Source organism: Euleptes europaea, chromosome 10 (genome assembly GCF_029931775.1).
Source record: "Euleptes europaea isolate rEulEur1 chromosome 10, rEulEur1.hap1, whole genome shotgun sequence".
Classification (NCBI taxonomy): domain Eukaryota; kingdom Metazoa; phylum Chordata; class Lepidosauria; order Squamata; family Sphaerodactylidae; genus Euleptes; species Euleptes europaea.
In genome coordinates this window covers 8,892,227-9,155,387 of record NC_079321.1, presented here as the reverse complement: position 1 = coordinate 9,155,387, position 263,161 = coordinate 8,892,227, and the positions used below count along the sequence as shown (strand labels likewise).

At 46.2% G+C, this 263,161-nt stretch overlaps 3 protein-coding genes across 3 annotated transcripts; 1 reads left to right on the top strand and 2 right to left on the bottom strand.

Annotated features, from left to right (window-relative positions):
• Positions 1-14,397: 14,397 nt before the first annotated feature.
• On the bottom strand, positions 14,398-17,831 carry LOC130483905 (interleukin-17F-like). Its single transcript, XM_056856813.1, has 2 exons — positions 17,581-17,831; positions 14,398-14,701 (listed from the first exon to the last, which is right to left on the bottom strand). Exons 1-2 carry the CDS (start codon positions 17,829-17,831, stop codon positions 14,398-14,400), a joined length of 555 nt encoding a protein of 184 aa, XP_056712791.1.
• A 7,722-nt stretch (positions 17,832-25,553) lies between these two features.
• On the bottom strand, positions 25,554-27,041 carry LOC130483903 (interleukin-17A-like). Its single transcript, XM_056856812.1, has 2 exons — positions 26,899-27,041; positions 25,554-25,788 (listed from the first exon to the last, which is right to left on the bottom strand). Exons 1-2 carry the CDS (start codon positions 27,039-27,041, stop codon positions 25,554-25,556), a joined length of 378 nt encoding a protein of 125 aa, XP_056712790.1.
• A 33,649-nt stretch (positions 27,042-60,690) lies between these two features.
• On the top strand, positions 60,691-256,491 carry PKHD1 (PKHD1 ciliary IPT domain containing fibrocystin/polyductin). The gene is made up of 56 exons (XM_056856811.1): positions 60,691-60,721; positions 61,839-61,956; positions 66,600-66,699; positions 68,836-68,893; positions 71,028-71,106; positions 74,364-74,428; positions 75,618-75,657; positions 76,770-76,840; positions 77,478-77,579; positions 78,478-78,573; positions 79,716-79,854; positions 83,887-84,001; positions 91,491-91,766; positions 93,124-93,213; positions 94,626-94,716; positions 96,157-96,296; positions 97,680-97,769; positions 98,907-99,094; positions 99,850-99,959; positions 101,469-101,653; positions 101,845-101,967; positions 102,352-102,457; positions 104,789-105,064; positions 107,438-107,568; positions 109,665-109,800; positions 111,904-112,099; positions 112,445-112,512; positions 113,801-115,423; positions 120,865-121,008; positions 125,438-125,660; positions 129,118-129,268; positions 156,732-156,888; positions 172,702-172,914; positions 190,892-191,099; positions 192,270-192,436; positions 193,553-193,747; positions 195,500-195,625; positions 196,886-197,019; positions 201,559-201,671; positions 204,352-204,457; positions 205,250-205,384; positions 211,848-211,983; positions 212,313-212,559; positions 215,645-215,819; positions 216,636-216,831; positions 225,823-225,888; positions 227,486-227,620; positions 238,593-238,730; positions 246,538-246,651; positions 247,700-247,787; positions 248,926-249,080; positions 250,634-250,786; positions 251,274-252,155; positions 252,522-252,690; positions 254,685-254,845; positions 256,481-256,491. Exons 1-56 carry the CDS (start codon positions 60,691-60,693, stop codon positions 256,489-256,491), a joined length of 9,741 nt encoding a protein of 3,246 aa, XP_056712789.1.
• The last annotated feature ends 6,670 nt before the right edge of the window (positions 256,492-263,161 follow it).

The following is a 263,161-nucleotide window of genomic DNA, read 5'->3' as shown; positions in this document are numbered from 1 at the left end:
CTGTACCCTGATAAGCGAAATAAGAATGCAAAAGCACCCTAAAGGAGGGTATGTTGCACAATGGAAGAAGTGAAGGTTCTAGGCATCGAGTTTTGATAATACTGGCACCGAAATAATAAAATGGAGAAAGGGCATATCTGAACCAGTGGTTAAAATTTAAACAGGCACCAAGATTTTATAAATGTAGGCTTTAAGCCTGGATGGCCCAGGCTAGCCTCATCTCGTCAGATCTCAGAAGCTAAGCAGGGTCAGCCCTGGTTAGTATTTGGATGGGAGACCACCAAGGAAGTCCAGGGTTGCTATGCAGAGGAAGGCACTGGCAAACCACCTCTGTTAGTCTCTTGCCATGAAAACCCCAAAAGGGGTCGCCATAAGTCGGCTGCGATTTGACTGTACGCACACAGGCTTTAAGCAAAGCCTTCTTACCTCTTTACACCCCTCTGCAATATTCCAGTTTGGGTGGTTTTTCTCATTTACATAATCTATTTCCGTAAGAGATTAATGACATTTTATATGACTGCTTGTAGAAACCACCTATTTCTATAGAAAGTGTATATATAAACATACAGTATTAGATCTTCTATCTCTCTCCCTTTCCCTATCTACATACCATTTTTTCTACTCGTATTTTCTTGGTTTAGCAAAAGCAGATGTAAATTTTTGCAGCCAGGAAATATGTGGCATATGAAAATTAAGTTAACCCCATTAAGTTAGCTGAACTTTCAATTTGCATCATGCAGTTTGCCAAGTCATCTGTGGTGTTTGGGGTTGTTGGTTAAAGAGATGAGCTAAAAACGTTTTGGAGCTTTGTAATATTCTTTCCCAAACTCGCCACGGGAATCTTGCTGCCCTAGATTTAGGGGTAGGGTCTAGGGTTGCCCGGTCCCTCTTTGCCACCGGCGGGAGGTTTTGGGGGTGGATTCTGTGGAGGGTGGGGTTTGGGGAGGGGAGGGACTTCAATGCCATAGAGTCTAATTGCCAAAGCAGCCATTTTCTCCAGGTGAACTGATCTCTATTGGCTGGAGATCCGTTGTAATAGCAGGAGATCTAAAGCTAATACCTGGAGGTTGGCAATGCTAATAGGGTCGTCATTGTGAAGGTTTATCCTTGCTCTTGTCTACGATCAGTCATAGCTTTATGCATAGATCCAGGCCTTCTTGCCTTTATTTGGTGGTAGGCTGCTCCAACTGGAGTCCAGAATGTTTAGATCATCTGTGCAATATCTTCTACTTGGTAGTGGGGGAAAGTGCCGTCAAGTCACAACTGACTTATGGCGAACTTGTAGGGTTATCAAGGCAAGAGACGTTCAGAGCTGGTTTGTCATTGCCTGCCTCTGTGAGGGCTGAGAGAGTTCTGAGAGAGCTGTGACTGGCCCAAGGTCACCCAGCAGGTTTCATGTGCAGGAGTGGCGAATCCAACCCGGCTCTCCAGATTAGAGTCCACCGCTGTTAACCACCATGCCACAATGGCTCTCTAGCTTCTACTTAACCCATTTTGAACCTGTTGAGTAGTCTGGAGGCTGCTTTGGAAAAGAGGCTTGGATCTGGGGAGCCGGGTTTGATTCCCCACTCCTCCACGTGAGCGGCGGAGGCTAATCTGGCGAACTGGATTTGTTTCCCCACTCCTACACATGAAGCCAGCTGGGTGACCTTGGGCTAGTCACACTCTCTCAGCCCCACCTACCTCCCAGGGTGTCTGTTGTGGGGAGGGGAAGGGAAGGAGATTGTAAGCCGGTTTGATTCTCCCTTAAGTGGTAGAGAAAATCGGCATATAAAAACCAACTCTTCTTCGTTTCATTTCTCGGGCTTCCATGTAAATCCATACGACAAATCACCATGGTGGTAGAATACCTAGTAGCCCAAACCTGATCCAGATCTAACATCTAGCAGTCATATTTGTTCAGCACAGGATTCCAGACCATCCTACATTTTGTTCCCATTTCTTGTATAGAATAGCCTTTCAGAAGCGGAATAACCCTTAAGCCCTATGTAGCCTAAAACAGGATCTCATAAAGGTGGCCTATGAATAATAAGCATGGCTAGGGCCTGGTCTCCTGCTTTGGTGGACGGCCTCCTGCCCACCACTGGCATGGCCGGCAACTAACCAGCTGGACGGCTGGGGGAAATGGAGGGCAACTGGCATCAGGCCAGTGTGGTGATTTAACTTCTGGGCAACAGTTAGCATTTGCCTCAAACTCTGTGGTTAAACCATAGAGCAGGGGTGTCGAACTCATTTGTCACGAGGGCAACATATGACATAAATGTCACTTGGTCGGGCCGGGCCATGTGTACCATAAAATTTAATGCCTGGTACCAGAAATATAGAAGAAGAAGAATACATGAAGCTGCCTTATGCTGAAACAGACCCTTGGTCCACCCAAGGTAGTATTGTCTACTCAGACGAGCAGTAGCTCTCCAAGGTCTCAGGCGGAGGCCTTTCACATCACCTACTTGCCTGGTCCCTTTAACTGGAGATGCCGGGGATTGAACCTGGGACCTTCTGCATGCCAAGCAGACGCTCTACAAACTGAGCCGCAGCCCCTCTCCATTTTAAGGAAGAATCAGTTCACCTGGAGATAATGGCTGCTTTGGCCATTGGACTCTATGGGATTGAAGTCCCTCCCCAAACCATGCCCTCCTCCGCCCCCAAAACGTCCCACTGGTGGCAAAGAGGGACCTGGCAACCCTAGCTAGGAAATATATTGCCTAAGAAGTGCCACTGCTGACTGTTGGTCAACATCAAACATTGTTTTCTGGTTCTTCTCAGCCATTGTGAATTTCCTGCACTGTGCAGGGGGTTGGACTAGATGACCCTGGTGGCCCCTTCCAACTCTATGATTCTATTCTATGATTCCCTCCCCCAAAGGCCTGCCAATTAGGAGAACGGGGCATAATGAGCAAGAAAGTAGATCTCGGCCTAGGTAGAGGTGCCCTTTGCATCACCCAGCCCTTGCCAGCATCTCTCAGATGCACAGTTCTGTTTGCTCATTTGCATCTCAGGTCTGGTTTTGAGTAGTCTGAGTCAATTAAGCTTTTGATCCTCCTACAAAGACTTTTGGAGAAAGGCTCCAGCTCATTCCACATCGCCCTGACCTGGATAACCCAGTCTAGCCTGATCTCGTCAGATCTCAGAAGCAAAGTAGGGTCAGCCCTGGTCAGTACTTGGATGGGAGACCCCCCAAAGAAGTGCAGTGTGGTGGTTAAGAGCAGTGGTTTGGTGCGGTGGAGTCTGATCTGGAGAACCGGGTTTGATTCCCAGCTCCTCCACATGAGCGGCGGAGGCTAATCTGGTGAACTGGATTTGTTTCCCCACTCCTACACAATAAGCCAGCTGGGTGACCTTGGGCTAGTCACACTCTCTCAGCCCCACCTAACTAACAGGGTGTCTGTTGTGGGAAGGGGAAGGGAAGGTGATTGTAAGCTGGTTTGATTCTTCCTTAAGTGGTAGAGAAAGTCAGCATATAAAAACCAACTCTTCATCTTCATCATCTTCTTCATCTTCTTCATCATCTTTTTCATCATCTTCTCTTCATCATCATCATCCCGAGAATGTAGCGAATATCCTTTTTGCAAGCGCATGGTGGTCTCCGGTCTGCAGGACCCACCCACTTCCAGTGCAATTCTTCCCCTGGTTTAGCAGTTCCTGTGCTGTTTCGACTTAAAAAAAAAAATAATCATTGCAATCGCGATCGCTTCCCGGGGCGTTTCAGCACAAGAGTTGACTCCTTTGCTTTCCGGCCCATTCAACTTTCCTCCCACTCCTCCAATTTCCCTCTGCACCAAGAGGGGGCCGTGAGCTAGCCTGGCGTCTGTGGCTCCATCCCTCTCCCTCCTCCGCCACTTCCAGAAGTAAGACTTTGTGCGGTGTGTGTGCGTGCGCATGCGCCACGGGGTTGATGGCGCCTTCTTCTCCCTGCCGCCTCATTTGTCCCTCTCCCGCGTTCAGTTTCTGGATCTCGGCTTACAAAAGTGTGAGACATGAGAGGGACGAACCAACGACTCTCTAGCCATGCGTCAACGGCCTAAGGGTGTTTCACGAGGCAGGCAATGGCAAACCACCTCTGAACGTCTCTGGCCTCGAGAGAACCCTACGGGGTCACCGTACGTCGGCTGCGACTTGATGGCTCTTTCCGCTGCCACTTCAACATCATCAGCATCATCAGCACTTTAGAACAAGGAGAGACTGAGTTATGCACACCTGCGGTTACAAGCCAAACACCGGCCTGTATCCAACCACACGTTTCCTCTGCCAGCACAGCGTTCGTGGAACCGGTGTGTGTGCATCTGCGTGGCAGTTTCTGAGGATCCCCTTCTGCCCTGGCAGACTTCCATTTTGCCCCACTATGCTCCCGAGGGGACGCTGACACCCCCCTCGAACAAAATTTCAGTGGGGACTTGGAAAAGCCCTGTTCTGCAAAGCAGGTTGGACATGCACCACCGACGGAGGCAAACTGGTTAGAAGAAGAGTTGGTTTTTATATGCCGACTTTCTCTACCACTTAAGGAAGAATCAAACCGGCTTACAATCCCCTTCCCCTCCCCACAAAAGACACCCTGTGAGGTGGGTGGGGCTGAGAGAGCTCTAAGAGAGCTGCGACTAGCCCGAGGTGACCCAGCTGGCTTCATGTGTAGGAGCGGGGAAACCAACCTGGTTCACCAGATTAGCATCCGCCGCTTATGTGGAGGAGTGGGGAATCAAACCCGGTTCCCCAGATCAGAGTCCATCGTTCCAAACCACCACTCTTAACCACTACGCCACGCATGTTTCCACACCGAAAGCAGAAGATTACTGAGATTAGTTGCTTTAGAAGAGAACAGCTCTTACTGCAGAGTATTAGTGTTCTGGGGAATACAGCAGAAGTTTCCTTCTTAGCAAGACGGCAGTCCAGGAGAAGCCCACATGTAATGAATTGTGCCCTCGGGTGTGAACGGGAGGACAGAAGTGTGGCACGGCTTGGAGGTTGAAATGTTCAGATGATGCCCAACGAGAAATTTCTTTCCTTTTGGAAAACACCCTCGGGTGTGAATGGGAGGACAGAAGTGTGGCACGGCTTGGAGGTTGAAATGTTCAGATGATGCCCAACGGGAAATTCCTTTCCTTTTGGAAAACAGGCAAGTGTTTCCTGGAAGGCTTAACAAAGCTGTGTGCCTTGGTCTATGGGCGAAAACGCACGGTCGCTTTATCCCCCTTTAATCCCTGTTCTAGCCAGGATCGAACGCACATTAGGAGAAACGCATGCGTTCGATCCTGGCTGAAACAGGGGTTAAAGGAGGATAAAGCGACCGTGCATTTTCGCCCTGCAGCTCACGTCCCCAACCTTTTAAAGTCTGCAGGCAATTTTGGAATTCTGGCACAGGGTGGGCATAATCACAAAACGGTGGCCGCGGGAGATGAAGCCAACCACAAAACATCAGGGAGCGTGGTTATATGTAATGGTAATAGTAACTCTTCGACATTTCAGGCAGAAGTTCTGCTTAACAGAATGCCTTTCAATCTGCACAACCGATCGGAAGCCCTGCTGTGGAAATGCCCCACCTAGCCCCTTCCACTTTCTAAAGCAGGGGTGGGGAACGTCCGGCCCGGGGGGGGGGGCGTTTAAGATCAGTCGATCTGGCCCTTTGTGGGTCCTGGCAGATCTCTAGCTCAGAAGGATCTAAGACTGGTGATCTGCCCCCTCCCGCGGACAGGAATAGCCTCTATTCAAGGCAGATGTGAGTTTGTTTTGCCGAGAAAATAAACCTTTTTTCCCCCTTGCAGAAGAGTCATTAGCTATGGAGCTGCTAGGACGGCCCAAGAAACTGTGTTAACCCTTTGCCCGCATGGGTCATCTGGGGCAGCTGCCTGCTTGGGGCTTGGTCGGCTAATTTTTAAGTTGATAATTTTGTATGGCCCGCGAATGATGTTATAAATATCCAAATGGCCCTTGGAGGAAAAAAGGTTCCCCACCCCTGTTCTAAAGGCATTTGGTGGGCGCCAGGAAAAATGTCAGCAGGTATCAATATGCCCATGGGCACCACGCTGGGGACTCCTGCTCTATAGTTAAACAACTTCCAATGGTACCTGCACCAAGCCAGACACATTTTGACTACAGAAACTGTCAGGCAATTTCTGGCTAGATCAAATTTGACTCAGGAATATGCGTACTGCACATGTGAAGAGGAAGAGGAGGAAGAAGAAGAGTTGGTTTTTAAATGCCGACTTTCTCTACCACTTAAGGAAGAATCAAGCTGGCTTACAATCACCTTCCTTTCCCCTCCCCACAACAAACACCCTGTGAGGTAGGTGTGGCTGAGAGAGCTGTGACTAGCCCAAGGTCACCCAGCTGGCTTCATTACTCCTACACTGTGGACTCTGATCTGGAGAACCGGGTTTGATTCCCCACTCCTCCACATGAGTGGTGAATGCTGATCTGGTGAACGGGTTGATTTCCCCACTCCTACACACAAAGCCAGCTGGGTGACCTTGGGCTAGTCACAGCTCTCTTAGAGCTTTCTCAGCCCCACCTTCCTCACAAGGTGTCTGTTGTGGGGAGGGGAAGGGAAGGGGATTGTAAGCCGTTTTGATTCTTCCTTAAGTGGTAGAGAAAGTCAACACATGAAGCTGCCTTCTACTGAACCAGACCCTCGGTCCATCAAAGTCAGTATTTACTCAGACCGGCAGGGGCTCTCCAGGGTCTCAGGCAGGGGTCTTCCACATCACCTACCTGCCTAGTCCTTTTAACTGGAGATGCTGGGGATTGAACCTGGGACCTTCTGCATGCCAAGCAAATGCCAAGTAGATGCTCTACCACTGAGCTACAGGCCCTCCCCTAGGCATATAAAAACCAACTCTTCTTCTTGTGATTGTGCTCCCTGCTCTGTGCCAGAATTTCAAAGGTGTCCACAGGCTCAAAAAGGATGAAGACCCCTGGCTTAGAATAAACTCTGCAATTTAAAAAAAAGTTCACATTATTATGAGCACAAAGAGCCTTTCTACATTAACAGAGTGCAATTAGGATACAAAAAAAAATTGTACAGTTTAAAAAATTAAGCCGCCCCAGTTAGATTTTTATTCAGCTCTTCATCCCAAAGCAGTTATTCCTGTGGTCAGGTGTAGAATGGCATTTTGCACTAAGTCCCCAAAACTCCCTTGTAGGGTTGCCAGGTCCCTCTTCACCAGATTTTTGGGCACAGCCTAAGGAGGTCAGGGTTTGGGGAGGGGAGGGGACTTCAATGCCATAGAGTCCCATGGCCAAAGCGGGCAGTTTCTCCAGGGGAACTGATCTCTGTCAGCTAGAGATCAGTTGTAATAGAAGATCTCCAGCTTGTACCTGGAGGTTGGCAACCTTGGTAGCCCTTCTGCATAACACAACAGGCCCACGTGGGAGCTTCTGTCTAACACCTTTCACCAAGCGAATTCTCATGAGAATTCACTTGTGAGAGTGAGAAACCCCAGCCTGCATCTTGAGCTCCTTCCAGGAATGTCAGTCCAACTGTGGTACTCTTAAAAACATCAACCCCAGACCTTTGAAATGTGGGCCATTTCTCTGTTTTGAAATGTCGCGGCCAACCAGCATCACTTCATAGTAAGCGCACATTCGAGACTTCTTCCCCTCCCACGAGTGCCAATGTGGTCGAAGTGCTGAGACAGCGCGCCCTACATTCAACACCTACAAAACAGTGGTGAAGCTCCGATGTTGCTGAAAGGGGAGCTCTTGACAGAGAGCCAAGCTGGATTTCTCTTTCCCTCAACTGCAGGGCCGGATTTAGGTCTGATGAGGCCCTAAGCTATTGAAGGTCATGGGGCCCTTTAGATGTCCGGCTATCCTTTGGCGACAACAAATTGTCTCTGTTTTTTGTGTTGAATATATGCTATATGGTAATTTGTGGACCTAATAGGTATCTAAAGCCATTCGCACATAACAAAATATGTTACAACATCCAGTTTTTTTTCCTTTAATTTTTTTGGGGGGCCCCAAGAGATTGGGGCCCTAAGCTATAGCTTGTTTAGCTTATATGTAAATCAGTTGGCCCTGTAGAATGAGGGCTGCTTCACACACCACACATTACACTGAGGGACTGTAGCTCAGTGGTAAAGCATCTGCTCGGCCCGCAGAACGTCCTAGGTTCAGCCCCTGGGGCCTCGAGTAATTCTGAGCATGCGCAAAGTTGTCTTGTTTCACTGCGGAGCAACTCGAGCAACTCTTCTCCCTTAGAATTAAGAAGCAGAGCTGACTGATGGCTAGGGTTGCCAGTCTCCAGGTGGTGGCTGGAGATCTCCCACTATTGCAACTGATCAGGTGACAGAGATCAGTTCCCCTGGAAAAAATGGCCGCTTTGGCAATTGGACTCTATGGCATTGAAGTCCCTCCCCTCTCCTCCTCAGGCCTCATCCCCAAAATCTCCAGGTATTTTCTAACCCGGAGCTGGCAGCCCTGTGTGTGTCTGTGTGTAAAGTGCCTTCAAGTCGCAGCTGACTTATGGCGACCCCTTTTTTGGGTTTTCATAGCAAGAGACTAACGGGGTGGTTTGCCAGTGCTTTCCTCTGCACAGCAACCCTGGTATTCCTTGGTGGTCTCCCCTCTAAACACTAACCAGGGCTGACCCTGCTTAGCTTCTGAGATCTGATGAGATCAGGCTAGCCTGGGCCATCCAGGTCAGGGCCAGCTGGCAACCCTACGAACACGTACAGGCCATTTCCTTCCATGCCTCAATCCGTCCCTCATTGCCCCAACATCTCTCAGTTACCTTTCATAGAAGCAGATTCTTGCTTTCACCTCCAACTTTCCACCCTGCTTCATACTTGGATGGGAGACCACCAAAGAAGTCCAGGGTCGCAACGTAGAGGTAGGCAATGGTTAAGCACCTCTGAATGTCTCTTGCCTTGATAAACTCTACAGGGCTGCCATAAGTTGCCTGCGATTTGACGACACTTTCCTCCACCACCGCACATAACTGGGACAATACTCTACTCGCACAGTCCTCTTGATACCTGCAGCCACCATTTTGTGCGAACAAGGCATCCAACATCACTACATCTGACAGGAAACCTATCTGAACCCCCCCTCCCTTGCATGGACCGAATCTAGAAAATACAAGCAATTCCCTATTGAACACATGCAGCTGCCTTCTACTGAATCAGACCCTTGGTCCATCAAAGTCAGTATTGTCTACTCAGACTAGTAGTGGCTCTCCAGGGTCTCAGGTAGAGGTCTTTCACATCACCTACTTGCCTGGTCCCTTGAACTGGAGATGTCAGGGCTTGAACCTGGGACCTTCTGCATGCCAAGCAGATGCTCTACCACTGAGCCACGGCCCCTCCCCTATTCATGCACAAAAAAATGGTGACTATACATATTGAGAGGATTGTGCATAGCATGTTCCCCCACAACACGAGATAAGATCGTAACAAATGAAAAGGGTTCAGGGTCTTAAAATGGCAGTTCTCAGACTTTTGGAACAGCGATTAATTTCTAAAGTTATCCTACCTTCAGGCTCCATAGTCTGGGTCTCAGTTTGGACCTGGTTCCTCCTGGCATAGATCCAGAAGGCATTGAGTGTAGACTAAGGATGCCAGCCTCCCTGTGGGACCTGGGGATCTCCTGGAACTACAGCTCATCTCCAGGCTAGAGAAATCAGTTCCCCTGGAGAAAATGGCTGCTTTGGAGGATGGACTCTATAGAGAAAGCTCTAGGGTTGCCAGCTCTGGATTGGGAAACACCTGGATATTTTGGAGGTGGAGCCTGAAGAGGGCGGGGTTTGGGGATGGGAGGGACTTCAATGGGGTATAACGCCATAGAGTCATAGAGCAGCCATTTTATCCAGGGGAACACTGATCTTGGTAATCTGGAGATCAATTGTAGCCCCAGGAGATCTCCAGGTGCCACCTAGAAGTTGGCAACCCTAGAGAAGGGCCCCAAGTCACCTCTCCCAGCTGAGGCATTTGAGCCTTGAGACCTACCTCTGAGAGAAAACCCAGAGTTTGTGAATGGTTGCCTTAAACCAATGTGAGACCAAGGCATAGACAATTGAACACATGAAGCTGCCTTCTACTGAATCAGACCCTTGGTCCATCAAAGTCAGTACTCTACTCAAACCAGCAGCAGCTCTCCAGGGTTTCAGGCAGAGGGCTTTCACATCACCTACTTGCCTAGTCCCTTGAACTGGAGAGGCCAGTGATTGAACCTGGGACCTTCTGCGTGCCAAGCAGATGCTCTACCACTAGGTAGGGCTGTTGAAAAAAAAATTCGGTATAGTTCGGCTTCGGCAAAATTCGGCCCGTTTTTATTCAGGCCGTGCCGAAGTCCGAACTCCCCCTCTTCGGATCCCCGGAAATTTGGGGGGATCTGGAGTTCGGGGGAAAATTCGCCCCCCCCCCGCGCTCCTTCAGGGGGATTCCCTGAAGGCGCGCGGGGGGCCCTTTAAACAGATGTGCCCCTCCCGGCCGGGAGGTGCAGATCTATTTAAAGTCCCCCCCCAGCCCTGCCGTGACTCCCGGCAGGGCTAGCAGGGGGCCCTTTAAACAGATATGCGCCTCCCAGCTGGGAGGCACAGACCTGTTTAAAGGGCCCCCTCCCCGCGCCTTCATGGAAGCCCCGTGAAGGCGCGCGGGGGGGGCGAATCTGCTGAATTTATTCGCCGAACCCCCAAAGTCGGCAAATTAGGCTCCCCCGTTTCCCGCCTTTTTTGAGTTCGGTTCATTCGAACCGAAAAACAGCCAAATCGGGGGAAATTCAGCTGTTTTTCGGTTCTGCCCGAACCGAATCAACAGCCCTACCACTAGGGTTGCCAACTGCCAGGTAGTAGCGGGAGATCTCCAATTCAACTGATCTCCAGCCTATAGAGATCAGATCACTTGGAGAAAATGGCTGCGTTGGCAACTGGACTCTATGGCACTGAAGTCCCTCCCCTCCCCAAACCTCGCCCTCCTCAGGCTCCGCCCCCAAAACCTCCCACTGGTGGCAAAGAGAGACCTGGCAAATCTACAAATCAGCCATTTTCTCCAGGGGAACTGATCTATGTACTCTGGAGGGATCTCTAGGCACAATCTGGAGGCTGGCAACCTTACTTCTGAAGCAAATGTGTTAGCAGACTTGAAAACCAGGGCCCCAGTAACAGTAAAGATGTTAATGAATAGTAAACATACCAAAGATGTTAAAATATTTAAGAATATAAAGATGACAACATTAAAGACAGTACTGCTAATACACATTTCATCAGATAGCCTGGCTAAAAAGAGGTTTTTTTTAACCTGGCACACGGCCATCAGGATGTGGGGAAGGCGTTCCAAAACTGTAGTGCCATGGCAGAAAAAAAGCCAGACTTTTGTGGCCAGCCACCTCATTTCAGTACCACTTTAAAAAAAAAGTATAAAGTGGTAAAATTCTGAAGGCGTGAAAATATTTGAGGCAGTGATTCCTTTGGTTCCCCTTTTCTACATCTCTGCCAGCTTTATAATCTTTTTGAGGTGGGTCAATCAAACCAGCATACAGTATTCCCAATGTGCCCATGCCCATTATGATTATGATGCTGGCAGTTTTATTCCCACTCCCTAAAAACCCTGCTTTGCGTACGCCGGTTTCCTAAAGTAAAATTTTTGGAGATGTCTTCTCAGAATAAAGAACAGTCATGTCGATACATGACTACGCGCTAAAATATCTCTTTTTAAAGGACATTCCACAAATCACTGCAAACTTGTAGGGTTGCCAGGAACAACAACTGGTTGGAATCCAAGGAGGTTTGAATCCCCACTCTGTAGGGTTGCCAACCTCCAGGTACTCAAATCAACAGCTACAATGGCCTTGTGTATATGAAACTAACAATTTACTGTGCAATATAACAACGTGACAAAACTATCAAAGTCTATCTATACTAACTCCTATCTATACCTACGTTAGTTTCATATATACATGGCCAGTGTTGCTGTTTATTTTAGATAGTCTGCATTTATACAGCACGATTGCTTAGCTGGAGATCTCCTGCTATTACAACTGATCTCCAGCTAGGGTTGCCAACCTCCAGGTACTGGAAAAGATAAAGGCTCAGCGCTGTATGGATAATGGGAAAGATCCAGACAGCACTCACAAATTGTAATACAAAAGTAAGCTTTATCAAAGTGTGAAATAGTGCAAAAGGTGCAAAATATATATACAAGGATGACGAAGATACACATACAAAATAAATAATGGAAGTCCAATATGATATCAAGTTCAAATGTCCGAAGACACAAAGTAGGTAAATATCCTGAAAACAGGTAAGTCAATATTTATAATCCAGTATGGACTTCTGTTGTACTTATAGACAGCTGAAGGAGCAGGTGCACCAGTCTAGCTTGAGACCTATCATTTGCTCTGGTCCTGTTAGACACTTTAATGAAATTTTGCTGTGCATCCTTTTGATACATGTTGCTGATGAAGCCATGTGCGAAACGTGATTTGAATCTAGACAACACGTCCGGTCACCTTCCCTTTGTGGCTCTCGCCTGGGACATCTGCTCCTTCAGCTGTCTATAAGTACAGAAGTCCATACTGGATCATAAATATTGACTTACCTGTTTTCAGGATATTTACCTACTTTGTGTCTTCGGACATTTGAACTTGATATCATATTGGACTTCCATTATTTATTTTGTATGTGTATCTTCGTCATCCTTGTATATATATTTTGCACCTTTTGCACTATTTCACACTTTGATAAAGCTTACTTTTGTATTACAATTTGTGAGTACTGTCTGGATCTTTCCCAACCTCCAGGTACTAGCTGGAGATCTATTACAACTGATCCCCAGTCAATCGAAATTAGTTCACCTGGAGAAAATGGCCGCTTTGGCCATTGGACTCTATGGCATTGAAGTCCCTCCCCAAACCCCGCCCTCCTCAGACTCTGCCCCAAAAACCTCCCGCCGGTGGCGAAGAGGGACCTGGCAGCCCTACCACTCTTGCCATAGAAGCTTGCTGAGTGACCGTCAGCCAGTCACATAGCCTAACCTGCCTCATAGTATTATAGGGTTGCCAACTCTGGGTTGAGAAGTACCTGGAGATTTTTGGGTGCCTCTAGGAAGCCCACAGACAAGACGACTGCAGCAGCATTGTCCTGCCTGTGTTCCACAGCACCTAAGACAATAGGCATGGTCCTCTGCTCCTGGAGAGAATAGGTCTGCATCATGACTTGTAGCCATTTTGACTAGTAGCCATGGAGAGCCCTCTCCTCCATGAACATGTCCACTCCCCTCTTAAAGCCTTCCAAGTTGGCAGCCATCACCACTTCCTGGGGCAGGGAGTTCCACAATTCAACTATGTGTGGTGTGAAGAAATACTTCCTTTTATCGGTTTTGAATCTCTCACCCTCCAGCTTCAGCAGATGACCCTGTGTTCTGGTATTACGAAAGAGGGAGAAAAGCTTCTCCCTGTCCACTCTCTCCCTACCATGCATAATTGTATAGACGTCTATCATGTCTCCCCTTAACCGCCTTCTTTCCAAGCTAAACAGCCCTAAGCGTTAAGCCCTAAGCCCTAAGTGTGTGGTTAAGAGTGTCAGACTAGTATCTTGGAGGCCCAGGTTTGAATACCCACTTGTGCCATGGAAGCTCGCTGGGTGACGTTGGGCCAGTCACACTCTCTCAGACTAACCCACCTCACAGGATTGTTGTGAGGATACAATGGAGGACAGGAGAATAATGTAAGCCGCTTTGAGGTTCCCATTGGGGAGAAAGGTGGGGTATAAATAAGGTTGCCAGCTCTGGGTTGGGAAATACCTGGTGATTTTGGGGCTGGAGCCTGAGGAGGCGAGTGACTTCAATGCCATAGAGTCCAATTGCCAAAGTGGCCATTTTGTCCAGGTGAACTGATCTCTATCGGGTGGAGAGCAGTTGTAATAGTGGGAGATCTCCAGCTAGTACCTGGAGGTTGGCAACCCTAGATATAAATGAATGAAATAAAGAAATTGTGGAGGCCATGGTACCTTTCTGAGATTCTTCATTATTCCAGAATAATGATTAAGACTAAGAATGATTATACTAAAGAATGGCTAGGTTGAGAGACAACTCAATATTTCTGTGTTTTTATTGATTGTATAAGTTACCGAATAAATACAAATATTTGGGGCCTATACTTTTACAGGAGCATAAATATGATTATAGAGTATATAAATACTTGCTTGAGAACTACTGCAAAACATTTTTAAAAAATACAGCCAAAGAGTCAAACTTCATCATTCACACAGGGAACTGAAAAAAAAATAAAGGTTTGCATCTGCCAAATATTTTAAAATGGCACCATCTAAGAAGAGATCTGATTTTTTAAAAAAATCATTTTTTTAAAATCAGTTTTTTAAATGGCCGATCCGCTTGTTGGCCTTATTTCTGATCATCTTATGAATGGCACGGTTCTCTCTTCAGTCATCCTAGCCTACAGTGGCTCTGTTTATTGCTTCGGTCCATGGTTGGCTCTTGTTGAGTCCCTGTAGTTCCACCCATTCTTCCCGAGGTCGGCATTGGTAGAGATGGTAGCAAAGGCGCAGGTACACCCCACAGTCACCATCTGTTTCTCCAGCCAATAGGTTTGCTGGCAGCCTCTCCGCTTGCGTTTGAGGACGAGGACTTCCTGCAGAATGGGGACAGAATTCATGCCGTAGTTCAAACCTCGCCCTGAGGCATCGACGCAAGCATTGTAGCGGCAGCTGGCCTCAAAGATCTCATAGGGGAACCGGTTGGCATCCTCGTTAATCCTGTAAGTCAGTAGGCAAGAAAAGAGGGAAAGGCTTAACAGATAAGGTGGTGGGTCTCTTACGCGTGGTACGGAGAGATTGGACCCCTCTCTCATAATACTAGAACACGGGGTCATCTGCAGAAAATGGACGGTGAGAGATTCAAAACAGACAAAAGGAAGCATTTCTTCACACAACGCATTGTTAAACTGTGGAACTCCCTGCCCCAGGGTGTGGTGATGGCTGCCGACTTGGAAGGCTTTGAGAGGGGAGTGGACGTGTTCATGGAGGCTTCCTAGAGGCACCTGGTTGGCCACTATGAGAACAGACTGCTGGACTTGATGGGCCTTGGTCTGATTCAGCATGGCTTTCCTTATTTTCTTATGGAGGAGAGGGCTACTAGTCAAAATGGATACTAGTCATGATGCATACCTATTCCCTCCAGTATCAGAAGAGAATGCCCATGATATTAGGTGCTGTGGAACACAGGCAGGATGGTGCTGCTGCAGTCGTCTTGTTTGGGGGCTTCCTAGAGGCCCCTGGTTGGCCACTGTGGGAAACAGACTGCTGGACTTGATGGGCCTTGGTCTGATCCAGCATGGACTTTCTTAATTTCTTATGTTCTTTTAGTCTGTCAGCGTACATCGAGTCTCCAACTTGAAATCTGATTACCCTGAGTAGGAAAACCAGCTGTTCTGAGTCACCCAGTACTATCTACCAAATTGGTTGGCTTGACCCAATTTTCCCTCTCTCCTTACTTAAAGAATCCAGTGTTCAATGCACAATGTTGTGGTGATGTTCAACTTCTCTCTGTCATAGAATAAGATCCTGACTATCGAGTTTGGCCAAAGGGAAGCTGGAACAGCTGGCCTTTGACAACTTCCTTGAGGGAAAAGGCTCGCGTTAGTTGGGATACCACATCCATACATCTCTATATTTCTATATCTCACCCATCCTAATCTTATTCTCATGCTTCCTTAGACAAAAAAGGTGCATTTTTCCAAAAATACTGAATAGTTGCTTTGAGAGAACCCCCAGTATTTTACAGTAATCCATCAATTCCTGTAAGATGCAGCCCTAGTTATGATCTGGCCTACTCAGGCAGTGTATTTGAAGTGCCGCTATGGGGGGAGGTTGGGTTGCCAGGTCCCTCTTCACCACTGGCAGGAGATATTTGGGGCAGAGCCTGAGGAGGGCGGGGTTTGGGGAGGGGAGGGCAATTGGCCATAGAGCCCAATTGCCAAAGCGGCCATTTTCTCCAGGGGAACTGAACTCTATCGGCTGGAGATTAGTTGTAATAGTGGGAGATCTCCAGCTACTACCGAGAGGTTGGCAACCCTAGGGGGGGGCACAGTAGAAGATAGATAGTTCTGACTCATGAGGCACAGTCTTCTTGAAAGTTCTCCAGCATATGTCCTACTGTAATGTGAGCTAATCACGAGTGCAAAGTTAGCTCACTTGGGATCCTACTATCAGGGAAAATCCTTTGATTGAATGTGGTTATGAGGGGCCTAGGGTTGCCAACCTCCAGGTGGTACAGGAAACTGTATATACACAAAGTGCAAATATTTATAAGCTACTGAGGTGAAACATAGACCATATACGTGACATATATACAACACAATTATATACAATATGTACAGTTCACACAAAAAATGTAGAGAAATTTCCAAAGGTCTCAACTGAGTACCACAAATATATAGAGGAAGTTCCAAAGGTCTCAACTGAGTACCAAATGAATGCTAATATTGTAATCCTTGTGTAAAGTTCATATAGAGCCACAATCATCGATGGATACGGCCGTTTCAGATCCACAGCAGTGGAAATCTTTCTTCAGTCCTTCTAAAAATTAATATATTACCATCAGTATATAAATATATAAATATTATGACTATTAATTTGTGTGAACTGTACATATTGTATATAATTGTGTTGTATATATGTCACGTATATGGTCTATGTTTCACCTCAGTAGCTTATAAATATTTGCACTTTGTGTATATACAGTTTCCTGTACTGTTTTTCTAAACCTTTTGGTACGAGTACAGAGGTGCCGTTTTTCTCCCCAACCTCCAGGTGGTGGCTGGAGATCTCCCGCTATTACAACTGATTTCCAAGGAACAGAGCTCCGTTCCCCTGGAGAAAATGGCCGCTTTCCAATTGGACTCTATGACATTGAAGTCCCTCCCCTCCCCGAACCGCACCCTCCTCAGGCTCCAGCCCCCAAATCTCCAGGTATTTCCCAACCTGGAGCTGGCAACCCTATTTATATCCCACCTTTCTCCCCAATGGGAACCCGAAGTGGCTTACATTATTCACCCATTGGGGGAAGAACTCACCTCAGAGGCTACGACCAACTTAGTCTTGAGTCCTGGCACTCTTCAGTTGAGCCCTTCCTCAGGGAGGAGTGGCCAGGAAAGAAGAAGAGCTGGTTTTTATACCCCGCTTTTCTCTGCCTTTAAGGATTTTCAAAGTGGCTTACAATCACCTTCCCTTCCTCTCCCCACAACAGACACCTTGAGAGGTAGATGAGGCTGAGAGAGTTCAGAGAGAACGGTGACTAGCCCAAGGTCAACCAGCAGGCTTCATGTGGAGAAGTGGGGAATCAAACCCTATTAGAGTCCGCCGCTCTTAACCACTACACCACGCTGAAAGATCAGAATGCTCCAGTAAAAACCCGATTCGTCCACTCAAGCGGACCTTCCAGTCTTCGTCTCCCCTTCCCTTGAAGCAGATTCCTAGAAAAATCTAGCTGATTTTTATTTTATTTTTATAAAACGAAAAGTGCGCCTGGCTCATCACATTCAGCTGTTCTTCCTCTCAGGCTTTCTGAGAGGTCCTGTGTTTGCACACGAGCTTACATACAACACACTTCAGTCAACTGTGACATGTGTAGGTACCTGTAATCCCATGGAGATATAGATCGGTTCCTAACATCTTGAGGTGGGGTGTTGCCCGGGTTTGTGGGGACGAGATGTATTTGAACCCTCACGCTGTCAGGGAACTTGGACGCTTCGTTGGTTGGGCAGTCCTGGCTCCCTTGCTCAACGGGATTCGCCTTGATTTTTTTAGGGTTCGTTGCTCTCCCGTGGACCGAGTTTATTAGTGCCAGTATCAGCACCAGCCATTTGATCTGAAAGGGAGAATACATGCTTTTGGGATATATGGCGGGCTTTGCAAAACGACCTTTTTGGACATAAGTTAGCAAAAGCAGTAACCTGAAGCTGGCAAGAGAATACCTCTGTTGACAGAATACCTCTACTGCTCTACTACTACTGAGTCACTGTGAGCTTAGGATCAGGAATCATCACGATGCCCAAACTGGGATTCAGGTTTGTCTGCCTGGTGCTGTTTTGAGACCAGTTACAACAGACACTTAGCCGAAGGGAAATAAAGTTTATTCGTGGCCACGGACAGACTGACGCAAGGGAGTCATCTCCAAAGCTTGCGTAAGGAGACAATTGGTGTGCGTTACATTTTATACCTTGATTAATTTGCCATTTCATTGGTTTGACAACGCATAATGTAAGATGCCACATCTCAGTTCCAACCTCTTAATCCATAGTTGGCCATCAGTTCCACTCATTTACCTGGTCTCCGATTACCTGTGTCTTTTCAACTTTGTTATCTGCCTGACACATTCCTTCTGAAGTACCTATCACAGTGACTGGTACTCATTTCTTCTTGGCCCCGCTCTCAGCTACCTCATCCTACTCCTTTCCTTTCTGTTCTGTTCACACAAAGATTCCTCTTTCCTAGCCTGAATATAGTTTTTGGCAATCAGTAACCAATTCTAACATATCCTAATAAAGCATACCATACATGCACACAGCATTGATGTTTATAATAATTCCTACCATTTTACTATCTAATATATATTTTCTCATACTATCTTTCATAACAGATACTTGAGCAGTTGGCTAGCAAGAGCGGTCAGTAATTAAAATGAGGGATGCCCGGGTTCAAAAGCAACACCTCGGCCCTCCCTCTGAAGTCCAAGCAAAGTTGCTTAGTGGCAGGGTAAGGATATACATGCTAAGAGGTTCTTTTCCGTTGCCCACACAGGGACCAGTCAGCTTACTCATAAATGCAATGGTATTTTGTCTTTCTCACATTTCTTCCTATATGAACCACAGCCTAGGTGAGGTCCTGCTGAAGATCCCGTTAATAAGGAAGATCAAAGCAGGTACTAGAAAGAGCAGGGCCTTCTTGGTTGCTGCCCCAAAGCTCATTGCATTTCATACATAAATATATATCACTGCTGGTTTTGAAAAAAGAAATCATCTGTGTGTTTCAGAGGATTGTCCACATAAAAAATAACTACCTTTCAAAGACATCCACAATTAGATAAAACCCTATCCTTGAGGCTCTAAAGAAAGTATATATCTCTCTCTTTCTCTCTCTCTACATATTATTGTCATTATCTTTGTACCTTTACCAAGTTTCTATTTTGTCAGTATGCAAACACACAAAATTCTTAATTCATTGTTAGAAATCCCTCTTCTGCAGGTAAAATTTAATTTACATATGCATTTCTACCTAGTACCCCAAATTCTCTGTGGTCACATTTAGCATAGCTCACATTTAGTGTCATGGGGCAGCGGCCGACCACAGAGAATTTTGTGTACTAGGTAGAAATGCATATGCAAACAAAATCTTGCATGCAGAAGGAGGATTTCTAACATAACGAAGTAAGATTTCTGTGTGTTTTCATTTTGACAAAGTAGAAACATGGCAATACAGTAAAGGTACAAAGATAATGAGGATAACAGAATGTGTTCCTCCTGTCCAACGTTCTCGATCTTAAGAAGCTGAAGTTAAGTTGCAAACAAGATAACTTGACATTACCAATGATTTTTTTTTTTAAATCTAGTTGTCTGTCTGTGAATACTTACCAGTGAGGGAGATCTCTTTGGCATCATCTCGTTTCTGCTGAGATAGCCTCCTTCTTGGTGCTGTGTGAATTTCAGCGCCTTAAAACATATCCCCGAGCCCACGACTGCCCCTTTTATACTGTCCCTACAAAATCTCAGCCATATTTTCCATTACAATGCAGAGATCGTTTTCCTACTCTGACTTGTGGTTCTAGGGCAGATGTGGCTGACATTTACTCTTTTTTTTTTCCTGTACCACTTCCTCCCAAACGATTATCTCGGTGCGTGAGGGGACAGGGAAAAAATGCATGCAATGTACCAGTGATCTAGTCATGGGGGATCTAGACCAACCAATTTGCTTAAATGCAAGACAGATGACCTACAAGATAAGGGTATCTATTTTAAAAGCTCGTTGAGTCGGCTTTTTGTCGCTTAGGTGACAATCCTCAGTCCATTTCATCATGCCTTACCTGTTGCAATTTATTATTAATTTATTTGGTTTATTTTGCAAAATGTATACCCCACCTTTCTGCTCTCACAAGGGCCACCAAGGTGGTTAACAAATCAAAACATACCCAATAAAATCACATTTTAAAACCATTAAATCCATTCAAAAAACCCATAACATCCATTCATACTTCATTATGTCAGAAAGGTGTGCATAATCAAAATGAAGCACCGGAGCAATTGGTGGGCCGACCATGACGGAAATAGCCCTGCATAAATGGCCAATGTTTAGGGTTGCCAACCTCCAGGTACTACCTGGCAATCTCCTGCTATTACAACTGATCTCCAGCCGACAGAGCTCAGTTCACCTGGAGAAAATGGCCGCTTTGGCCATTGGTAGGGTTGCCAGGTACATATTCGCCACCGGCAGGAGGCTTTTGGGGCAGAGCCTGAGGAGGGCAGGGTTTGGGGAGGGGACTTAAATGCCACAGAGTCCAGTTGGCTTCCTTGGTGGTCTCCCATCCAAGTACTAATCAGGGTTGATCCTGCTTAGTTTCCAAGATGTGGCAAGATTGGGCTGGCCTGGGCTAGGGTTGCCAACCTCCAGGTAGTAGCTGGAGATCTCCTGCTATTACAAGTGATCTCCAGCCAGTAGAGGTCAGTTCACCTGGAGAAGATGGCCACTTTGGCAATTGTATCTATGGCATTGAAGTCCCTCCTCTCTCCAAACCCCACCCTCCTCAGGCTGTGCCCAAAAAAACTCCTGCCACTGGCGAAGAGGGACCTGGCAACCCTAGCCTGGACCCATACAGGTCAGGGCATAAGTGGTTTAGTAGTTCATAAATATGCCAAGGCATTGTTCCGTGAAATGTATGTGCAACTTTTTTTTTAAAAAAGGGCAGGAATTCAATAAGAATATGAATGTCACAAGTGAGAAAAAGGGTCATGGTTTTATTTTTATGAAAGCTGAGAAGACCAAATAGTATCATGAGAGGGAAAGACCAGATCAACTCAATATGCAGATATGTTTGTAACACGAAGCTGGGTGAAGTTAGGGGATAGACAAGTGATGAGTGTTGGAGGTTGTGTTGTAAGGTTGTTGTCCGTGGTTCACATTTTCATTGGCATATCCTGCCCGGGTCAAAAAACAAACACATTAAAAAAAAATCAAACACGTTCTGCATGGTTCTATAGCACTAAACCTGTACCCTGGGGGAAGAATCCATTAAAAGTAGCCCCTAACAGATGCAAGAGAGGTGAGTCAGATTTGGTACGACAGCTGCAGTTACCTAGCAAATCTTGTCTATTATTACAAGTAATAATTATTACAAGTAATATTTTCTCCCAGACTTGTCAGTTTTTCCACAGACCAGAGAGAAAGAATCTGATAAGAGAACCACTCTCTATTTAGCTTTACTACCTGGAGGTTGGCAAGGGACCACCAGGGTCATCTAGTGCAACCCCCTGCACAATGCAGGAAATTGCAGGAAATTCAAAACTATCTCCCCCCCCACACACCCCCAGTGACCCATACTCCATGTCCAGAAGAAGGCCAAGATGCCCTCCCTCTCATCTGCCTAAGGTCATAGAATCAGCATTGCTGACAGATGGCCATGTAGCCTCTTCTTAAAAACCTCCAGGGAAGGAGAGCTCACCACCTCCCAAGGAAGGCTGTTCCACTGAGAAACCGCTCTGACTGTTAGAAAATTCTTCCTAATGTCTAGATGGAAACTATTTTGATTTAATTTCAACCTGTTGGTTCTGGTCCGACCTTCTGGGGCAACAGAAAACAACTCGGCACCCTCTTCCATTTGACAGCGAATTCAAGTACTTGAAGATGGTTATCATACCACCTCTCAGCCTTCTCCTGGAGAGCCAGCGTGGTGTAGTGATTACGAGCGGTGGTTTGGAGCTGCGGACTCTGATCTGGAGAATCGGGTTTGATTCCCCACTCCTCCATATGAGCGGCAGAGGCTAATCTGGTGAACTGGATTTGTTTCCCCACTCCTACACATGAAGCCAGCTGGGTGACCTTGGGCTAGTCACAGTTCTCTCAGCCCCACGTACCTCACAGGGTGTCTGTTGTGGGGAGGGGAAGGGAAGGTGATTGTAAGCCCGTTTGATTCTCCCTTAAGTGGTAGAGAAAGTCAGCATATATAAACCAACTCTTCTTCTTCTTCTTCTTCTTCTTCTTCTTCTTCTTCTTCTTCTTCTTCTTCTTCTTCTTCTTCTTCTTCTCCTCCTCCTCCTCCGGCTATACATGCCCAGCTCCTTCAACCTTTCCTCATAGGATTTGGCGGGCACCAGAAAAAGTACCATCATGGTACACTTTTCTTGGATATGACTTGGATGGCCCAGGCTAGCCCAATCTCTTCAGACCTTGGAAGTTAAACGGGGTCGGCCCTGGCTAGTACCTGGATGGGAGGCTAACAAGGAAGTCCAGGGTTGCTATGCAGAGGCAGGCAATGGCAAACCACCTCTGAATATACCTAGCCGTAAAAACCCTACAGGGTCGCCATAAGTCACCTGCGACTTTCCACCACCTCTAAGCTTTCCTTGATTGCATGATAGCTATTTTGGGGGAGCTGTTGCTGGAATCTCTCGCCGTGTAAAAACCCTGGGTTTGTACCGTCGGTACACAGCTGAATGCTGTGACCACAGAAAAGGGATCCAATGACCACAGGGTGACCTATTTTCCTTTTTTCGAGCTTAGTGTTTAAGGTGAAGAAATAGCAAGTATCGTAGATTCATTGCGGTGTTGGTTTGTCTCTGGCAGGTGGTACATTTAGTGGAAATTATTATGGCAGGTAGTGCTGATGTTGCTGGAGGGTGCCGAACACATTTTCCACCACCACCTTTGCTATCGGGTACTACTTCGGCAGTCGTTGTCCTTCTCAGTAAACATTTTCCATTCGCTGCGCTTGCGTCAGCTTGATATATTTGGGTATGGGATCTGAGATGACAGGGACACGTAATGGAGGTGAAGCGGGAGTGGAATCAAACGATAAAGGGGAGGGTCTGTGGCTCAGTGGTAGAGCATCTGCTTTGCATGCAGAAGGTCCAAGGTTCGATCCCCGGCATCTCCAGTTAAAGGGACTAGGCAGGTAGGTGATGTGAAAGACCTCCGCCTGAGACCCTGGAGAGCCGCTGCTGGTCTGAGTAGACAATACTGGCTTTGATGGACCAAGAATCTGATTCAGTAGAAGGCAGCTTCATGTCTTCACGTGATACCTTTGTAAAATTAGCTATCTGAGAGTGATATGAAAATTGATAGGATTTTTATTACATCTTCCGCATTCACCCTCCCCCGGTTCTTGTAGGTTATCTGGGCTGTGTGACAGTGGTCTTGGTATTTTCTTTCCTCCTGACGTTTCGCCAGCAGCTGTGGCAGGCATCTTCAGAGGAGTAACACTGAAGGACAGTGTCTCTCAGTGTCAAGTGTGAAGGAAGAGCAATATATAGTCAGAAGGGGGTTGGGTTTGAGCTGAGTCATTGTCCTGCAAAGTATCAAAGGTAGCACATTACCTTTGATATTTTGCAGGACAATGACGTTTGGAAAAAAAAACACACACTTATATTTTACAAATGAGCTTTTGGGGAAAAAATGATTATTTTTAATCGTGATGCTTTCTAAAGCTACTCTTGATTTTCCAAGAGAAAAAGCAATACAAAAGGAGAACACATAAGCAATGCCTTTTTGTCTGTTTACTTGTGTAAAAAAAGAACCTTGCTTGAAATGACTGGTATACATTGAAAACGAATGCCTGACATTTCTTTAGACTGAATTCGTAGCGGAGCTAGGCTGCCACCTACAGAACTCCAAGAGAAAGGAACCCACTGTACGGAAATGATGCGCTGAAACATCATAGATGCCTATTCTGCATGGCTGTTTCCCTCGCGGGCACCCCTCTGGCGACTTCGTCTTTGTGTTGATTACGCATGCCGTTTCTGACCATCAGAAGTCACCTTGCTCGCTCCCCCCTTGCGTTTCCCTGCGTTTTGCCAGCGTTTTCAAATTTGAGATAAAACAGGTCCCGGAAAACTCAGGGAAATGCAAGGGGGGAGCGAGGCGACCTCCGACGTCTGGAAATGGAATGTATAAACCATGTATAAAATCCCTGGAGATCTGGGAGGGAGCTAGGGTTGCCAGCCTCTAGGTGGAGAACCATCAGAGGTTGGCTTGCTCTCCCCTCGCATTTTCATGCATTTTGCCCACATTTTCTGGATTCATGTTTAGCCAGCATGCAGAAAACACGGGGGAAACGCGTGGGGAGAGCGAGGCGACCGCTGACAGTCGGAAAAGACGAGTATAATCAAAGCAAAGCCCCGAAATAGTGACCACGAGGAAACAGCCATGCATAAATGGCCTTATATTTTTGTATCAAAATGGTTTGGATGGTTGTTTCTAGGGTCAGTTCAAGGTGCTGGTTTAAACTCTTGAAGCCCTTTGTGATCTGGGGGCTGAACATCTAAAGGGCCTCTCCCAGTTTGATCCCATAAAACCCCGGGTTCCTCTTGGTAGGGTTTCCTCGCTGTGTCTTCTTCCTGAGTGGTTCAGACTGTCCTGTTCTCAGAATAGTCTACCAGAGGTTGTCTGTTTTGGCTCAAGCCTGGCGTTCAGACCCCCCCCCCCCCGCAAATTGGAGTTGTTCAAGAGTGCCTTTAATGTGTGGTTGCCAGCTCTAGGTTGGGAAATTCCCTGGAGATTTTTGGGGTGGAGCCTGGGGAGGGCAGGGTTTGGGGAGGGACCTCCACAAGGTAATAATGCCACACAGTCCACCCTTCAAAGCAGCCCTTTTCTCCCGGGGAACTAATCGTGGTCATCTGGGGATCAACGGCAATAGCAGGAGATCTCCAGGTGCCACCTGGAGGTTGGCATAGAGTTACCAGGTCCCTCTTCGCTACCGGCGGGAGGTATTTGGAATGGAGCCTGAGGAGGGTGGGTTTGGGGAGGGGAGGGACGACAGTGGCATAGAGTCCAATGGCCAAAGCAGCTATTTTCTCCAGGTGAACTGATCCCTATCAACTGAAGATTAGTTGTAATAGCAGATCTCCAGCTACCTGGAGGCTGGCAACCCTAGATATGAAGGAAGTGAGGAAGTCCCTCCTATCAGCAGAAACACCCCTTGATTTCACTAATACGATCTTGTGTTTTGCTTCTCGGCCTTTTGGCTGAAATCGTGTAGAATTTTGAGGTTCTCAGTAACTCTGTAGCTATTTTAAAAAATCCAAAGAGAGGAAAAACAAACCAAGAGGAACTCGGAAGTGAGAAAAAAAATACTTTTTTAATGAATAAATTAACAATAATTCAAATAGTTAAGAATACCAGAAATAATAATATTGTGGACACCACAGTAGAATGGCTGCCATGGTCGTGGGTCCAGTCACAAAACGTTTGAAGGTGCTAGGGAATGTTTGGAGGTACGAAGCCAAGCATCCTGCTGCGATGGAGATAGCCGTTCCCAGGCAAGCGCTCTCTGCAGACACAACGGTGATGCGTCTCGTGATGTTTCAAAGCACCTTTGTCTCCATGCAGTTCTCTTGGTCCCTTCTTACAGAGGGGTGGACCGTGGCCTGGCGCATGTGCAGCCAACAGTGATCCATTGTTTCTCCAGCCAGTAGGTTTGCTTGCAGCCTCTGTGCTGACGCCGGAGGACCAGGATCTCCTGTAGAATGGGGACGGAGCTCATACTGTGGTTCTCCCGTCCCAAGGCATCCACGCAGCCAGAATGGCGGCATTTGGCCTCAGAGATCATGGGGGGGATCCTGTTGGGATCTTCGTTGATGCTGTGGGGGGAAAGGATAAAGGTCGTGAGATGTAAAAAATGCGAACACTTTTCCTAATCGTAGAGCCTAGGGTTGCCAGGTCCCTCTTTGCCACCGGCGGGAGGTTTTTTGGGTGGGACCCTGAGGAGCATGGGGTTTGGGGAGGGGAGGGACTTCAATGCCATAGAGTCCAATGGCCAAAGTGTCCATTTTCTCCAGGGGAACTGATCTCTATCGGCTGGAGGTAGGGTTGCCAGGGTTGCCAATAGGGTTGCCAATTGGGCTTGCAGCATGGAACAGGAGGCTGGAGCCTTCCTGGGAGCGTGCGGCGGATCGTCCCCCCCATTCTGCTCCTTCCGCCAGCCATCAGCTGGTCGGCAGACAGCCTGGTTGATTGGCGGGCAATTGCCCGCCACAACTGGGCAGTTGGCAACCCTAGAACCCAGTGGTATACGTGGTTGTGTTTTGTATATTTGTTAACTGGATACCTTAGACCAGGGGTGTGAAATGTAAGGCCCGGAGGGCTGGATCCGACCCATTGAGAGCTCTTAACCGGGCCGCAAGCCAGCCGAAGCAGCCACCTCCTCCAGTCCCAGTCTCGGCTGGAAAGGAATGTCGGGGCCCGACCAAATGACATTTATGCCATATCCAGCCCTTGTAACAAAATAACAATGTGACATAGGGTTGCCAGGCAGGGCCCCTTACCAGTGGCGAGGGCCTTCGCCAGCGATGTCGTGACATCCCTGGCAACATGCTGACATCACTCCCCGTGTGCCCGGAAGAGACATCAGGTCACTAGGGGATGCTGGGGACGCTCTGATACCCCCCAGTGATGTGCTGATGTCACTTCTGGACACGTGGGGAGTGATGTCAGCATGTTGGGGTGCTGCAGATGCCCCCTTGTTTTCTTTCATTCCCCCCCCCACCGCTGGCCAGCTAAGTGGCTGTGGGGAAGCGCCCGCTGGGTAGAAGCACCCCCTGGCCTCGCCCACTTTCTAAAAACACTTGGCGGGCACCAGGAAAATTGTTGGTGGGCGCCATGGCTCCCGTTTGCACCGTGTTGGGGACCCCTGGGTGAGAGCATCAAAATCGGGTGCCTGTAGAGGGCTGAAGATAGACTTGGAAGAATACCTGTAGTCCCACGGAGAGGTCGATCGCTTGCTGGCATCGGGAACTTCTCGAGCAGCCTGGCTTGTGCCGATCCTGCTTATGTTGACATTCACGCTTTGAGGGACTCCCAGTTCAGTCGGTACCAAGCAATCGCTGCTGGTCATATTAGGAAGTAGAGCCTTCCCAACCGCAAAACTCTTCAGCAAGGACAGTAGGATCAGCATTGCAAGCATCGGACTGAACTGCAAGCAAAACAAACAAAGCAAATCCTTAGAATGAACTCCTTTGTATTGTCTTGCATTGACGTTTCTTTCTGTTCTCCACATTCAGTTTGGTTCCATTGCTAAACTGGGGTCGGGGACTTATGGGCTGCATCAAGAGGGGCAGGGAGAGAAAGTCATGCTCTGTGGGCAGAAACGACCCCATCTGTGGAAACTAGGGTTGCCAACCTCCAGGTAGTAGCTGGAGATCTCCTGCTATTACAACTGATCTCCAGGTGACAATGATCAGTTCACCTGGAGAAAATGGCCACTTTGGCCATTGGACTCTATGGCATTGAAGTCCCTCCTTTCCCCAAACCCTGCCCTCCTCAGGCTCCAACTCAGAAACCTCCCAACGGTGGCGAAGAGGGACCTGGCTACCCTAGTGGAAATGCTAGTTGATCCAAGCTAGTTGGTTTCCTTCTGTAGTCTGCCTTGTGTGTGTGTGTGTGTGTGTGTGTGTGTGTGTAAAGTGCCTTCAAGTCGCAGCCGACTTATGGCGACCCCTTTTGGGGTTTTCATGGCAAGAGACTAACAGAGGAGGTTTGCCAGTGCCTTCCTCTGCACAGCAACCCTGGACTTCCTTGGTGGTCTCCCATCCAAATACTAACCAGGGCTGACCCTGCTTAGCTTCTGAGATCTGACGAGATCAGGCTAGTCTGCCTTACTGGTAACCCAAAAATGTAGTTTAGTACTAGAAGCACATGTAAATAATTTCTGATGTGGATATTTTTCACTGGGAGAGTAACCCAGTGTGGCTCGTGGCATCCAGTGATGTGGGGCAGAAAATTCTCCATGGAGACAAATTTTCCAAAACAAAAGTTTCCCATGCTGTATTTTTTCTGTGGAAAATTTTCTATCTATCCGCCTATCATCTATCAATCAACCGAGACCCTGGAGATCCACTGACGGTCTGAGTAGACAATACTGACTTTGATGGACCAAGGGTCTGATTCAGTATAAGGCAATTTCATGTGTTCATGTGAAGAAGAAGGAGGAGGAGGGGGAGGGGGAGGAGGAGGAGGAAAAGAAAAAGAAGAAGAAGTTGTTGAGCTGTGACAACTGCACATTCCAGGTATCTGTTCAAATGGGCTCAGGAGTGGAGAGTGGTACCCTTTCCCCTGCATCCAGACTATGTGACACAAGCTACTCGTATAATGTCGCAATGCATTATTTTCATGCTGGGAAGAACTGAGAGGTCATGTGGAGTCAAGGAAGAAGAAGAAGAAGATGAAGATGAAGAAGAAGAAGAGGAGTTGGTTTTTGTATGCCAACTTTCTCTACCACTTAAGGAAGAATCAAACCGACTTACAATCACCTTCCCTTCCCCTCCCCTCAACAGATACCCTGTGAAATAGGTGGGGCTGACAGAGTGTGACTTGCCCAAGGTCACCCAGCTGGCTTCGTGTGTAGGAGTGGGGAAACTAATCCAGTTCACCAGATTAGCCTCTGCCACTCGTGGAGGAGTGGGGAATCAAACTCGGTTCTCTATATCAGATTCCACCGCTCCAAACCACTACACCATGCTGGCTCTCATCTGTCCTCCCATCCATCCATCCATCCATCCATCCATCCATCCATCCATCCATCCATCCATCCATCCAGAGGTAACCTGAGAAGGAAGAAAGGGTGTACTGTTCCTGGCTTCCCACATTATTCTTAATTAATATAAGCACATTGGCTCAGATCCTAACCTTCCTTTCTGTTCACGCTATTTGTTTATTTCATTTCATTACATTTCTACCCCACCCTCCCTAGCCAAAGTTACTTTTGCCCTGGTTACTTCCGCTTGCAGAAGAATGAGAGGGTGATCTTTTGCCGATTCCCCCTCTCTCGCTACAGCCCCCTTCAGTCCCCATGGTGTTCCCGTGGGCCCAACGGGGGCAACAATTTGAGGGTCAAAGTCTGCAACGGAGGAGAGGGTAGGCAGTAAAGTTGTCATGTATTCAACATAACTCTGTGTGTGCTGCATAAGATAGAAGCCATTCGTATTAACAACATTGTTGGTTTTCATAGTTTCCTACTAGCAAGGGGGAAAACAGATTTTGAAAATGCATCTAAGACATTCGACGATAGATCAGCCTGAGGAAGCCAGGATCGTACTCACCAATCTAGAGCTGTTCATGTTGAAGACTCTCTTGTGTATGTTCTTTGAGCAGATGGATGGAGCGGTGGTTGTCTCTGTCCTGACTTCATGGCTTTTTATAAGGACTATTCCTGCTGTCCTACTTTCCCTGTTTTAGAAGGTAATCCCCCCCATGATCCCCTTGACTGTGGTTCTGGACTCTGACGTATGTTGAACAGAAATTCCACTCCATCGTGCTGTTTGATTAGAAACAACAGGAAACGAATCTTGGTCGATGACTAATCAACAGTCTTGGCCGTTACCTGAAATCCCTGCTTGGTTAAATACAACTGCTTTACTCTGTGTCACCTTTATGGAAAATGAACGTCATTTGCGAATGAGTGAATGCTGAAGTTCTGGGATAATGGCATATTCTGCCCAAAGTAACCAGGCCAATTAGACGCACTGGAATTTATATCATCAGTAGTTAGGGTTGCCAACCTCCAGGTACTAGCTGGAGATCTCCTGCTATTACAACGGATCTCCAGCCGATAGAGATCAGTTCCCCTGGAGAAAATGGCCATTGGACTATGGCATTGAAATCCTTCCTCTCCCCAAACCCTGCCCTCCTCAGGCTCCACCCTGAAAACCTCCCGCTGGTGGCAAAGAGGGACCTGGCAACCTGATCGGTAGTGGGGACGAAGAGGGAATTAACACAGGGGCCGATTGTCTTCACACTTGGGGCGAAAACGCATGGTCGCTTTAGCCTCCTTTATTCCCTGTTTCAGCCAGGATTCAGCCAGGATCGAACGCACGCTCGGCGAAACGCATGCATTCGATCCTGGCTGAATCCTGGCTGAAACAGGGAATAAAGGAGGCTAAAGCGACCATGCGTTTTCGCCCTTGGTCACCCTATGTATATCCCGAGATAGGGCAGCTGCCAGCGCCCAGAGCTTCTAGTGGGGCCCACTGCTGCTGTTTCCCTGCCCACACCTTCCTGCCTTCAACCAGTGCACTCTTCCTATGTCCCCTCCAGCGTGGTGTAGTGGTTGAGAGCGGTGGTTTGGAGCTAGCATTGCCAACCTGCAGGTAGTAGCTGGAGATCTCCTGCTATTACAACTGACCTCTAGCTGATAAAGAACAGTTCACCTGGAGGAAATGGCTGCTTTGGCAAAAGGACTCTATGGCATTGAAATCCCTCACCTCCCCAAACCTCGCCCTCCTCAGGCTCCACCCCAAAAACCTTTTGCCAGTGGCAAAGAGGGTCCTGGCAATCTTATTTGGAGCCGTGGACTCTGATCTGGAGAACTGGGTTTGATTCCCCACTCCTCCACATGAGTGGTGGACTCTAATCTGGTGAATTGGATTTGTTTCCCCACTCCTACACATGAAGCCAGCTGGGTGACCTTGGGCTAGTCACACTCTCTCAGCCCCCCCTACCTTACAGGATGTCTGTTGTGGGGAGGGGAAGGGAAGGTGATTGTAAGCCTGTTTGATTCTCCCTTAAGTGGTAGAGAAAGTCGGCATAAAAAACACACTCTTCTCCTCCTCCTTCTTATGTAGGGTTGTCAGGTCTCTCTTCGCAACTGGCGGGAGGTTTTTGGGGTGGAGCCTGAGAAGGGCAAAGTTTGGGGAAGGGGTGGGACTTCAATGCCTTAGAGTCCAATTGACAAAGTGGCCATTTTCTCCAGAGGAACTAATCTCTATCAGCTGGAGGTCAGTTGTAATAGCAGATCTCCAGCTAGTACCTGGAGGTTGGCAGCCCTATCCCTAAGCCCACTTGCATGTAACGCTAAGCTCTGCCCAGGAGAAGGGCGTATGAGTGGTGCACCGTAGTGATGGTCCCAGCTGTACTCAGTACCTGGCCATGTTGGGAGAAGGTTGCGATTGCAGTATATGCAGTGAGAGGACTTGTGAGCCCGCTGATCGGGACAGCCATGTGGGTGGGCATTGGAGGAGGGGCATAATGGGCTGGACCGGGTATATGAGCAGGGCGTGTGGTGGTGGGCAGGGAGGAAGACCCAGGCAAACTCTGCCGGGGGGGTCCCCCAAAACCTAGCATGGGCCTACACAAGTCTGGGATACCCTGTGTTGGTAATTTGTCTGTGTGGAAAGTGTTGTCATGCCACAGCCAACTTATGGCGACCCCAGCAAGGGTTTTTCAAGACAAATGACAAGCAGAGTTGGTTGGCCATTGCTTTCCTCTGCAGAGTCTTCCTTGGTGGGCTCCCTTCCAAGTACTGAACCTGCTTAGCTTCCGAGATCTGATGAGACCCGGCTATACAGGGATCCTCAATGCGGTCAGAATTCCAAAGGTGTCCCCAGGTTCAAAAAGGGTGGGGAACCCAGGGCTACACCATGCCTCCTTTCTTGTCGTGTTGGTAATTTATATGTGTTATAATGAACAAAGGGCACGTCTTCAGGGGGTTTACCATTGTCTTCCTCTGCAGAGCCTTCCTTGGTGGCCTTCCATCCAAGTACCAACTGAATGGTGACCCCAGTGAGGGGCTTTCAAGACAAGTGAGAAGCAGAGGTGGTTTGCCATCGCCTGCCTCTGCAGAGTTCTCCTTGGTGGTCTCCCATCCAAGTACTCAACCTGCTTAGCTTCTGAGATCTGACGAGATTGGGCTATAGCATGCCTCCCTCCCTCCACAGCATTCGTGACTTTATCCTAATTAAATACATACCAAACGGTATAATACATCACGTGGCTATTCCATGCACTAACACTCTGGTATCTATTTACAGCATTGTCTCTGTGTGTTGGGGTGCTAGGGAGAGAGTCCCCAAATCTACATTTTGCCCTGGACCTAGGGTTGCCAGCTCCGGGTTGGGAAATACCTGGAGATTTTTTTTAGTGACTGGGGTGGGCATATTTCTGTCCAGAAAAGAACAGCCCTCCCAGTATAATTAGTTTCTAGATACCTGCTGGAGGTTAGGGTTGCCAACTATCTTGATAAAAAATGTCTCATCCCATTAATAGACGCTTGATGGAATGTTATTCACCTGTATGCCATGAAAAAAGACAGTTGCTCATTTCTTCACACTGATCCTCTGTTAAAGCGGCAAGACATCTTTCGCCAGGGTTGTTGGCACCCCTGCTAGCGGTGGTACCATTACATGAAAACAATTCCCCTCCCCACAACGGTTGCCTGCATTGAACACATGAAGCTGCCTTATACTGAATCGGACCCTTGGTCCATCAAAGTCAGTATTGTCTAGTCAGACCGGCAGCGGCTCTCCAGGGTCTCAGGCAGAGGTCTTTCATATGACCTACTTGCCTAGACACTTTAACTGGAGATGCTGGGGATTGAACCTGGGACCTTCTGCGTGCCAAGCAGATGCTCTACAAACTGAGCCACAGCCCCTCCCATTCTCATTTGATTCAAGGGCATGCAATGGAGCATAGGATTTTTCACTACTATTTCTAGGAACTCTAACACCCGTGCTGTGAGATAAGGTAACCCCCCTGACTCTTATGATGGGGAAACTGAATTTGCGGCGTATCATCTCTGTCAAAAAAAAATGCGGAGATCTTTACGTTGTGGGGACGAGGATGTGATTTCCTTTCAGAGTTCTGAGCAGCGATGCTGGTGGAAACTCTTCCATCAGAGAAAGGGAGCTTTCTCTTCAGCCAGTTACTGAAATAACTCAAAGAAATGTGGGTCACGTCCTTTCTGGCTACAAGTTAGTCATGGGAAACCTAATGGGAGATCTTCTCATGTTTCTGAAGCATTCTATGTTTTCCCTGACTAGAATCTCAGACTGTTGGTGAGACAGAATTTGTTCTGTCTTTCGTGTCTCAAATGCCCAAACAGAAAAGAATGGTAGCAAAAGCACAGCAACATTGGTCAAAGGTAAAAGGTAAAGGTCCCCTGTGCAAGCACCGGGTCATTCCTGACCCATGGGGTGACGTCACATCCCGACGTTTCCAAGGCAGACTTTGTTTGCGGGGTGGTTTGCCAGTGCCTTCCCCAGTCATCTTCCCTTTACCCCCAGCAAGCTGGGTACTCATTTCACCGACCTCGGAAGGATGGAAGGCTGAGTCAACCTTGAGCCGGCTACCTGAAACCAACTTCCGTCGGGATCGAACTCAGGTCATGAGCAGAGCTTTTGACTGCAGTACTGCAGCTTAACACTCTGCGCCATTGGTCAAACAATAAGATTAATCCTGTTGCATTATTATTATTTACTGATGTTCCCCTTGAACACACACGAAGCTGCCTTCTACTGAATCAGACCATTGGTCCATCAATAGGGTTGCCAACCTCCAGGTCCTAGCTGGAGATCTCCTGCTATTACAACGGATCTCCAGCTGATAGAGATCAGTTCACCTGGAGAAAATAGCCGCTTTGGCAATTTTACTCCATGGCATTGAAGTCCCTCCCCTCCCCAAACGCCACCCTCCTCAGGCTCCACCCAAAAACCTCTGGCCAGTGGTGAAGAGGGACCAAGCAACCCTATCCGTCAAAGTCACTGTTGTCTACTCAGACTGGGAGCGGCTCACCCAGGCCTCAGGTAGAGGTCTTTCACAAAACCTACTGCCAGATCCTTTTAGCTGGAGATGCTGGGGATTGAACCTGGGACTTACTGCATGCCAAGCAGATGCACTACTATGGAGCCATGGCCCTCCGCAGTGTCTTCCAGTGAACTCAGAGCAGCATACATGGTTTGCCTCTCTTCTGTTTTTCCTGTGAGGTAGGATAGGCTGAGATAGTGAGTGAGTGATAGTTAGGGTGGCCAGCTCTGGGTTGGGAAATACCTGCAGATTTTTGGGGCGGAGCCTGAGAAGGGCAGGGTTTGGGGAGGGGAGGGACTTCAATGTCATAGAGTCCAATTGGCAAAGTGGCTATTTTCTCCAGGGGAACGGATCTCTGTCGCCTGGAGATCAGTTGTAATAGCGGGAGATCTCCAGCCACCACCTGGAGGTTGGCAACCCTAGTGATAGTTCTTTCTGAGATAGTGATTGGCCAGAGGTCGCCCAGTGACTTCCATGGTTGACTGTAGATCTGAACTTGCGTCTCACCAGGCCTAGTCTGATGCCCTAACCACTATGTAACAATGTCTAACAACCAAAAGATACTACCTCTTCCAGGTCCCGCATGGTTCCATCTTGTCCTTCATGCTTTTCAACGTCTACATAAAGCCATTGGGAGAGGTACTTTAGAGATTTGGGCTGAGTTGCCCCTAATATGCGGATGATACTCGGCTCTGTCTCTTGTTTCCAGCAGATCCTGGAGAGGCTGTGGCAACTGTGAACAGGTGCCTGGAGGCAGTTTTGGAATGGATGAGGGCTAACAAACCGAAACTTAATCTTGACAAAATGGAGGTGCTAGTGGTGGGGGGAAGATTTGGCCCAGGAAAGGGGATATCTCCAGTGTTTGTTTGTGTGGTCCTTACATGATTTTCGCAGCCAGGATGGGCAGGGATCCAGAGTAGTGACCTTCACCGAGCCCAGGATCTTGTTGACCTCCATCATGGAAACTTGGACAAAATGGCCCTTCGGCCTTTCTCCTGGTGTGCCTATGTTGCAGCTGGCATCCAATCAAGGTGTATTCTCGATATTTTATCAGCAAAAGACTTGGCAAAAGTATTGCAGTGAATAGTCTCTTCCTGAGACAATAAAGGCTCAGATTTTGGCATCAGCAATCTGAGGAAGGGTCTTCTCCGTCATGGTGCCAAAACTTTGGAACTGGCTGCACAGGCTCCCCAGGGAGATTCATTGGTCCCCCTCTATCATTGTGTTCCACTAGTGGGTGAAGACTCCCCCGCACATTTTGCTTAAACCCAATAACTGTTATTGGTCCTCTTCCTTGGTTTTGGTGTCACGTTTTTATGTTTTTATTGAATTATTTTATACTGCATGCTGTTCTAATGTTTGCCACCCAGGGGCACCCTATTTGGGTGGGAAAGTGTCATAAAAATGTTCTAAATAAATATATATGGTACACTACGATATCTCTAGCCATACACATGTAATTCATAAGGTTGCCATTTTGATACATTTTGCAGTGTGTTGACCTCAGTGGACATAACTCTGCTTAGTACTGGACTGTTAGAATATATAGGATTGCCAACCTCCAGGTACTAGCTGGAGATCTCCTGGTATTACAACTGATCTCCAGCCGATAGAGATCAGTTCACCTGGAGAAAATGGCCGCTTTGATAATTGGACTCTATGGCATTGAAGTCCCTCCCCTCCCCCAACCCCACCCTCCTCAGGCTCCACCCCAAAAACCTCCTGCTGGTGGCAAAGAGGGACCCGACAACCCTAGTAATTCACACTGCAGTATCTTATGGATAGTGGGAAAAGTGTCTCTGATTGCATACCCAGGGTTGGATAAGCCCAGCATCTTTCTTAGCTGAATGACTGCCATGTAAGTTCTTTCTTCAGATTGGGATCATGCACTGTTTGTAGAGCCAGTATAGACTGCAGAGACTATATAGTGTTCTTTTGATTAAAATGCAAAACGAATATATTTTTATTTTCAGTATAATGTTTTACAATTATTTATATATATATATATATATATATATATATATATATATATATATATATATATATATATATAAATATATATATAATTATTTATATATTATTTATATATGTATGTATGTGTGTATATATATATATATATATATACACACACACACACACACAATTATATATATATAACTAAATATATATAACTATATAACTATATAACTATATATCTATATATATATATCTATATCTATATATATCTATATCTATATCTATATATATCTATCTATCTATCTATCTATCTATCTATCTATATATATATATATATATATATATATATATATATATATCTAAAATTTTGTGAACACTTATATTTTTTTCTGTCATCCCCCATCCCTACACATCAGAAAATCCAGAATAACCACAGCAAATGATACAAATTACAGACGCAACAAGAGTAATGTAAAAAAATTCAGATCAAGATACACATTTTTGTTTGCTTTTGTTTAAATTGTATTTTTTGTGCTTTCATGTAAGCCATTCTGAGTCCCCAGATGTGGGGAAAATGCAGCGTGTAAATGCTGACGTAACTAAGTTACAGCGGGGGAACTTGAGAGGCAGACTTACTGCTATACTACCATTTACTCTACGCCTAACAGTTTTCAAGGTCAACTAAATACAGAGTTTTATGCATCAAATGTGGTTTAGCGGTGTTGTGGTTGACACATTTGCTGAGTGACTGATTTATGACGCGTACACCTCAACACCTCAGGACAGTCAGTGGCCCAGGTGAGAGGAAGGAAATCCTCGTTGACCGCAGAACAGCATAATTTCTCCGACAGGGAGGCATTAAAAAAAGGAGAACCTTCCGAAATAACTGAATGTGACTACACCACAGCATTTCATCTGGGTAAGCAGCCTGCTGCCTGTGGAATCATCAAACACTTTTGGGTTCTTTGTGGTTCTCAGAGAGCGGTCCAGGAAGTATCGAGGAACGAGAAATAAAGGAGGAGCCCGTTGCTGCCTCTTTGCTTCAAAATGTCTTTTCTTCACATTATACATAGGGTTGCCAGATTTTGGGGGGCGGAGCCTGAGGAGGGCGGGGTTTGCGGAGGGGAGGGACTTCAATGGCATAGAGTCCAATTGCCAAAGCGGCCATTTTCTCCAGGGGAACGGATCTCTATCGGCTGGAGATAGGGTTGCCAGCCTCCAGGTACGGCTGAGAGAAATAGGCACTAGTACTAGCTGAGGAAACAATCGTACAAGGCTCAAACAATCAATTTGCAAAAACATATATTGGACAATTGCAACAGTGAAAGTGCAGAAAGTGTTGAAAACGAAAACTTATAAACTAAGCTAACAATTATAATCTTAAAAGTTGATAGATTCAAGTCAATAAATATGTTCAAATCAATAAATATATTTCAATATGAAGTCAGGAAGATTCTATAAAAGTTCATGACTAGTATATTTTTCGCTCCCGACTTTCGTTCCCTCCACGCAAGCGAAAAATATACTAGTCATGAACTTTTATAGAGTCTTCCTGACTTCATATTGAAATATATTTATTGATTTGAACATATTTATTGACTTGAATCTATCAACTTTTAAGATTATAATTGTTAGCTTAGTTTATAAGTTTTCGTTTTCAACACTTTCTGCACTTTCACTGTTGTAATTGTCCAATATATGTTTTTGCAAATTGATTGTTTGAGCCTTGTACGATTGTTTCCTCAGCTCAACCTCCAGGTATTAGCTGGAGATCTCCCGCTATTACAACTGACCTCCAGCCGATAAGAGTTCAGTTCCCCTGGAGAAAATGGCCACTTTGGCAATTGGACTCTATGCCATTGAAGTCCCTCCCCTCCCCAAACCCCGCCCTCCTCCGGCTCCGCCCCAAAAACCTCTCGCCGGTGGCAAAGAGGGACCTGGCAACCCTACCCACTGGCATCACTTTACGCATGACTCTTTCGCAACTGTGCCCTCTTTTTTTCTGGTAATGCTAAATAGTTGACGGCAGAAACCGAGAGAGAGAGAGAGAGAGAGAGAGAAGACGAAGAAATCTGAAGGGGGTCGATTTTAAATGCAGGGCTTTGTGCCGATGACCAATCGCAGTGCTGCTATAGCTGGTTGAAGGGGACCAAACCTCCGAGGAAGACGGCCTTGGTTCCATTTGACCAGCCAAAGCAGCCCACAGCTTCCGTCCAGAGTGAATGCTTGCGGAAGTCCCCGGGGCGTCTTCCGCCTGAGCCCTCTTCAAGGGGCTTCGCCTGCAAAATAGAAGAGCGGAAGCTTACAAACCTGCAATGGCTACACATTGCCCCACGCTGGCTGTAACAGATATGGTGAGTCCGCTGCACCCTCCAGGACATCACACCGATGCCTTCATGGGAGGCCGTGTCGATGTTGTTGAGGGGTATGCGGGTGTGTCAAGATGGGAGAAGCTGACCCTGAAACTGTTTGGAAGCGAAGGACCTTGCGCTAACTTAATATTCCGACAGAAACGTGCCCCCCTCCCCCTGAACTGCAAGCCGATCTTCTCGTCGGGCAGCTGGGATATCTGAGAGCACGACAGACCACAAGGCTCGGCATCTGCAAATGTGCGAGGGTTTGAGCATATGACACATCTCTCACAGTAGCAGTGGCATGAAATGTTCCCTTCGTACATCTGCCTGCTCACCCACCCACCCTTTTTTTTTAAAAAACCCTCTTTTCCCCCTAAAGAGACCCTTCCTTTGTCAACCGGAATCATCTGCCAGTTGTCGCTCAAGCATCGGCTTTCAGAAAAACTGCCCCAGCTGTACCTGCTCGACAGCTGCCGAGGGTCGCTGAATGGCCAGGCGCGTGGCAGCGCCTTAAAGCGGAACAAAAAGAGCCCTTTTCTAAAACCACGCTGAGGCCCCATGCCTTGTGTATGTGGCTCGTCATCAGCTCGATAAAACTTGTTTAAAACTGTTAATAAGAAGCTTTTAATGAGGTGCTGCCTCACCCTTTGGTCAAACACGCTTCCCATCCCTTCCCAAAGCGACCCGAGACACTGCTTAACTGCCAAAAGCTCTGTTTTTTGGGGGGGAGGGTTGCCAACCTCCAGGTACTAGCTGGAGATCTCCTGCTATTCCAACTGATCTCCAGCCGATAGAGATCAGTTCACCTGGAGAAAATAGCCGCTTTGGCCATTGGACTCTATGGCATTGAAGTCCCTTCCCTCCCCAAACCCCGCCCCTCCTTTGCCCCCAAAACAAAGAGGGACCTGGCAACCCTAATAACTAATACAAATATCACACAATAATTACATAGAACTTGTTTACAACCAGGTTACATGGGACTTAGTGTATATATCATTGGAAATGAAGCAATTATCCTTTATGACACCTAGGTATGTAATGAGTAAATTAGAGTACATAATGGTTAGTAAACAAAGACACATGAAACTAAAATGGAAAGTCTCTCAAACCCAATTTTAAAACTTACAATATGAGACAATGAAGCCATGAATTCAATTAACACGTGCAGTGTAGAAGGCTATGGGCTGAAGTGGAGCACACCACTTTACCCAAGCCTATATGCATGTAGGAAAATACATCCTTAAAGGGACCAAGAGCCAACTGAGAGAGATGTTCCACGTACATAAATAATTATAAGGTAAACCTCAAACATGAGCAAAGTTTATAAAAAAATGGAGATAGGTCCAAGCGATCATTAAGACCATATAGAGCTAATGTATTTAAAGTGGAGGGCTCAGTGGTAGAGCATCTGCTTGGCATACAGAATGTCCCAGGTTCAATCCCTGGCCTCTCCAGTTGAAGGGACTAGGCAAGTAGGTGATGTGAAAGACCTCTGCCTGAGACCCTGGAGAGCCGCTGCCAGTCTGAGTAGACAGTACTGACTTTGATAGACCAGGGGTCTGATTCAGTAGAAGGCAGCTTCATGTGTTCAATCTACCTGGCCCTTTTTACTCTCATGCTTTCAGAAGCAAGATGTCTGTAATCCTGAGGCTTCAGCAACAGCCCCTCTAGGAATCTATAATTCCTACTTTTTGAACCCTTACTTTGACTCACAATCATAGTACGTCTTGTCCAGCGACAGAAGATAATCAGAGCGCTAAAGAGAGTAACTGTGGATTTATTGAAATGATCTTTCGCTGCTCTCTTCTCTTCAGGATTTGTAAAAAGCCTGACAGCGCAACGGGTCAGGACTCGACCTGGGTTCAAATCCCGACTCAGACACGAAGCTCAATGCATGACCTTGGACTCACTCTCTCTCAGCCTAACCTCACAGGGTCGTTGTGAGGTTAAACTGGCGGTAGAAGAATAATGCATGGTGCCCTGGACTGTCCAGAAGAAGGGTGGGATAAATATGTGATAGAGCTCCCAACAATTTCAAATTTGCTCATTTTATAAGTATAACAGTTGCTTTAGCTTTTCTTTGTAATGTTCCTTTAAAGAGACCCATTAATGTATTTTTTTTAAAAAAATCTCCACAGGTTGGGCCTGTAAAATGACCACAACTGAATGAATTTATTGCATTTGCCAAATTACATATTCTACTAAAAAAACATTTTAGGATTATTGGTATGCTGACACCGTGCTATGACTGAGTGTGGAAATTAGATAATCTTGTGATGGATTTCTGAAGAAGTGCAAAACCCTTTTTGGAGTGTGAAATTATTTCTCCTTTTTCTGAGTTATTACAGAAGGGGCACGCCTGCGTAGGTATTTGAAGGGTGGCAAAGCCGGGTGGAAGATCATCTCCCTGAAACCACACACTTCCTTACATTCCATAGCAGCGTAATTCATATGGGGATATAAAGAAGCATGTCGTCTCAAAAAGAGAAAACTGGTCATTCTTATCCATGTAGCCAGACGGCTGAATGTGCTCCGTTCTTCCTGAGAAAATGTTGCTTTGTTGAGACAGGCTGTTCGGAGATGCGCTCTAGCATCATGGAGCTAGGTGGCGGTGGGAAGTGCTGTCGACGTACGGTGACCCTGTAGGGTTTTCGAGGCAAGAGACTAACAGAGTTGGTTTCCCATTGCACGCCTCTGCATAGCAACCCTGGACTTCTCCCACCCTAGTACTAACCGTCATGATAGGAAAAGTTGAGGGCAGCAGGAAAAGAGGAAGACCCAACAAGAGATGGATTGACTCAATAAAGGAAGCCACAGCCTTTAATTTGCAAGATCTGAGCAAGGCTGTCAAAGATAGGACATTTTGGAGGACTTTCATTCATAGGGTCGCCATGAGTCGGAAGCGACTTGACGGCACTTAACACACACACACACACAGTACTAACCAGGGCCTGCTTAGCTTCTGAGATCTGACAAGATCGGGCCAACCTGGGCTCTGTCCTAGTCAGGGTAATGGACATAGGGGAGCTGCTAAAGGTGGTGGCGCACCAGAAAACATTACAGCAATCCGAGACGGATTGTCAGGCTTATCGGCAGTGGCCCCAGATTGTGGAACTCCCTCCACAGGGCGTTTATTTGGTCACCTCCATCACTATTCATCTGCTAACTGGTGGGCTTATCTATTTCACTTGGCGGTCCCCTCAATGACCTCTCCTTCCTGCCCTATGTGTTAATTGACGTACATGTTTTATGTCTGGTTTTAACAGGTTTTTATGTTGTATTTTTATATTAATGTTTGGATTCTAATTGTTAGCTGCTGTAAATAAATAAATAAAAACAGAAAATGGGACGTGTTGTTCTTCAGGAGGAGATGCTGATATCCATGACTACTGACTAGGGTTGCCAGGTCTCTCTTCGCCACCGGAGGGAGGTTTTTTTGGGTGGAGCCTAAGGAGGGCAGGGCTTGGGGAGGGGAGGGACTTCAATGCCATAGAGTCAATTGCCAAGGCGGCCATCTTCTCCAAGTGAATTGATCTCTGTCGGCCGGAGATCAGTTGTAATAGCGGGAGATCTCCAGCTAGTACCTGGAGGTTGGCAACCCTACTACTGACTTCCTTACCACCAACAAGAGATGGCTTTGAGGGGCAGGGCAGGGTCTAGCGATGAGCACAAATATTGGGGAACTTGGTTCCCGGTTTGATTCGGCACATCCTCCAGGTGGGGCCTGGAGATCTGGAATGACAACTGATCTCCAGTCTACAGAGATCAGTTGCCATGGAGAAAATGGCGGCTTTGGACGGTGGACTCTATGGCCTTGTACCCTGCCCCAAATGCTACCCTCCCCAAACTCCATGCCCCAAATCTCCAGGAATTTCCCCACCTGGAGTTCGCATCCCTAACTATCGTCACATGCATGTGGCTCAGCTTCATACAGCTGATGAAGAGAGCTCTACCTTGGGTAAAGTTATTCTGGAATATATTTTCTGTCTTTAAGGTGCAACTGGGCTCCTGTTTAAAAGTACACGAGACAGAGTTGTTATTTTGGTGAAATATCTTTGTGGTCACATAGAATCATAGAGTTGGAAGGTGCCATAGAGGCCATCTAGTCCAACCCCCTGCTCAATGCAGGATCAGCCTAGAGCATCCCTGACAAGTGCTTGTCCAGCCTCTGCTTAAAGACTGCCAGCGAGGGGGAGCTCACCGCCTCCCTAGGTAGCTGTTTCCACTGTCAAACAACTCTTACTGTAAAAAAACCTTTTCCTGATATCCAGCCGGTACCTTTCCGCCCACAATTTAAACCCATTACTGCGAGTCCTATCCTCTGCTGTCAACATGAGCAGCTCCCTGCCCTCCTCTAAGTGACAGCCCTTTAAATACTTCAAGAGAGTGATCATGTCCCCCCCCCCCTTCAGCCTCCTCTTCTCCAGACTAAACATTCCCAACTCCCTCATCCTTTCCTCGTAGGGCTTGGTCTCATTGGTTTAATTTAATTCGTTTTTTTCTGACCATGTCTTGGATGTGGATATACTTATGTCCCCCTGCAGTTTTTGGCTCCGAAGAGTGGGAAAAAGCAGGAATATGGTCTTTTAAAGGCTAGATTCGAGCCCAGTAGAACCTTAGAGACCGACAAGATTTTTTGAGTGAAGGCTTTTGAGAAAGATATCTGACGAAAGGAGCTTTGACTCTCGAAAGCTTACACCCTGAAAATCTTGTTAGTCTCTAAGGTGCTACTGAACTCGAATCTAGCTTTTCTACTGCAGACCAACAGCGCTATCCTCTGAAGCGATCTTAAGGGCATTTAAAAAGAATCACTTGACCAATATGAGGGGCTGGTAATACCATAGTTGTGCTCTCATCCAAAAATACATGCGGAACAGAGGGCGTTAAAACTGTTTCATGGGGAACCGATTGTTAGGGTTGCCAACCTCCAGGTAGTAGCTGGAGATCTCCCGCTATTACAAACTGATCTCTAGACGATAGAGATCAGTTCCCCTGGAGAAAATGGCCGCTTGGGCAATTGGACTCTATGGCATTGAAGTCCCTCCCCTCCCCAAGCCCCGCCCTCCTCAGGCTCCGCCCGCAAAATCTCCAGGTATTTCCAAATCCGGAGCTGGCAACCCTACCGATTGAGCCTTTCAGATCTAGTAACAGTAATATAATCATGTGCGGGCTACAGAGTGACACATCTGCCCATTTGGGGCCTTCTTTGAATGAAGGGGAACAGAAAAAGGCAGCTGTTCCTCAAGGTTACTGTTCAGCGGAGTAAATTTTCCATTCACGTCGGCTGACATTTTAGAACCAGGTTGCCTTAACGTGACAGTCCTTCTACGCAGGCTTGTGGTGCACGTGGGGCATCCCTATTACGGCACCTTGCACTTGAGGGACAGCAACGGACAAACCGCCAGTTCTGTACCACTTAAGAACATAAGAAAAGCCCTGCTGGATCAGACCAAGGCCCATCGTCCAGCAGTCTGATCACACAGTGGCCAACCAGGTAGGGTTGCCAACCTCCAGATAGTAGCTGGAGATCTCCTGCTATTGCAACTGATCACCAGCGGATAGAGATCAGTTCACCTGGAGAAAATGGGCACTTTGGCAATTGGACTCTATGGCATTGAAGTCCCTCCCCTCCCCAAACCCTGCCCTCCTCATGCTCCGCCCCATGGCAACCTACAACCAGGTGCCTCTAGGAAGCCCGCAAACAAGACGACTGCAGCAGCATCCTGCCTGTGTTCCATAGCAATATGACTAGTATTACTCATCATGACTACTATCATGACTCCATGGATTAACAGAGCCAGTGCTGAACATAGGGGCTGCATTGACGAGGAGACATCTACACGTTCCAAAGTACTTGGTTTTGTTCGGGAACAATACGAGGACTTTGTATCACATGTGCGCTAGGTATAGGGTTGCCAGGTCCCTCTTTGCCACCGGCGGGAGGTTTTTGGGGCAGAGCCTGAGGAGAACGGGGTTTGGGGAGGGGAAGGACTTCAATGCCATAGAGTCCAATTGCCAAAGCAGCCATTTTCTCCAGATGAACTGATTTCAATTGGCTGGAGATCAGTTGTAAGAGCAGGAGATTTCCAGCTACTACCTGGAGGTTTTTGGGGCACAGCCTGAGGAGGGTGGGGTTTGAGGAGGGGAGGAACTTCAAAGCCATAGAGTCCAATTGCCAAAGCAGCCATTTTTATCCCAGTGAACTGATCTCTATTGGCTGGAGATAGGGTTGCCAAGATCAATTCCCTTGAAGAAAATGGCCGCTTTGGCAATTGGACTCTATGGCATTGAAGTCCTTTCCTTCTCCAAACCTTGTCCTCCTCAGGCTCCGCCCCCAAAATCTCCAGGTATTTCCCAACCCGGAGCTGGCTTGGTCATAAACGTGGGTTTGCAGCCTCATCATGTCCAGAATGGCCTTTTGGGTCCGCCTCTCCTATTTAGTTAAGAGCAACTCTTGAATATTCCTTTGCACACCATCACTGCGGGAGAGCAAGGCACAGGCATGCCACTATTAAAAAGAAAACAAAAACCTACAGCCCTTGAATACAAAGATCTTAAATATGAAAAATCTTGAACGTTACCTCAAGGTCACCAGATTCTTCCTCTTGCATCTTGATTTGACCCCTGATCTGTGATTCCATCATCCAAGTTGGAGGGGGTGGAGAGAGATTAGACCTGGAGAGACATTTCTTCAAAGATTTTCCCCCCCCAAAGAGGGGAAAAAATTAGGAATCATTTTTGTTTCGTCTCCTCGACAACCTTTTAAAAACACACTAAACCTTTTAAAAAATTCAATTCTCTTTTCGTCAGTTCTGAAATTCCTTTTCTCCTGCCCCTATATGTATCGTGTGGCTCCTCCTCCGGTCTATCTATACCTAACATTTGCTTCTTTCTTAATTCTCTCCATGTTCTTCTTCCCCACGACTAGCTGGCATCCGCTATCTCTGTCCCCTTTGAAACTTTGCTCCTGCGTTCTGCTTGGCTGCAGAACCACTCGATGGAACTACTCTTCCAACTCATGTTCCCCTTGCAAATCTGCCTTCGCCGTTCCCTGACTTTTGCTTCTTCTCCATCCCCCCCCCCTTATCCCGAAAGCGAATGCACTGTAAAGCGAATCCACCGTCCTTTTTGTACCCGGTACTCTTCCCCACCCCTTCGCTTGGCCTCCCACCTGTCTGCGTCCTTTACGGGCCGCGGCCTGACCCACACCTCCTGTCCACCTCAATCAGCAGCCGTGACAGTAGCACAGAGGGCTGTTGAATTACACCTCTTCAGCTGTCCGGCAGCAGGAGGAGAGGGGAGGGACCTTCTTTGGATTCGATCTCCTGTGGGTTTCTCGCTCCTCGGAGTCTCGGCACAGAAAGATGCCGCAGGCCTGATGCTGAATATTTTACTTACAACACCATGGATATTGTTTTAACAGCCTATTTAGAAAAGAGCCAGAGTCCAGTAGCACCTTAAAGACTAACAAAGGTCGGAAGCGTACGGTCGCTTTATCCTCCTCTGATCCCTGTTTTAGCCGGGATCGAACGCGCTCTAGGTGAAACGCACGTGTTCGATCCGGGCTGACTCCGGGCTGAAACAGGGATTAGAGGAGGATAAAGCGACCGTGCGTTTTCGCCCAAAATGTCTGGCAGGCGATGGGGAAATGGTGTTCTTTGGGAAGAAGGCCTTGCCATTCTTAGGAATGCTAGTTTGATTCAAGCCATGCTAAGGATAGGAAGAGGTAGGGGAGAAGATATGGGCGATAAATCCCCCTTCGCTACAATTCTGCTCGTGTGCATAGAAAGAAAGTGCTGTCAAGTCACAGCTGACTTATGGTGACCCCATAGGGTTTTCAAGGCAAGAGACATTCAGAGGTGGTTTTGCCATTGCCTTCCTCTGTGTAGCAACCCTTGACTTCCTTGGTGGTCTCCCATCCAAGTACTAACCAGGGCCAACCCTGCTTAGCTTTCAAGATCTGACACAATTAGTCTAGCCTGGGCCATCCGGGTCAGGGCATGTCCATTAGACCTGGATCTATTTACCAGTTCTTATAACCTACAAAATGTTAACCCCGGAATGAGCAGTACTTCTGGTCACAGGTACCTACTGAGTGCTAGAAAGAAAACCCAGAGAACCCCAGATCAGTTTCTGCCTGAATTTTACTCATTTTCGGTATCATGACTAAGTGACACTAAAATAGTTTTTTTTAGAAGGCTCCATAATGAATTAGGTTTACATGCTGGCTTCCTGTTGTAATATCCTGTGCCACAAAATCAGAAGCTAAATGTTCATGTACTGTGAGAGTTTTTTGCAGAGTAACTTTATGAAACTGGGTTATTTATTACAATATTGAAATCCTGCCTTTCCCACCAACCACAATGGCTTAAGGTAGCAGTCGCTTAGACCGAGATAACCTTGTATGAATGCAGTTATGTTTCTCTGTACAACCCTGCATTTTTTAAATTAAAAAAATCAGACTAAAGTTTCCCCCTTGCTTTATTGAATGTTAGTTCAGACAGCGCACAAAACCCTGGTTTAACTAAACGAAGTAAGGCTAATGGAGAAGAAGAAGAGTTGGTTTTTATATGCTGACTTTCTCTACCACTCATGAGAGACTCAAACCGGCTTACGATCACCTTCCATTCCCCCCCCCCCCACAACAGACACTCTGTGAGGTAGGTGAGGCTGAGAGAGTGTGACTAGCCCAAGGTTACCCAGCTGGCTTCATGTGGAGGAGCAGGGAAACAAATCCACTTCTCCAGTTTAGCCTCTGCCGCTCAAGTGGAGGAGTGGGGAATCAAACCCGGTTCTCCAGATCAGACTCCATCGCTCCAAACCACCACTCTTAACTGCTCTTAACCACTACTCCCACTCGGAGTACTGAGGATCAGTCATACCATGGTCTGAAGTTGATTAATGGACCACTGGGTTTATTGTTCTGTATGATGTATGGAGCCCTGACCTGGATGGCCCAGGCTAGCCTGATCTCGTGAGATCTCAGAAGCTAAGTAGGGTCAGCCCTGGTTAGTATTTGGATGGGAGGCCACCAAGGAAGTCCAGGGTTGCTGTGCAGAGGAAGGCACTGGCAAACCACCTCTGTTAGTCTCTTGCCATGAAAACCCCAGAAAGGGGTCGCCATATGTCGGCTGCGACTTGACGGCACTTTACACACACTCACATGATGTATGTATGCCGTTGTTTCCACTGGCTTCTGAAATCATGATGGGTAGTGTTCTCCCATCCCATCCCATGTCAAGTTGCAGCTGACTTATGGCAACCTTGTAGGGTTTTCAAGGCAAGAGACTAACAGAGTTGGTTTGCCATTGCCTGCCTCTGCATAGCGACCCTGGACTTCTTTGGTGGTCTCCCATCCAATTACTACTTAGGACTGACCTGGTTGCCCACTGTGTGAACAGACGGCTGGACTTGATGGGCCTTGGTTTGATCCAACATGACTTTTCTTACGTTTCTTAGGGCTGTCATATGGAGGATGGTGCCGAGTTGTTTTTTGTTGCCCCAGAAGGTCGGACCAGAACCAACCGGTTGAAATTAAATCAAAAGAGTTTCCATCTAGACATTAGGAAGACATTTCTAACAGTTAGAGCGGTTCCTCAGTGGAACAGGCTTCCTCTGGAGGTGGTAAGCACTCCTTCTCTGGAGGTTTTTAAGAAGAGGCTAGATGGCCATCTGTCAGCTATGCTGATTCAATGACCTTAAGCAGATGATGAGAGAGAGAGGGCATCTTGGCCATCTTCTGGGCATGGAGTAGGGGTAACTGAGGATGTGGGGTGAGGTATGTGAATTTCCTGCATTGTTGGACTAGATGACCCTGGTGGTCCCTTCCAATTTATGATTCTTATGACCTTGCTTAGCTTTTGAGATCTGACAAGATTGACTTAGCCCGGGCCATTCTTGTTAAGGCAAAATCATGATGACTGCAATTAAAAAAATAAAAGAAGGTTGGAAAGTGGGCATGGTTTCTTAGTGAAAAAATAAACAGCATTTCTTGCTGTTGTGTTACAGCTTTCTCTCTCCTTTGTACCTTACTGTCCATATTCTCAGTGCTTACTCTCTGAAGCTTCACTACAGTTCTTCCTCTGAAGAGTATCCATCTAAATCCAGAGCTGAACTGCTTCATAAAAGGCACAGAGGTTCCTCCTCATAGCTGGAATTCTTTTCCAAACAGGTGGCCTTTCAGCCTGTTGCTGTGGCAGAAGAAGAGCTTTTACAAGAAGAGGGGTCAAACATAGGGCTTCTAGCGGCAGAAGACCAGAAGTCCATTTCGTACATCTTGCCTCTTATGAACAAGGCAGAGGTAGATGACAAAGAGTGTGAACTGCACGTAGGCTAGGGTTGCCAGGTCCCTCTTCACCACCGGCGGGAGGTTTTTGGGGTGGAGCCTGAGGAGGGCGGGGTTTGGGGAGGGGAGGGACTTCAATGTCATAGAGATCTCCTGCTATTACAACTGATCTCCAGCCAATGGAGATTAGTTCCCCTGGAGAAAATGGCCTCTTTGGTAGGATCTTTTGTAAGATATGTTTATTGGTACAGGAACGGGACTGATGAAGAACTGTGAAACCGTCTCCCTAGGCATCGTCACTGTGAACCATCCTTCAGAGAAGATTGTATTTTTGAAATGAATGTGACTGTACTTTTTGTACTTTTTGTAGTACCAGTGTAATTTTCATGTGACATTGGCCTTGTAGCCTTTGTGGATCATTCAAATACACTTATCATAGAGTTATATATAGCCATAGTCTGTGCTTAGTTACTAACCTTAGGTATTGGTACAGAGGTGTCCTTTTGGATTGCTAACTTCCAGGTAATAGCTGAAGATCTCCTGCTATTACAACTGATCTCCAGCCGATAGAGATCAGTTCACCTGAAGAATATGGCTGCTTTGGCAATTGGACTCTATGGCATTGAAGCCCCGCCCCAAACCCCACCCTCCTCAGGCTCTGCTCAAAAAACCTCCCACTGGTGGCGACCTGGCAACCCTACGCTGGCAACCCTACGCTATGGCAACCCTACGCTATGGCGACCTGGCAACCCTACGCTATGGCAAATGGACTCTATGGCATTGAAGTCCCTCCCGTTCCCAAACCCTGCCCTCCTCAGGCTCCACCCCAAAAACCTCCCACCGGTAGCGAAGAGGGACCTGGCAACCCTATCCTCACCCCTCTTTTGGGTTGCCCCTCCTTGCCCCCGTCAGAAATCAAGTATGTCATGCGCAATAGGCCAAAACTCTGCTTCATCTGCCTAATTTGTTCACCAGTTGCAGACTTTATCTTTCCTTAAAGCAGAACTACGGTTGCCTCTTTGCCACCGGCGGGAGATTTTCGGGGCAGAGCCTGAGGAGGGGTGGGGCTTGGGGAGGGGAGGGACTTCAATGCCATAGAGTCCAATGGCCAAAGCAGCCACTTCCTCCAGGGGAACTGATCTCTATCGGCGGGAGATCAGTTGTAATGGCAGGAGATCTCCAGCTGGAGTCTGGCAACCCTAGGGACCTGGGGTGCAAGGACTGGTTGTGGTGGATAAGTGGTGGATATGTGGTGGAAGAAGAAGATGAGTTGGTTTTTATATGCCGACTTCCTCTACCACAGTATTATTCTCTACTACAGTACTATTGTCACACGTGGTTGACTCTTGGGAGGTCTGCATGGACTTCTTAGCGTTTGTTTTCTGTTTTGTATGATGTCACGATTGCATTTAGTATAGATAGCAGAATGTTACTGAGTGTTATTGTTGTGTTAGTTGTATAGGAGTGTAATTTTTGATAAGGTTTCACATATTGCACGGATATTATAGAGAGGGTGTTTTTTTTTGCTACACTTCATTTTCATTGAGTTTCTGTTTAACATGGAGTCTTGGTGCTGCTTAACTGTTGATTCTTGCCATTATCTTGCAGCGCTGGTGGAAATGTATTGCTTAGTACCTGGAGGTTGGCATCCCTATGCAGAGCTGGGTTCTGCTGGCCCAGAAATAAAAGTGACCCATCTATTACCCCCGATGAATGCGCACTCCGGACCAGAAGTGCTTGGGCGCAAGTGTGGTGGGTTGACACCTGCTTGGACACTTGGGAGGGTGGAGGAACAGTTGTCGGTGGATACGGATTCTAAGAGTCGGCTTGGAATGCGAGGCCCAAACGCAGCTGCTCTTTTCGTCCCCGACCCCCCCCTTTTTATTTGATGTATATAATTACCTTTGATTTGTTGCAAAGACGAGGGACTTTTCCCGACAGCTATTAATCCCTACCTCTTTACGCACCTTTTATTAACATTCCCACTCATCGTCTCCTTTCTGATAATTTACCTAATGCCCACTTTGGGGGATAAAACTATTGGGCAGAATTGGATATGAAGAAATATCTGGTTTTAAGTCTGGTTTTAATGATAGTATAGAAACATTAGTATAGAAACATTAGTAATATTTTAAGGCAAACCAATTTTAAATAAGATAAATAGTACAGATCATATATAGGTTAAAGAATAAATGTTTATATTTCTGTCTAACTATAGAATTAGGTGTTTGTGTAGATTTAAAGAATGTGTGTGTGTTAAGTGCCGTCAAGTCGCTTCCGACTCATGGCGACCCTATGAATGAAAGTCCTCCAAAATGTCCTATCTTTGACAGCCTTGCTCAGATCTTGCAAATTGATCTTGCAAAGATTTAAAGAATAGCATCAGATTATATAGAATGTATTAGTTCCGCTCTATTGGCGTTTGATGAGGATCTTGTTGTAGACGTAGAGTTATGAGGAGTGTATGATGAATGTGAGTTGTATGTGCTTTATTAAAAACAATAAAAAGTTTTTTAAAAAATGATTGGGCAGAAGAGGCCAGCGTGGTGTAGTGGTTAAGAGTGGTGGTTTGGAGCGGTGGACTCTGATCTGGAGAACCGGGTTTGATTCTCCTCCACATGAGCAGCGGACGCTAATCTGGTGAACTGGATTTGTCTCCTCACTCCTACACACGAAGCCAGCTGGGTGACCTTGGGCTAGTCACAGCTCTGTCAGCCCCACCTACCTCACAGGGTATCTGTTGTGGGGAGGGGAAAGGAAGGTGATTGTAAGCCTGTTTGAGTCTCCCTTAAGTGGTAGAGAAAGTCGGCATATAAAAACCAACTCTTCTTCTTCTTGATTAAAAAGGCGTGAATTTCTGGGATGTAAACAGATGGCATGGTTTCGAAGCTATAATTCAATGCCTTGAGCAATTTGAGAATCCTTCCAATAAATTTTGGGTTCTAAAATGTCCTTGCAACATTCATAGTGTATCCTGGGAATCCCAAAGTATTGGAAGGATTTTAGCTAAGAATGGCATAAAGGAAATAACCTATTTATATACTCAGCTGAATTTTTTAATCCTGTAATCATTTTGAAAAAGAGAAAGAGGGAGAAGAGTTTTGGGAGGTATTTAAAAAATACTGATGCAATCCCAGCAGCCTGCCCACAGCTATGTTTGGACTTTTCTTTTGCTGCGTGCCCCTCCAGCGTTGGCGAGGATCCCTACCAGCTGTTCGCCTTGAGGTTTATACAGCTGTTCTAGAGGGAGAAAGCAGAGTGGGCAAATGTACAGAATTACAGAAATCTTGCACCACTGGGATGGAGGAAGGTCGAAGGTGAAAAACTTCTGTCTGAGGGAGAAACAGGTGAAAACGCACAAACACCAATCTTTACAGTGTTTTAAGGTGTATTTTGGCTGTACTGCAAACTGTAACAGCATGGAAACAATACAGTTGATAACTCAAGGGTATAAACACACACACACACAAAGAATAACGTAGGCCGTTTATGCTGATCTTTAATGTCACTAGGTTTGCCAGGTCCCTCTTTGCCACTGGTGGGAGATTTTTGGGGCGGAGCCTGAGGAGGGCGGGGTTTGGGGAGGGGAGGGACTTCCATGCCATAAAGTCCAATGGCCAAAGCAGCCATTTTCTCCAGGTTACTTGATCTCTATTGGCTGGAGATCAGTTGTAGTAGCAGGAGATCTCCAGCTAGTACCTGGAGTAGGGTTGCCAGGTCCCTCTTCGCCACCGGCAGTAGATTTTGAGGGTGGAGCCTGAGGAGGCTGGGGTTTGGGGAGGGGAGGGACTACAATGCCATAGAGTCCAATTGCCAAAGTGGCCATTGTCTCCAGGTGAACTGATCTCTATTGGCTGGAGATCAGTTGTAATAGAAGATCTCCAGCTAGTACCTGGTGGTTGGCAACCCTATTCCCAACCTAGAGTTGGCAATACTAGTCAGGCCATCTTAATAGGGTTGCCAGGTCCCTCTTAACCACCAATGGGAGGTTTTTGGGGTGGAGCCTGAGAAGGGGCGGGCTTTGGGGAGGGGAGAGACTTCAATGTCATAGAGTCCAATGGCCAAAGCGGCCATTTTCTCCAGGGGAACTGATCCCTATCGGCTGGAGATCAGTTGTAATAGCAGGAGATCTCCAGCTAGTACCTGGAGGTTAAGGAAAAAAGACTAGCACAACTCACTATAGTCAATAATTCATTAAACAACGTGCTAACAGTGAAGAAAACCACGAGGTGTACAATTATATACAATATTTACAATAATAATCACAAGCCTAATAGCAGAGTCAAATAATCAGTTCAAGGCAAGTAATCTTCTAATCCAAATGTGGTCAATAATATCAATTAGTTGGCACGAAGTCCGAAAGGAATCCAAAGAGGAGGAAACGCTATTCCGGATATTCTGTAGCGCTTTCACCAAAGCATAGCTTCATCAGCCGATAAAATTCATATAAATATTACAACGTACTTCTAGTCTCCATTTTGTATTAGCTAGGTTACTATTAAAAAATTAATAAAAAATTGGACAGTATCAGCTTACCTCTCAACGTGTTGAAAACATACATAAAGGGAAAAATTCTAAGCTTTTTTAACAAGTAATTTCTTCAATATTAATTTTTTCTTTTCTCTTTCCTTTTTTACAGTTTTTAGCTCCCCAAAGAAAGGGAGACTAGAAGTAAGTTGTAATATTTATATGAATTTTATCGGCTGATGAAGCTATGCTTTGGCGAAAGCGCTACAGAATATCCGGAATAGCGTTTCCTCCTCTTTGGATTCCTTTCGGACTTCGTGCCAACTAATTGATATTATTGACCACACTTGGATTCGAAGATTACTTGCCTTGAACTGATTATTGGACTCTGCTATTAGGCTTGTGATTATTATTGTAAATATTGGATATAATTGTACACCTCGTGGTTTTCTTCACTGTTAGCACGTTGTTTAATGAATTATTGAATATAGTGAGTTGTGCTAGTCTTTTTTCCTTAGCTTTTTGTTACTAGTATTGTATTTCCTACAAGTACCTGGAGGTTGGCAACCCTACGTCTTAATAAGATTGACAGTTGACACTATTCTTGGATCAGAAAGATCCTGGACTTGGGGGCGCTCTTCTGAATACAAAAAGTGGACATTGTATGTGGATAGAATGAACTAGAGTCTCAGCAGGATTTCTCTGCAGAGGCTGCCAATCATCCCAAGTTATGAGGTGAGATTTTCCATTGTGAACAACTGTCCTTGGGCTGCCAAACTGGGGTTATGTGGGGCGGAGGGGGGGCAGGAATAGAGAAGGAATCTGATTTCAGGTGTCGCGTTGCGCTGTATAGTGATCTTGGCCCTGGGAGACTGCCAAGGGCTGCTCACAGTGACTCAGAAATAGAGTTTTAAAAATGTGGCAATTGCCTTGCTTCACTTCGCTGCACTGGTCAGGGAAAATTTTGGCAGGAGAGGCATCTGACAGCTAATGAGTGATGGGCTGCCCATTAGCGACAGAATCATAGAGCTGGAAGGGACATCCAGGGTCCTCTAGACGAATACCATGTACAATGCAGGAAATTCACAACTATTGCCCCCCCATACACCCAGTGACCCCTGCTAGATGCCCAGAACATGGCCAAAAAAAAAAAGAAGAAAGAAAGAAAGAAAGAAAGAAAGAAAGAAAGAAAGAAAGAAAGTAAGTAAGTAAGTAAGTAAGTAAGTAAGTAAGTAAGTAAGTAAGTAAGTAAGTAAGTAAGTAAGTAAGTAAGTAAGTAAGGAAGGAAGGAAGGAAGGAAGAAAGAAAGAAAGAAAGAAAGAAAGAAAGAAAGAAAGAAAGAAAGAAAGAAAGAAAGAAAGAAAGAAAGAAAGAAAGAAAGAAAGAAAGAAAGAAAGAAAGAAAGAAAGAAAAACTCCTCCAGTATCCCTGGCCAATCTGGCCTGGAGGAAAATTGTTCCTGACCCAAATTTTCATTCCAAACTTTTTTCATCCCCAACTTTTATTCCCACTTGGACCATGACACAGTGGTAGAGCACATGTTTGGCATGCAGAAGGTCCCAGGTTCAATTCCCTACACTTCCTGTTAAAAGGTTCAGGTGATGCTTCAACACACTTTGAATAGTCAGCGTTGAACGTGATGGACTGGTGGTCTGATTCATTATGAGGCAGCTTCATGTGTTCAGTTGTTAGCCCTGGGAGCATATTGAGGCAATAATAAAGGGGAGCACCTCTGAGAATGTGCAGAGTGCATAAATGTAATGGGACCAGACACATCTGGAATTACAGGACAGAACTCCTCTATCAGGGATGTATTTGTCCCATCATGATTCAACCTTGATGGGTTGTAATAATAAAGGCCTGTAACCTGTAGCATGACAATGTCTTACGATCTAGACCTGGAAAATCTGCTTTTTTCCTCTTCGATTTTTAATTTTTTTTGGGGGGGGGGTTAAAATTTGCCTTGGTGAAGAGTTCTGGGGAGCTCCAAAGTTTGCACAATGTTTTGTGTCACTGGGGAGTTGGCCCCAATAGAAAAGTATTTCATGGATTTTGTTTCCTTGCCTGCATCCTTTCAAAGCTGTTCAACAAAGTTCGATGCCTCCTTCTACTCCAAGGAGCCTTCCGCTGACCTAAATGGCTCTTCCACAGGTGGAAAAGCTCCTTTGACAAGAGGAGGTCTTCCGACTTTCCAGAGCAGAGTGGTAGGATACGGGAGAATAAAATTATTCATTTTGCAGTGCCTCTAGTTGTACAGTTAAAATCACAAAAGCCGGCTTTCTGGTTTACAATCAAAGGAAGGCGTTCTCAATTCTTTGGTGGCTCAGTGCTGCCCCCTAGTGCCTAACTTTTACCCTTTTAGCCTTTTAAAAATCAAATTGAGTGCTAAAGCAAAACTACTCCTTACTGTTCATTTTCATCTTCCTGGACAGCCGATTTATTGGGGGAAGGGGAGGGTCACCTGTTTTCTGGTTGTCTCCCCAAAATGTTTATTTGGATTTGTCTGAATTGCCTTCACCAAGTGCAGTGATACCATCCCACAGTTAATCTCCATCGGTATCTCACGTGGCATGCTTTGCTCCTCAAATGATTCTCAGTGGTCCTGGGGTTACCAGCTCTGGGTTGGGAGATATCTGGAGATTTTGGGGGTGGAGCCTGGGGAGGGCAGGGCTTGGGGAAGGCCCTCAGCAGGGTACAATGCCAGGGAGCCCGAAGCAGCCGTTTTCCTCAGGGGAACTGATCTCTGTTTCTGGAGATCAGTTGAAATTCCAGGTCTCCAGGCCTCACCTGGAGGTTGGCAGCCCTAGGTAAACACTTTTTGCTTCGTGTTACTTATTGCAGTGGTATGCCACCTGGATGGCCCAGGCTAGCTCGATCTCATCAGATCTCAGAAGCTTAGTAGGGTTGGACCTGTTTAATACTTAGATGGGAGACCGCTACAGTCTCGGTGCAGAGACAGGCAATAGCAACCCATCTCTGTTCAACTTCTGCTCTGAAAACCCTATGGGGTTGCCATAAGTCGGCTACAACTTGACCGTACCATCCACCACTGAAAGTTCTAGAAAATATGAATAAAACAGTAGAGCCATAACAACCCCTAATCCAGAAATTGCCAATGGCCTGGTGGGTACATAATCAAATAATCATAGAATCATAGAGTTGGAATAGGGCCATACAGGCCATATAGTCCAGCCCATGATCAATGCAGGATCAGCCTAAAGCATCCCTGATGAGTGTTTGTCCAGCCACTGCTTGAAGACTGCCAGCAAGGGGGAGCTCACCACCTCCCTTAGTAGCCAATTAGGGTTGTGCATATCAGTAAACCCGAACCTAAAATAAACCCGAAATTAGCCATTTCGGTAATTTTCGGGTTGACCAAACGCCAAAACCTGGGGGTCTCCTCTGAGTAGGCGATTTGCCTTTGCTCAGACTGGCTTTGTTAGGGCTTTATAGTTAGGGCTAGGGTTGCCAGCTCCAAGTTGGGAAATATTTGGAGATTTTTGGAGCGGAGCCTGAGAAGGGCAGGGTTTGGGGAGAGAAGGAACTCAATGCTATGTCAGTAAATTTCGGGTTCGGGCTCAATAAAGTAAGATTTACCAATTTTTTTTTTTTTTTGCACAACCCTATAGCCGATTCCACAGCTAAACTACTCTTAACAGTAAAAAAAAAAAAAAAAAAAACTAATATCCAGCAGGTACCTTTCCGGCTGCAATTTAAACCCCTTATGGCGAGTACGAATTCTTCTGCCGGTGGATGCTCTTCCTAATTTATCTGGCTGATGTTTGGAACGTTGCTCATTAACCAGTCCCTTAACTGATTTATTTGTGGGGAAACACAGATTAGAATAATGTCATATTTCAAATCGGACTTTTCTTTAAGTAAAAAAAAAATCATTAAGTCAGAAGAGGCTTTTTGCCTTTACAAAAATATTCTAAGTTCCTTCCTTATCTTGCTGGTACTTATTACCAAAGCTCAGAGCAAGTTGGTTAATAGCATAAGTACCTTACGTTAATTGTTAAGCTTGCCTCGAGGACTTGGGGTTTTTTTTGGTTTTTTTTTGCTATCACGAGCATTCAGATTGGCCACAAACTTGTTTGAGTTTATTGTGTGACTCGCTTCGCTTTTCAGAAGGGCAGGTTGCTAGTAATGGGAGTTTTGTGCAACAATACAAAATAAAATAAAGCCCCGCTGCCCTAAAACTACCCCACAAGAGGAGGCAGAAGAGAGTGGGCAGAAGAGACACTGGCTGATAAAATTAATTACTACACCCTTTTTGGATCTGAAAAGTGACGGAGTCCTATAAAGGTAGGATATGCAACCATATGCGCTTCTAATTGTGTATATAACTGCGTGTTCGCATTTGTGGCATGATATAAAGGTGCTTACTTTGAACAATCCCCTAAGCCTATATCACTTTCAGATGCTTTTCGGTTTCCTATAATCATTGTGACAATATAAAAATACCTACTGGTATCCAACCCATGTGCCCTAAGGTTTTCTAATGTAAATGAAGAAATATTATTTATATTATAAGATACGTTTCTTTCACAGGAAAAAAAAATGCAAGAGAACTAAAACTCTGTGGTTTGACTATGGAGGAGCTGGAAATCTCAGTCAGAGAGTCTTGTCTCCAAAGCATAGGAAGAGGCTGAAGATGAATTCTCCGCTGCTGACTTCTTTCAGGGCTGGGGTGCTCTTCTTGGCAGGTGAGAGCTGCCTTGTGACCGGGAGACAGGCACAGCTTTGCACTCAGCAGCCGTTCTCTAGCACAGGCGTGTGCCTTTTGGAAGCATCCGCTGTCTTGGTTCTGGTCATGTATCTCAATACTTGAGTGTGGTTTCTTCACACCTGGCCCTGGAAATCCTAACCATCCATTTTGCCAGGTGTCTTTGCAAATCAATCATAGCTGGTTTTACTTACTGACTTCGTCTTCTTCTTTGTTGCTCCCCTCTCCCCCAGTGCTTCTATCTGCCCTTTTAAGGAATTCCATGCTAACGGGAATGATTAGAGCAGTAGGGTTGCCAGCCTCCAGGTACTAGCTGGAGATCTCCTGCTATTACAACTGATCTCCAGCCAATAGAGATCAGTCCCCCTGGAGAAAGTGGCCACTTTGGCAATGGGACTCTATGGCATTGAAGGCCTTCCCCTCCCCAAATCCCCCACAACTCAGGCTCTGCCCCAAAAACCTCCCGCCAGTGGCGAAGAGGGACCAAGCAACTCTATAGAGCAGGGATGTTGAACTCATTTGTTACGAGGGGCGGATATGACAGAAATGTCACTTGGCCAGGCCATGCCTCGCCAGCCCAGATCGGGAGTGGGGTGTGTGGGGCTGGCTCGCGAGCCACTAGTCTGCCACTCTGTCGTGGTGGGAAAGTGCTGTCAAGTTGCAGCCAAACAATAGTGAAGCCGTAGGGTTTTCAAGGCAGGAGATGAGCAGAGACAGTTTGCCATTGCCTGCCTCTGCATAGAGACCCTGGACTTCCTTGGTGGTCTCCCATCCAAGCACTAACCAGGGCCAACTCTGCTTTGCTTCTGAGATCTGTTGAGATCGGGCTAGCCTGGGCCATCCAGGTTAAGGTTGCATGGATGTAGATTACATATATTTCTCTTGTCAGTCAAAATGAAAATGTTTTGCTTTTTAATATGGACTGGTTAATATCGACTTTATTATTATTATTTTTTGCAATGCAAGTATTTTCATCCTGTCCTACAATATTTTCCATTTTTCAAGGCAGAAGTGCTCATTAATATGCTACTGTATGATTCTTTCTTAGCAGAATTTCTGGCCCAATCCTTGACCTTTGTTGTTGAGAAGCTCCCACACAACCCCCAGCGTGGTGTAGTGGTTAAGAGCGGTGGTTTGGAGCGTTGGAATCTGATCTGGAGAACCGGGTTTGATTCCCCACTCCTCCACATGACTGGTGGAGGCTAATCTGGTGAACCGGGTTGGTTTCCCCACTCCTACCCACGAAGGCAGCTGGGTGACCTTGAGCAAGTTACAGCTCTGTTAGAGCTCTCTCAGCCCCACCTACCTCACATGGTGTCTGTTGTGGGGAGGGGAAGGTGATTGTAAGCCAGTTTGAGTCTCTCCTAAGTGGTAGAGAAAGTCGGCATATAAAAACCAACTCTTCTTCTTCTTCTAATATCCTTCATCAATGTTAAATGGTAAAAAATTAATCTCTACCATTTGACAATTGTTTGCATTTTTTATTTTTTTTTAGTTTCATTGTCAAAGCTAATCATGGAGCCAAAATACGGCAGTATTGCTGGAGGCACCTGGATCACGCTAACATTGGATGGTATGTTTTGGAGATGTGTAGCAACTGTTGGGTATTTCTCGATAAAAAAGAACATTTGTGAGATGGGCAGCCCATTCCTAAGGGGGTGGGAGAGCCGCAGCGGCCAGGAGCGACGCAACTGCGCCACCTCCACAGAGGCTTCCCAACTGCCAAAAATAAAATAAAAGCACTTTAAAAAATAAAAGAGGGAAAAATTCTCCCATAGCAAACAGTGAGGCTACACCACCAAAAACGGTGGCATTCCCGGGTCCAAAGGGGTTAGGAAGCTGCCTAAAGGAATGTCTCGGGAATGCCACCACCACAGGCGGATCCCCACACTGTGGCGGGGCTTCCGTGACCAGGTGGTACCTATGCCGGTGCAGGGTCACGCCGGCTCCTGAAGAGCTTCAGCCCCCCCCCTTTCAAGATTGCAGCCTTGGAATGAGAAAATCCGTTCTGTTAAAAATTGCATTTTCAGTTCAGATGAGACAAAGTTGTCAAACCTGGCTGTGGCCATTTATGCTTGGTAATTAGCAGCACGTTCCAGGCTGAATTGCCCTGCATATTTTTTTGAGTTTTTCATGCTGAACCGTCATTCAGGAAGTGATTGCAAAGCCGGCGCATACCTGCTTTGGATATCTTAAGAGCCCCTTTAACACAAACTTTTCAGTTTGCTCCACCCTTGCCTCGAAGAATCTCCTCAAGGAACCATGCAAAATCACAGCTGCGCGTTAGCTACAGTGAGGGGGAAAAGTATTTGATCCCCTGCTAAATTTGCCCGTTTGCCCTCTGACGAAGAAATGACCAGTCCATAATTTTAATGGTAGGTTTATTGTAGCTGTGAGAGACAGAATAACAACAGGAAAACCCCCAGAAACCCAGAAGACAAAAGTCAGAGATTGATGTGCATTATAATGAGTGAAATAAGTATTTATTCCCCTGTCAACCAGCCAGATTAGGGTTAGGGTTAGGGTTCTGCTGTCGACAGAAGCAATCAATCCATCAGATTCCAAACTAGCCACCATGACCAAGACCAAAGAGCTGTCCAAGGATGTCAGGGACAAGATTGTAGACCTGCACAAGGCTGGACTGGGCTACAAGACTATTGCCGTGCAGCTTGGTGAGAAGGTGACAACCCTAACCCTAACTGTCAACCTCCCTCGGTCTGGGGCTCCATGCAAGATCTCGTCTCGTGGAGTTGCAATGATAATGAGAATGGTGATGAAGCAGCCCAGAACTACACGGAGATAACTTGTCAATGATCTCAGGGCAGGTGGGACCATAGTCACCATGAAAACAGTTGGTAACTCACTACGCCATGAAGGACTGAGATCTTGCACATCCCGTAAGGTCCCCTTGCTCAAGACAGCACATGTACAGGCCCGTCTGCAGTTTGCCAATGCACATCTGAATGACCCAGAGGAGAACTGGGTGAAAGTGTTGTGGTCAGATGAGACCAAAATCAAGCTCTTTGGCATCAACTCAACTCGCCATGTTTGGAGGAGGAGGAATGCTGCCTACGACCCCAAGAACACCATCCCCACCGTCAAACATGGAGGGGGACATATTATGCTTTGGGGGTGTTTTTCTGCTAAGGGGACAGGACACCTTCACCGCATCGAAGGGACGATGGACGGGACCATGTATCGTCAACTCTTGGGTGAGCATCTCCTTCCCTCAGCCAGGGCATTGAAAGTGGGTCTAGGATGGGTATTCCAGCATGACAATGACCCAAAACACACGGCCAAGGCAACAAAGGAGTGGCTCAAGAAGAAGCACATTACGGTCCTGGAGTGGCCTAGCCAGTCTCCAGACCTTAATCCCATCGAAAATCTGTGGAGGGAGCTGAAGGTTCGAGTAGCTACACATCAGCCTCGAAATCTTACTGACTTGGAGAGGATCTGCAAAGAGGAGTGGGACAAAATACCTCCTGAGATATGTGCAAACCTGGTGGCCACCTACAAGAAACGTCTGACCTCTGTAATTGCCAACAAGGGTTTTGCCACCAAGTACTAAGTCATCTTTTGCAAAGGGATCAAATACTTATTTCACTCATTATAATGCACATCAATCTCTGACTTTTGTCTTCTGGGTTTCTGGGGGTTTTCCTGTTGTTATTCTGTCTCTCACAGCTACAATAGACCTACCATTACAATTATGGACTGGTCATTTCTTCGTCAGAGGGCAAACGGGCAAATTCAGCAGGGGATCAAATACTTTTTTCCCTCACTGTATGCACGTGGTGGTTGCTAATGGCTGTGCAAACAAAGGAATGAAGGAACAGGCGCGTGGGGTGTGTGTGGAATTTCTCCTATTGCATCGGGACCATGAATAGGCATTTTAAAGGTTGCATTTAAAAAAAGAGCTTTGAGCAAGCATCAAAATTGACCCTGCATAAATGGACTATGGAAATAGACTTAGATGGACATTATTTTTACCTCTGGCATATAAATTTGGGCACTATGAAGCAGGAAGAAAATATTTGGATGGTCAGATGCAAAACTGATACATCTATTTGGCAAGTTGCGTGTTGGTCTGCCACAGAACAGTTCGATTCGAGTCCAGTAGCATCTTAGAGACCAACAAGATATTTGGAATATACGTTTCTGAGAGTCAACGTTCATCAATATTTATTATCTGCGTCTTGCTCATAGTGCGCGGTTTTGTTCATTTAAGTATTCTATGCTACATTCATAAACATTCTTGGGTCTTTGGGTAGAGGGGTTTTCTTTTTGTTATGGTTCTGACAGGATTGGGGTTTTTTTCCTCACCATTAGGTCTCTCTGTCAATGTATCTCAGCTGGAAGTGGCCCTAGTGAATCCTGTACTGCCTACAGTCCTGTGTGACATTGAACCGCTAAGTTTTCATCTGTCCGTTGTAAAATGCCTGACAAGGTAAAGGAATATTTTTGGGTCCCCCCCCCCCCAATTCTTAGAAGAAGGCTTGGATTGCCACCAAACATTTATGTTGATGGAAGGATTTCCATAAGCCCAGTGTGACCTCCCCTCTAAAATACACAAGAAAGAAGAAACAGGAGTGAGAGAAAATAAAACCAACATTTTGGTGGGAGCTGCAACTAAAACAACATTATTTTTTTCTGCACGGCCAATCAGGTCTCCAGTGGCTTGTCAGGGGCAAGAACCCCACATGACTCCACCCTAAGGTTGGCAGGTCCCTCTTCGCCACCGGCAGGAGGTTTTGGGGAGCGGATCCTGAGGAGGGTGGGGTTTGGGGAGGGACTTCATTGCCATAGAGTCCAATGGCCAAAGTGGCCATTTTCTCCAGGGGAACTGATCTCTATTGGCTGGCGATCAGCTGTAATAGCAGGAGATCTCCAGCTAGTACCTGGAGGTTGGCAACCCTACTAGCAGCATTCCTTTTGTTCTTCAGGCCTCACGACAAACATCTTGGTGCCAAACGTTATTTGAAACGCTAAGTTAAAATGTTTGTTTCTGTCACTTCATTGCCTCTTAGTTTTTTAATTAGGAGGAACCTAGTTGTTCCTCTCTGCAGACGTTTTAGGAGTCCCATTTCATTAAGAAGGTTGACTAAAATTTGTTTGTTGTCTAATGTCTAAAAGACATATTGGCCATTTATGCAGGGCTGTTTCCCTCGCAGTCACTCCCGCCGACTTCTCCAGTGCCTCGTTTTGATTACGCATGCCTTTCCCGACCGTCAGAGGTCACCGCGCTCTCCCTGCGCGTTTCCATGTGTTTCGCCCACGTTGTCTTGGATTCGTGTTTAGCCAGCATCCTAAAACGTCTGCAGAGGGGAACAACTAGGGATCTTCAAGATACAGCAGACGCTGAGGGTGGCATTCTGGTGATAGACCCGGAACCTCAAGTAGTGGAGTACAAATAGACATAGATCCATTAAAGCTCCGCTCTAGGCCAAGGGAAAACCTGACCATTCTACACTGACACACAACCCAAACATGAACACACAAGCATGCAATGCACACAGAGGTCTTTTACGCATGGCTGTTTCACTCGCCGTCACCCCTCCGACGACTTTGGGTCTTTCTTTGGATTATGCATGCCGTTTCCGAATGTCAGAGGTCACCTTGCTCTCCCCCGGCATCTCCTTGCGTTTTGCCCACGTTTTCAAATTCAGGATAAAACAGGTCTCTGAAAACACGGGGAAATGCAGGGGGAGAGCGAGGCGACCTCTGACGGTCAGAAACGGCATGCATAATCCAAACAAAGACCCAAAGTCACGGTGAGTGAAACAGCCATGCGTAAAAGACCAGAGCCTGCCTCGGCAATTCAGGAGGCCTCTCTTCAGCGGCAAGGGGTCCTGAGCGGCCAACGGTAGCACGGGAACACTGAACAACAAAAGCTTTTTTTTTTTGCATGGAGGTGCAGTGATGGGGAAACCTTCACCTGATGAATTTCTGCCTGTCATGTGAGCTGTGAAAGGAACAAGAGCTCTGCCAGGAAAAGGTGGAGTGGTATTTCTTTTTTTTTCTTTTTCTTTTTTACCGAAGAGGTGGGGGGAAATGGTGAGAGTCACAGCTAAAAACTGACCCCAAAAGTATACTAGACTAAAGTTTAAGTTAGTAATAATTATCCAGAAATCCAGTCTTTGGGATTAAACATTTTTGTCTCAGGGCACAGGTATGTGCTACACTTGTTAATCATTGCTCTTAACATTTTAAATGCTGACTTCCTGCTTGGCGCTTGGTAGAACAATGGCTCTTTCTTTTATGGTGTACAAGCTAACGTTGCATCTCTACTAGCTTTTCCCCATCATTCACATTCATTCATTTATTTATTTCCTTCATTTATACCTCACCTTTCGCCCCAATGGGGGTCCAAAGCGATATACGTTGTTCTCCCCTTCTCATCGCGTTTCTGTGGCAGAGCTGGGATTCGAGCCAGTCTCTCTCAGATCCTAGTCCAGCACACTAACCACGACACCACACTGGCTCCATTTCTCCCTTCTCCTGTTTGGCTGCATTGATGGAACTTTTTTGTTGTTTTTTTACACTGTAAGCCAGTGGTTCCCAACCTTTTTTTGACCAGGGACCACTAGGACTTTTTTGTTCGGTGCAGGGACCCCAAGGTTCAAAATAAAAATTCCGGGAATTTGAAAATAAACTTTAATCATAACTGTTAGTTAAACATTAAACTTAGAATAATATTTGAATATATATATTTTTATAATAGAGAACTTTTAATTGAAAATATTAATTTATTATGGGTTTATAACTTTGTTTCGTGGACCTTAATTTAGCTCTCGCGGACCCCTGGGGGTCCATGGACCCCCAGTTGGGAACCAGTGCTGTAAGCGGACTGTAGAGAGTGGTAGAAGTTCTTGGGTGGTAGAAGTTCTTGATTCATCTGGGCTAGGGTTGTCAGCTCTGGTTTGGGAAATAACTGGAGATTTTGGGGGCAGAGCCTGAGGAGGGCGGGGTTTGGGGAGGAGAGGGACTTCAATGCCATAGAGTCCAACTGCCAAAGTGGCCATTTTCTCCAGGTGAACTGATGTCGATCGGCTGGAGATCAGTTGTAATAGCAGGGGATCTCCAGCCACCACCTGGAGGTTGGAAGGAAAAATACACCTATTCTATTAACATGTAGTTATCGGGGGAAAAACAGCACACGGCTCTATATATATTCAAATTGCAAATATTGTATTCTACATAACAAACATTGACAATGTGGAAAAGTGAACACCACCCTATCAGTGACTAAACAAATAACATATATAGACAGACAAAAGAACTTCTTTCTATAAGCTTGCAAAGCTTTTTTTTCATGAGTACATAATTACAAATTCTGAACACTGCTTGCATTTTCTTTCTTCCTGCCCATAGGGCTAAAGGTAAGATTGAGTTCGTTTTTCATAAAATCTTCTCAGCCAGAAAGGAAATAAGGAACGCCTTCCAGATTGTTTTGCACGTTTTCGCTACTAGGGGCTTCATCCGCATTTTTACAGCACAAACGGCTCCCAAACGCCCAGTAGGGCTTATCGTGTTGGTTGAACCTCTCGGCAACCCTACCTCACAGAGTGGAGGAGGGAAGGAGCAGGCTTGCCCGCATTGTATGGGGTGGGGCTGTTGCCTCATGGCTATGGTGGCTCCCACCACCTTTGTCTTGTGTGAGGTAGTGGTCACTGGCTCTTGCGAGGTGGGGGTCCACTGTCTTGCTGTGGTGACAGCTTCTAAACCCCCCCCCCACTTTCAAGGGCCACCAAATTACAGTGGCTCCTCCCCACTTAGTGTGGGGCTGCCCCAAGGTTGGGGGAGGAGCCACCCCCCCAACCCATCAGGCCCTCACGAGTTTCCCCCATGGCTTTAATGGCCTATGTACCCCTAGCTATGGTGGTGGAAAAGACAATTATGCTAGGAAAAGAGGAAGACCCAACAGGAGATGGATTGACTCTGTAAAGGATAGGACATTTTGGAGGACATTGATTCATAGGGTCGCTATAAGGCGGAAGTGACTTGATGGCACATCTCGCACACACACACACACACACACACACATGGTGGTGGAAAGTGTTGCCAAGTCACAGCCTATTTATGGTGATCCCCATAAGGATTTCAAGGCGAGAGACGAACAGAGGTGGATTGCCATTGCCTACTTCTGTGTAGAAACCGTGGACTTCCTTGATGGTCTCCCATCCAAGTACTAACCAGGGCTGACCCTCCTTAGCTTGCCAGATCGGACAAGACAGGGCTAGTCTGGGCTACCCAGGTTGGACCATCCCTAGCTTTTTTCTTTCTTTTTGCTGTCAAGTTGCCTCAGACTTATGGCGACCCAGTAGGGTTTTCAAGGCAAGAGACCTTCAGAGGTGGTTTGCCATTGCCTGCCTCCACATCATGCCCTTGGTATTTCTTGGAGGTCTCCTGTCCAAATACTTGCCAGGTCAAGGCTCAGAGTGTGTGACTGACCCAAGGTCACCCAGCAAACTTTCATGGGAGAGTGGGGATGCAAACCTGGCTCACCCAGATCCTAGTCCGACATATTAACCTTACATCCCTAGCTACAGCATAGCATTAATCTCCAGTCTTCAATATGAGACCCTTGTCTCTCTCTTCATAGAATCAAAGAGTTGGAAGGGACCTCCAGGGTCATCTAGTCCAACCCCCTGCACAATGCAGGAAATTAACAACTACCTCCCCCCACATCCCCAGGGACCCCAACCCTCCCCCCGCCATGCAGGATCCCACAATCAAAGCACTCCCGACAGATGGCCATCCAGCCTCTGCTTAAAGACCTCCAAAGACGGGACTCCACCACCCTCCGAGGCAGCACATTCCACCGTCGAACAGCCCTCACCGTCAGAAAGTTCTTCCTAATGTTCAGGTGGAATTGCTTTTCTATTAGTTTAAATCCATTACTCCATGTCCTAGTCTCTGGAGCAACAGAGAACAAGCTAGTTTCTTCATCAACATGACATCCCTTCAGATATTTAAACATGGCTATCATGTCTCCCCTCAACCTTCTCTTCTCCAAACTAAACAAACCCAACTCCCTAAGTCTCTTGGCCCTTTGCTTTCTACCCTGTGTTTTTGTCCTTTCCCTCCAAGGCCTGCACAGCTGGAAGGACGTTACCATCCCCGGTTCACTTTGAATGGGCAGATTGTGAACGCGTCGAGTCAGCTGCGCTGCGACAACTGCACATTCCAGGTATCTGTTCAAAGGGGCTGAGGAGTGGAGGGTGGTACCCTTTTCCCCGCATCGAGGCTACGAAACACGAGCTACTCGTATAATGTCGCAATGCATTCTTTTCATGCTGGGGAGAACTGAGAGGTCACGTGGAGTCAAGGAAGAAGAAGAAGAAGAACAGACTGCTTGACTTGATGGGCCTTGGTCTGATCCAGCATGGCCTTTCTTATGTTCTTAAGGCAGCAAAGCGGTGGTAGGATGCTGAAGGGGTGGCAGGTCCACCAAGAGCCACCACAGCCCCCAAGACAGAAATCCCTCCCACATCACTCAGACCAAATCCAAACTTGATACGTAAGCAAATCACGCGATTTGCCCAGCTCCATGGCCCTTCAGGGTGACCAAGACCCCCAGAATTGTATCTGTTTAGTCCCCATCTCTGGCAGCCCTGGGTGCTGCTTCAGTCGTCTTGTTTGGGGGCTTTTTAGAGGCACCTGGTTGGCCGCTGTGTGAACAGACTGCTGGACTTGACGGGCCTTGGTCTGATCCAGCAGGGCTTTTCTTACGCTCTTCTTATGTTCAGAACGAAAATTTGCCAAGGCCTGTAGATATAGTTACGGTCCCAGCCAGGAGGAGGGTGTGTTGATTCAGACCGGAGAAACACTCCCTTTTGCTAATTGATGCTCACCAAGCAGAACCCCCAGCTGTCTCTCTTTGTCAGCTGGCCAGAAATGTTCACATTTTATATTCTGGTTGCAAGGGTTGTTGTTTTCCCCCCTCCCGCCGCACCGAGCAAGCGGCGTCCCACGACTCAGCAAATTGCACATTAAAGGTAAGACGTCGTCTAGAAGTTCGGCTAGCTTAGAGAGCTGATGAAAAATCACCAGGGGACGGCGTTAATGAGAGACATTCCAAGCGGAATACAACAACACACCGCCTCTTTGTTTCGAGGGCGTGGGGACCTGTGAGCCGTGCGCATTAAAAAATAATTTCCCCTCTCTGCGGTCGACTGCAAAAATGTCGACAGCTGCTGGCTGTGACACAGATCTGGAGAAACCTGCAGAAGGTATTCTGGCCAGCTGGTGGCCTCCGCCTTCCTCTCTTTAGTGCCACCTCTCCCGCCCCCAACGGCTCAGGCCCTATATTGTGGTGATAGGCTGACCTCGCATCTGTGGTGATCAGCGTGAACAGGGGCAGACTCGTTCATTATTCAGAGTGTTTTGCCTCTCCCCTAGTAGGAGACGTGCCAGACACTCTGTAAGGGGAGATGCTTTTGGCGTGTTGGATTGTGGAAGCTCACTGAAAATCAACAATATGAAGCTGTAGACCAAATCAGTCTCAGAAGCTGACATAAGAACATAAGAAAGGCCATGCTGGATCAGACCAAGGCCCATCAAGTCCAGCAGTCTATTCACACTGTAGCCAACCAGGTGCCTCTAGGAAGCCCCCAAACAAGACGATCGCAGCAGCATTGTCCTGCCTGTGTTCAACAGCGCCTAATACAATAGGCATGCTCCTCTGATCCTGGAGAGAATAGGTATGCATCATGACAGCCCCTCCCCTGTGGGTCAGTTGCGATTCAGCAGCACACTTTAACATTAGCTTTCCACCTGCCAAATCTCTCCCTGCCATATAGAGATGTGGACCATGTTCAGTTCAAAGTCCAAGAAACCTTTGCCAGCGCAGGAGTTTCTCAAAAGCTGGATACCTGCGTGGCTCGTGGGGCTCTGTCGTCTTCAAAAGTAGCCGTTTCAAGTCAGCTTTTGTTGGAACTTGGAATGTGTCAGCATGTGGCTAATCTTGGAGAGCACGGCAATCAGTGTACCACAGTGGTCCGATACCACTGAAGTGGTAAGGGGTGAAGGGGCTGTGGCTCAGTGGTAGAGCATCTCCTTGGCATACAGAAGGTCCTAGGTTCAATCCCCGGCATCCCCAGTTAAAGGGACCAGGCAAGTAGGTGATGTGAAAGACCTCTGCCTGAGACCCTGGAGAGCTGCTGCTGGTCTGAGTAGACAAGACTGACTTTGATGGACCAAGGGTCTGATTCAGTAGAAGGAAGCTTCTTATGGGAAGGGGTCATGGCTCAGTGGTAGCTTGGTGGAGCATCTGCTTGGCATGCAGAAGAGGACCTTAACTGCTTGGCTTTCCCTGTCTTAACAGTTCTCCATTGAACATACACCTGTTCTGTATCGCGTTGACCCACCATGCGGAGTTCCAGGTAAGGGATTGGCTTTCAAACTGTAACCACATTTCCTTGAAGTTGGCATGAGATTACAATCATTTAATCCTCTGTGAAAGGGATTGTGTTGTCTTGGTTAGGAGGAGGAGAGATGTTTTCCTGAATCCAGCTTCAGGCCATCATGTTGTTTTTCAGATTGGTTGTCATGATTATTTAATTGGTTAAAACCCAGATTCGGAGTATTCCTGAACTGAATCTTTGAATTCCGTCTGGATCATGTATATTAGTTGGGCTAATTGCAGCACGAATTTTAAGGAATTGATATTAAGTAACCACATAAATGCATACATACATTTATTGTTACTGCCATTGGCCAGCATAGACCACATCAATAAGTGAGTAAGTAAATATTTAACATCACTTCTTTTCCACTTTTTTTCGTTGTTGTTGCCATGATGCCGTTTTTTGCACAGTAAAACCTTGGCCAGCGTGAGCCAGCGTGGTGTAGTGGTTAAGAGCGGCAGGACTCTAATTGTGGGCCAGATAAGAGCTCTCAAGGGTCCGAATCTGGCCCCCGGGTAGGGTTGCCAACCTCCAGCAAGCACGAACACAGTATGGGTCACACAAAACGACATAGAATGTGAAAGTCTCTCAATTTATAAACATAAATGAAATCCTAACAACAAAGCTCAGCACTATTATTATACAAAGAAATATGCGATCCAACAAGTATTACTTCATGAAGTCAATCAGTTGTAAGAGAGAGTCCAAATTTGGATCCTATTAAATGTCCCAAGCTCTGAAAGATCTTTCAGTAGACCTTCTTCAGTGTGCCTCCAGGTGGTGGCTGGAGATCTCCCGCTATTACAACCGATCTCCAGGTGATAGAGATCAGTTTCCCTGGAGAAAATGGCCACTTTGGCCATTGGACTCTATGGCATTGAAGTCCCTCCTGTTTCCAAACCCCGTCCTCCTCAGGCTCCGCCCCCAAAATCTCCCGGTAATTCCCTGCCCGGAGCTGGCAACCCTACCCTTGGGTTGTATGTTTGACACCCCTATGTTAAAGGCTCGGGTGTCAGAAGAACAGATAGATCCATTAAAGCTGCTCTGGGCCAATTGGAAAGAACACCTTGATGATTTAGAAAAATAACACCAAGAGCTACCAGGTGGGGTTGCCAGGTCCCTCTTTGCCACTGGCGGGAGGCTTCTGGGGTGGAGCCTGAGGAGGGCAGGGTTGGGAAAGGGGGGTTGGGAGAGGCGAGGGACTTTAATGCCATAGAGTCTAATGGCCAAAGTGGCCATTTTCTCCAGGGGAACTGATCTCTAATGGCTGGAGATCAGTTGTAACAGCAGGAGATCTCCAGCTAGTACCTGGAGGTTGGCAACCCTAGCCACAGGGAGCCTGGGTGAGACGCATCATGTACGATATCCTGTTCCTTCACCACTTTACATTGTTCTGCTGGTTTGGTGGATGCTCCATAAACACTAAGCTGAGTTTGGCTTCCCTCCATGCTGATAATGGGGTGTTTGAGACAAGGTTTTCGACTCCCGGCATTTCAGCTGTTGGCCAGCGTCACTACTCCTTCATCTTTTTTGTTTAAAAAAAAAAAACAATTCTGTTTTTTGCACACATAACCCACCAGCATTCATGAATAAGCATCTGGATTTTTTTTTAAAAAAAAGTCATTTTCCAGATGTCTAATTGCTACTCTGTGCAAGGTTATCCATCGATCAGTTGGTTTGATCTGTCTGTCCAAGGAGTTTCTGGCTCTTCTCATAAGAACATAAGAACATTCTCCCCCATTTAGGAGAAACAGTTCTTCCATAATGGTTTGGAGCATGCCTCCAGCTTTTCAAATAAGGAAGGGGGTAGGTTTAAAAATACAACTACATATTTCAGACAGATCCTAGTCCTTTTACATCACTTGTTAGATATATCGTCCTATTGATTGTATCCATTTACATTGTCTAATCCATCTTGAATCTCTGTGATAAAGGTGGGCTATAAATAGCATAAACAAACAAACAAATAAACAAATTCCTTTCATTGTCATAAAGTTTTGGTGAAGGGTTTAAGGCAATGAAATCCAGCATTTCCTCATCTTCTACACAGGTTCTCATTTTGTGCTTTTAAAATAATCCTTTATTCACATCTATTGTTTTTCCCTAACAGGAAACGTAATACAAGTCTATGGTCGTATCCTGTCCTCAAAATATGAAACTTATGATTTTAATGTGGATTTTATTGATGGGTAAGTGCATTTGTTGTGTGCCAGTGCACTGATAGTGTCGTGTTTTTCAGCCAGTTGCCATCCAGAAAACTGTTTCTCCCCCCTCTCCAACAGCAGAGTACAATTTGTGACTGGATATATTCAGTGCTTTAGGGCAGAGATCCAAAACCTTATAGAAACTGGGGTTCTTCACTCTGAGAAGCCTGAAAAAAGGTAGTGGACACCACAACAAAATGGCTGCCATGGAGTCTAAGTCCAATGGGGTTGCCAACCTCCAGGTATGACCTGGAGATCCCCCAGAATTACATCTCATTTCCAGACGACAGAGATCAGTTCCCTTGGAGCAAATGTAGCGACCCCCCCCCCCCAGGATTGCCAACCTCCAGGTACTCAGCAAACTAGAAACAGCACTTCACAAAGCTAGACACAATGATTATAAAGTAGTGGTATTTAATAACATATCCACCACTGATAGTATGTAGGCAAAAACATGTGTTGTTAATTATTGCCTGAAAAGTAACGCCAAAGAGAGGACTATGCCTTGTTACAAACAAATAACAGTATTATAGGTAAGTCCAGCGATTAACGCCTTCTCCAACGCAGAGAATGTTAATAACAGCCAGTGTTGGTCCCTGAAGAAGGCGTTAATCGCTGAAACAGAAAGATCACCGGGCTTCTGTTGAGAACAACTGCACTACTGAATTGCTACTCTCAAGAAGCATATCTATGAAAGAAAGGGAGGTTGGCACCCCCTTTCATGGACTTACCTATAATACTGTTATTTGTTTGTAACAAGGCATAGTCCTCTCTTTGGCGTTACTTTTCAGGTAATAATTAACAACACATGTTTTTGCCTACATACTATCAGTGGTGGATATGTTATTAAATACCACTACTTTATAATCATTGTGTCTAGCTTTGTGAAGTGCTGTTTCTAGTTTGCTGAGTATCCTACAGCACGCTAACCTTTGTTTACCAAACCTCCAGGTACTAGCTGGAGATCTCCCACTATTACAACTGATCTCCAGCCAATAGAGATCAGATCACCTGGAGAAAATGGCTGCTTTGGCAACTGGACTCTATGGCGTTGAAGTCTCTCCCCTCCCCAAACCCTGCCCTCCTCAGGTTCCGCCCCCAAAATCTCCAGGTATTTCCCAATCTGGAGCTGGCAACCCTAGTTCTGGAGCATCCAGTCTATAGCCCCCCCCCCCCCAACTTCTGTTTTTCCTACACTCTACAGTATACGTCTTCTGAAGCTGCCATTTCTTCCAGGGAAACTGATCTTTGACGTTATGGAGATCAGTTCTAATTATGGGGTAGGGTTGCCAACCTCCAGGCAGTCTGGCAACAACGGAAAACACCTATGCTGTATAGGAAATAGCAAGAGAATGGACCAGCAAATAGGCTCAAAAATATACACTCAATACATATTCAAAACTTTTTATCTAAGAAACTATGTAACCACTATATAACAACTATGTGTAAAAACAACAATACCTATCATCCAAAAAGTGAAAATATACAAACAAATAACCCAAAGAATCAAAACTGAAAAGTCAATTCGAAGTATAAATGGCACTTGGTCGAATATCTTAGATTTAAACACTTTTCAAAAGCCAGTTCGAGGGCTGTAGGTAAACCATGTCTTCTTGTCCAGAATAATTTCTTGGTTGTCTCCGAAAGAGCCAGGAAAATATGCAGATATGCAGGGGACGTTTACCGGATTGCTTTAAATGTTTTTGGATGATGTTTCAATCCTAGCCACCATGTTGGGGATCTCTGTTCTATATTGTTCTGGGTTTCCTTAATATATTTTCTCCTCTCCCCAATCCTAGGCCTGCTATCTTCCAAGCAGATGGATGGATTACCATTTGCTCACTTGCAGACAAACAGACGCACAGCATGTAAGTCTTATTGTTCATTCTGGGCTACGTTTTATGGAGAATTCACCAGACAGTGGGCATATGGGTGCAGCATCTTTTGAGCTTAAGGTTGCCAACCTCCAGGTATTAGCTGGAGGTCTCCTGCTATTACAGCTGATCTCCAGCCGACAGAGATCAGTTCGCCTGGAGAAAATGGCCACTTTGGCAATTGGACTCTAAGGCATTGAAGTTAGCTACAACTGCCAAGTCGACTTCAGTCTTGGTTCAGTTTCTCAGATTTCTGTATCTATTTGTTGTTTCGGTGCATATCAGATTAACCAGAGCGTTTCGTATGGACATTTTGTGATTAAGTACCGTGGACTCTGCAATTAAAAAATAAATAAAAAATTATCTGAGTGGTGTCCTTGATAGGGAGCTAAAAAAAAAGAAAGAAAGAAAAAGAATAAAAGAAAGGTAAAAACTATGAGAAGAAGGAAAATAGATGCCAGCACTATTTACTGAGCCCACAAGAGCACACAGAAGAATTTGTGCTGTGTTGGGTTAGGTTCTACAGCAGTTCTTACCTGCTTCTGCCGGTAAAAGAAATTGCTCAAGCTCCTGAGAAACTCTTGCCCAAGCGGAAAGACATCTCTGGATTTTGTTCCACTTCTCTTCTGCAACGGGGAAGCGCAAAATGATTCTGTGGAAGTAGGCAGATCATGAGCGGGAGAGCAGGAAGGGATGAGTCAGTGTTTGGCTCTCTTGGCCCTTTCTTACATGCCAAGGGTAATGCCGATCGCCACTTTGGGGTTAGAAAGGAATTTTCCTCCAGGCCAGATTGGCCAGGGATCCTGGAAGTTTTTTGCCTTCCTCTGGACATAGTTATTGCTGTGTTCTGTATGGAAAAATACCGAAAATTCCTCTGGACATAGAGCAGATGTCACTGGGGGAGGGGGGTTAGTTGTGAACTTCCTGCACTGTGCAGGGGGGTTGGACTAGATGACCCTTGAGGTACCTTCCAGCTCTATGTTTCTGTTTCTACTTTTTGTGTAAAACAGGTAAATGGAAGACCCCATCTGATCCAGCAGGGCTCTCCTTATGTTCTTATCAACTTCTTTGCCTCCTGATTTTGCATATTTGCAAAGCATTTCCTCTCATGCATCCTCTGTTCAACGAACTTCCCAACCAGGGCTTTGCAATGTAGCCGTACAGGTTTGGGACCTGAATTCCAGGGTGTGGAGAACCCTTGGCTCTTTCTGGAATCCCTTTGGGATCATAATAACTGGGATAAAACTGCAAACCAGGAGTAACCTGGTCTTTAGGAATTTGGTTATCTGGTGGACTCCTTTTGTTTCTGTTGTTCCCTTCACGTTGAATCCAAGAGTCGCTCTTTGCATTCTCTGGCTTTCTTTGCAGGTACCCCATTCAAACCGATGATGGTCTGGGAACCTTTGGGTGCCGAGTGGAAGGCAACTATATTGGTGAGTGGAAAATGGAAAATAAAGGTGGTTCTGCTTTTGTTCTGTAACAAAATAGCCCTCTGTTGGGGGTTTTACCATTCAGTTTGTAAGGCCTTTTATGCATGGCTGTTTCCCTTGTGCTCGCGATCGCCCCTCTGACAACTTTGGACTTTGTTTGGATTCTGCATGCCGTTTCCGACCATCAGAGGTCACCTCGCTCTCCCCCTGCATTTCCCCTGCGTTTTCAGACCTGTTTTATCTTGACTTTGAAAAAGCGGGCAAAACACAGGGAAACGCAGGGGGAGAGCGAGGCGATCTCTGATGGTCGGAAACGGCATGCAGAATCCAAACAAAGACCTGAAGATGTCGGAGGGGTGACCGCGAGGGAAACAGCCATGCATAAAAGACCTAAGAGGAAGTGAAGAGGAGTGAGCTATCTTCTTTTTAAAACGGTGTGAATGTCCCACGTCTAGGGCATGAACCATCAGGTAATGAGAAATCAAGAGTATAAGGACATAAGAACATAAGAAAAGCCCTGCTGGATCAGACCAAGGCCCATCAAGTCCAGCAGTCTGTTCACACAGTGGCCAACCAGGTGCCTCTAGGAAGCCCCCAAACAAGACGACTGCAGCAGCACCGTCCTGCCTGTGTTCCACCGCACCTAATATATCTGCATATCTGCATTCACAAGGCAAGCAGCCTTAACATCCACTAGATTTCTGGAGGTGCAAATGTGTGGGAAAACTGTTCTCATCACCATTGATATTTTATACTTGATGATGACTTAAGTGTGGCGTAGTGGTTAAGAGCGGTGGACTCTAATCAGGAGAACTGGGTTCGATTCCCCACTCCTCCACGTTAAGCCTGCTGGGTTACCTTGGGCCAGTCACAGTTTTCTCAGAACCCTCTCAGCCCCACCTACCTCACAAGGTGTCTGTTGTGGGGAGAGGAAGGAAAGGCGATTGTAAGCCGGTGTGAGATTCCTTACGGTAGAGAAAAGCGGGGTATAAAAACCAACTCTTGTTCTTCTTCAACTTGAATTTCTGAACTTCCTGGAATAAAACCTCTGGATTTTGATGTGGGGTGATAGAAAACAGCCTTGAAACTCAATGAGGGGGAAAAGCTAGAATGGGGAGGGGCAGCATTAGTAAATTTTATGTAAGAAGTGCCTCAAAGTCCAGCACTAATTGCATGTTTTCTCTCTCAACAGGGTCGCATAATGTCAGCTTTTCAGTGTCTAACAAGGGGAAGTAAGTAAAGGACGAGATACTTTTTAATGTTAACATGAGCAGCTTGCACTGACCCAGTCAATCTTTGGTCAAACCAAACCCCTGGGTGTTTAAAATAGGGGATCTCGATATTATGACCATAAATCTGCCACTTATGGTGCGCTTGAGAATTTTTGCCCAAAACAACGACATTGGATTTTTGATAGTTAACTACTATCAGACGTTCTTCTAGACAGCAAGAGGCAAAAGCCTTTATCAGACAGAGCAGTCCTGCCAGTAAATTCCTACCCACACCCCATCCCTTGCTGTTAAGGTTGCCAGGTCCCTCTTTGCCACCGGCAGGAGGTTTTTGGGGCAGAGCCTTAGGAGGGCAGGGTTTGGAGAGGGGAGGGACTTCAATGCCATAGAGTCCGATTGCCACTTTTCTCCAGGGGAACTGATCTCTATCGGCTGGAGATCAGTTGTAATAGCAGGAGAGCTCCAGCTAGTACCTGGAGGTTGGCAACCCTACTTGCTGTTTGGCCTAGGTCCCACCTGTAGGCTGGCATCCCTATGCTTGACTGACTGGGGGGTGGGGGCACTGGCTCCAACCTGTGTAACCAATTTACTTCCTTGACTCTGGACAGTTTTCCTTACTCCCAAGAGTCCAAGGCTGCGTTTTCAGGGGAAGGGACTCAGAAACTCTGTGATTCACTGGGGATGCTTAATTAATCATAAGGTACTCCTGGATTTGTGGGGGGAGCTCTCATGCTTATGATGTTTGAAAATTCGGAGCATAAAACTGTGCAGCAAACCAAACGCAAATTTCCCTTGCATAAATGACCCATGTGTCTTCAACCTTACATTCCTTGTCTTCCTCCCAAGAGAGCCAGCATAGTGTAGCGGTTAAGAGCGGCAAACTCTAATCTGGAGAACCGAGTTTGATTCCCCACTCCTCCACATGAAGCCTGCTGGGTGACCTTGAGCCAGTCACCATTCTCCCTGAACTTTCTCAGCCCCACCTACCTCACAGGGTGTCCGTTGTGGGGAGGGGAAAGGAAGGAGATTGTAAGCCCGTTTGAGTTTCTCTGAAGTGGTAGAGAAAGTCGGCAAATAAAAACCAACTCTCCTCCTCCTCCTCCTTCTTCTTGTAGGTCACTCGTGCACAAGGATGCTTGGCTTATCAGTGCTAAACAGGAGCTTTTCTTGTACCAAACTTTCCCAGGTAACATGCTGCACTCTGACCACTGATGTTTTTAATGACAGGAGAGCCCAGACTGGATCCCAGTACCTCTTCAGTCCCCAGTGATCCATTTGTTTGTGAAGTGCTTTTCTGAAACGAGAGATTGTAGATTGCAAGCCTTGACTGAGGGTTGTTGTCCTGGCTGCTCTAGAAGTAGGGATGTCCCTTACCTACCGTGGGACAGTGTGAGGGGAAAAAAACCCCCTAAAAATCACAATTGGTGTGATGACATTAGGTCGCTTCCAGGAAAAAACCTCAGAAGCGATGTCATGCTGCTCTAGGACTTGCTGGAAACTCTGTGGTTTAACCATAGACTTTCTGGTGATCCCTAGGGCAGTGTGACATCATTTCTGGGTTTTCTCCAGAAGTGATATGATGCTGTTGCATGGCGGTGCCCCCCATGTCTCTGATCCCCGCCTCCATACTGCTGATGGGAATTAACTGGAGATTTTATGGGTGGGGACTGAGGAGGGCTGGGTTTGGGGAGGGGAGAAACTTCAATGCCATAGAGTCCAATTGCCAAAGCAGCCATTTTCTCCAGGCTCTCCAAGTCTTCTTATTTTGTGTTATTTTTTTTTTAAGGCTCACAATCAATTTCCCCCTCCCTTTCATTTTACAGAAATATTTTCAGTATTTCCATCTGCAGGGAGCCTGAGTGGCGGAACCTCGCTCACCATAACCGGAGACTTTTTTGATTCCCCTGCGACGGTCACGGTTGCAGGTAATAAATTTAAAATAAGTCTTCTTGGCCATTTTATTTCTGAAAATAAGAACACCAGCATGGGGGAAATTGATAAATTGCTTTTTTTAAAAAAATATGTTTTTTATTATTTTTGAAACAAATACAACACATGTACAACATACACGCCTCGTACAAAATCGTTACTCCATATCCACAGCAAGATCCTCATTAAATACCAAATAGGAGCGGAACTTTTTCATACTATATCATCTGGCACTAATCTTTAAATCTACACAAAGAGGTAAATCTTTAGCTAAGTAAATTCAAATCTACATAGAAGAAGAAGAAGAAAAAGAAGAGATACGCTGACTTTCTGTACCACATAAGGGATTCTCAAACTGGCTTACAATCACCTTCCCTCCCCCTCCCCACAACAAACACTCTGTGAGGTAGGTGGGGCTGAGAGAGTGTGACTAGCCCAAGGTCACCCAGCTGGCTTCATGTGTAGGAGCGGGAAAACAAATCCAATTCACCAGATTAGCGTCCGCCGCTTATGTGGAGGAGTGGGGAATCAAACCCGGTTCTCCAGATCAGACTCCATTGCTCCAAACCACCACCCTTAACTGCTACACCACGCTGGCTCTCCATACAATCTATGTACTACTGAACTTATTTAGTATTATATTATACTGATAAATTAATGCCCATTTCTGAGCCTGACAGTCAAAATATCTAAACTGTAAATAAAAACTTACAAATCTAGTATCTTATATCTGTGTCTATATAACTGGATAAATTGCCAGTTTTGCATGTGTGGGGGGAGACAGTCTATGGATGTACAGTTATTTAATGGGAGGGGGTCTTCTATGTGGCTAGACTTGGTTAATTGCTCTGAAGTTGCCTTCTGCCTATTCATGCTTCTCTTCTCGCTCGTCAGGCGCTCCCTGCCAAATTAATTATGTGTCTCCACAAACGATCGTCTGCACAACTGGAGCAGTTGGTGACAATAGACGCCCCAATGGACCACAGCCAGGTACAGTCCACAGGAAGCTTATCGGGGGTGGGGTGGGGGGCTTTTCACGCTTTGGGTCGGACACTTCAGCAGTAGGCAGGGGTGTGGGAGCCACATATCCTGACATGCTCATTTCGGGCTGGCGTCATCGGTTTCTGCCACGTTCTCGTCCCACAAATCGCCTCAGCAGGATTCTTCTGATGAGCTGTAAAAGGTAAAGATCCCCTGTGCAAGCACCGGGTCATTACTGACCCATGGGATGACATCACATCCCGACGTTTACTAGGCAGACTTTGTTTACGGGGTGGTTTGCCATTGCCTTCCCCAGTCGTCTTCCCTTTACCCCCAGCGAGCTGGGTACTCATTTTACCGACCTTGGAGGGATGGAAGGCTGAGTCAACTTTGAGCCGGCTACCTGAAACCGACTTCCGTCGGGATCGAACTCAGGTCGTGAGCAGAGCTTGGACTGCAGTGCTGCAACTTACCACTCTGCGCTACTGGGCTCTCTGATGGCTGAAGGAACTGAAAAGTGGCTGGGCGGGGCGATGGGAGAAATGTATCACTCCCTCCACCCCAGGTCAGGGAAGAGGACGGCTTTCAACCGTGCGAGTCAGGTTGGCTCCACAGTTTGAAATATTTATGTGTTTAAAATACTTGTACACTTGGCTTTCTCCCGGGCATTCCAGGACCCGACAATGTAAAAACAATATAAAACAAACATTAAGAGCCGGCGTGGTATAGTGGTTAAGAGTGGCGGACCCTAATCTGGAGAACCGGGTTTGATCCTTCACTCCTCCACATGAGCAGCGGTCTCTAATCTGGAGAACCAAGTTGGTTTCCCCGCTCCTCCACATGAAGCCTGCTGGGTGACCTTGGGCCAGTCACAGCTCTCTCAGAACTCTCTCAGCCCCACCTTCCTCACAGGGTGTCTGTTGTGGGGAGAAGAAGGGAAGGAGATTGTAAGCCAGTTTGATTCTCCTTAAAAAGGTAGAGAGAACCGGCATATAAAAACCAGCCCCCTTTATCCAGGATAGTGTTGCCAAGTCCCGGGGAGGGGCAGGGGATCTTGCATCCCCCAGTTGTCTCCATTGGTATATCTCCATTGGCAATGCGGAAATGTTCACTAATCGGAATGACATGATATTTTGTTTGCAATTGCCCAGGAAATAGAGGGCTTCTCTTTGAAGTTTGGAACGGCACAGACACCAGTCTCGGTGAAGCAGCTCCTGAATACAGGTGGCAGTTTGTTCCAAATGCCAGTTCGCCATTAGGTTTTCTGCCAGAAGGACAACAACTGTTCAGGTACCCAATGACCTTTCAAGTGTTTTATTTTGCATTATATCACAATAATTCACTGCAGTCTTTTAGCATGCCGGAAGGGCAAACCTGCACCACAAATTTTATACCTTTAAAAATTCCAGTTTAATTGTAGTGACTTCTTCCCCCAAATATGGGGATTGTACTTTGGCAAAGCGGCTGAGGATTCTCTGCTAGTGGTTCTTAGACCTGTTTTTTCACAGAATGAGGTTTCCCAAGTTCTAGGGCTGTTGAAAAAAAAAATCGGCATAGTTCGGATTCGGCTGAATTCGGCCCGTCGGGATTCGGGATATGCCAAAGTCCGAACTCCCCTGCTTCGGATCCGTGCAATTCGGCGGGAATTCAAAGTTCGGGAAAAAAATTCGGCCGAATAAAGCCATTAAAAACACAAACGCACCTTTCCGCGGCTCCAGGGGGGCATTTTTGGGGGTAGAGGTCCCAAACTTTCAGTGGAGTTTCAAAGGACCCTTCTTGCAAGACCCCCCAAGTTTGTAAAGATTGGGTCAGGGGGGGCTGAGATATGGGCCCCGAGAGGGGTCCCCCCACCCTTAATGTGCATCTCTGAGCAGAGCTTGCCGCCCACGCACAAAGCTCCCAGCCCCGACAAACAGCTGAGAGCAAGGGCGGGGCAGGTGCTAAGAAGTTTGCAAAGCAACACAACTGCAAAGCAACATTGCAAAACAACACCTGACACCTGGGAGTTTGCAAACCATGGATAGGGACAGAGGCAGCTAGCTATGCATAATGAGCAGGAGGGGGTGGAATTTCCCCTTTTGCATGGGACTTGGGACCAGGCAAATGCATTCTTTAAGTCACCATTTGAAAACCAGTTTTGAGCAAGCATCAAAATAGACCTAACCGATCTTATGAATGAGGGAAAACCTGAGGACACACAACTGAAGCCCCCCCTCAAACCAGGGAGAGAGAGACCCAAGGGGGCACACACACCCCAGGCAGAATGGGCAAAAGCCCCCTTTGGCTTCCCCCCCACACCCACAGAAACTGCTCCCTCCCCACACACACACACAGGAGAAAAATTATAGATTAAAGCCCCCAAAGGGGTCTTACTGTGGCTGTCTTCTGTTCCATCAGGAGGGGCTGGGAAAAGTGGGTAATCCAATACGATTCCATTTAAGCACGGGAAGTTTTGCCTTGGATTTGCCGCTCTGGAGATGCATACAGGATGGGGTGATCCATTCATCCCAATAGGGAAAAGGGGAAAGCCCATATCTTGGGACCCCCTGACCCAATGTTTACAAAACTTGGAGGGTCTCTTAAGAAGGCTCGTCTGAAGCCATGGTGAATGTTTGGGGGCTGCACCCCCCAAAATGCACCCCCTGCAGCCACAGAAAGAGAAAGGGGGAGCCCATATTTCTGCCCCCACTGAACCTATCTTTACAAAACTTGGGGGGTCTCTTAAGAAGGCTTGTCTGAAGCTATGCTGAAAGTTTGGGGGCTGCACCCCCCAAAAAGCACCCCCTGCAGCCACAGAAATGGAAAAGGGGTGAGGGAAAAGGGGTGGAGCCCATATCTCGGGACCCCCTGACCCAATGTTTACAAAACTTGGGGGGTCTCTTAAGAAGGCTCGTCTGAAGCTTTGCTGAAAGTTTGGGGTCTCTACCCCCAAAAATGCGCCCCCTGCAGCCACGGAAAGGATGTGCACAAGCACCCCCCCACGAGGATTTCTCTCACTCTCTCTCTCTCCCCGGCCGGGCCTCACAGCAGCTGATTCCTCCAGTACTCAATCCTGACTGATTGGCCAGAAGAAGACCCAGCTTGGCCACCGATTGGCCGGGGGAGGAGAATGCTGCTTACTGACGGTTATGCTGCTTACTGACGCCCCGAATTTGCCGAATTTATTCGTGAACTCCCGAACTCGCTGAATTCAGCTCCCCCGTTTTCCTGCCATTTTTTAGTTCGGTTCGTCCTGAACTAAAAACCGCCGAATCAGGGGAAATTCAGCTGTTTTTCGGTTCGGGCTGAACTGAATCGACAGCCCTACCAAGATCTCCTGGAGAGTGACTGCTTCTAATATGAACACATGTTTTCCTGGTGAAAAGTTTCAGATGAATCTCAGTTGGTGCCTGAGAAGTTAAGAATCGGTTTAGTTTATTGTGTTCTCTGATAGGGTTGCCATCTTCCAGGTACTAGCTGGACATCTCCGGCTATTACGACTGAGATCTAGCCAGTAGAGATCAGTTCACCTGGAGAAAATGGCAGCTTTGGCCATTGGACTCTAAGGCATTGAAGTCCCCCCCTCCCCAAATCCCGCCCTCCTCAGACTCCACCCCAAAAACCTCCCACCGGTGGCAAAGAGTGACCTGGCAACCCTATTCTCTGAGCAGCTGCCCACTATATGAAAAATGTAAGGCAGACTCTTAAGTTGTTGAAATAGAGTAGTTGCCAGTACTCTGGGACTCTCCCCTGTTGTTTGCTGGTATGACATAGGAATTCAGGAGCTAGGATGGAAGAACAAGGCCAATAATTTTCTTTCCTCTCTTATGTCAGTAAAAGGCAAATCCATTTAGGGATACAGCTGTGGCTCAGTGGTAGAGCATCTGCTTGGCATGCAGAAGGTCCCAGGTTCAATCCCCATCAGTTCCAGTTAAAAGGATGAAGCAGTAGGTGATGGGGAAGTTCACCACCTGAATCCTTGAACATCCGCTGCCAGCCTGAGCAGACAATACTGACCTTGATGGACCAAGGGTCTGATTCAGCATAAGGCAGCTTCATGTGTACGAGATGTAAGAAGAGCAGTTACACAGCATACTAACTGACTCCATCTTGGGATATTCCACAGCTGATGGTGTGGTGGTTCATTTCATTCCACAGAGATGAGGAGCAAATTTAGCTCCCAGCCGATCTCCTTTCTGTTCCACATGGATTGTAATCCACGGTATGGAATCGACCATGGAAACCTTTGATTCCTAAGAGTCCCCTATAGCAAATTAGATAACGTGGGGGTGGGAAATCTTTAGAAGCAGCAGTTCTAAAACTGTAAGGAGTAGCTAAAAAAATTTTTTTGAGAGCAGGGAGGCACGCTCAACCCCGACAGCAGGAGAGAAAGAGGAACAGGCGGGGAGAAACTTTGTGCCAGCAGGAGAGCCCTGAATTGTGTGTGTGTGTGTGTGCATGTGTGTGTGCGGGCGCTCTCTCTATCCCTCAGTCTCTCTCCCTTCCTCCTCCTGCTGCTTCCCACTCCCCCATCTGCTGCTCGCAGCAATTTCACTACTTTTCCAGCCCTCGCCCTCCTCTGCATTCCTTCCCCCTCAAGGCCATGAACTGTTTACAGAATCCACTTCAAGGACATTCCATATGAGGGAAATGTTTGATTGGGACCCTGCACAAATAAAAATGGTTGATCTAATGTTCCAATGTTCCCGTGTTCCTTTGTAAGACCACAAGCACTTGGGGGTGTGTGTTAAGTAACAATAATGATTGGTGGATGCAAACGGGAGGGGAGGGGGAAGGTGGGATGGGAGGAGAAAGGCTTTTCATTGGGTGTTGAAAAAAGAGGGGAGGAGAACTGAATAGCATATGTAACTGAACGCCCCTTGGATTGCCGGTTTTGAAACGACATAACGAAATACATCGTGGTATAGGCGTTTTGGGGAAAAATAGATGTCTGGCGCTTCCAAAGCATTTCCAAGCCGAAATGGGAGGTCTGGGGTGCGATCTAACCTGGATAACACGTTTTTTTAATCGTAGTATATACTGAGTGTGTTAGGCCCCACAGTTCCACTTGCACAAGGTCTGTGGAACACATAACCGTTTCCTTCCTATAATTTAGTGCACAAGTTCTTGCACAAGTGGAAAGGCAAGTGGGGCTATAATGAGTTTGAAGTTTGTTCTGGATCCCACCAAGAACCGTGGTCAGGTTTGCATCCCAGAAGATAGTGTCAAAGCATGCTGGGTGGTATGTCTATTTATTCAGGTTATTTTTCTTTAACTCGGAAGAGGAATCCTGTTACCCGTTTGCAAGGCTGCTTCTCATAATGTGTTTTTTCCACTCCCCAGTGCCCAGCTACGTGGCTTTTTTGTGGCACCTCAGACAAACAACTACACCTTCTGGATCCAGGCCGATGCGAAGACTTCTTTGTATTTCAGCCTGTCCGAAGATCCAGGGGAGAAGGTATCGTAAATGACTGCAAGCAGAAGTGGAAATGTCAAGGTTGTCACCCTGATTGGTGTCCCATGTGTAGGGTTGCCAACCGCCAGGTACTAGCTGGAGATCTGCTATTATAATGGATCTCCAGCCGATAGATATCAGTTCACCTGGAGAAAATGGCTGTTTTTCCAATTGGACTCTAAGGCATTGAAGTCCTTCCCCTCTCCAAACCCCGCCCTCCTAAGCCTCTGCCCCAAAAAGCTCCTGTTGGTGGCGAAGAGACACCTAGCAACCCTACCCATGTGGTGGTTTTTGCTGGCCTTGCTCCTTGTGTTGACTGCCAAAGTGGGACCTCTCTTGATACTGTGAAGTGCCAATTGGTAAGGTAAAGGTAAAGGTCCCCTGTGCAAGCACCGGGTCATTCCTGACCCATGGGGTGACGTCACATCCAGATGTTTACTAGGCAAACTTTGTTTACGGGGTGGTTGGCCAGTGCTTTCCCCAGTCATCTTCCCTTTACCCCCAGCAAGCTGGGTGCTCATTTTATCGACCTCGGAAGGATGGAAGGCTGAGTCAACCTCGAGCCGGCTGCCTGAAACCGACTTCCATTGGGATCAAACTCAGGTCGTGAGCAGAGCTTGGACTGCAGTACTGCAGCTTACCACTCTGTGCCACGGGGCTCCAAGAAGTGCCAATAGGGGTTGGTTTTCCACTAACTCTTGAACTTTTTCTCACAGTCTTGGGTGCTTTACTCAGAAGTCCCACTGTGTGCAGTGGGGTGTACTCCTGTGGTGACCCAGGGGAGCAGCTAGGGTCACGAGGCAAATGTCCTCTTGCCCTAATACTACATATCTCAAAGAATAAAGATAGGATCTGTTGTTTCTTGAACTTGCAAGTTTTAGAAATCACAACCTCAGAGTCATGGTTTGGGCTTGCTCTCCTTTGTCCAACAACACGTGGTCATGGCTGCCATTGTGATGCAGCTCAGGGTGGGGGGTGAGATAGCTCTTAATAAGAAAGAAGGCAAGATGGCTAACTGCATTTCTCTCCCCTCCTGTCCAGGTATTTTATAATCTTTGGATTGCCTTTTCTTTGTGTGTCATCTTTCTTTTCCTGCCCTCTCCCCGAAGGAAGAGCTGCTCTTTCCCATTTGTTCACCCAAGGTCTATGGCTTAGGCATGACTTCTCCACCCTTTGTTCTTCCCTGGCTAGGTCCATCTGCACATCTGTTGATGTGCATGGCTTTTGCGATGGGAGATGAGTCAAACTAGGGCTGCCAAAATCCAGGTACTAGCTGGAGATCTCCTGCTATTACAACTGATCTCCATCCTATAGAGAGCAGTTCACCTGGAGAAAATGGCCACTTTGGCAATTGGACTCTATGGCGTTGAAGTCCCTCCCCTCCCCAAACCCAGCCCTCAAGCTCCGCCCCCAAAACCTCGCACTGGTGGCGAAGAGGGACCTGGCACCCCTAAGTCATACCCACCCTGCTTTTCCCCTTCTGTAAAAAAAATAGGCTCCCTGATGTGGAAGGCCGAGGCTAGCTCGAGCTTGGATTTTGGAAGTTAAGAAGGGCTGGCCTTGGTGAGTGCTTGGATGAGAGACCACCCAAGGAAGTCCAGGGTTGCTACACAGAAGCAAGCAATGGCAAAGCCCCTCTGTGAGTCTGCCTTAAAGATCCTACAGCGTTGTCATAATTTGCCTGTGACTTGACAGCATTTTACCACACACACACACACACAAAGATAGCTTCATAAAATGTGAGGCTTTCTCTTCAGGAATTGGTGTACCCTCACGTGTCAAGTGTTTATGAATGAATTGCTAACTGCATGGGGATGCTGGCAATAACTGATAACTGGTTTTCAAATTTCTTTGGTTTTCTTGGAAAAAACAATTCCCCCGTCATATCTTTGTCGGCATTCATTTCTCAAGTTCCTGCCCCCTTAAAATTGCTCCCCAGAGGAAATCCCACAGTGCAATATACATGTTTTAAAAGATCCAGGTTTATTAGCATTTTAAGATGAATTACTTGCGGGAGGGGAACACTTAACATACAGCATTCCTTTCTTTACCAAACAATGATGCATCTCAAGTTTTGTGGTATTTCCTTAACGGTATGGGCAGTTCATCCTTTTCTGATATCAAGAAAAGACATTTCTCTCAGTGGGTAGACGCAGAGCAGATGGACCCTTTAGCTTTCCGGTGATGAATTGCCCATTACGCGTGCAATGGATCAGATATCCTCCCCCCGCTGCAAATACTTGTTCCAGTGGTTCGCCAAAACCGTTTGTGTTCGGGATCAGTGTGGGGGTTAGCTGGTCTTGTTGATCACGAGTGAAGTACGAACTCTCTTGGATCTTGCAAGCAGGCCGGTGGGTTATTTTCCCTCGCTCTTCTTCCTCGTTTCTCCTGAGGCCTGCTGCTGTTTGGAGAAGAGCGAGGGAAGCGACACAAAGCTTTATCGGTTTTTGTGGATTGGGGCGGGTGCATTCCTGCCTCGTTTCTTGGGTACCACCGGCTGCTGGCCTAGTTGGTTATCCGCGGAGTCTTCCGGCGAGTGTGGCTCCGTCTCCTTGGCCCTTGCGCTGGTGGGACTGGCAAACTGGACCGAGTGTTTCTTGGACTGTTTGTCCTCAGGCGTCCCTTCCTGCGTGGAAGTGTTGGCCGTATTGTATAAGGCCTCGTCTTCGCTGTTTCGTTCTTTCCATCGGCTTTTTTTGTCGACAGACTCCCCCTGGGGTTTGGCTTGTTTCTTCCTGGCTGCTTTCTTTATTGTGGAACGCATATGTCTGGGGCAAGAGCAACCGCATCGCTTCTGCTTCTTTGGTCTGCCTATCTTTCGGGGCGGGGGCTTCCTACGATAGACTTTCCTAGTGTAGGAGCGTGCGGGACACCTGGTCCTCTGGCGCGAAAACGCACTGTCCCGCAACCGCCTGTCGAAATACCTGGTTGTGGTATTCCGCTTCGCTTGAAAGCGGCTCTTCGCAAACCTGACGGCTCGTTGGGTTTTTACCTTCTTCTTCTGCTTGGCCCGTAGCTTCTTCCGCCTTTCTTGGATCTTCCTGGTCTGTGTCTGCCGCGGCCGCCCCCTCTTCCAGTAGGCGGCCTTTTTGCCCCTAAGGGCAGCGGCCATGTCTGGGTTGGCTCTGTTTTCTTCTCCTCCTTCTTTAGCCCCTCTGCAAATGATGGTGACTTTGCGCCAGCCCTGCCTTTATATAGTGTGAGACACGCAGATGAAGGTCTGGTCTGAGCGTTGTGATTGGCCGGACAGAACAATCGTCAGGAAGACACCTCATAATCTGTGACTGTGATGCGTTCACTCCTGCCTCAGGGCACAGAGGTGGCCAGACCCTTTCAAAATGCTCAGCATTGCAAAGGGCCTCCCCGTCCCCAATTAGCTTGTTATAGTTCCACCAAATTTTAATGACACGTTCTTTAGGCCCCTCTCCACTGTAAGAAGTATAACACTTTTCAAATAATTTCTTCTTGGTTCTTACCTAGGGTTGCCAACCTCCAGGTACTAGCTGGAGATCTCCTGCTATTACCCCTGATCTCCAGCAGGTAGAGATCAGTTCACCTGGAGAAAACGGCCGCTTTGGCGATTGGACTCTACGGCGTTGAAGTCCCTCCCCTACACAAACCCCGCCCTCCTCAGGCTCCTCCCCCAAAATCTTCAGGTATTTCCCAACCCGGAGCTGGCAACCTTATTCCTACCAAGAGAAGATGTGCGGCTTGCTACTTTGCTCAACACCCTGACAACATTTTCATTCATTCTTTCTCATAGTTAGGGTTGCCACCCTTCAGGCCTTGGGATTTCCTGAAATTACAACTGATCTTCAGGTCACAGAGATTAGGTCTCCTGGAGAAAATGGCTGCTGTGGAGTAGGGTTGCCAACCTCCTTCTGGGGTCTGGAGATCTTCTGAAATTACAACTGATCTCCATACTACACAAGTCGGTTCCCCTGGAGAAAATGGCAACTTTGGAGGGTGGACTCTATGGCATTTTACCCCATTGGGGTTCCTCCCCAAACACCACCCATCCAGGCTCCACCCACCAAATCTCCCAGAATTTCCCAGCCCGGAACTGGCAACCCTACTATAGAAGGTGGACTTTATGCATTATACCCCCCTGAGGTCTCTCTTCTCCCCAAACTCCACCATCTCCAGGCCAGGTCCCTCTTTGCCACTGGCGGGAGGATTTTAGGGCGGAGCCTGAGGAGGCCGGGGTTTGGGGAGGGGAGGGACTTCAATGCCATAGAGCCCTATTGCCAAAGCAGCCATTTTCTCCAGGTGAACTGATCTCTATCAGCTGGAGATCAGTTGTAATAGCAGGAGATCTCCAGCTACTACTTGAGCAGCCTTTTGGCGCAGCAAGACTGAATACTTATTTCTGTATCAGATTGCTATTATTGCATCTACAAAGATTAATCATTCAATATTTATGAAGAATTCAGCTGATGAAGCTGCATTTTTGCAGTGAAAACGCTTGAAGAGCATCCGGACCGCGTTACTGTTGACTTTCTTCTGATGACTACTTAGAGGTTGGCAACCCTATTCATTGTTGAAATGGGGAAAACATAACAGAGATTGTACAGGACCTGCTTTCTTACCTACATGAGAGAGTGCATGAAAGAACAATAGACCTGCATTCTGAACTTTGAATGTGTGCATTGTGGGAGAATTTTTGGGTACCCAATAAAAGCTCAGAAGTCTGAGAAGGGAGACCTGGTCCCTCCCCCCATGTGATTGCAAACCATGCTCCAAATTTGATGGACAAACCTCCCTCCTGTATACTTAAAGTTCCCAAATGGATGTACATATTAAAATAAGAAAAATTACACAAGAATAGAAATTAGGGTTGCCAACTCTGGGTTGCCAACTCTGTCAAAGCTAGGACATTTTGGAGGACTTTCATTTATAGGGTCGCCATGAGTTGGAAGCGACTTGATGGCACTTAACACACACACATCTCTGGGTTGGGAAATTCCTGGATATTTGGGGGTGGAGCCTTGGGAAGGACCTCAGCAGATTATAATGCCATAGTGGTCACCCTCCAAAGCAGCCATTTTCTCCAGGAGGAATGATCTCTGTCATCTGGAGGTCAGTAGTAATTCTTGGAGACCTCCAGGCTCCAGCAGGAGGTTGGCAATCCTAATGGCAGTCTTTGCAGAAGAGGTTAGGGACTAGGGTTGTCAGCTCTGGGTTGGGAAATACCTGGAGATTTTTGGGGCGGAGCCTGAGGAGGGGAGGATTTGGGGAGGGGAGGGACTTCAATGCCAATTGCCTGCTATTACAACTGATCTCCAGGCGAAAGAGATCAGTTCCCCCTGGAGAAAATGGCCACTTTGGCAATTGGACTCTATGGCATTGAAGTCCCTCCCCTCTCTAAACTCCACCCTCCTCAGGCTCTGCCCCAAAAATCCCCAGGTATTTCCCAACCCACAGCTGGCAACCCTACTTATAGCAGTTATTTGACTGAATCATGGTGTATTTAGGAGTGTTGCTTTGAAGCATGTGCTGTTTAAAAACGGAAAGTTGGTTCTAAGGTTGCTTTTTCTGATTCTAAAGTGTTTTGCATAGCTGGAAGTTCCAAAGGACTTTTAAAATGCATTCCACCATTAACTTCAAGTGTTGACTTTGGAGGTGTGGTGGCAATAGATGCCCTGTGTGCTCCAAAATTCTATTTTTTTCTTTGATGCCCCCTTCCAAGAACAAAAGACAGAGAGCAGGATTCCTTCTGTTATTTAGGGCCCTCCATTTCCATAACAAGGCAAATGCTTGGAACCAGTTTGCCTTGAATTTTGGCAGCATGTCACACCCAACAGGGAAGGGAAGGCAACAGGGGATCTGAAATGAGGAGACATTAATTAGTTCTAGTTCATCATCCCGCTGTCTCTGATCTAGCATTTGCAGGACTGACTGCTGGCTGGCAAAATGCTGTGGTAGATGGACCATTACTTTGACCTTATGTTTCAGATTCTTATGGGATTACCTCCTAAATGCATTCATGGGTCTTGTAGAGTATGGCTGCCAGCCAGCAGCTGGCACCCAGAGGGAATCTGAGAGGTGGGGTCATAGGGGGGCTGCTATCTTGTTGACAGAGCAAACTTGGGAGTGACATGCCGAATCCCGGAGTGGCATGATGCCACTCCCAGGTTCTCTCTGGAAATGACGTTGTGCTGTTGTTGTGATGGCGATTTCCCCTGTATGTTCTCCCTTGCTGGCCTACTGAGCTTTGTGGGGATTAGGGGTCCACTGGCATTAGGTCTCCTTCTACCTGGCAACTGTATTATAGGGACAGGCAACACAATCTACTTGTGAGCCATTCACAGGCAATCACTAGCTAAAGATTATGGGGTATATCCTGACTAACAATTTCCATGGGAGCAAATACTTTTGCCAATGTAGCGATATTTTCCTGCCTTCACCCTGCCAAGGCAGCCTGAAATGCCCCTAGTTTCCTTAGCAGGGGGAATATGGAAGAATAATGGGGAGGGGAGCAGGGCTCAGTGGTAGAGCTTCTGCTTTGCATGCAGAAGATCCCAGGTTCGATCCCCAGCAGCTCTATCTGAAAGGACCAGGCAGTAGGTGATGTGAAAGATCTCAGCCTGAGACCCTGGAGAGCTGCTGCCAGTCTGAGTAGACAATATGGACCTTGATGGACCACTGGTCTGATCCAGTATAAGGCAGTTTCATATGTATATTTGCATATCTTGAAGTTTATTTGGGAGGAGCTGTGGCTCAGTGGTAGAGCATTTGATCGGCATTCAGAAGGTCCCAGGTTCAATCCCCAGCATCTCCATTTAAAGGGATTAGGAAGGTAGGTGATGTGAAAGACCTCTGCCTGAGACCCTGGAGAGCCACTGCCAGTCCAAGTAGACCAGTGGTTCCCAAACTTTTTGAGCCACTGCCCCCTTGGTCCCACACTCAACCCCTGTGCCCCCTATCCTATAAAAAGCATTATTCAAAATAATGAGCATGACTCACTAAAGAAAATAGCAATATTTTTTTTAAAAAGTAACAATTAATTGCACATCTATTCAAAATCAAATTAAAACTTTTAAATTGAAATTTATTCAACCAAACTGATTAACTTGATCCAGTGGTCCCAGCTCTCTGGCAAAAAAATCTGAGAGTTTCCACCAAATTTGCCAGCATGGTGCCATAACTTAATCTATTGTAATTTAGTGAGCAACACAGTTGAAGGGGCCCACCTCTAGCGCTCTCCTGCTGCCCTCTTGCCTCTTAGTGCCCTCCTAGGTAATCCCACTGCCCCCCAGGGGGTGGTACTGCCCATTTTGGGAACCACTGGAGTAGACAATTCTGACCTTGATGGACCAAGGCTCTGATTCAGAATAAGGCAGCTTCATGTGTTCATGTGTTCATGCTCCATAGGTGGAGGTCCTTATGCCTGCCAAAACATTAGTCTGGATCCAATCCCAAGTCTGTGCTAAAGCCAAACATCTTCCTCTCTATACTAACCATCACACAGCTTTTGCTTCTTTGAAACCAGGTTGAAGTCGCATCTATTCCTAACAGTATTCCTGAATGGTTGACAAATTGGGAAGAAAACTGGAGCCAGGTCCGGAAGTCAAAATCTGAGAAATTTGAATTAACGGGTGGTGTGATGTACTATTTGGAAGCAGTGTATCGTGGAAAGTCACCAAGTGTTGGAATGAGAATTGGTGTCCAAGTGCACAGTACTTGGCTGAATCCTGATGTGGTGAACACTTACTGCAGAGAGAGGCATGAAATACTGGCCCGTGCGTCCAGGCGTCCTGAGGTGCAGGTCAGTTTTGTGGTTATGCTCCAAGTCTCAAATTTCTGGAGGTTCTTCTCCCTCTGCCTGCGTGAGATAGCAGATTTCTTCGGGGTGCTTCTCAATGAGATGGGTAGGAGACTCCACCAACCTCCTGATATGTTTTCGTGGAAGCTATCTGCTAGCTGGACTTCTGGTTCAGGTTGCATACAGATTGCACCACCATTAGCCAGTGTGGTTAAGAGTGGTGGTTTGGAGTGGTAGACTGTGATCTGGAGAAGCAGGTTTGATTCCCGAGTCCTCCACATGAGAGGCGGAGGCTAATCTGGTTAACCGGGTTGGTTTCCCCCCTCCTCCACATAAAGCCAGCTGGGTGACCTTGGGCTAGTCACAGCTCTCTCAGCCACTCCTACCTCACAGAGTGTCTGTTGTGGGGAGGGGAAGGGAAAGTGATTGTAAGGTGGTTTGATTCTTCCTTAAGTGGCAGAGAAAGTCGGCATATAAAAACCAACTCTTCTTCTTCTTACACCTCCCTGTGTTTGACGAAGTGGTCTCTAGCCCATTAAACTTCCACCACATTAGATTCATCCTTAAACTGCCAGATATTTCTTTGTTCTTCCCTCCAAATAAACCCCTTCCTTTTCAGCTATATGTTTTATTTATAATACATGCCTTCCCCTCTGCCCATTTTTGCCACATGATATGGCATGGAGGGTTATTTTCCCCTTTTTGGCTGCTCGCTGTGCATAAAATACTGAGCGTAGAGCAGCCAGAAAGGGAGAAATAACTTCCTCAGCGCTTTTTCTGTTCTGGAAAATGGGTGGGGCAGGCAAGAGTACCTTCTCCCTCACAGCACAGTTCCCAGCTCAATTGGGCTCTCCTTTATTTTCACACAACAGTCCCTGCAACTGCTGTGTGGCTGCAGAGAGAAGGAGTCTAGTTCAGCCATGAGATTCACCACCTCCTGGTTCGATCCCATTTTTGACGACTTCCAGAATACGGCAGTTGCAATCTCAGAAGGCCAATGTGTCCTTTAAAAATACTGGGCTGATCCATATTGCCCAAATCCCCAAGTGAGAACAAAGTTTCCTATCCAGCTCCCTTCATGGGGAAGGGCCGTGGCTCAGTGGGAGAGCCTCTACTTGGCACACAGAAGGTCCCAGGTTCAATCCCCGGCATTTCCACTTAAAGGGACCAGGCAAGTAGGTGATGTGAAAGACCCCTGCCTGAGACCCTGGTGAGCTGCTGCTGGTCTGAGTAGACAAGACTGATTTTGATGGACCAAGGGTCTGATTCAGTAGAAGGCAGCTTCATGTGTTCATGTGTGTTCATGGATACATCTGGTAAATACATGTTCCTAGTTGGCAGTGATCTTTTCGATTTCCAGATGCTGACATTATCTGGCACGGGACAATTCCAACTTGACTGGGACAATGTGACCAGTGTCTTCCTGTCAACAAATGCTACAGCTGGACAAGTATGTATTTTCTTCTTTTGAGACCATGGAGGTATTTTTGGATTTTGGCTTGAATTCTGTGACTGCATTTTGCTCGCTCTGGACAATCTCCACTGTGGAACCCACTTCTTCTACCATAAGCACTTCTGTTTGTTCAAAGGCTTATTGAAAAACATTGGCCTTAGGCAAGCAGAAATGCTAGCAGCGGAGGAAGCATATCTGTCCAGTGCACACGGAATGCAGTCTTAGGATCCAAGTCATAGAATCATTCGAAGTTGATTATGTATTATGAAATATGTCAGAATAATTTATTAGCAAGGCGAAGGGCTTGTTTAGCCTGCAATGTTCTGATTAGGAGCCTCATATGCTGATGAAAACAGATGCTAAGAATGCTACTTCACCACTGGATATTTTTATATCTTAAAGGTAAAGGTAGTCCTTTCTGCAAGCACCGGGTCATTACTGACCCATGGGGTGACATCACGACGTTTACTAGGCAGACTGTGTTTACGGGGTGGTTTGCCAGTGCCTTCCCCAGTTGTCTACAATTTACCTCCCAGCAAACTGGGTACTCATTTTACCGACCTCGGAAGGATGGAAGGCTGAGTCAACCTTGAGCCGGCTACCTGAAACCGACTTCCGTCGGGATCGAACTCAGGTCGTCAGCAGAGCTTTTGACTGCAGTACTGCAGCTTAACACTCTGCGCCATGGCGCCACCTACTTTTATATCTTAGGAAGTATGAAATGAGATTTTGGTGCTGAGCTAATGTTACAAAGAATAACAACCCTTTTATAATGGACTACAATTTCTGTTGGGCTCCGTAACTCCCGTAGGTTTAAATGAAACGTGTTATTAGGAGATCGGTGAACAATCTTGTATGGTTTTTTAAGAGTAAATTTTGGCAGGTGCTCTTGGTTAAGATTAGGGCCGTGATGTGGGGGAAATTTGGAAAGGTGTAACCATGTTCCCATATGCTGTTTTCCTGACACCCTGCTTTATGGTTGCATCCTTCATTGTTGTCAGTTCCTGCCTCTAGCTTAGTTTGGTTAACTGTAAATTTTGAACACCTTCTCGTCTCAGTTCATGCACAAAGGCCTTTTATGCATGGCTGTTTCCCTCGCAGTCACCCCTCCAATGACTTCGGGTCTTTGTTTTGATTATGCATGCCGTTTCTGACCGTCATTTCCGACCATTTCCGCCTCGGTCTCCCCCTGCCTTTCCCTGGTTTTTGCCTGCGTTTCCAAATTTAAGATAAAACAGGTCCCTGAAAATGTGAGCAAAATGTGAGGGAATGCAGGGGGCAGCGAGGCGACCTCTAATGGTCAGAAACAGCATGCCTAGTCAAAACTAAGACCCAAAGTCTTCAGAGGGGTGATGGCGAGGGAAATAGCCACACATAAAAAGCCAAAGTTAAACTCCAAATTTTTACAGGTCCAGAAAGCGCTAGAGGACCTTCTTTCGATAAAATGTGAAATTGAGCCACCGTCAGCCAAAATCCTTCTGCAGGCTGGATTTGAGCATGGTAAGCCAATGCCCCCCATTTAAGAGGAAGTTATTTCAGCAGAAGTCTTGGACAAGAACAGCACGAATACTTGCAATGTCCTCCAAAAACGTTATTTGTATGCACTGGAGGTGGGATGAAATTTCAAAGAATGACGCACATTTGAATATCTAAAAGTACCCTTACCATTGGAGAAGCACGGACATGTACAGCCCATTCCTGAAAGCCGTAGCGGCTGGGGACAGCGTGGCTGTGATGCTGAGGCGGCGCCTCCAATGAAGGTTCACAGCTGCTGTGCAGGGGGAAAAAAGGTTTTTTATTTTTAAAAACCTGAAAATGGGGGAAGTTCCCATAGCAAACAGCGATGCTGCACCACCAAAAAGGTGGTGCGGTATTTCCGTTGCATTAGGGGACGTTCCCAGGCTGAAAGGGCTTAGGAAGCTGCATAACGGCAGCTCTGTCCCCCCAGAATGCACCTGTAATGCCTCCCCGGAAGTCGGTGTGGGAAGCTGCGCTGGGAAAATGCCAGCAGGAGGCCGTGCCAGCATCTGAGGGGCATACTGCCGCTGCTGTCCAGGGGGCCCAGTGTAAATGGCAATATGGCAGCATCTGTGCCAGTTTGCCTGGTGCAAGTGGCACTTATGCTGGCGTAGGGGTCAGGCCTCCTCCTAAGACCCTTCAGGAATGCACTGGTAGAATCTCAGTTCTTTGGGGTTTTTTATAATGTTCATGGAGATATGCTCCCTCACCTCTTCCTTACTCCAGTAAGCCCAGTTCAGATGATTCTTCTATGCTACTGTGATATTTATTTCACGCCTGTGTTTTGCCTAGCGTTTTAAGCTGTGGCATTAAGCTGTGTGCTTTTTAATAAATTAAAATGTGTTGCTTTATATGAAGTGTTGCAAAAACTGCTTCCTGTGTCTGAGCTGATGGTTTTTAAAACTTTTTTTTAAAAAAAAATCTTGCTCTTCTTCCACGGAAGACAAGACACCAGATATGGCTTCCTCGTACTCCATTTTGTCCTCGCAATAACGCTGTGAGGCAAATTAGATTGAGAGAGAGCGTGAATGGCCCAAGGTTTCCCACAGGTGAATTGTGCAGTGAGCAGGTTTTTGAACCCATGTCTCCCTGGGTGTGTAGTTAAACACTCTAACCACTGTCTCTCACACTGACTTTTCCCCCTTTTCCAGATGTGTGTATTGGTCGGCGTTATTCTCCAGTATTTAGATTTCCTTCCAACTGCAGGCTAGACTTTTATCTTCCTCTTATTCCTATCTGTATTTATTAACCCTTGGTGCCAGGGGGTATTGGTTGCCATGAGAACTGAGTCTCCCCTGCCCTTCAAGAATGAATGTTTCCATAACTTGGGGCACTGTAGCATTGTAATGTCCCTTGCGCTTGGTCTTATCCATTCCATACGTTGCATAGGAGACCCATTCTTAATTTCTTCGCTACCAATAGGCGCTGAGAAATTGACAAGCGGAGGACTTGCGGTCAGTTGGACAGAGCCCTTTTGTGGAAGGTTCAGTGCTCACAAGCTAGAAAGCCTTGTTAAAATGCATCCACCCGCCTCGGTTTACGACGTCACTCAGTATGCACATGTGAGTAATGTACCATATTTACCCCAAAAGTGGACCTCCCCTAAATGTGTGTGTTCAGGCTATCAAGTCACTTCCCACTTGTGGCGACCCTATGAATCAAAGTCCTCCAAAACATCCTATCCTTAACAGCCTTTCTCAGGACTTGCAAATTGAGAGCCATGGCTTCCTTTATAAAGTCAATCCATCTCTTGTTGGGTCTTCCTCTTTTCCTGCTGCCTTCAACTTGTCCTAGCATGATTGTCTTTTCCACTGACATTGTTCCCAGTACTTGAGAATCTGAATTACTCAGGCAAGCAGAGAATGCTTTTGGGTGCCCATTTTATGACCATATTCCTTTCCTTCTGGCCCTGTTCTCCTTGAATTCCACTTTCCCTCCCTCCCCACCCTCCTGATGACTTCGCTACCCCATGGCCTCTAGCTCTACTTCCCCTTCTGGTGGTGTGACAGAGGCCTAAACTTAAAAGAACACCACATCCAACACCGGGCAAAAACACATGGTTGCTTTAGCCTCCTTTATTCCCTGTTTCAGCCAGGATTCAGCCAGGATCGAATGCATGCGTTTTGCCGAACATGCGTTTGATCCTGGCTGAATCCTGGCTGAAACAGGGAATAAAGGAGGCTAAAGCGACTATGCATTTTTGACCACCCTGATATTATTATCCCCGTCTTGTAGATGTGGTGGGAAGTGCTGTCAAGTTGCAGCCAACTTATGGCAGCAAGGCAAGAGACGTTCCGGGGTGGTTTGCCATTGCCTGCCTTTGCGTAACAACCATGGACTTCTTCAGTGGTCTCCCATCCAAACACTAACCAGGCACAACCCTGCTTAGCTTTTGAGATCTGAGGAGTAGGGTTGCCAGGTTCCTCTTTGCCACCAGTGGGAGGTTTTTGGGGTGGAGCCTGGGGAGGGCGGCGTTTGGGGAGGGGACTTCAATGCCATAGAGTCCAATTGCCAAAGCAGCCATTTTCTCCAGGTGAACTGATCTCTATCAGCTGGAGATCAGTTGTAATAGCAGGAGATCTCCAGCTAGTACCTGGAGGTTGGCAACCCTATTAATGAGCTTGGGTTCGACTGGACCATCCAGGTCAGGATGTTCACATTGATCCAGGGCCTTTCCTCTGATAATCTTACAGCGGGAGGTAGGGGGAGACCCTCGAGGCAGAAAGGGATGGGGGTGGCTTATCTGTGCCCCACAGTGATTAAAATTCTGCAGCTCAATTAGGAATTTTATTTTATAGCATCTTGCTGCATGTACTGAGGTTGAAAAATAGTTGGCCCTCATTATCCTGTCAGCCAGAACTGAGTCAGGGTAGACAGATGGACACTTAAGGGGTAGATTTGTAATTGCTTTGTTCCTCCATCTCTTTTCTCCTCTCCTTTCACAGCTCTGCTTCGCACATAAAGGTTATTGGAACAACACCCTCTATGTTGCAGTGACTTACACCAATACCTTTCTACATACTGTGAAAAAGAATGTGACTTGCCTATGGCCTCTGAATAAGACCAGCCTGGAAAGGTATAAAATGTATTCTGTATATTTTCGTGAATGGCATTCTTCCTCATTCCAATGGACTCTTGTAACGCATATCAAGAGCAAGATTCGAGTCCAGGTGCATCTTAAAGTCCAACCAGATTTCCAGGGTGTGAGCTTTCGAGAATCAAAGCTCTCTTCAGCAGATGCAAATAGGAACGGAGAACCCTGCTGAGCCCTTATCTCCCTGTCAGAAGGTGAGAGGGATGTTGCAATATAAGAGACGTCTTATATGCCGCCTCTCCCGGTACTCCTGGTACACCCCCCCAGAGAGCATTACGCTCAGCAGATGCCAACCTACTGTATGTCCCTGCCCCGAGAAGGGCCGGATATAACACAAATGTCACTTGGTTGGGCCGGGTCATGCCTCGTCAGCCCAAATTGGGACTTGGGTGTGTGTGTGGCTGGCTCGCGGGCCGAATGAGAGCTTTCAAGGAGCCAGCCCAAGGGCCTTATGTTTGACACCCCTGTGATATAACATCTCTTCTGTTTTTAGGTGCAGTTAGTTTTATTAATTTATAAGTCTCACTGAATTTTTTCCAATCCATTTGCATAGTTATGGGGCAGTTGCTTGTTTCCAGCATCTTGCAAAGAGTATTCTGGCAGCTGTAGTTATATGAAGAGTAATACTGCTAAGATTTCCAGGGGGCAAAGGTACCAAGAATAACATTCTTAACATAGAAAATATTGCTCCAGTAACGTTGAGAGGCCCTCCGTTTAGTCAGCCTATTGGCATTAATGGCTATCTTATTTTGGTCACTTCATGAGACGACAAGAGTCACTGGAAAAGACAGTCATGATAGGAAAAGTTGAGGGCAGGAGGAAAAGAGGAAGACTCAACAAGAGATGGAAGGACTCAATAAAGGAAGACACAGCCTTCAACTTGCAAGATCTGAGCAAGGCTGTCAAAGATAGGACATTTTGGAGGACTTTCATACATGGGGTCGCCATGAGTCGGAAGCGACTTGACGGCACTTCACACTCACACACACACACACACACACACACTGGCATTAATGTATTTTGATTGTTTTTCAGCTGGAAGTTTATGTGTACTGATCTTTGGAGGTATTGTTTGAAGAATTCTGAATCCCTAAAAGATCTTCCGAAAAATTCTTCAGTGTTTCTATATCAGATTGATGTTGAACCCCTTTCTGGTGCAGCTGAGTCGTCTGCCTCATTCTTCGTGGATGAGATCATAGTTTCAGACAGAGACATAGTTGGTAATTTAATTATCTTCTCTTCCTTAATGTGCGACGTAGAGATAACGTACCAAAAGGTAACCCTTACCCTAAACTATTTTTTTTCTTTTGGGGAAAAATGTAGCATTTGCCTTTCAAGACAAAAGGATTGATCTTTAGAGAACACATTTCTAGCTAAGCTAGATTCCGGTCCAGCAGCTCCTTAGAAACTAGCAGGATTGATGAGGGGAGTTTTGACTCTTGAAAGCTCATACTCTGAAAATCTTGTTGGTCTCTAACGTGTTACTGGACTCAAATTAGCTGTTCTACTGCAGTCCAACACGGCTACCCTCTGAAACTACATTTTTAGCTAATTGTTTGATATTTGAATAAACCGATGGATGGCTATTTTTAAAACTCGGAACCTGGTTGTCAGTTGTTGGAATGTTTTGATACGAAATGCCTTGAAAATTTACTCATTTATTTAAAAAAGAAATTCTGAGTTTGTTTTAAATATTCCAAAGAGTAAATCTCAACCCCCTGATCTATCCAAAATTTGTTTCCTTCTAGTTTTTCAAAGAGAACCAAGACCACCTTATCCACATGGGAGCCTGATAGAATCTGTATCAGTGGTTGGAGCTTCGCCCGTATTCAACGTCTCCTTCTTAGCGGCTGATTATTGCAAGGAACTCCCTCTTTTCTCACTGAGGTAAATATGAATTTGGGTTTGCGTCCCGGATGGTTGTGGGCTTTTTCAATAGCACACCCTAAAATGGTTGAAGCCCCGTCCTTGGCCCCGAGTCAATAAAAGTAGTGCATCGAATATTTCATTTTCTTATGCAGAGGAGATGTGGGTGAGGCGAGCGTCAATCTGACCGTTCGGAGGATGCAAACTGCAAGCCTGCCTCTTGGCGGAACTTTTCGAATTCATCTTCCCGATGTCGTGATATCAGGTAAATGGAGAATTAAGAGCTTTCTGCTTTGGAAACTGAGGGAAGAAGATATACCCTCCCTGAGAACACTTCCCTAAAAGTAAAGGGAAGAAGATTATTATTACTTTCCTGTAACTACTTCATATGTGCGGGATAGCGATGAAAAGCCCTGACCTGGATGGCCCAGGTTAGCCTGATCTCCTCAGATCATGGAAGCTAAGCAGGGTTGGCCCTGGCTAATACTTGGATGGGAGACCACCAAGGAAGCCCATTTTGTAATTTACAATACATACCTGTGGTTTTTTTTTTTTGGGGGGGGGATATTTTCTTGTACTTGTGTACTTTGTTTTTGTGTCCTGAGGAAAGCATCTGTTTTCCTGGCTCAGGTCCTCTTCCTTCTAGGGTTGCCAGCTCTGGGTTAGGAAATTCCTGGAGATTTGGAGGTAGATCCTGGGGAGGGCAGGTTTTGGAGAGGGGAGGGACCTCAGCAGGATATAATACCATAGAGTCCACTCTCCAAAGCAGCCAGAGGGACTGATCTGTGTAGTATGGAGATCAATTGTAATTCTGGGAGACCTTCAGGCTCCACCTGGAGGTTAGCAACTCTTCCTTCTTCCATTACTGTGAGGTCATGCCTCTGGAGACCTTACTTTTCATTTTCTCAGCCTCTAAAGCCAAAGAATCCATCTAGCTGGCCTGGCTACCAAACAAAGTGAACTTGGAGAGCCCTGTATTTTACTGGATAATGTAAAAGTTGTGACTGGACTTCTATCAATTGATCTTGAGTTGATGTAGCTAATGGTGTAACGGAGCCAGCATGGTGTAGTGGTTAAGAGCGGCAGACTCTATTCTGGAGAACCGGGTTCGATTCTCTACTCCTCCACATGAAGTCTGCTGGGTGACCTTGGGCCAGTCACAGTTCTCTCTGAACTCTCTCAGCCCATGCGGAGGCAGGCAATGTCTCTTGCCTTGAAAACCCTATGGGTTGCCATAAGTCAGCTGTGACTTGACAGCCCCCCCCCCCACAATGGTGTAACATCTGGGGGTGCGAGAAGACACGCATCAACATAATGGCTTCTTTCTGGTTTCCATATTTCAGGAGGACTTTTTGAATTTGGCTAAATGTCGCAAGCCGTTTAATCCAACCTGTGCCTTTGAATGTGACTTGCGCTTTATTTGATGGTCACATTTTTCTTGCACTTTACTAATGTGGTTGCATTTTCTTGTTTCGGCCCCAGCACATTTAAAGTTTCTTGGCCCCTGCCTAGGGTTGCCAGGTCCCTCTTTGCCACCGGCGGAAGGTTTTTGGGGTGGAGCCTAAGGAGGGTGGGGTTTGGGGAAGGGGAGGGACTTCAATGCCATAGAGTCCAGTGGCCAAAGCATTTTTTTCCAGGTGAACTGATCTCTATCAGCTGGAGATTGGCTGGACATCAGTTGTAATAGCAGGAGATCTCTAGCTAATACTGTATGGTTTGGAGGTTTGCAACCCTACTCCTGACCTCTGTTGCTTTATCCTCCTCCTCTCTCCAGGCATTCCCGTGTCCATCTCTTCCCATCATCTCCACAAGCTCCTGCAAAGCTACGCTGATAATTTTACAGCCCAGTACTTGAATGCCAGCGATTTTTTGGTAACGAAGGACGTGAGCAGCTGTTACCAAAGCAAATGGACATTGACTTGGTCCTCAATGACTGGTGACTTGCCTAATATCATCAATGTAAGACAATCTATTAAATTCCTCCTCTCCCCCAGGAATGAAAATAATTCAAGTCTCCTCATGTTTGCAAAAAAAACATTAAAAGCAAACTGTCCTTAAGCAGTTGAAACCTGTTTACTACCCTGATACTTAATGACATCGGTGAAAAGTGGATCTGATTTCCTGACCCTCCCCTGCTCTTCTTCTTCAAGGTCTCTGCCGAAAACCTCACTGGTCTGAACCCGGCAGTTACAGCCCGTGTTGTCTTTGATGGGGGTGTTTTCATTTGTCCAATTTTTGGAGACATGCTTGCGACCCCCAATGACTTTACACAGGTATGAAAGTTGAATCCCTGCCTTGTGAATGGGAGGTGTTTTCATGCATCGGGGAACTGACGAATCGCCAGCTTTCTGAGGGGTGCTAAGCTCATTTTTACTGCTATAAAGGAACTGTAATTTCCAGATAACTGTTTTCCAGATGCTGTTTTTGCCAAAATCTGGAAAATGTGGGCAAAATGCACAGAAACACACGGGGAGTGTGAGGCGACCTCTGATGGGCAGCAAAGGCATACATAAAAGGAAGCCCCAAAGCAGTCGGCAGGGGTGACTGCAAGGAAACAGCCCTGCATAAATGGCCAATATTTCGGTTCTGGGTTTGTTTTTGCTTTTTTACTCCTCCATCACGAATAACTTTCTTCTCCATTACTTCTGTCTCTCCAGGTTGTGGTGGCCGTGAATGACGTTTCAGGCAACTGTTCTGGCTCATGCACCTTCCAGTATCTCTTGGAATCTACTCCTTTAGTCAATAATGTTGAATATTCTGTAGGTAAGCCTGTGTGTTTTTTACCTTTCATTATAATCCAACTATTTGATTGTAGCCCTGACCTGGATGGCCCAGGCTAGCCCGATCTCGTCAGCTCTTGGAAGCTAAGCAGGGTCGGCCCTGGCCAGTATTTGGATGGGAGGTCACCAAGGAAGTCCAGGGCTGCTATTCAGAGGCAGGCAATGGCAAACCACCTGTGAACATCTCTTCCCTTGAAAACCCTACGGGTCACCATAAGTTGGCTGCGACTTAATAGGGGGGAAATTGATTGTAAAAGGTGCCTCGTATTATGACATAGGAATAGTCCAACAATAAATAACTAATATAGTGGGATTTTTTGGAGAATTGTGAACCTTGAATCTAATTCCGGCTTGCGGCTTTTACACAGAAAAAAAAATCACCTTAAATTTACAGTATTTTAAAGGAGGCAAAAATCCTTTCAAGACTGCACATAATCTGATTTTTCCATTTTTAAAAATCCATCTTTACAAAGAAATATGTCCAGACACAAGTATATTTAATTTTCTGTGCAGTGGAAACACTTGTGCTTCATGCCAAAGAGACTAAGAGTAAAAAACCCCCACATGATTATGCCACACACTCCCCTTCTAAACCATCCTGTTCAACCAAGAGTAAAGGATTGTGAATGAGCTCCCAGATTTGATAGCATTTCCTGAAGCTTGAACAAAGACCAGTGATTTCTCGACCATCGCATGCGTTAATCAGGGAGACTAGGGCTGTGCAAATCCTGCCCCCGGGTATTTTTTGGGTTTAAGAGGGGCGGGTGAGAAATGGTGGCAAGGCTGAAGTGGCCCGAATAATGCTGAAAAAAATTGGCATTATTTGGGATCTGCTTATCCGTCTACCTTTATTGTTGCCTTTTCAAATGATGGTAACCCCCTCCCCCGAAAAACACTGAAAAGGTATTTTTCGGGTTTTTAAAAGATTTCGGCATATTGATATGCACAAACACACTTTGGACCAACTACTGTGCCATGAATGGTTGTTGTACTTTTCTTGAAAACATCTGCATTTCTGGGACAAACACCAAAATACCCATCTGCACACATCACATTCACTACAACAGAAGTGCATTTTGTCCTTTGGTTCAGAACATGATGGCAAAAATTTCTTCAGAGTGTCCCTGGGAATGAATTCAGACATGTATGCTTACTACTATGTGATGACAGGGCATGGTTAGGAGCCCTTTCACAGATCGAGCATCGGGGCAGATTTTTAACCTCAAGTTTAACTCACTGCAGTGGGGGTCACTTCCTGCATTCAACAGAGAGTCCTCCAGGGATAATTCATTGACTGATGTGATGTGCGTGCAAGTATATTGCAACTGTCTTGCTGATAGCAGCCTCTACCATTTGAAATAATTATCCATCAGAGGATTTGTTTATAGTCCATCGGTGCAGTGGTCAAAGTCTTCAGGCAGCTAGACCCCGTGGATAGAAGCTCTTAGCCTTCTTGTTCCTGAGCCTTTTGGTAATCCTGTCATGTTCTGTTCCTTTTCCGACAACTAAAAGACCTAGAGACTTAAAAAGACAATGAATATGAACTTCTGAGGAATTTGTTAAGGTTGTTGGAGCTCCTGTTGTTGGACCTCCAGAGGAATTGGTTGGCCACTGTGGAAGACAGGATGCTGGACTAGATGAACTTCTGGTAGGGTTGCCAGCTCCTGGTTGGGAAATACCTGGAGATTTTGGGGGTGGAGCCTGAAGAGGGCAGGGTTTGGGGAGGGGAGGGACTTCAATGGGGTATAATGCTATAAACTACTCCTTCCAAAGTGGCCATTTTCTGCAGGTGTATTGACCTCTGTCACCTGGAGATCAGTTGTAATAACAGGAGTTCTTCAATCACCACCTGGAGGCTGGCAACCCTAACCACTGGTCTGATCCAGCAAGGCTCTTCTTATGTTCTTAAGGTCCAATGGGGTGGATCACACTGTAAATCTTTGACAATGAGGTCTTATCCATAGTCGTCATGTTGCCCAATCTCAATTTTTGTGGCTTCATAACAATAGCTATCTCTGATCAAACATTTAGGAGTCTGGGAGAAGAGCTAGCATTTATATGGGGATAATGAAAACTTCCTTTCCCACGTGCTTTACGGATTAGAGCCATGTGGCGTTAGACCAATGGTCCATCTGAGGACTTTCCCGCGTTCTCATGTTCCTCGCGTCTTTCCTGTTTCTTTGGAGTCCCCCCCCGCCCGGTTCTGCACATGTTTTGCTCCAAAGACCCGAAGTCGTCGGAGGGGTGACTGTGAGGGAAACAGCCGTGCGTAAGAGGCCTGCTGTGTTTCACTCTGAACTTGTCATTTCAGAAGATGGTGTTCATATGTTAATCCACTTTGTGGGATCTGGCCTCACTGCTGACCACAAGTCTCTGCTCATTGAGGTGACCCAGAGGGACTGTGAAGTCTTGGCCTCCAACCACAGCAGCGCTCTTTGCTGGATGAACTTATTGCCGGCAGGATTGCATAGAGTTACGATGTTGGTGAAACCCTATGGATTTGCGGCCAACGCAAGTAGAGGAGGTGACATCTTCCTCAGGATTATGCCCAGATTGACTGCCATTGAACCTCCGACGGCTTCTGAGATTGGTATGTGTGAATAAAGTGCTCCGGGTTTCATTTTCTGTAACTGCTTTCCTCTAGGGCAGGGGTCCTCCACCTTTTTCAGGCCGTGGGCACCTCTGGAATTCTGACACAGTATGGTGGGCGCAGCTGCAAAATGGCTGCTGCAGAAGGCGGAGCCAGCCGCAAAATGGCTGCCGCAGCTCATTTTCAGTCACATGGTGAAGATCCTTCTGCTGTGGTTGTAGCTGCTCTCCTAGTAATTTTTTTTTAAAATCTGCACAGCCAATCAAATTTCCAAAGACCAATCAGAAGCCTTGCTGGGCAAGAGCCCTACCTGGCCCTGCCCATTTTCTAGAAAGTCGTCTTGTTTGTGGGCTTCCTAGAGGCACCTGGTTGGCCACTGTGGGAACAGACTGCTGGACTTGATGGGCCTTGGTCTGATCCAGCAGGGCCTTTTTTATGTTCTTAAACACTTGGCAGGTGCTAGGAAAGCTGTCAGTGAGTGCCATAGTGATCATGTTGGGAATGAGGGTTGCCAGGTCCCCCCTCACCACCAGTGGGGGATGGGGGGCAGGGTTAACAGATCCAGGTTGGGAAACTCCTGGAGATTTGGGGATGGAGCCTGGGGAGGACAGGGACCTCTGTGGGGGACAAGGCCATAGAGTCTACCCTCCAACACATCCATTTTCTCCCGGGGAAATGATCTCTGCAGTCTGGAAATGAGCTGTAATTCTGGGGGATTCCCAGATCCCACCTGGAGGCTGGCATCCCTATTGGCCGGCTCAGGAGTGGGGATCACATGCCAATAGAGATCAGTTCACCTGGAGAAAATGGCCGCTTTGGCATTTGGACGCTATGGCATTGAAGTCCCTCCCCAAACCACACCCTCCTCAGGCTCTGCCCGCAAAACCTCCCACTGGTGGCGAAGAGGGACCTGGCAACCCTATATAAACATGCCTGAGATAGGTTTTTCCTTAGGCATATATGGTTTAATATCATACATCTGACAAACCCCTGGCGGATTCTTAATATTTACCATAGTAATCTCATTCTTTTTGGATAAACTTCATTCTTGTTCATTAAAAACAACAACAAAACCATCTAGTTCCCAGCAGTTTACCTCATTATGAAAGCCCATGTGGTGTAGTAGCTAGAGTATCGGGCTACATTCTGGGAGACCCAGGTTCGAATCCCCACTCTCCCATGGAACTCAGTGGGTGACCTCATCCTGGTCGAGCACTCTCAGCCTAATCCCCCTCATAGAATTGTTGTTGCGAAGATAACAGGGAGAAGGGAGAGGATGTCATGTGTCATTTTGGGGTCTCCAATGTGGAGAAAACAGGTTATCAATGACATAAAATAAATACAGGTTGAGGATCCCTCATCTGGACTGCTTTGGACCAGAAGCGGTCTGTATTTCAGATCTTTCCGTATGTTGGAATATTTTGGCATTTTTGCATATACATAATGAGACGTCTTGGGGATGGGACCCAAATTCATTTATGTTTTATATACACTTTAAACACATAGCCTGAATGTAATGCTAAACAATATTTTTAATCATTTTGTGTACATTGAACCATCAGAAAGCAAAGGTGTAACTATCTCACCAGAATACCTGTATCAGCTGTTAAACAAGAGGAACAACAAACTAACAACTGCAGGCTTTCAGTCTCCACCTACGATGCAGTGTACACTGTATTTTTTTTAATTTTTTTTAGGTGAGAGAAAACATTGAAAAAGCAAGCAGCACAGATCTGACTGCGTGCTTGCTCAAAGGGTCCAGTTTTTGGATCAGTCCAGACATGGGATGTCCGGATAAGGGACGCTCTACCTGTAAATAAATAACCCTTTGTTTACCATTTACCAGTCGGGGCTTGGGTAGGTTTATAACTTTTAACTGGGGACTCTGGTGCTGTGGGGGAGGCAGGAAATTGTGACAAGAGACAATTCTGTGGGGCGGTGTCTAGCTCAGGAAAACTCACACAGAGTCACCCCCTTTGTCTCCAATGGAGTTAGAAAGGTGTAACTCTAGGACTGCACTGTTAATAAATGCCTAGAAATTCCTGGAATAACTTGGCCAAATCCAATCTTTTTTTTTTTTTTAATAATGTAACCCCAACATTTTTTTCTCCCAGCTTCTTTTAAAGCCTTTCTTCAAAAGCTTTTTGACTATCCCCACAAGAGTTGGCAAACTGAGGTTCAGGATCACGGACATCTGTAAGCCAGAGGCGAAGATGCAGAAAAAGGACCCAGCGCTTTTCAAAAATGCTTTTTGATGTCTTACAACCTTTTCCTTCACAGCAGAGGCTCATATATTAATGACTTGGAGTTTCAAATGTCTGTTCTTATATACATGGTATAATTTGGTCATGGTTTTTTTTTTTTTTTTTACAGGTGGACTTCCAGTAACCCTCACGGGTTCAGGTTTTGATGGGATAAACTTGGTGGTATTTGGTTTTCAGCCTTGCCCAATTCATGCCAATGCCAGCAATGCAACGAGAATTGAATGCAGGCTTCCTCCACGAGTAAGAAACATCTCCACTCTTTGTTAATGAGGGAAGGGAGATCTGTTACCTTGTTATCCTGTATATTGTGGTTGTGTAGTTAAGGAGGCTAATCCTCTCCTGATAACTTAGGGCCAAACTAGATGATACTCGATCAGAATCTGCACTGGTTCTTATTTTTATTTCACAGCAGCAGCATGAGTATATCCAATTGGATTGGCGAAGTGGCAGTTAAATAATAGACTGCATATGTAACCAGGGTTGTCAGCTGTGGGTTAGGAAATACCTGGAGATTTTGGGGGCAGAACCTGAGGAGGATGGGGTTTGGAGAGGGGAGTGACTTCAGTGCCATAGCGTCCAATTGCCAAAGGGGACATTTTCTCCAGGGGAACTGATCTCTGTCGCCAGAAGATCAGTTGTAATGGCGGAAGATCTCCAGCCACCACCTGGAGGTTTGGAAATCAGCACAGTCAAAGTACAAAATTACAAAATTATTATTAGTGATTAGGACAAATTACAACAGGTGTTCTACAACAACCACAAATGCTATCTACTATGATACATATATACAAAATTCTCTCAATGTCAACCACACAGGTGTACACATATTCTCAATGCTATAGATGCAAATATGCAATTTTTCTTTATGGTGAGGTTGAAAAATCTAATTCAAGTAGGATATCCAATGAATGGATTGGACTTTGTATATATGTATCATAGTAGGATAGCATTTGTGGTTGTTGTATAACGCTTGTTGTAATTTGTCCTAATCACTAATAATAATTTTGTAATTTTGTACTTTGACTGTGCTGATTTCCAAGCCTACTAGGTACAGGCATAGTGATGCTCTTATCTGTTTAAACCACCTGGAGGTTGGCAACCCTATATGCAATTCAAATATTTCAGGACTCAAGAATGTTGTTTTCACTTGTAACGGTCTGCATATTTGTATTTCCTCTACAAGTCCATGATACTCTAGGTCAGGGCTCCCCAGCCTTTTTGAGCACCTGTGGGCACCTTTGGAATTCTGACACGGTGTGATGGGCGCAGCCACAAAATAGCTGCCCCAGGAGGTGAGCCAGCCACAAAATAGCTGCCCCAGCTTACCTTCAGTAGAGATCTGATCCAGCAGGATGGAAGTAATAGCGATATGACACTGTCTATATGAGGATGAGTTTACAAGAATATTATCTTGGAGAGCTGAAAAAGCCTAGCTCATTTTGAGCAATGCAAAACAGTTCTTGAATGAGGCCTCCAGGCCGTCCTCTTCTTTGAGGTTTTCTCCTTTGGAAAGACATTGTCTTCTGTAAACGTTACCTGGAAAGGAAAGGAAATATAAGCTTCAAGCCATATGGTCCACTGTATTTCTAGTCACCGTTTTCCTGTGATGCATTCTTTCCTCAAATCTCCTGCAAGAGATAGAGAAAATACTTTGTGTTAATCTGAAGACTTCAATATAATATAATTGTATGTTTGTTTATTACTATGTCTGAGAACATATGTAATTGTTGTGTATATTTTGTGGTTCTGGTACTATTTGATAGACATATATATTGCACTTTTCTGACGTCCTGTCTATTTTCATTGACTTTAGCACAATAGCATAAGGGTATTCCTGTTTTGTACCACAGTCCTAGTATGATGGCACCCACAAACATCACGTTGGGGACCCTGTACTAGATAATGGAGTATTTAATACAGTAACAAGAAGAGGTTTTATCAGCACGGGTCTTTGATTCTTGAAAGCATATTCAGCTTAATTGTTGCCATTCTGCAACGAATCATGAAATCCTCAATTATGCAAAATGGTTTGTTCAACAATCTAGTATAGTTAAGTTGGAGAAGATTTATGGGTAGAATCCAGTGCCAGGACTGTGCAAGGATCGCAGGTATTCCTGGGTTTGCTCTCCCCCCAGCAGTCCTTTGTGACCTCTGGGAAGTTTATCCTCCAGGTCACAGGCCAGGGCCCATATGGACTAGTAGCCACACGGGTTGGCAGACTGCTGTGAGGAGGGGGAAAGGGAAGGGAATGCTTCCTGCTTCTTCTGCCAGTGGGGCCAATTGGCGTATTATTGCACAATGTCCCTTTTTGCATATTTTCTGCTCTTTATTTCTAGAGAGGAGAAGCCCACATAGTCCATGTGATGCTGGTCAGTGAATATGGATCTACTCCCTTTGCCAGGGCGTTCACATATGATTCTTCACTAAACCCATTGATTACTTCACTGAGCAGAAATACGAGCAGCATAGCAGGTAAAAGAGAAATTCCACGTACGCATTGGTTTTTTTAAAAATTCTCCTTCCATCCTTTTCCTAATTTCCTAATGTTTTCCTCTGGAAAAGATTTGCTGTTTGCCCCCAACCCACAGAATGCAGACAGGAGACTCAAGCGGATGGGTTGAACGAGAGTTTTATTAATGGCTGGTCTTCAGCAAGGGCTTTTTATGCAGGGACGTTTCCCCGTGGTCACCTCCCACCAATTGCATCGGGGCTTCCTTTTGATTCTGCATGCCTTTTCCGCCCGTCAGAGGTCGCCTTGCTCTCCCAGTGCGTTTTGCCTGCATTTTCCATATTCTGGCTAAAACTGCATCCAGAAAACACATCCGATATGTTCCTTAAGGACTTTCGGAGTCCTTTAGCAGAGCTGATGGGAGCAGGGGAATCCAACACAGAAGATCAGCTTAGTAGCCGCTGCTATACTTCACTTGACAGTAAACTTCAGCTTCCATATCAAGGCAGAATCTCTCTGGTTATCAGACTCCGGGGCAAGTCCTTAGGATGGTTGTCAGCGTCAGAACTCACAGGCGTTTGCTGTTAAAAATGGAAAGATGGTCAAAAGGCTGTTATTTTATTTTATTTTAAGTTTTTTTATTTTCCAAACGAATATTACAAAACATACAAACCTATAAACATACAAGTCAAATTCTTACATTATAATGGAACTTACTCTTTAACTTTGATTCTATTACGCCTTCTTTGAATGTTATAATTGCATATTCAATGATGCATTTCTTACTTAAATTTTAACATTCTATTATTTTTGTCAGTTAACTATATAATCAAGGAATACTTTCAGTTTTTCATAAAAATCAGAGGTTGATCTATTATTCACTAAAGACATTAACTTAGTCATAGTTACATATTCTGCTACTTTATTTGCCCATTTAGTTACATCCGGGTAGACTTCTGCTTTCCATTATTTTATTTTATTTATTTGTTTAAGGGTTTTTATTCTGCTTTTTCTCCTTGGAAGGACCCAAAGGGGGTGGGGGTTGCCGTCAAGTCACAGCTGACTTATGGTGATCCCATAGGGTTTTCAAGGCTAGAGACGTTCGGAGGTGGTTTGCCATTGCCTGCCTCCACATCATTGGAGGTCTCCCTCCAAATACTTGCCAGGGTCGAGGCTGAGAGTAGGGTTGCCAAGCTCCAGGTACTAGCTGGAGATCTCCTGCTATTACAATGGATACCCAGCCGACAGAGATCATTTCACCTGGAGAAAATGGCTGCTTTGGCAACTGGGCTCTATGGCATTGAAGTCCCTCCCCTCTCCAAACCCCACCCTTCTCCAGCTCCGGCCGTAACCTCCCACCTGTGGGGAAGAGGGACCTGGCAACCCTTGCTGAGAGTGTGTGACTGGCCCAAGGTCACCCAGCAAGTTTCTATAGAGGAGTGGGGATTTGAACTGGGGTTTCCCACTACACCATACTTAGGGTTGCCAGGTCCTTCTTTGCCACCTGCGGGAGGTTTTTGGGATGGAGCTTGAGGAGGGTGAGGTTTGGGGAGGGGAGGGACTTCAATGCCATAGAGTCCAATTGCCAAAGCGGCCATTTCCTCCAGGGGAACTGATCTCTATCGGCTGGAGATCAGTTGTAATAGCAGGAGGTCTCCAGCTACTACCTGGGGGTTGGCAACCCTAACCATGCTGGCTCTCTCCAAAGGGGTTTACAAAAGAGGAAAAAAAAACCAAATGACAAAATCATCTCAACAAGAAAACACAAAAATCTGAGCTGGTCTGGGCCTGCCAGGGAGACTTGTGCAGATCCCAGGCTGTGAGCCAAGGGGGAAGAGCCCTTTGGCTCTTGCTCAAGGCCTTGTGCCTCTATCCCGTCCAGCTAAATACCTGCAAGTAGAGGAGACAAGCGAGCTGGTGAGTTCTTCTTCGCTTTCCTCTTCTGAACAAAGCTTTAGAACATGGCCACAGATGTGGGACAACCCTAGTAACAGAGAAGCATTGTCGAGGCATGGCAGCGCATAGGAATCTATGCTTGTGTCTGGATTTAATAGGGTTGTTTCTCTTGCTGCTACAGATTTAATTAACATCAAGGCATGCAAATTATTCTGTTTCCTTCTTTGCAGGAGGTCAGACACTCTTCATTGGTATATCACCATTTGCAAATTATACTGGGTTGGACGTGAAGGTAATGCTTCAGGAGTCTGTGGTAGAAATCCGGGAACAGACCCATCGTGGACTCGGCGTAGTGCTGCCTTCCTTGACACGTGGACTGTACAACCTTTCCATCTTCCTTAACAACATCCCATTAGGCGCTAAAGGGTAAGAGAATGCAACTGTCTTGAATTGTGAATTGAATGGAGCTCCCCAGGGAAGTCCATGCCTTGCGGGATCTTCCAGCATTCCGTAGGGCATTTAAGGCTGCTTTGTGTCATGGGCCTAGGGTTGCCAACCTCCAGATAGTAGCTGGAGATCTCCTGCTATTACAACTGATCTCCAGCCAATAAAGATCAGTTCCCCTGGAGGTTGGCAACCCTATATGGGGACAGCCAGCTCTCTGAATTGCACCTTAAGTTCATGTCCCAGAATAGGAAGGGCCCAAGATGATATGGGATTTTCTGTGTGATAAAATGCAGACAGTTGATAAGCATGGGATTTATTTTCCAGGGTGGAGCCGTTCATCCAGTATGTTACAGACGTCTTCGGAATGGAACCGTGTTGCAGTTCCTTGCTTGGTACGTAGCACCAATATGTCTGTACACGTCATAGGATACTAAACGATCACCGATAAGTCTCTTTTTCCTGATACAGAAATTTGTCCAGTTACCTATATGTGAATTTTTGTAAATCAGGGGTCACCAATATGGTGCTAGGGTTGCCAACCTCCAGCTGGAAGTCTCCTGCTATTACAACTGATCTCTAGCCGATAGAGATCAGTTCACATGGAGAAAATGGCCGCTTTGGGAATTGGACTCTGTGGCATTGACGTCCCTCTCCTCCCCAGACACTGCCCCCAAAATCTCTCGCTGATGGCGAAGAGAGACCTGGCAACCCTATGTGGTACCCATGGGCATCCGGGTGCCCTCCTTTGCTCTGATGGAAGGAATCTTTAGAAAATGGGTGACTGTAGCAAGCAGGTTACGTTTTGTTAGCTGCCGACAGAACAGATCTTGTGAAAGAGTTCAGCAGGTCCTATGAAATCTAGTCCCTCCTTACTCCCCATCCATGCCTCCCATGTTTTGGCCATGGCGAACATTAATGTTCTGTGGATGGAAACTTGGTTCAGACTAAGAGGAAGTTGAAGTCTAAATCAGAGGTCCTCGATGTGGTGCCTGTGCGGAACCATGGTGCCCACCAACACCTTTCCTGGTGCCTGCCAAGTATTTTTAGAAAGTGGGCTGGGCCAAGTGGGCCTTTTGACCAGCAAGCATGTGTGGTGGTTAAGAGTGGTGGTTTGGAGCGGTGGACTCTAACCTGGAGAACCTTGATTCCCCACTCCTCCACATGAGCGGCGGAGGCTAATCTGGTGAACTGGATTCGTTTCCCCACTCCTCCGCATGAAGCCAGCTGGGTGACCTTGGGCTAGTAACACTCTCTCAGCCCTACCTACCTCACAGGGTGTCTGTTGTGGGGATGGGGAAAGGAAGGTGAGTGTAAGCCGGTTTGATTCTCCCTTAAGTGGTAGAGAAGGTCAGCATATAAAAACCAACTCCTCCTCCTCCTCCTCTTCTTCTTGTTGGATTCTGATTGGCCATTGGAGATTTGATTGGCTTTGCAGATTTTTAAAAACGTGGCTTTGGCAGCAGCTGCCACCACAGCACAAGGATCTTCACTGTGTGTCTGAAGGCAAGCTGTAGCAGCCATTTTGTGGCTGTGGCAGCCATTTTGTGGCTTGTGTCCACCAAACTGTTTCAGAATTTCAAAGGTGCCCTTTTCGTAAAAGATTGGGTATCTCTGGTCTAAATGATATCTTTCTATTTTGATGAGATTTAATTATACTGCATCATCATTTTGTTATCCTAGGTGGAACGCCCCTCACAATCTCTGGCACAGGCTTCACCAGCAACCGAGATATGGTCTCCATCTTCGTGGGCTCACAGCCCTGTCCTGTTACCTACCTGAATGAAAAGAAGATTGTGTGCCATACTCCGCCGGCTACTCAGCTGACCAATGCCACCGTACAAGACCTTTCGGTGCATGTGCAGGTGTTTATTGGCAACAGATCATCTGCGGACCTGCCTGTCTTGATTGTCTCCAATTTTACCTTTCTTTACAAAATGTCTTTGATTCTCAACGTTGTCGATGTTGAAATAGAAATGGTGAATGATACCCTGGGGCTGAAAATAGAGGCAGACAACGTGACTGATTTGGTGGCTCTCCTTGGGGATGTGGAATGTGAGCTCAAGGCAGAGCAAGCCAATGATTCTACAGTGGGCGCTCAATGCTCCTTACCGCTAAATATTTTCGAGCCGGGATGGTACCCCATCAGAATTCTCCAGAAGCAGATGGGTTATGCCAACATATCGGCTGTGAGGCAGCACTTTATGGTTGCCCCACTGATAAAGACTGTTTCCCCATCTCATGGTTCAATTTGTGGTGGTCAGTTGCTCACTATATCTGGCCAAAATTTAAAATCTCAGACTAATTTGTCTCGGGTGAATCTGGCCGGCAATTTCACCTGTGAGATCCAGAGCTCCAATGATAACATTATCAGGTGTGCTCTCTTGCGGAGTGATCTTCTCATGGACTACAGGCAGTTCTGCAATGGATCTCAAGACCTTGGTTTTATGGTGACCGTCAACGGGATTGACAGTCATTGCCTGGAAGACTGTTCGTTCTACCTTCTCGAAAATCTGACCTTCGTTATTGATGCTGTGACTGTGGAATTCAATGAGATGTCAATTCGTTTGCTCGTCAGAGGTCAGAGTTCAGCTTGGACAATGGAAGAAACCTCAATAGAGGTGGACGGTCATCTCCCTTGCAATATCACTTTTTGGAATGAAACCAGCGTTGAGTGCTGGATAGACACCCTCGTTGCAGGTGAACACATTGTTTCTGTACAGCACACAAGGTGGGGACAGGCTTGCCTTCGTCGGAAAGGCTCCAATATCTTCAGAGTAGACCCCCGTGTGCTCCAGTTTTACCCTCAGAATTTTAGCATCAATGGCGGAGGACTGCTTACACTGGAGGGCATAGCGTTAAAAGGAAGGAACGAGACCTCCATTATCATAGAAAACCATCACTGTTTCCTTACCGATGCCTCGTGGTGGTCTGTTCGGTGCCTTGTCCCTTCAGGTCACGGAATCATCGGTGTGAGGCTCTACGTCGATGACATCTTGTATTTCGTTGGCGAAATAAACTACAGCGAAGATTCCACTCCGGTTTTCCTTTTCCTTCTACCTGCTGCGAACCCCTTTCTGACAATAACCGTGTCACGGATCAGGCGGACAGAAGACATGTATGTTTTTATCGGAGGGGCTGCCTGCACCAACGTCACTGGAAATGATAGAACTTTGCGCTGCATAGTTCCTTGGCTTCCTGCTGGGGTCTATAATGTGACAGGCGGGGATGTCCTCCGAGGCGGAGCTTCCTCAAGCTTGATGTTCACTTCTCTCTTGACCATTACATCTGTGGACAGCAACCATGGTAAGTGCACAGGCTGCTCCGAATAGCTGAATTGCCTTTCCTTCCTTATTGGAGCTCGTTGTGTGGGAAGCAGCCACAGGAGAGTGGTGGTTACCTCACTCCTGCCAAGTACAAACTGGACATATGCAACTGGTGTAAAAGTGGGAGCAGAGATGTTAGGCCTCTCCGATACAAAACCTGTATTGGGTGGACTGACCAGGCTAGCTAGATATCGTCAGATCTTGGAAGCTAAGCAGGGTCGGTCCTGGCTAGTACTTGGATGGGAAACAACCAAGGAAGTCCAGGGTTGTTACATAGAGGCAGGCAGTGGCAAACCGCCTCATCTCATGCTCTGTTCTGGATGGCCCAGGCTAGCCCAATCACGTCAGTTCTCAGAAACTAAGCAGGGTTGGTCCTGGTTAGCACTTGGATGGGAGACCACCAAGGAAGTCCAGGGCTGTTATGCAGAGGCAGGCAAAACCACCGCTGTTAGTCTCTTGCTTCGAAAACCCTACAGGGGTTTGGCTGCAGCTCGATGGCATTTTCTACCACCATTCCTGTAGTGACTGTCAGATTCCTTGTTACCTCTGCTGTTAGGCTTTTTATCCCGGTAAGCCTATGGTTTGGCCACAAACATAGGGTGGCCGTTTAAGTGGGCGGCACATGAAGGAGCTTCCTGCTGCGTTGCACCCCAGCAACCAACCCCATCAAACAAGGGGGCATGTGGTCCCTTAGGAAGAGGTGCCAGCGCCCACACCTGCTGTCTTGCCCACTACCACTAATAAATCTTCTAAAAGTTCTAAGTCATTAAGGCTGGCACCAATGGCTGAGAGGCTATGAGGAAAGGAGAGACAGCGAAAAAACCACACTGCTCTCTCCTTAATTAGTTCTAAAATAGAAAAGTGAGGGAGCTGATTAATACCTTAAACTACCTAAATAAAACATAAAAGAAATAATAATATGAGAAATACAAACGAAAAGAAAAAGAGTTAAGTTAGAAAGATACTAAAAATGCCACATTCCCTACATAACTCATACAGAAGAAATATAGAAGAAATACAAAGAAATACAAAGAGGGGATAAATACAATAAATAATATAAAAGAAATTAAACTAAACAACTGGACTCCAAAGGCAGTCATTCAAAGAAAAGAAAACAAGCCTGCAGTTTATATCAAGCAGGAAAAATTAACCAAAGCAAATTGAGATGAAAAACTAGAAAATAAAACTGCTTAATGGAGCACGAGCTGAAAGCGACTTGTCAAGCTAGCACCGGAAGCCGGAAATCCCCAGTGTTCTTCCCCACTGATGAGAGCTGCCTTCAGGGTTCAGGGTGGGACTTGCAGAGTGGGAAAAAAGCAGAAGCAGAAATACCAAGGGTCACGTGTCCCAGACGCCCTGATTTCCAGTCTGATTTGGCAAACCATTGCTCTCTGCCTGATCCTCCTGCTAGTGGATCTGGCCCTCATCCCAGCAGGGGAAAAAAGCTGGGTGTTTCGGTAAGTGGGGCCACCCATGACTGATGCGTACCGTAAACTTGGTAGGGCGAGAGCACTGCCATGCGCTGTTGACAGTACGCCGGTGGGCTCGGCTTACGAGAAATGCATCGTCATGAAGATGTTAATCATCGGCAACCCTCCAAGATTTACTATCGTTTTTCCTTAGTGATAAAACATGCTCTGTTGCAGTAAATGAGAAACATTTTCTGCTTCGGCAGCTTTCTGAGCCCATCCTGATCACACTGTTTCCAGCCACAGGAGGGGTGCCAATCTCCAGCTAGGGCCTGGAGATCTCCCGGGATTACAACTGATCTCCAGGGGACAACAATCAGTTCCCTTGGAGAAAATGATTCCTTTGGAGGGCAGACTATATGGCATTGTACCCTGCTGAGATCCCTGCCCTCCCCGGGCTCCATCCCCAAATCTTCAGGTATTTCCCCGGCCAAGGCAGCAAACCCTGTGCCACAGACATACGGTGTATTCTCAGCTTCAGAATCCTATGACTGGCCTTGAAATCAGTCCGCAGATGGTGGACTCTGATCTGGAGAACCGGGCTTGATTCCCCACTCCTCCACATGAGTGGCAGATGCTCATCTGGTGAACCAGGTTGGTTTCCCCTCTCCTACACCTGAGGCCAGCTGGGTGACCTTGGGCTAGTCACAGTTCTCTTAGAGCTTTCTCAGCCTCACCTACCTCACTGGGTATCTGTTGTGGGAGGGCAAGGGAAGGTGATTGTAAGCCAGTTTGATTCTTCCTTAAGTGGTAGAGAAAGTTGGCATATAAAAACCAACTCTTCTTATTCTTCAAGCCCCACAACCTGTCCTATCACCCCCTCCCCCTCTCTCTGAGAGCCAGTGTGGTGTAGAGGTTAAAAGTGGCGGACTCTAATCTGGTGAACCGGGTTTGTTTCCTCACTCCTCCCCATGAAGGTGACCTTGGGCCTTTCACAGCTCTCTCCAAACTTTCTCCGCCCCACCTACCTCACACAAGGTGCCTGTTGTGGGGAGGGAAGGGGATTGTAAGCTGCTTTGAGACTCCTTAAAGGTAGATAAAAGCAGGGTATAAAAATCAATTCTTCTTCTTCTTCTCCTCCTCCTCCTCCTCCTCCTCCTCCTCCTCCTCCTCTCGCTTCCGCTTTTGAGTACTCGGCCTCTCTATAACAGTAAAGAGTCAGTAAAACCCCATTGCATTTAACTGTTTAATGAAGGGCATTGCAGGACTTCAGAGCTCATTAATAGGGATATATTGTGCAGGCTCCGAGCTCTGGAGGCACCGAACGAAATCCTCTTAAGAACTAATGGGGTATTAATCACTGCCTTGTAGCCTCCACAGTGTTTTCGTAAGCCACTCAAAGATTCATGCATTTGTTGGAACGATCTACAAAGGAGTCACTCTAGGGTTGCCAGCTCTGGGTTGAGAGATTTCTGGAGATTTTGGGGGCACAGCCTGAGGAGAGCAGGGTTTGGGGAAGGACCTCAGTGGGGCATAAGGCCATGGAATCCACCCTCCAAAGCCGTCTTTTGTCTCCAAGGGAACTGATCTTTGTAGCCTGGAGATCAGTTGAAATTCTGGGAGATCTCCCAGCCCCACTGTGCTCAATTTGCAGGTCATGGGCCTTCAAATCCTTACAAATGTATTGTTTTTGGGAGGTCACAGGTCACAGGGATGGCCAGTACTTTCCACATTACAGCCCATCCCTGAAGGGGATAAAATCCTTAAAATTCATAAAAGCTTCCTCTTTATTGGGTATTTTCCACTGGTTTGCTCAACTGGCGCATAATTGGCTAACAAAATTCCCACGCCAGCCTCTTGCATAGCTCTATCTTCAGCTAATTTCCCCAAATAAAGGAGACCCTCTGTGCTTGGCGTAACAGATTTGGTGGAGAATTTTTGGGCAAACCCTGTTTCATGAGAATGTGTGGTTGCAAACATGTGTTCTCAATGAAACAGACGCCTAGGGACCCAGCCAGTGGAAGAGCTCAATAACAAAACCCCAAAAGTGTGTCTGCATATGTTTCAGAGTGTGCTTGTGCTCAGAGCAAATCTATCAGGGGGGAATCTGTCCCTTTGGCATCTTTGCCTTTTTCTGTTGTTTGCCAGTGTAGGCACTGTAGAAATTGTGGGTTGGGTTCCTCTGTTAGGACTAGGGACCCTTGGTTAGGGCTAAAATCTTTAAAATACCTGCCACCAGGTTCCTTTTAAATAGTGTAGAATTTGCCCAGTGGAAGCCTGCTTAGTAAATAAAAGCAGGAGTCCATTTAGCCTGCCAGAGAGCCAAGAGCATTTTAGGCCAGCGAGCCTCAGTAGTTTTCTAAAAGCAGACCCAGCTATAGGCTGTAGGTGCCCCCTTTTAGTGCCAGCCAAGAGCTGAGAGTGCAGATAGTCTTTTCAGGACTGGGTAAAGTAAATAGCCCCAAGCCCTGCCAAGACTTCAGTGCCAGAGTGGCCAGTCTTTTCAAAAGTGGGAGGAAAAATTCCCCGCTTTTGCCGAGACTTTGCAGTTTTGGTGAGGCTCCCCCAGAGAGAGAAAAAGTCTTATCGGAGTCCAGGGAGGTGAACTTCCCCATGTGTCCTCTGAGACAGCACTGCAAGTTAATAGTCTTATCAGAGGAGGCACAAGTGCCCGACCCTCTGCCGAGACCTTTGAGAAAGTCTTGCCAAGACGCAGGAGAAACAATCCTAGAGGTTTTGGTGAAGCTCCGCAGTGAGTGAGTAACTTCAATTTCCATCTAAGATGCTTGAAAGGGAGCTGCAGTAATCTCTCCTTTGAGCCAAAAGGACCCTGGGTTGACACCCAGAGAAAAAGAGTGCTTGCAAAAGTATTAAAATTTGGAATTGTAGTGACTGTAGCCCAGTTTTAATCCCTGAACCTCCTTCCATGTTGAGCTGCTAACCTACAGCCAGCGATTTAAAAATCCAAGGAGCCCTGATTGACTCACCCCCCTCTCCTTTGTTGTGAAACAGGGCAACACTGTGCCCCCCTCGCCACTTTGAAATACCCGCAGGTGGCATTTTCATCCAAAGGGTTCAGTTCAGGCTCAACCCCCCCTCCCTTTTTTCTCCATTGAGAAACATTTTGTCTTGCCTTACAAGAATCAGCCAGAGCGATCCCACCTTTCCCTGAGCTATAGTTTACCATGGCACATTGACATTGAACAGTGACCCCAGCCAAAGCAAACTAAAGAGATGGCTGCCAAAGTTGGGTCAGTCCCGTGGTGGTCTTTCAGGGCACAGTATTGGCAAAAGCGACCCTGTTAGATCCCAGGAAAACAGTGCCTTCAATAAGCATTGTGAAACTTCCCAACCTAAGTGCCAGGAGATGTTTGATAAATCAGAGGAGATCAAGTGTGAAAATGAGAGACTAAAATTAGTAGAAAGTGAACTAGTAAAGGATAGGAGTGAGTTGTCTCATGCTCTCCTTGAAACACAAAAAGAATTAAATCAGGTACAAGGAGCAATGGTGGCTGTTCCTCCATAATTGAACACATGAACATATGGAGCTGCCTTATACTGAACGAGACCCTTGGTCCATCAAAGTCAGTATTGCCTACTCCAGGGTCTCAGGGAGGGGTCTTTCACATCACCTACTTGCCTGGTTCCTTTAATTGGAGATGCCGGGGATTGAACCTGGGACCTTCTGCATGCCAAGCAAGTGCTCTACCACTGAGCTATGGCCTCTAGAAACCATTGCTTCAGAGGGTAGCCATGTTGGTTTGCAGAAGAACAGCTGGATTCAAGTCCCGTATCACCTTAGAGGCCAACAGGATTTTCAAGATACAAGCTTTCGAGAGTCAAACCGGTATGTAACTAAGGGAACTTCTTTGACCCCAGAAATCTTGTCGGTCTCTAAGGTGCTCCTGGACTCGCATCTAGCTGTTCCAGGAGAGATGGATTTTGATAGTGAAATCGTGGCACTCATTCAACTAATTGGTGATTCTCTGGGGTTCCCCCCTTTTCTTTTCAGGCTGTCTTGATGGTGGGAAAGTGCATATTCGTGGGACTGGATTTTCTCCAGGGAATACCTCGGTCACCATCTGTGGCGCTCCCTGCAAAATACTGGATGGTGTCACCATGACGGATCTGAGCTGCTTAGCCCAGCCCTTGAACGGTGGGTACATTTACTAAATATGATTGAGATTTGTTTATGGGGCAAGGATAGGTTTCCCAGGTCCCTCTTCACCACAGGTAGGAGGTTTTTGGGGTAGAGCCTAAGGAGGGCAGGGCAGGGCTTGGAGAGGGGAGGGACGTCAATGCCATAGAGTCCAATTGCCAAAGTGGCCATTTTCTCCAGGGGAACTGATCTCTATTGGCTGGAGATCAGTTGAAATAGCAGGAGATCTCCAGCTACTACCTGGAGGTTAGCAATCCTAGGCAAGGAATGAGACTCGAAGGGTCGAAACTTATCTTCTTGTTTCCTACTGTTCCGGTCAGCCAAGTATGAAGCCTTCCTCCAGCCTCTGTGGAGCCTCTTTCTTCTGCCCCTGGGGTTGGAGGAATGCTTCAGAGTTAACTATGTTGGAGGGGCAGGAAACAAGCCATTGGAGGTTGCCTTGCCGTCTTTTCAACTGCTCACAGTTCACCATTGTGAGGTACTAAACTGTGAACCTGGAATCCTTAGAGGCTTCGTGGGGCTTTTGCTTCCCAACTTGTTGAGTTTACCCAGCCCAGTTGGCTAGAGCCCTGTGATTGTGATAAATGGAATCCAGTGATGGATCTGCCCATTTGTGGACATTAAGCTATTGTAGATATCACTCTGTCGGAATTGTTTGCCTCTTAGTGAGAGCCAGCATGGTGTAGTGGTTAAGAGCGGTGGTTTGGAGTGGTGGACTCTAATCTGGAGAACTGGGTTTGATTCTCCAGTCCTCCACATGAGCGGTGGACTCTAATCTGATGAAACAGGTTGTTTTCCCCACTCCTCACGTGGAGCCTGCTGGGTGACATTGGGCCAGTCACAGCTCTGTTAGAGATCTCTCAGCCCCACCTACCTCACAGGGTGTCTGTGGTGGGGAGGGAAAGGGAAGGTTTGTAAGCTGGATTGAGTCTCCCTTAAATGGTAGAGAAAGTTGGCATATAAAAACTAACTCTTCTTCCTCCTCCTCTTCTTATTCCTCTTCCTCATCTTCCTCTTCTTCTTCTTCCCCTTTTCCTCCTCCTCCTCCTCTTCCTCCTCCTCTTCCTCCTCCTCTTCTTCTTCCTCCTCTTCTTCATTGCTTGTTCGCTCAAGAAACTCCGAGGGTGAATGGTAGCAATGATGCAACAATAGCGCCATATCCAATGATGTGTAGATTCAGCCCAAGATCCCCCCCCCCTGAAAAATCTGAAAATGGGATATCTATATACATCTCCTCCAAAATAAGGGGCACAAATATAGCTCTAAAATCGATGAACTTGCAAATAAATCATTCTGCGTATGGGTATCTTTTATGTACATTTAAATGAATCTGCTTACTCCACACAAACACACATGAACACATGAAGCTGCCTTATACTGAATCAGTCCGTCAAAGTCAGTATTGTCTACTCAGACCGACAGCGGCTCTCCAGGGCCTCAGGTAGAGGTCTTTCACATCACCTACTTGCCTAGTCCCTTTAACTAGAGATGCCGGGGACCGAACCCAGGACCTTCTGCATGCCAAGCAGAGGCTCTACTACTGAGCCACAGCCCCCCCCATCAAACATCAAACGTTTATCATGTCTTGTTTTCACTAATGTGGGTTCTTAAACCTTGAAAATATTTTTTGGGATGGTAAATGTGTGTGTGTTAAGTGTCCTCAAGTCGCTTCCAACTCATGGCAACCCTATGAATCAATGTCCTCCAAAACGTCCTATCTTTAGTAGCCTTGCTCAGGTCTTGCAAACTGAGGGCTGTGTCTTCCTTTCTAGAGTCAATCCATCTCTTATTGGGTCTTCCTCTTTTCCTGCTGCCTTCAACTTTTCCTAGCATGATTGTCTTTTCCAATGACTCTGGTCTTCTTGTAATGTGACCAAAGTATGACAGCCTCAGTTTGGTCATTTTAGCTTCTACGGTCAGTTCAGGCTTGATTTGATCTACGCTTGGAATACATTTGGGAAAATGACATGATGTTGGAAGGGAGAGGCTCCATGCTCTAAATACTTATTTGGAGGAAAAGCCAGTTGGTAAATTAAATAAACTACAATGACTGGATTCCGGACTACTGGATTTTTGAATTGATCATCGCATATTGGAGGGTGGTACTTTCCCCCCTCACTCCTTGGTAATACTTATGATTACCACTAGATAGCAGCAAATGAATGTCGGATTGTCTGGACAGGCTTAGTCTTTCAGTCCCCCTAGTTTGGAAAATTGTATTGGATTATGTGGCTCTGACTCAGCGTGCAGAAAGAGAACATCTTTCTCTCTCTGAAACTGTGCCAGTTGCTTTACTTAGCTGAGGAATTGGCTTCTGTTTCTGTTGGAAGGGAGAACATACAGAGCTTGAGCTATTCCTCTCAAGGAAATAGTACGTTGGAGGATGAAGTAACAGCAGACAGCAACTTCAACTTGGTGTGTGTGTGTGTTCAGCATTGAGTTTAGGGTTGCCAGGTCCCTCTTCACCACCAGCGGGAGATTTTTGGGGCGGAGCCTATGGAGGGCGGGGTTTGGGGAGGGGAGGGACTTCAATGCCATAGAGTTCAATTGCCAAAGCGACCATTTTTCTCCAGGTGATCTGTTCTCTATCGGCTGGAGATCAGATGAATTAGCAGGAGATCTCCTGCTACTACCTGGCAGTTAGTACAGGAGCGAGAAGCTTGTAAACAAAAGGGCAAAAGTGATTTTATAAGCTACTAAACTAGTAGCTTATAAAATCACTTTTGCACTTTTGTTTACAAGCTTCTCACTCCTGTACTAATTTCCCAATCAATTGATACCAGTACAGTGGTGCCTATTTTCTCCCCACTACCTGGCAGTTGGCAACCCTAGTTGAGTTCCTTCTGCTGTATAGCAACATATCTGAGCCAGTCTAGGGTGAGGAACTGGAAGGAAGCGCTCATGACTCTATTCTAAGGGCTAAGTAAGGTAGCCATTCTATGCAACTGAGCGTCTCCCTGATGCTCTAAAACAGGAGTGCCAAACTCAATTGTTACGAGGGCCGGATATGACATAAATGTCACTTGGTCAGGCTGGGCCATTCCTCGCCAGCCCAGATTGAGAGTGTGAGGATGGGGGGCTGCCTCAGCTGGCTCATGGGCTGGATAAGAGCTCTCAAGGGGCCGGATCCATACACTGGGCCTTAAGTTTGACACCCCTCCTCTAAAAGGATTGTACAGATTTCTGGTAGGCTGTTGCAGCAGATTTCTGCATAGTACGAGCACAAAGCCCCTGGGTTCCAAATTATAGACTTTAGCAGGAGGATATCTTCTTTCCTTCTCAGGTGGGGTAACCTACAGGTGGGGGGGTGGGGGGTGGAATGGCATTTTGGACTTCTGCTGTTCTATGGTGCACCCCCTTGCAAATGGCCCAAAGGAGTACTGCAGCCTTCAGACTAGCAAGATCAGTGGGCCAAAAACAGACCCAGTTTGGCCCTACAGAGCTAGGAAATCTGGCCTGCCTTCTTAACTGGAAGGCATCATTGCATGCTCGGCAGCTACAGAGCGCCTGGAAGTGGTGCCTCGGCATATACTTTTTAATCTTTATTTTTTCAATAAAACACCTTTCATTATACAACTGCCCATTTCTTTAAGAGTTTTCGCCAGGATTAATTTTGGGATACATAGGGTACAGCTTACAATCAGAATCCCTTCCTCTCCCCACAACAGGCACAACAGGCACCTTGTGAGGTAGGTGGGGCTGAGAGAGTTCGGAGAGAACTGTGACTAACCCAAAGTCACCCAGAAGGCTTCATGTGCAGGAGTGGGGGAAGCAAACCCAGTCCACTGCTGTAAACGTCTACACCACGCTGGCTCTCTTTAAATGCCCTTGTGTCTTTGGTAAAAGCAAAACACACAGAAATGTAGTAGGCAAAGCTTTTCCTCCCATTTCTGTATGTCTGGCTTCTTTTCTAAAGATGTAGGACAGGGGACACCCTAAAAGGAGGGCAACTCCTAGAATTGCATGAGCAGATGAGCCAGATTCAAGTTCTGTATCACCTAAGAGACCAACAAGATTTTCGGGATATAAGCTTTCGAGAGTCAAAGCTCCATTCATCAGGTATGACTCTCGAAAGCTAATACCCCGAAAATCGTTTTGGTCTCCAAGGTGCTACTGGATTTGAATCTAACTCTTTTCCTATTGGGAGGGGCTGTGGCTGAGTGGCAGAGCCTCTGCTTGGCATGCAGAAGGTCCCAGGTTCAATCCCCAGCATCTCCACTTAAAGGGACTAGGTGAGTAGGTGATGTGAAAGACCCCTGCCTGAGACCCTGGAGAGCCGCTGTCGGTCTGAGTCTGATGGACCAAGGGTCTGATTCAGTATAAGGCAGCTTCATGTGTTCATATGTGTACTGCAGACCAACACTGCTATCCTCTAACGTTATCTTCACGAGTAGATGACTTTCCTTTTGACCTCCCCCTTCCACAGTGTCTTTAGCCATTCTCTGTGGCTTGACGTGGTCTTTGGAGGAGAGGAGTGATTGCCCAACACCAGTGACGACTTTGATCCAGTGTGACATCCGCATCGCGGCAAATGCTTCTGTGGTAAAAGCAGCCACGCCTTACCTATACTTGTGCGGCGACTCGGCGTGTTCCTCTGACCGGGCAGCCGTCGACTCCTCCCTTGGCCTTTTCACCGGCCTCTTCATCAGGTTAGACTTCGCTCTTCTGCCTAACAGCACTCTGCTCCTGACGACTGTTTATTTAGGAAGTGTTTCCGTTTGGTAGGAACAGGACCCATACTGGGGGAAATAAACACGTCGCAGGATTTCTGTTTGCGAAGCTGGCGATAGCAGTGTGTTTTGGCCTGCAGAGAGAGAGAGAGAGAGAGAGAGAGAGAGAGAGAGAGAGAGAGAGAGAGAGAGATCTGTTCAATTGAATGTGAAATCCATTCATTGCAGCTATCAAAGCATCTCCCCCTCTGTCTTTTTAAGTATTATTTGAGTCTGAGAGACATCACAAGATCCATCTAATAAACAGCCCATTTTGTTCCTTCTTAGATCCCCCCCCCCATATTTATCTTCTGATCCACAGCAACATCTGGTGAGTGCCAACGGGGGAAAAAAGATTGCAGATTATGAAAAACAGAAGAATGTGCTTTCCCCCCCCTCACACACACACATTCTTCACTACTTTTGAATCTGAAGCGAGAGCTGAAGTGATATCTAGCAAGTCTACATTTGTGTTTACTCAAGTTGTGTTCAGGGTTGGTGTCCCTGCTGGTTTACCCTCCCCCTCTCTCCCCATGTCACTGACCCACAGGAATTGATCGACACCAATGACTTCAGAAAAGATCCTGAAGTGTAAGGATGTGTCACTGGCTACCAAGGTTAAGTTCATTCATGCCATTGTATTCCCTATTACTATGTATGGGTGTGAAAGCTGCACAGTGAAGAAAGTTGATAGGAAGAAAGTAGATTCCTTTGAAATGTGGTGTTGGAGGAGAGGGTTACGGATACCCTGGACTGCCAAAAAACTAATAAAAAAAAAATCAGTGGGTTATAGCTCAAATCAAGCCTGAAGTGACCCTAGAAGCTAAATGGACTAAACTGAGGCTGTAATATTTTGGTCACATTATGAGAAGACAGGACTCACTGGAAAAGACAGTCATGCTAGGAAAAGTTGAGGACAGCAGGAAAAGAGGAAGACCCAACAAGAGATGGATTGACTCAATAAAGCAGACCACGGTTCTCAATTTGCAAGACCTGAGCAAGGGTGTCAAAGATAGGACTTTTTGGAGGACTTTGATTCATAGGGTCACCATGAGTCGGAAGAGACTTGAGGGCACTTAACACACACACAGCTTTGAATTATATTTTTATCCTTGTTAGCTTTTTTTTTTTTTTTTTTTTTTGCTTGACCTTCTAGGTACTTAATTCTGTTTATAGGGTTAAATTTTGTGTCCCTCCCCCTTTGAACTAGCTGGAGATCTCCTGCTATTACAACTGATCCCCAGCTGACAGAGATCAGTTCCCCTGGAGAAAATGGGCGCTTTGGCAATTGGACTCTACAGTATTGAAGTCCCTCCCTTCCCCAAACCCCGCCCTCCTCAGGCTCCATCCCAAAAACCTCCCACCGGTGGCAAAGAGGGACCTGGCAACCCTACCCCTCTGGCAGAAGTTGTGTCTGTAAAAGTTGTTTCATCGTTCCCCCATACAAGGAAAAAACTTCCCCTGCTTAGCAGTGATGTGTTGGGAAATTCCTGGAGATTTGGAGGGGTGGAACCTGGGGAAGGTGGGATTTGGGAAAGGAGGGACCTCTCTGGGATATAATGAAATAGAGTCCACATTCCAAAGCAGCCATTTTTTTCTCCAGGGGCACTGATCTCTGTCACCTGGAGATCAGTTGTATTCCCTGGAGATGTCCAGGTAGGGTTGCCAGCTTCAGGTTGAGATGCGCCTGGAGATTTGGGGGTGGAGCCTGGGGAGGACAGGGACCACAGTGGGGTATGATGCCATAGAGTCCACCTTCCAAAGCATCCATTTTCTCCAGGGAAACTGGTCTCTGCAGTCATAGAATCATAGAGTTGGAAGGGAGCACTAGTCCAACCCCCTGCACAATCCAGGAAATTAACACCTACCTCCCCCCCACACACCCAGTGACCCCTACTTCATTCTTCCTAATGTCTAGACGGAAACTCTTTTGATTTAATTTCAATCCGTTGGTTCTGGTCCGACCTTCCAGGGAAACAGGAAACAACTCGGCACCCTTCAAGTACTTGAAGATGGTTATCATATCACCTCTCAGTCTTCGGGCTAAACATACCCAGCTCCTTCAACCTTTCCTCATAGGACTTGGTCTCCAGACCCCTCACCATCTTCGTTGCCCTCCTCTGGACACGTTCTAGCCTGCCTGCATCTTTCTTAAATTGCGGTGCCCCAAATTGAACACAATACACTAGGTGAGGTCTCTGGAGATAATTCCAGGGGGGTCCCCAGGTTGCACCTGGACGCTGGCATCCCTATCTCCAGGCAACCCTGCACCTGCTGTATTTGTGCTGCGAAGGAAACAGGAGGCCTGGTAGGAAAACAAAAGTTAGCAAACCTCCGATGCTGCAGGGAGGGTTTTTTTTTTTTTTTGCTGTGAACGTTTGGAATAGAAACAAAATAAAAAATCCAATTCCTCGCTTAAGCATCAGTCAGCTGAAGAATAGTCAAGATGGCTGAAAGGAAGGCAAAAGTGTTGTCCCGAGAAGTGAGGAAATGGATATTATAATTTTAGGAGTTCCCCACCCAAGTGAGCAGATGTCAGTACCCAGGTCTAATTAAGAATTCCCCTTTCCTATTACAATTCCGATTACTTTTCCCCACCCCGTCTCCTGCTTCCCAATGCGAGGAGAAGAGATTTCGGCGGGGGGGTGGGTGGGGAGAGGAAAGGGCCTGTTAAACTAACTGGCACATATATCGAATCTGCTTAGCCCGGGCTGTTAAGTAACTTTAATTAATTTACTAAGTTAATGTTCCAGCGCTTGCAAGAAAGCATCATTGCTATCAGCTGGGTAGCAGGAATTGGAAAGCCCTAAATGAGCTCATTTTTTCACAGTTGGAATTAGGGACCAGTTAGCCAGTTGTGTGGTTTTTCCAATTTCTGCGCCTGCCCTGAGGGACTCGCGAGTTGTTCATTCCCCGGGATTAAGTGTGAGTAAGAGAGGGAAGAGAAGCAAGGGTCGGATGCCATCTTTCGACTCAAGCAGTGTCTGTTTCCTCTAGTTGCCTGTTCGTTCCTGGAACAGAAGCTGCACACATGCACGCATATATATATATATATATATATATATATATATATATATATATATATATATATATATATATATATATATATATATTTCAAGAGGCAGACAGAACCGCATCGCTGAGAAATATTTCCTGTGTATATTTTTGGTCGGGAGGGCTTACAGATGTGGGGAGGGTGGTGCATGGAGGGTAGAGAAGAGGGCAAAACAAATACACAATAAAAGAAGGGAAACAAAATTACAGAAATTTGCAAAGTTTGACAAATGGTGGCCGGGAGTTGCCACGAGCTAATGGCTTGCGATGATTAATAAGAGTAAAAATAATTGCATTTCATTAAGATTGATGACACCCCATTTAACCTCCCTTCTCGTTCCAGCCCTAAAGTGGAAAGAGATGAAGTTCTCATCTATAATAGCTCCTGTAACATTACCATGGAAACTGAGGCAGAGATGGAGTGTGAGGGGTCTAATCAGCCAATTACCGCCAAGATTACTGAGATATGGAAAAAACGGGGCCCGGACACTCAGGTATAATCAAATCTCTTTTATAGACTGATTCAAACAGCTTAAAATTAAATTTGTAATATTGTGTACATTTAAAGGAGGGAAAAAAAACAATTTAGGCCGGGCAGAGGCAATATATAATATTAAATGCTCTCCAACTTTGAATAGCAGTTTTTTTTTAAATGTCAGCAGGGGAACTAATGGTTAATCATATGGTTTGTTTATCAGATACTGACAAGGCTTCCCCTGTTCCTTTTAAGGGCCTCCATATCTTGCTGTTATCTATTTATTTTTTGCAAACTTCTTTCTTCTTACAAATGCAAAATCTCTTCCTAACTGGATATGTCGCCTCCTCACTCTGTTGCTCCAATCAGAGATCCTGATCCTATATATTTTGAACAGCAGCCGTTGCTTTTAGTTCTGCAATCCATTTGAAACTAGGGTTGCCAGGTCCCTTTTTCCAACCGTTGGGAGGTTTTTGGGGTGGAGCCTGAGGAGGGCGGGGTTTGGGGAGGGGAGGGACTTCAATGCCATAGAGTCCAATGGCCAAAGCGGCCATTATCTCCAGGTGAACTGATCTCTATCAGCTGGAGATCAGTTGTAATAGCAGGAGACCTCCAGCTACTACCTGGAAGTTGGCAATCCTATTTGAAACAGGGTGGTAACAAGAACCACCTTTTTATGGCCATGTGAGGTAGATAAGAACATAAGAACTGCCCTGCTGGATCAGACCAGGGGTCCATCTAGTCCAGCATCCTGTCTCACACACAGCGGGCAACCAGTTTCTCTGGAGGTCCAACGACAGGGCACAGAGGCTGAGGTCTTCCTCTGATGTTGCTTCCTGGCACTGGTATTCAGTGGTTTACTGCCTCTGAATATGGAGGGTTCTCTGTAGCTACTGATAGACCTCTCCTGCATGAATCTGTCAAATCCCCTTTTAAAGCCATCTGACTTTTAAGCAGTTGCTGGTCATTTATGCAGGGGTACTTACTTCGCAGTCCCTGCTGAACTGCTGCGAGTCTTCCTTTGCATTATTCATGATTTTACCGACCTTCAGACGTGACCTTCGCTCTGGCCTCGTTCTTCCCCCGCAGTTCTAGGATCCTGTTTTAGAACGAATGTAAATACCACTTCGAGGCAAGAGCGTAGGGTTGCCTGGTCCCTCTTCGCCACCGGCGGGAGGTTTTTGGGGCAGAGCCTGAAGAGGACGGGGTTTGGGGAGGGGAGCGACTTCAATGCCATAGAGTCCAGTTGCCAAAGCGGCCCCTTTCTCCAGGTGAACTGATCTGTAATAGCCAGAGGTCTCCAGGTAGTACCTGGAGGTTGGCAACCCTACAGGCAACCCTATGTCCAACTGAAGCATCGGAACAAAAAGAGAGAGACAAGGAGTTTGACTTGTGTAGACGGGCAGTTAGATTTGAATGTCAGTCACATTTCTTGTGAAGATTTCAGTAGCCCTATTTGTTACCTGTACATAGGTAACAGATGAGGAACAGCGATGCTAGAATATTACAAAGAGAGAGCAACTTGTTTTTCTAGGCTTCAAGATGGGCTTTTAACCCAAGAAAGAAGGGAACCTGAGCAGGCTATGTGGCGAGTGCTTTAACTTACAGGCCTGAGGCTCTGCTGTGCTGTGTTGCCGCATAATCACACAGCTGAATAGAAGAAAAATAGTTGGTTTCTATACCTTGCTTTTTCTCTACCTTTAAGGAGTATCAAACCACTTACAATCACCTTCCCTTCTCCCCACAACAGGCACCTTGTGAGGTAGGTGGGGCTGAGAGAGTTCGGCGAGAACTGTGACTAGCCCAAGGTCACCCAGCAGGCTTCATGTGGAGGAGTGGGGAATCAAACCCGGTTCTCCAGATTAGGGTCCGCCGTTCATGGGTAGGAGTGGGGAATTAAACCCAGTTCTCCAGCTTAGAGTCCGACACTCTTAATCCCTACACCACGCTGGCCAACTTACAGAGAGCACTCTGTGCCGCTCTCAAGAAATTATTATTTCCTCCCTTTCTTCTAGCTAATACAGATCACATTTTGATAGGTATGTGTTTGAGAACTCATCTCTTGTTCCTATAAATTGAAAACAGTTCTAATCGTAGGACTGCCACCTCCAGGCTGGGAAATTCCTGGATATTTCGAAGGCAGAGTCTGGGGGGAAGGAAGCGATCCTCAGAAGAATAGACATTTTCTCCAGGGAAACTGATTTCTTTAGTCAAAAGTATGTTGTCTCTGAGCATGGCGTTGGCATTTCTGGCTAGTTCTCTCCAACGTATTTGTTTTTTTAAGGAAACTTTCTTACAGCGCATTCCTGAGGTTTCGACGCGAAACCTCTTAGGAGGCGGCGTGACCTCGCTGCCAGCGTAAGTGCGTGTAATCGCTGGCGCGGCCTCTCCGTGGCGCAGGCCACGGTGTAGAGTGGCCGCGCCGGCGCCGGGAACGGCTGTGCTGCGCCTGCTTTTTATCAGGCACAGCCTCGCTGTTCCCTATGGGGCGAAAGGCCCCGGTAAAACAAGAAAAAGCTGCGAAACAGCTTTTTACGGCGTACGGGAAACAGTTTTACGGCATACGGGAACTGGCTTAGGAAGAGGCGCTGCTGCGCCTCTTCCCCGTCGTCCCCATACGCCGTCAGCTCAGGGATGGGCTGTTATTGCTTTTCAACTTCATTTGGCAGCCATCACAACATTTTCAGTCGCAATGAAGTCCACAGGAGAAACTTTGTGCTTCAGCTCCTCTGCTTGTCATCTTTAGTGGTTGAATACAGTTTTGGAGTTCTGGGTTTCACAGGCTTGCCGGGGAATCGGATGCATGTAGTACTAATTCACAAAGCAAGCTTACATGTGTATTTAAGCAGGGAGCAAACGCCATGACAGCAACAATCTAATTTCTGCCTCGGCCCTCAAAGAGATGCTCTGACAAACCATATCCTCAGATTTGGCTGCTGTTCAGAATTTTTTTTTCTGCATCAGCTGCCACAGAATCTGCTTCAACTTAAATAACAGAGCCTGTTCTTTAAGAGAATACTCTATGTCTTTCCACTGTGCAGCCTAATGGCTACGCCAGGGGTTCCCATAGGGTTGCCAGATCCCTCTTCATCACCGGTGGGAGGTTTTTGGGGTGAAGCCTTAGGAGGGCGGGGTTTGGGGAAGGGAGAGACTTCAATGCCATAGAGTCCCATTGCCAAAGTGGCCAATTTCTCCAGGGGAACTGATCTCTATCGGCTGGAGATGAGTTGTAATAGCAGGAGATCTCCAGCTAGTACCTGGCGGTTGGCAACCCTAGGTCCCCTACGTAGTGCCTGTGGGTGCCATGGTGCCTGCTGACACCTTTCCTGGCACTTTCCAAGTGTTTTTAGAAAGTTGGCATGGCCAGGTGGGTCTTTGTTGCAGACTCTGCCTCCTGTGGCAGCCATTTCGTGGCTGTGCCCACCATGCTGTGTCAGGATTCCAAAGATGCCCTCAGGATCTGAAAGGTTAGGGACCCCTGGGCTAGGCTATGCAGTGGAAAACATGAATAAAATAATTTCAGGTCACAACTGCCTCCCAATTTTTGTGTTGGACATCAAGTCACTGTCGTGAGAGCCAGCGTGGTGTAGTAATGGTTAAGAGAGGTGGTTTGAAGCGGTGGACTCTAATCTGGAGAACTGGGTTGGTTTCCCCACTCCTCCACATGAAGCCAGCTGGGTGACCTTGGGCTAATCATAGTTCTCTTAGAGCTGTCTCAGCCCTTCCTCCCTCACAAGGTGTCTGTTGTGGGGAGCGGAAGGGAAGGTGATTATAAGCCGCTTTTATTCATCATTAAGAGGTAGAGAAAGTCAACATATAAAAACCAACTCTTCTTCTTCTCCCCCCCATAGGGTATTCAAGGCAAGAGACCTTCAGAGGTGGTTCGCCATTGCCTTCCTCCACATCACGCCCCTGGTATTCTTTGGAGGTCTCCCCTTCAAACAGTTGTCAGGGTTGGGGCTGAGAGTTTATGACTGGTCCAAGGTCACCCAGCAAGTTTCCATGGTAGAGTGGGGATTCGAACCTGGGTTTCCCAGATCCTAGTCTGACACCTTAACCACTAACCATGCTGGCTCTCCTTCCCAATATATTAGATATATGAAAATGTGCATAGTTTTGCTTTTTTAACCGTTTGTTACAAAATCATGCATTGGCGTGTGTCTCTCCCTGTGTGTGGACAGGGTAGGGGGAGAGGGGAGGGTCTGATAAGTGGTTTCAGTTTTAGTTGACAGACCCCTGCTAAGATTTATGACACAGTGTAGTATATGCATGCTTCTTTGTAGAGGCTTAAATCATGTCGTGCAAACTGGCCTTACCTTTCCACTGGAAATAATGGTACCAGTCAGAGAAATGCATTAAAAAGCATCTTGGATGCTGGGTTATAATAATGGTGCTATTAGCAAGAGGTGCAAAATGTCAGCGAAGTAATGGGACATCGCCCTCCCCCCTCCAACAACATGGACCCTAAGGATTTAATGCACTTCTGTATACACTGAGGATGATGATCTGTGTTATCAATAGGCATTTAACCTTGTTGGCTTTGAGAGAAAAAACTTTTTTACATCATCTGAAAAACTGTCCCACACTCTGTAGTTTTGGGCACAGCCAAGTAGAGATGAAGCAACCTCTAGATGTTGGTATCTCATTGCTTTTGGCTCCATTTCTGTTCTCCTGGTAATTTAGGGATTCCCTGTCTGTTCCCCTTCCTAATGCATTTTTCTTGGTCTGCCAACGCAGCCATTTTCTCCAGGGGAACTGATCTCTATCGGCTGGAGACCAGTTGTAATAGCAGATCTCCAGCTAGTACCTGGAGGTTGGCAACCCTACTGATAGCTGACAAGGGAAATAAAAGGTTAAATGCTAAGACCATAACAGAAATAAAAGAAAGAAGTGAGATCTCAGGATAACTAGATGCAGACAGGCTTGCCCCAGCCTTCAGAATAGCCAGGTATGCAAGGCCATTCCTGAACTCCATCTCCAGTTGCTAGATAGAAATTGCCAAACTCCGATTTGGGAAATTCCTGGAGATTTGAGAGTGGGAAGGTGAAATCTGGCAAGGAGCGAGAGCGCAGTGGGTATGTGATGTCACTTTGGGGAGGGGCTGTGTCTCAGTGGTAGAGCATCTGCTCAGCATGCAGAAGGTCCCAGGTTCAACCCCCGGCATCTCCATTTAAAGGGGCCAGGCAAGTAGGTGATGTGAAAGACCTCTGCCTGAGACCCCTGGAGAGCTGCTGCCGGTTTGAGTAGACAATACTGACTTTGATGGGCCATGGTCTGAGTCAGTATAAACCAGCTTCATGTGTTCATGTGGTCACTTCTGTTTCCAGCTACTACCTGGAGGTTGGCATCCCTACCTCCCATAGGTTCATGGATGAAACAGCTGAGTTCTTCTTTTCAGGGGTAAGACAGCCTCCTGTCCATCACAGGCACACTATGCTCTATTCCCCCCCCCCCCCTGAAATGTGCTATATTTGATACCTTGAGTAAGTAGAACAAAGCTGCGAGGAATAGTACTTGGAAAGCAAGCTGTAAATTCTTGGAGTTTTCCTTTCAGAATCCTTTACATTTTGCAACCTGCTCTGCTATTAACCAGGAGGAGCCTGTGTTTCTGTACACAATGCGATTTAACCTACAAGGAGAGGGGGAAACACATATCTATTGTCTAATCCCACAGGACTTAATTAGCTCATGAGTAGATGCTACTCTGAGTATTTGGAAGGCAGAGACGAGCAAACAGACGTTTTTGGTGCTCGGCCCCGTACCTTGCCTGCTTCCCCCTTTGGGGTGTAATGAAATGTCAACCACCCAGACCTTGACGGGATGTATAAAAAATGCTGATCCCACAAGAGGACGAGGCTCTCTGCTGGGCTTCTGGGAGCATTTGGCCAAGCTTAGACACCATGGAGCCTATTATGTTTAGCGAGCCATCAGATTATTATTCCAGATCGTTGGAGCGGCCCTAAGAATTGTGGCACGTGCTGTTTTAACAACGCTTCCCTCCCCTTCTGGTCCAACGGAGTTTGTGAATCCATGTTCCAAGGGCCAGGTGCTCGAATCCTACGAAAGGAAATCCTAACAGGTAGAAGGTCAGTGCGCCAATTATCCCCAGACCCTTGAGGGATTCTCATTATGGGATGTGCAAACTAATAAACCTAACCGTGCTGTGTACATGAAGCGACACTCAAATCGGCAATGCGCTCCTGCTTTTCTAAATGGCGCACTGCTGATGTAATACCATTTTTCTGCATTGGATTTGTACTCGGTACAGAGCCGGCGTGGAGTAGTGGTTAAGAGCGGTGGACTCTAATCTGGAAAACTGGGCTTGCTTCTCCACTCCTCCACATGCAGCCTGCTGGGTGACCTCGGGCTAGTCACAGTTCTCTTCGAGCTCTCTCGGCCTCACCTACCTCACCAGGTGCCTGCTGTCGGGAGAGGAAGGGAAGGAGATTGTAAGCCAGTTTGATTCAAACTCAGTCCAGATCTCCTTAAAAATGGACCGCCACAACTCTCCCGTTTCGATAAATTAAGCCGGCTTCTCTCTCTCTCTCTCTCTCTCTCTCTGTGTCCCGTAGCTTTCTCTCTGCATTTGCCGCCTCCTGTCATTCCACGCAGTCCCACCCCTCATGGAATCTGTGTGCACCAGCAGCATAAAAGGTCGAAGTTTTTTTTTAAGACAAGTCTGGAAGTGCTTCAGATGTTATCATTACTGACAAAGGTGCCTTCCACAAGGTTGTTAAACTGCAGAGAGGGGGAGAGAGAGAGAGAGCTCACCAAGATGGCCACCACTATAACCACAGGCAATGTGAAGAGATAAATGGTTGACCCTCGCCCATGTCAGGTTAGGATTGATGCCACTATCAGCTCTACTGCCTTTTCCAATGTTTTTTTTTTTTTTAAGAGAGATCTCTCTCTGATAGAGTGTGTTATCTAGTTACTGCCAGGAGGGCAGTAGCCCCTGGGCACGGCTGGGGAGGGGGAACAGAGAGAAGGGGGGGAGGTCATTCAAAGAGGACAATCTTTGTTGGATTAAAGGAGAAAAAGGACCTTGCTTTAAAAAGGGAAATCAGAAGAAAAAATCCAAGTCATCCCTAAAAAGGGGGGGGATATGCAAAAATGCTTTGTCTCCCCCACCCTCTTTCCCCCCCTTTTCCCTTTGCTGGCCTGTGGGCAAAAAAATGGGAATTCTTCTAGCAGAAGGTAGTAGTACATTCAGATGACGCTCTCTGTCTTGCCACCGGATCAAAACTGCTGCGGTTGAGAATTGATGAGGCTGGACCTTTTGCGATAATAAAGTTGCACCTAATAAAGAATCTGTGCAGAGAGGGTGACATACTATCTTTTGCACTGAACTATCATAGAATCATAGAGTTGGAAGGGACCACTAGGGTCATCTAGTCCAGCCCTCTGCACAATGCAGAAAATTCACAACAACCTCCCCACCACGCCCCAGGGATCCTTCACTCTTAGTGGGCCTTCAGTTTATCCCTTCGCTTGTGATACTAAACACACTCAGTTCAGTTCATCATTGGGAATAGGGATCAATATGACTCCAATGTATTTCTCCCCAAAATCTCCAGGTATTTCCCAACCTGTAGCTGACAACTCTGATTACAAATACCATTTTTTAAATTACCTTTTTGGCATCAAGTCACAGCTGACTTATGGTTGACCCCGTAGGGTTTTCAAGGTAAGAGATGTTGAGAGGTGGTTTGCCATTGCCTGCCTCCGCATCACGATCCTGGTATTCCTTGGGGGTCTCCCATCCAAATACTAGCCAGGGTCAGGGTTGAGAGTGTGTGACTGGCCCAAGGTCACCCAGCAAGTTTCCACGGCAGGGTGGGGATTCGAACCTGGGTCTCCCAGATCCTAGTCTGACCCCTTAACCACTACTCCACACTGGCTTTCTTTGTCCCTTTCAGAAATACCAATTGTGGAGACATTTGTAATGGCTGGAATGGACAGAGAAACTTAGGGTACCAAAGAAGAAGCTCTCCCTACAAACCCCAGCAGGCAAGGGTAACAAATCAGCTTCCACTTGCAGCTTCCTCTTACAAGAGACAACTTCAGGTTACTGAGTACTGGAAATGGTGAATGGGGGATAACATCATAGAATTGTGGGTCTCTGGAGAGGCAGCATGTAAATTTTATAAATAAATAGAATTCCTCACGGCATGCTGCCCAGCTTACGTTGAAAGGCTCAGTAAAACACCAGCATGTGGTGGAAATCATATGTCACCAGTGGGAGTGCTTGTGTGGGTATATCTCTAGTTAAATGCGTGCTCAGTGCTTGCATGCGTAGTTTTGGTGAAGTATGGTGATTCTTCGCTGTTAGAAGATATTCTGCTAGCATGACACTTAACCATACTGTTGCCCTGATCACATGGGCAAAAGTTACATACCTTGCAAAAGAGCAGCCAAGGGGTGTAACTAGGGTTGCCAACTTCCAGGGGGTGACTGGAGATCTCCTGCTATTACAACTGATTGCCAGCTGATAGAGATCAGTTCACCTGGAGAAAATGGCCGCTTTGGCAATTGTACTCTATGGCACTGAAGTCCCTCCTCTCTCCAAACCCCACCCTCTTCAGCCTCCGCCACCAAAATCTGCAGGTATTTCCCAACCCGGAGCTGGCAACTTTAGGTGTAACTATAGTTGGGCCTGGATGTTCAATTATGCTTAATTATGTGGAGTGATTATTAGGATTGCCAGTTTGAGTACCCAGCTTGCTGGGGGTAAAGGGTAAATGACTGGGGAAGGCACTGGCAAACCACCCCGAAACAAAGTCTGCCTAGTAAACGCCTGGATGTGATATCACCCCATGGGTCAGGAATGACCCAGTGCTTGCACAGGGGACCTTTACCTTTTATTAGGGTTGCCAGGTCCCTCTTCACCACCAGTGGGAGGTTTTTGGGGTGGAGCCTGTGGAGGGGAGGGACTTCCATGCCATAGAGTCCAATTGCCAAAGCGACCATTTTCTCCAGGGGAACGTAGGCGGGCAAGAACCACAATTTCCTGGAGGTCTCCTGCCATCAGTGGGCAAATGGGCACCAAAACGTCCCACCCCCTCTTGTGGCAGCTCCAGCTCTTTGGACTTGGCTGCCAAAAGAAGGGCGAGCAACACTGTCTTGGTGAGTATTCAGGAAGCGCTGCAAGGCAGGAACTGTTTAGAACAGGGGTGTCAAACATAAGGCCCACATGTAGGGTTGCCAACCTCCAGATACTAGCTGGAGATCTCCTGCTATGACAACTGATCTCCAGCCAGTAGAGATCAGCCTGAAGAAGGCAGGGTTTGGGGAGGGGAGGAGCTTCAATGCCACGGATTCCAATTGCCAAAGTGGCAATTTTCTCCAGGTGAAAGGATCTCTATCAGCTGGAGATCAGTTGTCATAGCAGGAGATCTCTAGCTACTACCTGGAGGTTGGCAAGCTTATTCCTAGGGTGATGAGACACCAAATGTTAATGAGGATCTTCAGTTGCTATTGCCAGAATAAGAACAACAAAGAAATTAGTTCTTCTTCCAAAAAGTCAGTGTTCCCAAGATAAGAGTATTTTGGCAATTCGCCTTGGAAGTCCTGTGGAGAGGGCTATTGGTAAATGTCACAGTCATCTTTTTTACCTTGTTGGCAAACAAATTGTTTTTTTGGGGCGGGGGTAATAAAGATGCTGCAAAGCATTTTTTTTTGTGGGAGGGACATGGGCTGTTCTCAATCCAAATGCTAGGTAGTACATTCAGATTGTGCTATCAGATGGAACCGGCTCTTATTTCCTGCATTTGTTCTTCCAGACTGAGCAGCATTATGCAATTATGCTTGCTTTTAAAACTGAGTATTTTACATGGAATGATGCTGTAGCCAGTTCATGACACATTACGGGAGTGATAATGCATACAGATAGGCTAAAGAAAGCAGGTTGCCGATGTGCTGGAAGTGGAACAGGATATTGCGCGGGATATGGAACGCTCAGTTCTTGGAGATTAGGCACTCCTGGCTTTTTTTGCGTTGATGGGAAATCAGATGAGAGACCTCGGCAGCTAAAAGTCACGTATCTAAAAACAGAAAGGGCACTGCAGAACGCTATCTCGCCGTATGCTGGCTTCTCAGTGTGTCCTACCAGAACTGAGTCATGGGGTGATCTAATAATGTATATATAATGTCTAATCTACTTGCTTTAATATCTGTACCTTTATATGGAGAAAGGTAACTACCGATCAAAACAAGAAGAAACGCTTTTTTAAAAAAACAGCAGGCTCAGATAGAACATTGCTTTTATGTATGTTTGTATGCATTTAGTGGGAGGGAAGACGACATGGTATATCCTGATCTTGGAAGCCAAGCAGGGTCAGTACTTGGAGGGGAGACCTGCAAAGTGTGACGGCCAGCGTGGTGTTGAGCCACGAGTGGAGAACCACAAGAGCCAGTGTGGTGTAGTGGTTAAAAGTGGTGGTTTGGAGCTGTGGACTCTAATCTGGTGAACCGGGTTTGATTCCCCGCTCCTCCTCATGAAGGCAGCTGGGTGACCTTGGGCTGGTCACAGCTCTCTCAGCCCCACTTACCTCACAGGGTGTCTGTTGTGGGGAGGGGGAGGGACGGTGATTGTAAGGCAGTTTGATTCTCTGTTAAGTGGTAGAGAAAGTCGGCATATAAAAAACCAACTCTTCTTCTTCTCCAAAGAAGACTCTGCAGAGGAAGGCAATGGCAAACCATCTCTGCTTCTCACTTGCCTCAAAAGCCCCTTGCTGAGGTCGCCAGAAGTCATCTGTGACTTGGTGACACTTGTTGACACACACAAAAAACAATTTCAAAGTCAAACAGTCTCAAATGTAGAGTTTTAGAAGATCAGTTTACTCCAGGGGTGGACAACTCCTACGTGGTTTCAGAGGGTAGCCATGTTGATCTGCAGTAGAACAACTAGACTTGAGAACAGGAGCACCTTAGAGAAACAAGATTTTCAGGGTGTGAGCTTCTGAGCTTCTGAGAGTCAATTCCCCTGGAGAAAATGGCCTCTTTGGCAATTGGACTCTATGGCATTAAAGCCCTTCCCCTCTCCAAACTCCGCCCTCCTCAGGCTGTGCCCCCCAAATCTCCAGGTATTTCCCAACCCGGAACTGGCATCCCTGTTCACACCACAACTGCCCTATGAGGATCGGTTAAAACACTTAGGGCTATTTAGCTTGGAAAGAAGGCGGCTAAGGGGAGACATGATAGAGGTCTATAAAGTTAGGCATGGTATGGAGAAAGTGGACAGAGAGAAGCTTTTCTCCCTCTCTCATAATACTAGAACGTGGGGCCATCTGCTGAAGCTAGAGGGAGAGAGATTCAAAACTGATAAAAGGAAGTATTTCTTCACACAACGCATAGTTAAATTGTGGACCTCCCTGCCCCAGGATGTGGGGATGGCTGCCAACTTGGAAGGCTTTAAGAGAGGAGTGGACATGTTCACGGAGGAGAGGGCTATTCATGGCTACTAGTAAAACTGGATACTAGTCATGATGCATACTTATTCTCTCCAAGATCAGAGGAGCATGCCTATTCTATTAGGTGCCGTGGAACACAGGCAGGATGGTGCTGCTGCAGTTGTCTTGTTTGTGGGCTTCCCAGGGGCACCTGATTGGCCACTGTGTGAATGGACTTCTGGACTTGATGGGCCTTGGTCTGATCCAGTATGGCTTTTTTTATGTTCACACAAGATTTGGCGTCTCCCGTTGGGCTTTACCAGCCTGCTACGTAAGGAGAGTAAAAATAGATAATAGCCATGATGCATACCTATTCTCTCCAGGATCAGAGGAGCATGCATATTATATTGGGTGCTGTGGTACACTGGCAGGATGGTGCTGCTGCGCCTGCAGTCGTCTTGTTTGTGGGCTTCCTAGAGGCACTTGGTTGGCCACTGTGTGAACAGACTGCTGGACTTGATGGGCCTTGGTCTGATCCAGTATGGCTGTTCTTATGTTCTTATGAAGGGGGAGGGGCTCTTAGAGGGCCTCCCCCCACCCTTTGAGAGCCTGCCCAGCATTGTGTTCGCCCGGCTCTCTCGCCCTCCCTGCGAAAGCATTTGATCAAACCAATATCCCATGCCCTTAATTAATTACCTCTGGTGTGAAGAGCCTTTACCTTCTGCGTTGGGAAATTGCAGTGATTACCCCCATGCTGAGAATGAATTCTCCCTCCTTTCTTCCTCCAGGATTTACATCTCCCCCCCACTTTCGTGCTTCTGTCCACTTGAAAATAAGCCTCTCTGCTGGCTTAGGAGAGGGGCAATGACCTAAAACTGCCCGCCTGGCTTTTTCCCCTTCTTCTTCCCCCCCACTAATCAACAAGCGGAACTATTTCCAGTTGGCTTTGGAGTCGTCTTGCTGCATTTGAGGCTGCCCCTGTCGGAGTAATTAATGATAGTGCTGTTGTTTATGGACTTGAGTTGCTAACACTCTTGGCTGGAAATGCATTTCTACCTTTGGGGCCCGCCAGCTTCCTGTTTCCAGTCCCACTTCACTGGTCCAGGTCAATATTTTCTGTGTAAATAGATTTATCCAATAATGGCTGGTGGGAGGCTGTGCCATTCATCAGCCCCCTAGCAAACACGCCGGGCCAACGTCCACTAGAGCTCCGCTCCGTGGAAACCCAAGAGGCTACACCAGTATAGTTTCGAAGAGAATTTTCCTCCTTCTCTTATTACAAGCACAGTCCTGTAGCATGCAGGGCAGCCTTAATTTGACACTGGAAGGACTGGAAGGCATTAACTCCTCGGTCTTAAACAAAAATCCCATTAACCTCAATGGGATGTTGGTATAGGCAAGTGCGAATTGATTTTACTAGCCACTCATTCATGAGGCTATTGCGGATTTGGCTTTATGACACCCTAGGGTCGCCAACCTCCAGGTACTAGCTTAGGGTTGCCAGGTCCCTCTTCGCCACCAGCAGGAGGTTTTTGGGGCGGAGTTTGGGGAGGGGAGGACTTCAATGCCATAGAGTCCAGTTGCCAAAGTGGCCATTTAGTACAACTGATCTCCAGCCAATAGAGATCAGTTCCCCTGGAGAAAATGGCTGCTTTGGCAATTGGACTCTATGGCATTGAAGTCCCTCCCCTCCCCAAACCCCGCCCTCTTCAGACTCCATCCCAAACACCTCCTGCTGGTGGTGAACAGGGGCCTGGCAACCCTACGACACCCCCATGGGAGAGATATTTCTACTGTTGATGTGTGAATGCAGGGCTCTAGGTAGACCAGACCTGTGTCCAGGTGGCAACTTCTTCAGGCACAATAGTGCTAAATGGAGAGTGCAAGGAAAAGGACTTTATGGAAGATATCCACAGTAGTAATCAGTTTTGTACAATAGCCAAAGTGAAATGCCTTCTTTAAACAGTCTCTCTAGGAGTTATGTTATGTTTATTTCTAATTGGCTCAGATAACAGAGTGGTTCTCCCTATGTACACACAAAGGTTAGATCTGTGTAAAATTCCTGCTTGCTCTAGAGCTGTTGCGCAGTGGAAACACAAGAGAAAGAATACGGTAGCTGCTTGCACTGATTGCATCCCCACTTGCATTTCTGCCCTGTGCAATATCTTGTGCAACCAATTCCTGATCACCGTAATCTATAAGGCAGAGAGGGCTCAGTGTTGCATGAGTTCTTGCACAAATGGAACTGTGCTAAGTCTGTTTGTGTTTCTTCTCGCACATGGCTGGATCAAAGCCATGGTTTGGAGTTGCACCTCCTTACTTGTGTTAGATAGCTGGACTCATTTCCGTTTTAAGAGGGCTGATTCTACCTCTCCTGGCTGGGACACACATATTTGTAGATAGCCATATTTATAGGATGCATTCATAAGAACATAAGAAAGGCCCTGCTGGATCAGATCAAGGCCCATCCAGTCCAGCAGTCTGTTCACACAGTGGCCAACCAGGTGCCTTTAGGAAGCCACAAACAAGACGACTGCAGCAGCACCATCCTGCCTGTGTTCCATAGGCATGCTCATCTGATACTAGAGAGAATAGGTATGCAGCATGACCAGTATCCATTCTAACTAATAGCCATGAATACCCCTCTCCTCCATGAATAATGTCCACTCCCCTCTTAAAGCCCTCCAAGCTGGCAGCCATCACCACATCCTGGGGCAGGGAGTTCCACAATTTAACTATGTGTTGTGTGAAAAAAATATTTCCTTTTATCTGTTTTGAATCTCTCACTGTCCAGGTTTAGCAGATGACCCCGTGTTCTAGTATTATGGGAGAGGGAGAAAAACTTCTCCCTGTCCACTCTCTCCAAACCATGCATAATTTTATAGACCTCTATCATGTCTCCCCTTAGCCACCTTCTTTCCAAGCTAAACAGCCCTAAGCGTCTTAACCGCTCCCCATAGGACAGTTGCTCTAGTCCCTTAATCATTTTGGTTGCTCTTTTCTGCACCTTCTCAAGCTCTGTAATATCTTTTTTTAGGTGTGGTGACCAGAACTGTACACAGTATTCCAAGTGTGGTCTCACCATAGATTTGTACAAGGGCAGTATGATATCAGCAGTTTTATTCTCTATTCCTCGTCTAATTATGGCCAGCATGGAATTTGCCTTTTTTACAGCAGCCGCACACTGGGCTGACATCTTCATTGAGCTATCCACCCCCACCCCAAGATCCCTTTCTTGGTCTGTTGCTGCCAACACAGATCCCATCAGTGTATATGTGAAGTTGGGATTTTTTGCCCCAATATGCATCACTTTACACTTGCTCACATTGAATCTCATTTGCCATTCTATTGCCCATTCTTACAGTATGCAGAGATCCTTCTGGAGCTCTTCACAGTCCAATTTTGTTTTAACCACCCTAAATAATTTGGTGTCATCTGCAAATTTGGCTACTTCACTGTTTAATCCCAACTCCAGGTCATTGATGAACAGGTTGAAAAACACCAGTCCCAACACAGATCCCTGAGGCACCCCACTGCTCACATCCCGCCATTGTGAGAACTGACCATTGATTCCTACTCTTTGCTTCCTATTTTTCAGCCAGCTCTCAATCCATAAGAGGACTTGTCCTCTTATCCCGTGACTATGAAGTTTGCTTAGCAGTCTTTGGTGGGGGACTTTGTCAAAAGCTTTTTGGAAATCCAAATACACAATATCCACAGGCTCATTCCTGTCCACATGCTTATTGATGCTTTCAAAAAACTCTAAGAGGTTAGTGAGACAAGACCTACCCTTACAGAAGCCATGTAGGGTTTTGCCCAGCAAGCCTTGCCCTTCTATATGCTTGACAATTCTATCTTTAATAATGCTTTCCACTAATTTACCCAGAACAGACGTTAAGCTGTAATTTCCTGGAACCTTTTTTATAAATGGGTGTTACATCGGCCATTCTCCAGTCCTCTGGTACAAAGGATGATTGAAGGGACATATTACATATCTTTGTTAGAAGTTCAGCAATTTCCCATCTGAGTTCTTGAAGAACTCTAGGATGAATACCGTCTGGTCCCTGTGACTTGTTAGTTTGCAGTTTGTCTAGACCTTCTAGGACTTCGTGCCTTGTTACCACTATTTGCCTCCGTTCCTCATTTTCCCCTCTCCAAAATCTCTGTTCAGGAGAAGGAATCTGCCCTGTATCTTCAACAGTGAAGACAGATGAGAAGAATTCATTTAGTTTTTCAGCAATCGCTTTATCCTCCCTTAGAGTTCCTTTGCTCCCATTGTCATCCAATGGTCCAACCTCTTCCCTAGCTGGTTTCCTACTCCTAATATACTTAAAGAATTTCTTATTGTTTGTTTTGATGTGTTTAGCAATAAGTCCCTCAAAATATTTTTTTGCATCTCTAATTATCTGCTTGCATTTCCTTTGTGCAAGTTTGTTTGCTTCTGTTCGCCTCGTTTGGGCAAACCTTCCAGTCTCTGAAGGAAGACTTTTTTCTCTAATTGCTTCCTTCACCTTACCCGTTAGCCATGGTGGTGACCTCTTGGACTTATTACTACCTTTCCTGACCTGCGGTATACAAGCTAGCTGAGCCTCTAGTAATGTGGATTTGAGTAACCCCATTTTAGAGAAGTTCCCTCTTTTAAAGTCAAAGGTAATTGTATGAGATTTCCCAGTCACTTTCCCACTTACATCTAAATTAAATTTGATACCATTGTGATCACTATTGCAAACTGGCTCAACTACATCCACATCCCGCACTAAGTCACCAGCAGCACCACAGAGTATTAAATCCAGGATTGCTTCCCCTCTGGTTGGGTCTATGACCAACTGTTTGAGGGCACAGTCATTTAGGAAGACTAAAAATTTTATCTCTTTGGCTTGTCTGGAGCATACATTTATCCAATCAATATGAGGGAAGTTGAAGTCTCCCATTATTACGACTTCGTTACCTTTACATGCTTCCCTAATTTCATTCTCCATCTCAAGATCACCCTGAGCCATTTGGTCAGGGGGCCGGTAGAACGTCCCCAGTACTAAATCTCCTTTGGGGCCCGGAATCGTCACCCATAAGGATTCTGTGGACGAGTCTGCCCTTTTTATGGTCTCTAGCTTATTAGACACTATGCCTTCCTTGATATACATAGGAACACCTCCTCCAATACGCCCTTCTGTGTCATTTCTATACAGTTTGTAACCAGGGATGACTGTATCCCACTGGTTCTCTCCCCTCCACCAGGTTTCTGTAATGCTCACTATATCTATGTTTTCTCTTAAAACCATGCACTCTAATTCCCCCATTTTTGCTTGGAGGCTTCTAGCATTAGAATAGAAACACCTCCACACTGTTTCTCTCTTCTGACTTGCCTGGCATGTGCCTTTGGGCATCATTCTTTTTCCATTCTCTTTCATGTCTAAGCAATTCCTATGTGGGCAATCTGAAGCAATTTTCCCTTTGTCCATATGCACTGAGTTTGCCCGAAATGGATGCTTCTCAGCTCCTGTCGCCTTTTCCCCCAGGTTCAGTTTAAAAGCTGCTCTGCCACCTTTTTTATATTACGCGCCAGCAGTCTGGTTCCATCCTGGTTCAAGTGGAGCCCATCCCTTTTGTATAGGCCCGGCTTGTCCCAAAATGTTGCCCAGTTCCTTACAAATCTAAAGCCCTCTTCCCTGCACCACTGTCTCATTCACGCATTGAGACTCACCAGCTGTGCCTGCCTAGCTGGTCCTGCACGTGGAACAGGTAGCATTTCTGAGAAAGCTACCTTGGAGGTCCTGGCTTTTAGTCTCCTGCCTAGCAACCTAAATTTGGATTCCAAGACCTCCGGACTACATTTCCCCATGTCGTTGGTGCCAACATGCACCACAACCACTGGCTCCTCCCCAGCACTATCTACCAGACTACCTATATGACAGGTAATGTCCCCAACCTTTGCACCAGGCAGGCAAGTCACCATGCGGTCCATGCACCCCCCAGAAACCCAACTATCTACATTCCTAAGGATTGAATCCCCCACTACAAGAAGCCCCCTCCCCTCTGAGGCATATCCTCGGTACGAGAGGATATCTGTTCATCCACCAAGGAAGAGGTCCCTTCTAAGGAACCACATTCCCCTACCTCAGTGAAATGGCCTCCTTCCCCAAGGGCTCCATCATCCGTGACTGGCAGGTTGCCATCACCTTGGGACTGGGATGTGACTATTTCATCCCCGGAGTCCTTAGTCACCTCTCTCTCTGCCTGCCTCAGCTCCTCCAGTTGAGCAACCTTGGCCTCAAGGAAGTGAACTCGCTTCCTGAGAGCCAGGAGCTCCCCGCACCAAGCACACACCCACGGCTTCTACCCAGCAGGCAGATAATCATACATGCGACACTCCATGCAGCACACTGGATAGCCCCCCGACCCCTGCTGGGTTTCTACCTTCATAACTGGTATTTTATTTTGTATTAATTATTATATTATTCTTTGGTGTTGTAACCCTGCCTTTTACTCTCTTGCACTCTTCCTGTACCAAATAAGAACTGAGTGCTGAAGTTCCTTGCCCTGCAGCCATCTGCTACTAATTCACAGGGATATTCAAGTTGCTTGGTACTCCAAGTGGATGGAGCGAGTTACTCTGCCAAGATAACAAGATTTTATACTCACCCTACAGATCCCCAGTCACGATCCACAGGCTAAGAGCCACAGGGCAAGAGCCCTTGTGCTCTCGCCTCTGGCGAGCAGAAGCCTTGGAATTTAAATGCTCACAGTCCCCACCTCTCTCACACAAGCTCCAATCACAACAGCCCCACTTAACAAGGTAACAATCAAGCTTTCAGGCAGCAATCAACCTTAATCACCCACTGGCACAACAACCACAATCCTCTCCCAGCAAACCTCAATTAAATTCTGTTTAGTTAGGCTTCCCACCGTTTAAAAAAGGCAAAGTTTAAACTCACCTGTGGCTGTAGTCCCCAACTCTAGGGCTGTCGATTCGGTTCATCCCGAACCGAAAAACAGCCGAATTTCCCCCGACTCGGCTGTTTTTTAGTTCGGGACAAACCAAACTCAATAAAGGCGGGAAACGGGGGAGCCGAATTCGCCGACTTTGGGGGTTCGGCGAATAAATTGGCAGATTCAGGGTTCCCTTCGCCCGTGCCTTCACGGGGCTTCCATGAAGGTGCGCGGTGGGGCCTTTAAATAGATCTGTGCCTCCCGGCCGGGAGGCACAGATCTGTTTAAAGGCCCCCCCGCACGCCTTCAGGGAAGCCCCCTGAAGGCACGTGGCCCCCCCCGAATTTTCCCCAAACTCCAGATCTCACCCGAATTTCAGGGATCCGAAGTGGGAGAGTTCGGACTTCAGCACGGCCCAAATCAAAACGGGCCGAATTTTGCCAAATCTGAATTTTACCGAATTTTTTTTTCAACAGCTCTACCCAGCTTAGCTCAGCTGAATCAAAATGCTGAGCTGAATCAAAATGCTCAGCTGAATCATAGACACATCTTATAAAAAAGAGCATGATCTAACACACTGATGTGAGTTTGGGGCCTGGTTACTGTGAATGGGTCTACCTTACGGGTTTGTACTAAGGTGGCATGTCTGGGGGGGCAGTGCCTCAGACAGAAGAAAAGTAATGTTTCTTAACAACTATAGATAGGCCCTCAATAGGGCTGTGCATATCGGGTTTACCAACCCGAAAATAAACCTGAAAACAGGCATTTTGGCTTTTCCTGGGTTCATTTGGGGTTGATTATTGAAATAGAGAATGGGCAAAAACGCATGGTCACTTTAGCCTCCTTTATTCCCTGTTTCAGCCAGGATTTAGCCAGGATCGAACGAACGTTCAGCGAAACACATGTGTTCAATCCTGGCTGAATCCTGGCTAAAACAGGGATTAAAGGAGGCTAAAGCGACCATGCATTTTTGCCCAATGAATCCTAAACCAGATAGACAATCGCCGAATCAGCCGAATAGGTATTTGGTGTATTCAGCCTTGGGCTTTCCCAAGGCATTTCTCTATAAGAATTTTATTGAGGAGTTCCTGTGGGTGTATTTTTCGAGGTAGAGTTTTCAAATTTTCAGGGTAACTGCAAAGGACTCTTCTTGCATGGACCCAGAAGTTTGGTAAAGTTTGGGACAGGGGGTCCGATTGTATGGGCCCCGAATCAATGGGCTTTAAGTGTTGGGAAATGGCCATGAATGCAACCTTGGTAACTTCCAGCTGAAGGCGGGGGCAGAAGAGAATGTGTATCCATAAAGAACATTGTTGAGTTTCAAAGAGAACAGGCAGCCCATTCTCAGATACATTTAGGGTTACCATGTCCCTTTTTGGAACTGGCGGGAGGTTGTTGGGGAGGAGCATGAGGAGGGCCGGTGGCAAAGAGGGACCTGGCAACCCTACCTGCATGTGATCCTGGGCTTTCTCAGAGGAAGGGAAGACAGCACGCTCTTTTGAATCTGATGGGAGTTCTTCATGGACCCTGTGTCCATGAATGACTGGATCCAAGTCCATAATTCGTTCCAAAGATGGATTCTCGATTCCGCTTTATGAAAGGGAAGGAGGGCCATCAGCTAAGAACTGCCAAAGGTACCTTGTGAGTGAGAAGAGTTTATGCTTGAGTAGATGTTTCTATAGATCAGTTGAAGTTGGTGGTCTTTCCAAGGAGATGTATACCTCTAGTGATGCTTCTCAGCTCAGTTTTTGCAAGGGTGTTAGGGCTGCTGAGAGGCAGAAGCAGCACAGTACAGAACTGTATGGACTGCTTTAGGCTATGAAGTATTTCCTGTACCCTAGAATGATCAATTCTCACTGTTATATTGATTATTGTGGCTTCTCTTCTGCCCAAAAGCTCTGATTAGCATGTGGGAGGGGATGATCAGATCTCTCCCTTTATTACATTTTTATACGAAGAAGAGTTGGTTTTTACATGATGACTTTCTCCATCACTTAAGTCACAATCAAACCGGCTTACAATCACTTTCCCTTCCCCTCCCCACAACAGACACCCTGTGAAGTAGCTGAGGCTGAGATAGCTCCAAGAGAGCTGTGACTAGCCCTAGGTCACCCAGCTGGCTTCATGTGGAGGAGTGGGGAATCAAACCCAGTTCTCCAGATCAGAGTCCACCACTCTGATTGTTGTGATTCACGCAGTTTCCTTCTGATCATTTATGCATTTGAAACTCTGTGTGTACCTAAGTATGTGATAAGTGCAAATATCTATGTTCACATGATTGGATTTGCTATTTCTTTCCTACTTTGCTCCTATGACCCATAGGCCCTGAGCAGTTATTTCTTAGAGGAAAATATGATGGAGAGATATTTGGCCACAGCCAATGTTATATTTGGATCTCTATCCATCAGCAAAAAGGGGACTATTGTTCTCTTGTTATGGGGGCAGGAATTTTCACCAATACGGGGGTAATCCATTTATCTCGGCGGTGTTTAAAGAAGGGGCATTCCATCATGTTATGAGATGTGTCAATTTTCTTTGTATTGCATGGGCAAAGTCTGTCAGAATATGGTAGATCTTTGTATCTTCCATTTAATACTGCTGAGGGTGCAGCATTTAAATGGGTGAGCATAAAGGCTCTTCGGAAGGAAGGGACTGTCAGGTTGCTATTGTAACTTCTGCCCACTGGATATACCAGGAAAACAGAAGTCCTTTTCAGACATTACAATAAGGCATTCCAAGGAGCTTATCAACCAGACAAAAAGACCATGCATTATCCACAGTCCTCTTGATGCATGGAGTCGTTGCTGTGATACGTGAACAGGAACAACACAACTGTTTAACACAAGATCTACAGCCTTGATATGCATGAATAGGGTTGCCAAGCTCCAGGTACTAGCTGGAGATCTCCCACTATTACAACTGATCTCCAGCCAATAGGGATCAGTTCACCTGGAGAAAATGGCTTGCTAGTTAAAATGGCAATCTGGTGTACATCCTTATATATATATTCTGAATCATATTTTACATTAAGAAGCCCAAAGGTATGCTTATGTACTTGGAGTGTGTGCTTGTGTGTGTGGGGAGAGTTTGATACAAACCCCTAATTTGTCTTTTTAAATTATGGTTCACTTCACCTTCCTAATTGCTTCTTCACTCGGAAGAAGCTTGTCTTTTTTCTCTTTTTTAAGGGAAAAAAAGAGAGAATCCGTAAGAGCTAAAAAAAACCCATCAACTTTTGTTGGTTTCTGTAAATATTTTTGTGTCCTTAAGGAGATAATTATTTCTATTGTTGCCTGAACGCGGCGGCCACCCACCCCAGGAATAATTAGAGCAGATGGCTGTTAATACGTCCCTCAGAATTTTTTTTTTTAAGGCAAATGGGCAATGAACCGATCCCGTTCTCCCCCCACACCCCCTCGTCTTTTGGCGTCTCTGAAGATGTGATTTTGCTTCCCTTCAGGTGGGTGAGGGGAGGGTGAAGGGAAAGCCAATCTCTCCAGGTGTATTAATCTCAGAAGCTGTCAGGAGTTCACCGCCTGGCAAGCGCGCCCCACGTCTTCCATCACCGAAATGAAGTGTTCTGAAAGGTGGAGCTGGAGTCCTGGGTCTCCGGCGTGGGGAAATATATACACTGTACTCCATCACTTAAAATGTTAACCTTGTCCCTCACCGCTGACTGGGAACAGGAACACTTGCTCCATGCTTGCTAGTTAAATGGCAATCTGTCACTGCGGTGGGGGGCGGAGGGAAGGGGAAGAGCCGCCCGCGTGTTATGTCCACCTCTGTGATTTGGCATAAATGTTCCGAAGTCTCACTCCTTCTTGCCCGGCTGGGCGGAGGAGGCCTGGTAATGCATTATTTACAGGTTTCCCCATGCTGTGACCACTTTGTCTCTTCCGCTGTGGGCTGCAGCAAATAATAGGAATGTTTTCCTAGGGTTGGTTTGTTTGTTGGGCTGATGGTAGATCTAAAGTGCAAAGAGGATCCAGAAATTGTGCCGCTGGTTTGAAATGCTGAATGGGTTTATTCAGTGCTCTTTTACAATAGATGAGATCCAGGCGTCGCAGAGCCGTCGTTTTCTTTCAACAGTTTGTTACGCAAACCCGGTGTGTGTACCGGACATACATGGTAGGGGAGTAATAATGCCCCAAAGACCTACCTTTACCCCATTTCCCTCCACCCATCTCTCCTCTCCCCCTTCCCTCACCTTAAGCTGCAACCTAGGGTTGCCAACCTCCAGGTACTAGCTGGAGATCTCCTACTATTACAACTGATCTCCAGCCTATAGAGATCGGTTCACCTGGAGAAAATAGCCGCTTTGGCCTTTGGATTCTATGGCATTGAAGTCCCTCCCCAAACCCCGCCCTTTTCAGGCTCCACCCCCAAATCTCCAGGTAATTCCCAACCCGGAGACGGCAACCCTATGTATGAAGGAGTCGGGGAGAGAAGGTAGGGGGTCACAAGCTCCGTCCTAAAAATCTCCTGCTGGTGGTGAAGAGGGACCTGGCAACCCTACTGCAACCCAAAAGAGTGCTCCTTGAGAAACCTTTTGAGGAAATGCGTAGCAACCGTCAGGCCTGTGTCTTCCATTCTTTCCATTCTGTGGCCTCATTCGACCAACAAGGCAGATGTATGAGTAGGGTTGCCAACCTCCAGGTGGGGGCTGGAGATCCACATCCAGAGCCTCTGAGGGGGGGGGCACTGGGGGTACAAAATCCCCAGAGCCCAAATCAGATTGAAGGCCCAGTGAAGCTAGAATGTGTTCATGTGTAGAATCATCCTCCATTGAACCAATGCCTTTCAGCGTTTTCTTTTAGTGCAGTTCTGCACTGCAGCCACTAGGGGCGCAGGCAAGGCAGAGCAGAGCAAAACGAAAGAAGCTCTACTTAATGCTACTTGCAGCTACTTTTTAGCAGCAATTTTTATTTTAGAAAGCTCTCCATGGTTGCAGACTTTTCGAACTACAAGACTGAGGAAAACATTTTCCTATCATGTTGCCGAAGGCTTTCACGGTCAGCGTTCATAGGTTCTTGTAGGTTATCCGGGCTGTGTGACCGTAGTCTTGGAATTTTCTTTCCTGACATTTCGCCAGCAGCTGTGGCAGGCATCTTCAGAGGAGTCAGTGTTACACAGCCCGGATAACATACAAGAACCTATTTTCCTATCATGTTTCTAAGCTCATCAACCAACCTGCTACACCTTCATTTATCTCTGTTCTTCTGCATTTGTGTCCATTTTTCTTTCCAGCCTCGTTCCTTCTCATCTCTTCCTGGCTGGGGAGTTAAAATATACTTAACAAGAGCCCCGTGGCGCAGAGTGGTAAGCTGCAGTACTGCAGTCAAAAGCTCTGCCCACGACCTGAGTCCGATCCCTACGGAAGTCGATTTCAGGTAGCCGGCTTAAGGTTGACTCAGCCTTCCATCCTTCTGAGGTCGGTAAAATGAGTACCCAGCTTGCTGGGGGTAAAGGGAAGATGACTGGGGAAGGCACTGGCAAACCACCCCGCAAACAAAGTCTGCCTAGAAAACATTGGTAGGTGACATCACCCATGGGTCAGGAATGACCTGGTGCTTGCACAAGGGACCTTTACCTTTACCTAATAGTAGAACAGAAAATCTCTGTGTCAAGTTAATATTTCCCAATATATCATAGTGAAGAAAGGGTGATCCTCCACCCCCAACCCCTTTTATGCATTGTGATCTGTATTAATCTGTGTAAGAAGTTATAAATGTGGAATAGTGGATACCTTAGGTGAATGCCTTAGTTTCACTTTATATGACATGCTGCTTAATTAATACATTGAATAAACTATTATGAAATGACATCCACTGGTTTAGAAGACTTTAAAATGGGATTAGACAGATTATTGGCGGTTGAGAGGTCTATGAGTGGCCATTAGCAATGATTATCAGACATAACTTCCATGTTCTGGGGCAGTATACTCTTGAATGTTGGTTTTTTTGGGGGGGGCAACTTTTGGGGCGGCTGTTGCCTTTATTCCCACCTGATAGGATTCCTAAAAGCATCTGGCTGGCTAGCTAATATCGGAAATGGGACATTGGACTAGAGAAACCTCTGGTGTGATCTGACAAGCCTCTAATTTTATTCTGATGAAAGGTACAGGGCATGCCGTTATCCTATCCTCATAAGAACATAAGAACGGCCATGCTGGATCAGACCAAGGCCCATCAAGTCCAGCAGTCTGTTCACATAGGGGCGAACCAGGTGCCTCTAGGAAGCCCACAAACAAGGCGACTGCAGCAGCATTGTCCTGCCTGTCTTCAACAGCACCTAATATAATAGGCATGCTCCTCTGATCCTGGAGAGAATAGGTATGCATCATGACTAGCATCCATTTTTACTAGTACATTTTACAGAGGGTTCTAGAAATATCATTCAATTATTCAATATGCTTTCTCTACATCTTTGGGTATGCTACTGAATTATTGAACTGTGTGGGAAGAGAGGAGGCTACAGTTTTTTAAATGTTGAGCGAAAGGTATGCATGCCCAGAAGTATTTTTCTTCCAGAACTCAGCCTGTGTTAAAAACATATTCTTAGTCTGTGTCCTAGTGAGATCTTTGTACAAAGTGAATAACTAGAAAAGGCTAATTCTAGAGGGGAAGCCATGTTAGTCTGTTGTGGTGAAACTAAAAAGGAATCTTTGTGCCATCGACAAAAAAAGCACATGTGTTGTAGTTCCATCTTTCATGGTCAGAATCTGTTTCATCAGATGCATGAAGTGAATTCTCAGTCTGCAGATATTGCCACACACAAGGTAAAAATATATATATAAGAGGAAATGTATAAGGGGAGGGCGGCAAATCAGCCTGGTTCTATTCCATCCTGCTGAGAACTGAAACTAACCCACCCTTGCTGTGAAATTGACCAAATAAGCAGCCTCATGGTATTCCAGCATTATTCCCTCCCAAGTGCACTCAGAAAGGGCTTTGAGGGGAGGAGTTGGGGGGGCAGACACATGGGAGGGAGAAGAGAGAATGGGCGTGGGGAGAAAAACCCAAAGTGACAAGTATGCGCAGGTCCGGCTTTCGATTTGGCATCGAGGCAGACTTTAAACTCGTGTTAAAACAGCATTCTGAAAATAAACTATTATGAAATAGCGGGGGGAAATGTGAGGGGAGAGCGAGGCGACTTCTGAAGGTCAGAAAATACATACATAATTAAAAGGAAGACAAAGACGAAGAAGAAGAGTTGGTTTTTATATGTTGACTTTCTCTACCACTTAAGGAAGAATTAAACCAGCTTACAATCACCTTCCCTTCCCCTCCCTACAACAGGTACTCTGTGAGGTAGGTGGGGCTGAGAGTGTGTGACTAGACCAGGGACACCCAGCTGGCTTCATGTGTAGGAGTGGGGAAACAAATCCAGTTCACCAGATTTGCCTCTGCCGCTCATGTGGAGGAGCGGGGAATCAGACCTGGTTCTCCAGATCAGAGTCCACTAATCCAAACCACCGCTCTTAACCACTACACCATGCTGGCTCCCCCCAAAGTAGTCAGGGAGTGATCGCGACGGGAACAACCCATGCATAAAAGGCCTGTGTTGGTGAAAGTGTTAATCCACATTTGACTGTGCGCTGACCCTGGGCTGAATTGGGGTCTGTGCTTAAGAACAACAGGGACATATTTAAAGATCTCCCTTTGTCACCTCCAACTTTAGCCTTTAAGAAGGAAGCCAAGGAGCAGAGAATGCTTAGCTAGCATGCCTCTGTCCCTTTCCATGATTTGCAAACTCCCAGGCGTCAGGTGTTGCTCTGCATGGTTGCAAACGTGATGGTTTGCATGGTTGTGTTGCTTTTCATGGTTTGCAAACTTCTTTGCACCTGTCCCGCCCTTGCTCCCCGCAGCTCAGCTGTTTGTCGGGGCTGGGAGCTTTGAGTGGGCGGCAAGCTCTGCTAATTGCAAATGCACATTAAGGAGGAGGACCCCTTTCGGGGCCCATATCTCAGCCCCTGCTGATCCAATCTTTACAAAACTTGGGGGTTATTGCAAGAAGGGTTCTTTGAAGCTATGCTGAAGGTTTGGGACCTCTACCCCCAAAAATGCCACGGAAAGGTGCCGTTGTGATTTTAATGGCTTTATTCGGCCAAATTTTTTCCCGAACTCCGGACCTCATGTCGAATTGCACGGACCCGAAGCGGGGGAGTTCGGACTTCGGCATTTCCCAAATAAAAACAGGCCAAATTTTGCCGAATCCGAATTTTATCGAATTTTTTTTCAACAGCCCTAATCTACACTCTGAAATGCCAACTTTCTGTACCTTTTAAGGAGAATCAAACCGGCTTACAATCTCCTTCCCTTTCTCTTCCCACAACAGACACCTTGTGAGGTACGTGGGGCTGAGAGAACTGTGACTAGCCCAAGGTCACCCAGCTGGCTTCATGTGTAGGAGTGGGGAAACCAACCCGGTTCACCAGATTAGAGTCTGCCACTCATGTGGAGGAATCAAACCCGTTTCTCCAGATTTAGAGTACCGCTCTTAACCACTACACTACATACAACCAACCAGCACAGTTGAGCAAAATAAATAAATAAAAATAAAAAGTGTTGTGTATTCCACATCCTCCCCTATCAGAACCTGTAAAGGCTGCAGTTTCCATTCCTTTCCAGAGGCAGCCCTACTCTCTACGAAGCACATTATAATAATCAAAACGAGAGGCTGAAAGGTCTGTATTGGGGTTGGTTGGTCAACGGATCAGTTTGCGCTCTAGTTTGTTAAACTGGCTCCCTCAGCGGTTGATAAACTCAAGAACCACATCAAACTGACAAAACTAGAAACAAGAAAACAACAACAACAAAATCCCACACTTGTCAAATGTTCAGTTCAAAGGAGCAGCAGAAAAGACGGCTCCTTAGCCCGTCCCCAAGCGGGCAAGCAATGTTGTGCTCACCTGGACCTTTCAGCCCATCTATTCTTCGGGAGGAAAAATGCGTGGCATTTCTTCATTTAAAAAACTTGATGCCAGCATCCTTTAGAAAGCTGTAGTCGAATGCTTTTCATTTTTTGCTTTGGTCCCCTACGGGCATGTTAGGTAAGAATCCATCCCACCTGGTTTGGGTTTGAAATGTTAGTGATTTACCCTGTTGAGCATTCATTCCTTCCCAAAAGCGCACACTGCTAAACCTCTGTCCTGTTTCCTTCCAGAGTGCCTTCCCTCTTCGACTCTGCGGCTACTGGTCAAAGCACTGGAGCTGGCTTAGCGGACACCCGCCACACGATGGCGATAACGTCACGGTGGAGAGAGGCCAGACTTTGCTCTTAGATACCCGCACGAGCATCCTTAACACGCTTCATGTCAAAGGTCTGAGCATCTCTTTCCCCCTCCGCCTTTTAAGATGTAGAGTCTCATTGTTAAAGAAGCACAAGACATTAAGAGGTATTTAGTGGCTGCTCTAAGCGAGGGGAAGAGAGAAAACCGTGTTTGTTCATTTGCTTTATTAATAGGTAGATCTGTTTATTTTAAAGATGTGGAATTGCTTGATGCCGCTCGAGGGAGAAAGAGTCGTTCCTGCCAGCTTGTGTGAGGCACCTGTCTATGAAGGGGCAACGGCAGAGCTAGCATTTGTAGTAAAGTTTGCAGTAGCGCAACAATCAGTGTGTTGTATGGAATTTTGTTGTTGCATGGTGCCGTGTTGTGGTGACAGCCGCTGTAAGTCACGGTGCTTAACTGCAGTTCTGTGCCAAGTTACTCCTGTCTAGGCCCACAGATTTCATGTTTGTTTACTATTAAATATGGGGAGGGACTGTGGCTCAGCGGTAGAGCATCTTCTTGGCATGCAGAAGGTGTCAGGTTCAGTCCTCGCCATCTGTAGTTAAAAGGATCAGGTAGTAGGTGATGTGAAAGACCTCAGCCTGAGACCCTGGAGAGCCGCTGCCAGTCTGAGTGGGGTTTGTCATTGGGAAAGAGGTCCATATAGATGTGATACCATAGAGTCCACCCTCCAAAGCAGCCATTTCCTTCCAGGGAACTGATCTCTAGAACGTGACTCCATGCCATGTTTGGCATGGAATAGCAGCCTGAATAATAGCCCAGCTTATCCGTAGTTCATTAGAATTTGGAAGCTAAGTAGGGTCATCCCTAATTTGTACTTGGATGGGAGACTATCAAGGAATACCGAGGTTGCTGTGCAGAGGAAGGCAATGACAAACTACCTCTGCTTGTCCCTGGCCATGAACACCCTGCATGTGGGGTCTCTATGAGTCAGTTGTGACTCAAAGGCTTCCCCCTCCCTCCCTCCCTCCCTCCCTCCTTCCTTCCTTCCTTCCTTCCTTCCTTCCTTCCTTCCTTCCTTCCTTCCTTCCTTCCTTCCTTCCTTCCTTCCTTCCTTCCTTCCTTCCTTCCTTCCTTCCTTCCTTCCTCCTTCGGCAAAGCGGAATGACTCATCCACAGCCATTTGTAGAGAGGCTTAAAGCTTGGGTGTGCAGATCTGGTGGCTCTGCTCCGTTGTGACCCTATTACTCATCCTATCTAATACGAAGACGGAGATGGAGAATGGCTCGAGGCAATGTTACTTTTTCCATGTCTGTCCGGCCCTTCGGCTATGAAGTTGCCATTAAATATTGGTTTGGCGAGAACTTGGAAGCTAAGTAGGGTCGTCCCTGGCTTGTACTTGGATGGGAGCCCACCAAGAAATACCAAGGTTGCTATGCAGAGGAAGGCACTGGCAAACTACCTCTGCTTGTCCCTGGCCATATATGCCCTGTGAGTCAGTTGTGACTCAAAGGCTTCTCCTTCCTTACTTCCGTCCTTCCGTCTTTCCTTCTCCTTCTCCTTCTCCTTCTTCTTCTTCTGTTTTATGCACAACTCATAAAAAACTGGAATAATCCCGCGTGTCAGAATAATGATTGGATCCATGATTTAGAAGGGATCCATGATGGAGATTTCTATTCTGGTGTCATTGCCATGGCTGTGTTTTTAATTAAAATAATACAAAATTCTTTAACCATGGTCCTGAAAAAAACAAACCCTCCTAGCGAATGGAAAGTCTCTTCCAGGCCATTTATGCATGGGAGGTTTTGCCGCTCTCTAGATGCACATTTACCCCACCCAAATTCTCAAAACTCTGCATGGGGGCTCATTGTAGAGTTTTGAAAATTCGGGTGAGGGAAATGTGCATCTAGAGCACATCCAAGACAAAACCTCCTGTGCATAAAAGCCCCCAGTATCTTAATTTGGATTAAGAAGGTATGTCCTTGTTCTATTGCTGTGTTCTATCAGGTCTTGACGTCTGGAATTTTAGCATTAAATAAAAAAATACTACCTATTCTTTTTGGGGGGGGGCATCTATTTCTCATGGAGCTGAATGAAATTTATGCTGAACAAAAATGAGCAGCTGAATTTTGTTTCTCTCTGATGTGAATGGCCTCCTTTTTTCGTGCCTTTCCTTTCCTTTAATTGCAAATATGGATTTGTGACTCAGTACAGGCTGCAGACATCTCTTTCCAGACCTGCTTAGGCTGAGGTTACAGCTTGTATCAGTCTCCTACACCTCTTGTTGGCCAACAGAATTGATTCCGTGTGTCTCTGGCAACTACTGGTGGTCCTCCGAGGCTTGGCTTGAGTGGATGAATGAAAGTGATTCCGAGCGCTGCCAAAGAAAGGAATTGCGTAGAACTCCTGCAGTTTTTAAGCTAGAGTCTTGGGTGGTGCAGTTCTTCTGTTTGTAGGATAGTCTGAAGGGGGGGGGAATTACTCCTCTGAAGATGCCTGCCACAGCTGCTGGCGAAACGTCAGGAAAGAAAATACCAAGATCACGGTCACACAGCCCGGATAACCTACAAGAACCAATGAACTCTGACCGTGAAAGCCTTCGTCAGTTATTGATATTTGACAGCACCTCCCCACTTCCGCAAAGAGTCGGCCAGCAAAGGGAGTGATCACTTGCTAGGGTGCCTTGGTGCAATAGACGATGCCTGTGCAATATGCAGAAACATTGTTATGGGTTTACGAAGCACCTGCTGTCACGAATGCTGTGATGGACCATCCCCGAATGCCCGGCTGCTCTGACCAGCACTGTTCTCCCTCTCTGGCATTTGCTTTCCTTGGCACACGCAGCCGCCGTTTTTTGGCCGAGCGCACCAAAACACGACACCGCTTCGGTTCTGTTCCCGTGGAGCGGTCGCACTCCAGAAGAGAGGCTTGTGTTCAAGCGGCTGATTAAATCACCACGGCTTGGCACCGTCACCGTCAGGAAAGAGTCCAAGCAGCTTGCGAAGGGGGAGCGCGTGCCATCGGAACAGATGGGCACACACGCAGATGGCCGAGAAAACACGGGCATCGGTTTTGGGACCGGCTTCCTGACTGGGAACGCTCGAGCAGCTGCCTGCCTGCAACCCTGAGTGGGAGGAAGGCTTTGATCCAGAAAAAAAGTGCTTTCATACGCTGCTTGGCTTTAAGCACACATCGAGTTCCCTTTGATTCTGATGGGAGCCCTGGCGGATTAAAAAACCCCAGCACCTGTTTAAATGCCTTGCTGAACTGGAGCCAGAACTGGTAGCCCTACTGTGCTCTGAAAGGGAGAAGAGGCGTATTGTTGTTGCTTACAGACTGGCTAAATGGGATGCAAACATTTTTATATGTACAGGCACAGGTTATGGCTGCCGTCATTTCACATGGACACATAGAATCATAGAATCACAGAGTTGGAAGGGACCACCAGGGTCATCTAGTCCATCCTCCTGAACAATGCAGTAAATTCACAACTACATCCCCCCATACCCCAGTAACCCTTACTCCATGCCCAGAAGATGGCCAAGATGCCCTCCCTCTCATCATCTGCTTAAGGTCAAAGAATCAGCATTGCTGACAGATGGCCGTCTAACCTCTGCTTAAAAACCTCCAGGGAAGGAGCGCTTACCACCTCCCGAGGAAGCCTTTTCCACTGAGGAACCACTCTAACTGTTAGAAAATTCTTCCTAATGTCTAGATGGAAACTCTTTTGATTTAATTTCAACCTGTTGGTTCTGATCTGACTTTCTGGGGCAACAGAAAACAACTCGGCACATGAACACATGCAGCTGCCTTGGAGCGGTTGACTGATCTGGAGAACTGGGTTTGATTCCCCACTCCTCCACATGAGTGGCAGAGGCTAATCTAGTGAACTGGATTTGTTTCCCCACTCCAACACATAAACTCAGCTGGGTGTCCTTGGGATAGTCACAGCTCTTAGTCACTCTCAGCCCCACCTACCTCCCAGGGTGTCTGTTGTGGAATGGAAGGGAAGGTGATTGTAAGCCGTTTTGATTCTTCCTTAAGTGGTAGAGAAAGTCGGCATATAAAAACCAACTCGTCCTCTTCCTCTTCCTCTACTACTACTACTACTACTGAATTAGACCCTCGGTCCATCAAAGTGAGTATTGTCTACTCAGACTGGCAGCGGCTCTCCAGGGTCTCAGGCAGGGGTCTTCAATGTCACCTACTTGCCTAGTCCCTTTTCCTGGAGATGCCGAGGATTGAACCTGGGACCTTCTGCATGCCAACCAGATGTTCTACCATTGAGCTACAGCTGCTCTCAGCTTCCAGACCTGTGCTGCCACCAGTCAACTCCAAAGTGAGCAGTGGTATTACTGGGATTTGACTGGCTCCCATTATGTCTGGCCAAGTACAACCATTATCTCTCCCCCACCCCATTGTGGAATGGCACAACAAAACTTTCAAATTGCATTCTTTTGTCAGTTGGGACCCAAAGTTTGCCTCTCCCTGCTTTAGACAGCAGGCATTGGTGGACAAGAATATACTGCCAGTTTAAAGAGCCCCTTCTGCATTGTTATCCAGTATGCTGGCTGGAGATCTCTTGCTATTACAGCTGATCTCCAGCTGATAGAGATCTGTTCTCTTGGATAAAATGGCCGCTATTGGAATTGTACTCTATGGCATTGAAGTCCCTCCCCAAACCCATCTCTCCTCAGGCTCCACCCTAAAAACCTCCCACCGATGGTGAAGAAGGACCTGGCAGCCCTATTATCCAATAATGAAAGAGTTTTTGGGTTGCAAGTGTCTAGGGCTGTCGATTCGGTTCATCCCGAACCGAAAAACAGCCGAATTTCCCCTGATTCGGCGGTTTTTAGTTCGGGACACAGCGAACTCAAAAAAGGGGGGAAAACAGGGAGCCAAATTCAGCGAGTTCAGAGTGTTTGCGAATAAATTCGGGGTTCGGGGCAGCAGCAGAGGGGCGGGGGTCTTTAAACCCCTCTGCGCTGCCTGCGCAGACAGCGCAGAGGGGCTTGACAACCCACTGCCCGCCTTCCCAGGACTCCCGGGAAGAGGGGCGGGGGGTCTTTAAACCCCTCTGCCCCCCCATGCCTTCACGGGGCTTCCATGAAGGTGCGCGGGGGCTCTTTAAACAGATCTGCACCTTCCAGCTGGGAGGCGCAGATCTGTTTCCCCCCCGCCGCACGCGCCTTCACGGGGCTTCCATGAAGGCGTGCGGAGGCTCTTTAAACAGATCTGCACCTTCCAGCTGGAAGGCGCAGATCTGTTTAAAGAGCCCTCCACGTGCCTTCATGGAAGCCCCGTGAAGGCCCGCGGGGGGGCTCTTTAAAGACCCCCGCCCCCTTCCCAACTCTTTGAAGTGGCGGCGCCCAGCACTTCAAAGACCCGGTCGAATTTTCCCCCAGACTCCGGATCTCGCACTGAATTTTGCAGATCCAAAGTGGGGGAGTTCGGAGTTCGGCACGTCCCGAATTAAAAAGGGGCGAATTTTGCCGAAACCGAACTTTACCGATTTTTTTTTCCCAACAGCCCTACAAGTGTCATGGAATAGAAATAAAATGTACAGTGACCTGGATGGCTAGTGGCTGTTCTATTGGCTGTTCTATTGGGGATGGAGCCACTTAAGTTCTCTCCAGGATCAGAGGAGCATGCCCGTTATATTAGGTGCTGTGGAACACAGGCAGGACAATGCTGCTGCAGTCGTCTTGTTTGTGGGCTTCCTAGAGGAACCTGGTTGGCCACTGTGTGGACGGATTGCTGGACTTGATGGGCCTTGGTCTGATCCAGCAGGGCTTTTCTTATGTTCTTATGTTGGCTGGAGGAAGGCATCAAACTTTCCTCAGTGGAGTGGAAGGATAAGGGGTAGGATCCACCCCACTGCATAGAAGGATGTGGATGCTAATTTTTTGGTTCCCTAGGAACCCCATGGTGCAGGGTGGTAAGCTGCAGTACTGCAGTCCAAGCTCTGCTCACGACCTGAGTTCGATCCCTACGGAAGTTGATTTCAGGTAGCCGGCTCAAGGTTGACTCAGCCTTCCATCCTTCTGAGGTCAGTCAAATGAGTACCCAGCTTGTTGGGGGTAAAGGGAAGATGACTGGGGAAGGCACTGGCAAACCACCCCATAGACAAAGTCTGCCTCATAAACGTTGGGATGTGACATCACCCCATGGTGACCCAGTGCTTGCACAGGGGACCTTTACTTAGTTACTTAGAGAACAGAGGTTTTTTTTTTATGATTATCCCGGTCAACCTCTGAATCTTTCCTTCTTTCCTTCTTTCCTTCTTTCCTTCTTTCCTTCTTTCCTTCTTTCCTTCTTTCCTTCCTTCCTTCCTTCCTTCCTTCCTTCCTTCTTTCTTTCTTTCTTTCTTTCTTTCTTTCTTTCTTTCTTTCTTTCTTCTCCCCGTAAAGTGTCTTGGGAAATTTTCTCCCTTGTTACTGTACAAAAGTGATTAAAGTGGGTATAATGGTATTTATTTTGCTTTGGGTGAGGGGCCGTCATAACTAGAGCTCATTGACGTTTTTAGACAGAATTACCCTAAGGTCATTTGTAAGGGATTTTTGTGCTTTCTTGGGGTAGCCGTAACAAGCAGTTGTTACGGTGGAGCAAGATTCATTCTTTTCTTCTTTCAGAAGAGGGGTCAAGAGCTATGAAAGCAAGAAATTGCAGCATTTAAAAAAAAAACAACCTTTTTTTAACCGCTGTATATTTATTTTAAACTAATAAAGTGCAGGAATTTATTCATAGGGCTGGTGGTTAGACACATACATAGTCAATAATTTACTTGATCGGGCATAGATGCTTATAAATTTGGAAAACAATGTTAGCTTAGTCCAAGGACTAAGATTGGCAATGAAGTCCTGAATAGAGTTATAAAACTCTAAACCTGTTGATTTCGATGGGCTTAGACCATTATAACTCTGCATAGAATGGTGCTGTAAGTAAATGCCAGTAACTGTTTGTTTTCTGTTTGCCAAACTCTTTAGCTATCAGGTTTTAGCATCGTTTTATTAATGGCAGCATTTTCAGAATGGCTGAATTAGCATTGATGTCAATGAGAGAAGATATGATTCGCTTTTAAAAATATAGCTAGGGATTAGGATTTGGTCACTCCCTGCAAAATTCTAATTTATATCCATGCATCTTTCAAAAAACTCAGGGCCATGAACATTGAGGATCTCCAGTTCGGGGGCAGACTGGCTCTTTAATTTACTGGGAAATTTCCCAGTGTGCTGGCCTCATAGAATAGGGTTGCCAGGTCCCTCTTTGTCACTTGTGGGAGATTTATGGGGCGAAGCCCGAGGAGGGCGAGGTTTGGGGAGGGGAGGGACTCCAATGCCGTAGAGTCCAATTGCCAACGCGGCCATTTTCTCCAGGCGAACTGATCTCTATCGGCTGGTGATCAATTTTAATAGCAGGAGATCTCCACCTGGTACCTGGAGGTTGGCAAACATTTCTTGGAAGGACGTTGTGGGGCAGGAGCAAGCTCAGCCAAGGGGCTTCTATAGTTAAGGTTGCCAATCCCCAGGTGGGACCTGGAGATTTTCTGGAATTACAACTGATCTCCAGACTACAGAGGTCAGTTCCCCTGGAAAAAATGGCTGTTTTAGAGGGTGGACTGTATGGCATTGTATCCCAATGAGGTCCCTCCTCTCTCCAAACCCTACCCTCAAAACTACAGGAGTTTCCCAAACCAGAGCTGGCAGCCCTTTGGCAGAGTATGCTAACTACGCAGAGAAGGGTCAGACTCACTGATTAAAGATAAAGTTGCCTTTATTGAGGGAACTACATTTTAGGATAGGAAAGCTGAGAGACAAAGCGTCTAGCTATCTATCTAGCTAATGAGGGAGAGGGTAGAATGACTTCTGAGAAGGAGGGAATAGTCCTTAAGAGTATCAGTCTAAGGACAGACAAGAGGTGTGAAAAGGGTGGAAAGGTCTCTAGCCTTACAGCCCTGACCACTTTCCCGTTCCCTGATGGGTCTTCTTCTCAGTTCCCTTACACGCTAGACATTGCAACGCTTCCAACACAAGCTTACCTGTGGTGCTAGTGGGAGGCTAGTGGGAGGCGATTTGGCTGGGACCCGTATTGCGGCAATGATAATAGGGCTTCTATTGTCATTCCTGCTGCGGTCGAGGTCCTACCTGAATGGCCCCTTAGTTCAGCTTTCTTCAGGGTTGGTGTAGTGGTTAAGAGCGGTGGACTCTGATCTGGAGAACCGGGTTTGATTCCCCACTCCTCCACATGAGCGACGGGTGCTGATCTGGTGAACTGGGTTGGTTTCCCCATTCCTACACATGAAGCAAGCTGGGTGACCTTGGGCTAGTCACAGCTCTCTTAGAGCTCTCTCAGCCTCACCTACCTCACAGGGTGTCTGTTGTGGGGAGGGGAAAGGAAGGTGATTGTAAGCCGGTTTGGGTCTCCCTTAAGTGATAGAGAAAGTCGGCATATAAAAACCAACTCTTCTTCTTCTTCTTCTTCTTCTTCTTCTCCTCCTCCTTCTTCTCCTCCTCCTCCCTCTCCTCCTCCCCCCTCTCCTCCTCCTTCGTCTTCTTCGTCGTCTTCTTCTTTCCCAGTCTTTCCCCCCCATAGGGTGGCCAAATCTCCTGCTGTAGTGGGGGACCCTCCTGCCCTGGAACCCCATTCTCCGTTGCTTGCTGACAGAGTGGCAAGGGAATAATGGAGAGTGATTTGGTGCCCAGATGACACCAGAGTGTCACTTTTAGTTAAATCATAGAGTTCGGGGTGAATCCTAGAGTGTTGAGCTGATGTCATGATGTCACTTCCGGTTCTCAGCAGTGGCGTGATATGATCAGGTAGTCTTCTGCCAGGTGCCAGCACGGGACTGGCAACCCTATACCCCGATGCCATGATCTTTCCAGTAATCCAGTGAGGGGATGTTAGGATGAGAGGTTAGCAGAGGGTTAATTTTGATGCCAGATGCTTTCTTTGGTGGGCTTTCCAAATGAAGAAGAAGAGGAGTTGGTTTTATACCCCGCTTTTCTCTACCTTAAGGAGTCTCAAAGCATCTTACACTCGCCTTCCCCTCCCCTCCCCACAACAGACACTTTGTGAAGTAGGTGGGGCTGGGAGAGTTTGGAGAGGATTGTGACTAGCCCAAGGTCACCCAGCAAACTTCATGTGTAAAAGCGGAGAAACCAACCCGATTCTTGAGATTAGAATCTGCCGCTCATGTGGGGGAGTGGGGAATCGAACCCGGTTCTCCAGAGTAGAGTCTGCCGCTCTTAACCACTACACCAGCTGGCTTCAGGTCCTCAGAGCATTAGTCCCCAGAGATTGAAATAAATGAAGAACAAGCTGTTCTCCAAGGTATGGTCTTTGGAACAGAACCCAAGGCCATGAGCTGAATTTTGCTTTGCTTCGTTTGGCACCTGGTAAAATCTGAAATAATACACTTTCCGTAAACAATGGACATTAGAGAGAAGGAGAGGGAGACAGAGAGGCGTTTTCATGAACTAAGAACTTGTTCATTTGATTTGCTGTATTGCCCCTTCGTTGTTTTCATCAACTCAAGTGTTTTCCCCCCTTATACTTTGAGAACTAGCATTTGTTTTTTTTCTTCTTCTCAGTAATTGTCAATTTACACTCTGGACTTCATCCTACAGGGAAACTCCTTCAGTGAAGGTGGATGGGTCAGAGTTGTCCATTTTACGAGATGAGAAATTGCACAAGAGATGAATCATAGAATTATAGAGTTGGAAGGGACCACCAGGGTCACCTAGTCCAACCCCCTGCACAATGCAGGAAATTCACAACTACCTCCCCCCCACACATCCAGTGACCCCTACTCCATGCCCAGAAGATGGCCAAGTTGCCCTCCGTCTCATGATTTGCCTAAGATCTGCTGACAGATGGCCGTCTAACCTCTTCTTAAAAACCTCAAGGGAAGGAGAGTTCACCACCTCCCAAGGAAGCCTGTTCCACTGAGGAACTGCTCTAACTGTTAGAAAATTCTTCCTAATGCCTAGATGGAAACTCTTTTAATTTAATTTCAACCCGTTGGTTCTGGTCTGACCTTCTGGGCCAACAGAAAACAACTCGGCACCCTCTTCTATATGACAGCCCTTCAAGTACTTGAAGATAGTTATCATATCACCTCTGAGTCTTCTCCTCTTCAGGCTAAACATACCCAGCTCCTTCAACCTTTCCTTGTAGGGCTTGGTCTCCAGACCCCTCACCATCATGAAGAGGAAGAGAAGTGTGTGTACCACAAAACCTAGTCCTGGAAGCACTCTAGGCTTGGTGGCATTCTTGCCCAAACGGCGGATCTGAAAAATGAATCCTTCAGTGCCATTTCCTCATTGATGGTACTTTTTCCTCCTCTGTGGATTTCTGGTAGTGAAATTATCTGTGAAACTGCCTCGCGCCACAAGGAAAGGTGGGATATATAAATGTTTTAATAAAGAAAGGAATAAATGCGTTGAGGCTGAGATTCTGTAATGCTGTGAAAGAGAACGAAAAAAGTCAGGTGCAGCAGCTGGATTAAGTTAGGGGCATATATTTACAGAAATGCTAAATGATGAGGGAACCCCTTATGTGAGGGCAGAGGCCTACTTACGGACCAGATTTTTCTCCTTCCCCCTTTTTTCCTTTTGGTTGGTCTTTATTTTCATTGTGTTCCAATCTACCAACATCCATTTTCTGATAGTGCCTTCTAGCCTGCATCATAAAGGGGTATTTCTTGGTCCTTCCATAATAAAACCAGTCACAGACAACAAAATAAAATAATTCATGAAGGAACACGCCCAGTGACACTGTGTCTTGTGCTAAAGAGCGATTATCGGCCTCCTTTAGAAGAACGTGTTGCACCACAACTCTGGCTGTACTTCCAATTTATGTTTCTCATGACAGTTTTAAATAACGTCCATTCTACGCCTTCAATACATTGTGTGCAATTTATAGTTCAGAGGCTAAAATGGAACCTCGGCGTCAACGAGTCATTTTTTACAGTTTGGAAAATCAATACACCGTTATCTTTTCCTTTTTTTTAAAAAAGCAGAGGTTATATGAACATGATTGTTGTTTCTCTTGTAGATGGCACCCACATGCGTTGTTATTAACACTCACCCGAACACACACTGGTTGCTCTTTCTAGTCCCACATGTGTAGAATCTAAGCTGCAGCTGTTGCACATTATGTAGTTTTGTTCACCTTGTGTCTTCACACAACGCATAGTTAAATGGTGGAACTCTCTGCCCCAGGATGTGATGGCTGCCAACTTGGAAGGCTTTAAGAGGGGAGGGGATATGTTCATGGAGGAGAGGGCTATCCGTGGCTACTAGTCAAAATGGATACTAGTCGTGATGCATACCTGTTCTCTCCAGGAACAGAGGAGCATGCCTAATATATTAGGTGCTGTGGAACACAGGCTGGAAAATGCTGCTGCAGTTGCCTTGTTTGTGGGCTTCCTAGAGCCATCTGGTTGGCCTCTGAGTGAACAGACTGCTGGACTTGATGGAGCTTGGTCTGATCCAGCATGGCTTTCCTTATGTTCTTATGGAGGATAGAGCTAGTCAAAATGGATACTAGTCATGATGTGTACCTATTCTCTCCAGGATCGGAAGAGCATACCTATTATGTTAGGTGCTGTGGAACGCAGGCAGGAGAATGCTGCTGCAGTCGTCTTGTTTGTGGGCTTCCTAGACGCACCTGGTTGGCCGCTGAGTGAACAGACTGCTGGACTTGATGGATCTTGGTCTGATCCAGCATGACCTTTCTTATGTTCTTAAGATGGACATTGTAGAGTTGGTGGAGTGTAGCTAGAAAGATGGCAGGGAAGCAAGAGCATCCAGAAGAAGACTGGGATATTGGAGCAGCCCATGTTGGCATGGTGCATGTGCAGCGGTCAGACACAGAACGGATCAAAGGTAACACAAGCTCTATTTATGGAACTAACAAACTGGCTAGGAAAGAAAAGAGATAAACCTAGCTGCCTTACTAGCTGAGAGAATTCTAGACTGCTCTAGAAGGAAAGCCTAAGAGTAGCATTCTGCAGACAGACAAGGATAAGCCCCTTTTAGAAAGAATATCCTTTGCCTACAGCCCTGTCTAGCTAGAACAGGGGTCCCCAACATGGTCCCTGTGGGCGCCTAGGTGCTAGGGTTGCCAGGTCCTTCTTTGCCAGTGGCGGGAGGTTTTTGGGGTAGAGCCTGAGGAGGACGGGGTTTGGGGAGGGGAGGGACTTCAATGCCATAGAGTCCAATTGCCCAAGTGTCCATTTTTTCCAGGTGAACTGATCTCTATTGGTTGGAGATCAGTTGTAATGGCAGGAGATCTCCAGCCACCACCTGAAGGTTGGTAACCCTGTCTGGTGAGGAGCTGTAATTCTGGGGAGGCCCCAGGTCCCACCTGGAGGCTGGCATTCCTACGATAAGCTAAAGGGCCATTCTACCCTGACAGCGTCTTCTCTCCAAAGAAAGGCTCAAACTGTTGATGCCTTTTACGTTAAAAATTAGTAGTCTAAGGGGGAAGTACATGATGGGCAACTGTAAAAACCAGGAACAATGTAGAGAGTGTGAATAGAGAGGGACCCTTCTTTCTCTCAAACCAACGGATGTCGTTTAATAAAACTGGCAGCAGGTTCAGAGCAACAAAAGGACACATTTCGTTGTATGAAGCATGATAAATGAACTCGATGGGATTCGTTGCCACAAGGTGTGGGCCCAGCTCCAAAGAGCCATTTAACTCGTGAACCCAAGGGAACTTTCAGAGATCTTTATCCTCAAACAAAGTGCGCTCGCCCCCAGCTCCTGGCAGGCTCCTTTTGAAATGAAGCCGTGTTTCAAAAGCAGTTCGTCAAGAGTCTGAATGGCAGGTGAGAAGGAAAATTCCCAGTTCAAATGGGGATGTTACTACCCTAGTAGATACATACACAACAGGGGAATTAAAAAAAAATCTTACTGGGCTAGCATAAACCCATTCCAATCATCTAAGCAGCAGTAATTGGTATCTCACTATGCTTTAAAAGAGGGAGCAGATTCAGGGAAGATTGATCTTTCACTTTTTATGAACCACAATAGCCAAGATATTGACAGTTGATAGGTAGGGTTGCTAACCTCCAGGTACTAGCTGGAGATCTCCTGCTATTACAACTGGTCTCCAGCCAATAGAAATAAGTTCCCCTGGAGAAAATGGCTGCTTTGGCCATTGGGCTCTATGGCATTGAAGCCCCTCCCCTCCCCAAACCCCGCCCTATCTGCTGGAGATCAGTTGTAATAGCAGATCTCCAGCTAGTACCTGGAGGTTAGAAGCAAACAAAGCAGCACGGAGGCTCTCTCAAAAAACATACACTATATTAGTGGATAATTGCTAAAGTCCTATATATACATACAACATAAAGTGCAGGTGGAGTATACATGGAATCAACATACACTCAAATAAGAACAAAAGTACAATCAATTACACATGCAACAGAAAGCTGCAGGCAGCGTCAAAATGCTCAGTTTAGCTAAGCAAGAATGGCCCCGATCCAACACGCGGATTTAGTCCAATTGAGCGCAAGCTCAGTCCGACTCAGCGGACCTCATCCAAAAGAGGACGCAGATTCTAGATAATTCCAGCATTTTGATGGTCTTCTTCAGCTGTCCGTATGGTTTAAAGTAAGGCAGTTCACAGACTGTCCCCTGGATAAATGAACCTTGGATCGAGACCTCCGAGGGTTCAAACTTCATTCTCCAAGATGGATACCTGGAGGTTGGCAACCCTCATTACCAGGGACGTGATGTTGTTACTTCCGGTGAGCCGGCATCAGAGGTCTAGGCCTTAGTTTTCTGCTGTTAAGTCTACCCATCAGCTGGGTGAACAGTGCCAGGGGAGGTCCCTCAAAGTGGGGGAACCCAAACCGTTGATCTCCAGCAGCTTACCTCAATAAACAAGGGATAGCCATCTCCTTCAATCTGTATTTAGTAAAGGAGAATGTCCATTTTTTCTTTTCTCCTCCCCCCTTTAAATTTGTCTCATGACTTGGAAAGACCCCAGAGGTTTCCAGCCGCACTGAGCCTGTGGGCACTTTAGGTTTTTTGAGCAAGGGTAGAAGGCAGCTCAACATAGCAGTCATGGCTGCAGGGCCAACCACAAAATGGCCGCTGTGGGGGAGGGGAGAGTCATTTGATTTGGTGAAGCATTTCTTTCCAGAAGAGACTCCATCTTGGATTTTGGATTTTTTCTAGACTTGGAGGAAAAGGTGTTTCAGGGATGAGATACTGCTTCAGAGTGGAAGCCAGAAAACATTGCTTCCAAGGGTGCCTTGTACATTAGACCAGGAATCTGAAAAAGGGAGAAAGATGACTTTACTGCCATCCTAGTATCTACTAAAAGTGGGAGAATAAAGTGTCACATTTGCCAGTATGCCAGGACAAGAGCAGACACTCCAGAAACACTGGAATTTTATTGCTGCCTGCTGAAGAGAAAGTTTTGCTAATAGCTTCTTTTGAGACCATTAGTGGCACATCATTCAGCTATCATTTTTGAGCAGAGGTCAGAGGCCGTTCTCATATTCTGGCAGTGAATTTAATTGGCGTGTGTTTTAATTTTAAGCAGGCACAAAGGTATTCTCCCCAGAATGCCAAAATGTATCGGATGTAGGCTGTTCGTGTCCTTATCCACTGCCAGTTCTTTATATTGCACACAAGCTCCTCTCTATAATCACTCAAATGGCAGCCTCGGCTGTTTTTAGGGTTGCCAACCTCCAGGTACTAGCTGGAGATCTCCCGCTATTACAACTGATCTCCAGCTGATAGAGATCAGTTCCCCTGGAGAAAATGGCTGCTTTGGCAATTGGACTCTATGGCATTGAAGTCCCTCCCCTCCGCAAATCCCGCCCTCCTCAGGCTCCGCCCCAAAAACCTCCCGCCGGTGGCAAAGAGGGACCTGGCAAGTGTAGATATTTTGCACTGCAATAAAATGGAGACTTGGCTCCCTAACTGATGGCATCTCACAGGGTGCAATATCAGCTGTAGTGTCTGGTTGTGAATCACTCTATTATATGTAGGGCTGCCAAGCCCCTGGTGGGGGTGGGGGATTCCCCGCCCCCGGGTCCCATTGCCTACCACTGCCACAGCAGGAGAAAAATGAAAAAGAAGGCCTCACCTATTACTGATTTCCAAAAGAAGGCCTCACCTATTACTGCCCTTGCTGGAGGAAAAAACCCCAACAAACTTGCTTCAGTTCTTTACTTGGCCTTCACAAACATGGCTACACAATGGCTGATTCGCATTTCCTCCTTTCCCCCTTCACCCTAACTGCGGCAGGGGTGAAATAGAAATAAAATAAAAATAAATAGTATCTTCTCTGGATATTTTGTGACATCAGGAGAAGGTTTTTGAGTCTGAAATGGTTTTTAATTAATATGGGATGGCCCAGACTAGCCCAATCTGGCCAGACCTCGGAAGCTAAGACGAGTTGGCTCTAGTTAGTACTTAATGGGAGATCACCAGGGAAATCCATGGCAGCACAGAGGCAGGCAGTGACAAACCACCTCTGGACCTCTCTTGCCTTGAAAACCCTACGGGGTTGCCATAGGTTTGCTCTGACTTGACAGCACTTTCCACCATCACCACACCTTGGGTTAGTTGGCTTCTATCTGCTGCCTTGTGAACAAGAATGCGCAGGTGTTAGGGTTGCCAGCCTCCAGGTACTAGCTAGAGATCTCCCGCTATTACACCTGATCTCCAGCTTATAGAGATCAGTTCACCTGGAGAAAATGGCCGCTTTGCCTATTGGACTCTATGGCATTGAAGTCCCTCCCCTGCCAAACCCCACCCTCATTAGGCTCCACCCCAAAAACCTCCCACCAGTGGCAAAGAGGGACCTGGCAACCCTAGGTGTATTCTCTTTTCTATCCCTTATTAATGGTAACAATTGTTTCTCCTGTCGCTTTTTTAGGTGGCAAGCTTGTGTTTGTTGGTCCTGGGCCAGTGGAACTCCACGCTCATTATATCCTGGTATCTGATGGAGGAGAACTTCGAGTTGGATCCTCTGGTGACCCGTTCTGTGGTGTAGCCCACATCTATCTCCACGGCAGTTCCTATACACCCCTCTTCTCTCCATACGGAGCCAAATTTCTGGCTGTGAGGAATGGAACCCTTTCCATTCATGGTGAGTGGTGGACATTATCATGCTGCCGGATGCAGAAACTTTTTTGATAGAACTGAGTTATGTTGGCGTGTTATGGGTAATAGACACATAAACACATAAAACTGCCGTATATTGAATCAGACCACTGGTCCACCAAGGTTTGTATTGTCTACTCATACAGTCTACTCTGTCCGGGGTCTCAGACAGAGGTCTTTCACATCATCTATGACCTGATCCTTAAGTGGAGATGCCGGGAACTGAACCTGGGACCTTCCGCATGCCAAGCAGAGGCTTTTCCTCTGAGCCACAGGCCCTCTCAATAAATATGAACATATGAAACTGCCTTAGACTGAATCAGACCAGTGATCCATCACAGTGCACACTGTCTACTCAGATGGGTAGTGGCTCTCCAGGGTCTCTGACAGAGAAAGGTATTTCACATTACCGACCTCCTGATCCTTTTAGCTGGAGATGCTGGGGATTGAATCTGGGACCTTCTGCATGTCAAGTAGATGCTCTGCCACTGAGCCACAGCCCCTCCCCAGATCTCAAGTGATAGAATTTAAGCATTCATTCTCACCCAGTCTCCAGTTTATTAAAACACATCGCATCTGGTTTGGGGCTTTGGGGATGGGAGGGACTTCAGTGCCATAGAGTCCAATTGCCAAAGCTGCCATGTTCTCTAGGCGAACTGATATCTATCGGCTGCAGATCAGTTGTAATAGCAGGAGATCTCCAGCTAGTATCTGGAGGTTGGCAATCCTACTTCAATGCCATAGAGTCCAATTGCCAAAGTGGCCATTTTCTCCAGATGAACTGATCTCACTGGACTAGTGTTACTGGTTTCGTGAGCAAAGTTACTCTTACCTGCTGTGGTTTGTGGGACTTACCTCTGGTTGGGGGTTCTTTGGACTCACATGCAGAGCTAGTGGACTGGGTTCTTATAGAGTTGATTTGTATAGCTATATAGTAGTTAGCTCTTTTGTGTGATATTTGTAGAGTTGTTATACGTGTTAGTTGTTTAGTGATATTAGTAAATGTATGTTGAGCAATTGAGCATTCGTGCTGTCTCTGTAAATATTAACTTAGTTTATTACAGTACAGGTTCTTCATATTGTTAAGTACCTGGAGGTTAGCAACCCTACTTCAATGCCATAGAGTCCAATTGCCAAAGCAACCATTTCCTCCAGGCAAACTGATCCCTGTCAGCTGGAGATCAGTTGTAACAGCCGATCTCCAGCTAGTACCTGGAGGTATAACTAGAAAAAACAGCACCCAAGTTGCAAACAATGCAAGAGAATGTACAAAATATAATTACAAAAATGACAATACAGAGAATGCACAAAACAAAACACCCAGCTGTCTCTGAGCGATGAACCATGGGGAAACGCTGTGAGTGTGTATCCCTGTGCCTCGGACCTGGTAAAAATATGTAGGAAACGTTTGCAAACGGTACGATCAAAAGGAGTCAATGTCCAACTCTGAAAATGATGCGAAGAAGCGTTCCCACGCTGGAGTGCAGGGAAAAGATGTCCAGGTGCGATGACACATAGACCTTCAGTACGTGTTATCTAGATCAAGTTGACACGTTTCGCTATGGGCTTCATCAGCCTGAAATAGCTGTATAGGACCATTTAAAAATACAAAATACAATACAATGAGTATAAAACCAGCCACAAAGAATATACAAATTATATACATATAAAGCTGAAAAAGTTGCCAGCGCAATATACGTGAATATGAATTAATTACAAACTTACCAAATATGCATAACACTTGATATGAATCCATAGTAGGCATTAATCATGGGACCTCAAAAGGTTCTGGTCAGTATCCAGCCATTTCTTATTTTGGTTTTCCAGCATGGCTCATAAGCTAGAAATGAGTACCTGGAGGTAGGCAACCCTACAACCAACCTGTCGTAGAAAGGCAAAAGTTAGGAAAACCCATGTGAAAAACTGATTTTTTGTTCACTTCCAGAGCTTCAGTTGAGGTTAGAGAATATGTGGGGAAACTAGCCAATTGAGTTAAGGTAACTGGGTTATAGGGCGGGAAAGAGAGGGAGAGAGCAGGGTGGCCTTGTCACTCCACTGGAAAACCTCTTTTGGTTTAGCTTTCTTCACATGTCTGCGAGAAGTCTGGTGCCTGCCCTGGAGTGGCATCCTGTTTGAGGCACGGTTCTTGTGCATGGGGACAATTACTTTTCATTCAAACCGTGTAATCCACAATTTAGTGCCGAAGCCGTGTAGCACCCTAGAAAATGAGACCAGGAAAGAAAGGAAGAAAAAAAAAGTGTTCTCTTTTCTGTCTTCGTACTTCTTACATCAAACAAACAAAAAAAACACATTTTGCTGGTTTCAATTTAGCACCAGCCTGGCTTGTGGTATAAAACAAATTGGAGTGCTTGTCAACATAATATATATATATTTAAAATGTGTATAGCTAGGGCAGAGATTTAAATCATTAAACAAATAGGCTTTTGAATTTTTTTTCCCAGCTGTCTCTGAGTAGACAGAACTGAGCGTACTTGAACGCCCCCCTCCCCATTTCAAATAGAAAATTTTGCAGGAAGTGTTCCATAGCCGTGGCTGGATCCTGATTGTTTAGTAAGTGCTTGTCAGTTTCTCCCTTTGATATGTTAATATGACTCGGGGTTTTCCCAGAATTCTCCTTGAGTGGCAGGCCTGCGCCTTGGTGGCCGGCATGGATGGGGAAACGTCTCTGTTGCCTTTGGCTTTGCCCAGCTCCCCCTGCCAATCAGAGCCCGCCGCCCATAAACTGCCTGCCAATCACACATCAGTTTTAAAGGAGGCCGACCGTCAGTCGGGGCAGCTTGAATTTTTGACAATGTAATTATGGCTCTTGAGTCCACGGCAGAAGCCTGAATAGGAAGCAGGGAGTTTTATTGATTCTTCAGGAGGGGAATTTATCAATGTCTCCGGCTTGGTTGGTTGGTATTCCCCCAAGATACTCTTCTGACAAGTTTCCAAAGAGAAATCTAACTAGGTGGCCTTCGACATATCTTTGTCCTTTCCATTGAAATTGACTTAGGCTACTTGGATCTCTGAAACAAAGTCGGAAGGGCTTTAATCTCAGTGCACAGAGTGCAATGATTCTAGTTCTTTCTTTTGAGGCTCTGAACCGCTTGGGGCTGCCAGGTAAGTTTGTCTCCCCAAACTCTGCTTTTTGTGTCCCCCACCTGCAGAGATGAATTGAGTGGCAACCAGAGATGCTGCTTTTTCTATGGTGGCGCTTCCCCTCTGGAAAATCCCTCCCCCAGTCTCACCTGGCAACTACATTAGTGTTGGACTGCATTGGATCCCACATCTCTGCTGATTCAATTTGAAACCCTGGCTTCAGTCCCGCTAAGGGTTGCCAACCTCCAGGTAATAGCTGGAGATCTCCTGCTATTACAACTGATCTCTAGCCGATAGAGATCAGTTCCCCTGGAGAAAATGGCCACTTTGGCAATTGGACTCTATGGCATTGAAGTCCCTTCCCTCCCCAAATCCCGCCCTCCTCAGGCTCTGCCCCCAAAACCTCCCGCCTTTGGCGAAGAGGGACCTGGCAACCCTAATTACTGTCCTTTAGGTGCCAGATTAAAACGAAACAAAAAACTCTTTACCCAGACTTTTAAAGGAAGGCTCCATCTTCACTAATGGTTGCTGTAGGGTTGCCTACTCTAGGTTGGGAAGTTCCTGGAGATTTAGGGTGGAGCCAGAGGAGGGCAAGGTTTGGGGAGGGGAGGGATCTCAGTGGGGTATAATGCCACTGAGTCCACCCTCCAAAGCAGCCATTTTCTCCAGGGGAACTAATCTCTTTCATCTGGAGATCAATTGTAATTCCAGGAAATCTTCAGGCCCCACCTGGAGGTTGGCAACCCTAGGTTATTGCCATGATCTTTCCTGAGTCCCCTGTTATGGATACCATTATAAGATGCTGAATACTGGTTTTGTTGTGTGTTTTTCGGGTTTTTGTTGTTGTTGTTTTGCTGCCTCTGGAAGCTCCTGGTTTATTTTATGTTAACAGAGTGATCATTTTTATGATTTTATTACTGTGTGAGTCACCTGAAACAAGTCTCTGTTTTGGCAGCATCTATTTTCCAAATGTCAGAAAAGTACAGGAAAGGAAGGTGGCTTAGTGTAGCCTGATCTTGTCAGATCTCAGAGGCTAAGCAAGCAGGGTCAATACTAGGGAATGGAGCCCTCCAAGGAAGACTCTGCAGAGGAAGGCAATGGCAAACCAACTCTGCTTGTCAGTTGCCTTGAAATTTCCTTGCTGGGGTCATAGGGCTGCCAACCTCCAGGTACTAAGGAAATAAATATGAAAAGGGTGTATTCTTACATCCCTCCTACGAAACTCCCTGTTATTCTGCTCATCTCCTGTCTCTTCCCTCTTTCCTCTGTGCCTTCTTTTCTTTTCCCCCTTTCTTGCTGCTGGATAAAAGTCTTGAAATTCTGAATCGTAGAACCAGAAGAAATTATGTGAAGAAAGCGTCATTCTGTGACCAGTTTCCTGATAGAGGCAGGAAGCAACGCTCTGCTTCTTAATATCTCTCCAGATTTTAGTGCCTTAATGGAAACTGCCTTATTCCTGGGGAAGCAGGCATGAATCTTAGTAATCGTTTCAGACACCTGAGAACGTGAGGTTGAGCAGAACTCCTGCAGAAATGTGGATGTGTGTCACGGCAGGTGGTTTTTGGCAGACCCGGGAAGCTGGGACTTGGCTATTTTCAAGTTCTAGGCTTGTCTCTTCACTCTGGAGTCATTTGTCTTCCTGACTCCACTTTTTCATCAGTTTTCCCCTGCTAATGACTGACCTTTTGGCACCAACAGAGATAGGCAACGGATCTTAACATTTGGGTGATCACCTCGCCCTGCGTTCATGTTCCGGAAGGCTCATGTTCTCTGGTTCATTCATTAGCAGCTCCAGAGATTAAGGGCAATAATGGGAAATGTGAACAGCTGGTGATGACCACGAGGAAACAGCCATGCATGAATGGCCGTAGAGGGGGGTTGCTATAGCCTTCCACTACACAGCCTTCCTTGGTGGTCTCCCACCCAAGTACCGATCCCGCTTCGCTTCTGAGATCTGACGAGATCAGGCTATACCATGCCGCCTTCCCTCCAGATGTAACATTAGACATTAGGAAGAACTTTCTAACCATTAGAGCGGTTCCTCAGTGGAACAGGCTTCCTCGGGAGGTGGTGAGCTCTCCTTCCCTGGAGGTTTTTAAGAAAAGGTTAGATGGCCATCTGTCAGCAATGCTGATTCTATGACCTTAGGCAGATGATGATAGGGAGGGGATCTTGGCCATCTTCTGGGCATGGAGTAGGGGTCACTGGGTGTGTGTGGGGGAGGTAGTAGTGAAGTTCTTGCATTGTGCAGGGGGTTGGACTAGATGACCCTGGTGGTCCCTTCCAACTCTATGTTTCTATGACTGCGAGGAAACAGCCATGCATGTATGGCCATGGGGGTGGGGGGTTGCTATAGCCTTCCACTATACAGCCTTCCTTGGTGGTCTCCCACCCGAATACCGATCCTGCTTAGCTTCTGAGATCTGACGAGATCTGGCTATACCATGGCGCCTTCCCTCCAGATGTAACATTAGCTAATGTTTAATATCAAACTTATTCAACACAAAGGCAGACCCTTTAAAAGGTCCCCCTAAGTGTAAAATTCACACCTTTGTAAAGCATGCCACTGAAAGGGGAAGCTGATTAGAAGAACCACGTTTTGTGTGTTGCCCTTCCCAAGGCTTTGTAATAATGGTGACGACAGATCCTGCTACTTGTAAAAAGAAGACACATGGTGATATTCGTAACCTTCCAAATGGAAATATTGCGTGGAGAGAGGTGAAATGCAACTTTAATGAGTTATTTTTGGCAGTCATACCGCAGAGCAATCAGAGTAAATTGTGTGGAGCTTTCGAATAAAAAGGAAATTGAAAGAATACAGTTTTCAAAGGGCCTCTCTCTTCCTGATTACTTTGCCTCAGCACTGCAAGATAGCATGCTTTGTAGCAAAATCCGCTGCAAAAAACGTCTCAATGCAGCGTCAACTCCTTTTCAGGCTAGCGCCTAAATGGATGACTTTGTTTGGTGAAACGAACCTAGTGTTTTGCAGATTTGGGAGACTCGTGACGTGGCCTGTGAGAAATGAAACATATAGATTTTTGGGTAACTTACGTTGTAGGGTTGCTCTAGGGTTGCCAGGTCCCTCTTTGCTACCAGCGGTAGGTTTTTGGGGTGGAGACTGAGGAGGGAGGGGCTTGGGGAGGGGAGGGACGTCAATGCCATGGAGTCCAATGGCCAAAGTGGCCATTTTACCCAGGGGAACTGATCTCTATCAGCTGGAGATCAGTTGTAATAGCAGGAGATCTCCGGCTAGTACCTGGAGGTTGGCAACCCTAATTGACTCCATGCTTCCATAGCCAGTGGGTCAGAACCCTTCACTGAGATCAGAGGGTAAATACCTTAGAACGCAGTCTGTGATTTATGGGGAGGAATTAAGGCTGCCAACCTCCAGGTACTAGCTGGATATCTGCTATTACAACTGATCCCCAGCTGATAGAGATCAGTTCACCTGGAGAAAATGGCCGCTTTGGCAATTGAACTCTATGGCATTGAAGTCCCTCCCTTCCCCAAACCCCAAAAACCTCCCACCAGTGGCGAAGAGGGACCTGGCAACCCTAGGAGGAATCCTTCCAAAAGGTTGCCTCACCCAGTAATACCTTAGGGACCAACAAGATTTTGGGGGTATGACTTTTTAAGAGTCAAAGCTCATACCCCCCCCCCAATCTTGTTGATCTAAGGTGCTACTAGACTCAACTCCAGCTGTTCTACTGCAGACCAACACAACCACCCTATGAAGCTTGCAAACGTTCTCTTTCCAATCCTGAAGGCTGTTTTTTTTTAATTAAAGGGTAAGACGAAGAGAGTGCCGTCGAAAAAATTGCTCACAACCTCATAATGCCTCAATTAAATTAATCCTTAGGTTTCTAGGTAGATACCCCTTTCCAGGAGATTATATAGCATTGTGAGGGGGGAAAACAAGATGATGAGAGATGGTATTGGATTGCAGCTGCAGGAAATTTAAAAAAAAAGTTCTGAATTCCGCACTGTGTCGCAGTGGGAAATCCTCCGTTCCTTCGGTAGGCCTGCCCTCCTCCTCCTGAAACATTTTCTCTTTGATAGGAGGCAGCTTCCGGGGTTTTTGCTAAGGGAGCTCTCAATTCTGTAGGACACTGCTGATTCCTTAGTCCCAAACAGAGGTGGGGAATAGATACATTCCCCGTGTCTGGAGGACTTAGTCATTATAAATAACGTTTCACCTGGAGGGATGTACGAGAAGCTCGCGCAAAGTCAACGGCAACACCGAGTGGCTCAGAAGAGTCTTTTTTGCATCAACAAGCTGCCCACACAGAGAATTTAGCCTGAAGTAGTATAGGGGGGTGGATCTAAACTTTCACTCTAGGCGAAGAACTGTTCTTCATACGTTAAAGCTGTAGAGAAGTTAAACTGGGGTTCCGTTATGTTTCAGTTTTCCTGGCACGTTAGAGGTGTTCAAATCTCGAGCCCCAAGGGGGGGGGGAAAGAGAGAGTTTCATTTGCTTTTTGGGTAGCTGCCTTTGGCTTGGGTCAGCGTGACATTCAGACCCCCCTGAAAAATGCTTGGTGCGAAGCGGGATGCCTGGTGGTAGCCCATTATTTCTTAAGCACTTTGCCAAATAGGGTCATGAACTCCAGGCTGGTGGAGATTTGAGGGTGGAGCCTGAGGAGGGCAGGGTTTGGGGAGGGGTGGGACCTCCGTGGGGTATAACGCCATGGACACCACCTTCCGAAGCAGCCAGGGGAACTGATCTCTGTTGTTTGGAGATCATTTGTAATTTATTTATTTGTGTGTTTGTTTGTTTATTTATTTCTGGGAGGTCTCCAGGCCCTACCTGGAGGTTGAAGAAGAAGAGTAGGTTTTTATAGAAGAAGAAGAAGAAGAAGAAGAAGAAGAAGAAGAAGAAGAAGAAGAAGAAGAAGTGGTTTTTATATGCTGACTTTCTCTGCCACTTAAGCGAGAATCAAACTGGCTTACAATCACCTTCCCTTCCCCTCCCCACAACAGACACTCTGTGAGGTACGTGGAGCTGAGAGAACTGTGACTAGCCCAAGGTCACCCAGCTTGCTTCGTGTGTAGGAGTAGGGAAACAAATCCAGTTGACCAGATTAGCCTCCTCCGCTCATGTGGAGGAGTGGGGAATCAAACCCAGTTCTCCAGATCAGACTCCACCGCTCCAAACCACTGCTCTTAACCACTACACCACGCTGGCTCTTATATGCCGACTTTCTCTTACCACTTATGGAAGAATCAAACCAGCTTACAATCACCTTCCTTTCCCCTCCTCACAACAGACACCCTGAGAGGTAGGTGTGGCTGAGAGTGCTCTAAAAGAGTTGTGACTAGCCCAAGGTCACCTAGCTGGCTTTATGTATAGGAGCGGGAAAACCAATCCGGTTCACCAGATTAGAGTCCGCCGCTCATGAGGAGGAGTGGGGAATCAAACCTGGTTCTCCAGATCAGAGTACACCACCGGTCCAAACCACTGCACTTAACCACTACACCACGTTCCAAAAGGGAAACAGACTGCTAGAAACAACAAACTTGGTAGGAGGCTGTAGTCTGACAATGACTATAGCAGCCATGAGTTGCTGGGTGGTCTTGCCTTGCTCAAGGGCTGGCTTGGATGATGGGTTTAGCAGGATATGTGAGTGCCTCCTTGTAGTAAATTTTGCACAAAGGCACTTGGAGCAGAAAACAGAGCGCATTTGCTATTTACTGTGCTCTGCCTTCCTGCGCCCCTAGAGGCTGGAAGCAGAACTGCATTAGAAGTCAAATAAATCCAGACATTCTGAAAGCAGGATGATGCCGGCTTCAGGGGCCCTCCAGCTAACTTGGGCCACAAGAATTTTGTCCCCCTCAGCCCCCCCCAGCAGCCCTGCGCACAACTGGAACTATATGTTTCTTCAGAATCTGCTGTTACTTGAGAGCTGAGTATGTTTAGCCTGAAGAGGAGAAGACTGAGAGGTGACATAATAACCATCTTCAAGTACTTGAAGGGCTGTCATAGAGAGGATGGTGCTGAATTGTTTTCTGTTGCCCCATAAGGTCAAACCAGAACCAATGGGTTGAAATTAATTCAAAGAGTTTCCGTCTAGACATTAGGAATAATTTTCTAACCGTTAGAGAGGCTCCTCAGTGGAACAGGCTTCTTGGGAGGTGATGAGCGCTCCTTCCCTGGAGGTTTTTAAGAAGAGGTTAGATGGCCGTCTGTCAGCAATGCTGATTCTATAACCTTAGGCAGATGATGAGAGGGAGGGCATCTTGGCCATCTTCTGGGCATGGAGTAGGGGTCACTGGGTGTGTGGGGGAGGTAGTTGTGAATTTCCTGCATTGTGCACGGGGTTGGACTAGATGACCCTGTTGGTCCCTTCCAACTCTATGATTCTATGATTCTATTCTATGAGAGATCCACAACTCTCTGTTTGGGTGAGAGAGACTCCAGGTTCCAATTTCAGAGAAGCTCACGCAAATGGCAGAAAAGACAATTGAACTTTTTTTAAAAAAATTGCTAGTGAGGTTTTGAGTGGTGTTCTGTGATTTCCTTCAGAGAGATCTGAAGGAGACTGCCAAAGTGTGTTTCATGGTCGAGATCAATATAGAATCGCTCTTTCTTTCATGCTGAGAGACTGGCAGAAAGGTTTGGCTCGTGTTCAGTGTTGCAGACGAGGGAAGGCAACGGCTGGTAAATAAATGATGTGGAGAGGCGTATGGCTCTTTCTACTTTCCTCCTTGCCTTAAAAAAGCAAAAGAACAACAACCAAAGCTGGTGCAACGTTAAAACAAAATAGTGAGATTTGATTTCTCATTGCTGGGTGATGGAACACATAAATAGCTTCATAGCATAATGAGGGTCACATTAACACACATGAAGCTGCCTTATACTGAATCAGACCCTCGGTCTATCAGTCAGTATTGTCTACTCAGATCAGTAGTGGCTCTCCAGGGTCTCAGGCAGAAGGTCTTTCATATCCCCTACTTGCCTAGTCCCTTTAGCTGGAGATGCCGGGGGGTTGAACCAGGGACCTTCTGCATGCCAAGCAGATGTTTGACCACTGAGCCACGGCCCCTCCCATCCTCTCCTCCAACATCACGACCATCCGGTGTCCTGTGGTTACAAGAGTGGAGAAGGAAGCTACAGCTCCACTCCAATTTACTAGCAGGGCTCCCACAGCTGATGAAAGCCTGTGTCAGGCCTTTGCCTTTTTTGCTGGAGCAAAGGCTCTTGACATGAGTCAGGTCAGGTTCTGGCCACACGTCAAGTCTTTGGTTCTCATGCCTATGAATGTCTGTGTACAGCTTAGCTCATCCTGTTTTCTGCAGCTGTGGTAATGTTTAGTCTGTCTTCCTGGGAACCGCTTATCTTGAGGTTGCCTAGCAATGTTTACCTTTTCAGTCCATAGTGTCTTTAACGTGTGATCTGCCTGTGTTCCCCATTACTAGCCTCACCTGCCTGTAGGCAGTCAGTCCTTTAATCTGTCTTTTGCTCCTAATAAAGTATTACTGCTTCAGAGCTACCTTCCTGGATGAGTTTGCTTATGGGATGCTAGGGACAGAGGCCTGAAACTGACAGCCTGGTTGCTAATTACCACCACCCCAAACCGTCTCAGCAGGCAACTTTTCTTTGACTGGCCACCAAAGGACACTGGCTTGTTTGCCACCATTAGAAGAAAAAAATCAATTTGTTTACTTTACCTCTGCTTTTCTCCTATTTTTAAAAATGTAATAATGTCAATATCTTTGCATCTTGCACAGAGCCTTAGGGATAAAGCAGGACATGTGTGTTAAGAGTGTTAAGGGCCGTCAAGTCGATTCTGACTCATGGCAACCCTATGAATCAATGTCCTCCAAAACGTCCTATCTTTAACAGCCTTGTTCAGGTCTCGCAAACCGAGGCCTGTGGCTTCCTTTATAGAGCCAATCGTCTCTTGTTGGGTCTTCCTCTTTTTCTTTTGCCTTCAACTTTTCCGAGCATTATTGTCTTCTCCAGTAACTCCTGTCTTCTCATAATGTGACCAAAGTACAACAGCCTCAGTTTAGTAATTTTAGCTTCTAGGGTCAGTTCAGGCTTGATTTGATCTAGAACCCACCCATTTATTTATTTGGCAGTCCACGGTATCTGTAAAACTCTCCTCCATCACCACATTTCAAACGAATCTACTTTCTTCCTATCAGGTGAGCTGTAATTCTGGGGGATCCCACCTGGAGGTTGGCATCCCTGTGTGTATTAACTGCCATCAAGTCGCTTCTGACTCCTGGTGACCCTATGAATTAATGTCCTCCAAAATGTCCTATCTTTGACAGCTTTGCTCAGGTCATGCAAACGGAGGGCCTTGGCTTCCTTTCTAGAGTCAATCCATCTCTTGTTGAGTCTTCCTCTTTTCCTGCTGCCTTCAACTTTTCTGAGCATGATTGTCATCTCCAGTGACTCTTGTCTTCTCATAATGTGACCAAAAAAGCAGGATATAAGCCATAATTAATAAACATGAAAAATGAACGAGATTGGAGGAAGAAGTTGGGCAGGTTGCTGAGACATAACAACGCCCACCTAAGCAGAGGTTTTGTTTACTTGTTTGCTGTCAAGCCACAGCTGACTTATAGCAACCCCGTAGGGTTTTCAAGGCAAGAGATCTTCAGAGGTGGGTTGCCATTGCCTGCCTCTGCATCAGTCCTAGGGTTGCCAGGTCCCACTTCACCACTGGCGAGAGGTTTTTGGGGTGGAGCCTGAGGAGGGTGGGGTTTGGGGAGGGGAGGGACTTCAATGCCATAGAGTCCAATTGCCAAAGCGGCCATTTTCTCCAGGGGAACTGATCTCTGTCGGCTGGATATCTGTTGTAATAGCAGGAGATCTCCACTAGTACCTAGAGGATGGCAACCCTAGTCAGGTCCCTGGTATTCCTTGGAGGTCTCCCATCCAAATACTTGCCAGGGTCAGGGCTGAGAGTGTGTGACTGGCCCGATGTCACCCAGCAAGCTTCCATGGCGCGAGTGGGGATTCGAATCTGCGTTCCCCAGGTCCTAGTCTGCCCCCAAAACCTCCCTCCGGTGGCGAAGAGGGACCTGGCAATCCTATGACACTGTAGGGTTTTCAAGGCAAGTGACAGAAGTGGTTTGCTATTTCCTGCCTCTGCACAGCAACCCTGGGTTTCCTTGGTGGTCTCCCATCCAAGTACTAACCAGGATTGACCCTGCTTGGCTTCCAAGCTCTGAAAAGATTGGGCTAGCCTGGGCTATCCAGGTCAGGGCTTATTCATGATACCAAGGGATATGGGTGTGTGTGTCTGTTCCAAAGCAATACCCTTGTAGAAACATATTTGGAACATATTCTATAACTTGCACATTTTGTGTGTGCGTTCTTGTGATTGCAATCCATGGTATGTATGCATTTGAGTCTCCTAATTTATTGAGCTCAAGCTAACATTTCCATTCCTGCCGATGTGATCTAAGCCAGCCTGCCTGGCTGCGGAAGAGTTGTTTTCCCAACCAGCACATGGTTAATAATTCAAAAATGAATTAAATAATTGAGGAGGTAGTCTCTGCCATCCATATTTTAGCACTTTGGAGGATTTCTAGTGGCAAGCCTTTTGGTAAAGAATACTTCCTCCCCACCCCCACCCCCCGAGTTTAGTTTGCTGTGCTTTTGACTACATCCATGAACATTATGACTAGTGGGACGGGGTAGATAATTGTAAGAAGTACCTGTTAGTTTGGGATTGAATAATCTTGCAGCAACAGACTGAACTGAAGGTTCAGAGAAGCATATGTTCCCTTGATGGGCCACCAAAAGGGGTGCAATCTGAAAAATAGGGGGGCAGTTAAAACACTTAGGGATGTTTAGCTTGGAAAGAAGGCAGTTAAGGGGAGACATGATAGAGGTCTATAAAATTATGCATGGTATGGAGAGGGTGGACAGGGAGAAGCTTTTCCCTCTCCCTCATAATACTAGAACATGGGTGAGAAGGTGAAGCTGGAGGGTGAGAGATTCAAAACAGATACAAGGAAGTATTTCTTCACACAACACATAGTTAAATGGTGGAACTCCCTGCCCCAGGATGTGGTGATGGCTGCCAACTTGGAAGGCTTTCAGAGGGGAGCGAACACGTTCATGGAGGAGAGGGCTATCCATAGCTACTAGTCAATATGGACACTAGTCATGAAGCAGACTTATTCTCTCCAGGATCAGAGGAGCATGCCCATGATATTAGGTGGTGCTGTGGGACACAGGCAGGATGGTGTTGCTGCAGTCGTCTTGTTTGTGGGCTTCCTAGAGGCACCTGGTTGGCCACTGTGTGAACAGACTGCTGTACTTTATGGGCCTTGGTCTGATCCAGCAGGGCCTTTCTTATGATCTTATGTTCAGTTGCTTCTCCCAACCCTGTTTGCCCTAATCTCTCAGGCAGGTGGGCACAATCCTTCCCAGTGGCTTTCCAGATCACAGGCCCAGATCTCCAGACCAGTTTCAAAAATTTTTTGGCACCTCTTCAGATGTTTGGGGGAAATCCAACTTCGTGTGGTGACTTTCTCCGGAGGGGGTTGAGGCAGCGCTAAAATGGCACTGAAGGCGCCCTCAGAGTTTATTCCTCACTCCTGGCTGGCACAGGTATCGAAACTTTCAGCTAATGAACTAGTATTTTATGAAAGGGGAAAGTTGATGAAGTATAGTTTCCAGTTTTGGAATATTTCTGTAAGTAACAGAGGTTAATTAAGTGTCAGGTTTCTAACGCATGGGTACAGATGTATTTGTTAATCCTTCTAATTAAAAAAATGGTTTTGTTATACCTTGAGAGTTCAGATCTCCAGTTTCTAATTTGGTACATTCATAACACAAATGGAACATTTATAGCTTATTTAAATGGTGCTAATATGATGTATCTTTTCTTATACCGTGTCTGCAATTAGGTTAAAAATTGTATTTTTTTTTTTACAATAATGGACCACACAGCTATATCTAAATCTTTTTTCCAAAGCTGAAAGACTTGAGCTGAGGGTATGAAAACATTTATGACAAACCCAGTGCTCAATTAAAATGTTGTAAACGACTCATTTACACTTTTTTTTTGTCCTCTGGTGAAGGTATATGCCAAAATGAAACAGAGATTTGCTTTCTTTCTCCGAGGGTGCCCTTGGTGTGAATGAGATATTTTACCCTAACCAGGGTCCCACAATGTAATATGAACAAAACCATAAGACCTAATTATACTTCCCAGCCAAAGCTGAAGCAGCCAAACATCTCACATACATTCTTCTTGCTGCTGAATTAGTTTTGAAAATACGTTCTTTAAAAATAATAATTTTACAGCATTGCAATGTGCAATTTCAGGGATTTGTAAGAAAGTCAGTTCCTCCCCCAAAACCCAAGTTTCACCTATGAGTTCAGTATCTCACATTGCTATCCTATTTCTTCTCTACGCAGGGTCGCCAACCTCCAGGGGGACCTGGAGATCTAGAGCGACAACTGATCTCCAGACTATATTTTCCCTGGAGGAAATGGCAGCTTAGACCTTACTGAGGTCCCTCCCTTCCCCAAACTCCACCCTCCCCTGGCTTGACCCCTAAATCTCCAGACATTTCCCAACCTTGAGTTGGCAACCTTATCTCTGTGTAGTTCCAAATGCCTTGATGGGCCTTGGTCTGATCCAGCATGGCCTTTCTTATGTTCTTATGGAGGATAGGGCTATCCATGGCTACTAGTCATGATGCATACTTATTCTCTCCAGGATCACAGGAGCATGCCTATTATATTAGATGCTGTGGGATAATGCTGCTGCTGTCGTCTTGTTTGTGGCCTTCTTAAAGGCACCTGGTTGGCCTCTGTGTGAACAGACTGCTGGACTTGATGGGCCTTGGCCTGATCCAGCATGGCTTTTTTTTTACGTTGTTATGTTCTTCTGAGTCTATAGTCTGTATTTTGTCTCAGTTGTGAGTTGCAGATCAGTATTTCACTTAAAATAAATAAATAAATAAATAAATAAATAGTGGTGATCTTGGCTGAAGGAGTTTTCGCTGGAGGAGTTTGAACCATATCCAGAGCTGCTTCCTGCTAAGTACAATTGAGAGTCTGTGTCAGTGCTCGTGAGCCACTGTCTCATACACAGATGCCTCTGAGAGCGGCGAGCCAAGAATGAGCGCGCTGGGGAAATGCCTGCACACGACCTGCCAGTTTATCAGCTGCTGCCAGCAGTTTTTATGCTCAGAGTCCATAAAATTCATGAGGTTCACTCAGTTTTAAAAAAAGGCCAATGAATAATAACGATGGTATCAGTGCCTGTAACACAATGGGAGTAGCTGCGCTGATGGGAATTCTTTGTGACACGCGGCCGTTTGTGTTCCTAATAGGGCCCCATTATTGGTTTGATTCACCTTTCGAGTCACATCTGTGCCGAACGGTACTGAGGAGCGGGAGCTGAATGGCATGCTGATCGGGCATATGGTGGCCACTTGAAAAACGCTTCCATGGAACTGTCTGTCTGCATGTGTGGAAGCATGCCTGCAAAAGGGTCAAGACTGGGGACCTACCCACATGGAGCCTGCTAATCCAAGCTAGCCTGATCTTGTCAGGTCTCAGAAGTTCAACAGGGTTGACCCTGGTTAGTACTTGGGCGAGAGACCACCAAGGAAGTCCAGGGTTGCTACTAGGGCTGTGGCCTGATGACACTTTCCACCTCTGCCAATCCATGCTTCAGGTGGGTTGCAGTGTTAGCCTTGTTCTGTGTATAATATTCATTATACAGAATCTTCAATGGGCAAGGAGCCAGCACACTATACAATTTCTAGCCCTTTTCCAGCAGTGCTGTATGTCAGCTGTGGGTTGGGAAATTCCTGGAGATTTGGGGTTGGACCCTGGGGAGGGCAGGGCTTGGAGAGGGGAGGGACCTCAGCTGGAATGTGATGCCATAGAGTCCACCCTCCAAAGCTTGCATTTTCTGCGGGGAAACTGATCTGTGTCGTTTGGAGATCTGTAAGTTGCCAGACACCCTCCTCCTGCTAAGGGTGCCATAAATGGCATGGGGACCAAAGACTGACAGCAAGAGCAAGGCATCATTCCACACAAAATGGATGCCACTCAGATAATTTTGGGGTCCATCTTGTGTGCATAACTTAGGCAGGAAGGCTAGACAACGGGGCTGGCTAGTCTCCATTGTGTCACCGTAAGGTGATTTAATTAGCACTCCGAGCCGACCATTAATTATCCTAGCTGCACCCATCCTGGGCAATCAGTCATTATTCAGGAGAATAGCCCAGGCATTCTCCTGCATCCTGACCACTTATCAAACCTCTCCCATCTTTTTGTCCAGACCCCAGGAAAACAATCAATTCTTTGTCCCTGGCTTTCCTGCCAGCTTACCTCATACCACTTTAGGACCCATTTTGGGGTATAAATATTGGTCCTTTGGCCTTTCATGGTGTGTGTATGTTCTGGATCCATACACGCACCTCCACTTGCACGTGGGCTTATCCTTTTGCTCCTGGAATCGCTGAATCCCCTTCAGCGCTGTTTTCCCTGGATGTTCCTTCAAGACTGGAAACTGTAGCCCATCCCTGAAACATTCCAACTTTCCACCCTTTCCCTTTCATAGGTCTTGTATGATTCATGTGTGTATGTCCGTTGCTTGGAAGGTATATCTTTTATATTTAGTTAAAATTATGTAAATAAATAAAACGTTGCGTTCAAATTACAATTTGTAACATCAACCAGACACAAAACCATGAAGCATAACCGCTAGAGTTTATTCTATCCTTCTGATTTCATGAAGGAAAATGATGGATAAAGAAAAACTCCCCATACGTAAGGGAAATAAGATAAACTGTCCAGCAATTCATGTTGTGCAAGATCATCTCAAATATTACATATGTTTTCTTCCTCCATATCAGTCTTTTGAATTTAGGATAGATTCCTATTGCAGAAATGTGTTTGTCTCTGTGAGGATTCTGTTTTTGCTAAAAATGAGCGTGTTTAATCTTTACTGTTCATAGATTTTTTTTTTTTTTAAAAAATCTGGAAACAGTATTTTCTTCCTGTTTCAGTTTTGCCCCCCCCCCCAAAAAAAAAGTGCAGTTAGCCGAAGAAGAAATTTTGAAAAGATGCACAAGAGGAATGCTTACGTACGGTTATGCTGCTACAGTGACTTTTCAAATTTTTGTTTCTTAAAAAACAAAACACCAAGAAAACAACAGGAAAGGGGGGAAAAAACTCTAAATCCAGCAACTAATACAAAAATGAGAGGAGGATATATAAAGTAGAAACAAAAGTAAAACAATAGTGGTGGTAGATCTACACATACGCTTCCATAAAAACTTTCCCAATATCTTAAAATATTGTGCCTCCTACAGAAACCATACACAAGGGTCCATAAACAATTGTCATCTATATGCCATGCATTCAAATATTGATAAAGTTCTAAGGTTCTCAATCTGTTGGTTTACAGAAGGTAGGCATTTATCTCTCCAATGTTGCAGCTATTGTGATAACAGAACTCTTAAACATTTGGGGGAGAAACATAAACCAGATTTCATTTTTTTTCTTAGTTCCTGTTGGGGAGGGGCTGTGGCTCAGTGGTAGAGCCTCTGCTTGGCATGCAGAAGGTCCCAGGTTCAATTCCCGGCATCTCCAGTTAAAGGGACTAGGCTGGTAGGTGATGGGAAAGACCCCTGCCTGAGACCATGGAGAGCCGCTGCCGGTCTGAGTAGACACTACTGACTTTGAGAGACCAAGGGTCTGATTCAGTACAAGGCAGCTTTCATGTGTTCATGTGTTCATGTGATCCGAGCATAGCTTTGAAATTAATTCAGAACGGTTGATTTTTTAAAAGGAGGAAAATGTATGTATGCATGCACATCTCATCGAATTGTTAGTTTGGGCTAACCTTTGCCACACTGTACATCGCAGGGTGTGCCCCTGGAGTGGCAGTCACACATCTGAAATCGGGAGCACGTCCAAACGGTACCAAGTTACATCTGACGGAGCCTGTGGACTGGAAACCTGGAGATGAGGTGGTGGTTTGTGGAGGAGGCCTTGAGGATGCTCAGAAGCAAGATGAGGTGGTCACTGTGAAATCTGTCAATGGCACAGACCTCTACATTACACCCCCACTCAGGTATTCCTACCTGTGGGTTGGTAACTTTTCATTGACAGGTAGGGTTGCCAGGACCCTCTTTGCAACTGGCGGGAGGTTTTTGGGGTAGAGCCTGAGGAGGGCGGAGTTTGGGGAGGGGAGGGACTTCAATGCCATAGAGTCCAATTGCCAAAACTGCCATTTTCTCCAGGTGAACTGATCTCTATCGGCTGGAGATCTGTTTTAATAGTCGGAGGTCTCCAGCTAGTACCTGGTGGTTGGCGACCCTATTGACAGGCTGGGGTAGAGGCTGGACTGGAGCCTGGGGGAGGACAGGGAATTCAGTGGGGTACAATGCCATAGAGTCCACCCTCCAAAGCATCCATTTTCTCCAAGGAAACTGCTCTCTGTAGTGTGTAGATGAGCTGTAATTCTGAGGGTTCCTCAGGTCCCACCTGGAGGCTGGCATCCCTAGAGGCAGTGAGTATCTGTATTTTTAACTTCCAGGTGGGGGAAAGAGTTTGTGATGGCATGGTGGAAATGGTGACAACTTTGCAGGAGCTGCATCATGCAAATGTTTTTTTTTCCTCCAGAGCTGCACTGGCATGGCTGCATTCCCGTCATCTGCATAAGGGGTTGCAGGTGTGAACTGGAGTCGTTGGGGAGAGTCTTCACATAGCGCATAGTTAAATGGTGGAACTCTCTGCCGCAGGATGTAGTGATGGCCACCAACTTGGAAGGCTTTAAGAAGGGAGTGAAGATGTTCACGGAGGAGAGGGGTATTTGTGGCTACTAGTAAAAATGGATACTAGTCATGATGCATACCTATTATATCCAGGATCAGAGGAGTGTGCCCATTATATTAGGTGCTGTGGAACACAGGCAGGATGCTGCTGCTGCAGCCGTCTTGTTTGTGGGCTTCCTGGAGGCACCTGGTTGGCCACTGTGGGAAACAGACTGCTGGACTTGTTGGGCCTTGGTCTGATCCAGCATGGCTTTTCTTATGTTCTTGTGTTCTTATGAGGAAATGCGGTTGGCATATGCTCAGAAACACTGACTTTCATTATTTTACCGCAAGATAAAGATTCGGGCACTGGTGACGAAACGATGTTCCACGGCTGCTTTCTGTCCTCCAGTTTAGCTCCACAGACCAAGTGTTTGTTCTCTTCACGGGCAGATCGATAAAAGCTGGTTGTTCTGGGCTTCCCACAGGTATCCTCATGGCGTTTCTGAAGAGCAGGTGTTAGGAGAACATCTCAGTTTGAGAGCCGTTGTGGCGCTGCTCAGCAGAAGAGTGGTCATCCGAGGAAACATTACAAGCGAGAGGCTGTCCCGCCAAAAGCAGTGCGAAGAAGCAGGGGTTCCAGGGGACGAGAGAGGTAAGCAGAGTGCCTTTGGAGGGAAATTGGATGGTTGGGGGGGGGGAAGTCAACAAAGGAGCAGTGAGTTGTAATTTGAACATGTTAGATCAGTTTCAGCTGTGTTTCCAATCCACTGTTTTGTTCAGGACACAGTTATTGAACTTATTGGTCATTTACGCATAGGGGTTTTTACCTGAGGTTCGTGGCTTGCTGGACCCACCCTTTTCTGTTGGGAATCTATGCACCAGCAGTCTCCAAGCTCAGATCAAGTCCCCGCCCCTTTAAGTGCTGCTTCGTAATTGGCTGTAGTGAGAAAAAAGCTCCCCCCAACCCTATTGCTGCATTAAAAAGCATTTTAAGAACAAAAAACAAAAAATGGAGTAATCTGAAAAGGGGGGGAATCAAAGCCTTGGTTTCTTGCTCAGAAAGAGCTCTGAGGAAGCAGGAAGTATTTGAATGCCCGCCTCTGGAACTGCTGCTTTGAAATTGGCTGTAAGTGAAACTAAGTTTGCATGTCCTGCACTTTGCCTTATGCAACAGGGATTTCACCCGGGCTGAGCTCAGGGGAGAGGGAAGAATCGGGTAAACAGAGGGGCGGGAAGTCCTGGGATTTGTCATCTCTAATGGAGGGAAAACACATGCATAACTCCATGGAACAACTGAGACAGACGGGGGTGAAAGTACCCGTGCATAAACGACCATTAACTGTTGATATCTATTCTTGAGCCCACAGTATTGGATCCACAGAGGCTCTGGAAACTGCTTAGGCATATTGAATTACTCAGCACTAAAATGCTTGTTGAATGGTAGTAGAAGCGATAGAGTAGATAGTATGATTTTCTTTCCATATTTAGACAGATCATTATTTATTTTTTAAAAATTATGTGCTGCCTTTCCATCCAAATAGGGTCCCCAAGTCAACGAACATCTGAACATTAAATTATTTAAAACATTAAAATGGCATTTAAAATATTTATACAAGCCCAGATGTCCGGAGGGGCAGTAGTGGTAAAGTTGCCAATCTCCAGGAAGCAGCTGGAGATCTCCCGCTGTTACAACTGATCTCCTAACATTTGAACAGACCAAGTTGGTGCCCTGTATCATATTATGTGCTTCCATTGTTGCTTTGTTTAGATGTCTCCAAATGTCTGTACAAGACAAGCGAAAGGAAGCTTGGATCTCAGGACATGGGGGCCATGGTCATTGTGCAGTCCTATCATGGCGAGGGGAGCCAGCTCCGTTTGGAAGGCGTACAGTTCCGGCACGTAGGTCAAGCATTCCGGAAAGATCTGAGCGCGCTCACTATTGCTGGGAATACTCATATGACTAGTAAGAGAACACAATTATTACTCATTTTCTCTTAGTTAACTAGGAATGCCTAGTAATGACTACAGGAGAATTACTCAACTTTAAGGTTGACAATGAGGAAATTGGAATTGTTCAAGGCTTTCTATTCAAAAGGGAGATGACAGCCAGAAGTCAGAAGGAGATTGAGCCTGGAAGGGCAGCCATGAAGGAGATAGAAAAAATTCTGAAGTATAAGGATGTGTCACCGGCAACCAAGATCAAGTTAATTCATGCCATTGTATTCCCTATTGCTATGTATGGGTGTGAAAGCTGGACATTGAAGGAAGATGATAGGAAGACAGTAGATTCCTTTCAAATGTGGTGTTGGAAGAGAATGTTACAGATACCATGGACTGTCAAAAAAACAAATCAGTGGGTTCTAGATCAAATCAAGCCTGAACTGACCCTAGAAGCTAAAATGACTAAACTAAGGCTGTCGTACTTTGATCACATTATGAGAAGACAGGAGTCACTGGAAAAGACAATCATGCTAGAAAAAGTTGGAGGCAGCAGGAAAAGAGGAAGACCCCACAAGAGATGGATTGACTCTATAAAGGAAGCCACGGCCATCAATTTGCGAGACCTGAGCAAGGTTGTTAAAGATAGGATATTTTGGAGGACATTAATTCATAGGGTTGCCATGAGTCGGAAGCGACACAACACACACAGGGTTGCCAACCTCCAGGTGACACCGGGGGATCCCCCAGAATTACAGCTCATCTCCAGTCTATGGAGATCGGTTCCCCTGGAGAAAATGGATGCTTTGGAGGGTGGACTCTGTGGCATTGTACCCCACTGAAGTCCCTGTCCTTCCAGGCTCCATCTCCAAATCTCCAGGATTTTCCCAACCTGGATATTGCCACCCTACGCACCCCCCCATCCCTTGCTGGTGACCAGGGGAGACCTGGCAGCCCCACAATAGACTTTTTTTTTGTTATGAACAGCTGTTCTTGCAAATCTGAGTTACAATGTAAATGTGTTTTCGGATCGGAGTGTTAACACCTCAACTAAGAAATTGTCATCATTTCAAGGGTAGAAGATATAAACTCTAGGGGTATTTTTGTTTGCCTAGACACGGGGCACTTTCTTTATGGTGGTGTCACTTTTTTCTGGGGTTAGGAAACCAAAGATGCTAATATGAAGGCAATAATATGAATTTGAGGGCTGTTGTGGTGTAGTGGTTAGAGTGTCAGATGTGGAAGAACAAGAAGACGAAGAGTTGGTTTTTATACCCCGCTTTTCTCTAACTTTAAGGAGTCTCAAACCGGCTTACAATCACCTTCCCTTCCCCTCCCCACAACAGACACCCTGTGAGGTAGGTGGGGCTGAGAGAGTTGAGAGAGAACTGTGACTACCCCAAAGTCACCCAGCAGGTTTTATGTGGAAGAGCGGGGAAACCAACCCAGCTGACCAGATCAGAATCCTCCATCCTTCCCTCCTTTTTTCCGCCGCTTTTAACCACCGTGCCCCACCGACTCTGGGACTCTGAATCCCACATCCTGCCACGGAAGCCTGCCAGGTAGCCTTGGGCCCATCACAATCTCTCAACCTAACCTACCTTTCACAATGTTGTCGTCGTGAGGATTAGGTGGAGGAAGGGGGGAACGATGTGAAAAGCCGCTTGGAGTCCCCAATCAGAGAGAAAAGTGGGATATAAATATAACTTTAAAATTTACTTATAACACTTACCTTGTTTTTCATATAGTGTCCTCTCCTTTTCCTCCTCCCTTCTAGACTCTTACATTCGGAACTGCGTTGTGTTGGATTCATTTGCGCGGGGAATTAGCCTTTCTGGGGTGTCACATCTTAGGGTGGAAAATAACATTTTATACAACATCATGGGCCATGGACTTCATGTGGGTAAGTGAACCGAAACAAAGGCATTTGATTTTGATCTGGGTATTAAAGATTGCAGAGAGCCAGGTGCTGGACAAGGACCTGGGAAACCCCGGTTCGAATCCCCACATGGAAACTTGCTGGGTGACCTTGGGCCAGTCACACACTCTCAGCCCTGGCCCTGGATAGTATTTGGATGGGAGACCTCCAAGGAATACCAGGGTCATAGGGTTGCCAACCTCCAGGTACTAGCTGGAGATCTCCTGCTATCACAACTGATCTCCAGCCGACAGAGATCAGTACGCCTGGAGAAAATGGCTGCTTTGGCAATTGGACTCTATGGCATTGAAGTCCCTCCCCTCCCCAAACCCTGTCCTCCTCACACTCCGCCCCAAAAACCTCCCGCCGGTGGTGAAGAGGGACCTGGCAACCCTATCGTGACACAGAGGGAGGCAATGGCAAACCACATCCCAACGTCTCTTGCCTTGATAATCCCACCAGGGCATCGCCATAAGTCAACTGTGACTTGACAGCAAAAAAAATAAAATAAAAGATTGCATAATGAAATAGTGGCGGTCCTTTTGAAGAAGAATTCTTATAAAAATGTTAGGAATGTAAGTAAAAAGCAGCCTACACCAGGCCATGGACTTTTGGCACCCTAGGGAAGCTGGCCTGGGTACCCACTCCTACCAGCCAGCCTGGGTATGCTGTGGCTCAGTGGTAGAGCATCTGCTTGGCATGCAGAAGGTCCCAGGTTCAAGCCCCACCATCTCCAATGAAAGGGACTAGGCAAATAGGTGATGGAAAAGACCTCTGCCTGAGACCCTGGAGAGCTGCTGCTGGTCTGAGCAGACAATACTGACTCTGATGGACCAGGGGTCTGATTCAGTATAAGGCAGCTTCATGTGTTCATGTTTGAGCCACAGTCTGAGCATACCCTGAGTGGCTGGCTGGCCAGATCCCTGGGTGAGCCCCAAGCAGCCCAGTGGGGGGCGCTAGGGCTGCCAGTTGGAGGCCTCTTTCCATAGTGGGAGTCACTATAGGACTTCTTCTGACATATTACTGCTCTGATCACATACTGCCTCCCACTATAACTTCCTACAGTTATTCTTGCCCGTGCTTTCAAATCAATATGCAAACCACCAATGAATTGCTGTTGTCTCCGGGTTCATGAATGGCAACCAACTAATGGAGGATGAACGGAGAGTAATGTGCAATCGATATTTGGCCTGCCTCTGTGATGGCTTATTAAGTTGTTTCTTTTTGTGTGTGTTTTTCTTTTAGGAGAGCGGCCGGATCAAAAGAACCAATTAAAGAGCAATACAATTATTGGACTTTCTGGAACTGATGGGCTGTCCAATATTGAAACCTTTTCACCCGCTGGGATCTACATCCAGGCTCCTGATAATGTGATAGAGGTAAGGATAACGCCCTTGCGCGAGTCAAAAAGCAAAAGGAGATTTGAGATGCCAGGTGCTGAACTGACAACATTGAATCTTAGAAGTGCTGATTGCATTGATATTAACAAACAAAAAAGGGGGGGCATGTGGGACAGAATAAAATAATCCAAGGTTGCAAAAATAACCCCAAATTTATTTTTAAAATCTTTCTGTAAAACCCAGTGTTTAAAGCCGACATCCTTAGGGGACATTTGACTTTACAAGGCAATACTTGCACAAAATTCAAAATAATTTCACAATCAATAAAGTTCTGCCATCTTAGTTATATGCCTGAGTTATAAGTCAGCATGGTGTAGTGGTTAAGAGCGGTGGATCCTACTCTGGAGAACCGTGTTTGATTCTCAACTCCTCCACATGAGCAGCGGACGCTAATCTGGCGAACTGGATTTGTTTCCCCACTCCTTCGCATGAAGCCTGCTGGGTGACCTTGGACTAGTCACAGGTCTCTTAGAGCTCTCTCAGCCCCACCTACCTCACAAGCCGTCTGTTTTGGGGAGGGGAAGGAAACTGTTTTGAGACTCCTTAAAGGTAGACAAAAATCAGGATATAAAAACCAACTCTTCTTCTTCTGACTCAGAAAAGTAAAGGGGGAGGGAGGAGAAGAGGCGGGAGGGAAAATGGAATTATTAAGGGATCTGTTTTCTGGACTGCCTTTAATTGCTGCCACTTTTTCTGCTAGTAACTCCTGCCCCCCCCCCCAAAATTACCGAAAAGTTATTTTTCATGGTTTTTTTTTGTTGTTGTTCGGCTATAGCCGAATGCAGACCCCTAGTTTTCATCTTATGTTCTTATTTCTTTTGCTAGTGGTTTCAAGCAGGTTACCTGGAGAGGCAGGATATGATTACACTAAACAAATAAAGGAATTAATAAATAAATGCTTTGGAGGTGGCGGCGATATGTTGCTTTGAATAAAGGCTTGAGTCGGCCTGTGGTGTTTTGCTTCAAGCTGTTTACAGCTGAATGTAGACAAGAGAATTATCCTCCTCCTCCTCCTCATCGAATCATAGAGTTGGAAGGGACCACCAGGGTCATCTAGTCCAACCCCCTGCCCAATGCAGGAATTTCACAACTACCTCCCCCACACTACCTCCCTCCTCCTCCTCCTCCTCCTCCTCATCATCATCATCATCATAACAGTTATTAGTCACCTTCCTTGCTGAGCTCAAGACAGCTTATGAACATAGATAAAAACACATCAAATAAAATACATCAAAAACAAAAAAAAACAAAAAAATTAAAATCACTACTTAAAACTGCTACTAGACTTAACCAAATGCAAATCTCCAACTGCCTCCTAAAGCTTGAAAGTGAGGGGGCTCAATACAATTTTCTTGTCAATAGTATCGAAGGCCGCTGAAAGATCCAGCAGAACTAGTAGGGTCACACTCCCCCCTCCCCCGCCCCCGTCTAGTTCTCGGTAGAGGTCATCGACCAAGGAGACCAGAGAAGTCTCTGATCCAAACCCCGGACAGACGCCGGATTGCAAATGGGTCCAGAAAATCAGTCTCTTCCAAGAGCCCATGGAGAAGAGGAAGTAAGCAAGGAGGAGAGTTCTTTAGATTTAACTTTGCACTAACAAAATACGTGGATCTTGAGTCACTTAAAAGGTCATTTGACTGTCCTCCTTTACCATCGGATACTTCTGTCCAACAGCAATTAATTTCTCTCTGGAATTTTAGCCGCAGGGATAGCCTTAGAAAACAGTTCCCCAGAGAATAGATTTCCACTCTGAATTCCCTGCTTGCCTAAAGCCTCTGTTCTTGGACTACTAGATGTCTGCATAAATATTCAGAATCCCCCCACCCTTTGCAAATCATTTGTAGAACTGCAAATCGGTGCAGTGCCAGAATCCCAGGTTAAAAAAAAAAATCCAGTGAAATAATGTGACGTGACTACAGAAGCTTAGCTTTAACTCTGCTCTAGGCAGCCGGGTCTGAAAAGCTGCATTTCTGTAACAAGGTGCCTAAGCTTGTGCTCCAGGCACTCTTCTTATCTCTTTGTTTTGTGACCCATGTGACAAATGTCAGACACCACGACAGTGGGAAAATTGGATAGGTCAGAAGACTGGAAACGGGAGAGGGAGTCTCTCCCTTCTAGGTCACCGCCTCGCCTTTGATTTGGGTCACGAGTAATGAACAGTCATTACCTTCTTAAAGCTCTCCGGTGACCTCCGGGAAGCGAGTTGGTGGTCTTGCCTCCGGTCCCAGCGGACAAATATTCACCCTCGGCAAACACTTCGAGTGACACCGCTGGCCCACCTTCGGGCATCGACACATCTGGTTCAGATTTCATCTATGAATTGGTAGTGGCAAAGGTCTGGGCACCGGGTCCTTCCCACTGTGAATAAATCATTTCCTGTTCAGATTCTCCCAGGGTTCATTCAACGTGCCATAATTCTTGAGGGTTTGATCTTCACTTGAGATTGTTGTCCTGGTGGGATTTTGTTGTTGCTGATTTGATTAATTAATTAACCCATCAAAACATTTACATCCCGCCTTTCCTCGTGGTTCGAGGTGACTTACAATAAGGGTTAAAAGATCCCCTGCTAAAACCAAAAATGAAATAGCAAACCCCAAATCCCCCGCCCTTAACAGATGCCTGCCAATTCAAACCCCCTCAAAAGCCCTGGCAAACAGTCAGGCTTTGAAGCGACTCCTGAAGATCTCCAAGGAGGGGACCCCCCCTCAACTCTTCATGGAGTTCTCCACTATGGTAGTTTCACCCGAGAATCAGGGATCATCCCATGTCAGCAAACCAACAAAAGACTGCCCCCCCCACTCCAACCAAGGCAAAAGGGTGTTTTCTTGTTGTTGTTTAGGAGTTACATGAGTACTTCGCAATGCTAATGCACATAATAATACATTAGTGGGTTTTTTAAAAAATACCTTTTGCAGCAAATTTGTCCAAAATAGAACTTTTTGTGAATGGATTCTTGGGAGATTTTTCACATTAAATTTCCTGCAGCCACTCAGAGAGGCAGCAGGAGAAAAATAAAATTTTAAAAATGGCCATTGGCCAATGATGTGATGTGGGTTTCCCCAGAAGTGATGACTCTTCTCTAGGAATTGATTAAAACTCTATGGTAAAACCATATGGTAAAACCATTGAGTTTCAGCCAATTCCTAGAGAGGGGTGACCCCTGACCTGGATGGTTCAGGCTAGCCCGATCTCATTAGATCTTGGAAGCTAGGCAGGGTCAGCCCTGGTTAGTACTTGGACGGGAGACTGACCACCAAGGAAGTCCAAGGTCACTATGCAGAGGCGGGCAATGGCAAACCAACTTTGGATGCCTCTTGCCTTGAAAACCCCAAGGGATCGCCATAAGTCAGCTGTGATGTGTTGGTGCTTACCACCACCAAAGAGGTGTGATTTCCCCAGAAGTGATATCACACCGTCGACTGACAGGCACCCCCATGTCACTCCGCTGACCCAACCCCTCTCCGCCTGGTTACCAGGCCAGGCCTACAACTCTACTCGCAAGTGCCCTACAGGGCAAGGAATGTGTGTGTGCTCATTGTGGCCCCCTATGTAACATTTGATAAGGTAGAAGTCTGAGTCTTTCAGCTTCTATAGTGAAACAGAAAGTATCTGCACCTCTCTGGATTTCACAAAGTAGATTGATATGAATGTTAATACAATAAAAAGAATTAAGTACCCTAAGGTAAAACAAACAAACAAAACGTGGACCACTGAAGAAGGCCACATGGCCGAAACATGCTGTTTGGTCTTAGTGTTGGTCTAATTGTTTGGTTGTAATTTTGTGTCTATTTGTGTTTTACGTTTATATTTTTAATAGAAATATAGAGGCTATAGTAGGGCCGTATACAAAGTTATTGATTTTTGTCTGTAATAAATTCATTATATATAATTTCAGGTGAGTAAGAGTAAGAAGTCCACCAAACCCTGCTTTGTGAAATAAGATATTGAAACGTCTTTTTAATATGCCATTATGACCGAGGAGTCTTTAAATTCCAAGAATTCACGTCATATAGACCACCCCGATAAGGAGGAGAGCCTTAATTCTTAAATTGGAACTCCAAAAGAATGGGGACGATCTTTTTCTCATTTTTTCATACTTGGGTCCACAGGAGAACATCAGAAGCTGGGAACCATATGAGACTCCTTATACTGTATTATTATGAGGTGCATCATACTGAAATAATAATTATTTATTGAGCAATAAATTGTTGGATGAAACTTTCTCCATTCTGAAGGCTGATAGAAGTGACACGTAATGGTTTAAACAGAGGTTAAATGGGGGACAGAAATATAATTTCAGAAGATCATTTGCACTTAGTATTAATTTTGACCCTTGCGTATGTTTGTTCTTGACCTTAGGGTACTTAATTCTGGAGTTTTTAGGGTTCTTTCCCCTCTTTTATTGTTGCAATACAATAAAAAGCCCCGACACAAATATTTTTATCTATGAATTCTTCCATACCCTGAAACCTTAGTAGGAACAGGGCAGATTAACTAATACCATATTCTTCACTGCAGGGTAACACTGTGTGTGCTTCTGGACACGGCTATTTCTTTCACCTCTCCCCGACAGGACCATCGCAGGCACCGGTCTTGTCCTTCAGCAGGAATGTGGCACAATCCTGCACAAGGTAATTTTATATCCCCCTTTGATTACATTCTGATTTCCTTTCTGTCTCTCCCTTTTTCGTGTGCGCGCACACACAGAGATACACTTCTTTTGCTCTCCCCAATATAAATGCTATCTGCAACAGCCAATTAGAAAAGACTGTGTTTAATGTTTTCTCTGATGTTTAATAGGATCTCTCCCCCCCCCCCCCCAGCAGGATGAAAACATATTGATATGCCATGGTCCATTTCTCATAGACTGTGTAAATAGGATTCATTTCAATTTCAATTACATATATTCTTCTTCTCCCTTCCAAAGCATTGTCTAGTATTCTCCTCTATTAAACAGCTGCTACGTTTAATTCCAGAGATGTGGAATCTGCATATATATTTCAATACTGGATACAATCTGACTGAGCCTTTAAGCATGCTTTTTTTAGGGGGATAAAATACATGTTTTGAATGTAGAGCTTGGCATGCTGTCATCTAAATAAGATCATAAATTTATTTGTATATACATATATGAATTGTATATACATATATGAATTTGTCAACATTGCCTTTATCAAACAGATTAAGTAATATGATTAAAATTAAGTCGTATGAAGGAAAGTGCCGTATCAGACCTTTGGACACATTTAATGGTTCAAATGCTTGGACATTATTTTTGTGAGACTTGTGTGATTACACACAGACCCAGGTCAAATACAGCACCCCCCCCCCCCCGAAGCTCAGAACATAAATCTGGTAGAAAAGCCATGGATTGGAATCCCTCTTAATGGTCAAGTACCGTGCAAAGGAAATGTTGAAAGGTTTTAGAAGGTTCTTTCTTTTTCTTTTTTGGCCTGGATTACTGTCTAGTTTCCTGAATATCGGCTGCTTTTTGTGCTTTCTTTCACAAGCATGGGGTAATTTCATCTACTGTGATGGGGTCAAATGCATCTATTGAACTCTCCATCCCCAGAGTACCTCTGTGTAGAAAGAAAAACAGAACTGCCCGGCTTCGACTGGCACTTATCAATATAGGGCCTATTATTTTGTAGCAGCCTGTTCCGTAACATGCTGCCCGCTCCTATATGCCAGGATCTTCAGTGTGTATCTTGGAATGACTAAATCACAGGGCCAAGCTAGAATGTGATGATATCCTCATGGCTGCCATGAGGATGCTGCTGCCATTTTAAAGTGATTTGAAAATGCCATAAGCGAGGCACTCTTGTTAGGGTTGCCAGGTCCCTCTTCAGGAGGTTTTTGGGGCATAGCCTGAGGAGGGGAGGGTTTAAGGAGGGGGAGGGACTTCAATGCCATAGAGTCCAATTGCCAAAGCGGCCATTTTCTCTAGGGGAACTGATATCTATCGGCTGGAGATCATTTGTAATAGCAGGAGATCTCCAGCTAGCACCTGGAGGTTGAAGGAAAATACAGCACCAAGGCTCAAATATCAAACACAAGACAAATAAGCAATAATGAAGTCAAAGAAATATAGTCAAAGTATAAACAGACTAAGGTAAGTAAAATACTTTCCTAAACGGTTTCCCCAGAGGTTACAAAACAAAAGGAGTCCAATCGTCCAATAGTTCAAAAATAGAAAGTCCAAGTACCTGGTTGCTCCACCAGTCAGCACAAATTCCAAAAGGAAATCCACAGGGTCCCGTATCCAAAACAAATCAAAGTCCAAGTCCACAGTTCAATAAATCCAATAATCCAAAACGACACTTCCGGATTTGTGTGCGTTTCACAATTTAAGTTGCTTCTTCAGTTGCTTTCGTCTTGACGTGATAAGTAAATACGTTCAGAAGGGTCCAAAGACCTCCGTTGTTGACCAGCCGACCTACAAGACTCCTATCTATCTCTGAGAGCTGGTCGGTTGGCCTGGAGGTTGGCATCCCTAACTCTTGTCCACCTCCCACATGTAGGGTTTCCAGTTCCCTCTTTGCCACTGGCGGGATATTTTGGGACAGAGGCTGAGGAGGGCAGGGTTTGGGGAGGGGCTTCAATGCCATAGAGCCCAATTGCCAAAGCAGCCATTTTCTCCAGGTGAAATGATCTCTGTCAGCTGGAGATCAGTTGTAATAGCAGGAGATCTCCAGTTAGTACCTGGAGGTTGGCAATCATAACCATACTCCCTTTATGCTGATGTTCTCTCTGCCTCAAACTTCACTCCCCGGCTAGCTGTATTCTTGCCCAGCAGTACCTTTGTTTGATCCGAGCTAAGCTTCCATTTATTACTTTCGAGGGTAATGATCTGTGATTAACATTCCAGGTGATTGTTCTACAGGAGCAGATTTGTAAAGTGAAATTTGTAGTGAGTACTCCTAATTCATGTAACATATCAACTGATCAATGGTAATAGTAGGAGATCTCCAGCTAGTACCTGGAGCTTGGCAACCCTACCCACATGCCTTTTCAAGTGCTGAAAGAGCTGCCGGGGGCGCGGGGGTGGGCATTTCAGCACTAGAGAAAGCATTTGTTGGGGGAACAAGAGCGCCTCAGACCACCATGATGTGCACCCAATTGGGCCATTTCGGGTTTTAAAAATCACTTTAAAATGGTGGTGTGGTGTCCCTGTGGTGGCCATGAAGATGCTGTTGCATTTTGTTTGGCCCTCAATGTGTTGTTACAGATGTTATAAAATGCTAAATTTAGTCTGGAGTGTCTAATATATTTCCCTGCTTATTACCATGTTTGTTATTTCAATCTATACAGATATGGACTCCTGCTGTATCCTGAATATCACCCCCAAAGGGCAAACAGTACCTTCCTTGTTGTATTTCAGTCCTTCACAGCCTGGCAGTGTCAAGGAGGGGTTCAGGTAAAGTAGCCATAATTTCTTGCATCCATCCATCCATCCATCCATCCATCCATCCACCCACCCACCATATCTCTCTCTCTCTCTCTCTCTCTCTCTCTCTCTCTCTCTCTCTCTCTCTCTCTCTCTCTCTCTATCTATCTATCTATCTATCTATCTATTTTAATCCCCTGTGGCTGTCACTAATTTTCCATATACTGGAGCCCAGATTTTAAAGCATGCAATTTATAGCCCGGTATTTACTCATTGTGTTCAGGCCCGAACAACAGTCCTTTTGGAAGGACCATAAATGCTGTGAAATCAAACACAATTCTTTGAAATATTCAAGAAGAGTAGAAGCTTTCTGATGTGATAATTGACAATTCCGTAGGATTGCAAATTCCGGGTTGGGAAATACCAGGAGATTTTTGGGGCGGAGCCTGAGGAGGGCAGGGTTTGGGAAGGGGAGGGACTTCAGTGCCATGGAGCCCAATTGCCAAAGCGGCCATTTTCTCCAGGGGAACTGTCTGCCCAGCAAACCTCTGGTAGGCCGTTGGAGATCTGCTTGGACATGCAGATTTTTTTTAAAAAACGTTGGCAGCAGCTGCCGCCACAGCAGTAAAGGTAAGCTGCGGCAGCCATTTTATGACTGGCTCCAACTCCTGTGGCAGCTATTTTGTGGCTGCGCCCACCACACTGTGTCAGAATTCGAAAGGTGTCTGTAGGGTGCATAAGGTTGGGGACCCCAGATGTAGAACAAGCATCCATTTACTCTCTTCACCTGTTGCTTTCTTTTATAATATTGTATTATAACAGATTATGAGCAGCAGCAACCTGCAGCTTCGGGCTTTCCTCATCTGTGCCTGCCGTGATTTTGGAGTAGACATTGTTGAAAGTCTTGGAAACACCTCGGTGGCCAACAGCTTGTTCCTTGGCCACTTGCGTGGAATGGTAAGAACGAACTCATGCCTGTTTTCCCCCCACCCGACCAATCCCTTTGTCTTTTGGAGGCTTTCTTTCAAAGAAACGGTGATGAAGATTGCGGAAGACTGCCCACCCCCTCAATAGCTCTTTGGATTACCAGCTGCAGGCCTGGCAACCCTGGAGCTCATGCATGGGGTTGCGGTGAGAGGTTTTCGAGGTGGAGCCTGAGGAGGGTGGGGTTTGAGGTGGGGAAGGACTTCAGTGCCATAGAGTCCAACTGCCAGAGCAGCCATTTTCTCCCGGTGAACTGATCTCTGTCGGCTGGAGATCAGTTTTAATAGCAGGAGATCTCCAGCTAGTACCTAGAGGTTGGCAACCCTAGGGATCAAGGGCTCATGTACCAAGGTATAAGAGAGGGGCAGGGAGAACCTGCTCAGTTGAGAACATCTCTAATCAGGGAGGTTTCAAGAAATTTCTGCTACGTCCTCAAAAATTCCTCTTCAAGAAATTTCTGCTCAAAAATAAATAAATACAAAAAATACAAAAATTACAAAAAGAGCACTTAAACTACAATTTTTCATCTTCTACTATAATATCGTAAAATAAACAGTGCCCGTGCACCCACCACCCACCTTACCCACTTTTTTTTTTTAGTTACTTGTTTATGTAATTTGCAATTTGTTATGTTTTCTTTTTTGGTTAAAACTAATAAAAATTTATAGAAAAATAAAAATAAAATAAATTTCTGCTCCATGCCTCTTCAGGTTCCACCTCGAAAACCTCCCACCTGTGGCGAAGAGGGACCTGGCAACCCTATACATGACCCCTAGGGTTGCCAGGCCTGCAGCTGGTAATCCAAAGAGCTATTGGGAGTGGGGCATGGGGAGGGGAAGGTCACATGACCCAGTGACATCATTTCTGGGTAAAGACCCAGAAGTGATGTCACCATGTCAAATGATGCTCTAGAAATTCCTCCAACCTATATGGTAAAGATTGATGTAAGAAGGGGATTGTGATACCGTAAAAGAGGGTCTCTCTCAGACTGACAGACTGATAATAATCAGCAGCAGTAAGAAAAGAGAAAGGGGAGTGGATGGGGCAAAAACTGGAGAGAGACTGTTCGTTGGAATCTTAGCAATTTAAGACCAATGCTAGCAGAGTAAATCCCTCATTCCCAGTGATAAAAACAAAGGCCAGAGGGCACGTTTTTACCACAAAGAAATGCACATCTTGTGCTCACTGAGAGATGAGCTATTTTGTTTGAAGCACGAAGATGTTTCTTCTGACCCAAACCACTGATGTGGAAAATAGGGTTGCCAACCTCCAGGTACTAACTGGAGATCTCCTGCTATTACAACTGATCTCCAGGCAACAGAGATCAGTTCCCCTGGAGAAAATGGCCACTTTGGCAAGTGGACTCTATGGCATTGAAGTCCCTCCTTTCCCCTCCCCAGACCCCTCCCTCCTTAGGCTCCACCCCAAAAACCTCCCAACAATGAAAAAGAAAGACCTGGCAACCCTACATGTTTGGGGTAGACAAGAGTGCCTTGCTTATGGCATTTTCAAATCACTTTAAAATGTTGGCGGCATCCTCACAGCGGCCATTAGGATATCGCTTTGGCAATTGGACTCTATGGCATTGATGTCCCTCCCCTCCCCAAACCCCGCCCTCCTCAGGCTCTGCCCCGAAAATCTCCAGGTATTTCCCAACCCGGAGCTGCAAACCCTAGTGGAAAAGGAAGCCAGTTTGAAGAAGACTGTGGCTCATATCTAGCCATTCCTCTCAGCTAACTGTGGAGCCTTCCTCCAGTGGAAGAGGCTCTTCCTCTGATGGAAAGTACTTCCACCTATAGAAAGTTCTGCACTTAGCTGAGTTTTCTCCCATGAATCTAGGTAAGAACCAGTTTCAAGTGCTCATCACTTATTTTAATCACCACTGAATATTCACCAAAGTACAGGTTGTGGGTTTTACAGCAATAATACCCTTTGAAAACTTGTTCCTATATATACCGTTTACAGATTTAGGGCTGGTTTTGTTTACTGAGACAATATATTGCAGAAGTGGCTCAGTGATACAGCATCTGTTTGGCATGCAGAAGGTCCCTGGTTCAATCCCCAGCATCTCCAGGTAAAGGGAGGAGGCAAGTAAAGGTAAAGGTCCCCTGTGCAAGCACCGGGTCATTCCTGACCCATGGGGTGACGTCACATCCCGACGTTTCCAAGGCAGACTTTGTTTGCAGGGTGGTTTGCCAGTGCCTTCCCAGTCATCTCCCCTTTACCCCCAGCAAGCTGGGTACTCATTTTACTGACCTCGGAAGGATGGAAGGCTGAGTCAACCTTGAGCCGGCTACCTGAAACCGACTTCCGTTGGGATCGAACTCAGGTCATGAGCAGAGCTTTTGACTGCAGTACTGCAGCTTAACACTCTGCGCCATGGGGCTCCTTAGGAGGCAAGTAGGTGATGTGAAAGAACCCTGCCTGAGACCCTGGAGAGCTGCTGCTGGTAGAGAATACTGACTTTGATGCACCCTGGGTCTGATTCAGTATAAGGCAACTTCATGTGTTCATTTCTAAAGTACCTGCCTAAGAGGACAGTGGAAGGGAAGGCGGCATGGTATAGCCCGATCTCCTCTGATCTCAGAAGCTAAGCAGGGTCAGTACTTGGAAGGGAGACCACCAAGGAAGACTCTGCAGAGGAAGGCGATGACAAACCACCTCTGCTTCTCACTTGCCTTGCTGGCATCTCCATAATTTGGCTGTGACTTGACTGCACTTTACACACATATACACACTCAAGAGAACAGTGGTTGTATTGAAGGGAGTGGAAGACGATTCTCATCCAGAGACTCTCTGAGTTCTCTTCTCGTTCATTATTTTATATGCAGTTCTTTGGCAATATTTTTAATCTTTTTGTCTCAGTTCTCTAATCTTAAAAACAGAAAACGCTTCCCTGTGGCACAGTGCCGGGTTATCCATCCATCTTCAGAGCGGTGGCTTTGAAGTGGAAGGGAACTGTGTCTGCTGATGGTTAACTGTGCATTGTATTGTATTGGATTCCCTGTCAACAGCACTTCTAGCGAGCGGAGCAGAGTAAAAGCCACTTTTATCTGATTCCTATGAAATTGTGAGTAACAATCGTGGAGGGAGCATGGTCCAGAGTCATGGAGGGTTTGTGTTTATCTCAGGCAGAATTACCGGGGGTGCTGCTGTAGAAGTTCAACCAGTGTTATACAAAGAAGAGGAGTTGGTTTTTATATGCTGACTTTCTCTACCACTTAAGGCAGAATCAAACTGGCTTACAATCACCTTCCCCTCCCCCCAGCCGGCATCCTGTGAGGTAGGTGGGGCTGAGAGAGCTGAGACTAGCCCAAGGTCACCCAGCTGGCTTCATGTGTAGGAATGGGGAAACCAACCCGGTTTACCAGATTAGCCTATGCCACTCATGTGGAGGACTGGGGAATCAAACCCGGTTCTACAGATCAGACTCCACCGCTCCAAACCACTGCTCTTAAACCCTATACCACACTGTGTTTCTTCTTTAGGGGGACCAGGGGAAGGCTGAATGAGTATCAGGGGTATGATTTGGCGGAGACAATACGGCCTAGTGACAGGAAGGACTCTGTGTTTTTTGAGAGGTGGATGTGAGGAACCACAGGAAGGGAATTTATAAGCCTGGAAAGATGAGTGTGTTGGGGGTAAGGTGGGAAAACAAGGAGGGGTGTGTATGTGCATTTGTGTGTGCTAAATTTGAGATACCGATTTCAAACTTCGTCTCCTAGTTTTTAAATAAACACATTATAAAGTCTCTTGCATTTCCATTCCAGCATGTTCAGCACTGGAGTTTTTCCTGCACTTGTTAAGAGATTTCCAGGCGCTCAACTGTGCCGTGCTCCTCACAGCTCCCCGGGGGTGTGATTATCTTTGATTATCTCACGATAAAGAGTCTTCTTGTCATAATTTACATCTTAATTTATGTAATTCTGTCCTTTAATAACGATGTCTCTTTAACGTCAATTAAAAACGTTATGACATTAATTTAACAAGGCAGCAAAAGTCTTCCACTCTGCCATCCTTTTTAAAAAAAAATTTAAGAGATGCCTCTAAACTAATTGTTACTTCGATCCTTTTGTACCCTGGCTCCTTGGCATTAATCCAGTACCCATTGATGTCAGTGGGAAAAGCTTCACTTAAATCCACTAAGGAAGGCTGGTAGTAGTAAGGAGCTAGTGTGGTATAGTGGTTAAGAACTGTGGTTTGGAGCGGTGGACTCTGATCTGGAGAACAGGGTTTAATTCCCCACTCCTCCACATGAGCGGCGGAAGCTAATCTGGTGAACTGGATTTGTTTCCCCACTCCTACACGTGAAGCAAGCTGGGTGACCTTGGGCTAGTCACAGTTCTCTTAGAGCTCTCTCAGCCCCACCTACCTCACAGGGTGTTTGTTGTGGGGAGGGGAAGGGAAGATGATTGTAATCCCGTTTGTGTCAGCCTTAAGTGGTAGAGAAAGCCGGCATATAAAAACCAATTCTCCTTCTTCTTCTTCTTTATATCAGCGGGAAAAGCTTCACTTAAATCCACTAAGGAAGGCTGGTAGTACCTTGAGTTTTAAAGCCTTATGAGTGTAGTCACCTTGGCCTGGATAGCCCAGGCCAGCCCTATCTCTTCAGATCTCAGAAGCTAAGCAGGATCGGCCCTGGTTAGTGCTTGGATGGGAGACCACCAAGGAAGCCCAGGTTTGCTATGCAGAGGCAGTCAGTGGCAAACCACCTCTGCCCTGATTTGGATGGCTCAGGCTAGCCTGATCTCCTCAGATCTCAGAAGCTAAGCAGAGTATTTGGATGATCGACCATGAAGGGTTGCTACGCAGAGGCAGGCAATGGCAAACCATGTCTGAACATCTCTTGCTTTGAAAACTCCATGAGAGGTCATTATAAGTCAGCTGCGACTTGACAGCACTTTCCACCACCATGACTGTAGAACCTGTTATATGAGAAACTTGTAGCTGCGTGTTGCTCTAAAAAGACACAGCCATTCCCTTATTCACAACATTGTTCTTATTGCTGTCCCTATGCCAAAGGACTATGTCCCTATCCCAAAGCCAAAGTTTCTGTGGCTGTTGTGTCGTAGTGGTTAGAGTGTAGGAATTGGACCTGGGATGACTAGATTTGAATCCCTCTCTCAGCCATGGAAGCTCACCAAGTGAATATGGACCCTTGCAGCCTACCCTCCCCTCCCAAGGTTGTTTTTGTGAGGATTAAGGCGGGGTAGAGAGAACGATGTGAAAAGCTGCTTTGGGTCCCTGTTCAGGGAGAATAGTGGGATATAAATTTTATATATATGTATGTATGTATATGTATATATATATGAAAAAATAAATCTAAATATATAAATAATTATAAATTAAAAGGAGCCCCATGGCTCAGAGTGGTAAGCTGCAGTCATAAGCTCCACTCACGACCTGAGTTTGATCCCAACGAAAGTCGGTTTCAGGTAGCCAGCTCAAAGTTGACTCAGCCTTCCATCCTTCCGAGGTCAGTGAAATGAGTATCCAGCTTGCTGGGGGTGAAGTGCAGACAACTGGGGAAGGCAATGGTAAACCACCCCCATAAACACAGTCTGCCTAGTAAACGTTGTGATGTGATGTCACCCCATGGGCCAGTCATGACCTGGTGCTTGCACAGGGGACTACCTTTACCCTTTACCCTATTTTATCTGGGGAGAAATGCAGATCAGAACCCCTGAAGCATCTTTAGGCTGAACCACCTTACATTAAAAAAAACAAAAAAACCATGGAAACAAATCTTGAGGTTTAAATAAGTGATGCTGCCCCTCTCATTTAGAAAGAGGGCGGAATCTGTTTTTTATGATAACAAGGGAAGTGACCTAGGGTATTAAAAAATCATTCCCCTATTGCTCGCCTCTCTACAGCCTCTTTCTACTCACACTGGCAGTGGCTCTTCAAGGTCTCGGGCAGAGGTTTTCCCTCTCACCAGCTACTTGTCTTTTTAACTGGAGATGTCATGGATTCTACCACCCATGGAGGTGGTCCAGAGGTAGTTTGCCATTGTCTACCTCCACATAGCGCCCCTGGACTTCCTTAGTGGTCTCCCATTTCCATGTTTTGCCACATTTCTATTGAGGCTTTCAATCGTGCCATTGTACTAGTGGTGGAAAGTGCAGTCAAGTTGCAACTGACTTATGGCGACCCCGTAGGGTGTTCAAGGCAAGAGATGTTCAGAGGTGGTTTGCCGTTGCCTACATCTGCACAGCGCCCCTGGACTTCCTTGGTGGTCTCCCATCCAAGTGCTAACCATGGCCAACCCTGCTTTGCTTCCGGGATCTGATGAGATCGGGCTAGCCCGGGCCCACCATTGTGTTAAAGCCTGTTTATTTCCAGGAGCTTAAAGTCCTGCCCTAGAACATAATGCCCCTCTAATTCTTAATGTATTCCCCATTATTCTTTTTTTTTTTTTTTTTTTTTTTTTTTGCAGAATGGAAGCTGTATGTTTACAGGGCTGAAAACTCCCAAAAGGCGTGAGCTATTGATTTCTGATGCAACCTTTGTGAACTTTGACCTTCTCAACTGCACAGCAATCGCCCCCTGTTCTGGCTGTCAGCGAGGTCAAGGTATGTTAGGCTTTCAATATTGAAGCAAAATATGGAAAAATCGAGTGTGGGAAGGGGGCTGCGCTTGTGATTTGATTTTTCCCCCTGTGTATCATCCTTTTCTTTAGAATTTGATGATAATATATATATTTTAAAAACCTGAGGCAAAATACCCCCTCCTAATTAAAAATTAACATTCAAAGCCAGATCACTAATGGAACTGCGTGAAAACTGGCAGGATTTATGGGTAGAGGCAGAAAGTGGGAGTGGATGTGTGGGGGGATTGAGCACTGGGGGTTAATCTGCAAGAGACAGGTTTTCTCATGGTATTTTTCTCTGTTTCTTCTCAGGTGGGTTTACTGTGAGAGCGAAACAGGTGCTCCTCTTAAATGCGCCAAACTGGATATCGTTCCCATCCCCTCATTCTGCCATTCTTGAAGATCTGGATGGATCCATCACAGGACAGGAGGGGAGTCGCCTCCTCCCCTCTATGGAGACGCTTCCAGCTTCCTGCAGGGCCAGCGTCAACGCCAGTCAAACAGCCAGGGGCAGCATTTGCTCCGGAAGTAATATTTTTCACCGCATGTCCATTGGCCTGTAAGTATTCCATTACACCCTTTTTGAGGAAAGGTACCAGCTCATGTACCTTTCCTCAAAAAAGGTAGTTAGTGTAGTGGTGTAGAGGTTAAGAGCTGTGGTTTGGAGCAGTGGACTCTGATCTGGAAAACTGGGTTTGATTCCCCACTCCTCCACATGAGTGGCAGACGCTAATCTGACGAACCGGGTTGGTTTCCCCACTCCTACACATGAAGCCAGCTGGGTGACCTTGGGCTAGTCACAGCTCTCTCAGAGCTCTCTCAGCCCCACCTACCTCACAGGGTGCATGTTGTGGGGAGGGGAAGGTGATTGTAAGCCGGTTTGATCCTGTTTTAAGTGGTAGAGAAACTTGGCATATAAAAACCAACTCTTCTTCTTCTTACATGGTTTGAATGAACTGTAATTGTACCCATGCACAGGAACCATGCCTCAAACAGGATGCAACTCCAGGGCCAGGCCCCAGACTTCTCGCAGGCATTCTAAGAAAGCAAAACCAAAAGAGGTTTTCCAGTAGTGTGACCAAAAAAAAAGGGGGGGGGGTTTCACATGGATTTTCCTAACCTTTGCCTTTCCACGGCAGGTTGGGTGTAGGGTTGCCAACCTCCAGGTACTAGTTGGAGATCTCCTGCTGTTATAACTGATGTCCAGCCGACAGAGATCAGTTCCCCTGGAGAAAATAGCCGCTTTGGCCATTGGACTGTATGGCATTGAAGTCCCTCCCCTCTCCAAACCCCGCCCTCCTCAGGCTCTGCCCCCACAATCTCCAGGTATTTTCCAACCTGAAGCTGGCAACCCTAACTGTAGCCCAGCTTCGACCACACACTCAGGCCTCACCAATCTTCTCCAGGAAAGGAGAAGATCTACCCTCTCGATACTCGCTGTATTTCTTGTTGGGTTCACACAAGGCATAAACAGCTTTTCTCTGTGTGCCGTGCCCTTACCCTATGTGTAGCTTGGTCACCGAAGACGACCGCTGGGCAAAAACGGCCAGTTAACTTCCCATGAACCAAGCGGTAGTTTTCAATGTCGAACGACGCTCACGCTAACAGCACTGTTCTTAATCAGCTTTTGAAATTGTGGGTTTTATTTTCCGGAGATAGATAATTATAGGAGATCGCTGCACAAACATACCAAACAGAAAACACTTAGCGCTAAAGATAGTGCTTGTCTTAACGGGGGAGAGATACAGGCCCTTAGGACAAGCACGCTAATGGTAAACATAAACAAGAGGCTTAATATTTATTCTTCTTGGAGCTGTTGGTTGGTTTAGCAAATCCTTTGTGGGCCATCCACACCCAACAGTTCTGCGCTCTGCGCTTGAGCTAAATTACATAACAGTGGATACAGTTAGTGGAGTAAATTTCTCACTCAGACTATAGAGTTCCGTCTATGAGTCCTGCCACATTTCTGAAACCTTTTGCTTTTTCGTCGCGACTTGACGTGTAACGATCCGGCGTTGCTCGACAATCATCTGGGTTTGTTTTTATAATTTTCAGTGGCTTCTGACGGTTTGAGGCTCCAGTTGTTGTTGTTTTGCGTTATGGCTTTTTTTGCCTCCTCCTGGCTTCTTTAGCATAAAGGCGAGAGCGGATCCTAGAGAGACTCTCTCCTCCCTCGGTAATGAAAGTGCTCTTGTGCTAATGATCCATGCCGACTCCCTTGGCTCCTCCGAATTACAAATGCTCATGCCCTCCTCTGCTCCATTAACATTAAAGAGAGGTAGATTGGTGGCTATTTAGGGCACAGTGAAAATCACTGGCTATTTAGGGCAAATTAAAATGGTGCTAATTGTGGATGCAGGAGCGCTCAATTATGCCAGCGATATAGTAGTTCTATTTTGGTGCCAGCTTGACAGTGCATAAAAACAGAGCCATTGTTTGGAAAGAAGGCATGTTGGCTCCCTTGGAAATCTTCTCGGGTGGGAAGGCAGGATAGGAGAGGTTTTCGGCGATTAAATGAAAATTCAGTTCAAGGTGAACCCTGCACTTTTTAAAGGGAGGGCGGCGTGTCGGCACCGCTGACTTTTCAAGCTTTTAGCAGTGTTTCGATCTCGGGGCTTGAACGGGGGGGGGGAGGGGGAACATTGTTGTCACTTCGTTTTTCCCCTTTTACCTTTTGCAGAGCGTGCTGCTGGAGGTGGAAGGATTACATTGCAAAGTTTGTCAGAGGTCAGGTTAGACTGCCCTGTCTAATTTTGCCCCTCTTATAAAAACATCTACTGGCTCAAGACAATGTTCATAGCTTGGGTCTAGGACAGGGGTCCCACATGTGGGGCCCATGGGCCCCATGGTGCCTGCCAACACCTTTCCTGGCACCCACCAAGTGTTTTTTAAAAGTGGGTGGGGACTAGGGTTGCCATCCTCCAGGTACTAGCTGGAGATCTCCTGCTATTACAACTCATCTCCAGCCGACAGAGATCAGTTCACCTGGAGAAAATGGCTGCTTTGGCAATTGGGCTCTATGGCATTGAAGTTCCTCCCCTCCCCAAACTCCACCCTCTTCAGGCTCCGCCCCCAAAACCTCCCACCGGTGAGGAAGAGGGACCTGGCAGCCCTAGTGGGGACAGGTGGGACATTTGCCCAGCAAGGCTGCTAATTGCCCATTGGAGATTTGATTGGCTGTGCAGATTTTTTTAAAAAACAAACATTGCTTTGGCAGCAGCTGCTACCCCAGCACAAGAATCTTCACTGTGTGGTTGGAAGTACACTGTGCATCTTCTGAGTTTGTGTGCAGGGTTGTTAAACTCCAGGTGCCTCCCGGATATCTCCCAGCATTACAATTGATCTCCAGATGGCAGAGATCAGTTACCCTGGAGAAAATGGCTGCTTTGGAGCGTGGACTCCATGGCGTTATACCCTGCTGAGGCCCCGCCCATCCCCAAACCCCATCCTCCTCAGGCTCCACCCTCTAAAATTTCAGGAATTTCCCAACCCAGAGCTGGCAATCCAATCTGTGTGAGCTTCAGCCTGCAAATTGTTTTTTTTTTTAAAGAGAAAGTGCAACCCCCTCAGCTGCCTACTGAAGTATCAAGCACTGTTAAGCAATGAAATGTGGACATTTGGGCGGACTCTCTTTTGTTTTTCAGAAAGGCTTCCATCTGTCCATACAATTTAAAAGTGACTGATAGTAGTAATAAGACAACGACTGTCAATTATGTCCCCGACACTCTGTCAAATGCCTATGGCTGGATGGCTCTTCTCTTGGATCAGGAGACGTATACTCTGTCATTTGACAACCCTCTGGCCAATGTGAATCTACAGGTAAGGCAGGATAGTTCCTCACCCCCAACTGTATGATGTATTGTTTGTATTGTGCAAAGAATTAATTTGTCTATTGGGGAGGGATGGGGAAAATCCAGGGTTTAAATACTATATAATTTCATTAAATTTCATAAGAGGGACCTAATGTTTGGATGGGTCAGATGCAGAGGGTGGGGCACATAATTGGGGTTATTTATAGGCATCATTTGTCTTTAATCACACGAACACAGGAAGAAGTTGCCTTATACTGAATCAGACCATTGGTCCATCAAGGTCAGTGTTGTCTACTCAGAGAGGCAGCGGCTGACTAGGATCTCAGGCAGAGGTCTTTCACGTCACCTACTGCCTGGTCTATTTTAACTGAAGATGCCAGGGATTGAACCTGGGACCTTCTGCATTCCAAGCAGGTGCTCTACCACTGAACCATGCTCCTCAAGTCCTCCTCAATTGGGAGAAACAAACCTCCATACTACAGAAACCGCAGCCATACTGGGAAGTGTCTATGACCTTATTCTGTGAATGGATGTTTCATTAAGTGCATTGTTTTGGTGCTTTAATTAGCAAGAACCTATTTTTGAAATGATGTCTAACCAAGAGTCAAATGTAGCATTCGTCATTCTTGAACTGGAAAAGAAAATATGGGAAGCTTGTGAGAATTTTTTTTTTGAGGTAGTGCAATTATTGCTAGCAACAAAATGCCCCTGTTGCTGCTTCTACCCTCCTTCTCCTCTTGTATATTGTATAAAGTTTCAGACAATACTTGACACTGGAGTGACTTTCCAGGATATGAATGTTCCTTATGGTTTTCTTCTCCAGTACGTGGCGACATTTGATAACTTCACCGCTGAGAATTATTTACTGGTGGAACATGAATGCCTTTCACCCCATATCAATGTCACGCTGACCTGTGGGACAAGGCGAGGATTGAAACTTCACTCACTTCCTTCACATAAATATAACAAAAGCTGTGATTGGGTGTTCGATAAAGAACAGAGGAAGCTAACCTACTTAGGTAAGAGCAAGTGACACATATTTTTTTTTTCTTACAACTATCTCTAAGACATAGGGTTGCCAGCTCCGGGTTGGGACATACCTGGAGATTTTTGGGGCAAAGCCTGAGGAAGGCAGGGTTTGGGGAGGGGAGGGACTTCAATGCCATAGAGTCCAATGGCCAAAGCAGCCATTTTCTCCAGCTGAACTGATCTCTTTCGGCTGGAGATCAGTTGTAATAGCTGGAGATCTCCAGCTATTACAGCTGATCTCCAGCCGATAGAGATCAAGTCACCTGGAGAAAATGGCCGCTTTGGCAATTGAACTCTATGGCATCGAAGTCCCTCCCCTCCCCAAACCCCGCCCTCCTCAGGCTCCGCCCCAAAAACCTCCAGTCGATTACTAAGAGAGACCTGGCAACCCTAGTGTTAGGGTTGCCAGGTCCCTGTTTGTCACTGGTGGGAGGTTTTTGGGGAGGAGCCTGAGAAGGGTGTGGTTTGGGGAGGGACTTCAGTGCCATAGAGTCCAATTGCCAAAGTGGCCATTTATTCCAGGTGAATTGATCTCTATCAGCTGGTGGACAGTTATAATAGCAGGAAATCTCCAGCTAGTACCTGGAGGTTGGCAACCGTAGTATGTATTTTTTTTTTTTTTTGCTTGTTCGGGGCAGGGGCTGTGAATCCTCTTGGTATCCCTTTGTACACTTGAGAAATGTTCGCTTTGGATATGGTTGTTGTACAGACAAAGCAACAAATCCCTTCCACATGGCATACGCCCCATATAGCTGCCATAGTGCATCTCAGAGAACTGATACTGAATTGATACTGTATGAGTGTCTCTATGGCTGGTAGGGTTGCCAACCACCAAGTACTAGCTGGAGATCTCCTGCTATTACAACTGATCTCCAGCCAATAGAGATCAGTTCCCCTGGAGAAAATGGCCACTTGGGCCATTGGACTCTAGGGCATTGAAGTTCCTCCCTTCCCCAAACCCTCCGACCCAAAATCCTACCACTGGTGGCGAAGAGGGATCTTGCAACCCTATTACTATCTGTTGTAGGAGTGTCTGTTACTCCCATATTTTGTAAACCCTTTTTCATACAAAGGACACTGCTGGAGCTCCTTAGTGCTGCTCATAGACTTTTCACTGCTTGAGGAAATATGGGGAGCACCTAATAATATGAGACGGGTGACTTTCTGCATGGGAAACTATTTGCGTGTTGCAGCTCCCAGGGGGTTTCAAACTATGTTAACCTTTTCAATGGAAGAAGGCTGCAGGTGACATAGTTAAAGCAAGCCCCAATCCTGTAAAATCCACTGCACATGAACATCTCTCCATGTGGCAGGGCAAACATGCAAGTTCCTATTCCAGTTACTGCCATGCTGTTGCAATAATAGTTGAAGAAGGGTTCAGACTCTTACACCTACGGCAGAGAAACTGGTGTTCTGGTAATAGCCAGCTGGTAGGATTTGAACAGCAGCCTGGATATCCCAGAGTAGTGTGAGCTCATCATAGCTTGGAAGCTAAGCAGGGTTGGCCCTGGTTAGTACTTGGATGGGAGGCCACCAAGAATGACCAATGCAGAGGACGTCAGTGGCAAACCAAAGACAATTGACCTCTGCTCATCAGATCTCGAAAGCTAAGCAGGGTTGGCCCTGGTTTGTACTTGGATAGGAGGCCACCAAGGAAGTCCAGGGGCGCTATGCAGAGGAAGACAACAGCAAACAACTTCTGTTCATCTCTACCCTTGAAAAACTCCAAGTGGGGTTGCCATCAGCTGGTGGTGAGAAAAGCATTTAGTACGCATTACTAGGCTTAGAGCTGGTTCTTTGGGCTAGCCGAGGCTTTGGGAAGCCTAATCCCATTGTGGCTAATAAGGCACGCTGACCTCTGTGGGTCTGCTCTGTATCATTTCCTGTGGCTTTGAAATAATATTACGAAGAAATCTCGTTTCAGAGTTACACCAGTAATTAAAGTCCCAGGGACTCTAAATGGCAGCAAGACGCTGTTTGACGAAGTCTGTACAAGGCCCCCTTATTCTTCCATTTCTTCTTTAGGGCCCTTGTTGTGAAGGATCCCTGAGTGAGATAAGGGCTGCGATAGCCCTTTGAAATGGTAACAGATGATTAACCAAACTGTTCAAAATCTCTTCATGTGACAGACATTGTAGAGCCTCCTTTGGAAGACTTTGCAAGAAGTAGGGTGAAATGCTGGGAGGGAGACATGAGTGGCAGTAATCATATAGCGTTAGGGTTGCCAACCTCCAGGTATTAGAAGAAATGGCGGCACGAGGGCTCACAATTTAAATGCTGAAATTAGCCAATTTAGTAGTAAGCATGAAGAAAACAATTTAAACAAGAAAAGAACAATTTAAACATGAAAATCATTTCATATACACAACTTGTGTAACCATGCACTATTAGTTATACAACTGTTAATTTCACAGTCATAGTAAGTACATATGTAACAGGAAAATAATAATATTGACAGATTTGTGTAATCAGTCTAAAGTGTAACCAAATTCACATTTATAAACAGCATGTATTCCCATACAGGGGGAACAAAAACAATTAGAGAATTATGACCCCTCAAAAATAAAGTCCTAGGCAATGCCTATAATATGAATAAAGGTCCAATAAATGAAGATCAGAAGTGTCCAAAACGAAAAGCACAAAAGGACGTGTAGCCGGTCATCACACATTTCGGTGACTTCATCAGCTGTATGTAACAGAACTTCTAAAGCGGCTCATATTTGTCATTGACTAATGATGGCCGATTTTTTTTCTGTAATAAACATTTTTATAATAAACATTTTTTAAAAAAAAATTTTTAAGCGTGTCAATTTTGTTTAAGATGCGAAGCTCCACTTACCCAATGGAAGAAGAGTTAATATGCTTGTCAGAACATAGAAATAATTTTTCGGCTATGGAGATGGGCAATTCGCCAAAAAAATATTTATACGCTCTGACAAGCATATTAACTCTTCTTCCATTGGGTAAGTGGAGTTTCGCATCTTAGACAAAATTGACACCCTTAAATTTTTTTTAAAAAAATGTTTATTATAAAAAATGTTTATTAGAAGTTCTGTTACAAACAGCTGATGAAGTCACCGAAACGTGTGATGACCGGCTACACATCCTTTATTTTTGAGGGGTCATTATTCTCTAATTGTTTTTGTTCCCTCTGTATGGGAATACATGCTGTTTATAGATGTGAATTTGGTTACACTTTAGACTGATTACACAAGTCTGTCAATATTATTATTTTCCTGTTACATATGTACTTACTATGACTGTGAAATTAACAGTTGTATAACTAATAGTGCATGGTTACACAAGTTGTGTATCTAAAATGATTTTCATGTTTAAATTGTTCTTTTCTTGTTTAAATTGTTTTCTTCATGCTTACTACTAAATTGGCTAATTTCAGCATTTAAATTGTGAGCCCTCGTGCCACCATTTCTTCTAGTATTAGTTCTAACCTCCAGGGAGTAGCTGGAGATCTCCTGCTAATACAACTGACCTCCAGCCGATAGAGATCAGTTCACCTGGAGAAAATGGCCACTTTGGCAATTGGATTCGATGGCATTGAAGCCCCTCCCTTCCCCAAATCCCACCCTCCTCAGGCTCCGCCCCAAAAACCTCCCGCCGGTGACGAAGAGGGACCTGGCAACCCTACATAGTCTTCAGGACCCCAGATTAGTGGGGTCTCCTTATGGAGAGTAAATTGGATGGGGAATAGCAGGCATGAAGAAGTTATTTTAAAAAATAAATTATTCAGAAAATTTGTATGCCGCCTCACCAGTGAAGTGGATTACAATGTAAACAGAATAAAACATCTTATCTGATGAGCAGGGCAGTATGGGAGGAAGCGGTCCTTCGGGTACCCAAAGGAGTTGTGCTTACAGAGATGCTGGAGGAGAGATGGAATTTGACGAAGCAGCATGTTGTGCATGTCAGAGTTGGGATGGAGTTGTAGATGAAGAGTGTACCGCGGGTCTTAGCCATCTGTTGATTTTTGTACATGTGGCTCCTAGCTTTTAAGAACTTTGGAACTCTTTAAGTTCCTTCTCTGGTTAGGTGTTCCAAAATATAAACTCACTTTAGAGAAGAGAAAAAGAAGAGTTGGCTTTTATATGCTGACTTTCTCTACCACTTCAGGAAGAATCAAACCATCTTACAATCCCCTCCCCACAACAGACATCTTGTGAGGTAGGTGGGGCTGAGAGAGCTCTAAAAGAACTGTGACTAGCCCAAGGTCATCCAGCTGGCTTCATGTGGAGGAGCGGGAAAACCAACCCGGTTCACCAGATTAGCCTCCGCCGCTTATGTGGAGGAGTGGGGAATCAAACCTGCTTCTCCAGATTAGAGTCCACTGCTCCAAACCACTACACCACGCTGGCTCTCCAAGCTATATTTTTGTCCTCCATCAGTAAGAAGGTGCAAGGACTTTCCAGAGGCACCTGGTTGGCCACTGTGTGAGCAGACTGCTGGTCTTGATGGACCTTGGTCTGATCCAGCAGGGCCTCTCTTATGTTCTTATGACATTTTCACAGGCAAAGTTTTGTGGGAAGTCGGGCTTGTAGTGTTGCCGTATCCCCCCCTCTGACCTTAGTAACCTGAGGGCAAGTTGGGCTTTAGACCTTTAAGCCCCCCATGTTAGAATATTAGAAATTGGCTTTATTGTTTTTTTTTTTTTTAAGTTACAGCGACGGTCTGAGAAATAATTAGTCAACTAATTAATCCCGTTTACAAGCTTTGTAGGATTCTTGAACTGCCACTCACTTCCAAGCCGGAGGCCTAGTGTTTAGAGTCTGTTCTCATGTTCATGTGACTCGGTCTCCATGGCTACAGGCAGCATCTGCTGATACCCCACACACTATTTACTGCTTAATTAAGAATTTCACGCTCAGCCCTTATCTGCCACAAAGAACAAGAGCGCGCTGTTCAGAAATTCCAAATTTAGGCCAGCCGCACAAGGGCGGCCTTTCTTGTAGGGCCTGACTCCGTGGAGCCTCTTTAACTACCCTCTCGGCAACCGAGCCCGGCCACCTTTCAATCAAAAATCATTAAATGGGGTGGGGGGGCAGAGATAATGAAGCATGTAACCGTATCAAAAGGAGGATGTTTGCTTGGGCCGCAGAGGAGAAGCGGCAGAAGTGGCGCCCACTTCAAAGAAAGAGGAGGTTGCTCCGTCAGCGGGACCCCATAAAGGAACGTTTGTTCCCGGCGGCGGGCTGATGTAAAAGGGCCGGCGTGTTAGGGTCCCGTCTTGCAGACGTGGGTCCCCCGCCCCGCCTCCTCCGCGCTCGTGTGTCACAAGTTAGGCAGCTGGGCCCGAACCGTGTCTGCCAGGCCAGATAATCGCTTGACTCCGTCTCGACAATGGACACTTGTAGGGGGTGGTGGGGAGGAGGCCCGCCGAACAATGGGGACACAATTATTTCAGCTGCTAGGGAGGGCTATAATTCTTCTCCGAGGAACTAAAGGGACCTTGTCGCGTTTTGGGCCAGGGAAACTTGAGCGTATTATTAATAACCCGACTTTTGGAAGCACTTTGCCGTGCCGGTGGGGTTCCAGCAGCTGTTCTTGTCCCGGCCGACCCTAATAATTGTACATTCTGTCAGGGGTCAACTTACTTTTGACCTCCTGCTTTTGTACCCGTTTAAAAGCCTTTTAGGACGAATTGTCGGAGAGTGGCAGGAGCGCATTAAAGCCCAGAATTTAATGTCGATAAATACATATCAGATGCCGGCTCATTCACAGGCGTGCTCCTAAATTCACAGCGCCTTTGCTTCAGCTCGAATGACACAGATGAAGCAAAGACATTGTTGTCGAGAAAGCTGAACATCTGAAGGAAACCACCGTGGAGAGCAGAAGGGGCTCATCTTGCTTAACTTAGAGGCTCCGTAATAGTAATATTCCTTTCTTGTTTGCTCTGGCAAGCGTTGGGTATGCTTTGAGCTTTGGAGCCTACCTTTACTTACACACAGGATAAGAACAAAGCAAATTTGGCATAGTCAACAAGCTGAGTATCTCTGTCGCACTGTGCATCACCCCTCCCCATATACCTATCTTAATCAGACAAAACAGCATAAATTCACTATCGAGAGGTATGAATCGCCCCAAGAAAGGCACTCTGGAGGGACGCATGCAATCTGCATCAACCATGGCTATACACCTGTCATTGAACTGATCATAGGGGTCCCAATTGCCTGCTTTTGTCAGGAGACCTCCAGGCAATTGTAGGCTTTGCCCTCCTATGCTTAGCTGACCAGTGGGTGGAAACTGGGGGCAAAGCGGGGGAAATCATCCTGGGGAGAAAAATTAAAAAGAAAAATACTTACTGGAAGTTCTGACTGTAGAGTTTCTGATTATTCCTCGAGTTACCTAGAAGTGACAAGGGTACCTCTAGCAATCAGCAGAAACTCTGTGATAAGCTTACTGTAGACTTTCTAGTTATTCCTAGAGCTACCTAGAAGTGACAAGGGTAGCTCTAGCAATCACCAAGAACTCTGTGGTCTGAACATATGGTAAGTAGCTAAAGTTTTATTTTTCTCCCCAGGATACTCCCTCTCCCCCCACAACCCTAGTGTCCAGGCAGGGATTAAAGAGCTGATACTCACCTGGCTAAAAGCAGTTATGGGGAGAAACATATGAGTGGGGGCAATGAAATCAAGATCTATTCCTTTCTCTCTATGCTGCCCAGAAGGCTAGGGTTGCCAATTGCCAGGTAGTAGCAGGAGTTCTGCTAATTCAACTGATCTCCAGCCGATAGAGAGCAGATCACCTGGAGAAAAATGGCCTCTTTGGCAATTGAACTTTATGGCATTGAAGCCGTTCTCCTCCCCAAACCCTGCCCTCCTCAGGCTCCGCCCCAAAAATCTCCCACCTGTGGCGAAGAGGGACCTGGCAACCCTACAGAAGGTCCTGGGTAGAATTAGGGTTGCCAAGTCCCTCTTCGCCACCGGCAGGAGGTTTTTGGGGTGGAGCCTGAGGAGGGTGGGGTTTGGGGGAGGGCCTTCAATGCCATAGAGTCCTATTGAAAAAATGGCCATTTTCTCCAGGTGAACTGATCTCTGTTGGCTGGAGATCACTTGTAATAGCAGGAGATCTCCAGCTAGTACCTGGAGGTTGACAACCCTAGGTAGAATCCTCAGCTAGCACTCCACTTGAACAGGGTTTTCCTCTTTAACCAACCTTCTTTGGCTGAGGGGGATAAAAACACTTTAGGGAAGAGGCCAGCTACATTCTGCATTTTTTGTCCCCAGCAGGGTTGCCATCTCCAGGTTGGGAAATACCTGGAGATTTTTGAAGCAGAGACTGAGAAGGGCGGGGTTTGGGGAGGGAAGGGACTTCAATGCCATAGATTCCAATTGCCAAAGCAGCCATTTTCTCCAGGTGAACTTATCTCTATGGGCTGGAGATCAGTTGTAGTAGCAGGAGATCTCCAGCCAGTACCTGGAGGTTGGCAACCCTACTCCCCGAGCCCCTTTTACTTTAAAACCCACCTCCATCCAGTTTTCCTATTGATCAGAATAGTTTCATGTTAAAATATATGGAAATACTGCTGCCACAATCTACTTTGGCCCCAATATTACCCTAACAGTGTCTGGGATTTTCCCCTCCTGTAGCATGAGGGGGTTCATCAGAAATTACTTGAGGTTGGGGGAGCTTTTTAAAAATCTGTAATAAGATTTGAATTTGTCTCGGGATCAATAACTTCTCCTTCCTAAATATTCCCCCCAAAAAAACTTATCACGGCAAAGAGGGTTCTTGATCTGGATTCAGACTCATTAAGAAAGCCGTTTGTTCCACAGGAACTGGATACAAAGCCAAAGACGTCATCTTTCAGTAAGCCACAAAACAGAAAAAATAACTTGCTATTGAAGTGTCATTAGGGCCAGCAGATTTGCCATGGATTTAGGGCAGAGGGTCAGGGATCAAAGAGATGAAATCTTTGGTTTTAGCTTTTAAAAAATAAAAATAGACTATTAAAATCATGTGTTTTCAGGGAGATCTGAACACACTGGGAAAATGGGTGAGTGTGAACAAGCTGCAGTTCAACAAGGATAAGTACAGAGTTCTACATCTGGGTGACAATAATGAGAAATAAGCATACTGGATGGGGGATACACTTCTAGGTAGCAGTGTGTGTGAACAAGATCTTGGGGTAGGGGTGGACTGTAATCTAAATATGAGCAGCCAGTGTGATGCAGTGGCAAAAAGGGCTAATGGGATTTTGGGGGTGCATCAATAGAGGCATAACATCCAAATCGCAAGATGTCATAGTTCCGCTGTACACTGCATTGGTCAGGCCGCACCTGGAGTATCATGTACAGTTCTGGAGGCCTCACTTCAAAAAGGATGTGGACCGAATGTAGCGGGTGCAGAGGAGAGCGACGAGGAGATCAGGGGCCTGGAGACCAAGTCCTACGAGGAAAGGCTGGGGGATTTAAGAAAATTCACTCAGGAGAAGAGGAGGTTGAGGGGGACATGATTGCTTTCTTTATGTATTTGAAGGGCTGACACTTAGAGGAGGGCAGGGAGCTGTTTCTCTTGGCAATAATGGGTTTAAATTACGGGCCGAAAGGTACTGGCTGGGTATGAGGAAAAATTATTTACAGTAAGAGTAGTTCAACAGTGAAATAGACTGCCTAGGGAGGTGGTGAGCTCCCCCTCATTGGCAGTCTTCAAGCAGCGGCTGGATGAACACTTGTCAGGGATGTTCTAGTCTAGGTTGATCCTGCATTGAGCAGGGGGTAGGACTAGATGGCCTTTATGGACCCTTCCAACTCGATGATTCTATGATAATATGTTGTATATGTCTGTGGTGTGAATCTAAAGTTGACATGGGGAATCCAGGGTTTATTTTAGTTGGTTCTGGAATTTTTTCACTGATCAAAAAGTCAAGCAAACTTTGCTGTCAGGGATTACTGCAAAATAAATGTTTACCTGTCCTTAATTTGTTTGGGAGTTCTATCTGTAAATTAATATCAGCATTCTAACTGTAGTTACAGGTGAAGGCCTAATCCAAGTGACATTTAAAGCAGAAGACACAATCCCTCTGCCAGTTCCAGGTAATTGACTTTTGCTATAATTAGGGTTGCCAGCTCTGGGTTGGGAAATTCCTGGAGATTTGGGGGGCGAAGCTTGGAGAAGGCATGGTTTGGGGAGGGAAGGGACAGTGTTTGGGTACAGGCAGATGTCCATCTTATCTATTTGCAAGTTTAGCATCTTCTAGAGCATCTTTGCTCACATGAGTGAAGCTGTTGCAATAGAGTGTATTGGGAGAGGTGATTCTGGGGGTGCTAGACCATGGGGGGGGTGCTAGACCATGAAGGGCCCTGACAGTGATAACTGGCACCTTGAACCTGGTATCTGATCAGTTGCCAATGGAGCAACTGCAGGGCAGGTGGAATATGCAGAATTTCCCCGCTCTAAGTAGTAATCGAGCCATGGAGTGAATTTACAATACCATATCCTCAAGGATACTGCAAAATGGATCTACATGGCCAAATCAAGATAGGGAGCCATTCTCCAGACTAAAGGAAGAAAGCCATTTTTTTACAATGGCGTTAACTGGCTTCTCCAGCAATATTACTGGGTCCAGTATAGCCCTTAGGCTCTTAACTGAGTCAGCAAGGGTTAGCTGAATCCCACTGAATGTCGAGAGCACAATACCCTCCTTAGACAGTCGTCCATGCTCAGTATTTTGAGGGATTTTTTTTACCCATCCCAGAGGTTCCTGCTTGACTCCTGCACAGTATACCCATTTGTTTGGTGAGGGGAAAGTAAAGAATCCAGATATTCCCCCTTTTCTGTCAGCCTCCCTTAGGTAACGAGAAATGTCTGAACTATTTGCTAGGGAAGGTGAATTCTCACAGTTAGGGCCAGAACTGAACCAAAATATAAATGCCAATATGAAAACATTTCTTTTTTTTTTAATTTTAATGTTATTAAATCTTATCTCTTTTAAATTGCATCTTATTTTTCTGTTATATCCTATTTGTCCTGGAGAATACAGTGGAACACTTCAGGTGTTCTTTTGCTTTTGAGATAGATAGTTTCAAGAGTACTCATTTAGAGTTGTATTTGTTTTTTGAGCCCCAAAGTACTTCCTTGCTGTGAACATGTGGCTATGATTAGTGCCTACATTTCTAGTGATTATCCATCCATCCATCCGTCCGTCCCTCCCTCCCTCCATCATCTATCTAATAGTATATAACAGTTAGTCCTCAAACAGTTACTTTTTTTCAGAAAAAAAGTTAGCATCTGTATTAATTCATCTTATTTACTTCATTTGTAAGCCACCTTTCTTGTTGACACTCAGTTAGGGTTGCTAGGTCCCTCTTCACCACCAGCAGGAGGTTTTTGGGGCAGAGCCACAGGAGGACGGGGTTTTGGGAGGGGAGGGACCTCAATGCCATAGAGTCCAATTGCAAAAGTAGCCATTTTCTCTGGAGGAACTGATCTCTATCGGCTGGAGATCAGTTGTAATAGCAGGAGATCTCCTGCTACTACCTGGAGGTTCGCAACCCTACACTCAATGTGTATTGGTGTGATGGAATGTGGAGTTATAAAAGGCAATACAAAATGTAGTCTAATATATATCTGTAGGCTTGGTGGTGCTTAATTCAAAGATGCTAGCATGGCAATGTGTCTCCTGTCTCCTAGATCCAATTCCTCCACCTCCACCTCGTTCTCATTTGAGATGGTCCCTTTCTGCATCGTGGGATGGGGTGCTGGAGAGCTGGGGTGGCTACAATAACAGCATCCCATTGCCTGGTGATGATGTCATTATTTTGCCGGGTAAGTAAGTATTAGTAGTGTTTAAAAGTTCCAATTATGTAAGAGAATCTGGCTGTATGAACATCAGAACATAAGAAAGGCCTTGGGCTGATCCAGCATGGCTTTCCTTATGTTCTTATGGAGGAGAGGGCTATCCATGCCTACTAGTCAAAATGGATACTAATCATGATGCATACCTCTTCTCTCCAGGATCAGAGGAGCATGCTTATTATATTAGGTGTTGTGGAACACAGGCAGGATAATTCTGCTGCAGTCGTCTTGTTTGTGGTCTTCCTAAAGGCACCTAGTTGGCCACTGTGGACTTGATGGGTCTTGGTCTTGACTTGATGGGTCTTGATGGGACTTGATGGGTCTTGATTAGGTGCTGTGGAACACAGACAGGATAATGCTGCTGCAGTTGTTTTGTTTGTGGTCTTCCTGGAGGCACCTGGTTGGCCACTGCTGGACTTGATGCGTCTTGGTCTGATTCAGCATGGCTTTTCTTATGTTCTTATGATATTATGCCCGTGCCTGCCTCTGCTTAGTGACCTTGGACTTTCTTGGTGGCCTCCCATTTACGTAGTAACTGGGCCAACCCTACTTAGCTTCTGGGAGTTAACAAGATCAGACTAGCCTGGGCCACACAGGTCAGGGCAATTGGTGTTATAGTTGGCTGTATTTAATTTGTTGTAAGCCGCCTAGGGCATAAATACAGAGGCAGCATATAAATATTTTTTTAAAAAAACCCAAATGAATGGCCATCAACCCTACATGCCATTTTATGTTATCTTCCATCCTGCAGAAGAAGAAGAAGAGTTGGTTTTTAAATGCTGACTTTCTCTACCACTTAAGGGAGAATCAAACCGGCTTACAATCACCTTCCTTTCCTGTCCCCACAACAGACACCCTCTGAGGTAGGTAGGGTGGTAGAGAAAAGCAGGGTATAAAAACCAACTCTTCTTCTTCTACTAAATAAAATAATTCCCAGTTAAATTCCTCCACAGATGGTTCTAATAATAGCTCTAGAAATCTCAGGCCCCTGTCAAGCATATCAGTGAAAGATTCCCAGAACTGTTCCGGTGGACAAACATAGCACTCATCTCAAGAAAAAAGGTCTTCGCTTAAATTATATCCACAGGAATTTTTGAGCAAAATACCAGAGTATGAGAAAGGAATGCAATGTAGCACACAAATAGAAAATGGCCCCAAACACCAAGAAACAAACACACACACCCTCAGCCAAATAAGATTTTAGATTGTATTAAAACTGAAATTGCTCTCAACACTTGTGAGGTGGTCACGCTACTGGTCAAGCAACTGAAATTTAGGGTTTGCTTTGAAAGCATAATGTGAAGAGGACTGAGAGGACAGAAAAGGGTTAGCAAACATAGTGTGAGGAAAAACTGATAATGTTTAGCTTATGCAAAGGGGAACTTGAAAGGGCTAGAGCCACAGAAGACAGCCACTTTTTCCGGGTCTAGTAGCTGAAGGGGGGAAAGTTCTAATTACCCAGTCTACATCTGCTTTGTTGTATCTGAGAACGCTTTCTGATTGCGCCTTCCATGAAACCAAATGGAGCAGCTGGTCATTGGAGGAAACTGTCCAAAAAATGCTGCAGAATCTAGGTCTTTGGAAGCTTCGTAGAGGACTGAGGGCAAAATGCTCATCTTATTTTTCTTGCACAAGTGATGCTAATATGTGGTGATTTGATTTGTGGCTAGGGTTGCCAGGTTCCTCTTCGTCATGGGCGGGAGGTTTTTGGGTCGGAGCCTGAGGAGGGCGGGGTTTGGGGAGGGGAGGGTCTTCATTGCCATAGAGTCCAATCGCCAAAGCGGCCATTTTCTCCAGGGGAACTGATCTCTATCGGCTGGAGATCAGTTGTAATAGCAGGAGATCTCCAGCTAGTACCTGGAGGTTGGCAACCCTATTTGTGATCCCAATATATGTGATGGGGGGAATACTAGTGAGGGCTGCCAGGCAGTGCCTGGCAACCTGCAGGAGGAGTTGCTGGAAGCTCTAGGGTACAGCTGGAAGTTCTTACCATACAGTTTCCAGTGATTACTAGAGCTACCCTTTTAACTTGGTAGCTCTAGGTATTACCAGGAACTCTATGGTAAGATCTTCCTTTAAGCTAGAGTTGCCAACCTCCAGGTACTAGCTGGAGATCTCCTGCTATTACAATTGATCTCCCGCCGATAGAGATCACCTGGAGAAAATGACTGCTTTGGCAATTTTACTCTATGATATTGAAGTCCCTTCCTTCCCCAAAACCCACCCTCCTCTGGCTCTGCCCCAAAAATCTCCTGCCAGTGGCAAAGAGGGACCTGGCAACCCTTCTTTAAATAGATGAGGCCCTATTTTTCTTTTTAATTTTTCTCCTACAGCCGTTTCTGGTGGTGGCAGGCAATGGGACCTGGGTGTGGGGGATCCCCTGCCGCTACCTGGGGCTTGGAAGCCCTTATAAGGATATGCTTTTTTAAAGTTCCCATAGTGCTAAGGGTCTGTTGAGGGCTGAACCACATTACCATGATGTGCTCTAATTTTGTTCTTCCAAAAATAAAATAGATTTTTTTCCTCCTCTCGTGACTGAACAGCATGAAGCACACAGCATTTGAAAGCGATTTTTAATCATTGTTATCACAGGTTACTGGCTAAGTATTACAATCATAATACTGACCTAAGGCTGCTAAGGCTAGAATGATTTCTCTCACAATATTATAAAATGTATGCTAAATCTAATTTCTTCTTGAACGAATCCCAATAATATAAATCTAATTTCTTCCTGACTCTGATCCCTATAATTTTTGCTCTTGCCTGCAACACTGAAGTGTAAACAATTTCACAAACTGAAGCAGTCTTTTTTAGGACAATTTTGGAAGTATAGCCTGACTTGTCAATAACATATCTCCCAAAATACCCCCAACATAGAACGCAGTTTGACCTGTGTTTCTAAAGTGGTGTAGGTGTTAGATGTGTTATCACCTGGTGCAATCAGCAGTCTTCATCCATGTCAGGTAGGGTTGGATATTTCCCTTACAAATATGGGAAGAAAATAAGTTCAGCCATAATAGAGGCAAATATGATTTATGTGGATCTTGCTTCCCTATTGTTCCTTTCGTTCTTTGAGATTATTTTGTCTAAGGGTCAAACTAGATAATACCCCCCCCCAAAAAAAATCTGCCATGTGGACGTGGTGCCATTTCAGAACCGTTTTTAAACTTTTAAAATATCCATGGGGGCCCAAACCTGCCAGGATAGGGGTTCCTCTGCAGGGTTGCTAGGTCCCTCTTCACCACTGGCAGGAGATTTCTGGGGCAGAGCCTGAGCAGGGGTTTGGGGAGGGACTTCATTACCATAGAGTCCAATTGCCAAAGCGGCTATTTTCTCCAGGGGAACTGATCTTTATCAGCTGGTGATCAGTTGTAATGGTAGGAGATCTCCAACTAGTACCTGGAATCTTTCATGCGGCACAGTGACAACGGAGGAGTTTTCTCACTTTGTTACCGAGGCCTGTGCTCCTTAATAACGGCCAGCATTGGCTTATAATTTGTTTTGGACATTACAAGGGGTGCGATTGAAATCATACATTGTGCTGTTTTTGTCTTGTTCATTTTTGTATCGTGTACTTAGAGTGAGGTTGTTTTTCGTATAATACTATATGGGCGAAAACGCATGGTCAATTTAGCCTCCTTTATTCCCTGTTTCAGCCAGGATTCAGCCAGGATTGAATGCATGCGTTTCGCTGAATGTGTGTCTGATCCTGGCTGAATAAAGGGAATAAAGGAGGCTAAAGTGCATTTTCGCCCTATGTTGACTTTGTGAAATAGAGTTAGATATTTTGGGCTACGTGCTGTGAGTTATTCTCATTACAGCATAGGGTGTTTTTTGGATTCAGCACCTGGAGGTTGGTAACCCAATCCTCTCCCCTCCACCCACACTGTTTTCGAGAGCCAAATCAGCAGCCGTTTTGGCTCTTGAAAATACCAGGGGAGGGGACTGGAACCCCTCGTCCTCCACGCCACGAGCCCCAGCAGGACTGTGCCCCCACAGAGATTTTAGGGGTTTTTTGGGCTTTTTTTAAGGCTTTAAAATGGCACTGTGAATCTATTGAGGATTTGGGGGCAGAGTACTGTCCGGTTTGGCCCTAAGCTGCAAATATGTTGAAGGATGAGTTGGCTTGAGCAGTTCCTAAACAGAAGAAGGCAGCCTTCATTCTAGCCTTGCCTTTTCGAATACGCCCATTCTTCGTGCCCTCACATTTTCAAGTTTAAATATAACACCCTCCTGACACAGAGCATGTTGGGTGGAGAGAAGAGCATGTTATAATTCCAGGCAATGGTATGTTGTTTTGAAGGGTTTAGATATGATATCATGTAGCCTCTGGCATTTTTTTTTTAAAGTGGTGGAATCTGCTCTGTTGTTTGCCGCATCCCCTCCCCCTCCCGATTTTGATTTGCTTTGAACTTTTTTTTTCTGTTAGAAAAGAGGACCGCCGAAGCCCTGTATCTCATATAATAAAGCGTCCGTTGTTCCTGATTTCCATTTAGTGGTATGTTTATGGCATTTCACAGAGCAAAAGGACTGATCAAAGGCATTTTGTATAATTGCTGGAATCCTCAGCAAGCTCTCTGTTTTGTGTCGGAGCGTTGTGATGGTGTGGTGTCATTTCTGAACTTCGGTCTGGACAAAGCACACGTAGACACAAATGGTATTTGCAGGTCAAATAAGTATAGGTAGGAGCCCCGTGGCGCAGAGTGTTAAGCTGCAGTACTGCAGTCAAAAGCTCTGCTCACGACCTGAGTTCGATCCCGACGGAAGTCGGTTTCAGGTAGCCGGCTCAAGGTTGACTCAGCCTTCCATCCTTCCGAGGTTGGTAAAATGAGGACCCAGCTTGCTGGGGGTAAAGGGGAGATGACTGGGGAAGGCACTGGCAAACCACCCCGTAAACAAAGTCTGCCTTGGAAACGTCAGGATGTGACGTCACCCCATGGGTCAGGAATGACCCGGTGCTTGCACAGGGGACCTTTACCTTTTACCTTTTTTTAAGTGTAGGTGGGGCATCCTGATATAGTGGTAATTACCTTTAATGCCCCTCAGGGTAGGGTTGCCAGCTCTGGGTTGGGAAATACCTGGAGATTCTGGGGGTGGAGTCTGAGGAGGGTGGGGTTTGGGGAGGGGAGGGATTTCAATCTCATAAAGTCCAATTGCCAAAGCAGCAGGGAAACTGATTTCTATCGGCTGGAGATCAGTTGTAATAGCAGGAGGTCTCCAGCCTCCACCTGGAGGTTGACAACTCTACCTCAGGGCCTGGGGAATTGGCCAGAGGATGGGGGTGGTGGTGGTGGAGAGAACATAAGAAAAACCATGCTGGATCAGACCAAGGCCCATCAAGTCCAGCAGTCTGTTCACACAGTGGCCAACCAGGTGCCTCCAGGAAGCCCACAAACAAGACGACTGCAGCAGCATTATCCTGGCTGTGTTCCATAGCACTTAATATAATAGGCATGCTCCTCTGATCATGGAGAGAATAGGGATGCATCATGACTAGTATCCATTTTAACTAGTAGCCATGGATAGGTCTTCCCTGAAAATGTCCACTCCCTTCTTAAAGCCCTCCAAGTTGGAAGCCATCACCACATCCTGGGAAAGGCCCAGCATCCTGGGGGCGCCCCAATGACCTACATTACTTCCGGGTTAAACCAAAAGTGACATGGGGCTGTCAGAAATACAAGCATGTCATAATATTGTGACAGACAGCTGGTCAGTAAGAGCTGTCAAATACCTCTCACATCAGCAGGATCTGGGCTGATGCAAGAGGCTGCAAGAGCCCTGGAAGCAGCAGTATGAACTGGAGTAAACCAAATATGGCCAGTAGGATGATATAACACTGTGGGTGTAACAGCAGGTGGCCTGATAGATATCTGGGGGTAGAAATGTATATAAGTAAGTAGAATGTAAAGCTCAGTGTTGGAGTATATGCTGGATGTATTGGTGGTCGGGAAGCTATTGTCGGGAGTGAGTGTTGTTTTATACACTTTTATAGTAGCTGGAGTCTGGTGAAGTGTTTTGGACCAACTGATAACCCGCTGGCTTCCGCGATAGGGGCACGCTAGCATTCCACAACAACTCTGTGGTAAGACCATAGAGTTTTTGCTGAAAGCTAAAGAGTCCCTGGTGATGTGCTGATGTCACTTCTGGGTGCATGGACAGTGATATCAGTGCATCATCGGCAGCGTCATTACATCCCGTTGAGGGCTCCCCTCACCTGGTAAATCTTCTGCCAGTTGGACATAAAGGGTGTGGGAGACTATTAACCCTTCAGATTTTCCTTCCTTTCTGGCTTGTGAAAAGAGCTCAGTTTTACCACGGAGCCCCCTGGCGGTGTATTGAATATATTCCTTCTTCTCTTGCTCCACCACACAAAACCCAGAGTGATTGTCTACTTGTAGGTGTGCACATGGATCCCATAGCAGAGCTCTACTGATATAATTTTTGTGGTGATAGTAAATTCAATCTTTGTTGCTGTTCTGTGACCCCATCCTCAAAATTTGTGACTGTATTGTAGCCAATACATTTGTGTTTTTTTAAAGACTGTCCGTTTCTAAAAAATAATGCAGTTAAATTCAATTAAATGCAACTAGGAAAGTTGGGAAAAGATCTATTACAGGCTGAAAAGAACATTCTTTATTCCTGGGACTACACTTACTGCCTTGGAAGGGTGCTCAATCTCTGTTCAGTGGGTGGACGAATTGTACCTGTCAATGATATAGGTTTTCCCTGTATTATTTTGTCGTTGTGGTTCCACAACCTAATTCCCCAAGCCAATTTAGCTGGTGCCTCTTTCTTTCCTGTGCTGCTGCTTTTATGGTGCTGCAAGATTTTTCTTCTGATTTTGAAAGCAAGGTCTGCAACTAGGCATCCACTGCCTTATCTAAGCACATATAGATTGGTAGAAGAGGAAGGTCGCCTCACTCTTCCCGCGCTAAAATACAGGCAAAATGCACGGGAGAGCGAGGCGACCTCTGAAGGATGGAAAAGGCCATGCATAATCAAAAGGAAACCCCAAAGCAGTCGGCGGGGGTGACTGCGGGGAAATGTCCCTGCATAAAAAAAGAAGAGTTGGTTTTTCTATGGCAACTTTCTCTACCACTTAAGGGAGAATCAAACCGGCTTACAATCACCTTCCCTTCCCTTCCCCTCCCCACAACAGACACCCTGTGAGGTAGGTGGGGCTGAGAGAGCTCTAAGACAACTGTGACTAGCCCAAGGTCACCCAGCTGGCTTTGTGTGAAGGAGTGGGGAAACAAATCCAGTTCACCAGATTACCCTCCGCTGCTCATGTGGAGGAGTGGGCAATCGAACCCGGTTCTCCAGATTAGAGTCCAGCGCTTCAAACCACCGCTCTTAACCACTACACCACGCTGGTGTGTGATTGCCAGCACCCATGTGGGGGCTGTAGATCTCCCGAATTAAGACCAATCTCCTGATGAGAGATCAGTTCCCCCGGAGAAAATGGCTGCTTTGGAGGGTGACCTCTATAACATTATACCCTGCTGAGATCCCTCCCCAAACCCTCCCTTCCCTAGGCTCCACCCCCAAAATCTCCAGGAATTTTTTCCCAACTCGAAGTTGGCAACTTTATTCAAAACTGGAATAATATGCTCAGTTCTGCTTACTCCATTAAGCGGATGAGAATTTGCTGATATCCTAGAAGGGAAGGACCTGCACTTTTATATTTATATTTATATATATATATATATATATATATATATATATATATATATATATATATATATATATATATATATATTGGTTTTTACAAATAACAAAAAAAAGAAAAAAAGAAAAAAAATTACATAACAAATTATAAATCATATAAACAAATACCTAAAAATAAAAATACAAAAAGAGCACTTTTTTAGGACCTGCACTTTTTCACAGGATGGTGGCACTCATGTGCTCTGAGTTGCCGATGCAGTTTGCCCTTTTCTCATGAGGGGCGAATGCAGTGTGAGCTATAGTTGCTCCGTCCTTAGTGAGTTAAGACGTAGACTCAGATGATCCCTTAAGAAGATGCTCAAGAAGTTACCTGTTCTCAAGCCTACAATTCTAGACACAATTGGTCAGGGTTTTCAATCATTCTTCCCTTAGGGAACCATTTCAGAGTGGACACCTTTTCCGAGGACTGGCTTTTCTCATGGGGGAGCGCCCCGATAAACTTTTTAGGAAACCCCGAATTTTCTCAGAGAACTGTTTGAGAACTGCTGACCTAAATATGTGAAAGGACATATTCGCCGTTCCCTTTAATTATAACAAAAATCCATATATTTTTCCCCCTGCGTGCAAAAAAGGAGCAGACTTATCTAAAAAGTAAATTGACTCGAAGAACGAAAAGTGTGTTAATAAAGGGACAATAGGGTGACACGGATACTGTTCGTGCACAGTGACCTTATTGTCACTCAAACGGCATGTTTGGATACAGGGCGGTTCTGCCTCTATTCACAATCTACTTGACCTCTGCTTCTTTTTGTTTATTTATAGCGCGAGGAGTGAAAGGAATCCTTCTCCTCTCCTCCGAGCCATCTGTTTTCCTCTGTTTGTTTGACTAGTAACTTGACCTGCAGATAATGTGGTGTCTGAACGACAAAACAGATTGATCCATTGTGTAACACTTCCATCCCGGGAGTTCTCTTAAATCGGCTAGTGCGGAGGGAACGGGGACAGGCCCCCGAAAGCAGGAAGATAATCTATTTGCTCTCTCTTTTGCGGGCTTTGCTCTTTCTTAAATTAAGTCAGTTTCGTTAAGGGACGGTTCGCTAACAAGCTTTTCTCTGCTTCACAGATTGGGGAATGGGATCAAGGGGCAATTTGGGAGTGTTTATTTAAAAGACAGATTGAATTAGATTTGGCCTCTTTTTTTTTTTAGGAGGCAGAGCTAGTAATCCCATAGTGCTTTGGGATTCTGAAGACTGGATGATATTAGTCCTCATTTTCACGGAGCATTTTAATCCATGAACGTGCGCCTTTTTTCACTGCTGAACAGCCTGACGTGAACTCATAATGAAGCCCGTTTGATTTCAGCGGGAGAGATTTAAACATGTCCATGAGTTGCAGAACAAAATTATGAACTTTCTTCCCTCTTCACCTACTTATCTGCATCTGCTGTGGTGCACAGTGGAGTCTTCAGGGGCTGAGAGTTCACAATATTGATCTGCTTGTTCTGTTTTATTTAAAGAAGCTTTTTGCATTGATGGGAAGGAAGCTCATTGTGCTTTTTTGTGAGCTCTGCGCCATCCCACGTATACTTGGGTAGACCACAAGTGGAATCCTTTGTTTTCACCCTTGCTCAATCATGTCTTTATGATGGAGATAGATGGCAGAGTCAGTGCCTTCCCGGTCACTTCCTTTCTGACCACACGGAAAGTTGCAGCAGGAAGGGACCTCTCAGAGAACTCTCTGAGTCCTTAGTCTGTTAATAAGATTGCCAACCTCCAGGTGGGGCCTGGAAATCCCCTAGCATTACATCAGGGGAGCTGATCTCCAGAAAATGGACATCAGCTCCCCTGGAAAAAATGGCTGCTTTGGAAGGTGGACAGTAGGGCATCACATCCCCATTGAGTAGGGTTTCCAGCTGCCTGGTAATGGTGGACAATCGCCCGTCAATTTGTGCTGCTGCCCGCCGACACTCAGCTGATCGGTGGGCAGAAGCAGGCCAGTGGAAGGGGGGAGCAATCTGTGTCCCCTGCGCGATGATGCAGAAGCACCAGCATTGCACTGGGAGGACTCTCTAGCACTCTCCCCAGAAACTCTATGGAAACCATAGTTTTGGGCAAATGCTAGAGCAGCCCCCCAGTGTGATGTCAAGCCAGAAATGACATCAGTGCACAGGGGCTGCAGATTGCCGCCCTCAAACTCACCTTCCTAAAGCTCCTGCCAGTTGCCAGGAGGGGCCTGCCAGGAGGGGCCTGGCAACCCTACCACTAGAGCTGCCAGCCTCCCGGTGGTGGCTGAAGAACTCCTGCTATTACAACTGATCTCCAGGCGAAAGGATGTTCATTACTGATCAGAAGTGTGATAAATGGCACTGTTACATTTCTACATCAACAGGACACACATCCTGGATTTATACATACAAATAGTTCTCTGGCTTTTGCGTCCAGTCTCTAGCAATGCCGACAAGCCTCAACGATGCCACCCTCACCAAGGCAAGAGGGGCAAAGGTCATGACAGCCCAGTCATGGTATCTTTCAGAAACAACCTCAACCCTTCGGGAAGGTAGATCAGGAGGAACATCCCAGCTGTCAGCGGCAACAGCTTAGCTGTGCTTCTGTTGGCGTTTCCTGTGGCCGGGAGGGATGAGTCAAATGGCAAGAACCAAAGGCTCTGTGGCTTGTACCTTGTGACTTTGGTAGGGTTGCCAATCTTGAGGTACTAGCTGAAGATCTCCTGTTATCGCAACTGATCTCCAGCCGACAGAGATCAGTTCCCCTGGAGAAAATGGCCGATCTGGCAATTGGATATGGCATTGAAGTCCCTCCCCTCCCCAAACCCTACCCTCCTCAGGCTTTGCCCCAAAAACCTCCCACCGGTGGCAAAGAGGGACCTGGCAACCCTAGGCTTTGGACAACTGGCCTGTTGGATCTGTCCCGCCACCAGGAGTAGGGTTGCCAGCTTTAGGTTGGGAAATACCTAGAAATTTGGGGGGTGGAGCTTAGCAAGGGCAGGGTTTGGGGAAGGGAGGGACCTCAATAGAATACAATGCCCATAGAGTCCACCTTCCAAAGCAGCCGTTTTCTGCAGGGGAACTGCTTCCTATTGTCTGGAGACAGTTTGCTTTTGTAATGTTTTTTTTTTTTGTATTTTTAAACTGTTTTTTTTTTTATTATATCTCCTTCACTAACGCTTATTGGCGCTCCTCTTTGCTTGTATTTATGAGCTAATATTTTTATGTGTTGCTGGTCATTGCTCTGATTCCCCCCTTTCCCTTTCTCAGGCAAAACCATCCTGGTGGATACGGCTCTTCCTCGTCTCCGAGGCCTCTACATCCTGGGGACGCTGGAATTCCCTTTCAACTCCAGCAATCTCCTCAGCGCCTCCTGCATTCTCATCGCTGGCGGTGCCCTGAAAGTTGGTAAGTGGAGAATAATAGCAACAGGAAGTCAGTCTGCTTGTTGGAAAGTATACTTGTACAAGTAAAAAAAAAAAAATGGATACAGAATGCTGAGCCTGACAAATCCTGGTTATCTTTCGTCACGATGGAACTGATGCCTCTCTTGGCTGAAATTCGTACAGGTAGGATCTAATGGCTGAAATCCTTACAGTCACCTCTGCAAAAAAGAATATTGAAGAGCTGGAAAAAGTTCCAAAAAGGACAGCCGACGTGATCACAGCTTTGGAGCCCTTGCCCTGGGAAGCTAGGCCAAAAACACCAGGGGGTTTGTATTTTAGGAACAAGGGGACTGAGAGATGATGCGATGCCAGTCTACGAAATCATGCATGGGATGGGGAACAGCTAGGGTTGCCAACCTCCAGGTACTAGCTGGAGATCCCCTGCTATTACAACTGATCTCCAGCTGATAGAGATCAGTTCCCCTGGAGGAAATGGCCACTTTGGCCATTGGACTCTATGGCGTTGAAGTCCCGCCCCTCCCCAAACCCCGCCCTCCTCAGGCTACCCCAAAAACCTCCCGCCAGTGGCAAAGAGGGACCTGGCAACACTGAAACCAGCCCTGTTATGTGTGTGTGTGTGTGTGTGGTGAGTGGGCAATGTTACAAGTTTGCGCCAGGCACAACGGAAAAGATCCTGGGACCCGGTTGACCATAAACCGAGCTGGTTTACCGATGAAACATTCAAATCCTAAGCAAATTTTCCAGATTAACAGAAAGACACTGGGAATGTGAGAAGAAAGAAAAATGAAGCAAAACCGGGGAGGGGGGGAGTCATAGCTCTTATCTTCCGATGGTGTCTGTACAGCAAGCCGTATTCCAACTGTGAATCCATTTATTTCACCGAGGGTAGTTTACAGTCTGGGAAGAAAATGGCCTTGCACTAAACAGATACTCGGAGGAAAAAAGTAGGACAATTTCTGCCCTAGAGAAATGTAAGTAGAGTCCAGTAAAGAGAGTTCAGCATTCCACTAAAATTAGAGATTAAATCAATTATACACCACAAAGCTTCAGCAGATGTAGAATTGAAGAAATAAATCTGTGGAGAATTAGCCGGACTGTCATGATCTCTTAATATTTAAAAATTACGCATTTGATGGAGCGGGAAAGAAACAAGCTCATTATGTATCTTAATGAAACATCATACACTCACACTGAATGAAACATACACACTGAATGACTGTTTTATGAATTTATTTTCCTGATCTCACTGATCTGGCCTAGGCAACACTGTTCTAGAAAGGGGGATTAATAGGGTTGCCAACCTCCAGGTAGTAGCTGGAGATCTCCCGCTATTACAACTGATAGAGATCGGTTCACCTGGAATATATGGCCACTTTGGCAATTGGACACTATCGCACTGAAGTCCCTCCCCTCCCCAAATCCCGCCCTCCTCAGGCTCCACCCCAGAAACCTCCCACTGGAGGCAAAGAGGGACCTGGCAATCATGGGGATTAAAAAAATTATTCTTATGTGAAATATTTATACCATTTCCCCCCAAAAGAAGAAGAGTTGGTTTTTAAATGCCAACTTTCTCTACCACTTAGGGAAGAATCAAACCGGCTTACAATCACTTTCCCTTCCGTTCCCCACAACAGACGCCCTGTGAGGTAGGTGGGGCTGAGAGAGGTCATTTATGCATGGTTGCTTCAACCTCCTTTATTCCCCGTTTCAGTCAGGATCAAAGTAACCCGGGTTGGGGATAACTGTATGCATTGGCTTGTATGATCAGGGATGAAACTGTGCTAATGGAGGCATGAATACAGAAAAGCAGTCTACCAAGTTCAAATCAAGTCTCACCCCTTTAAATGCTGCTCTGTAGTTGGCTGATTTCACAATACTCACCCTGAGAGAAGATTTCCTTCCCCCCAGACCCAACTGCTGCATAAAAAAGCATTTTAAGAACAAAAAAACCGGAGCAATCTGAAAGAAGGGCAGAGAAATCCAAGCCTCCTTTTTAAAAAGCCTTTTTTTTAGCTCAGAAAGAGCTCCGAGGTAGCAGGAAGCACTTGAATCCCTGCTTCTTTACACACTGCTTCGTGATTGGCTGTGAGAGAATCTTCTGTGCTTCCCCTGTTTGGCTATCTGCATGCTGCCTTGAAGAGAGGTTTGGAAAAGGATGGGTTGAAACTTAACCCAAGAACAGAGTATTCATGCTCTGTGACTCCGGAATGAGTCAGGATGAACGGTTTAATTCAGGCCAGAAGAGGAATGGGAAAAGCTGGGTTCGTTTTGGGTTGAAACAGCATTGAGATCCAAGTAATGAGGTAACATGCATACTGAAAAATTTGATCCTGGCTGAAACAGGGAATAAAGGAGGGTAAAGCGACCATGCATAAATTACCAGAGTGTGACTAGCCCAAGGTCACCCAGCTGGCTTTGTGTGTAGGAGTGGGGAAACAAATCCAGGCCACCAGATTAGCCTCCGCCTCTCATGTGGAGGAGTGGGGAATAAAACCAGGTTCTCCAGATCAGAGTCCACCGCTCCAAACCACCACTCTTAATCACTACACCACACTGGCTCTCAAAAAGATGTAGATAGGCTTAGAGAAGCCCATTAAAACCAAGCAAAAAATTAGTGAACACAGCCCAGGCTGACTGGATCTCATCAGATCTCAGAAGCTAGGCAAGGTCAGTCTTGCTGAGTATTTGTATGGGAGCCCACCAACGAAGTCTAGGGTTACTACACAGAGGCAGTCAATGGCCAACCACCTCTGAATGTCTCTTGCCTTGAAAGCCCTATAAGGTCACCATCTGTCAGCTCTGACTCGACAGTAGTTTCCACCACCAGTTGTGAAAGGAACCTGATCTGGACGGCCTGGGCTAGTCCGATCTAATCAGGTCTTGTTTGCTAAGAATCACAAAATAACACAAGGTTGGAAGAGACCACAAGGGTCATCCAGCCCAACCGCCTGCCATGCAGGATCCCACAATCAAAGCTCTCCTGACAGATGGCCATCCAACCTCTGCTTAAAGACTTCCAAAGACGGGGACTCCACCCCACCCCAAGGCAGCACATTCCACCGTCGAACCGTCGGTCAGCCCTGGTTAGTACTTGGATTGGAGACCACCAAGAAAGTCCACAGTTGCTACACAGAGGCAGGCAATGGTGAACTACCTCTGCATGTCTTTTGCCTTGAAAACCCTACTGTCAGCGAGGGCGTCCAGTCGAGCCCCGGATAAGCAGGTTCCGTGTCTCCTTCCCACCCCCCGTTCTCATTCCTTTGCTCGCCAGGCATTAGCGTTTCAATAGAGATCCGCTGTGAGATCTCTGGTGCCGCGGAACAATGCCTGGGAACCCAAGAGATCGCCCGGTCGTTTACTTGTCAGTTTCACCAGGAGGTTTAGTGGTGGTCAATCGCCGGCAAACACTTCCTTGTTGTCACCTTGTATCCTTTCACATTCAAAACAACTCTGCTCCTCCTCACCCTTTCATGTCCTTCCAGTGATGTAATCAATTGTATTGTATGTTCCCTATAAAGATGACCAGTATTTCCCCAACCTATATGCTGACCTTAAGTTTGTCTAGACCTACTGACCGGTTTGCTTTCTTAATAAAACTTTAAACTCTCTGCAATGTCTGGAGCAAAGTTTACTATTACTGAGATGCAACGAGGTACTGAAGTCTGACAGTAGGTCAGAATCTCAGATTACCTTAGTCTTCCTTTTTTATTTTTTATATTTAGTAACTAGTTAGCGTTAATATGTCTGCACGATCCTCAAAACCGCTCAGTGCGGGAGAGGACCTCCACCAGTCCATTATTGATATTGATGTTGACTGGGAAGAAGCAACCCTGGAGCAGTGCCTGCCTGGGCTTACCGATTTCCCTGGGAGATCGATGTGGACCTCCTTGCCCACGCAAGCTGGGCAGCGACAGAGGGTCGGGGCCGGCGAACGGGCAGCGTCGGAACCATGGGGCGGGTTATACCGAGGACCACTAACCGCTTGGTACGGAGAAGGGGACGAGCGGACCTGGGGTTGTTTTCCCCCTATCATGGATCAGGGGGAGCGGCCACCAGGGGCCAGGGGAGCATTTAAGCAGGGCCTGGTTATACAGTTCTCAGTTCTTTTCTGTTCTACAATAAAGCGTTGTTGTTGGAACTCCGTCTCGACCTCAATGAGGTTACAGTGGAGTTGGAACTGCCAAAAACCTTACAGGGGGTGCACCCGGTATTTCATGTGAGTCTGTTAAAACCCTTCATACCGGCACCTGAATGGCACCCTGAACCCGCAGCTGCGACCCCAATTATGGTACAGGGGGAACAGCACTTTGAGATCTCCAAGGTGTTAGATTCTCGGGTGCGGAGGGGCCAGCTGGAGTATCTCATCCGTTGGAAACACCTGAACTCTAGCCACGATGAGTGGGTGTCCACTGTGCACACCAAAGCCCCCACCCTGGTAGCGGAATTCCATCGGCACTACCCCGCCAAACCAAGAGACCCCGGGGAGGGGTCTTTGGGGAGGCGGAGTGTCAGCGAGGGCGTCCAGTCGAGCCCCGGATAAGCAGGCTCCATGTCTCCTTCCCACTCCCCGTTCTCATTCCTTTGTTCGCCAGGCATTAGTGTTTCAATAGAGACCCGCTGTGAGATCTCTGGTGCCGCGGAACAATGCCTGGGAGCCCAAGAGATCGCCCGGTTCATACCGTCCCTTTAAGAATTTTATGGCGGCTATCCCTCCGCCTCCATTAGCCAGCCTCCTTGCACTGACTGGCTTCCCATGCTGTAAAGAGAACACTTCCCCCCTTCACCTTACCGCATTACAATAAATAAGAAATGATATGCGCACTTGAATTCACATAGATGCATTTTTTCTAGGTAAGCATGAACTATTAATAGGATTGTAACAGCAAGTCTATTGTTCAATATTATTTAAGTAATATTATAGTGACATAAGTTTGAATTTTTTGGTTCTTGTAGGTCAGGGGTCCTCAAACTACGGCCCGCGGGCCGGATCCGGCCCCTCAGGGTCCTGAACCCGGCCCCTCAGGCCGTGCCAAAAACCCGCGCCGCGCCTCCCCACCAGGAACTACGAGCCCCATGATGCAGCGCGGCCCGCCTCTGGATGGACACAGGAGGGGGAGAAAGCCTGTTTCCTCTCCTGCTGCATGTCGGGAGCAGTAGTTTGAAGCGGCCCTCCGTGCGGGGATGGCCTCCGACCGGCTCCGTTTGGGCACTATCTTGTGACCTGAGGCGGCCGTCACCGTCTCCTCCTCCTTTCCCCCTCCCTCCCTCCCTGCCTGCCTTCGTCCAGCCCTCCAAAAGAAAGAGCTGAGGAGGCTGCCACCAATTGCAGCCACCGGTGGTTTGGGAAGAAGCCGGAGGCAGCTGACCCGGACCTCAAGCCTGTAAGGGGGGCATTGGCTCGCCTCTGGGGCAACCCGCCTTCCTCTTCCCCCCCCCACCCCTTCCCCTCCATCTAGCCTCCTCCCTCCTTTGCCTGGTCCCGAGTGCACCTACTCAGGAGTAAACCGCATTGACTCCCGGTAGAGCTTAGCCCGCTGCCTCCTGTCTGGAGTTGCTCTTGTCTAAGCCAAACTCGGCCAATTATGCACGGGAGGTTTTGCCTTGGATTTGCCGCTCTCTAGAGGCACATTTTCCCCATCTTGCATTCTCAAAACTCCGCATGGGGGGGGGGGGGTTATTGTTGAGCTTTGAGCATTCAGATGGGAAAAATGTGCCTCTAGAGAGCGGCAAATCCAAGGCAAAACCTTCCATGCATAAACATTTCCCCCCCATCTGAATTCTCAAAAACTCTGCATAGGGGCTTATTTTTGACTTTTGAGGATTTGGCTGGGGAAAATGTGCATCTAGAGAGCGGCAAATCCAAGGCAAAACCTTCCATGCATAAACATTTTCCCCCATCTGAATTCTCAAAAACTCTGCATAGGGGCTTATTTTTGACTTTTTAGGATTTGGCTGGGGAAAATGTGCATCTCGAGAGCAGCAAATCCAAGGCAAAACCTTCCACGCATAAACATTTTCCCCCATCTGAATTCTCAAAAACTCTGCATAGGGGCTTATTTTCAACTTTTGAGGATTTGGCTGGGGAAAATGTGCATTTAGAGAGCGGCCCTAGGATCGCACTGAGATATATTTTTTTAAAAAATAAATAAGCCCATATAGCAGCATGCCCAGGAAGCATCAAGCCGACCTCCTGCAAGACTAGTGACCCGCCCTGCAGCCCTCTCCTTCAAACTAACCTTTTCCACTTCCCCTCCTAAATTTACCTTTTTTTATCCTTATTTTCCCTCTCCCTTTTTAAATCGGTCCTAATTTTACCTCTCTTCCCCCCCACCCCACCCCGTTCTCCTTTCTTGGCGTCTCGCTGAAAACTGCACAGCATCTTTTGCAGAAATGAAAATTTTGCGGAAAGCCTAAGTGGGGGGACTGAGCCTAAGCAGGCAGCTGGCCCCTTCCCTGGGCATTGGTAGTGTGCCCTACGAGATGTAGGCATATATGCCACATTTGGTGGCACAGGGTGGCCAGTTGCCCACTTTTCTTCTGTAGGAAAAGAATAGCCAGTTTTTCTTTGCTGAGTGACATCAGTGGGGTTTTGTAGTCAGATGACGACCATGAGAGATTTTGTGTGCCCTTTCAGTTCTGGAGGTTCCTGTAACAATGCATTCCTGGCGCTATGAAACCCAGCTAGAGCAAAATACTAACTATATCTTTGTTACGCTGCAGAGGTGAGCGTGGTGTAGGGGAAACCTTCACCTTTAATAGTATAAATGCCTGTTAATTAAAGAGTGTGTGTGTGCCTGCTAGTGAGTGGGCTTGTATGTGTGTGTGTGTTTGCTAGTGAGTGAGCTTGTGTGTTACTGCTGAGCAGTATGTGCAGTGTGAATGGGAATTTGTTCATATTTTTTTCAAACTATAGTCCGGCCCCCAACAGTGTTTGAGGGACAGTGAACTGGCCCCCTGTTTAAAAAGTTTGAGGACCCCTGTTGTAGGTTATCCGGCTGTGTAACCGTGGTCTTGATATTTTCTTTCCTGACGTTTCGCCAGCAGCTGTGGCAGGCATGCCTGTCACAGCTGCTGGCGAAACGTCAGGAAAGAAAATACCAAGACCATGGTTACACAGCCCGGATAACCTACAAGAACCAATGAACTCTGACCGTGAAAGCCTTCGACAATATAAGTTTGAATGTTTGTCAGTTTCACAGCTGACGGTCTACAGACAACATGCTCATTTTCCAAATGGACTTAAAAGCTTTATAGTTGCCTTGAATTGTGCTTGAGCTGAAGAAAGCCTTTGAAACATGCACCAACGACTAGCCACACGTCCTCCTTTTTTTGCACTTTTTTAGACCTCATTCATAAGCGAACTACTTTGGGACTATCATATAATTTCTTCGGGGACAGGAGGATCCCTCCCTACTTAGGTTATGTGTTGTTCAGTCTTACTTGAGGTGTTTGAATGTTATTATTGGTTTATGATGCTATGATTTTTTATGTTTTTGGCATGAATTAATGCCCTGGTATCATTACATATTTATTTGTTATTCTCCAGTGTGGTGTTGTATTTTTGAGCCTCCGTGCCGCCATTTTCTCTAACTCAGTTAATATTGGCACAGGTGTTTCCACTTATTGTAACCCACTTGGAGGTTGGCAACCCTACGTAGAAGTGAATACTACAAGTGCCAATCTTTGAACAGAGAACTAGACTGAAAATTCTGTCAGCTGGGCATTAATGGAATTCACATTCAGTGCTTGGTTTTAACTTTTTGTGCATGTTATTGAACTTTGTGTCTCCCATTGTATTTTATCCCAAGGTACATTACACAATCCGTTAGAAAGAAGAGCAAAGCTAGAAATTGTCCTTCGGCCATCTGAGAAGGTTTATTGTGATCGACTGAATGGAATAGTTGTTCCTCCTGGAACTATTGGTACGGGCACCTTATTTTACATTCTCAGGGTACAGAGAGTGGGGAAAGAAGGCTTAAAAATCACTACGCCTATAATAAAGAGTCTATCAATCATTCTTGAACAACATGTTTTGTTCCACACGTCTTTGACAGAATGCTAGGTGATTCCTCAACATAGCCTTTGTTACATGGTTAACATGGATCATTTCATTTCATTTATTACGGTCATTTGACCAGCATTATAAAAATACAGCGATGCATACCATAAGCCTTCCCAACAAAAACAAGGCAGATTTAAGGACAAACCAGATAACACTATTAGAATAAAATATGACCGTTAATAAAATAAATAAGTTAAAAATTGCTGCTGTGATTTCCAAGCCCTACATATTAACATGCAGTATCTAGCAACATATCTTGAGATCTGGGGATTATTGCCAGCTAACAGGTGGTCCAATTTGGTTTTGTCAGATTCTCCCGAGAATTTCTTTAGCAAAGGATCAATCATTTTACTCCTAGCCTCCTTGTAAAAAGTACACCGTAAAATCATATGTTCGATCATTCCCACCTCTTGAAGCAAGCATGGGCACTTTCTTTCTTTGAAGGGGATCTTCTTAAATTTGCCTTCAAGTACTGCAGAGGGGAGTGCCACACACCTGGCAAGGGTGAGAGCTCTCCTGATGTTATTGGATTCCAACATAGCCAGATAGGCCGCTGGAGCGATCACATATTTGGCACTCAGAGGGCATATAAAACATGGACCTAATTTGGGAATTAAGTGGGGTAGAACACCTCCTATATATCTAGCTAGGCATTTTATGTGAGGCAAAACGTGACTAGAGTACAGTGCATTGCATTGCATACCCATGGAGTTTATCCATTCTTCACAACTACAACCTCCGCCAAGTTCTGAAATGCTGGGTCATTTTGCAAACATCCTATGATGTGTTTTCGGAGAGTGTGTTCAGGATGTGTGTATGTGTGCCCGAGAAGACATGACTGGTGTGTGGTACCAAAAGAGGTTCTTTGGATCATGCCCATGGTCTCTTGTGGTTCTTCTCCCATCAAGGAGTTTATGGGAAGTTGCAGATGCACAGTGCTTATACCAGGAACTCTTGGACACGCCTTGGAAACGATGCTGCACCTGGAAATGAAAGGTGAGATGTACATTTTAAATATTGTTCTTTGAGATCGTTCCAAATACCGGGTTGGATCCTGCCATCTGTCAGCTCTGGTCTTTCCTGCATTGCCCTCCCTCCCAGTAGTCCTTAAATATTTAAATTGTGGAACTCCCTGCCCCAGGCTGTGGTGATGGCTGCCAACTTGGAAAGCTTTAAGAGGGGAGTGAAAATGTTCATGGAGGAGAGGGCTATTCATGGCTACTAGTCAAAATGGATACTAGTCATAATGCATACCCATTCTCTCTAGTATCAGAGGAGCATGCCTATTATATTAGGTGCAGTGGAACATAAGAACATGAGAAAGGCCATGCTGGATCAGACCAATGTCCATCAAGTCCAGCAGTCTGTTCACACAGGGGCCAACCAGGTGCCTCTAGGAAGCTCGCAAACAAGACAACTCCAGCAGCATTATCCTGCCTGTGTTCCAAAGCACCTAATATAATAGGCATACTCCTCTGATCCTGAAGTGAATAGGTGTGCATCATGACTAGTATCCATTTTGATTAGTAGCCATGAATATCCCTCTCCTCCATGAACATGTCCACTTCCCTCTTAAAGCCTTCCAAGTTGGCAGTCATCACCACAGCCTGGGGCAGGGAGTTCCACAATTTAACGATGTGTTGTATGAAGAAATACTTCCTTTTATCTGTTTTGCATCTCTCACCCTCCAGCTTTAGCAGGTAGGACAATGCTGCTGCAGTTGTCTTGTTTGGGGGCTTCCTAGAGGCACCTGGTTGGCCACTGTGTGAACAGACTGCTGGACTTGATGGGCCTTGGTTCTTATGGTGTCACGAGATCCACGTGAACTAAATAGTCACATGGGTTGGGAGGCTTCAGCAGGCAGGTGAAGGGTATGAAATTGCCCTTTCTGCTTCTTCCATGAGCCCGGCTGACGAAAGACCCACAGTCATTGCATGTGCAGATCAAGGGATTCAGCCCACATTTTTGAGAGCGCCCATCATCTACCATGTTTCATAGGCTAACCATGGTGGTGGTGTGCAGTAGAAGAGCTAGATTCTGATGAAGGAAGCTTTGACTCTCAAAAGCTCATACCCCCGCCCCCAAATCTTGTTAGTCTCTAATGTGCTACTGGACTTGAATCTGTGATTTACAGGTTTTTGGTAGAAGATCCATTGGACTGGCATCGTGGTGACAATATTGTCATCACCTCCTCTTCTTATGAAGCCCACCAAGCTGAAATAGCCACTTTGGAAGAAGTCAACGGTCACAGCATTAGAATCCGTGAACGCCTTCTCTACAGACATCTAGGTATGCCGTCGGTCATCTTGGCCTCTATGGTTGCTTATGCATGGGAGTTTTACCTGAGGTTCGTTGCTGGCTGGCCCCACACCTTTCTGTTAGAAATCAATGCACTAGCAGTCTCTGAGCTCAAATCCTGCCCCTTTAAATGCTGCTTTGTAATTGGCTTACTTTTAGATCTTACTGTGAGAGAAATCCCCCCTCAAAACCCAATTGCCACATTAAAAAGCATTTTAAGAACAACAATGAAAAAGGAGCAATCTGAAAGGGGGAAAGAAATCCAAGCCTTGGTTTTAAAAAGCCTTTCTTGTGCTCAGAACGAGCTCTGAGGAAGCAGGAAGTGTTTGAATCCCCGCCTCTTTACATGCTGCTTTGTAATTGGCTGTGAGCAAAACCAAGCTTGCCTGTACCAGCTTTGCCTTATGCACGGAGATTTCACCCAGGCTGAGCTCAGGGAAGATAGAAGCTTTGGGTTAACAGAGGAATGGGAAGACCCGGACATTGCGAGGGCTGACAGCGAGGTCATCTCTAATGGATGGAAAACTCATGCATAACTCCAAGGAACAACTAATTCACACTGGGGGTGAATGTGAGTGAAAGTACCCATGCATAAATGATCAAGATCTGTGCCAGCCTCCTTAGAGTCTTCCTAATGCTGGCTGTCAGTTCCTCAGATGCCTGGGTATGTTTCGCTGTCTTCCTTTGGTAGTGCATGCCAACATTGCGTCTCTTTTCCAAGCAGTGGGAGAGAAAATAGAATCTTAGTTCAATGACCTGCAGGGACCACTTGAGACCATTTATTCAGGGCTGTTTCCCTGCGGTCACCCCTGCCCACTGCTTTGGGGCTTCCTTCTGATCATGCATGCCATTCCCGACCGTCAGAGGTCACCTCGCTCTCCCCCTGCGTTTCCACGCGTTTTGCCCAGAATCCGGAAAACACAGGTTAAATGCGCTGGGAGCGCGAGGCCACCTCTGATATGCACATCTGAGCAATATATGCACATCTATTCAACTGGTAAACAAGTCATCTTTCAACTTGGTTGTGGTCAAAGAAAAGAACCCAAGAAGAATTAACCAACTTGGTATGATTTCATCCAGGGAGATATAAAGGGAGTTCTCAGTTTGGATACTTGAAAGCAGGGGTACCCAGTTTGGGTGCCAGTGGGTTCCATGGCATCTGCCAATACCTTTCCTGGTGCCCACCAAATATTTGTAAACAGTGGACAGGGCCAGATGATTGGCTACGCAAATTAAAAGGCCTCCTGTTAAAAAGAGTTTCTGCCCCAGAAGTTGAAAAGTTACTGTGAGAGTTATACGTAATTTTGATCCCTGACATTTTGTGGTTGGTCCTCCTATGGCAGCCATTTTGTGGTTGGTTCTGCCTCCTGTGGCAGCCATTTTGTGGTTGTCTTCGCCTCCTGTGGCAGCCATTTTGTCACTGTGCCCACTAGCCTGTGTCAGAATTCCAAAGTTGCCCGCAGGTTCAAAAGGTTGGGGACCCAGCCCTAAAGTGTGGAACGTTTGCTATAATATTTATTGTGTTTTGTTTTTGGCATGCACAGGACATTCTCACAGCTTAGAAGATGGGCGACGGATTCCTCTAGCTGCAGAAATTGGGCTCCTAACAAGGAATATACAAATCAAGTCTGACAGCAATTGCACGGGGAGGCTTCTAGTGGGCAGCTTCAGAGATGCCAGTGGGACTGAATACACAGGTATTCAAATACAAGGGATGATTCTGAAGTTCCTTTCTTTCTTCAATTCATTTAATTCCCTGCCTTTCTCCCTATTGGGGACCCAAAGCAGTTTACTTCCTTCTCATATCCTCCATTGTATTCTGACAGCAACCCTGTGAGTAGGAGTGTGAGCTCTGGGTAGGGCAATACCTGGAGATTTGAGGGTGGAGCCTGAAGAGGACACGGCTTGGGGAGGGGAGGGACTTCAGTGGGGTATAACGCCATGGAGTCCACCTTCCAAAGTGGCCATTTTCTCCAGGCGAACTGATCTCTGTCGCCTGGACATCAGTTGTAATCCTAGGAGATCTCCAGCCAACCCCTGGAGGTTGGCAACCCTACCATTCAGCACATATACCTGTCCCCTCTAACCCTCTGAATAACAGCAATGGAATGCCTATTGTCACTGTTTAGCTTCCTCAAGGATTCCAAAAGAGAAACCGGTTTCCTATCCCCCCCTGCATTTCAGGCATGCTCCAGCTTTCCAAAGTTGAGATTCAGTGCTTCGGATCTTCCCAGTTCCCTGCAGTTGACATCAGGAACGCATCCTCGGAATCCTTTCTAATCTCCTCCAGCATTCACCAAAGCTGTGGGGCCGGCGTCCGAGTCGTGGCGAGCGGTGGCTTCATACTGCACGACAACGTCATCTTCGGCACAGTCGGTCATGGCATACACCTGGAAGGTCGGAACCATTCTCTTGTCGGCAATCTGGTCATTCTGAGCAGACAGCCAGAGGGAGCATCCTACTGGGTGGCCGGCATTAAAGCCAACACAGTAGACAACATCTGCTTACGGGGGAATGTCGTGGCGGGATCGGAACGGATCGCCTTTCACGTCCGAGGGCAAGAGTGCTTCTTAGCGAGAGAGGTTTGCAGCGGTAACGTGGCACACTCCAGCCTCCATGGGGTTCATTTATACAGAGGAGATGGCTTTCCAAACTGCACCAAAATCACGGGCTTCTTGTCCTACAAGAACTATGACTACGGGGTCATATTTCACCTGGAAGGAAACGTAGTGGTAGAGAATATGATTTTGGTCGACAACAGTGTCGGTCTTCTCCCTGTTTTGTTCTGCCCGTCTGCTGAGCTGCAGTGCCACCTAGAAAAGCAGTACGTCGAACTCCGGAACTCGGTCCTTTTGGCCACCAGCTCTTCTTTCGATTGTCTCAAGGACCGAATCCATCCCCTTTCGGCTCACCTGACAGTGCAGGAGCGAGCCCCGCGTAGTCCTTGGAGGGGTCGGGTCGGGATTCTGTGGCCCTCTTTTACCTCTGAATCCGGTTGCTGGCCTGATAATCCGTGGCACGAAATAAGAAATTATTCTGCAGTGCTGGGAATCATGAAATTGCAAGGTGGGTGCTCCATTTTCACAAACGTAAGAGCTGATCTGTCTGAAACCAGCTTTACAAAAAAGAAATTATACTGTCATTTAACTTGTTTTAGCTCTTGAATGGTCCTTAGGGGTTGCTAGGTCCCTCTTCGCCACCAGCAGGAGCTTTTTGGGGCGGAGCCTGAGGAGGACGGGGTTTGGGTAGTGGAGGGACTTCAATGTCATAGAGTCCAATTGCCAAAGCGGTCCCTCTTCGCCACCCATGACCCAACACATGTTGGGTATATCATGAATGGTTATTCTCTTAAAGAATGCAGATGCTAACCCTTTCCTATGTTGTATATATGGACCATCCTACTCAGCCTTGTGTGTTCTTTATCGTTGTCAGATGTCACCTTTGCTGGGTTCAGGAAAACTTGCTATAGTGATGACAGAGACGTCTGCATCATGACCAATCCAGGAAACAGGGGCATCTTGCATGTGATCACATCAGAGCGGACAAGAATGCTCCATGTCAATGAAGAGAATATGTTTCACTTTTATTCATCACAAACTAGGTAAAGGGACTTCATTTCTTATAAGTACCATATTTACCCAAAGGGAAGACTACCATGAATATAAGACGATCCACCAGCATGGTGTAGTGGTTGAGAGCAGTGGTTTGGAGTGGTGGACTCTGATCTGGAGAACCGGGTTTGATTCCCCACTCCTCCATATGAAGCCAGATGGGTGGCCTTGGGCTAGCCACAGCTCTCTCAGCTCCACCTACCTCACAGGGTGTCTGTTGTGGGAAGGGGAAAGGAAGGTGATTGTAAGCCCGTTTGATTCTTCCTTAAGTGGAAGAGAAAGTCAGCATATAAAAACTAACACCACTTCTTCTTCTTCTTCTTCTTCTTCTTCTTCTTCTTCTTCTTCTTCTTCTTCTTCTTCTTCTTCTTCTTCTTCTTCTTTGCAAATAGACCATTTAAAAAAAATTACTGTCCATACCTGTAACTTGTATGTGAATTTAAGATGTCCCCTCTTTTTCTTGGTAGCACATGTGCGGGGGGACCCAAGTCTTTCTTTCAGGCAAACAGGGTGTCCTGTTTTCTTATATTCATCTAGATCTTTGCATAGTATTAATTTCCATGAAGTTTAAGCCTCTTAGCTACACTACATGTTCAAATGCACACGAAACTGGTTAAACATTTGTGGCTTTCCCTGCTTCCTCCTTCCCCCAAGAAACTTGAGAGTTGTAGTTTTATGAAGGTTACTGATATAGTTAGAGAATCTACAGCCCTGTAAACAAGACTGGCTGCATTCAGAAGTAATGCAAACCTAGGTTTATTTCAACAATGACTTGTTTTTTAGTTAAAATAAACCAAGGTTTTTCATTATTTGCCCGATGTTCAAGCTGGATTCAGAAAAGGAAGAAGCACAAGAGATCATATTGCAAATTTATATTGGTTACTGGAGCACAAGAGAGAATTTCAGAAGCAAATCAGCTTGTATTGAAGGTTAAAGCAGAAAGCGCGAAAGCTGGATTACTACTGAACATCAAGAAGACAAAAGTAATGACTACTGAGGAATCACACAACTTTAAGGATGCTGATGAAGAAATTAAAATTGTTTAAAGTTTTTCTATTCCTTGGCTCAGTCAGCCAAAAGGGAGACTGCAACCAAGAAATCAGAAGGAGATTGAGACTTGGAAGGGCAGCCATAAAGGAAGTAGAAAAGATCCGTAAATGTAAGGATGTGTCACTGGCGACCAAGATTATGATAATTCATACTATAGTATTCCCTGTTGCTGTGTATGGATGTAAAAGTTGGACAATGAAGAAAGCTGACTGGAAGAAAGTTTCCTTTTAAATGTGGTGTTGCAGGAGAGTTTTATGGCTACCATGGACCACCAAAAAGACAAACTGGTGGGTTCTAGATCAAATCAAGACTGAACTTTCCCTAGAAGCTAAAATGACCAAACTGAGGCTATCATTCTTTGGTCACATAATGAGAAGACAAGAGTCACTGGAAAAGACAATAATGCTAGGAAATGTTTAGGGAACAGGTAAAGAGGGAGACCCAACATGAGATGGATTGACTCAGTCAAGGAAGCTACAGCTCTTGAATGATCATATCATGGCTTGCTTTGATAAACGCTGGTTTAATCTCCTTTTGAGCTTTCCCTGCCTCCCTTGCAGAGATCTGGCTGGTACTGCAGCAGTGGAGATTCTGGGAACAAGCTGGAATATCCGTGTTCATACATCACACGAAACCAGAGCTGAGACAAACCGGGGTTAATAAACCAACTTCAAACTATGGTTTCAGTTCCTGGTTTAATGTAGCCTGACTAACCATAGTTAGTGCAGCAGCCTGTGTTTGGATGATCACGCTAACCACAGTTAGTTTAATTAATCCATGGTTTCATGTGTCGTGTAAACCAAACCCGTTGCTTTCTACATCACTGCCATAACACCCGTTGTTTGATTTATGTCTATCAGTAATAGGAAAGCTCCCTGGATTGAGTTCAGGATGATTTCTCCTCACTCGGACGTTTCCGCCTTTCTCTTGACAGAGGAAATGAGTCAAGCATTGGCTCATGCGTTGACGGGATGTGTGAGGGTTCGAGAAAAGCCCTTTTCAAAGATTTGGATGGCAGTGCTCTTGGGTTGGACCCGCCCGCGTCTGTCTTCCCAAAGTCAGAGTCTGAGTGGGAACAGCCATGCCTGAATGCTGGTAAGTTGAACGAAACAATCCTACGATTCTGAAAAATGTGCTGACAGAGAGAGACACTTAAATATAGTTTCCTGTATTGTTGGTTTTGGTGAGCACTTGTCCTTTGATAGCTGTCTCAGGATGGCTATTTCTGGATGTGTATTTTCTTTTTTTAAAAAACTGTATTACATCTTAAATAACAGATGTGTGTCTTCTGTGTTCTGGATGGATGACAGGATAACAAGAGGAGGTGGTTCGGGCCATATCTTTCTCCCACTGTATATGTTGTTTTGAGGCAAATGACTTTAATTCAACATAACCTTGATGAGCATTATTTATTTTGTTTATTATTTATTTTCAAAAAGTTATATCCTACCTTTCTGCCCTTATAAGGGCAGCCTAGGCCACTAACAATTTAAAACATGCATGATGAAATTACATAATAAAGCCATTAAATTCAACCACCTTCCCAAACATACGTCATTAAAACAATTTTTAAAAGAGTTAAAAACATATTTAAAATATATGCCAAACAGTTAAAATACAATGAAAATGTAAAAAAAAAATTGGTTAGGAAGGAGGAAGAAGAAGAAGAAGAGTTGGTTTTTATATGCTGACTTTCTCTACCTTTTAAGGAGATTCAAACCATCTTACCATCTCCTTCCCTTCCCCTCTCTCCCCACAACAGACACTCTGTGAGGTAAGTGAGGCTGAGAGAGCTCTAAAAGAGCTGTGACTAGCCCAAGGTCACCCAGCTGGCTTCATGTATTGGAGTGGGGAATCAAACCCGGCTCTCCAGATTAGAGTCTATCGCTCCTAACCACTACACCACACTGGAGGGATCACTGAGGGAATGCCAACAAAACAAAACGTCTTCACCCACTGATGAAAGGTGGCAAGGGACAGACGAATCTCCCTGGGGACAAAGTTCCAGAGCTTTGGTGCCAGGACCAAGAAGGTCCTCTCGTGTGTTGCCACTCACTAGGGTGCCAACCTCCAGGTGGTGGCTGGAGATCTGCTAGTACAACTGATCTCCAGCCAATAGAGATCAGTTCACCTGGAGAAAATGGCCGCTTTGGCAGTTGGACTCTATGGCGCTGAAATCCCTCCCCTCCTCAAACCCCACCCTCCTCAGGCTCCACACCAAAAACCTCCCGCCGGTGGCAACCCTACACTTACCTAATCTCATCACAGGCAAGACAGCCCACATTTATTCTTTCAGTACAGCAGGATAGTTTCATTCGCTTTTCACTGAGTTCTTTGAGACCTGTTAACAAGAGAGGCTTTCTAAACAGTTAACCTAATAAGACTTTTTTTTTTCTCGAATCCCACCGAGGAGAGAAGGTGAGCTCTCCTCCCCCACCTTGGCATCGAAGGCAGCTCAAGCCATTCAAAACAAACTGCCTGTTTCCAAAGAGCCATTTGGTTATACCGCCATGTGTTGGAAAGTGCACGCGGGGAGGCTCTTGTTCTCTTCCCGATTAAGACTCTGTTCTGTGATTCCAAACCACTCGCTTTAATTACAATTAGCATCTCCTGAGCCTGCTGCTTCTGATGTCGGCCATTTTGCGGGAAAGTAGCATCGTTTATGACTCCGGCGGTACGGGAGAGCGATGCAAGGGACTGTAATTAATCCCGTTTTCCATCCTGCCCTAGAAACCGATTAAGCACAAAGAGAACTTTTAATCTTTAAACAAAATGTCTAATCTTTAAACAAAATGTCTAATGTCTCGCCCAGTAAAAAGGCATTTCTCTAAGGATCCCCTCTCTCTGGCTGCTTAGAGGGCTGATTAATTCACTGTCTTGGCATAAACAGGCTCCTTTCTTTCCCTCCGCCTGCTTCTCTGACCTGATTATGAATCCAAAGGCTGTGCCGGTGCCCCAGCGGCGGCTTCCACTCCAGGCTGCCCTTTTAGAAGCGGGTTAATTCTGTTGTGTGTTTAATGCCCATTGCTTGCAACTGGGGCTTTGAGGTTTTGTGGCGCTTTTCAAGATCATCTGATAGGCAGCCCTTAAGACGAAGAGGGAGAAGAAGAGGGAGAAGAAGAGGAGGAGGAGGAGGAGGAGGAGGAGGCTTTTGTACCCCGCTTTTCTCTACCTTTAAGGAATCTCATAGCGGCGTACAATCAGGGCTGTCTTAACACATGGGCTCACTGGGCAGTTGCACAGGGGCCCCATGAGCATAGGGGGGCTCAGAGCTTGTAAGAACAGCCATATGTTTGTTGTTTTGGCTTCCTCCCCAACTGTATCTCTGGTAGGACTCTAATCTTATCTACCTGGCTACTGAGTAATGCTACCTCGGAGACGACTCATTATAGCCTTATTATATCATGGAGCTAACTTCGTCGGCCTCAAAGAAATAACACTAAGAAATAATCTGTACAAAGGGTGCGTGCCCACTTGGGGTCCAGATATTGGACTATTCCCTAAATTTTATTACTGACTAGGAGATTTTTAAGGAATATATTGAGAGCTAGAGACTACTATTAGTTGCTTTTTACTGACCAAACTGTAAACTACCGTAAACTAACATGCTTGTTGTTGCTGTGCCATGAGCATAGGGGCCCCATGCTAATCTATGTATGTTGTGACTTGCAGTCAATGAATACATAGTATACTAAACTATAAATGTTTGTTATAGGAAAATGCATGTTTAGCATGTGTTTTACTAAAGATAATGAACAATGTTAATGTCAATTTGGGTCTGGATTAAGAATAAATACTGAAGTATAATGTAAGAAAGGTCTTGTTCATTATGGAAGCATTAAAATCTTTAATTTTGTTGACCATTTACATTTTTATTCCTGTGAGTGGTTGTGTAGGTAGGGGCCCCAGCGCACTGCTTTGCCCGGGAGCCTATAATGCTGTTAAGATGGCCCTGCATTCAATCACTTTCCCTTCCTGTCCGCACAACAGACACCCTGTGAGGTAGGTGGGGCTGAGAGAGCTCGAAGGGAACTGTGACTAGCTCAAGTCACCCAGCTGGCATCACGTGGAGGAGTGGGGAAACCGACCTGGTTCACCAGATTAGAGTCCACCGCTCTTAATCACTACACCATGCTGGCTCTGACAAATATCAAGAAAGCAGCACCACTGAAAGTGCCGCGCCAAGCTTTCCCGCAGGGCTTAACTGCTAAGTCGCGAGTCCCCAACGTGATACCCGTGTGTGCCATTCCTGGCACCCACCAAATGTTTTTGGAAGGTGGATGGGACCAGGTGGGGCTCTTGCCCAGCAGGGCTTCTGTTGGGCCCTTGGAGATCTGGTTGGCTATGCTGATTAAAATAAAGTGGTTTGTTTTATACACTCTCACTCCTCTTTCCCAGTGTATGTTCACTATTACCCCTTTTCCTCCCTGCACTTGGGCTTCCTCAGTATGTTTGGCTCTGTCTCCTATGGTGACCATTTTGGGGTTGCACCCACCACCTGTGCCACAATTCCACAGGTCTCAAAAAAGTCAGAGACCCCTTTTTAAGTAGCAATGACACTTGATTCTTGTAGCATCTGGCCAGTGTGCTTTAAGAAAGACATGTGTGTGTTAAGTGCCATCAAGTCACTTCCAACTCATGGCGACCCTGTGAATCAATGTCCTCCAAAACATCCTATCTTTAACAGCCTAGCTCAGGTCTTGCAAACTGAGGGCCGTGGCTTCCTTTATATAGTCGATCCATCTCTTGTTGGGTCTTCCTCTTTTTCTGCTGCCTTCAACTTTTCCTAGTGTGATTGTCTTTTCCAGAAAGAAAGACGTAGACCAATTGAAATGGGTCCAGAGAAGGGCACCGGAGATGGTCAAGGGGTGGAAAACAGGCTCTGTAGGAGAAGGCAGAAGGACCCGGATATGTTTACCCTGGAGAAGAGAAGGCTGATCGCAGTCTTCAAAGACCCGAAGGGTGCTGTCTCATGGGAGAGGGTAAAGAATTGTTGCCTGCTGGTCCAGAGGGTGACTAGATTTAATGGTTTCAAGTTACAGGAGAGTTTTAAGAACATAAGAAAGGCCATGCTGGATCAGACCAAGGCCCAACAGTCTGTTCACACAGCGGTCAACCAGGTGCCTCTAGGAAGCCCACAAACAAGACAACTGCAGCAGCATTGTCCTGCCTGTGTTTCACAGCACCTAATACAATAGGCATGCTCCTCTGATCCTGGAGAGAAGAGGTATGCATCATGACCACATTCTTCTCCCTTGCTCTTTCCCCAAATTTAGCCTACTGTTTTGGAAAAAAACAGGAGGGCCTTCTAAAATTACTGTAATCATTTCACTACAGGCTTTCATGGTTCAGGTCCATAAGGCTATCCACCCCACCCAGTACCACGGTTCATTGGCTACAAGAGGTGGCATCACTTGGCTCTCGTGTGACAAGATCTCTCAGGCTGCTACCTGGTCACCCATTCACCTGTTTAGTCAGCAATGCAGAATTCACATGCAAGCCTTGGCTCTCCCAGCACAGAAAATGCGCAGAAATGCACAGGGAGAGCCAGGTGACCTCTGTTGGTCGGAAAAGGCAAGCATAATGAAAGCACAGCCCCAAAATAGTCGGCGGGGGGACCATGAGGAAACGGCCATGCATAAATGACCACTGTCCTTGCAGCAATAGGAGCTTTGCTCCTTACAAGCCGCCATGGGAGTTCCGACTGCAAGACCCTGCTTTGGGTTACCAGGCTGAGTCACTTGGGTTTTGGGACAGGCAGGAATTACTATTACTATGTATTACTATGTGAAAGCTGGGTGTGAAAGCTGGACAATGAAGAAAGCTGATAGGAAGAAAGCAGGTTCCTTTAACATATGGTGTTGGAGGAGAGTGTTACAGATACCGTTGACTGCCAAAACAACATCAGTGGGTAATAGATCAAATCAAGACTGGACTGACCCTAGAAGCTAAAATGACTCAACTGAGGCTGTCATACTTTGGTCACATTATGAGAAGACAAGAGTCACTGGAAAAGACAATAATGCTGAGAAAAGTTGAGGGCAGCAGGAAAAGAAGAAGACCCAACAAGAGATGGATGGACTCTATAAAGGAAGCCACAGCCCTCAGTTTGCAAGATCTGAGCAAGGCTGTTAAAGATAGGATGTTCTGGAGGACATTGATTCATAGGGTCGCCATGAGTCGGAAGCGACTTGACGGCACTTAACACACACACAGGAATTAGGAAGGATGATAGGGACACTTAGTGGGTGTGGCATGGAGGATTCCCAACAAGCATTTATAGATTTGGTCATGGTTGGGGAGAGTTGAAGGCCAGCATAATGTGTTTCAGAAACAAGGCCCACTTTTTAGATGTCTGTTTCTACAATGATTTAAAACTATTTACTTTCCATCTCGGGGGGGCCTAGGGGAAAATGGAACTGTGGGTAGGAGACCCTGTTCTGTTGACATTTCTGCTCTAGAAATCTTCTGTAAACCTCCCTTTAAAAATTGAGATATGGTCCTCAGGAATGCCATGTGCAAGGATCTTGGATTGAAAAAAAAAATACCCAGCTCACATACAGGACATAAGAACATAAGAAAGGCCATGCTGGATCAGACCAAGGTCCAACAAGTCCAGCAGTCTGTTCACACAGTGGCCAACCAGGTGCCTCTAGGAAGCCCACAAACAAGACAACTGCAGCAGCAGCATCCTGCCTGTGTTCCACAGCACCTAATATATTTGGCATGCTCCTCTGATCCTGGAGATAATAAGTATACATCATGACTAGCATCCAGGAGTAGCCCTCTCCTCCATGAACATATCCACTCCCCTCTTAAAAGCCTTCCAAGTTGGCTGCCATCACCACATCCTGGGGCAGGGAGTTCCATAATTTAACTATGTGTTGTTTGAAGAAATACTTCCTTTTGTCTGTTTTGAATCTCTCTTTCTCCAGCTTCAGCAGATGCCCTCATGTTGTAGTATTATGAGAGAGGGAGAAAGGCTTTCAAGGGTTCGTAGATGTTACGGTCAGTGGCGGACTGGGTCTAAAAATATTGGCTGCCAGGAAACAAAGGGGTCCCACCCACAACTATAAGGCTATCATTTCATTTGTATTAATTTTTATTTTTAACATAGTGTCTAATGTTTAAAGGGGCCAACTAATTTCATCAGGGGCTCACAGGGTGAAGAGGGGCCCTGCATTCTGCGCATTTAGTTTCCCTAAATTTACCAGGCATACCCATAACCCGGGCCAACTGGTGAGTGTCGGTGTGCAGTGCTTTACCCAGAAGAAATGCTGCGTTTTGCAACAATTAATTTTGCAGAGGAAGCAGCCTGTTTAAAGACGCCCGCAGCATTTGCTAAAATGTGTGTTGTTTTTCAAGGCCGCCAGACACACAGTTGGCTAGCTTGGCTAATAAACAAAACAACAATGCAACGCCCGCCCCCCACAAAGCCTCATGGGGTTTGCCGAAGAAGGGGGGGGGGAGGGAGGAGAGGTAAAATGAGTAATGCTTACCTGCCAGGGGTGGGCGAAGACAGTAATTGTTTCGCCTGCAGCGGATCTTTGCAAGGGTTAAAAATGACAGCGATATTAGTGGAAGAGAGGTACGATGCTTTGGTTTGAAGCTTTCAGCAATACACAGACTGTTATTTACCGGACTTGGTCGATTTACTTCTTAATGCAATAATGACCTGTGAAATGAAACGTGAGCTAGACAATTGTTCCTCATTGTTTCCAATAAAACATCCTTTCATACTCCATTAAACCACCATTAATTCCATATGAAAGAGAGGCAGCACAAACACACCAGTCTTGGCTTGACTCTGTCTCTGTCACCGGTCCTTTTCCTCTAAGACTGTCATGTTTACTTTTGGAAAGTGGTAAGTTTATAATATACTGGTTTTTTAAAAAAATCGTTATTGAAACCATCTCAGCTCTGATGCGGGTCCACTTCAGTTTTATGCATTTGAGCAAGTCAAAATGGAATCACAGAATCATAGAGTTGGAAGGGACCGCCAGGGTCATCTAGCCCAACCCCCTGCACAATACAGGAGATTCAGAACTACCTCCCCCCCACACCCCCAGGGACCCATACTCCATGCCCAGAAGATGGCCAAGATGCCCTCCCTCTCATCCTCTGCTTAAGGTCATACAATCAGCATAGCAGATGGCCATCAAGCCTCTGCTTAAGGAAGGAGCACTTACCACCCCCTAAGTAACCGCTCTAACTGTTAGAAAATTCTTCCTAATGTCTAGATGGAAACTCTTTTGATTTAATTTCAACCCATTGGTTCTGGTCCGACCTTCTTGGGCAACAGAAAACAACTCGGCACCATCCTCAATATGACAGCCCCTCAGGTACTTGAACATGATTATCATATCCCCTCTCAGTCTTCTCCTCTTCAGGCTAAACATACCCAGCTCCTTCAACCTTTCCTCATAGAAGGGCTTGGTCTCCAGACCCTTCACCATCTTTGTTGCCCTCCTCCGGACACTTTCCAGCTTGTGTTGATGCATCTGTGCTATGCACGGCTATCTTACCCACACTTAGTCATTGCTGTTGAACACCCACATGTGTATTAAGAGGAAATCAGTCATCAGATAGATGGGAGTAGTTACCCAAGGCCATAGCAAGTAGCAGAGGGGTAGGTTTTGTACTTGATAGTTTGTGTGTGAAAATTCAGGTTCCAGTGTTCGGCGGCAAGAAAAGATAAATGCTGTGCGTATTAACAAATGGATTGAAAATAAAACTGTGAAAGCGGAGAGCTTGTCTTTATGTGAATCTGTGGTGGAGCTGCATTTAGAGGACAGTTCTGGACCCCCCGTGTTAAAAAGGATATCTGGAAAAGATGGAAGACAGGGCAATCAAAATTAACATATAGGGCAGGCAGGAGAGGTCATTGAGGGGACCGTCAAATGAAACAGATAAGCCCACCAGTTAGCAGAAGAATAGCGATGGAGGCGACCAAATAAACGCCCTGTGGAGGGAGTTCCACAATTTGGTGCCAATACCAAGAAGGCCCTGTCTCAGGTTGCTATTATGTTTTCTGGTGTGCCACCATCTTTAGCAGCTCCCCTAAACCTAACCTGTCTCTTACAATGTATTTATTTATTTATTTTTATACAACAGCCTTTTCTGGAAGCTTGGAGTTTCATAGAATCATAGACAGTGGGTAGCCATGTTAGTCTGTTTGCAGTAGTAGAAAAGGGCAAGAGTCCAGTAGCACCTTAAAGACTAACAAAAATATTTTCTGGTAGGGTATGAGCTTTCGTGAGCTGTGGCTCACGAAGGTTAGTCTTTAACTAAGGTTAACTAAAGTTTAACTAACTTTAACTAAGGTTAGTCTTTAACTAACTAAGGTTAGTCTTTAACTTTAGTCTGACTAAAGGTTAGTCTTTAAGGTGCTACTGGACTCTTGCCCTTTTC

What these genes read in the sequence shown, in the direction of transcription:
- LOC130483905 (XM_056856813.1), bottom strand. Translation starts at nt 17,831, where the DNA reads ATGTATTCTCCCTTTCAGATCAAATGGCTGGTGCTGATACTGGCACTA. An exon ending in ATATCTCCATGGGATTACAG is followed by an intron (nt 14,702 to 17,580) that starts GTACCTACACAT and finishes ACTGACTTACAG; the next exon opens with GATTAACGAGGATGCCAACC.
- LOC130483903 (XM_056856812.1), bottom strand. Translation starts at nt 27,041, where the DNA reads ATGACCAGCAGCGATTGCTTGGTACCGACTGAACTGGGAGTCCCTCAA. An exon ending in ACCTCTCCGTGGGACTACAG is followed by an intron (nt 25,789 to 26,898) that starts GTATTCTTCCAA and finishes TTCCCCCCACAG; the next exon opens with CATCAACGAAGATCCCAACA.
- PKHD1 (XM_056856811.1), top strand. Translation starts at nt 60,691, where the DNA reads ATGGACGGGACCATGTATCGTCAACTCTTGG. An exon ending in CCCACCATGCGGAGTTCCAG is followed by an intron (nt 68,894 to 71,027) that starts GTAAGGGATTGG and finishes TTTCCCTAACAG; the next exon opens with GAAACGTAATACAAGTCTAT. An exon ending in TACATTACACCCCCACTCAG is followed by an intron (nt 191,100 to 192,269) that starts GTATTCCTACCT and finishes GGCTTCCCACAG; the next exon opens with GTATCCTCATGGCGTTTCTG.